Source organism: Urocampus carinirostris, chromosome 2 (genome assembly GCF_059441175.1).
Source record: "Urocampus carinirostris isolate Australia breed hairy pipefish chromosome 2, RoL_Ucar_1.0, whole genome shotgun sequence".
NCBI lineage: Eukaryota > Metazoa > Chordata > Actinopteri > Syngnathiformes > Syngnathidae > Urocampus > Urocampus carinirostris.
Window position 1 is genome coordinate 58922457 of NC_142350.1, and position 288358 is coordinate 59210814.

Below are 288358 nucleotides of genomic sequence, written 5' to 3' on the forward strand. Positions count from 1 at the left end.
AATGATTATCCTGTGTTTCTTTTGTGTGTGACTGATGAATTATCATTTAAGGCATCATCCAGAAGATGTGCATAGTCAAGTCAAGTCACCTTTATTTGTATAGCCCTTCATCACAAAAAGTCTCAAAGGGCTGCCGTCTCCTCCCCCTTCTGCATCCCTCCGCTACTCCACCGTACCAGGTGAATCAATTTTAAAATAAAATCTCTAAAATAGTCGGAATTTCGATCTTTTCGAATGAACACTGGTCAAAGACGTCACCAGGGTATTTCTTATTTGCGCAGGAAAATTCAAATTCTTTGACATTCAACTTGTTTTTAAAGTGAGGGAAATATTGACTTTCCCCGGTAACTATTTACTTTTACTTTGGAGTAATTGAATGAATGAATGAATGAAAACTTTATTTCGAACATTAAAATAAAAACGGAAGCAAATGCTTATTTTCCCTACCCCTTCATCTTCCCTATTAATTCCATTTTACAGATAGCTTCTCTTTTGTGTCTGAATATAACAAAATACATATTACATAGGTCAGATATCAATAACTATATTAATAACAATGGTCACATATTTTATACACTAATCATCGTAGTACCCATCTATTAACATAAGGCTACTAGTCACTAACTATAATTGCGACACCAATGATAATAATAACAATAAAAATAATATTTACAATAACAGTTATGATATAATAATAGCAACAATAACAACAAAGTCAACCATAGTTTTAAACGCAGTATTTTCAATCTCCCTCATATCCCATTTTCTTCATCCCTGTATTTCGCCAGTAATGCTTTTTTGTATTTAAATTTGAACACGTGGATAGTTGGACATTGTTTGATCTCATCTTGTAAATTATTCCAAAGTTTGACTCCACACACAGACACACACATGCTTTTCCTGGTTGTTCTCACCTTTGGGATTTTGAATTCACTACAGCCCCTCTAGTTATAATTTCCCTCTTTCCAAATTAATAATTGTTGGATGTTTTCTGGCACTATGCTTTTGTTGACCTTAAATAACAGTTGTGAAGTGAAAATTTTTATTAAATCATCCAATTTTAATAATTTGGACTGCATGAATAAAATTTTAATATGATCCCGATATTCTACCCTTCGTATGGTTCTTATTGCACGTTTTGAAGGATAAAAAGGGGCTGTAGTGAACTTTTGTAATTATTGCCCCAGACTTCTGCACAACTCAGTTACTTTTTGCAAAAAGTAGTGAGTAACTATAACCAATTACTTTTTTAAATAGTGTGGAAGAGAGTACACACGTACCTGGGTTAAATATCGTTGTCCCTTTAAGGTATGCGTACTCCTTAGGACTCAAATCTAAGCTCCAGAACTTTCTGAGGCAGGACTTGAGTTTGCTGACCCTGGCCATGGTAGGCCGCTCATTCTCAGTCTTAGGAACCTCCTCCCGTCGCAGGAGGATCTTCTTCAGCATGCTATCAGCCGGAACATCGGCCACCTCGAAGTCCACGCGTTCCTGCGCAAGGCCCAGGATGAAAAGCGGCGCCCAACAGTTTTTCAGAAGCACGAACTGGTCGCCCGGCGGGAGCTGCTTAAAGGCCGGTAAGCTCTTCATGAAACGGACAGTCTTGACCAGAACCGACGAGGCCTGCTTGCAGATTTCCGAGGGTTTTTTCAGGCACACGGTCCGCCGGAGTTCGCAGGCGCAACGACGAGGTAGCGAACTGAAGTTTGGTGGTCTGTGATCGAGTCGACTGAGGAGACCGAAGAGGATGGGGTTTAAAAGTCTGTCGCTGCTGCACTGGCACGGGGTATCCATCCTGGAGCGGCTCCTCTGGAGTAAGGCGCCCCGGCCTCCGCCTTCGCCGTTTTTATAAGGCCGCCCGAGTGGACCTTGACTTGTCAATACGCGCTCCGTGAAAAACAACCATGTGCTCTGCCAGGTGACTGGCGGTATAACCCTGGGAAACTGATAAGCTTTTCTCAATGAAAGGGAGCTCGTGGAGTAAGGTCTGGATATCAAGAGGGCTGGGCCTTATCTTGGGGTCTGTGTCATTAACCCAGGCTGTACCAAGCCACCAAGGACTCCCAAGGTCCTTAGTCCTGATGGGATCCGACACCCTGCTAGCTCATACTTGGCCTGAGTTGAAGAGGCCGACGCAGGGCAGTGGGGCACTGACCCGGAGTTGAAATACCCTGGCTGATGTCGTTGGTACATTTTTGTAATACAGTAGTTGAAGCAATCATAACTGTCAATAATGTGTCAGAAAACAGGCAAAATTAAAAAAAAGAAATATATTTAAAATAGAAAAGGAAATCAATAGTCAGAATTTTAGTATCTCTTTAGGAAAGCCCCCAAAATACTCAATAATTTTTAAAACCGGCACCAGCATCTGTGGGCTGCTCAATGTTAAAAACTTGTTTTATCAGCTCAAACATCAGTGACATATTTGAACTTTAACACGATAAAATAATAGTTATTTTGGCTTCTGTAATAAAAAAAATTTATTGCATATTTAATGGTGAAAAATTTAAAATGTGAGGACTATGTCAGGACCAGAACGGAGACAGGGCCCACTTGCGTTGCGTTTCTCGAGTTTTATTGGAAGAAAGAGAAAGGGTTGCGCCCACGATCCAGTGATAGCTGGATGCAGGAAGCAGGTCGCTCTGAACGCGGAAATGGATTTTCCGTGGCGAGCAATGGCGGTGTTGGGAACGGAAAAATGCGTCAGTAGCCAGGACAGGAAAGCAAAAACGTGGTCGGGGTCGTAAGCAAGTCGTGAGCCAAAAAAGGCACTTGGTCGGGGACAAAAAGAGGTCGAAAGCCGTGACGGGAGAGTAGACGTGGTCAGGATCAAAAACGGGTCGAAGCCAGAGACAGACGGGAGCATAAAAAAGTTGGGAGTCAGGCTCGAAAAAGTCTTGCCTAGTGATAACTGAGGTTTGCAGCCGGACTGAGGAAAGGGGACATATAGGAGTGGGTTTAAATAGGGACAGGGAGCCAATAAGAGCAGACACCAGAAAAGACGGAACAGACGGGATCGATACCTGATACTGGATACACGAGCAAGATACCGGAGAGGACGGGACAGACGGGATCGATGCCGGATACTAGATACACGAGCAAGATACCGGAGAGGACGGGACAGACGGGATTGATACTGGATACTGGAGCAAGATATCGGACAGGACGGGACTGACGGGATCGATACGGAATACACAAGCAAGATACCGGACAGGGCAGGACAGACGGAATCGATACCGGATACTGGATACACAAGCAAGATAACGGACAGGGCAGGACAGACGGAATTAATACCGAATACTGGAGATTGGAGCAAGATACCGGACAAGACGAGACAGACGGGATCGATACTGGATACTGGAGACTGGAGCAAGATACTGGACAGGACGGGAGAGACGGGATCGATACTGGATACTGGATACACAAGCAGGATACCATAGACAAGCAGGATACCGGAGTCAAAATACACGTCTTGCAAGTGCATAGGTTCGTTGACGGACTGACCAGGAATGAATGACAGCACTGAGCTTAAATAGAAGTGAAGCCAATCAGACAGCGAGCAGCAGCTGGCTCCAAACGGGCAGGCTCAAGCGAGGGCAACGGGCAACCGTGACAGACTATGTGGCGCACTCTTAGATTTTTGTCAAATTTTGGGGCATAACATGCGCGGAAAACAGAGTAAGGATCTGACATGAGAGGATAATTGTGATGTTTTGTAATATTTATTGAACTATTTCGAAAGTGAAATATAGATATACAATCTCTTCAATTCATATTTATGATCATAAATTCATCTTGATGTAGCACTTATTATACCGAAGCCACACTCAAAATTAGTAGAACCGGTTCTGTTGTGTAGAGTGGAATGAATCAACCAAGTCTTTGGAATTTCAATGTATGCTCCTGAATGCGTTCCAGGTTGTCATTCGCCTATAATGTTATCTCCGCTGTGCCTGGCACGGAGGCTCGAAGCTGATAAGACGATGACTTTATTATTGCAAGAAATAAACAACTCGTTTTCGATGGCTCGTTTTATGATTCCTCTCCCTGGCGTTGTCATATTATCATAGAGAAGGAATCTTTTGCATCCTTAAGCTCCTCCTGAAAAAGTTTGGGCTTTCAAACTAGGGATTTCTTCCTCAGCTCAATCTTCTTGTCCGCTTTTTGGTTTCGACAGAGCTATGGTCACTTCAGAATTGATTGGTCTCCTGTTATGCCGGGAGGTTCTTGCCTGCTTCCTGGCTATAATGGAACTGAATTGTTGGGTGTCTGGTGTTCCCACACGGCTCCTGCCAGCCTCCTGGGGGCGGGGGGTTGTCAAGGCAACCTGAAATGTCCTTTGGTCCCACAGACAGTAGACAGGATCAAACCAACCCTCACTATGGTGTAATCAGGTATAATCCATCCATTATCTTCACCGTTTGTCCTCAGTAGGGTTGCGGGGGTGCTGGAGCCCATCCCAGCCATCTTCGGGCAGTGGGCAGTGGGCAGGGGACACCCTGAACTGGTTGCCAGCCAATCGCAGGGCACACCGAGACAGACAACTCACTCATTCACATCTAGGGACAATTTGGACTGCCAATTCACCTGACATGCATGATTTTGGAATGTGGGAGGAAAACAGAGTGCCCAGAGGAAACCCACGCAAGCACGGTGGGAGAACATGCAAACTTCACACAGGAAGGTTCGATCTCATGACCTCAGAACTGTGCCGCACACGCGCTAACCAATGCGCCGCTGTACTGCCCCAGGTATAATCCTATCACTTTAAATATTCAAGCATAGTATTCAATCCACCTGTTCTGACATTGTTTCAATCTGGAATGGCCGAAGGAAGGAAGGAAGGAAGGAAGGAAGGAAGGAAAGAAGGAAATAAAGAAAGAAGGATGTAAGACAGGAAGAGGCGGAGAAAATGTGAGGAAGGATGGAAGGACGGAAGAGAAAATGTGAGGAAGGATGGAAGGACAGAAGAGAAAATGTGAGGAAGGATGGAAGGAAGAAAGGAAGAAAAGAAGGAATGAAGGAAGGAAGGAAGAGGCGGAAAAAATGTGAGGAAGGTTGGAAGGGAGAGAAAATGTGAGGAAGGAAGGAAGGAAGGACAGAAGAAAGGAAGGAAGGAAGGAAGGAAGGAAATAAAAAAAGAAGGAAAGAAAGAAGGAAGGAAGGAAGGAAGAGGGATGGGGGAATAGGGAAACAGAAGGAAGGAAGGAAGAAGGGAAGAAAGGAAGGAAGGAAGGAAGGAAGGAAGGAAGGAAGGAAGGAAGGAAGGAAGGAAGGAATGAGAAAATGTGAGGAAAGATGGAAGGGAGAGAAAATGTGAGGAAGGAAGGAAGGAAGGACAGAAGAAAGGAAGAAGGAAGGAAGGAAGGAAGAGGGATGGGGGAATAGGGAAACAGAAGGAAGGAAGGAAGAAAGGAAGGAAGGAAGGAAGGAAGGAAGGAGAAAATGTGAGGAAAGATGGAAGGGAGAGAAAATGTGAGGAAGGAAGGAAGGAAGGAAGGAAGGACAGAAGAAAGGAAGGAAGAAAGGAAGGAAGGAAGGAGGAAAGGAAGGAAGGAAGGAAATAAAGAAAGAAGGAAAGAAGGAAGAAAGGAAGTAAGACAGGAAGAGGCGGAGAAAATGTGAGGAAGGTTGGAAGGGAGAGAAAATGTGAGGAAGGAAGGAAGGAAGGAAATCAAAAAAGAAGGAAAGAAAGAAGGAAGGAAGGAAGGAAGAGGGATGGGGGAATAGGGAAACAGAAGGAAGGAAGGAAGAAAGGAAGAAAGGAAGGAAGGAAGGAAGGAAGGAAGGAAGGAAGGAAGGAAGGAAGGAAGGAAGGAAGGAAGGAAGGAAGGAAGGAATGAGAAAATGTGAGGAAAGATGGAAGGGAGAGAAAATGTGAGGAAGGAAGGAAGGAAGGACAGAAGAAAGGAAGAAGGAAGGAAGGAAGGAAGAGGGATGGGGGAATAGGGAAACAGAAGGAAGGAAGGAAGAAAGGAAGAAAGGAAGGAAGGAAGGAGAAAATGTGAGGAAAGATGGAAGGGAGAGAAAATGTGAGGAAGAAAGGAAGGAAGGAAGGACAGAAGAAAGGAAGGAAGAAAGGAAGGAAGGAAGGAGGAAAGGAAGGAAGGAAGGAAATAAAGAAAGAAGGAAAGAAGGAAGAAAGGAAGTAAGACAGGAAGAGGCGGAGAAAATGTGAGGAAGGATGGAAGAACGGAAGAGAAAATGTGAGGAAGGAAGAATAGAAGGAAGGAAGGAAGGAAGGAAGGAAGGAAGGAAGGAAAAAAGGAAGGAGTAGGCAGAGAAAAGGTGAGTCAAAGAACAAACCACTGAGCATACACATCCCACTAATAACCTATCTTTCATTGAACCACATTTCAAAAATCCCACTAATTACTACTAAAAACCGTTTGTTTTTACAGATACTAAATTGGATTAATGACGTTTTTGGGTTCAAGGTTAGTTCAAGCAGTAATGAGCGTGATTAAGACTAAACACAATCCACCTTATATTCCATTTATACTATTAGCCCCATAAATCATTCCTGCATGACAAAAGCCGGCCCCTGAATATGATCAGATGAATAGAAAAAAAAATAAAGTTTTGCGTCTGCAAATCCTGCTGTAAGTGCTACCGTGCCGTACTTAAAAAAAACAAAACATCCAATATTGTCCGCAATGTGTTTTTTTGAAATGTCCTACAATAAACTCGGCAGCCATCGGGGTTTTATGAAGCACGCTGACAATTGTAAATGCCTTTGATAAGACTGGTTTTTATAGAGGCTAGGAGCAGGCAGAGACGGACACGGAGGACAGACGCTTATCTGCTTCTTGGCTGTAAAGCTTAAATAAAAATGTCCTTCATTTTATAAGTGGAGCAACTGCTGAAATCAGTCTGATTAAGGAAGTCAAATATTCATATGAGAAGAGGCATGACCCAATAGCCAGCACCGAAATTCAAAGTCATATTTGGAGTTATTTCCGGACTAGTCTCAAAGAATCCAGTGAGCTACATGCAGTTAAACATGTAGAGCACAGGAATACTGTTTTCTATGGGAGTATTAGCGGTTATCAATTTTCTGAGGTTGATGAACTTTTGCTAGTGCACGATGAGGTGAATGGCATGTCTAGTAGTTGACATTTGACCTTGAGCGACTGTTGTAACCGAGGGTCGTTCGCTTGGTTCTGCCCCCATTAGGTCAGTGAGGCAAAGGACAGGTTTTTTTTTTCGCTTACCATATAGGTATGTCCATAGTCCGGCCCGAGAGCCGGTTACTGGCCTGGGGCCTCTGTCATAAAATTTATATTTTGTCGCCTGAAGTAATATTGACCGCAAAATCAAATAAATTTGCACCAAAAAAAACTCACTATACCCTTGGCTCAATTTTAGCCCCCCCATTTCGGACATGGCGACTAAACAAAAAAGGAAAGTTGACTGTGAGGGCCACCGGAAATTGGAGTGTGTTTTCACCAAAATCTGAAACAACTGCGTCTGCCTAATTTTCCAAGAGACTGTGGCTGTTTTCAAAGAATATAATATCAAGAGACACTGTATATATATACATATATATATATATATATAACAGGTGTAATAATAACTTTTGTCTTATTGAAATTCCTGCTGAAATGTGTTGTATAGTTTTTGTGTACATGTCCTGTAATGATGAGGGGTAGGGTTTGGTTTGGCTTTTGACATTTGACCGGAAGGCGGGGTTTTTGGCAGTCTACAACGAGCTGCCAACGGTAAGACACGATTTCTTGGTGCTCCAAAAAAAGGTTAATTTTAAACATTAAAACCACAGCTGACACATCTCTCAACATGCACAGTAATATGATTGATGTTGTCAAGCTGTTTGGATTTATTTTTGTTTCGTTTCTGTCGCCTTTTATGTTAGCTTTGCATTTTGTGCTAAAATGCTAATTCCCCTTATAGATCAAAGAGATCAAAGCCAGCAGAGAAGGTTAACCACGTGTTGTGACTCATTAATTTGCAGGTAAATTGTACTCGTTTTTATACTCATTATTGTTATTACCGTATTTTCCGCACTATATGGCGCACCATGTTATAAGGCGCACCTTCAATGAATGATATATTTTAAAACTTATGCCATACATAAGACGCACCCCATTATAAGGCGCTATAAGTGCATGCTGGTTTAAGATCAGGTAATTGTGCAATTTTGCAATTGTAATCCTGTGCAGTCCTTCGAGACATTTTTGGGATTAAGGGCTATTTACGGTAAATAAATGTGACGACTTGACTACAGTAGAGAATGTAGTTACTTTATGCAACCTCTAGATGTTGCCACGCTCAAGGGAATGTCAACAAACCATTCAAAAAGGTCAAACTTTATTAAAAAACAAGCTTTCCACAACTCCATTCACTCCCAAAATAAATAAACAGCCGTTTTATTATTTTCTCTGAGGTAAAGCATTTTCGTGACACATCTTTAACATCTTTGAACAACATCGACATATCATTTTATTTTTTGTCCATTTAGTCAACACGCAAAGAAAAAAACGTCTGATACTGTTATTTTAAATGAAACGTTAGTGCAATCGCAATAAAGTGACACTCGTAATGTGCAAAAACAACGAGTGCAAAGCAATAACATAATAACTGTAAAATGTAAAACGTAAACACACAAAAGAAAAACAAAGATCACTCTATAAGCTCCTCATCGACGAATCCCTCGAATTCTTCTTCTGCTGTGTTCGAATTGACCATATCTCAGTGAATGGGCCATCCAACACGTCCGGTGTTTTTGTGCCAGCGCTGTTGCCTTCATACGTATAGTTATCGTACTGACACTTCTGCTTGCCGCTCTTTGTTGAACAACCCACTGTTCAAGTGTCTCCTCTAACTCTGGCCATCTTGCTTTATTGCCACGGAAACTTTGTTGAGTTTTCCTTACTTGGCGGAGCTTATCTTCATCCTTTCTCCACTTCCGTACCATCGATTCATTTAAGTTTAACTCTCTCGCTGCCGCTCTATTGCCGTGTTGTGCTGCGTGACTGATCGCTTTGAGTTTAAACTCGGCGTTGTACGCGTGTCTCTTAACAGGAGCCATTTTTTATACAAATGCACGTATGAAAGAGAATCTCGCTCGCTCTCTCTCTCTCTCTCGCTCTCTCTCTCTCTCTCTCTCTCTCTCAAACGTGACATTCTGAATAATTCTGCGTTTGTTTAAGGTAAATTGTGCTTTACATCTTCACCAGTCATAACCCTGGATTCAGACAAATACTGTATTTGTTGAATATGAATTAGGCAGTTTAATGGGGTAGCCATTTTGCCACTTAGTAAACAAATACAACACGAGCCCCGGCAACTACCAATCGTTTAATATTTCCCAGTATGCACAGCGCGAAAAATGGAGTCGGCGGCTGTTTCTCGTAGTTGCGAGACCTTGCGAATTTAATATTGAGCCATATATAAGGCGCACTGTGTTATAAGGCGCATGGTCAAGTCAAGTCAAGTCATTTTTATTTGTATAGCCCTAAATCACGAAGAGTCTCAAAGGGCTTCACAGATTGTTACACTATATTACACAAACTATTTTCAACCGACAAGAGGAGTAGGTTATTCATATGCAATGGAGTAGAAGTGAGTTTTAAGTTTAGATTTAAACATTTCCACTGAGGTTGCAGATCGAATCTCAGGGGGAAGAGCATTCCACAGCACCGGTGCCCGGATGGAGAACGCTCTCGAACCAGCAGAAGACTTTTTTGCTCTCGGGATCATCAGAAGACCAGCACTCTCAGATCGTAGGCTTCGGACCGGGACATAGTGGCAGATCAGATCTGAAAGATAAGAGGGAGCAAGTCCATGTATGATTTTGTACAATACTAAGAGAACTTTGAAGTCACATCTTTGGCTAACTGGGAGCCAATGCAGGTTAGCCAAAATCGGTGTTATGTGATCGTACTTTTTTGTCCTGGTTAAGAGCCTCGCTGCGGCATTTTGTACTAGCTGAAGAGACTTGATTCTGGACTTCGGGAGACCGGAGAGTAGTGCATTGCAGTAATCGAGACGGGAGGTAACAAATGCATGAATTATTGTTTCCGCATCAGACTGAGACAGTATTGAACGGATTTTAGCAATGTTGCGAAGATGGAAGAAGGCAGTTCTAGTAATTTGCTTTACATGCATCTCAAAGGATAGATCAGGGTCAAATATGACACCTAAATTTTTAACTGAGTCACTCTGTGTGATGTGACATTTGTCAATGTTCACAGCAGTTTTTGAGAATAAGTCCCGGCATTTAGAAGGACCAATGACTAACATTTCAGTCTTTTCAGAGTTAAGACGCAAGAAATTGAGTGACATCCACTCTTTTATCTCAGTGAGACAGGCCTCCAAATTTCCACAGTTTAGTGTGGAAGATTCCTCCAACGGAAGATATAGTTGAGTGTCGTCTGCATAGCAATGGAAGCTGATATTGTACTTGCGAATAATATCACCTAATGGAAGCATGTAAATGTTGAAAAGTAGGGGGCCGAGCACTGAACCCTGCGGAACACCGCAGGTAACATTAAAGGGCTCAGATGTCGTTTCACCATATTTAACACAGTGCGTCCTATCTGAGAGGTAGGATTTGAACCACGAGAGGACAGCTCCTGAGAGACCAATCCATTTTTCCAACCGTTCTAGTAGGATATTGTGGCGCACTGTGTCAAAAGCAGCACTAAGATCCAGCAGCAGCAAAAGTGATGAAGCGCCAGAATCCATTGACATTAGGAGATCATTTGTTACCTTGATCAGAGCTGTCTCAGTAGAGTGGTTAGCCCTGAATCCTGATTGCATGGATTCAAAAAGGTTATTCTCGGATATGAAAGCATTCAGCTGCTGTGCCACTACTCTTTCGAGTACTTTAGAGAGGAAAGGTAGGTTTGACACAGGTCTGTAATTACTTAATATTTCTGGATCAAGGTTGGGTCGTTTCAGTGTGGGTTTAATAACGGCGGACTTAAAAGCTGCTGGAACTACACCTGAGGAGAGTGATGTATTTATAATATTTAGAACTGAAGGCCCAAGGACGCTAAAAAGACTTTTAATAAGTGAACCTGGGAGCGGGTCGAACTGGCAAGTTGTCGGTTTGGCCGCATTCACCACTTGTTTGAGATCATCAAGTGACAGTTCACTAAAACCGGCCATTTTCCCAGGGCAGCCACCCTGTCGTGCATCTGTAAATTTCAGTCCTTTAATACGTGTGGTACTAACAATATCTTTTGCAATTTCTTCCTGTATGCATTGAATCTTCTTAGTGAAGAAGACCATTAACTCCTGAGCAGAGTGTGTCGAACTGTCTGCGATAGGCTGTTGCCTTGTAAGCGATGCTACAGTGTCAAAAAGGGCTTTGGGGTTGTTCTTTTGAGACGCAATCACCTTCGAAAGGTAGGCCGATTTTGCAGAGGCAAGGGCCGCTTTATACTTTAACAAGCTGTCACACCAGGTTTGATGGAAAACCTCAAGCTTGGTAGCGCGCCATTTTCTCTCCCATTTCCTGCATTCTTTTTTAAGGGTTCTAGTTTCATCAGTAAACCAAGGTGTGCGTCTTTTAGGACGTGATTTTAGTTTTATGGGCGCTATTGAATCCAGCACACTAGTCAGGGTGGTATTGAACTCATTCATGAGTGAGTCAATCGAGCCATTGTATTTAGGAAAGGACGCAACTGCTCCAGGAAGGAGTTCAAAGAGCTCAGAAACTGTGCCAGTGCTTATATTGCGTCCGCTAAATCCCTCATCTTTATTAACTCTACATTTAGTTAGCACCTCAAATGTCACTAAATAATGATCAGAGATAACAGTAGTACACGGTAGCACCATAATGTTTGAGGTTAAAACTCCTCGAGTCAGAATCAAGTCTAGCGTGTTCCCATTTTTATGGGTTGGCAAGTCAACCAGTTGAGTAAAACCAAATGCATCAATTAGAGAACTAAACGCAATAGTAAGTGAACTGTGTGGGGAGTTCATATGAATGTTAAAGTCTCCCATAATTATAATTTTGTCTGCATAGGTTACTAGTTCAGACAAAAGTTCAGCAAATTCGTCTAAGAAAGTTGTGTATGGCCCAGGTGCACGATAGATAGTTATTACATCAATTGACAATTGAGGGGACCGCATCACAAGAGCCTCAAACGTTTTGTAATTATTAGAGGTACGTGTATTAAATTTGAGCGATTTTTCAGAGATTAGCGCAACACCACCACCTCTTTTCAGCGTGCGTGCTATATGACTACTCTCGTAGTCTGGGGGAGAGGCATAATTTAGCGCTAAGTGCTCATCCGGGCGTAACCACGTTTCACAAAGACCCATACAGTTAAGTTTATAATCACGAATAATGTTATCAACAAGTAAAGCTTTTGGAGCAAGCGATCTAATATTTAACAGACCAAATTTCAGTTTTGCTGAATCATTTGACTTAGCTGAACTCTTTGTAGTCTTTGTCGAGATCTTCAAAAGCTCCCGGCGTTGTGGCCGTTCGTGAGCGCTGAGTTTAAAGCGTCGGTTGTCCGGCGAGGAATGAATGGTGGAATTAGTTACATCCTCGCGTCCATCTTGCTGCTTGGACTTCACACGCTTCACACATCTACCTGCACGGCAACCACGTTTCTGTTTTCTTTCTTTACGGGGCCGCCGCCGTCGTTTATTAAGAGGAATAGCTGTCCACAAGGATGCCGGGTCTCTTTGAAGTTCGCTCGGTATATCATAGGCGTTATAAAAAGTGCCCGAAAAGTCGAAATTTAGACGCCCACCCAACCGAATAAGTTCGTCCCTACTGTAAGTGTTTTTGGCCACACATGTGTCCAAAAGTGAAAGCAAAAAAGACAAGAGAACGGCAATAAATAGAAGATTAGCTGGACGAGCCGCAAGCATGTATCCATGCGCCGCCATGTTGGATTCTGGTCAGCTTTTGAAAAAAAATAAGACTTTTAGGTGCGCCTTATAGTGCGGAAAATACGGTATTTCTATTTTCTCATATATATAAAAAGGATGATGTTGGTTGAAATTCAGACTAAAGAAAAAAATGTTAAATTCATTGTAAACGATTAAAAAAGCACTATACGATCTCTTGTCAAAAGTATCTTGTTAAAATGTATGTAAAAATGTATTGTGATGGTTGATATTCTAAAATGTATTTTATGTAAACTGAAAAGAAAGCTCATTGATATGTTTTAGGCAGTCTAACAGCGAGCTGTCAACGATCAAAGAGATCAAAGCTAGCACAGAAGGCTAACCACGTGTTGTGACTCATTAATTTGCAGCAACTGTAATAAAAACCTCATCATCCAGTCCAGCATGAATGGGGATCTTTGGTGGGACGGGTACACCGTGGTTACATATATATAGTACAATTGTCATTCCCATAACAAACAAAAGGATTAACTAAAAATGATAACAAAGGAAATACAATTAAAAGGTGAAGTGTTTGGACATCAAGTAAAAGTTGTGTAATTGTCTTCCATCGTTTCTCAATTTGATCTACTTTAAATTAAAGTCTTGCAGTGATTTTTTTCAGAAGGCACATTTGCTTTAATTTTTAGCCAGGAAACTGTGATCATTTTCTTTGCTACCAGAAGCATAACACTTAGTACATAGTTGCATTGACCAGTCAATAAAATACCTAATACATATTATTTCTGTCTGAAAGTCTCCAGAAATTTCATATCTCTGGGCAATCCCAGAAAGTGTGCGTGAAATCCTCCTCCGTCCCACAGTTCTGCAAACATAAATTGGATATATTCTTATATTTTGAAGTGGTAGAAGGTGTATAGAAGTACACTTTTTTACTTTCCATTCAAACTCCCTCCATGTCGGACTGCTGGTTATTTTGTGTCCCTCTTTCAAAGTTTTCTCCCAATCTTCATCCTTTATCACTACATTAGCTTCCAGTTCCATTTTTTCCTTAACCTCCATCACATCATTACTGAGATGCATTTGCAGAGCTTCATACATTTTTGAGATAACTCCCTTTATTGATCGTCCCTGTGAGTATGATATGAACAATTCCTATATGTAAGCTGGCTCCTTACATATTTTCCCCCATTCATCACGTCTCTGGATGTATTGTCTTAGTTGAAAATATTTATAAAAAAATACATTATTCAGCTGTTGATTATTTGGCTTATTTACAGGAGAAACAGTTAATAATGTATATTGATTAGTCTACATCTGTCATGATTACCGATATACTGCACCTGTGCCCGCTCCTTTGGCGCCAACTGCCTCAGACTCTGATTGGCTCCCTGTCACTATTTAAACCCTCGTCTATCTGTCACCTGTTGTCAGTCCGTCTGCGAACCTCAGTTCCAGGCAAGCTTTTCGACTCCTGTTTTTGCTCCCGTCTTGTTTCCCGGCTTTGACCTGTTTTTGGATCTTGACCATGTCTACTCTCCTCTCCTGGCTTTCGACTCGCTGCTGATCCCGACCACGTTTTTTGCTCTCCTGTCCCGGCTACCGACCTGTTTTTTCCGTTCCCGATACCGCCATCGCTCGCCACGGAATTGCCACTTTCACGTTCAGAGCGACCTGCTTTCTGCGACCAGCGATCACCGGATCGTGTGTGCAATCCTTTCCTTTCTTCCCAATAAAACTGAGAGAAACGTAACGCAAGTGGGTCCTGTCTCCGTTCTGGTCCTGACAACAACTAAAAGTGAACCAAACACCAAATACAGCATCAAATGTAATCATTACCTATGTGCCCATCGATCATTCTGTAGAAACTGTTGTTGTCTTTCCATTTCCAGCTTCATCGCACATAACCAATTCAATTTCAGGCAATTGAAGATTGCGTTATTATTTCTAGATTTTTTGTAACCAATTCATTGTGCTTTTTGTCACCAAGAAGCTCTCTTTCATGTGCATCTTCGTTTACTGACTCATCCGGTCACAGCGTTCAAATCGATTTGGGCATCAGTTGTAAATTTTAAATATCTTGGATGTGACTTATCAGTATATCTGGACATGTAAATGATGTGGCGCTTGTGACTCATGCACAAGAGGAGCGTAATGCAGTGTAAATGTGTTGTAGTGATGTCAGAGTCCAGACACATGAGTACGGTTTTACGGCCTATTACTATCAAAACATACCGATAAACGCTAGGGTGAAGGCCGGGCACGGAGTCAGCCTCTGGGTTAATGAACTCTGGTGGAATACATTTCTCTATTTTTTAAAGACAAAAATAAAAGTGAATACAACCCACCAAAAATTACAATTCATTTCCCACAAAATGTATAGTTTTTTTTTGTGTTAGTGCATTGTAGTTAAATTATAGATTTGGTATCTCAACTTAAGTATAAATTTCCCCTTATTCTTCTAGTAAGATAATTTGCAGAATTTTATTTTTGCAGTGTAGGTAAAATGGTAGCAAATGCTCATTTATGCAACTTTTTAAAGATATATAAATATTCTAAAATACTAGTAAAAACTGTGATATTTTCTACGCTACCATACAAATTTGAATGGAAATTGAATGACATGGACAGAGAGTCAACTGCAAAGCCCAGAAAATCATTGGCTGCTCTCTGCCCAGTGTAGGGGTCATTACCTTCTTGCGATACAGTAGCAGAGCCAACAAAATTAAAAAGGATTACTCTCATCCCAGCCATCATCTCTTTAACCCTGCAGATGCAACAGATCCTTGAAAACAATGACTAAGAGGCCAAAATCCCGTTTCTAACCCCAGGGGCACACCAAAAAAGCACAAAAGATCGTAAATATATATATATATATATATATATATATATATATATATATATATATATATATATACTATATAGCTTGTCTATGAATGGAAAAATGAGTATTGATATTTTATTTCTCAATTTATCGGTTAAATTTATTGCTGCTACATGTCGTTGCACTACTTTTTCATTGCACTATTGTTCGGATTCTCTTACAAATTAGGCAAGTCTCCCTTGTAAATAGTTTACGAATTTTATTGATATTTATCCTAACATTCTTTTTAGTCCTATAGTTTTCCATTTTATGTCTTTATTATTTGTTTATCTTGGAGTGCCACGTCTAATCTCGCGTTAAACAGTGTTCACTGAGTTGTCTTCAATGACAATGAAGAGAATTATAATAAATCCAGATATATGACTTTTTTTTTTTAAATGTATGTCGGAAAATAAAGAACTTTATCACACTACTCTATTTTTAAAACAGTCTTTTAATAGATAGACCATTTGAAAATAGGCCTACTCAGTAATGTGCCTTTGTTATTGTCATTTCATTTTAACCCTTTTTTTTGTTAATAAAAACCATTTTAAAATTAAAATATGAACGAAAATAACCGTGTATTTCTTGTAAGGAATTATATTGTTTTTGTTTAAAAAACGTTATTTTTTTTATTCTTTTCCACCACACCGTGCTTTTACTACAACCCTTACACATTATTAAAAACGAAGAAGGACACAAGCAGCGTTGACGTCTTTTTACACAAAGATTTCGGAAACGCGTCCCTTTTAAACTATATGAAATTTGTATTTAATACACATTTTTTGTATAAGATACACTTGAAAAATACAACATTGTTAAAAAAAAATCTTACCTAATAGTCCCCAAAAATATGGTATTACGTCATATCCGGTTATCGTCGGAAGTGTAATTTTATCATTGTTGATGTGAGAAAACATGGCGGCCTTCGAAGGCGTCTTTTTGGTTGTTAGCAACATTCCCGCTGCTTTCCATTCGGCGGACCTCCGCAATTATTTCAGTCAGTTCATAGAGAGCGGCGGTTTCATTTGTTTTCATTATCGTCACCGACCTGAAGTACATCAAAAACCTCAAAAGTGCGAGGACAACGAGGAGGACGGTGAGAAATCGTCTGGAAGCGAGCTAGCACCGCCAGCTGGGGATGACAACAGCCCCAAAAAGACAAAAATGGTGGCCAAAACTTGCTGTTGTGTAGTCTCTGTCCATAAAGAACACGCTGATAGATTCGTTAAGATGTACGCAGGGAACCACTGGATCGACTCCAAGGGTAACTGGCTGTCCAGAAGATGCGTCATTAAAAGAGTGAGGGTTTCAGAACACAATGGTAAGTGATCCTATCAACCCCATAACCACAAAGTAGTCATCGATACTGATGAAATATGCTGATATTATTAGTCAATCAAATAATCGATCTTCTGTGGGAAAATGATTGATAATTGTCTAGAAACACATTTAGATCACAACATTGGAACATTGTGTATTATTTAGTGCCTCTTAAACTATTAATTGTAAAAATATTGCCTTGAATATTAAACAAAAATACATGAACTACCATATAAATGTAAGTCGAGAAATTTGTTTTCCTTTATACATGACTTGAACCTCATCTAGAGAGCACTTACATGATTTTCCGCCCTCTTCCTGCTACGGAAACCTGAAGACTGAAAAACTAGTGTTGTTTGATAAGCAATTTTGGTGCAACTTCCAATTCATCTGCAAATTCTAGTGTGCTGGGTATTCATGCAAGCAATAGATTACACAAAACAGTGGCCACTCTACATACAAAATTAATTCGTTCCAGGATTAAGCTTGTATGTAGAATTTCTCACATCTTGATCAAATGTTCCCCATTAGAAATAACTTAAAATCAATAAATCTGTACCCAGCCTCCTAAAATTATCCAAAGTAACACTAAATAGCTCTAAAACACATCTTCCTGATCTTTAAAAACATATTCAAATAGTAGTTTACTGTAAAAATACAGTAATAACATAAATAACATCTCATCTCATTCGCCGTACCGCTTATCCTCATTAGGGTCGCGGGGGGGCTGGAGCCCATCCCAGCCATCTCCAGGCAGTGGGCAGGGGACACCCTGAACTGGTTGCCAACCAATCGCAGGGCACACAGGGACAGACAACTCATTCGCTCATTCACACCTAGGGACAATTTGGACCGGGCAATTCACCTGAAATGCATGTTTTTGGAACGTGGGAGGAAACCGGAGTGCCCGGAGGAAACCCACGCAAGCACGGGGAGAACATACAAACTCCGCACAGGAAGTCTGGAGCTGGATTTGAACCCACGACAGGTTCCCGTGACATGAACTGTGCCGTACAAGCGCTAACCACTGCGCCGCCGTGCTGCCACATAAATAACATGATATTACCAAAATAAAATCAGAATTTATCAAGAGCACTTACCATGGAGGAAGTTAGGAGTTGCTAACTGAAGTGTATGCGTGGTGGTGTTGGAGTGAGGGAGCAGATGAGACTGTCGATGATTTAAAAGCAATTACCACTTAGTTGCTAGAGTCACATAAATGAGATGCAATGCAATTTAAAAAGCACATCACAATATCGCGGGATAAGGTCTGTATGGAAGGAGACGCACATTCTAAGTGGAACAAGCTGATGTTGGCGCTGAGCGGTTTTGAGCACTCGGCCCTCTTGTGCTAGTGTTGATATTGGACAGCTCGTATTTTGAATTCCTCGTAATTGGAGTATGTCGTATGTAGAGGGTAAACTGTACTTCCTGTGGAAGACTTACAATAGCCAAAAACAAAGACTACAGAACTATTTATGTTCCACGCCATATCCTTGAAAAATGGCACGTGATAACTGAAAATGACAGCGAAAGACTTTGGAGCTTTATTATATGTCTGAAAGCAAGAATCTCCAACTAATGGCTGGCTATTTATTTCAGGGGTCGGGAACCTTTTTGACTCAAATAGCCATGAAAGCAAAGTACTGTATCAAGATTTTTTTTCACGTGAAAGCCACACCATATATATTAAGACAGATTAAAGGGAGCCGTCATTCCTGATCCAGACAAAAGCTAATTTGTCAGTGCATTTTTTTACTGTATGATGTTTGATGATTTCATAAAATATCCATCCATCCATTATCTGCACCGCTTATCCTCAGTAGGGTCGCGGGGGTGCTGGAGCCCATCTCAGCTGTCTTCGGGCAGTGGGCAGGGGACATTCCCGGTTCTTGGTTGTTAAATAGCCACTAGAAGGCAGCCAACACTGGTATCGACTACATTTGCAAACACCGAAATGGTTTCAATTTGGTCTTTTAAGTTGGTATTTTTGTTTGAAAAACATTTGGCAACTTTAGAAAACTGAAAAAGGTTGGCAAAATCATGCTGGCGCCCACACTCGTTGCAAGACACAGTATGACCAGAGTTTTTCCGCAGAAAATCACGCCAACCAGAGAGTTGCCATTCTATTCGTTTTTATGAATTTATAAAATGTTGTACAGCTCTATAAACACCTCTAATGAAGAAAGGTTTTGGTACAGCAGATAATTTTTTTCCCCCTTTCCTTCTAGATGACAATCCTTTCCCATACAAGACAAGACTTGAACAGCGACACCGGATTTCCCAAACCGAACATTTCACTATGTCTGACCTTAAGACATTATCTGAACTTAATCCACCCGCGCTGATGGAGAACGGCAACGTGGGCACGTCAGTTAAAATCTTCCTACAGCTCATCCAATCTTGCCGGCTGCCTCCCCGCCTCATTCGCAAATTGGGCCTTACGTTCCCTAAGACTGGCTCCAACCGTCGCTATGGTAACGTGCCATACCAATACGATGACACTTATACGCTACCGGCCACAGAAGAGACCGTTTTAACTGCCACTGGCCATGAGATAACTGGACCGGGCACATTCACTGCGAGAACATCAGCGCAGAGGCGTTTGGATTACTCCTGTGAGTCGAATGATGAGGACGAGCCACAAATACATGAGGAGGATGATGTGGAGTCAAATGCTGATGATGTAAGTTCTAGACAACAACGTGGAACATGGAGAACTGCGAATTATTGTCTGGAATGTTTCGTTTGTCTGTCCTGCATTCCTTTAGAGAAAATGTGTTCTCCACGTGTAGATTTCTTAAGGGTTCTCTCATCAAATTCCTACATCCCTAATAGATGTGTTTTAAGTTACATGAAAGCTAACATCAACTGGACTTGGCTTTCACTTTCCTGTTAACCAAGAGGACAAGCATAAATTAATGTGACACCAGTACAGCTTCACTTTGGTTTTACCATACCTGTCAACCTGTACGTTTTTGCCGTACAAAGTATGTTTATTATGCATTTTAAGACGTGTACGACGTACAAGCAAATCTGTACGGAAAAACGCAAATTTGTCAATTATGGGTACCATCCGGTAAACACAGACTATCACGAAACGGCAAATCAAGCAAGTCTAACGAGTTCGCCGCGTTAGCCTCTATCTCGGTATCGTTTTTTTTCGTTGCAAACGAAGGGAGCGGTTTGATGCTACTGTGCGCATGTGTCTGCCGCCTGGGGATTTCCCATCATGCATCACTTTAAAAAAAAATATGGTGTAAGATTATTTCGTAAGGGAAAATGCGACAGTTTGTACGGGCATGGAGCCGTGGAGGTTGACAGGTATGGTTTTACGATCAATTCAAAACCTAAAAGTGTGATGAAAACAAATTGGATTATCATCTTTTTTTATTTTTTAAGAAAACTGCAACTCAATGAACTTTAATCTTGTACTGACTCTATAGCACCACTGATCTTTCTTTTGGTTGCAGGATGATGACCGCTGTGAGGAGTGGGAGCGACATGAAGCATTGCATGAAGATATTACAAGCCAAGAGCGAAGCAAAGAAAGACTGTTTGAAGAAGAAATTGAGCTAAAGTGGGAGAAAGGAGGCTCAGGTTTAGTGTTTTACACTGATGCCCAGTACTGGCAGGAAGAAGAAGGAGGTAGGCCCAACTGTTATAGGATATCTACTTAATGTGACCCAATTTATGATTTTTTTTATTTTTTCAAAATTTAAGCCCATAAGTGTTGCTTTGCTTGTTATCATAAATCCAAGATGTGAGCTCTGTTAGATCGTGGCAGCAGCTGCAACACTATAATGTGTGGACGTGAAAATACCAACACACATTGAGTGTAGGGATGCAACTAACAACTATTTTAATAACCAACTAGTCACTGATTGTTGAAAAGTTCAGTCAAATAATCGGATAATTGTTTTTAAATTTTGCGTGAAGTTGATTTAATTATGTGGCAAATGATGATAAACATAAGAAAAATGAGTACAATGAAAAGTGCATCTTTTATTGAACATAATATAAATTCTTACAAAAATTGAATAAAAAAATGCCCCATCTGAAACCAATTAGGCACAGAGCTCGTTCAGTAGAGACATAAATACATAAACAAACCTTTGTCCATTTTTATGGAAGGGCAAATAAATAATAATTTAAATTAAAGTAAACATTTTTTACCCTTGTAAGAACAGTAACTAAAACACATATTTTGTGTGTTTTGTAAAGTACATTCTGTGGTCAGTTTCAAAGTCTGTAACCAAAGAACTGAACGCTTCTCAACAGTTCTAAATCAAACTGTTTTAAAGGGGTGCCTTGTGTCTCTTCTTTGGACTTTATGCATTTAATTTCAAATACCTTGTCAGGCACAATTTGGCATAATGCTCAAGCTCTTTTTTACAGGGAAATCCGCATATAAAATGTACAACGCGTATCATCACAACCATATTGGCTTACTTTAAATCTTGCTGGGGCGAGTCAGACTATGTTTCGATCAACTGTTTTGGCTTTATTTCTTCTTAAATGTTCCTGTATCACCAAGCTACTGCCATGATACACAAGGTCTGCTTTGCAAACTTTTTATTCGCTGTATCGTGGCTAAAATGCTCCCAGGTTTAAGAAATTTTGGTACGCGTACTTGGTGTTGATTCTATTTTTGAATGTTCCCACATGGGACAGAAACACTATTGCGCAGGAGAAACTCTCATCAGAGATTATTTACATGTCAAAGGCCTTACTCTGTTGGAAAAACAACGGAATTCATTGTTGACTATTTCTACTATTGTATTTTGTCAACAACTTTGACTAATCTTTACAGCCCTGATTGGGTGATTATTAACACAAACGCTAAATGAACTCGGCTAACCATTTTGTTTACCTTTTTTTAGATTTCGATGAGCAAACAGCGGACGATTGGGACGTTGACATGAGTGTCTACTATGATAAAGGTAATTTGGACTACCTCATTTGTTTTAATATTATGGTGGTTTTGTACGTAATCACAAGATTTCTCAACCTCTTTGCATAATTTCTCAGACGGGGGCGACATGGATGCTCGGGACTATGTCCGAATGCGCATGGAAAATAGGCTGAGGGATGGTCTAGAAGAGGGAACAGCACACAATCAGGTCATTGGAAGTTTTGAGAGGTACACTAAGGTATGCAAATAAGTCACAATATATACTAACTTGTTAACGATTCAGCCTTACATTTTGTATGCATTCCTATTGGTCTGTTATTTAGGGCTTTGGTCGCCGTGTGATGGAAAAGCAAGGATGGAAAGACGGTGAAGGGTTAGGAAGCAGTCAACCTGGAATTCCTGAAGCTCTGGAGAATGACGGCAAACATCCACATTGCAAAAGGGGGTTCGGGTAAGTTTCCACATAAGAAGAAATTACCGTATTTCCACGACCATAAGGCGCACATGAAAGTCACCGATCTTCTTCGAATTGTGCGACGCGCCCTATCGCGCGGTGCGCTACGTCTTTCGGTGGTCTTATGGTTGGGCGCCCTGAGTCTTGGCCGAGACAAGATTTATGACATTTTTGGGTGAAATACAATATTTTTGTGAGATTGTACATATTTCCAACTAAATGTGACTTAGATTCGGCTCCTGTGACTTAGAAGCGGCTCTTGTTTGATCGCCATCATAATCAACAGTTATCTCAGCCTCCTCTCTCCCAATATTGATTAAATCCAATACCTCACGTTCCCTCAATTGAATCCTGTCAGAGTTTTCGTCCACTAAGGCGTGTTGATTTGAAATGGATAAAGAGCAGCCGCGAGAAGATTAAAGATTACTGAATCAAAGGGTAGAAATTGGAGGGAGGCCGAAAACAAACTCAGACAAGTTTTTATCCGTGGGTTTTATTTTATAATCATTACTTAAATAAACCACAACCAAACTCAGTTTTCCGACTGCTGTATTATTAAATGCGCTCCGTAGTGTTAAATTCAGAAATAGAACCATCTACGGTGACTGCGCTCTTTCACACAGTGCACAGTTTGGTCGTGAAAATACGATTTATTTTCACAAGTCATACTGCTCTTTATGGTGCGCTGTTTATTTCACAGATATCACGGTGAAAGGATTTTCTTACATCCGGGTAAAAAGGCCAGAAAAGAGTTTCATATAACTACCATCTATGACAAACCCAAAGACATTGATATGGGGGATTCACTGCTCAGACGACAAGCTAACAACACCATGAAGTACAGAGGTTGGCAACCAGGGGGCAGTGTTGGATTACGAAGATGACTAATACTGTTTTGTATTTGACGTTCGTCTTATTTTTCTAAATATAACAAAATACAATTGTTTTCTTGCTTTGTTGTGTGTACTTTTGTCCATTTTATATTCAACAGGAATGGCAAAATCAAAAGAATTTACAGTCAATGCATGTATTGGGCTTCTCTGAGCTGAGCCTCTCTTGAGAGCTTAACTCTAAAAACACAGCAATGGCTAATAGTGGGGTTTTTTTGTATGCATTTATTCATTTTAAATCACGGAACTACCCGCTGGTCCGGGCTTTTGGATTTACTCCTATGAACAATTGAGTCTACATTGCACTCGATGTTTATATAGTGTGAATGCTAAAAAACAAACAAACATGAAAACCCCAAATAGAGCAGGGGTCAGGAACCTATGGCTTGTGAGCCATATATGGCTTTTTTATGAGTACATTTAGCTCAGAGACAAAACTTTTCTCAATGTCTTTGCATATTCGATGTGAGTAGGGGCTATTGTAGTGCACGCGAAGACAAAACAATGCTTCCCTTTTGCTATGGTCCACTTACAGTCAATGTTTCACACCAACAGACCCGTTTTGGCTGTATGTCGCTAAGGAATCCTTTATATAGAAGCTCATTGAATAACTCAGGTTCGCTGTTGAAACAGCTTAGGGTGAAAACCCACAGAACAAATTTTAAACACTCAAAAACATCAGCGAAAGCCCACAGAAAAATGTCATTGGGTGAGATGTAGGAGTGGGCGGAGCTATGCATAGAGCGCAAGCAGTCCATTTTGTCTCTTGTCTTCGTTTGATGGATAGATAGGATTTTGTGACATTTTTACATAATTCATTTGCTCGCACCTTGAAACCATTATGACAAAAATGGAGGTCGAAATGATCCTCCGAACACTTAAGTAACTGAGGGAAGGAGACACATTTTAAGTGGTATACTTCATAGGCTCTGGCATGGATATTATTACATAGATTTTATCAAATCATCAAAGATCACACAGTGAAACAAAATGCGCTGAAGAATAAGCTTGTGTTTGGAGAGTAAAATTAGCGGTTTTGTTGAATTTTGCCTTAACCCTTCGATGCATATGTGGGGTCAAAATTGACACCAATGGGTTGTAATTCTTCAAAACCTTTGACGTTAAAAACAAGTTGTAATGTTGTTGTATTCCAGGTTATCTTCATAAAACATTTATCACATGATGCCATTAGTAATTCTATTATTTTTTGCCAATAATTTATGACCTCACTCATGGAAAAGTATGTACTGGTAGGTTATGAATCCTAAGGTTAAAATGTATGGCTTTCTAACTATCTATCTACTTTGGTCATATCCCTCAAGAAGGGTGACCAACAGCATGACAAACACATACCATAACAAAGCAAATAAAAAGGGGGGGAAAATAGCAAAAAACACTCATTTTTGGACCATGGCCAACCCAAATGCCCAAACACCTAAACAAGTTAGGCACCTCGGCACCTGAGTTGGTCATGCTTTCGTCCCTCCAGTTGAAACGGGACACAAGAAAGCGGCCATGTCACTCGGGGTGACACCACACACTCTTTTGTTCAACAGCAGGGCCCGACAGCTTTCACTGGTTTACCTCTGCCGCATCATACAGGTGCCCTGCCCATCCCTTAGAAGCCTCTCCTCTCATTTCACCAACAAGAGCTCTAGCTTCCACTAGATTTCGACCTCTTTCCTGCAGTGCACTCATAACACCATCGGTATGGCTTTCTACACCCCAAAAATAAAAAATCCAAACATTTTGCTTTTATGGCTCTTTGAGTCAAAAAGGCTCCTGACCCCTAAACTACAGTGAACGGCTTTTCTTTCTTTCTAAATGAAATGCAGTGGGACAGAGACAGAAACATTGGTTTAAATGTGTTATACATGTCATCCTCAGCAAATTGCTCCCACAGTTATTCTATCTATCTATCTATCTATCTATCTTGGTCATATCCCTCGAGAGGGGTGACCAACAACAAGACAAAGCAAAGACAAACACATACAGTTATTAATGATTGCATATTAAGCGATAATAACTCAAACATAACACGGCATATATTTACTCACAGCAAGATGGACAATGTAGAATAAAAACAAGGATCATTTGTCTTAATACGTTTCTTTTATTTACCATATAAACAGTACAATTCTTTCTTTGTTCTTTACACACTTACAGTGATTCAGTGAACTGGCAGTGTACGTTGCAGTGTTATTTTTCTTTTTAAATATCCTCTGCAAAAGTGTTATACGGCGTACAGAATCTGAAATAATATTTAAAAAGTGTACAATATGGGACGTCGACAGGTGTGGTATTACAGTGGGACCTCGATTATCGCGGTTAATGGGGACCAAAACCACCCGCGAAAAGTGAAAATCCACTAAGTAGTGGCGCACCTTCAAAAAAAAAAGAAAAAAAAAAGATTTTTTTTTAATTATTATTATTTTTTAGACACGGTTAATGGGGACCAAAACCACCTGCGAAAAGTGAAAATCTGCGAAGTAGCGACGCCCCTTCAAAAATGCTTAAATTTTAATTGTTTTTAAATTATTTTATTTTATTATTATTATTTTTCAGGCCCGCGAAGCCTTGAACCCGCAAACGTCGAACCGTGAAGTAGCGAGGTCCCACTGTATACTGTTCAAGCTATTACACTTTTAAGCACCTGAATGTAGTATTTACATTACGCAAATATGTCACGGAACTCTTTTATTTTGAAACTCCTACGTCAACATGACCCGGATGTAATCAAAGTTAGCACTGCAGCTACGTATTCCGAAAGCATTTATTGACGTGAGGATTTACAAACACCGGTTGGGGTTAATGTGAACTTTAGAACTTTTGAATGTGATAATTTTATACTTTCCAGTGTTAATAGTGGTCTGGGTTATTAACGCTTGTAAATTAGTCTTGATTTAAGTTTGGTTATATAGTGTGTTTACACACGTTAGGGGATACGGTCGGTCCTCTATGGCTGCAGCTCGGTATGCGGTTTCCCACACATCAACAAGATGGTAAATCAGTTTACTGTCGTGCGAGCTTATTATCTAAGTCAGTTTGAAAAGGGAAACCTTTAAAACATACGGGATTCAACCATCGAGTGGTTGAATTAAAATTGTCGGGCGTGTACTGGTTTGCATTTGCTATCTAAATTAATTACTCAAATTGGACAGTATGAATATATCACATTCAACCCAATTTCTGGTTTTTATTTGACAGTTTCAAACAAAAACGCAAAAATAAAAAAATACTTTGACGCTGTTTGCCACAGCATGTCTGCTCTTAAGGGAGAAATGCAGTCTTTACGTTTTGGTCAGGTGGTGATCGGACCGCCTGGTTCGGGTAAAACCACTTACTGCCAAGCCATGCAAGAGTTCCTGACCCACCTGGGTCGCAAGGTCGTTGTGGTAAACATGGACCCAGCCAATGACAGACTCCCATACTCCTGTGCTGTTGACATCTCCGAACTGGTCACTTTGGATGATGTCATGGAGGCCCTAAAATTGGGACCCAATGGGGGGCTACTATACTGCATGGAGTATGTGGAGACCAACCTGGACTGGCTGGAAAAGAAGCTGAAGGACCACCCAGATTGCTACTTCTTGTTTGACTGCCCAGGGCAAGTGGAGCTCTACACACACCAGAATTCCGTGAAGAACATATTCTCGCAACTGGGAAAATGGAATTTCAGGGTAAGTGCATTCAACCAGTTTTAGAAATCCATTGGAGGTCTGGAGAGTTGTGTTGTTGATTTTTTTTTCCCTTTGTCCCTTTTGTTTCAGCTAGCATGTGTGCACCTTGTGGACTCTCACTATTGTGCGGACCCAGCCAAGTTCATCTCTGTGTTGTGCACCTCGTTGTCCACCATGCTGCATGTGGAGCTCCCGCATGTCAACGTCCTCTCCAAAATGGATCTGATTGAGCAGTATGGCAAATTAGGTAAATTGCAAAGCCAAATAAATTATTGTCAATGGTAATTTATGGAAAGTGCTGAGCTATTTAAAGAGTTAAGCTCAGAAAATGGCTATTTCGCATAGTGCTCCGTACGGCTTGTCCTCTAATCTGACTAAAGGTGGGCAATTGGGTGCTGTTTTGCTTGAATGTTCAAATTTGTCCATACGGATAAACAAATCGCAATCGTTTGGGGGTAGTAAAACTGATAAAAAAATGAAATTTATAGATGCTAAGGAGAAACAATAAGCATAACTCATTTACCTAATAAAATTTTGCCTTTTACTTAAATGTTGAAAAAAGCCAAAGCAAACCAGTCAATCTCATCAAATAAAGATCTTGGACTTGAAATAAATCAGCCTTTTCAAATACAAAAACATATGTTAATGCTAATTCTTGAAAGTTGTTTGGCACTTATTTTCCTTCTTAAATGTTGTCAATTTATTTGGTCTGTTCTGGGTAATCAACAGTTTTCTCACCAAGTTGATCCTAATTCTATGTTCTCATTCACTGTCCAGCATTCAACCTGGACTTCTACACGGAGGTTCTGGACCTGACCTACCTTTTAGATCATCTGGCTGCTGATCCGTTCTTCCAAAAATTCCACCATTTAAACGTAAAACTGGCCGAGGTCATTCAAGATTACAGCCTCGTCTCGTTCGTGTCTCTCAATGTTCAGGTATTTTTGTCACCCTAGACATTTCCAATATTACAATGATGAAGCCGCCTTCCATTATATTAATTGGATTTTAAGAGGAGCCACAATGTTGATAAATGCATTATTGAAAGTTAGGGATTCTTTACCATGTTTTTCAGAGAAATAACTAAATCTTGGGTAGATATTGAAATGACACAACATTGCAATAACTTTAGTACATAAAATCCCCTTCCCTTCTCATAAAATGACTAAAATTGAAAGAAATACTTCTAAATCCCAACTAAGTATTTCTCAATAATAATTGCCATTCCCTTTATGTAACATTTCTGATTTTTAGATTGCTAGTACAAGACAGCAAATACTTGGGTTAGTTACCATCATGTGAACATTTTAAAAGGCTGGTATGTGCTCTGAAACTTGGTATCGATACACGCCAATTGTCAAGCCAAGCCAAGTCATGTCTATTTGTGACGCCCTTAATCACAAAGAGTCTCAAAGGGCTGCACAGACCGCAGATGATTGCAAACCACAGACTATTATGACACCATCCCCTGATCTAAAACCTACATGAGGGCAAATAATACACATATATTGTCGACATAAAATATAGGTTATTCATTTGCTTTAGAATAGCCAATCCCTGTTTAAAATGTTTAAAATTAAAAACGTAATACAGCTTCTTTTATTATTTTGCTATTTTATTCCTTGTGAAAGCAAAAAGCGGAATATGTGTAAATTCCCAAGTTATTTAAGCTTTACTAGAAAATGACAGGATTGAAAAGTGAATTGCATTTGCAACGTAGTTTTGATGTAATAAATCTCGAGTAAAGAAAATAAATCGAGAGGGCAGACTCAGTAAGTGAGCTCTCATATTTTACTCAACATAAAAAAGGGAATGTTTTGTTTGTATTGCTTAATCTGCATTTTAAATTTCATAGTGGTTTTCAACAAAGTATGCAATATTTGTGTGTGTATATTGCTCATTGATTATTTTATTTGTTTGGTTTAAAATATAATGAGAACTATTTGTTTTTATTATTACTCAGCACAAATGAAAAAAAAACCTGTCCAACCTTTCAATATGAAAATATAATACCTGCTGCTAGATATTTATTTCACTGCTCTCGAAATGGCTGTAAAAAATATATCTTTTTTGGCCGTGTTTGGAATAAGAATGGTAACTGCTGTTTTTCCGATTAACTTCTAAGAGGAAAAACAAAGACTTAATTAACTTTCAGTCTGACGTAGGTCTGGTTACTATGGTAAGGTCCCATTACTGAAATCAGTGAGTTGTTTTCCTCAGACTTCAGCTTCTAAAAGTTGAAACAATTGTGCATTATGAACGCAGGACAAAGAAAGCATGATGCAGGTGCTGCGGGTGGTGGACAAGGCCAACGGCTGCTGCTTTGGAGACCTAGAGGAAAGGAACCTTCAAGCCATGATGTCAACCGCAGTAGGGGCAGATTTTCAGTTTGCCTCGTATCCTTTTCTATATCGGCACCGATGACTCAATGCTGACTCACAGCATTTACGGTACTCGCTGAAAAGCTGACTATCCTTCTAACTTGAGTTTGCAGCGGCAGTAGGTGAAAATGTTAATTTAGCCTTAACTGATCATTCTCCAGCACTCTGGGTGTTCAAGAGCGGTACCTCGGAACCAGTGAGAAGACCGTTGAGGATGAATTGATGGACAGTAAATGAATCTTAGTGCCTGCGTGCAAGCTTATTCAGGATGTTCTTTGAAGGACACACGCTTCATTCTAATTGTATATGAAATGTTAATGTTTTATTGTAGATCTGGGACGCTTCATCAGAAGTTTCTTTTAGGATTGCGTGTGCGCTTTTCTCCAGCGGGTGGCAGTCGACGTGCTCCCACACGTTGGAGTCTGCTCTCGGAAGAGCTGCTCCAGCTTTTCTTTTCAGCCCGAACTGAAAAATTAAGTCAGGCGGGGAGAGGAAGCCACATTAAATCTGTGTTTCTGCACAACTGGCCCTGTGTCTGCTCTTTGGGATGGAAGATCATCAAATTCTCTTTGCTCTTACTGATACTGTTGTATTTGTGTCAGCACACATTAAATCCACTTTCACGTAATTACTCATCCCCCCCCTCAAAACAATTGTGAGCCATACACTTTTCTATCGTTGTGAAATTATTCCTCAAATGACACCTTGAGTACCAGAGTTGATCTCGCCCGCATGGCATAGCTCAATTATTTTGACTTAATATCTGGAAGGCCTAATCTTACACGCAGTAGTCCATGCATGCATTGAGGGGGTGTGTCAGCCACAATGTTAAATTGCTATCCAATGTTTGCACATGTGATCGACTCATTGGTACCTCCTGGTTTGTGCCCCTTCTCCCTGTAGCCCCCTACAGGAAGACGCGTGCCTGATGGCAAAGGCGAGTTGGGAACTCGGGAATAGCGATATAATTTTCCTGATTTAGTTCGTGGATAATTGGGAATTTGATATGTTCATGCTTTTTTTTTCAGTTTAATCAGCAGCTAGCAGTCTTGCACACGCACACACTTCTCATCACACCCCCGCCCCTGCTGCTCTCTGCGTTTCATGGATGCCTCAGTCTTTGCTTTCACTTAGAAGATAAGCTAGGAGAAGAAACACACTACTTGTTTTCTTTTTCTGTATTTTTTTTGAAAGTGTCCACGTTGCACTAACGCCTCCCTTCATTCCGTCTCACTCGGACTGCTAGATAAGGTCTGGCTGACTGTTGGTTCAACGTTATTGGGGTGAGAGAGAGGTAGAGAGCTGCAGCCTTGCCTGGCTCCCATCCCCCACACTGCACAGCACGGATACGCGGAAGGGAGGAGGGATGGAAACGGGGGGAATGTGCATTGCTCTTCTCCAACGCTGCTAGGCTTCCTCCTCCTGTCGTGTGGGTTGCATTTATACAAGAAAAAAACATACTGTGTGTAAAAACAAAAGCACCAATGTGTTATAAGGGGGGTTATAATGCATATAGACGTAATAAAGTAGTAACTACAGTTATACAAATGAGAGATCAACTTAAATGTTGGCATAAATTGTGTATTTGTGTGGAATGTAATCCACTGTTGATATAGTTATGCACTGATACGGGGGGAAAACCGAGGAGATCGCAATCCGGTCCTTCATGTTGCAGGGTTGCGATCCACTCCAGGTTTTGCGACTCCCCGCTGGATTCGGTAAAATGGCTAACGAAGCCTCGTGTTGGTTGGTCTCAGTAACACAACTCCCACAACAATTTCTCTCGCGTTTTACGCATTGTATGGAGCGCCCTTCATTTCTATAACCCGCCGACGGAACCGGAACCAAGGGATGGCAACCGGATTCGGTCCGGTTCGCGGGAGGGGATGAATCTGCTCCCGGGATCAATGGTTCTAAACAATTATTCATGTTCCATGCTAGCTTTTGATTGTGACTGACTCGCCGAGAGAGGGAGAGAGGTGGGGGTATATCATGGCCGCTCAGGTCGCCAGCGCCGCCACTTTAAACACAAGCCCGCCTTCCGAGCTCAAGAAACCGGATCGAGAGCCCAAGGAGGACACGGTACCGGGGGAGAAGCAGTCGGAGAAAAAGCCGCCCGGGTTTGAAGGCGAATCACCGGGCCGGGGAGATCTGCAAGACGACGCGAGAAATGCAGGAGGAGGAGGGGAGCCTGAGATGAAGAACGGGAATGGGAACCCGCCCAGAGCTAACAATAATAACCAGAATGACAGCCTTGGACCTGAGGGAAACAATCACCCCGGTATGGTGCACCACCACAACCCTGCTTTCCCTCCACCGTCCTACGGATACAGTCAGCACTACGGTCGGGCCCCTTTTCATCAACATGGCGGACAACAAAGCCCTGGCATGGCAGCTGCTGCGGGTCCGACCGTTCAACCCAGCACCACTATGGACTCCTACCAGCCAAATTCGCACGACTTCTCCAACCACCAGTTAAACAATTACAGCCCCTTCCCGAACAGGACTCCGTACCCGGGCCAGGCGTACGCCATGAACTCGCCTCGCAGTAGCCAAGCGGCGACAGCTGGGGGGCAGCCAGCTAAGCAGCAACCACCAGCGGGAGGACCCGCCACCATGGCTGGATCTTATAATAATCAGAGATATAACATCGGAAACCCGCAGCCGACCTCCACGCCGACGCTTAATAAGCTACTAACGTCCCCGAGCTCCACTCGGGCTTATTCCGGCTACCCGTCTAGCGACTACGCTAGCCAGGAGGGAGTTAGCAAGGGAGCAGCCGACATTAGCGCTAGCGGTCAGTACGGCGGTAGCAATCCTGCTTGGCAACAAAGAAGCCATCACCCTTCGCCTTTGAGCCCTGGTTCTCGAAGCCAGGTAAAAACACACTAGCATTCTAACTCCATAGCGTATTTTTACACCTCCTTCCTTTCCAACGAGTTCACAACGTAGCAGGCCAGCCATTGTCTGCTATACTAGCTTGCTAAGACTCTAAAATGGCTGCCTCTCGTTTGTGTTTTTCCCTTCTCGGCAGCCCGTTAAAGTGTCGCTTTTTTTTAGTCTCTTCGAGTGTTAGAAATGGACATAAGCGCGGGGAGACGACGGGGAAACTCGTTGAAAGTACACGACTTTCGCGAGAGAGCGACTTTGAGAAACCAAGGGGGGCAACTGATTGTTTCTACCCCCCGTAAGCTTTGCCACGCATACCGTGCGAAACGTTAAACACTTTCTACAATTCGTCTCAAATCTTCCTTCCATACATCCAGTAACTTCTTGTTTTGAATTCTCAACGCCTTTTGTAGTCTACACTCGTTCATTTTCCATATTAATTATCCGACGATGACGGAAGGAATGTCGAGCACTCGGAACGATTATCTCGGTTAGATAAGCGTCTCCTTGCTTATTTTCCAGATTCAAAGACGACCTCAAACGTCGTTCTTGCATGTCACTTAAAATGACGTGTGCGTTTTGCAACAATCGATTACAGTACTTTGGGGCTGCGCGTGTTTGGAGTTGCCCGTGAAACGGTCACGAGGCGCGGGCCACATGAAGGGGGTGAGTGGCGGCGAAGCTGCAAGATTGCAGCGTGCGACGGGGATTTGAATTGTGGAGGTAAAAAAGCGTGTTGTCAAAGCCAGGAGATAGTTGGTCTGGGGTTGACGTGCTAGCGCCGGTCTGATTGGCTCCTCGGCGGCAGCTCATGGCCATTTATAATTATATGTGATGATGCGGGGCACCAGTTGCTGATAAGAGCAGCTTCCACTCATCACTGGGTCACTTGTGCTCTGATTGCCTGTCCTTTTTGGGTATAATTTTCTCCCAAAACGCAGCAAAAAGTTGTCTGATATCACTTTGATGCTCAACTAAATGATCAAGGTGTGAGACCCTCAAATTTCTTTAATTGTATTCTGTCTTCACCACATATAAACAATTCAGTTTATCATGGATTTAAAAGAAATCCGTAACCATTTGTGGGTAATGCAGGGTAAAACAAACAAATTGGGGCAGCACGGCGGCGCAGCGGTGTGCGGCAGAGTTCTAAGGTCTTGGGAACCTCCTGTGTGGGTTCAAATCCTGCTACCGGACTTCCTGTGCGGAGTTTGTATGTTCTCCCCGTGCTTGCGTGGGTTGCCTCCAGGCACTCTGGTTTCCTCCCACATTCCAAAGACATGCATTTCAGGTGGATTGGCCGGTCCAAATTGTCCCTAGGTGTGAATGAGCGAGCGAATTGTCTGTCCCTGTGTGCCCTGCGACTGGCTGGCAACCAGTTCAGGATGTCCCCTGCCCACTGCCGGATGATTGCTGGGATGGGCTCCAGCACCCCCGCGACCCTACTGAGGATCAGCGGCGCAGCTAATGAGATGAGACAAACAAATTGATCTATATAAACTTGAAGCCAGATATTCTCAATTAATAATCCTCAACAAATGGTAAATGGTCTGCATTTAGATAGATAGATAGATAGATAGATACTTTATTCATCCCCGAAGGGAAATTCACATTTCAATTTATACAGCGCTTTTCAAGTCAATGGCCTCCCAAAGCGCTGTACGATGTGCTTCACACTTACCTGTTCACACACACTCCCACACCAATAGGGAGTCACCCATGCAAGTTGCCGACCTGCTTATTGGGGGCATAAGGGATTCAGTGTCTTGTCCAAGGACACTTCGACACATAACACAGAGGAGCCGGAGTTATGCCGAGAAATGCATCCCTGCCGAGATTTGCATCCCCTAGCTACTATAACCCCTTTTACCTCGTTTTAGCTCACTTTTATATCACTTTTCGGGAATGTAATGGCAAACATATGACCAAAACCACTTCGTCTTGCATTTGTTGGGAATGTAATAATACTTAAACCATTCCGTCTTTGTATTTGTTGTGAATGTAATCGAACGGTAATGCACACCGTATATAAATCACTTTTGAGAACAGTTATGCACTCTACCATAAAGCTTATTATGCTGAAATAAGCTTTATGGTAGAGTGCATAACAATTTTAATACGAGTGATTTGAGTAGAAAAGGTCAAAATAAACCTGTTACCTGCTCAAAGGAGCCCATCCCAGCTATCTTCAGGCAGTGAGCAGGGGACACTCTGAACTGGTTGCTAGCCAGTCGCAGGGCACACAGGGACCGACAAGTCGCTCGCTCATTCACACCTAGGGACAATTTGGACTGGCCAATTCACCTGACATGCATGTTTTTGGAATGTGTGAGGAAACCGGAGTGCCCGGAGAAAACCCACGCAAGCTCGGGGAGAACATGCAAACTCCACACAGGAGGTCCGATCTCATGACCTCAGAACTGTGCCGCACACGTGCTAACCACTGCACCGCCGTGCTTCCCCCAAATGTCTTAATAAACAACACTTTATGAACCAAAAAAAGCCAGGTCCGTCATTTTCTGACATTATTGCTTATCTACATTGTTTTGATGGCATCAAGCTTTCAGCCAACATGGCAGGTTATCTAAACAGGGATTATGTCTTCTTTATTAACTGGCATGGCAAGTCGTTTTACTCTTAAAGGTATTTTTTTAAAGTATCTTTGATAATACAAGTATCTGTACTCAACCAGAATACCTTAGCAACAGCTGCCCTAGAATACATTCAGTCCATGTATACATTCTACTCCAACATGGGGCCTACAGGCACCAGGTAGCCCCATAAGAACACCTGAGTAGCTTGAGAACTGGGTGTGAAAATATCTCACCAGTGATGGTTCATTGTGATTTTCAAGGACATCAAATTTCATACTGGCAAGATGGTTTAATGGTTGACCGAGGCATTGTTTTCCCTCATTTTAATGATAATTTTATCACCAGATAAATCGTTATTTGTCATATTTGAAATGCATATCAAAATGGTATTATTCATGCTTATCAGGTACAAAAAGTTCTTCACTTGAACGTTGATGACCCCTGTTTTACAAGAACTATAGTTTAGCCAGTATGGCAAGGCTTTTTGATTAAGTAGGCATATTTTTGTCCTACGGGTCTTTTAATCCTGAACGATAACACATATCTGTCTTATGCACCAACTGCCCTAGAATAATACATTTAATTTATTTAGATAAATCTACGACTTTGTGGGTCACAGACAATATCACGTTTCCCATGAAAAGGTGAAGGTCGTTAGATGACCTTTTAATTTTTTAAGGGATCACCACTATTATTGTAGTGGCCATTTTGCTTACAGTATAAATTGTATAAACTGAGTGATATGCAATGTTTTTTAAAAAAAGTTTGGGCTTCTTTCCATGCATAATTCAAAGGAATGTCTGATCCATAAACGCGTATGAAAAACACATTTTATGAAGTTACCTAAATGATTTTATGTAAAGACATCCAGGGTAATGATTTCAACAAAATGAGAATAAGAAGCATTTACATTCTTATGTGTATTAATATTTGCTAGTATTTACATTTTCACATCATCTTGTTTTCTTGTTCCTCGAAGATCAGAACGTTTACTCACTGGTAAGTTATTTTTAGAACGGGCTACAAATTAATTAACTGGCCTTGGTAGCTACCAGATGCCCACTACCAATAGATTAGTGATGAGACTTTATTTACGATCATCTTCATTGATTAAAAAAAAAAACAACAACAACTCTCTTCCAGAACAAGAAAATGTTTGTTACGTCATGTTACTCTTTATTTAACACCCGGAAAAACCTAGGCTTACGAGGTGTAACAGTTTAATGGAGCCCAATCATTTAAATACAATTTTCTGCATGCAGTATGCCAGTATTCACTCATTTTCTTCAAAATGCAGCCATTTCAATGTTACGATAGTGTTGTATTTTTTATTTGCGTTTTAAGTAGTTCTATATTATAGTTGCATAAGAGCTTTTAAATGTATGGTGTGTGTGTGTGTGTGATGTGTGTATATATATATATATATATATATATATCTGATGCATTTTAACCACGCCTGCAAATATGTAAGCATGTAGCTGCTGTGTCTGGTTGGCATGCCACTTCAGTTTGACGCCAAACAATCCCCCCACCTTTTCCCCCTGGTTTCCCCCATCCCCTTTAACCAATCGGAAAGTGGTTCACCGTCTCTCCCCACCAAGGGAGTTTTTCTTATGCAGATTAGCCATGTGCGGCTTTTATTTATTTCAATTCATCACACTGCTTCTGCAAAATGTCACAATGGAATACCAATTGCAAAAAAATGTAACGCTCATGCGGCATTTATTTCCAATACATTTAGGAATTCTCAATCACAAAAAATAGCTGTGTTGGAGAGTTGTCGCATTTTTAAAACAAAATGAGATGAATATTTACAGTATTCATATTTTTGCTAGTATCACTATCAAGCCTCTACGTGTTCTCTTTTTGTTTGTGCTTCCCCGGACAAAATACTTGGACATTGCTCAAAAAAGCAAAACAGCTGGGAAAAGTTTGTTTTTAGGCAGACTACCTCTGTTTGTAAAGGGACGTTCTGTATGTTTATAGCATTGTTTACTTGTGAAACTTTGAAAATAGTTGAGGAACAGGATTTATTTTCTGTGCTATCCGGAAACGTCAATCGACAACTTCCAATCCGTGAACTGTGGCACCTAATCTGTTTTGTTATTCCAGAATAAACATAATTTATTTTTAGATCATATGAAGTTCAATTTACCTGTTGCCATTTATGGAACATGTTTTCTCACTTAACCGTGTTGAATTTCATTATTTTTCAACCTGACTTTTTTTCCTTTTTTTCTTCCTTTTGTAGCCTCCTAGTTCCATGGATCAGATGGCTAAAATGAGAGGGCAACCATACAGCGCCAGTAGCCCCTACAGTCAGCAGGCGCAGCAAGGAGCTCCAGCAGGGCAGCAAGGTCCTGGGTATCCTGGCCAGGGTTATGGCCCCCAAACCCCTCAACGATACCCAGTTGTAATGCAAGGACGAACCCCCGGAAGCATGGGTGGCATGGCCTATGGTCCACAGGTAGAGTGTGTGTGTTGAATTCAGCCTTTACAGTTGTACCTTTACATTCAAGCTTAATTCATTCCAGGACCGTGCTGTTCGCTGTAATTGCTCGTGTGACAAGCAAATTTTCTCGAAATGAAATAATTAAAATTGAATTGGCCTGTTCTGGACATCTCGAAAGGCTCAAAAGAATCCTAAATAGCTATAAAACACATAATCGTGATCACTAAAAACACTTTCAAATAATAATTCCACATAAAATTACAGTAATAAGATGGTAGTACTAAATAAATGGGAGTTTGTTAGGACTCACTATAACAAAAGTGTGCGCGTGTTGCAAAGGTCCGGGAGTAGGAGGAGGAGGCGTATGGGAGGAGTGACGGTGCACGACTTTTTGATCATGCGTAAGCGTTTAGCTGGACTTGCAACACCATCACTTTCTAGTTTTTTTGAAGAAAAAAATAATATATCCGAGGAGAATCGTCTCTGCTACCTCTTCAAAATGTTACAGAAATGGGTAAGGCAAGTGTCATTGTTTTTTTGTTTTTGTTTTTTTAAACAAGCAGCCCATTCCTTCCATTTAGCCAGCACCTCTCTAACCTCCTTTTAGACACCAGCTTCTCCGTTTCGTCCTCCTCTTGGCCATTTTTTTTAAAATTTATTTATTTATTTATTTATTTTTGCACCAGGAGTATGACCTCCCTCGGAAGTTATTGCAGCGAAGTGCTGTGTAAACTTATTTCCAAAGCTTTGTGATCGGCACTCGCTGCTTCCCGATTGTACTCCTTGGCTTCGGCTCTCACTGGAACAGTTGTATTTTTTTTTTGCATTGCGGTATTTATCATCACTCTTGTTTTTTCTCAGACACTTGACTGTTTCCCTTTACGGAACTAATGGCTAAGGTCACATAAAGGAGATGCTATAAAATGTGATTAAAGAGATGCAATCAAAACAAACTTTCTGTGGAATACAGCAGGTATAACCAAGGGTGCATGTGCAAACTAGACCTAGCTAATGTTGGTGAGCGTTCTCTAGTGGTAGCCTCTGGGACTGCTCGTAAACGGGATTTTCCTTCATAAAGCGAGCACGATTTTTTATTTAAAAAACTTTGTGTGTTGAGGTGCTTGTATAAAGATGCACCACTGTATTCCATTTTATACTTGTGCTCACAATGCTAACAATGTTTACTAGATGGGCTCCTATGGACAGCAGGGACCAGGAGGATATGCGTCACAGAACCAGGGCCCGTATTATGGCCAGCCTGGTCAGGGTCCAACTCCCCACCCAAGCCAGCATCAGACACCTTACTCTCAGCCCCAACCTGGACAACCAGGAGGTCAAGCACCTTACCCAGGGCAACCCCACCAGCCTCAGCCATCAGCGCCGCATACTCAAGGAGGATCCCCGTATCAGCAACCTCATATCCCCCCACAGTCCCAAGTTCCACCTCAAGGCCCTGCACAGTCTCAGCCACCGTATTCCCAATCATCGGCCCCGCAGCCTGGCCAGTCCCCGTACCAGCAGCCGGGACAAGCAAGTCAGACCCCACAGCAACCAAGTCCCCAAGCTCACCCAGGATCACAGGGACAAAGCAACTATCCAGCATCTGTGCAGGCATCTCAGCCGCCCTCCTCGCAGCAACAGCAGTCACAGCCACCCCAGCACTCACAGGGTCAGTCTGGACCATACCCACAGAACCCTCAGCAGCAGCAAGCACAGCAGTCACCTTATCAACGCTTTCCTCCTACACAGCAACAGGTGCAAACTTCAGATGGGGATCATGGTGGTTATGTTTGCTTGGTTCACAAACCTATAGAGAATGTGATGTCTTTTTTAGGAGCTAGCGCAAGACTCATTTCAGTCCAATGCCCCACCATCTTCGCAGCAAAAAGGTGGTCCAGATGATGGTCAGGGTCGTCCCTCCAGCCTTCCGGTCAGTCATGTATGGATCATTGCAAGTTTTCATTTCGCTTTTGTTTTTGCTCCCGTGTTAAAGATTCAGCTTCTGTATGGTCGCTAACCTTCTATGCAACATATTGTAGTTTAAATTATTTAAGTGCCAGAGAGAACATGGGTTAAGTCAAACATTGGTTCATTCTTGACTAAATAAACTCTATTCAAGTTACCAAAAAAATCAACCACCTCTTTGTTAAGATAGTGTGATCTACTAGGGATTTCTAATCAGAATTTGTTACTGCAATTTTGCCTTACCCTACATTGAGAGACCGGTCAGTGTAAAACTTTTTTTTAAATCTTAAAAGAAGCCAAATTATTGGGGTTTCCGTACTCTAATTATTATGTTCTTCCTCATGTCTTTTCAGGACTTGTCAGGGTCCATTGACGACCTGCCTACCGGTACAGATGGTGCCCTCAGTCCTGGAGTGAGCACGCCGGGTGTTTCGAGCAGTCAAGGCGAGCAGAGTAACCCAGCTCAATCGCCCTTCTCGCCGCACACTTCTCCCCACCTTCCAGGCATCCGAGGACCCTCACCCTCTCCGGCTGGCTCTCCGGCCAGTGCTGGTACCCCCCGTGCTGGACCGTTGTCACCTGCTAACATGCCAGGTAGGATATTTCTTCACATAGTAAAATGTGTGGTGGGATCCTAAGCCTAAGCCTGAGTCCTACCCAAATTTCTGGCCAGGTTGGGCCTATAATATCAATCATTACGTTTGGGCCGGGCTGGGGTTCTCTCTCCATGCCTTTAAAAAAAAAAATCCAATTATTGTTCTCTTGTGTCTCTGCCTCTCTTTTTCTCTCAAAGTACTGCTCTAGATTCTTTAAAACGTGCTGTTGCTGTGGTTTATGGCCCAATTTCAATCTGCCAAAATGACGTACAACCCGAAAGTTTTCCCGTCATCTCTTAAATATCGGAAAATGGTCGGTTAATGTGACCTCTGCAGACACACAAATATAAACCTTAAATGTTTATACAGTCTTGTTTAACTTTACAAAAGACTAGCTCTAATTTGTTGCCATAAATCGGCTTTCCTCCTGAGTCCTCACAAATAAAATATTAAATTTTGTGTTTGCTTTGGGCTCTGTCTTGCAAATCTGATTTTGGTTGGGCTCTGGTTTGGTCGGGCCTTAATACCAGGCCTGGGTTGGGTCACCCTGAATTTTTGAACGCTTGATCTTATCTCTGGCTGGGATAAACTTGAATGTTTATTTGCCATTTTCGACATGTATTTGTGCCTGGAATGTTTTATTGTGAATTGAATCTTACAGAAAATATAGATTTATTTTATTTTGGTCAATGTTGTCAGGTTAAGCTGAATAAATGTACATTTTCAAACGCATAGTTAACAAAGTCTTCATGCTAATAATTTAAACTCGCAATGACTAAATTTAATACGATTTCCCCAGGCAACCAAATGCCCCCAAGACCGTCAAGTGTGCAGTCGGATGGTAGCCTTCACCCTGGCATGAGCCAGTCTCCTCTGGCTCCAGACAGAGGTACACAGTGTATCATAAAGTACAATTGGGTTTCCGTTATATTCTGAACAAGGCTGACTGTTCATTTTCTCCCTTTTTCCTTTTTTCCACATCACTTCAGGGTTTATGCAGAGAAACCCTACTATGCCCCCTTATGGTTCTCCACAGTCAGCCTCTGCATTGTCACCACGTCAGTCTTCAGGGGGACAAATGCATCCTGGAATGGGTCCATATCCATCAAATAATTCCATGGGTGGATACGGACAACAGGGGGGGCAATATGGGCCCCAGGGTGTGTATCTCTTTCTTTTGTCCCCTTAAAATATATATTCATTCTTATTTATTTTCCTTTAAACATGCAAGATGTTCCCTGAATATGTTCGCCATGACATAATTAGGTGCGGTTTTAAAGTTTTTGCCTACATTTCTTTTTACAAAAACTCTTTAGCTTCTTTGCTTCAGCACAGAAGCACAGCATAGCAAGCTATTGCTGCTCCCTTCATCTAACGCGGTTGCTGCTATTAATAGCTGTGAAGCAGAAAGTCAGCTGACGTAGCAGAGCCTCCTGTCAGTAGAGCTCAGACTGTGACGAAGGCTTGTTGCTCGGGGAACGTAGCTCTTTGTGCTAACCCACAGAAGAGAAACAACTCTGCCTCAAAAAGGGAAAAACAATTATTTATAGCTTTATTTTCTAGGACTGATTTTGTCAATGGTCTCATATCATTTTTTTAATCATTTGGGTCTAATTTGCCACAGGTTATCCTCGCCAGCCTAGCTATGGTAACATGCCCAATGCCAATTACCCTGGAACGGGCATAGGTCCAATGTCAGGTCAAGGTGGGGGACAACCATATGCTGGGATACCCCCAGGAAGGATGCCACCAAATCAAATGGGAGCACGTCCTTATGGCCCTGCAATGTCCCCAAACATGGGCAACATGCCATCCCATGTTAGCTCAGGGATGTGCCCTCCTCCAGGCATGAACAGAAAACCCCAGGATCCCGCCGCCATGCAGCACCCCGCCTCTAACTCATTGCACAACAGGTTGGTCGATGCCTTTTTCAGCCAAAATGCTTGACGTCCAACAATTATGCTTGATCGTTGTAATAATAAAATTAATTTATTCTTCCACATCCAGGATGTCTGGTTATCCTAACATGCCTCCAGGCATGATGGGCTCTGGCCCTCCTTATGGTCCTACTATGAACAACATGCCTGGCATGATGAACCAAGGCGGCTCCCCCTACCCAATGGGACCAAACATGGCCAACAACTCAAGTGGTAAATTTTAAGGCTTTAATTGGGAATTTTGTTGATTTAATACCAAATATGTATTTCCAACCCTAAATTTGTGTAGGTATGGCTCCCAGTCCAGAGATGAATAATAAAATAAATAATAAAGTTGATGGAAGTGGGACACCTAAGCCAGAGTCCAAATCGAAGGTAGTATCACAATTTTGGGCTTTTATTGTTGTTTTTAAACAAATGCACTAAACTGGGCTTATGATACTGTCCATCGAAACAGAAATCGAATTCTTCTACAACGACGAGTGAAGTTATAACGCGTCTTTATGAGCTAGGACCAGAACCTGAACGAAAGATGTGGGTAGATCGATATTTGGCTTTCATTGACGAGAAGGCAATGGGCATGACCAACCTGCCTGCTGTGGGACGCAAACCCCTCGACCTTTTCCGACTCTATGTATCGGTAAACGATATCGGGGGCATGGCGCAGGTAATGCTTAGTGATTTTGAATGTCATGGGTCTTGATTTTCTACCTGATTATAAGACAATGTTTTTTCTGACTTAGGTGAATAAAAACAAGAAATGGCGAGATTTGGCTACATCCTTAAACGTGGGTACATCTAGCAGTGCTGCCAGCTCTTTGAAAAAACAGTACATTCAGTGTTTGTACGCCTTTGAGTGTAAAATCGAGCGCGGCGAAGACCCTCCTCCTGAGATTTTTACAGATAACAAGAAGAACCAAACCCCAAAGGTCCAGCCCCCATCGCCAGGTAAGAGCTACAATTACACACTTTCTTTTTCTCAACCTCTTTGGAAATGTCATCTAATTGATGTGCCGCCTCTTGTCTGTTTCTCACTTTTTCAAACTGAAGCATCCCTCTGCTCTACAGCTGGGTCAGGCTCTCTGCAGGGCCCTCAGACTCCCCAGTCAACTAGCAGCTCCATGGCCGAGGGTGGAGACTTGAAACCTCCAACTCCAGCTTCCACGCCTCATAGCCAGATGCCACCTATGGCACCTGGATCTAGGTTACTTTCTCATAACAGTATTACAAAGCTTGAAACTTGTTTTTGTTTCTAAATGTATTTCCATTGTGTTTACCCACCATCCCGTAGAAATAGTGTTAACGTGCAGGACCCCTTTTCTGAAGGAAACGACCCTGCTTACCCGCGTAAAAACATGACACCCAACTCGGCCTATCAATCCAGCATGAGCACCCCAGACATGCAAGGCCGCATGGGCCCTTATGAACCCAACAAGGACCCTTTTAGCAACATGAGAAAAGGTATGGGTCATGAAATGCTCCTATGATTTCAACTGCTCTCTTAGTTTGCACTAAATAGGTTTTATTTGTGAAAAAAATTTCAGTTGGAGAGCAGTTTCTCCCTGCTAACCAGGGCCCCAACAGCGTGGTGGCCGAGCAGCAACCGGCACAACAGCAGGGGCCACCATTCAACCGAGGACCACCCGGGGCTGTGGGCACAATGCCAATGGTGCCCAGACAACAGTATCCTTATGGGCCTGGCTATGACAGGAGGTAAGAAATACTCGATGAAGCTCATTAAGCTTGAGGTAATGATAACTTGCGGGTAATTTCCTTTTCTAGTCTGGGAAAGATTTAATTAATTCTCCAACCTAAATTGACAGAGAATTTATTTTCTCTTTGTTAAGTACCTCTCTGTGATTTGAACTTATTATTATATATATTTTTAACAAATATATAAAACACAAAGAATACTGTTTTATCAGAACTCGGGTGAATTTTTTTTTTTTTTGGGTGGTAGGGTACATTAAAACGTGTAAAGCTACCTATTTATTTGGTTTAACCATTTTAAGCAATGTTATAAGGCAAATGTTAATATATTCTCTACTGTATTTTCACATATCAATTTTCTTTCAAAAAATGATCGCAACTCTTATTTTTCAGATCTGAGCCAGGAATGTGTCCAGAAGGCAACATGGGATCTGGTGCTCCTCAGCCAAACTCTATGATGCCTGCCAATGCCGACCATGGGATGTACTCACCAAACCGCTTCCCACCTCAGCAACCACGGTTGGTTAGCCTTTCTTTTTATCTTGGAAGCAATGAATTTGTTAAAACAAATGTGTTTGTGTGTATATATAATATGATATATGATATATAATATACACACACACTCATACATAGGCCTGGACGGTAAAACTATAATAATAATAAAAGTCCTATAATAAAAAAAAACATTCATTTAAAAGCCGCAATTACCTCTGGACAAAATGGGGGCACTAATGCAATGCCAACTCAAGTTCCAGATTAACATTCAGCCACAGAGTAAAAGCAAAGGGCTGCAATGCGCCACGTTGAACACTGTCAAAATGAGCGATAGAGACGATGGATAACAACCAGAATTGAATGCATTATTCTTAAGATGGGGCCTCAATTGCCTTTAAATCCCTTAAATCCAATTTTCAAATGCCTTAAAAATGTGAAAACAGTAATTTGACCTAAAAAGATTTAGCAAGATTGATCAATTGTCCTTTCTAGTAATTTACGGATTCACTTTCGTGGCAACATTGCGTTACCACAATAACGGAGCTATCAAAACGGTGTTGTGGTTTCAGTCGGGCCTCTCAAAGACGTTGACTTTGTAAGTGGTTGTCCGACAAACGTTTTTCACCATGGCTAAAAGCTGTTCCAGGTATTTTGTACGAGGCCACGACATAGTGTGTGCAAGAAATATTTTTCTGTTTTGTTTGTTTCAATTGTGATTTGTCGACTTGGGCTAAAATTCGATTTCAAAAGGAACCCTGCGTCCTTGTTCTGACATTAAATATTGGTTAAAGCAGCATTACATTTTGTCAACTTTCAGTCAAGGGCAAAAATTTGACTTGTGAGAGGAGAAAAAAGACGTGATCAATTTTATAATTATTGATATCGACTGATAAATGTTTTATCTTGATAACAATTTTTGTAATCGCCCTGGCCTATATACAAATATATATGTACTACAATTGTTTTTAAATAAAACACGTTATCGATGGATTCATTAGAGTTTGATGCATGCTATGTAATTATACAGGGTAACTTAAAAACAAACTATACTATCTGGTAGGGATGTAACTTAATGAAAATCTGGGGGTCATAACCAAAAAATGTGTAACCCTTGGCCTAAAGTATGAAATGACAAAAACCAAATAAATTCCCCCTAAATTATCATTATTTTTTATCAATAACTGGCTGACATTACTTGCTATACAAAAAAATAAAAACAAATCAAAACAGATATAGTGAAACAGCTAAAAGATCTAAAATGCAAACGAAAAGTATGAGAAAGTATGTTCTACTTTAGTACTTAGAATCAAGTGGCTGTTTATTAGGAAAACAAATGGCTTGTTACTGCTGCACTGAACAGTTAACCTCTTTACATATTACATATTTTGGGATATTTCATCTTTTTAATGGGCAGCGGTGTGAATAGTGACAATAGTGGAAGGAAGTAAAGGATGATGACTATGACTGTGCAGAAGTCGGTACAGTCTAATGCAGGGGTCGGGAACCTTTTTGACCCAAAGAGCCATAATCGCTTTATATATAGCGTGTATATATAGATGCAGAATTTTAGAAAAAAACCTGATTGCGATTTTTCAGATCTGTATTGCAATTTTGATGCGATTTTTAAGAAAAGTGTGTTTCTGTGCTTGTTTTTGCTTTGAGGGAAGAACTTAAACATGGTGACATCCAAACTTTTTTTCAGCGCTTTTTATTTCACCGTGTGACTATGGATGATTTTATAAAATTTATGAAATGAGAATAATGCCAGAGCCAATGTCTTGTATCAACAAATATACCACTTTAAACCTGTCTCTCCTCTGCAGTTACTTAAGATCATTAACAATAAGATGCAAGCTAAATTTTTTTTATTATTTTTTTTTAAACTGCGTACCTTGATTCTAGCTTATTTACCTTGAGTGCAGATGTCGCTGTGTGCATAACTCCACCCACCCCCTAATGCTTACCCAATCAAATTTCTGTGTGCTTGGTTGGCGCTTTTGTGTGTTTACAGTTTGTCCTGTGGGTTTTCTTCATGTAGTGTCTCAACAGTGAATATACATTGATTAATGAGATTCCCTATAACGGATTCCTTAGCGAGGTATAGCCAAAACATGGTCTGTTGATGTGACACCTTGACTATTTTTGGGACTGCGCCATTTAGATATTGGACCGAACCACTCATACCTCTTGTGTTAGGTCGGCTATGTACCCATCATGCTCAACTCTGCTTATCAGAATTGGAACCCTATAGAATAAATGTGCATGTCCAGAATTTTATCTCTGAGCCATACGTGCTCGCGAGTCATAGATTCCCGACCCCTGGTCTAATGCAACAAATATATCACACCAGCATCCTCCCTGTCGTAAAATAAACAAGAAATTGAACTCTCCTAGAACGTACCTTAGTGCCAGCCAACTTCGGGGATGAATGGATTGAATGTGACACACAGATTAAAATCGCTCAACTGAAGTAAGTTAGCTCTCTAGTGTTGGGATGTAAACATCAGCCAATGTCCGGCTAGCGGCTAGCAAAAACGGGGAAATAAAGGGACTCACAAACCTTTCTAGAAAATGTTATGTTTGGTCAAAGCTTGGCCTAGCTCCAGTTTTGACCTCATGTGCAAAATGAAAATTAAGAAATTGTGTCATGGATTTAAAAACATTATTACATGTTTAAATATTCTATGTAGCCTTTTGAATGAATGAAAATATGAATATTCTATAGTGACGTTGCTATTCCACACAATTCGATAATAAAGTTGTATGTTTTACGAGTTAAGTAAATACATTGAAGAGGTTGGAGAAGTCTTGTTCGTTGCATGAAGTTAAATGTGGTTGATGGTCTTGTCCAAATTTTCTTTTGTACAACTTATAAATTACTTCAGTTAACCAGGATGAGGACTTTGATTCTATTGTGCAAATCTTGCGTCTGGAGAAATTCGATTAAAATTGTAAGAAATAAAGACAGATGGGTACTTTTTATTTCATCGACCCACTCTTAGAGCATGTGAGCTTTTTCCATCGAAGACACAATGTCTCACTTTGATAGATGAAAGATTATTACTTGGGGAAAAGAACCAGCTGACTATCAAATGCTTTAATCCACATTCAAACCTGTAAAACTACAAACTTGTAACTATCAGAGTTCTGGCTATCTAAGAAGATCTGGCATAGTGTTTGCACATTGTTGTTCCAAAAATCAACAAACTGTTGCTATGTTTTACTGCTTACATGCCACAGTCAGAGACATGATAATGATTGTGCACGGTAAAAGGGAATGTGTATGCTGACTGTTTGCGGCTAGTTCTGTCATTCTGATTTGTAACACAGGTGCAAGGCATTGTAATGTTTCTAAAGTAATAGCCAGTTTCGCCTGAGTTTTAGCAGCAAAAATCTTCCATGCGGAACCAATATGGCATGTAATGTATTTGCAGATAATGCATGCTGTTCTACAATAAAGTTCAACTCTAGGGCGATTGAAAAGTATCTATTTTTAACTATTGTACCTACAGTTTTTTAAAATGTATTACATTTGAATGTCACAATCAGTCGATGCGACTCCTGATTGACTTGAGAAGCTGACTGCAAATGGTTGTACCTATATTGAATTTCTAGAATGTTTTTGCAACTGAAATGTCACGTTCATTAGTTGTAGAAACAATTTTTTTTTAAAATGTATTAACATTGGAAGTTGCTTTTCAATCATGCTTTAATAAATGAACACATTTTAAAGTTAGGCCTAAAAAAGCAAAGGTAAGAGCACACAGTCCTTTAAAATGTTTAATTAATCCCCCCACTGGTTTCATGTTGTTGTTGTTTTAATTCATAACATTTCTTAAATTGACACTAAAGTTTTGTTTTTATGGTTACTGTGACTCAGGAGTTAATACAGGCTATTATTCATTTTGGTGTATAGTTGTTTTTCTTTAAAAAAAAACTTGGCAAAAAGAATTCATAAAACGAACAAAAATCATACAGAAATAGGAATAAAATAAAGTAAATCAGCAAAATCACATGCAAGGATTTTACATTATTTGATGTATTATTGTTATTTTTCTGTGCGACCTTGAACATTTAATAAAATCAAAGGGTTCAGTGGAAGCCCTTTAGAGCAGGTTGGACTTCCTTATTTGAAGACTTCTCTCCCTATTCTCCTTGCAAGTTCAAAAACCATTTTTCTTCTTATTTTGAGTGTTTACTAAAGTTTAAGCTTATTCTTATTTCATATAAAATAGATTTCCTTGTACTACCTTATAGGCATATTATTAGTATATAAAAGGAATGGAAAAAATATCAATCCGCTGCCACCTACTGATGTAAATGGCTGATGACTGGAAGCAATCAAAGATACTGAACAATGGCATGCTTTTTTTGTTGTTGCAAATATTGGTAAATTTCTCTCTACTGTGCCCTGGCAAACTGGTTGAAAAACATTGGGTAAGAGATTCAGTCGCAGAATGAATAAAGTCAGTAAATGTTAATCAAATCATTAAGTGATGTAAAAATCCAAAATCTCTCAATGATTTATTGAATCATGGCCACATGTATTCAACAGTTTCACTTTCAGTGCTTAGTTTGAGCTGAAAAAAGTCAGTCATTTTCTAGGTTTGCACGGAAACCCTCACTCAATGTATCACAGTATTTAAGAATTTAATATCACATACGAACCACATTCTCAAGGTTATAGTGAAAAGTTCCAAAATCTAAATGCTTTGTGTAAATTATAAAGCAAGATATAAGGAATGGTTGATATTTTCATGGCTAAGCTGATGTTACAATTTTACATTTACAGACATGATTCCTATGGTAATCAGTATCCTGGGCAAGGCACGCCCCCTACTGGCTCCTACCCTAATCAGCAGGCCGGAATGTACCCACATCAACAGCAGGTAACAATCTACAGTGCCTTGGTCACAGATCTTTTGTTAACCTGAAATCAAACATTAAGCTTATGATGTGGAAGTCTTAGAACAATGATCAATTAGGTCGGAAAGATGACTCTATGCCCCCCGTTTTTAATACTTTTTTTTTTGTGTAAGTATAGTATCAGTTATCTTACTCATCCTTATTCCTTGTGTAGGGTTATAAGCGTCCCGTGGAAGGAGGCTATCCTCCTTCAAAACGTCACGAATCAGAATACAGTGGGCCTTTCCCAGGGGGGCAACCACCACCACAGCAAACACAGCCAGGCGGAATCCCGGTATCGGCTTCAGGACAGCAAGAGCCGTACAATCAATCATACAGCGGCAGCGGACCTTACCCTGGCTCCGACCGCCGCCCTCCTGGTCCAGGCAATCAGTTCCCGTTCCCTTTTGGCCGTGAACGGATGCAAGGAACGTCAGGTCCCAATTCTCAACCTGGCATGCACCCTCAGATGATGCCGTCAGGCCCAGAAGGTCCTCAAGCGGGTATGTGGCAGGGACCACCGCGGGACATAAACTTTCAGAATTACCACGGCAGGCAGGGTGGTCCTGGGGGCCCTGCCCAGGGACCGGGTTACCCCGGCATGAATCGCTCTGAAGACATGATGTCGTCGGAACAGCGCATCAATCATGACGGCCAATGGGGCGGTCAGATGGGCTCGCGGCAACCTCCCTACGGTTCCGCAGGGCAGCCCATGCCTCGTTCTGTGCAGGCCAACTACCAGCCCCCTCAAGGCGTGCAGAACCACATTCCACAAGTATCGAGCCCCGCCTCCATGCCCCGATCCATGGAAAGTCGGACATCACCCAGTAAATCCCCGTACATGCACGGAGTGATGAAAATGCAAAAGGCTGGCCCTCCTGTGCCTGCATCCCACATAGTGCCCTCTTCAGCTCAGTCACCCCTAATAAGACGAGACATGCCTTTCCCAATGGGCTCTGTTGAAGCCTCTCATCCTATTCTAAAACCCCGTCGCAGACTCACCATGAAAGATATCGGTAAGACTCCTTTGCTGGCTATTCCAGCTCTGTCTTTTTTGTGGTTGTGTGAATTTCACTCAATAAGTTAATGTTAAAGGTGATCTGAACGTCAACATTTTTGTAGAAAACGAGATATTACACAGAATAAAGTCAAGTGTTTAAGATCAGTGCTTGAATATTCTAAATAAACTCACCGACATTGTAGTTGCTCAGGGCTTATTGACAAAGCGCCACTCACTCGTTTTTTTTTTTTATCTCAATAATGATGTTTTCAAGGGCTGAGGCTTGGAGAACTGTAACATAGTCGCTGCAGGTGGCAAAGGTAGACGTCCCTAACATGGATAAAGACTGGTGGATTTTGCATATCAGCTCATGTTCCACAAATGCGTTGTTATTAAAATGCCACCATTGGACTAGTAGGGATCTCTACAACAGTGCTGAAACAGAAAAGCCTGTCCGTCAGGGCTAGGAGGGACGTGTAACATAATTTCACAATGGTTGACATTAACCAAATCCTTAAAGTTTTAAAAGCCATTGCAATTATTCTAAAAATAAGGCTTTAATTGGCATTAAAATATCTTGAATCAAATTTTCGAAAGTCTTAAAAATGGGAACACATTAACAATACTTAAAATAGATAGTAAAAATGAATTTATCTTCCATTATGATAAAAATACTTCATGAATGAAGCAGAAGAGTTCTTTTAGAATTGGTAGTTATCTGCCAGTTTTGACTGACGATCCGGACTTTAATGTAAATATCCTTTTTATTTATTCCTTGACTAAATATTTGCAGAGTGCTATGTTTTTCAGATGGATCAAAATGAGATTTTAAAACTAAAAAAAAGCCTCTTGTTCACAGTTGCCTATAATTCAGTTTTTTGTCTTGTTTCAATTGTGTTGTTTTTTTTTGTCAACTTGGTCTAAAATCTGTTTACAAAAGGCATTAAAGTTTTTCCATTTAACTTGCACTAAGCTGTTGGAACCCTGTAGTTGGATCTTCAATTTTTCAGTGTTCTAGTATCTTAAAACGCACACTATGTGATGAGGTTGTTGGAAAGTAATTCACAAGGTGGCTGGCAATTACTATTTGTTAAGAGACTGGTGCGGTGACGACAAAATCCTGGCGATCTGGCAGGGTTATAAACCCTGTGTAGATTTTTTGGGGTTTCTTTGGGAAACTTCCATTTTAGGTACTCGGTCAAATTTACATGTCACTCATGACTATTGTTAACCATCTTGTAATAGACTCTGGCCAAAGTTTGGCCCCCAGGGAAAGACACATTGGGAATTACTTGTTTATGTAATTATTCGTTTGTGTTTGTGCGTTTTTACATATATTAAGGAACCCCAGAAGCGTGGAGAGTAATGATGTCATTGAAGTCCGGTCTCTTGGCTGAAAGTACTTGGGCTTTAGATACGATTAACATTCTTCTCTATGACGACGGCAGCATTTCCACCTTTGATCTTAACACGGTGAGAATTTCTGCCTGTGTGATACTTATGCCTTACATAGTGAATTTTGTCTTACATTTATTCCTTTTCTTTTCCTATTAGTTGCCTGGCTTTCTAGAGTTGGTGGTGGAGTATTTTAGACGTTTCCTCATTGAGATCTTTGGCATTCTGCGAGAATACGAAGTGGGAGACCCCGGGCAGAGGACACTACTTGATCCCGATGCCTTGAACGAACCAGTAGACTGCCTCGAAGAGGAGGAACTGCGCGCGGAATACGCTGATCTGAAAGATGATGAGGATGAAGATGAGCAGGATGCAGAGCGACCACCTCATATAAAACAGGAGGAGCGGGATAAGGAGTGCTCCGAGTCTCAAGAAGTGGATGAAAAACACACTGATGAAGAAAGGAAATGCAAGGGGTCGTCATCCGAGCAAGCCAACTCTTTTCCATCCTCTGCCCAAGAAAGACCCAAACAGGGCAGCAAGTTTGATAAGTTTCCCCTAAAGGTGTTACGAAAGCGAGATCCATTTGTTCCCACGCAGACCAGCAATCACGGCAAAGTGCAGGAGTTTAAGAGCGGATTGCTTCACTGGAGTGCAGGCGGGGGAGATTCGACGGAGCACATTCAGACACACTTCGAACCTCGTAAAGACTTCTTGGAACGCCGGCAACGAATACCTGTGCCCCAACATGTGCTGAAGAGGCGGATCCGGGAAGATTTCCTCGAATATAGTTTGCCAAGGGAAGGGGAGAAAAAGAATGAGGATGGAGACCGGTCTAAAGAGACAGAGATGGGGAAAGGCGCTGTCTCACAGGAGAGCCCCGCCCTTGTGAAAGAGGAGGAATTAAAAACATGTGAGAACCCCCCCCAGGAAAATCACGGATCTGTTCCGTCTGTTCCTAGTGTAGTAATGAATCAGGTCCACGCCATCCTAGAGGATGAGCCTCACAGTAAAGATGAGGGGCCACTGGTCTCGCTAGCCAACTGGCAGGATTCCTTAGCTCGGCGCTGCGTTTGCATCTCCAATATCATCCGAAGCCTCTCCTTCGTCCCGGGAAATGACCACGAGATGTCTAAACATCCAGGACTGCTGCTGCTCCTGGGTCGCCTGATCCTGCTCCACCACCGACACCCTGAGCGCAAACAGGCCCCGCTCACCTACGAGAAAGATGAAGAGACAGAAGATGGCTCAGGCCAGAGGGATGAATGGTGGTGGGACTGCTTAGAGCTGCTGAGGGAAAACACACTGGTCACTTTGGCTAACATCTCAGGCCAACTCGACCTTTCCGTGTACCCTGAGAGCATCTGCTTGCCTTTGTTGGATGGCCTACTGCACTGGGCGGTCTGCCCTTCGGCAGAGGCCCAGGACCCTTTCCCCACCTTGGGTCCGCACAGCTCCCTGTCCCCTCAAAGACTTGTCCTGGAGACACTGAGCAAGCTAAGCATCCAGGACAACAACGTAGACCTCATTTTGGCCACCCCGCCATTCGGTCGATTGGAGAAGCTCTACGGGAATCTGGTGCGGCTGGTCGGAGAGAGAAAAGTCGCCGTCTGCAGGGAGATGGCCGTAGTTCTGCTGGCCAACCTGGCCCAGGGCGATACCATGGCAGCCCGGACCATCGCTGTTCAGAAAGGCAGCGTGGGGAACCTGCTGGGCTTCTTGGAGGACAGTCTCGCGGCCACCCAGTTCCAGCAGAGCCAGAGTTCTTTTGTACACCTCCAGGGGATGCACTTCGAGCCCACCAGCACAGACATGATGAGGCGGGCTGCCCGGGCACTGCACGCGTTAGCCAAAGTGGAAGAGAACCACTCTGAGTTCACACTACACGAGTCCCGGCTCCTGGACCTTTCAGTGTCTCCCCTCATGAACTCGCTGGTCTCCCATGTTATCTGTGATGTACTCTTTTTAATAGGCCAGTCCTGACAGCTGTAGGGAGCCGTGGCTCCTCTTTTCTTGCTTGTGCGAAACCGGGCAAGGGACGTTTCAAAGTGACTCTTATTTATGAAAACCTTCAAATTCCATTCTAAGCCCTCCCCGGGGCATCCTTGCTCGTAGACTGTCATCACAGAGCTGTGCTGGATTACACGTAAGGGAGAATCCACATCAAGTGGCTCAATAATAAATGCCAACCTTAAAGCGGAGCGCCACCGCCTTTAGGGAAACTGTTCTGCACTTGGGGGTGGTTAGGAGGGTTATACTTTTTGATAAAGGTAAATGAATAAATAGCTGAAAAAACAAAAACTGTAACCAAAGTTGCTGTGTCGTTTACAGTGAGTTTGGGAGACGCAGGGTGCCCTAAGCTCTCCTCCGGAAGGCACAATGAGTCTGTACTGGTAGACGTTCGGAGGCGAAGCAGACTGACAAAAGTGGCCTACTAGTTCTAGTCGCTGTAATCGGATCATCACCAGGCAGCCAAATTCTGTCGAAATAATACTTCACCGGGGAGGCCTGTGCATCGTGCAGTAGATTGTAGGACATTTTCTGTACTGCTCTTGAGCGACAGCGCTCTGTTTTACAGCAAAGCGGCTGCCGCACAACTAGATATCGGAGGCCATTCTAGTTAGGAGTCGGACAGTAAACGGCTTTCTTCCCCAAAGTATCAAGAACACCCTTACCTCCTCTTATCCCTTGATTGTATGAATACCCTTATGAAAAGAAATCACCTCTTAGGACTGGTTTTCAACTTCAAATACAGCTTTGCTGTGGTGTATATATCTATATAATGTTGTACATTACACTTCTCTGTGTCTGTCTGTGTCACTATTCTCTCGCATATTATCGGCGAGGGCCGATGGCGACCCGCACCCTCCTGCTGTTAGCTGCTCTCCTCACAGCTCTGTAGTGCAACAGACTCGACTCCGACCCGTTTCCCGGTACAACACAAAACTAGATGAAGTACACGTTTGACAAGTTTTCTTCAGTCATGGATTCTTCATATTTGTATTTCAGACTATGTAGCTAAGACATGTAAATTCCCTTATCCCTTTTTTTGGCTCAATGAATATCATTTATTCAGTATGAAATCTTTATACTATATGTTCCACGTGGTAAAAATAAATGTACATTAAATCTTCCTAAGCTGTTTCTCGTCTTCCCGTTCCGTTATTGCTCGTTTTTGAACAGCGACTCTTGACAGACGTGTTTTAACAGGATTTACTCAACTCAATCGAATAGTGTGCAAATCCCTGTTTGTGTATAGTGGCGGCACTAATTTGTAACAGTGGTTAAGGAGACATTGTGTATTGAGTGCCTCCTAGCGGTAATCCAACATGGTTGGGTAGGCATACTTTAACTGGATTACTTTCAATTACTTTTGGATTACTCCAATACCAAATATGCTAATAAAAAACAAAAGAAACTAAATATGAATAAAATGATGACTCACAACACGTGGTAAGCTTTCTCTCCTGGCTTTGATCTCCGGCAAAACTAATATAAAATGTGACGGAAACAAAATGAAAATGAATCCAAACAGTTGCCAACATCATTTTTGCCGCTCCATGTATTCCGTTACTCCCCAAGCCTGCATAAAATTTAGTCATTTAGTTGTCTGTCCCTGTTTGCCCTGCGTTTGGCTGGCAACCAGTTCAGGGTGTCTCCTGCCCACTGCCTGAAAATAGCCGGGATGGGGTCCAGCACCCCTGCGACCCTACTGAGACTAAGCGGTGCAGCTAATGAGATGAGGTGTACACTGACACAACCTCAAAGCAAGCATTTCAGTTGCCTTGGGGATTCACTTTTGAGCATAATTGTAATTTCAAAGACACTAGATATAATCTTAACGATACATCAATGGAGTACACTAAAATGAACGAGCATTTCTTCAATAAAATTCAACCCATGAAAATGTAAAAAACAATTTTACACTTTATTGCTTTGATAGTACCGTACATGAAGGACGGCAGTAGCTCAGGAGGTAGACCGCTCGTCTTGGGATGTCGAAGTCTCCTTGGGCAAGACACTGAATCCCTTATGCCCCCGATTAGCAGTTAGTTGCCCTGCATGGCTGGCGCTGCTATCGGTGTGTGTGAATGGGTAAGTGTGAAGCACATTGTAAAGCGCTTTGGGAGGTCATTGACTTCAAAAGCGCTATATAAATGCAGACCATTTACTATTCTGCTAGAATGAAGAATAGGAAAAACGTGGTCAGTGGTTTCAATATCAATGTTGCAAACTGAGCAGTTATTATCTTCAATTTTAAAACGTGATTAACCCTTTAAACTTTTTTTTAAGATAATGGTTAGCGCTTGTGCGGCACAGTTGGGAACCTGTCGTGGGTTCAAATCCAGCTTCAGACTTCCTGTGCGGAGTTTGTATGTTCTCCCCGTGCTTGCGTGGGTTTCCTCCGGGCACTCCGGTTTCCTCCCACGTTCCAAAAACATGCATTTCAGGTGAATTGGCCGGTCCAAATTGTCCCTAGGTGCGAATGAGCGAATGAGTTGTCTGTCCCTGTGTGCCCTGCGATTGGTTGGCAACCAGTTCAGGGTGTCCCCTGCCCACTGCCCGGAGATGGCTGGGATGGGCTCCAGCCCCCCCGCGACCCTAATGAGGATAAGCGGTGCAGCTAACGAGATGAGATTATTCATCGTTTTAAAGTCTGTTTCTTTAACTTCTCTAGCTACTTTGTCTTTTTTGTTCTTCTCTTAAACAGTGCGTGAATTACTAATTTCGCACATGAGATAAGCCCCAGGATGACCAGACCAACATGGATGTTGCATTAAAAACAATAAAAATGAAATATAAGATAATTAAAGTAAAACATAAATACAAATATATGACCAAGTGGCAATGGATGTAGCATTAACAAACAATACAGAGATATTGATAGCGTATTTAGGATATGTTGGAACAAAACATAAAAGAAAAGGATATAGGTACCATATTTGCCGGACTATGAGCTGCACCTAAAAACCCTCAATTGGACAAACATTTTAGAGTTTTCCTTATATTCCGGTGAACTTTATATCCTGGAAATTACGGTGAATGAAATTGGAAACAGTCACATTAAATGTCGAATGGTCTTCGAGTGACCTCTTGTGGTAAACATGTTAATTGCTTGTTGTTAAAAGGAAACAAAAGAGAAGCACCGAACTAAAAACATCCGTCGGACATATTTAAATCAGCTAAATAATTATTTTACGTTGAGCAGCTATTGTTTCTCTCGTACTTCTCTTGGCATGGTCTCGCGGGCCATATCAAATGATGTGAAGGTTCACATTTGTCCCGTGGACCATGAGTTGGAAACACCATTACTGTACATGTGTTTGCGAGATGGACCTGCCACATCCAATATGGCCAAATCGCTGACACACCTTCTAAAGGTATAAACAGGAACGCATCTATATATACATATGTTCTACTCTGATCGCTTTATTTTGAATGTCATATTTGTGATTGCACCGGAAGTAGATTTACTAAGGGTCAAAGGCGGTGCAAGAAACCGCGGCAGATCCTTTCATGTTTCTAATGGATTGCTTAAAATGACGAAATAGTCGCTCTTCGCCGACAATGATACGTTTTATTAAAATTATCTTTGTGTTTTATTCACTATGATGGACTACCGAGCTGTGCTGAGCTTTGCTGCATTTACCAAGGTTGCCTCGTTGGTTTTGCAGGTATTGTTGGTCCATTGAAATCAATTGTATTTTTCAAATATTAAAAATATAATTTTGCTGGTTTTGCTAACTGAAAAAGGAGCAATATTAACGCAGGAGGGAACAGATGTCGTAAAAAGTATTGATAATAAACTTTAAAGGTCTTTCACATGCGAGGTAGAAAACGAATTATTTTACTTTAATATCTAGAAAAATTCTTAATGATTGCTTACAAAAAGGTGGGCTTTTAATGTGGATTTTGCCTCTATAAGGTGCTTTACATTGTGTTTTACGGGACATCTTATAGAAACATTAATCAATTTGTCTTTTTTGGTCTTTGAAAACAACTTTGTTTATAACGACATTTGACATGGCACTCCAGTATAAACATGTGGTAGAGGACTTTAAAGAGACAGTGTTTTTTATTTAGCGCCTCCTGGTGGCAAACCAATTTAATTAACTAAATAAACAGCATTTATTTAAATAATAAGTTAAAACACACAAAATATCATATAAACATGCATATTTATTTACTCTTTGTTCTAAAAATTAAGTCTTTATTTTACGTCACATTATTAGTAGCTTTTATTCTTCTTCAGCGCTTATTGTGGGTTGCACTACACAATAGAGCGACCTCTAGTGGTAGAATAATGCACACTGTCCCTAAAAAAAGTGAAAAATAATGAGGAAAAAACGATTGTTTGGATAAATACACAAATACTGTATTTACGAGGCTGTGCTTGAAGACTGAGTTGTAAGTGCCTCAGAAAATAGTAAGATTTATGCCCTTTCAGTAATCTAAACGTGTCATTATTTCAACTATTTTGCCTCAATAAAGCAACGAAGTCCTGCTTTTTAAAATGTATCTCAGGGAGTGACAATTTTCAGGAAATATGAGAGATTTTTCAAACGATTGTCAATTTCAATTAACAAGTGGATTTTCTTCCAAACATATATAAGGATATAAAAGTCATTCAAAATAGCAACATAACTACAAGAGAAAGGGAGTTACTCCGATGTTTGCTGATTTTAGTACGTCTCACCAAGTTTTTGTCTAAATTACAAAATTTTGGATTACTAATCCTTGGAATAGTTCAAGGTCATTGGAATTTTAATGTTGTATTGTCAAGGATAGAAAGGTGCCTGAATTTTGGGGGATGTGCTTGTAAATGCTGGAAATTGTTGCCATGTTTCTTGACAAGTCTGCTTAGAAATAAAGCCAACACCGCTCTCTGGCGGCTTCGCTTTGCCATTACATTTCGTCTTCCGTTGTGATAAATGGCAGTTGGCATTAATTTTTACCGCATTGGCCCTGACGGTTTGTTCCAGAGAGGCCTGGTGCATCCGACACCTAAACATTGCACTATTAAATGTGTATTAGAGCAATAATTACCAATCCATTGAGGACTTTTATTATAGGCCCTGTAAAAAAATAAGGTATGATTGTACTGGGAAGAACTTCCTGCAACTGAAACAGTAAGCTCCATCTTCTTAGTCATTTTTACGTATTTTATTCTATAGCATATGAATAATCTATATTTTATGTTGACAATATCTGTGTATTATTTGTTATTGCTACATCCATTGCAGCCTGGTCACCCTGGAAGGGGGATTACCTTGTGCGGTCCCTTCTCAAGGTTTCTTCATTTTCCTCATGTTGAGGTTTTTGAGTTTTTCCTTTCCCTCATGTAGGTTTTAGATCAGGGGATAATGTAATAATAGTCTGTTGTTTGCAATAATCTGTGGTCTGCGCAGCCTTGTGATACTCTTTGTGATTAAGGGCTATACAAATAAACATGACTTGACTTACCCAACATCTATATAGGGAGAGATTTGTCTCAAAAACATTTACACTCGTGTTATTCAGATCCACTTTTATATCCTCGATTTAATCAAGATCTAAAAATCATATGTCTTCATGAATGCACACGCAAGATTAAAAATCACATATGTGAACCACATTTTATAAAATACATGATCCACACCCGATATCTTCTTTTACTGGTCCCGGGGAAATTGGGAAATTGGCTTGGAAAGTCCTTAAAAGGTGCTTGAGTTCGGCCATGAAAAAGGTGTACGAACCCTGATTTACACAGTACACTTCTTTCAACAGACTGTCCTGAATGCCGTCATCCCTGACCACGACACCGATGTGTTCAAGCCCCCACGGACAGAAGATCCTCTTTACCTGGACTCTGCAGTGGAGTGGTTACTCGGTGGTCTGAGCCACTGGGACTCGGAGCATTACCTTCTCATTGCGGAGAGAGGATACCTCTATGAGCACAACTTTGCCTTTTTCCCCCTTTTCCCCATCTTTTTACGGGGCCTGGCTGAAACATTAACGTGGCCGCTGGGCGACTGGTTGACCCTGCGAGGACGCTTATTGGTAGCGGTTGCTGTCGGGAACAGTATCCTTTTCCTGCTAAGCGTCGTGGCCTTGCACGCACTCAGCCGGGTGGTTTTGCAAGACCGGCGTCTTGCCCTGTTTTCCACCTTCCTCTACTGTGTCACCCCCGCCAATGTTTTTATGACCACCGGTTATTCCGAGAGTCTGTTTGCCGCACTCACGTTTGGGGGGTTGTTCCTACTGGAGAAAGGATTCACACTCAAGGCCTGCCTGGCGTTTAGTATAGCCTCCGCGGCGCGATCCAACGGTCTCATCAATATCGGTTTTCTTCTTTATCTGTCTTCCGTACGTGCCATGTCCAAGATCCGCTTCTACCGTTTGACAGAAAAAGGAACCTGGAAGATCCTCTGCTACATTTGGGTCATCATCCGCTTACTTCTCACCTCTTTGCTCGGAACAGCAGTCATCGCTTTTCCTTTCTGTGCTTTTCAGTATTACGGCTACAGGACTTTTTGTACACCTACAGCTTCCTTAGATCGCATCCCCACAGCTCTTATCTCCTTGGCAGAGCGGAAGGGATACCGAATGGCAGATGAAAACAGTCCTCCGCCTTTATGGTGCATGAGACCTCTCCCTATACTTTATTCCCATATCCAGGACGTTCACTGGAACGTGGGCTTCCTCCGTTACTTCCAACTGCGGCAAATACCAAACTTCCTTCTTGCTTTTCCTATGATGACTTTGGGTGTGATGGCAGCTTATGCGTATTTCCAAGCTAACCCAGAACTGTGTTTTAGACTTGGCCTTTGGGAGGCAAATTGGAAGAAAGGCCTTGACAAGCCAGTACCAGGATTTTTAAACCCTAGAGTATTTGTATATGTTGTGCATTCGACTGCCCTCCTGGTGTTTGGGACCTTTTTCATGCATGTGCAGGTAAGGAGATCCCTGTTTGTTGTGCGTGCATGTGTGTTTATATATGAGTGTCTTTTAAAACGCATCGTAAATCTCGTTGAACAATTTACTGAGTGTAAGCTGCCTATGTCAAGACCAGAACGGAAACAAGACCCAAATGCGTAACGTTTACCTCAAGTTTTATTGAAAGAAAGAGGAAGGGCATTTTACTCTCACTCGGAATGTGATCCAAACACGGAAGTGGATCTTCAGTAGCGAGTGATGGCGGTGTCAGGGACGGAAAAAACTGGTCGGTAGCCGGAACTGGGAGAACAAAGCGTGCTTAAGGGTCGGAAACGAGTCAAGCCAGGACTGGAGAGTAGAGGTAGTCCGGATCAAAAGTGGGTCGTAAGCCAGGACGGGGGAGCAGACGTGGTCGGGATCAAAACAGGTCGTAGCCTTAAGACAAACGGGAGCAAAAACGGGACAGGCGGGAGTCAGGGTCGAAAAAGGCTTACCTTGTATAAACAGAGGTTCGCAGACGGACTGACAACAGTGGACTGACAGGACAGGGTTCAAATAGTTACAGAGAGCCAATCAGAGCCCGCAGCGGTTGGCGCCAAAAGGTGATTCACATCGGTAATCATGACAGCCTAAGACAAGACTGTTTGATCATTAACTTTGAAATGTAGTAATAAACTCACAGGAAAAACAATCTGTGATAGTAGATAGATAGATAGATAGATAGATAGATAGATACTTTGTTCATCCCCGAAGGGAAATTCTCATTTCCAGCAGCATCCCTGAGCTGAGAACAATCGAGAACAATCGAAAATAACACAGGAGCTGCTGGAGTGGCTGCCATTCGTGACGGCGCCGGAAGAAAAGATTCAATTTGAATCATGTACAAACAAACAAACAATTGAATCATGTACAAACAAACAAACAAACAAAATATTCACCTTTCCCACTCTCTCTCCTCTCACCTTTCCCACTCTCTCTCCTGCAGTTGACTTGCTGCTGCTCGCTCCTGAAACTAATACTTACCTCTTTGTGTATTGTGCAGTCCCTTCTGCTACAGAGCAAAAGTTTCTGTAGGCCTTCAAAAATGAGTCAACATGGCAAAAATTCACCAGAACCGGCACTTCAGTATTTGTCTTAACCTTGATGGGTGTGGGTGGCCACCGAGTCCAACAACGACTCAAAATTGTGACTTTTCTTCAAGACAGTTGTACATCTACACAAGCTTTATACATGCAGAACCGCCCCTTGTCCAAGCAATTAGTATTCTAGTTTGCTAACTTAATGCTGACATTCAATACAACATGACACTTATTAGTGAAAATTAAAACTTATTTAAATGTGATACTTAAATACACTTAGTTAACGGCGCAATGGTTTTTTACAAATCCATGATTTGTTTGAATTTATGTCTTCCGATAAGTTTTTCATTTAGTGTGTTAAGAAAGAAGTTGTTGATTGGAACTGAGCCCATAGGCGTTTTTTCGACTTTGTAGTGCTCACTCCATAACTGGTAAAGCCCTTTAAATTCTACCTTGTTGAATTAGACTTTCAGTCTCAAACGTTCTGTGGACGACAATTTCATTAAAACCAGGCTTTAACCTTGTTCACGGGTGCCTTGGGTACCTATCACATCATAATTGTAAGACTGTTACGTTTAGTTTTCTAGTCTTTTTTTCCTGATGCAAAAAATGATCCGTTCTGTGACTCTGATTTGTTGCTCCACTACTTGGAGTAACAAAACATTCTCACTTGTTGTTTACGGTTTGTTCCGTGTTGAATTAGAAAAGCATTGTATCATTGTTAACAATTCTCTGTGCCTTGTCTTTTTTACTATGTGCAGGTTTCCTAATTGGAAAATCAGTAATATCAGTGTACTAAAGACCTACTTTAAATTGTTTCTTGAAAATCAAGGAGGTAATCAAATTAAATAAAAACTTTTTATAATGTATAATTATTGTCATATCCCTATTGTAAAAACAAACTCATCAGGTAGAAAAATGCAAGGTCATCTTCTATTTGTACCGTTCTTGAATTTTTTTTGCAGTTTTAACATTAAGTAGGAAAGGTTTGTCCACTGTAGCTGTTTTAAAATCAGTTCCTTTAGCATATAATTGTCCATACTTCCACCGCAACAGATTCCCTTTTGCCTGCTTAACAGCATTCCATTGTGAGAACCACACTTTCTGATAACCATCAATAGAGCACATGCCAATGACCTCACATGCCCTTAGCGAAACAATTTTTACTTCATCGCTGTGTAGAAAAGCAATACTTTTTTACTTTTTCTCCGTCCGTGTGTTCGTTTAACATCCTGGTTGCAAGACGTGACAGGTAGAAAGGTTCTTGAATGATGCAGTTCTGTGAAGTATTTATTGCAGCAAAAACAAAAACAAAAAAACAGAATATTGTGGGCTTGTTGGTACAAAACAAGGCTGTAATGGTTTGATTAGTGCAAAATGGCTGACATCATTTATCTGAGGGACAGATCATGGCGGACTGTGACAAAATCAAAACATAAGTCAGTGGAACATACCCATAATCCCAGCTTCACACAAGTCATTTGTCCAGGCTGAATCCTGCAATTTGGTTGGATAAGACTTGAGGCAAGACTACAGGCTTCACATGCAACAGTAAACTAGAACACCGCTTAGAACAACATAAAAACTGTATAAAGACTAGATGAATAAAAAAAAAAATGAAATTGTTTATTGAAGGTATTGTTGGATACATTAATCAAACATGACACAAAAAGAAAAACTAATGCTGAGAGTGAGCATGGCCAAATATGGTCACCTTACGCCCCCTCCCCTAAGGAAATTTGACAGATCTGTTTCTGCCAACCTTTGCTTAAAGGTTTGCACCGTATTTGCACTAATAACCCGGTCAGGCAAAAAATTCCAAATTTTTGGTATCCTGAAAGAAATAAAGTTTCCGTGCAAGTTGCTGGTAGGTCTAGGCACCCGTAACTTATATCTATGACCACGTAAACCATCAACACGACAGAACTCAAAAAATTGATCAAAAGGTACATCGATCATTCCATGCAGTACTTTGAACACAAAAATTAAATCAAATCGAATTCTACGGAGCTCCAAAAAGTCCAAGTTCAGTCTTTGTAGTCTTTCCGGATATGACAAGCTGTGCATCCCAGGTATCCGCTTCGTATACCGTCGTTGAACTCCTTCCAGTAGGTTAATGTCCTTGAGTAAGTAAGGGTTCCACACAACGCTGTTATATTCTAACCCGGGTCTAACATAAACGCAAAACATTCGAACTAAGAATGCTGGGTTCTTGTTGTAAAAGTTTCTGTAAATGTTTGATGCTATGTTATTGGCTTTGTTGGTAATTTTGGCGATATGCGTGATAAACTTTAAGTTTGAAGTAAGAGTGACACCCAGATCCTTATGTTCAGTAACAACATGCAAATCATGATCATTAATGTTATACAGCGGAACAGAACCATGTAAAAACGACTGTGCTAAGCATTTATGAGATGACAATTGCAGTTGCCACTTTTCGGACCAAAGAAAAACTGATTTAATGTCATTTTGGAGAGAATCAATTGTTCCTGTCACCTGGGTTTTTGGTAAGAAAGCCGACAGTTTAGCATCATCGGCAAAAATTGAGATGTCACTACTTTGAATGGCCTCAGGTAGGTCGTTCACAAAAAACAGAAATAATAATGGTCCTAGTACTGAGCCCTGCGGTACCCCACTACAAACTTCCGACCACGCTGAAAGAACATCATCAATTTTTACGCATTGTTTACGATTTGACAAATATGCTGTTATCCATTCAAGCAGTTTTCCCCGAATACCATAGCATTTCAGTTTTTGTAAAAGCTTGTTATGAGACACTTTATCAAAAGCCTTGCAAAAGTCTAAGTAAACAACATGACCAGCCATATTGTGAACAAAAAACATACTGGTAATATTATTCAAATGAGCTATTAAGTTAGTCATGGTAGAATGTCCGGACCTAAACCCATGTTGTTTAAACGTAAAAAGATTGTGCTCCTGTATAAATTTCCATATGGTATCTGAGATAATTTTCTCAAACACTTTACAGACGCAGCTAGTCAAGCTAACTGGTCTATAGTTGGCTGCACTTGTTGTGCTCCCCCCTTTAAAAATCGGTATGACAATAGCACTAAGCCAGTCCTCAGGCAGCTGTGAATCCTCAAAAGATCTAGAGAACAGGTAAAATAATGGTTCACATAAAAAGTCAGCTAGCTTTTTAAGCAAGAAATTTGGAATTTTGTCAGGGCCGGCTGAAAATTTGCTGGGAAGTTTTATCAAGTATCTGTGAATCAACTCCTTTGAAAGTTCCACAGAATTTAGAACAGCTGAGGTTCTGCTGGGAAAGTCGGGTGAAACCCCATTGTCACGACCAAAAACACTGGCATACTGATCATTTAATATACGGACATTGTCAGCATTATCTGTAGCAACGGTACCGTCAGATGCCTTCAGGTTGGGAATAGATGCCCTAGAAATTAGTTTTCGGTTGATGTATGAAAAGAATTTACGAGTATTATTAGCCTCTAAAACTTTATTTTCCTCAGCCACCCTTTGCCGCCTGATGGCCCTCCGCAGTTCCCTTGAAGCATCTTGATAACTTTCCAAGTATGCCAACTGATCACGTTTATAAAGCTTATGAATAAACTGCTTTCGCCTATGCAATTCAGCTATATCACGGTTGACGTGAGGTGTTACAGCAACTGAGGGTACGTATACATATATCAAAGTGTAAACAACGGATTTAAATATTGCCCACATTTCTTCAATATTCCCACAACTATCAAATAAGAGGTACCAGTTGACACTAGACAGAAAGTATCTCATGCCATGTAGATCACAGTCTTTAAAATTTATGTAGTTCTGAGCAGCTGTATCTTTTTTAAGAGCCAGGTTAAGTTGGAAAGTAACAGAATCGTGATCACTGGTAGAGAAACTCGGCCCAACGTCAATGTTTTTAACCAGATATCTGTCAGTGGAAAACACAAGGTCTAATACATTGGACCCCCTGGTTGGTTTATCGACATGCTGAAAGAAACCTGCATTTGAAACCAAGTTTTTGAACATTGAAGTTAAATTAGTATCAGAATTTTGAAGAAAACTGTGGTGAAGGTCAGGAAAGTTAAAATCACCCATAAGTAGAATTTGCAATTTAGTATCAAAAATAGAATTCAGATGTTCGAACATAGCGACGTTGGCCTGAAAAGAGCTCAGACCAGAGCGATATACAAGCACTATTCTCAGCTTCACCCCAGAAATAAGAATATCACATCTCAATAACTCAATTCTATCGAATTGATAATTAGCGACAGAAAACACAGTTATACCATGAGAAACCATGAGCAAAACTCCTCCATGTTGGGCATTTTTACGGTCAGTTCTAATGGACTGATATTTCTCTATAGTTGGCCCTGTGTCACCAGCGGAGTACCAAGTTTCTGTAATTGCCAAAATATCAGGGGTGTAGAATAGAATAGATAGATAAAGACATCAAGTGACTAAAACAAGGTAAATAACTACCGTATTTTCTGCACTATAAGGCGCACCTAAAAGCTTTTATTTTTTTCAAAAACTGACCATGCGCCTTATAATACAGTGCGCCTCATATATGGATCAATATTAAGTCGCAAAGTCTTGCAACTAAGGCAAGCAGCCGCCGACTAGATTTCCCCCCGAAGGCGAAGTCGTCCGCGGTGTATCTGGGATACATATATCATTTCCCAGCCAATGTGTCAATCATCATTTGAATCGATCACTATTGGCTAAGGTTATTCGGAGGTAAAGGAGGCGGATCCTTTTTATCATTTACAGGCTCGCATAGGCTAAAGGGGCAAAAGAAAGCCTGCAATTGGCCGAAAAAGATGAATGTGAATAGCAAGTTTGGTTGTCTACGGCATAGATAAAACATGTTTTACTATTCTGTATTTGTAAATATTTTACTCTCCTGGATTTACTACACTCACGGATATAAGAGGACCATGGTTGCACATTATTATTGAACGCACCGACTTCGGTGAGCTACTCCGGCTATATATTTTCCCAGGATCTTGTTTCAGAGTGATATCGATGTTTCTGTGATGGGTGTTTTTTAAATTAAACTCAATTCCATGTGTTTATTGTCATATGCACAGTAAAGTAAAAAAAGAAAATAGAAACTAAGGAATGGTTGGCATCTCTTGAATCCCAAGACTTTAACCTTCCGAATGATATTTGGAACGATGCATTTGAGTGACATCGTACGGACACCGCATCCGCACGTGTTCTCGACACGTATTTGCGTCTTTGCAAGCTTTGGGAATGTTAAGGGGGTAATACGTTTGACTGAACTATCTGACTATTTTGTCAACGTTCCCATTGTAGCGCCTTATAATCTGGTGCGCCTTATGTATGGAAGATATAGGACCAAAAACTATTTTTTGGGGGTGCGGCCTATAACCCGGTGCGCCCTATAGTGCGGAAAATACGGTACATTCAAATGTATAGATAGTCAAAAGGTGCAGGAGCTCTAAATGACTGAAATAACGAAAATGTTCCAGCTAAAAACTCATACAACAATGACTATATGTAATGGCAGATTTCAACATTACAACTCTTGATACAGCAACAGGATTTAATTTTTCACCCCCAAAAAGTTTCATAATTGTATTTTAAAGATAGTGTCCTTTAATTCAAAATGTTCTACTTGCTGATGCCATCTTCCTGCTGAAATCAACATCCTATGCTTGTATGGAGCCTGCACGTACGTGTCTCTCAGACGTGCTCAAATAAACTCTCTTTCATCTTTTTTGGGGGTTTGAGTTGGCATTTGGACTGTATTTGAAACCGCCCTTCTCTTACTTTCACTATTTTCATCCTAGAATAATAGTAAACTTTGAGCATGCGCATGAAATCACTCTCCTTCCCCCATCCCCGCGCCTTCTTTCCTCCAATCTGATGCACACTGTGGCCGGAAGAGTACGATAAAAGCAGATAGTTTCGGTGAAAAAGGAACTTATAAAGGCTCTTTTGAACTTAGCTGGGCATTGTTAACACGTACTTAATAAGATAAATATTTCATATCAAACACCTCAAACTACGCACCCCACACATTCTGATATTTTTGTATGCTAAAAATGGTCAAATCTGAAATTTGTCATTTTGTTGATGTGCAAAAACATGAAATATTCCCTCCCTCCCATCCTATTCCAGGTCCTCACTCGGTTCATGGCCTCTTCCTCCCCTGTTCCCTTCTGGATCAGCGCTCATCTGCTTCTTCTCAATGAGCCTCTTCTTCACCGGAGGAAAACTTCACCGCCCAGCGTTCAGCTGAATGCTACTTCCAAAAACCGATGCAAGCATCTGCCTCAAAATCCGATTGTGGAGTTGATGCCGTACATCGGAATGTGCTCCCAAACCACAAAATGCATCCTGGGCTACTTCCTTTCGTACTTTGTGCTTGGTCTGGCGATTCATTGTAACTGTCTACCGTGGACTTGACTTAGTTTGCTGAAGAAATCCATAGTACTCCACAAAACTACGATTTTTGATGATACACAATTATGTAGTATATCCCCCAAAATTTCCATCCATCCATCCATCATCTTCCGCCCTAACAGGGAAGCCCAGACCTCCCTCCCCAGTCACTTCTTCCAGCTCATCTGACGGGATCCTGAGACGTTACCAGGCCAGCATAGAGACAGTCTCTCCAACGTGTCCTGGGTCGTCCCCGGGACCTCCTGCCGGTGGAACATGCCCGGAACACCTCCCGAGGGAGGTGTCCAGGAGGCATCCTTATCAGATGCCAAAGCCACCTCAACTTGCTCCTTTCAATGCGGAGGAGCAGTAGCTCTACACAGAGTCTCTCCCGGATGACTGAGCTTCTCAACTCATCTCTAAGAGAGAGCCCAGCCGCCCTGCGGAGGAAACTCATTTCAGCCACTTGTATCCAGGATTGTGTTTTTTCGGTCATAACTCACAGTTCAGGACCATAGGTGAGGGTAGAAACGTAGATCGACCGGTAAATCGAGAGCTTTGCCTTTCGGCTAAGCTCCCTCTTCACGACGGACCGGTACAGGGTCCGCAATGACGGCAGACGCTGCACCAACTGTCCATCTTCCCCCAAAAAATTGTCATAAAAATTAGAAGAGCCACAACATCATACTTGTTGTACCTCATTTTGTTACTAGAAGTTTGAGTAGATGTGTTTATGTAACTGCTACTATGACGGGCATTTGATAAAATAACGGGAGAAAATTAACAGCAGACAGTTTGTTACTTAAAATGTATATTTATAGTAAAACGGGAGAACCTGTGAACGTCCTGAGTGCCAGTTTTTAAAAGTGTGTTTTGATAAGAATAATTCCGATACAGATTTGTATTTTTAGATCTGAAAATAATTTGTTGGCTGAAGAACATAGTTCCATTACTTTTTTTTAAAATTGGGGTAATCAAAACAATGGAAAATATTTAAAGGGTCTGTGTGTATTGTTTAGCGCGTTCTTATGGTAAAAGAAAATATAATAATTTTAAGAAAATATTGATATTGAAGATAAGAAAAAAATACATGAACCATAATATAACCTTGCATATTTTTCTAATACCTGCGAGTAGAGAACATGGGCCTCACCTAGCAGGGCCGACATGTTTGTCCACCATCTTGCTGCTACAGCAGGGGTCGAGAACCCTTTTTACTCAGAAGAGCCACAAAAGCAAAATATTTTGAATTTTCGGGGGGTAAAGAGCCACACAATATATTTTCAGACAAAATTAAAAAAAAACTGCTAAACCTGCTCCCGAGACAAAGGCTTCTTCTTCGGTGCATTTTATTTCAATGTTTGATGATTTGATAAAATAACCTTGGTCATCCTGGAAGGGGGATTACCACTTGTGAAGCTCCTTCTCAGGGTTTTTTATTTTCCTCATGTTGAGGTTTTTGAGTTTATCCTTGCCCGCATGTTGGTTTAAGATCATGGGATGGTGTAATTGTAACCTGTGCAGTCCTTTGAGACATTTTGTGATAAAGGGCTATACAAATAAATGTGACTTTACTTGATAATTCCAGAGCCTGTGTCCCTTATAAATACACCACTTAAAAATGGTTTCCCTCCCGCAGGTAATTGAGTGTGTAAGGGCTCATTTTTAAACAGGCAAAGTTCTTTCGTAAAAATATCACTAAAATCTTTAAGCAAGAATCTTTTCGCATTTACCTACAGCACAGACGGCACAGGGCGAGAGACCGTTTTGTGCATATCTCCGTCCATCCCTACCACTCACCCAATCAATTTGTTCTGAGTACTCTGCTGGCGTTATTTACAGTTTGTTCTATGGATTTTCATCATGAGGTGTCTCGACAGTGAACATGGATTATTCAATGAGCTTCCATTTATAGGATTTCCTTGGGGATGTGCAAAATGAGGTATTTTTGTGTGACACCTTGACTATAAACTGTTAAATTTGACCCTTATAAACTGGAAAGTACCATTGTCTTCCCCAGTGATGATTCAGTTTTGTGTGCTCTATAATTGGCTTCTCATCTGCTTCACAGCCAGAAAATTCTGGCCGTGGTTCGGCCTCAATAATGCCAGGACCTTAGCTTGGCCTTGGCCTTGATGCTAGGTCCTTAGCTTGGCCTTGATGCTAAGTCCTTAGCTTGGCCTTTTGTGTACTTTCTATGAAGTCACTATCTTTGATTTTTGCATTTCGGAGATGGAATATGAGCTAGCTCTGTCCACTCCACGCATCGGCCCGGTATTGCAGTACCTCCGGGAACGGTGCATTCGCAATGATCGCAGCAAGGCTTTAGGGCTAGGACGTTAGCTTGGCCTTTTGGCTGAGAGTAAGTGTCCCGGCTCCTAGGCTTTGTAGCGTATTATGAACTGACCGATAACGGATAATGGATAATGAATAACGAAGATAGATCAATAACCCTTAAAAACCCCAAAACCCCCCCCTCTCACATAAATGTGTTACCAAGAAAATTTGCATGGTATCAATTTTGTCTCCAAGCCAAACCTACTTAGAAAAGAGCCATTAATGGCTCGTGAACCAAAGTTTCCCAAAAACCTCGCGAAAAGCTGGGCAAAAACATTTAAAGAAAAATAGTGTTTTTTTGTTTGACGAAAAATGTGTTTTTTCCGTCACTTAGAGGTTCCGTGGTTTGTATTCTCCTTTGTGCTTTGTAGCACTTGTTTTCACGTGCACGACACGATACAATGGCATCTGGTGATTCACACGGTCCTGTTAATGATAAATTGCGTATAATGTCATTCTTGATCCCAAACAAGTCAACAAATCAACTTGTATGTTATCTGACTTGCAGGTCTTTGTTTACGGAAACCTGAGCAGTGTGCCCATGAAACTTGAATGTTTACTTTGTCTCTGTAGTATTACGGGCAGGTGGAGGAAATACATTTAGTCACTGATGCCGCTAATTATTATTTTTTTAAACATGACATACAGCGGCTTGCGAAACTATTTGGCCCCCTTGAACTTTGTGACCTTTTGCCACATTTCAGACTTCAACCATCAAGATATAAAACTGCAATTTCTTGTGAAGAATCAGCAAAGAGTGGGACACAATCATGAAGTGGAACACACTTTATTGGATATTTTAAACTTTTTTAACAAATAAAAAAATGAAAAAGTGGGTTTGCAAAATTATTTAGCCCCTTTATTTTCAGAGCAGCAAACTGTCCAGAAGTTCAGTGAGGATCTCTGAATGATTCAATGTTGATCTAAATGACTAACGATGATAAATGGAATCCACCTGTGTGTAATCAAGTCTCTGTGTAACCGCGTTGTACGTGTCCCACCAAAGATCCACATTCACGCTGGACTGGATGATGAGGTTTTTATTATTACAGTTCTGCAAATGGATGAGTCACAACATTAGCTTTTTCTGCTGGGTTTGATCTCTTTGATCTCTTTGTAGTACTCTGGTTAAACTGACAACAAAGCATATCAAAGAGCTGTCTTTTCACTTTACAGAAAATACATTTTAGAATATCACAATACATTTATAAATCTTTGCATTTTAACAAGATACTTTTAACAAGAGATCGTATAGTGGATTTTTAACGTTTACAATGAATTCAACATGTTTTTCTTTACTCTGAATTTTAACCAACATCATCCTTTTTTAATGTATATGAAAAAATAGGAATAAAAACAATAATGAGTATAAAAATGGGTACAATTTACCTGCAAATGGATGAGTCTCAACATTAGCTTTTTCTGCTGGGTTTGATCTCTTTGATCTCTACAAGGGGAATTAATATTTAGTAAAACAGAAACAAAACGAAAATAAATCAAAACAGCTTGACAATATCAATCACATTACTATGCATGGTGAGAGATTTGTCAGCTGGGGTTATAATGTTTAAAATTAACTTATTTTGTGGAGCACCAAAAGATATGTCTTACCTTTGTAGTACTCTGGTTAAACTGACAAAACCCCGCCTCCTGGTCACATGTTAGAAGCCAAAACCAAACCCCACCCCATACCAGCAGATGGCACTGTTGGACTCAGCATTGCAGGACATTTACCAAAAACTATACACATATTTTAGCAGGAATTTCAATAAAATAAAAGTTATTATTACACCCGTTACATACACCCCCCTGAAATTCTGCTAAATATGGGAGTGCTACACTAAAAAGAAAAAAAAATCACATGCCAAAAAGGCAAATACTGATGAAAAAGAGGACACGAAAACTGGTACAGTATTACAAGGAACAAACTGAAGTGCATGTCAGTTCTAAAACTCTCCCAAAAAGGAGTGTGAAAAGAAAGGAGGCGAGCAAACTCCTAACTAAGCACAGACTCAAAGATGCCTGTTACATCTCTGAAATATCAAACATTGTTCCTGTAGTTGTAAGTGCTCACATAGGCACAATTCTTGTTTCTTACTCAAGCTTTGTTACTCAAACTGAAAGTGCATCTCTACTGAACTTAAACTAGGAACTTGCAGATATTGCGGACAGATGATTGTCACCTACCACATGGTCATTCATCTGACAAATAAGACGACTAGGAGGCCTGATGGACTGGCGGACCCTAAGACCATAACGGTTAGGTTGAGCACAAATAACCTGAGCTTGAAGGTCTGGGGCAGTCAAGTCTAAACAGTCAGTATCAGGGGAGTCTGCGTCCAGATGGTCAGTGTTCAATGGGGTCTCGTCTGGGAGACCCATACCCAAAGGGATCATGTTTTCAGAGCACTGTGATGGGCTTTCCGTATTGTCACTTGAAGTATGGTCAACATCTTGTTCGGGGATGTGCTGACTTCCTCGGCTGGATGTATCAACACTGCGAGAGTCGGACTGGGCATCAGATCTGCTGTCTAGTGAGTTATCCTCTACCTCTGGATGAACTTGCTCTTCACCTGCCTGTATCACCCAGTTTACTGTACGGACATCACTGTCTTCAACCGCGTCAGGTAAATCAGGGCATACATCACTTCCATGCATAGCAGCGTCAGACTCTGAGTGTTCAGATTCGCTGGCCAGATCATCCTCACAGGGCAAGAAGCTAACAGAGAGCAGCAAATTCCTGTGAACTACCTTCTCTTTGCCCGTCAGACAATCCTTGACTCTGTAGACATTGAGATCAGGCTTGACTGATATGACTTCATACGGGGTTGACTCCCACTTGTCTGCAACTTTGCGTTTCCCCGGGACACCTCTGTTGGCGATCAACACCCGGTCTCCCACGACGAGAGGTGATCCTTTGGCCCTACGGTTGTACAGCTTGGCATGACGAGTCTGTTCTCTGAGAGTATTCCTCTGTACAATCTGAGCAGCTTCATGTAGATCTTTCTTCAGATGGCGTACAAAGTCAGAGTAGCTGACAACAGCATCATTGGTATTAGCATGTTGAAACATGACATCGACAGGGAGACGAGGGATCCTACCAAACACTAGGTAAAACGGTGCAAACCCTGTTGTCTCATGCTCTGTGCAGTTATAGCAGAATGTGAGCTGCTGCAGCATTTGTGGCCACTTTGCTTTGGGCTGAGGGGGACGGGTTCTGATCATATCTCCCAATGTTCGGTTGAATCGTTCTGCGATGCCATTTCCCATGGGGTGGTACGGAGTGGTATGGGATTTCTGCACCCCTGCCATCTCTAGAAGCTCTTTGATCAGTTTGCTCTCAAAATTAGCTCCCTGATCAGAGTGGATACGCCGTGGGAAACCATAGACAAGGAAGAAATCCTGCCACAGACGGCGAGCAACTTGTTTGGCGGTTTGATTTCTGCAAGGGAAGGCGTGCGCCATCTTGGAGAAATGATCAGTTACGACCAGGACATCTACAGACTTGTTCTCTTGCTCAGCAGTCCAAAAGTCTATACAGACCAACTCCATAGGCTCAGAGGTGACTATGTTCTTGAGTGGTGCACGGTTGTGTGGTTCCGGTGTTTTCCCTACTACACAGCGCTGACAGGATTTGACATAATTCACAACATCACGTTCCATGCCATTCCAGAAGAATCGTTGCCGCACCAGAGACAAAGTACGGTTCTGGCCTTGGTGACCTGCTGAGTCATGTAAACCTTGAAGGACTTTCTGTTTCAATGAATCAGGCACCACAAACTGGAAGATTTTCTTGGCCATGTGAGGATCTTTCCTTATTTTGTAGAGCATGCCATTCTGTATGGTGAGTCTGCTCCAATGCTTCAGTAGTTTCATCACACTAGGCGACTCGACAGCTCTCTCACGCCTGGTAGGTCTCTTGTGTCTATGCACAAAGTACATGGTCCTGCTTATTGTGTTGTCCTGTTCTTGTAAACCAACAAGCTGACTCTGTGGGAGTGCCGTTGACTGATCTCCCTTCTGCAGAAGATTGAAGTTGGCGTCTGTTCCCATCACTTGACCCACGCCACCAGTGGACTGAGCACTGAAGACAGCAGCAACCTCTTCTGATGTCACAGAACCATTGGAGCCTGATGGAATTGCCCTTTTTACTGACTCGTCTGATGTCCCAGCACTCTCGTCTACAACAGCGTGACAATTGTTGGATACTCTGAACACCTCTTGCACAGTACTGTTGTTCACCCTGTTGACTTGGTCCAAGAGCGAAGTATAGGGCTCGGTAACAAGGCGATGACCCACACATGACCGTACAAATGGCTCACGGCTCAGAGCGTCGGCTACGATGTTCTTTGGTCCGGGAATGTACTTCAGGTCAAAATTGTATGCAGCTAGCTTCGCTACCCACCGCTGTTCACACGCATCAAGTCTTGGTTTGGTCAAAATGTATGTAAGTGGGTTATTGTCGGTCCACGTGGTAAAGTGTCTTCCTTTCAACCAATGGCTGAATTTATCACATACCGCCCATTTCAAGGCAAGAAATTCGAGCCTGTGTGCAGGGTAGTTGAGCTGGGAGCGAGAGAGCGTCTTACTTGCAAAGGCGACTGGTCTGGCTACTTTTCCACCAGGTGGCAGCTGTGACAGGACTGCTCCAATCCCATCAAAGGATGCGTCGACAGCCAGAATAAACGGCGCATCAAAATCTGGGTGGGCCAGAGTGACACCTGTCACGAGGTCGTGCTTCAGTGTTTCAAAGGCGTTCTGGCATGCATCGGACCAATCTGCAGGCGTCAGCTTCACTTGACCTTTCTTGCGGGCTCTCTTGCGCTTATGCTTGTCACCAGATTCAGATGTGAGCCTGAACAGAGGTTTTGCCTTCGCAGAACATGCTTCAATGAAGCTTTGGAAATACATCACCATGCCTAGAAAAGATCTGATTTTACTAGGGCATGGCGTCTTGCCATCCGACTCCATTAGATCAGTGACTTGTACGTCATTTATCGCTCTCACTTTCTCGGGGTCAGTCCGAATTCCATCCTCACTGATGACATGCCCAAGAAATTTCACAGTCCGTCTGAGGAAAAAACACTTTTTGGGTGCGAGCTTGAGGTTGTGTTCCTTAAGGCGAGTAAACACCATCTGCAGGCGTTGGAGTGCAACTTCCTCTGTGGGGGCAAACACCATCAGATCGTCGAGGTAACATAATAGGCTCATGAAATTCTGATCACCAAATATTGACATCATCATCCTCATAAATGTTGCTGGGCTGTTGCAAAGTCCCTGAGGGAGCCGGTTGTACTCGTGAAGGCCGAATGGTGAGGAGAATGCCGTGTACTTTTTGTCGTCAGGGTGCAAGGGGACATTGTAGTAGCCTGACGTCAGATCCATTGTGGAGAAAAAGGCATTTCCCCCAAGTGCGGCCAAAGCATCAGCTTGATGCGGTAGTGGGTAGGCATCCTTTATGGTTCTTGCATTAAGCCTTCTGAAATCAGTACATACCCTTAGTTCTCCATTCCGCTTCCATATGAGAACAAGCGCAGATGCATAGTCGCTAGTCGACTTCTGAATAATTCCTTTCTCTTCCATCTCGTTCAGAGTCGTCCTCAGTTTTTCATACTGACTTGGTGGTATACGTCTGTAGGGTAGACGGAACGGCTTATCATCAACAAGGTGGATACGATGTACAAACTCTTTGGCCTCTCCACAGTCCATCTTATGGCGAGAAAAGATTGACTCGAATTGTTCGATGATATGAAGGAGCTTGTCTTTACACTGCAGCGAAACCTCACATGACTTCAGGTCAATGTCTTGCAGTCCCAGAGCTTCCAATGCACGCATCATGTCCTCTTCTGACCTGGGTCGGACCTCTTTGCTCTGTACACTCTGCACGTTGCACTTGACCTCCTCTGCATTGGGCAGGTCTTCCGCTGCGATACAAGGAGACACATCTGCAATTTTCCTGTTTCTTCTCAGCACCACAACTCTGTCCGTGGGATTAAAGACTTTAACAGGCACCCATCCATCTCCCCAGAGTGGAGTAACAACTCGTCCGACAAGGACTTGTCTGGGCGCAGCCTTAGATTGGGTTGGCTCAACGACCACTGTGCTGCCCGCTGATGCCCCGGCCAACTCAGGTAACTTGCCCCAAATAACGTACTCGGTCCGTGGATTCAGCGTCACGCAACTCTTGATCTTTACTGTCCCTACCTTGTCTGGAATGCAATCACCTCTCCATCTCTCTGTGTTGGAAAGCATTGACAGGAATTGACTGTGGTTATCGGACAGACCGTTGTCAGGAGTGGAAACTAATCTCCAATAGCCATCAGTACTTTTCAATTGAGTCAAAATATATTTGATGGCATTGCTGCCAAGGATCATCTGTTCTGTCTGGCCTGGCACCACCATTACTGGTATTATCATTTGGCACCCGTAAACTGTGACGTGAATGTCGTACATATCTCTGGGAGAAACTTGGTGTCCACCGCAGCCTACAATGACATAATCATCGGCCGTGTAACTCATCATATCAGGGAATTGCTGCAGGAGGTACTTAGCTGTGTCCTCACTTACTGTACAAGCCATCGACCCGCTGTCCAACAGCGCTCTGAAAGTGGGGCCTTCTTGCACAAGTACAGGTGTGTAAAACAGTTCGTCAGTCTCCGCTATTCTCTGAAACCCCTGAAAGATCAGCTTCTTCGATGGAGGTATCTTGTTGCTATACAACTCATAAATTGATTTATTGTCTTGCATGTCAGGCTTCACATTAGTGGTGGGAGGTATACTCAGTTGATCTGCACTGTTCTCCCCTAAGCGCAGATCAGTTAGTTTCCCTGAGGCAGCGGGACAACTTTCGTCACTGGACAATCACGTCGAGAATGCCCTGGGGCATGGCAGTGAAAGCAAAGGTTTTTGTCTCGGCAATGAGAGAGAGCACTGTGTTCGACTTCTTTGCAAATGATACATGGCTTGGCAGTGAAACCATTTATTCTGGCTCCAGGTCGCCTGGTTGGAGCTCCCCCTCTCTCTTGAAACTGGTTCGAGGTAACACGTATCAGAACTTTCTCCAACATACTAATAACGTCCGTTAGAGAGACATACTGTGGGCTCGAAGTCTGAGGTGGCTCGTGCACGAGGGTTGGACCATGGTTCACCTCAGCTTTGTGTACGGCAATTTCCGCTCTATTCGCAGGTTGTTGTAGGGAATCTGCTTTGTAGCTCTTCTCAGCGTGGTATTCATTCAGCACCTCTAGTACCTCACATGCTGACCACTTTTCGATGGTTTTTGATCTGTAAGTGAGTGCCAGTTCCTTGCATGGGCAGTTCCTAATAAATATGCGAGTAACCTCTATTTCAGGGTTGTCAAATGTTTTGCCCTGCTCTCTCAAGCACTCAGAGGCAAGGTCAGCTGCTCTGTTTAGTCTCAGCCAGTAGTCATAGGGGTCTTCCTGGTCTTTGGGCAAAGTTGAATAAAAGTCAGCTAAAGGGACAGCAGAGTACTTGGTACAGCTAAAGTATTTCCTGAGAAGACTATAAATCATGTCAGGGCGGGTATAGACGTCTATATTACTGTTTCTAATGCTAAACCTAACTACATCTTTAGCTTTTCCTCTCAAATGTATAAGGATTTCCTCTGCTTGCTCTTCAAGTTTCACATCACTCCTTTTTATAAATGTCCTCATTAGATCTTCCCACTCATGTATTGTTATTGAGTCTGAGCCATCCCCAATAAATGACGGCGGTTCCTTAACCTTTCTCTGCGTTACCACCTGACTCAATCTGTTTGCTTCATCTTGTGTGGCAGCAGCGTTAGGAGCTACTATATTATGTGACTGTATATTTGAGAATATGCTATCAGCCAATTTATGTCCTATCTCCTGAATAATATTTGTCATGTGATCAGCTAAACCCTCAGAAATTTCACTCGCGGAATTTGGCGTAGATGTGGGTCTGACCTGAGGTGAAGGTAGGCTAGCATGTTGGTCAGCTGCATTATGGGTGCTCACACTGGAACTTGCCTCTACTCTATGTGTCGCACCACCTGGGGTAGAACTATTATCAGAGGGGATGGGGGTAAACATGCCCCTGCCCCTGCCAAAGTGAATAGGTGTGTCAAATTGTGGAGCTAACACATTGCTCTGATTAAACATGTTTCAAAGATTAACAGAAAAAAATGTAAATAAGTCAAAATCACAAAATAAATCAGCAGCCTTCGTATCACTGTGACACTGCACTGTAATGAGCTAAACAATATCGCTCATGTAACTAAAATTTCAAATACTGTGAGCTCATGTGGCAGGTAGGACAGTCCTCGGTTCGGCGAGTTTGATAGAAGTCACGGGTCACGGCACCAATGTAACCGCGTTGTACGTGTCCCACCAAAGATCCACATTCACGCTGGACTGGATGATGAGGTTTTTATTATTACAGTTTCTGCAAATGGATGAGTCACAACATTAGCTTTTTCTGCTGGGTTTGATCTCTTTGATCTCTTTGTAGTACTCTGGTTAAACTGACAACAAAGCATATCAAAGAGCTGTCTTTTCACTTTACAGAAAATACATTTTAGAATATCACAATACATTTATAAATCTTTGCATTTTAACAAGATACTTTTAACAAGAGATCGTATAGTGGATTTTTAACGTTTACAATGAATTCAACATGTTTTTCTTTACTCTGAATTTTAACCAACATCATCCTTTTTTAATGTATATGAAAAAATAGGAATAAAAACAATAATGAGTATAAAAATGGGTACAATTTACCTGCAAATGGATGAGTCACAACATTAGCTTTTTCTGCTGGGTTTGATCTCTTTGATCTCTACAAGGGGAATTAATATTTAGTAAAACAGAAACAAAACGAAAATAAATCAAAACAGCTTGACAATATCAATCACATTACTATGCATGGTGAGAGATTTGTCAGCTGGGGTTATAATGTTTAAAATTAACTTATTTTGTGGAGCACCAAAAGATATGTCTTACCTTTGTAGTACTCTGGTTAAACTGACAAAACCCCGCCTCCTGGTCACATGTTAGAAGCCAAAACCAAACCCCACCCCATACCAGCAGATGGCACTGTTGGACTCAGCATTGCAGGACATTTACCAAAAACTATACACATATTTTAGCAGGAATTTCAATAAAATAAAAGTTATTATTACACCCGTTACATCTGTAGAAATGCACCTGCACTGTGATAGTCTCAGAAGTCTGTTTAAAGCTCAGAGAGCATCACGAAGAAGGAGGAACACCCCAAGCAGGTCCGAGATACTGTTGTGGAGATGTTTACAGCTGGATTTGGATACAAAAGGATTTCTCAAGCTTTAAACATTCCAAGGAGCACTGTGCAAGCAATAATATCGAAATGGAAGGAGTATCGGACCACTGCAAATCCACCAAGATCGGGCCTTCCTCCTAAACTTACAGCTCATACAAGGAGAAAACTGATCAGAGATGCAGCCAAGAGGCCCATGATCACTGGATGAACTGCAAAGGTCTACAGCTGAGGAGGGAGAATTTGTCCATAGGACAACAATCAGTTGTTTACTGCACAAATCTGGCCTTTATGGAAGAGTGGCAAGAAGGAAGCCATTTCTTAAAGATATCCATAAAAAGTGTCATTTAAAGTTTGCCTCAAGCCACCTGGGAGACACACCAAACATGTGGAAGAAGGTGTTTTGGTCAGACGAGACCAAAATCGAGCTCTTTGGCAACAATGCAAGACGTTATGTTTGGCGTAAAAGCAGCACAGCTCATCACCCTCAACGCACCATCCCTACAGTCGAACATGGTGGTGGCAGCATCCTGATTTGGGCCTGCTTTTCTTCAGCAGGAACAGGGAAGATGGTTAAAATTGATGGGAAGATGGATGGAACCAAATACAGGACCATTCTGGAAGAAAACCTGATGGAGTCCGCAGAAGACCTGAGACTGGAACGGAGATGTCTTACAACAAGACAATGATCCAAAACAAAGCAATAGCTAGAATGGAATGGTTCACCAAAAAACAGAGACATGATCAAAACGGAAACAGGTCGAAGCCGGGAAACGTACGGGAGTCAAAATACAGAGTCGGGTTCGGAAGGCTTGCCTTAGCGGGAGCTGAAGTTTCGCAACGATTGGACGCCGGTAACAGGGAATCGGGGGGTTTAAAAGGTGGCAAGGAGCCAATCAGCGCCCAGGGCTGTTGGCGCCACTGGGGCAGCTGCAGGTGCCCCTAATCAGTAATCATGACACCTATACCCAGTGTTGGGAATAACGGCATTATAAATAACTGTTACGTAACAGCGTTATTTTTTTCGGTGACGGGGTAATGTAACTAATTATTGACTTTGCCTTGTCAATACTGTAACCGTAACTGGCGGTCAAAAGCGATGCGTTACTTTGGCTGCAGAACATTAACGTCACATCTTTTCGGATCATGTTACAGTTTTTACTAATGCATACTTGTCAAACTCCAGGGCTCCATGCCCTTACAAACTGTCGTATTTTCCCTTACAAAATACAAAATAATCTTACACCACATTTTTTTTTCAAACGTATTTATTTATGTAGTTAAACATGTTATATTGTAAATGTTTTTCGTTATATCATATATATTGTTAATCAACATTTTGTTGTGAGATACTGAGTTGCTCAACATGAATGAGGTTTATTATAAGAAAAAATCAAAAATTAAGTAGCTCGGACTTTCACTGTAGAAGAAAAAAAAAACATAAATTCCAAGGCGGCAGACGCATGCACACAGTAGCATCGAACCGCTTGCTTCGTTTGCAAAAAAAAAACGATACTGAGATAGAGGCTATTGCGGTGAACTCGTTTGACTTGATTGATTTGCCGTTTCATGATAGTCGGTGTATACCGGATGGTACCCATAATTGACAAATTTGTTTTTTTCCGTTCAGATTTCCTTGTACGACGTACACGTCTTAAAATGCATAATAAACGTACTTTGTACGGCAAAAACGTACAGGTTGACAGTTATGTATTACCTGTGTTTTCCAGTGTTAATTTATTTATATAAAAATGTCTTTTTTCTTCCTTTCTGTTGAACTTTTTCTTTTGTTTTTTCTTGATTTATGATCATTTTCTTAATTTTAGCACGAGATGTATACGCATCCTGTGTCTACGTCACTGCGTAGTGACGTCATCGTCGACGGGAAGAGATGTGGGAATACCGCACTAGCGTACAAAGCTGGATGAGAATCTAGTCGGCGCTTCTTAACGGTTTATTATTGTTTATAAAATGGACAAAACGTTTATTTGTTCGAGTGCACATTGGTTGTTTAAGTTTGTAATATGTCAACCGGGAAATTATTTTGTGTCCTAAATGTAGTTTACGAAGAAGAATGCCCATAGCGGTTCGCTAGCTCCCGTTAGCATCGAGGATGGGAAACCTCACCGGAGGATGCTAACCTCCGAAACCTCAAAATGACGTAGCTCGTTTTCTTTTAAAAAAAACTTTTGGGAAGAGTTTTTTATACACCAGAATGAGAAACTGTGAGTACCAGCAAATTGACCCGGTGGCGTTGTCGATGGCCCCAGCTTCAGTTCAAAACCACGCCGTCAAGAAAGCGGAGCGCCTGCGGAGAAAATGGGAAGTCTTCCCGGGGAAGAACCGATTTTTCTGTGACGGACGGATCATCGTGGCCAGGCAGAATGGTGTTCTCCCCCTCACATTTGGTCTTATTGTTATCACTTGTGGCCTTTTCTTTGCGTTTGAGTGAGTTTTATTCATTTACTAACAACTGATAAATGTACATTTTTTTTGTCGGACTGTAAGAACGTAAAACCCTATGTGTTCTATTTCTAGTTGCCCTTTCCTCGTGGAACATCTGACAGTCTTCATCCCAGGGATCGGCGGGGTGCTTTTTTTGTTTGTGGTCCTGTCCCTACTGAGAACCAGCTTCACAGATCCAGGCATCCTCCCCAGGGCCACATTGGATGAAGCTGCAGACATTGAGAAGCAAATAGGTAAGGTGCACCCATTTCTCAGACAGACGGGGTGAGCTTTGCCATATGGGTTTGCTCTCCCAAAGCTAAGCAGCTTACGTTCACGTCACTGTCTGAAAAAGCGCAAGAACTGCACACGTGTCCCTGACTTTTTTTTCGCACACATTTGAGTCATGATCTCTTTTTAAGATACCTCAGGATCTTCATCGTATCGCCCCCCTCCACGTACCAAGGAGATTCTCATCAATCAGCAAGTGGTCAAGCTCAAGTACTGCTTTACGTGTAAGATGTTTCGCCCACCTCGGACTTCGCACTGCAGCCTCTGTGACAACTGTGTGGGTAAGGAGATGGTAAAATCGTACACTTCCAATAAGCACTATCTTTACAGTATTTCGTGCATCTTTTGAAATATTTCTATATTTAAAAAACTCTTAAAGACCACTGCGTTTCGAAAAATGTAGTGTTAGACTTGATAATTTACAGTAAATGGGGGGTAGTAAGCAGTCAGATAGATAGATAGATACTTTATTCATCCCTGTAGGGAAATTCACATTTCCAGCAGTATTCTTGTGTTAAAAAATAAAATAAGAGATATAGAATACAAAAATACCCCAAATAATGTGTGGAATAAAAAGCATTTAAATAATGTTCCAGAAAATAGACACTGTCATAAAAATAGGGCAAAATATGCAAATGTGGCTTTTACTCCCCCGGTGGAGTTAAAGAGCCTCATGGCATGAGGGAGTAAGTATCTTCTCAGTCTGTCCGTGGAACAAGACTGTTACAGCAGTCTATCACTAAAGCTGCTCTTCTGTCTGGAGATAATGCTGTGTAGTGGATATAGTGAATTGTCCATGATTGTTAAAGAGCTGTCTAAATTGGGTGACTACATTTAAAATCCAGAAAGTATTTCCCATGTCTTTCTCACAATTAAACCACAAACCTTTTAAACATTTACAAAGAGTGAATTTTTTAAGGGTGTTGCAGCACTACTGTGTTTAGAAAAACTAAGCAGGCCACACACAGTAAATACATTTTTTACAACATTGGGGTAACTCACCTAGGGAAATACAGTACTGTACTACATTAGTCGATGGTTTTGTGTGCCTTGATTATATGAATGATATCCGGTTGCTTAAATTTACGGTATTGAAAATGCATACTAATTATAAATACACAGTCTAAAACTGATAAAAGAGAATGTTATCAGTGTCTGAAAATAACGTCTGCCCGGACACCCGCTCTTTTACGTCAGGCGTACAACTTACTCCTTATTTATTTATTTTTACGAATAAAACGTTTTTATCCGATTTCGAAATCTTCGTTCTTTTTGGATATTTCGGAATTTCGTTTATTTTGGCAATTTGCATACTCGGCAGCCAATCAGAAGCCTGCATCGAATAACTTCGTGATTCTGTACTTTCTCTTATAAGGTCGTGCATTTGCATATCATTTTCCAATGTAGACGCACAGAGAACACAAGAAAAATGGATAAGTGGTTAGGAATTGTTAAGATTTGTCAATTTAATAGCGCTCTTACTCGTGGTATTGCGGTAAGACGTTTTCCATTGTGTGACGTCATTACACACACAATATTTCATTTTGCTAATTGTTGATTGCCATGTTGCATTGAATGGAGCCGTGTTCTTGTTTGCTTGCTGTTAAGGAATAAATATGCTTAAAGGCTGAACCACAATGTCCTGCTTATCTTCTCACGCATGAGGAAACTGCTCACTCTTACATATCCTTACCAGGAATCGAGCCAAAACCTCAGCCCCAGAAGAAATATTCAAAAGAAGCTAACAAAATTAATGACGCTACGAAACGTAAACGTACATTTAAAGCATCGTGGAAAGAGAAGTTTACGTGGCTTGTCGCAGATGACGCAACGCAAACATTGCATGAATGAAGATGAGTAAATACAGGTACATACCGATGGCAGATGGAAAACAGCGATGTCGTATACATGCAATGAATGTTATAAATAGATTTATAATAAACTTAACTTAAAAGTGTTGTTCTGTTGTATATTCAGATTACCAATCCTTAATACTTTTCATCAATGGGTTTTTTTGCGATTAGTCGTCTTATTGTGTTTCGAGTTGTGAAAAATGGGGCAGGTAACTTTTCAGAGTTGTCTGCCCGGGTGTCCGGTAACTTTTTGTCATGAATTTCAGACACTGATGTTATCCTTTTGAGGTAAATTTTTATCACAAAATCAGAAATAATCTAGAATAGCAAATATCAAAGGACTGCTGATCTCTAAATGAAACTTCTAACATTTGTTTGAATATTGTAACTTAACCTAAATGTAAAATCTTGTGTTTGCCACGTAGCATGAACTTTTCAGGGAAACCTACGGTGCAGTGTAGTCTCATGATTCATTTTCTCATCACTGCCTTTCTGCCTCCCTACTCATGCCTAAACAAGCCAAACTCTTCTTACAGTGAAAATGTTTTAAATGTCTTCCTTGTGTGCTTTGTTTTCAGAGCGTTTTGATCATCACTGCCCGTGGGTAGGGAACTGTGTGGGCAAGCGCAATTACCGCTTTTTCTACAGTTTCATCATCTCCTTGTCTTTTCTCACATCTTTCATATTCGGCTGCGTTATAGCACACATTACTTTGCGTAAGTTCATCGCAATAATGCATTATTATTTTCATCACCTTTATTAACTAGTGTCTATTTGTGTCTGTTCTCTGTTCAGGCTCTCAATCGGGTAAAAGCCTTATCCAAGCCATCCAGGAGAGCCCTGCCAGATATCCTTTTTTACGTTGGACTTTTCCAATTATTTTGGAAAAGGGTGTGGTGATGTGGCATGAGACAAATTAGGCCGTCAAGTTGTTGTCCAGTTTAAGCCAACGCTTAATAGGATCAGTGTTCGCACACGGTGAGGCAGATGGCTTTCATGTAAGGATCTCTCCCTCATGTTGCAGTCTTGATGTCGTCAAATATCTCGTGCAGTACTTGTCATATTTGGTGTGCTACTAAGATTTTGAAATGCAGAGTAAAAAGCACAGCTGAAATAGCCTACAGATTGACAGGGAGATGCGATTTATGTTCAAAGCTATTTTTGATAATTACTATTAGAGGACAATATTTTCTTGCATATAATATTATGGCCTTGGGCAAGAAACAAAATAGATTTGATTAATCCACATTTAAAAAAAACATTTTAAAATGTTTCTAAATGGGTTGAAGGAGTTCAATATAATCACTTGTCGTTGCTGCAGTTTATTAAAAGTTTTTGCAGAAAGTACAGAATCCTTGGTTGCGCAGTTTATGATACCAACCAATGTTTCTGGTGTTGGGAAAGAGCTACAAATATTTTTTTTCACAAACCTGATGTTAATTTTTACATGAAACTTTGTTTAAAATATTTTGTCTTCGTTTGAGATATTTGAACTGGATCTTTTAGTAATCAAACTTTTATGAGAACAAAAAAAATGTGGGTTTTCAATTTATAACTTGTCTAGATGAATCCAAATTAGAGGTAATTTCTGGCCTAAAAAATCCATCCCGACTCGGCCCGCGGATATAATAGCTAGACTCAGCCCAAGCCCAACCGATTAACTCGATTTTAGGAGGCCGAGCCCGACGTAAACCCGAAGCTGCACTCAGGCATCAAAGTGTACCAAACAGCGTGCATATCTTCCACGGAAAAAAAAAGAAAGAAAAAACGGTAATAGAGAGACCTGAGATTCGTCCGGCCTCGGGCCCAAAATCTTACCTCTAAACCAAACCATTTTTACTTTTGATTATTTATTATGGTTTCTAAAATGGATTGAAATCATAAATGGCCAGAATGATTGCAAAAATTGAGATTAAGTATACTTTTTCCAACATCATACAGCCCCAACTGTATCTTAACATTCCATTTAGAACTGTAGTACCGTATTTTACGGACAATAAGGCGCACCTAAAAACCCCAAATTGTCTAGAAATTTGAAAGTGCGCTTTATATAATGCACAATAAGGTGGACAAGATTGGAAATGCATTCAGGATTTCCACTCAGTATTTATACGTATGTTACTACACAAGGTTTTACGGTATGCTGCCGTATTTGTGCAATGATTGATCAATCGAATAGCATTGCTGACCAAAAGTAGCCAAAGTTTGTATGCAACGGAATTTAATCCTGGGTCGCGGTGGTGAGAGTGCCAAATGTTGACCACGAGACCAGTATTTTTAACTTTTATTGAGCCAAGGTCCATTTCTTTCATTAATAAAAATCACCACCAGTCTGTGTAATTGCATCTCCTGTAAAGATAAATCCCAGATGAAAGATAGCTTTCGGTAGACCACCCAGGCATGCAAATTTGATAATTTTCCATGTTTCAATGGCACAGTAGGACAATTTACTGTGCCACATGGTTGAAAACACTGCTGTTGACCACCAGTGGACACAGATGACATACAAAAAGACAATGTATTGCGATTTTGACCAGCAACATTTTTTTGGCTGATCAATCATTGCACTAATATATACCCAAGGGGTATAAATAAGCAACAGTTATACAGTAGCTCTTACTGTAAGCTTAAATACATGAGCCTTGTAGTCCAGTGGCCCTAATATGAAAAAAAGACTATCTTTGGGTGGTGCGCCTTATAATTCAGTGCACCTTATAATGCGAAAATATGTCACTTTCCAGACATGTGAGAATTTTGGGGCGGCAGTAGCTCAGGTGGTAGAGCGCTCGTCATGGGATCAAGGGATCCCAGTTCGAATCCCGGCTCATCCGTGTTACATGTCGAAGTGTCCTTGGGTAAGACACTGAACCCCTAATACCCCCAATAAGCAGGTTAGCGTCTTACATGGCTGCAATACAAGGCCGCTATTGGGAAATGTGGAGCACATTGTAAAGCGCTTTGGGAAGTCATTGACTTGCAAAGCGCTATATAAATGCAGATCATTTCATTAACAGCAAATGCAGTTATTCCTTGACTTTTCTATGATACTGTCGTGGAGCTGGTCATTTGCTTCTTTTCCATTTGGTCTATTCTGGGCCTCTCAGGCTTCCATACCTACCTAGTCGCCTCGAACCTTACCACAAATGAGGACGTAAGTAAACCTTACATGATGTACAAATGTATTTTTCTCCCTTTTTTCACTCAATACAATACATGCATATTTTATGTCAGATTAAGGGCTCCTGGTCAAGTAAAAGGGGTGCAGAGGATTCCGGAAACCCGTACACTTATAACAGCATCTTTGCCAACTGCTGTGTGACATTATGTGGGCCGATGCCTCCAAGGTCTGTAAAAAGAACATTTTTATAAAACAAATGACTACGTTTGATATGTGTAATTACGTCTTGAATAAAGTCTAATGCTACCTGGTTGAATTCCCAGACCATCCATGTTTTGTTGTACTACAGACTAATTTATCTCAAACACACAATGGTACCCGCCAATTAACAGTAATCACCAGCCACCCCCACAAAGTCTTATTAATGTTGTAAAATTACACAACGCAGACGTCATCTTTTGTGTTACGCAGCCTAATTGACAGGCGAGGCTTCCTGCCAGCTGAGGAGTCCGTCCCCGCCGTCTCTGCCTCCGAGATCGAGCTGCCCTCCTTCACGGCCAAGAATGACGCAAATATGGTAGGATCAGCCAGACCGGGGTCCTCACACCCACAATACTTAGTCTATTCTTTTTATGCTCTCCAAGTCGTCATGGTGTAGTTGCAGACATGGAATATAAAAAACAGATCCCTAGTTTTTTGCGTTAATGGGCACCAGAACTACCTACAAAAAGTGAAAATCCGCTAAATAGCATCGCACTTCCATAAAAGCCCCCAAAGGGTTAAACTTGCCTCGAGATTACGTCATGACCGACTTACAGTATACAATTGTAACAAAACAACTCTAGATACACAAATAATAACACACAACACATACTAGCAGTTGAATGGATGTTTTTATGTCATTACACAAAAGTATCACGAAATTGGAGGGCTTTTATATTCAGTGTAAGAAAGCAATTTAGAGAGCGGCCGGCTAGCTTCATGCTAGCGTCGTTAAAAAAAGACTGTCCCAACTGTAGCAGGTTCCAACGAGGTGTAGTTCCAAGTCATCCATTTCATCACTAATGGACCTGGTATTGGCAAGATACAGAATCCGCATCGGTGGCTCCAAATAGTTATTAGCCTAGTCCAGCACCACTTTGCCCTCTCCCAGACACTGCCTGAGTCGCTTCTGGAACTTGATAAAAATCCCACGACGCATTCGCTGGTGATCTCAATTTTGTCTCGCTCACCTGACTTTCCTTGGAGTCCAATTCAATTGATTAATTTCTTTACAATGTAATACTCTGCTAAATCTAGCAGTCGAGGTACTTCCTAGATCGTTTACGGAGGCACCGCCCGGCTGCTATTTGACTGACAGCTTACACCAGCTTATCAAGGCCGCGCACACAGTCACACCCACCCAAAACAGACCGCCTTCGTTAATCTGTCCCCGATATAATGATATTAATGACGACAAATAAAAAATCAATTCATCTAAAAATCTGCGAAGGCGGGGAACCAGCAATAAAAGAAGCACATAGGAGCGAGGGGTATATATATCATATTTTCCATGCTTTATGGCGCATATAATTAATACTACACTAAGGTTTAGGGTACCATACGTGTGCATTGATTGATCAGCCGTAATATATCGCTGATCACAATTGCAAAAAATGGACGCAAATGGGAGGGAAACTCGGATCACGCAGGAAAACACCAGATCCTATCCACTAGACTACTAGTTATACAGACGACAGATAAACGGCAGTAGGTGTGATGTCATCATCACATCATTTTTAGTTACGGTACCACGTTGCTTATGTTATTGTTGTGTTGAGCCGTAAATATTTCCCGACATTAAAGTTGTTCGTGGTACAGAAAAGAAGGGGGACTACCGAAATACGGTAGTACTGTATCGCTGACTCGTAAAGTCTTTATGAAGCGCAGATTTTGAACTCAATAAAGAGAAAGGCATTGTGGGAAGTAATTTGGTCACCCTGAAAGATATAAATTAAGACATGGCCACACATATTCAACAAGGTATGTCACTTGCAATGCTTGGTTTAAGCTAAGAAAAAGTGAAAAAAAAACATTTTAGGCTGTTAAACACTTTTTGTTTTCTCATTCCTCTAACATTTTATCTGGTACTGTGACCAAAAATAGCGTGATAATACGTGTCCCTATTGACCTGATGGTTGGGATTTGGCACTCTTACCACAACTGTCTGGGTTCGATCCCCGTTGCCACCATTTTCATGCAATAGTAGTCAGCAATAAATATTGTATGATCAATAATGATAATACACCTGTATGTGTTACCAATTTTTTTGTCAATAAGGTGCACTTAAATTATAAGGCGCATGTTTGAATTACAGACCAATTTGGTGTTTTTGAGTGCGCCTTATAGTCCGGAAAATAAGGTAAATAATACTGATGCATTCACTAGGTTTATAACAGACAACTTGAGACCTACTTCAAAAGATTCAGCCATCAAGGAGATGCTCGTAGTTCATATTTGAGCAGAATTTCCACACACCTTAAAATAATCCATTGTTAACTAATGTTGCTCATTTTTAATTTCAAGGGAAAAAAAGTGAAAGCGCATTCACTCCTCAATGACGTGTCTACTGGAAACGTGTTTGAATTGCCAGTTGAGCTTGTTCGACTGCCTCCCACTCAAAATGTCGGTTTCATGTTTCAAAACATGCGTTTGCTTTGAAAAGCCAACTGAAGTAGTGGTTGTTTGACCTTTAATGCTGTATACCCGAGACTACTTTTTCTCAAATGTTTGCAGGCAATGTGCAAAATATAGCAGCTTAATTATCATTCAACGCTGTGTGTCATTTATCTTAGTACAAGCAACATATCATAATAACTTAAAGGGACAGTGCTTATTATTTGACAGCTCGATGTTGCTGTACAGACGCTGCCCTACTTACAAACGGGGTTCTGGACGATCGTTCGTAAGTTGAATTTGTTTCAGTATATTTTGTATGTTTAAGGTTTATATAAGTATGTTTAAGGCTTGTATAAGTAACTTGTATTGTTTTGTACTAAAAAAAAAGCATTGCATAAAATTATATGCTCTATAAATATAAATAAAGTTGAGTTCAACTTACTTTTGGAAGATGCGCTTCAAGAGGTCCTCCTCCTTGTTTAAAAAAAAGTGGCAGGAAAAAAGCGTTCCAACCATTTTCTCAACCGCATCAAGCTTTCTTATTCCACTTTTGTTTCAAAAGAAACGGCTCGCCTCTTCTTTACACTTTATACCAACCATATTGAATGGATGCACGAGATATTAAACAATAAAAACGTCAAAGCACAGTACACGTTGTTATGTTTACACGTCCTGTACTCTGTAAAAGGTGCTCACAATACAAAATCCAATTTACAGCAATGTCCGGATATTTTTCGACAACCCGAAAATAATGATCGTATCTACTGTTTTACGTAAGTCAAATGGTCGTAAGTAGGGGAGCGTCTGTAATGTGTTAAGACAAAAGAGGTGGTTCATTCATTTATAGATTAGAAGTAGCCAAATTAAATCGAAATGTATTTGCATATCAATTTTCAGACTCCGAAATGCAATTCAATGTGCTCTAAAAACATTGAATGTACAGTAGGAACCTGTGACATCAAGTACACGGACACACTCACACAAAATGAAGAAACAAAAAGTAAGAGTACATAAAAAAAAGCAATTGAAAGTCTCAAACAGGCATGCAATCTTTTTTGAGGAGTCCAGAGAGCAGGGAATCACAATACTCTACACAGGAGTAGATAAAAGCATCCTTGGCATCCAGACAGCATAAAATTCTTATGTCTGGTTTGACTAAGAGTCTTTTGTTTGTAGCACCTATCACTTAAATAATTTTTTTTAAATAACGTTTTTTTTCCCCACTAGGAGGTGCTAATTAATTATTACAGGCCCTTTAAAGATGTTTTTAATGTCTTAAAAAACAGATTTTGGATTTGTAAATTCTGTTTCTGCTATGAAGGTATTTGTGTTGTACTTTATTAGCTTAATATAGATATTTCACTCATTTTTAGTATATTATGAGATAGATGAAGATGGGGTTTGCTGATTTCTCCACAAAACAATAAATTTCGTCTAATAGTGTCATAAAAACTTCCCTTTAGAACGAAACGAAATACCAAATCCTGATAACTAACCCAGCTTTGTATATAAAGAGTGCTATCCAATGAGATCGGAATTGAATCGATTTTATCGTCATTGTAAGAAGTGAAATGTAACACAAAATTAAAAGATGCCATCGTGATGATGCAAGAGCATTTACTAATAAAATACCACAGTTCAAGATAGTAAATTAAGTGTAATCGTATTAGAATGAGTAATATTCAATCAAAATAAAGAAATCCCTTGTTATCCAATTGCACAATATGGACATTGTGCGTAGTTTTTTGACTCTTGTCACCACACCTCTCCATTTTTCTGGAGGCAACCTTTTCCTAATGAACTATTTTAATCCCACTGTTGTGCTGTATCCATTGACCCACCAGGAGGCGACCTGTCAGGATTTTTCTTTGTCCTGCACAGCCTGAAAACATTGCAGCTTGTATTAGGTGGATGGTAAGCAACAGGGTCCATCGCATCTCAAGCGCTGTTCCTTTTTGTGTCAATCACGTTTGGTCCAATTTTGTAATCGCTTTGAGGATGGTTCACTAACTCCAGCTTGCATGCGTCACTGGCATTTGTTCTCCTTCAAATTTGTATCCACTCACCCTTGCAGGACGGCGCTCTTGTTTGTGCGCCGTACTCTGGATTTAAGTTTGATTGCATTTTGTTCATACAGTGCCGTGCGAAGGATTTTGCCCACTTTGCTGAATTCTCTGTCTTTTTCCTAACTGTATTTATCACTCACAAGGGTTTCAGATCATCAAACCAATTTTATTATCACACAGAGACAACCTTAGGAAATAAAAAAATGCAATTTTTGAAATGTTGATTCCATTTATTAAGGCACAATAAGATTTAGACTCCAAACCTTCCTGTGTGGAGTTTGCATGTTCTCCCTGTGCTTGTGTGAGTTTCCTCTGGACATTCCAGTTTCCTCCCACATTCCAAAAACATGCATGTCAGGGTAATTGGCCGGTCCAAATTGTCCCTAAGTGTGAATAAGTCTGTCCCTGTGTGCCCTGCGACTGGCCAGCAACCAGTTCAGACCGTCCCCCGCCCACTGCCCGAAGATAGCTGGGATGGGCTCCAGCACCCCCGCGACCCTACTGAGGATAAGCGGTGCAGATAATGGATGGATGGATGGAAAAAAGGATGGCATACACTTTCGGGAAAGTTGCGTCATCCAGCCTCTTCCGGGAAGAAATTGTCAAAGACGTCATGTGGACTAGATGGATGGATGCTTTAGACTCCAAACCTTCCTGTGTGGGGTTTGCATGTTCTCCCTGTGCTTATGTGGGTTTCCTCTGGGTACTCCAGTTTCCTCCCATTCCAAAAACATGCAGGTCAGGGTAATTGGCCGGTCCAAATGAGCGACGAGCTGGCAACCAGTTCAGGGTGTCCCCTGCCCACTGCCCGAAGATAGCTGGGATTGGTTTCAGCATCCCTGCGACCCTACTGAGGATAAGCGGTGCAGATAATGGATGGAAGATTTAGGCTCGTCTGGCCCTATGTCAAAAAGTAATTGTGTGTGTCACGGTTGCCATGGTGCCCAATTGGCCCCACCCGTGTGGCGCAGCTGCGGCTCGTTGAGAGATTGACTTTCTGTTTATATATAGGTCAGCGCTCTCTTGCCTCAGTGACAACCCGTCAACGAACCTATGCCCCACGAGACGTGGGTTCTGTCCTGTTTTCCTGACAACCAACTGTTGCCCCACAAGACGTGGGTTCTGTCCTGTTTTCCTGTGATATCTGCAGTCCGGTATTGTTCCCGTTTATTTTTGTACTGTTTAATTTCAGGTTCCAGTTTTTTTTTCCGTCTATTCTTGTCCTGTTGGTTAGTTTCTCCAGTTTTGGTTCCCCTCTAGTTTCTCCTGTTTATTTTCATTACCCTGATCTGTTATCGATCTCGTCCGTCTCTGGCGTCCTGTCCTTCCACGCAAGACCGGCTTCCTAACGTGCATGACTCCCCATTCCCCATAAAATAAAGAGCTTGTGTGAGAACGTCACGCGATCGGGTCCTGTATCTGTTCTGGTTCTGACAAGTAGTCCGCCCCCCACTATGTGTCCGACATTGCCGGCATGCCAGTCAGCACGTGTATTTTCTTGGGTTGTCTCTGTGTTATGTTAAAATTGGTTTGATGATCTAAAACTTTAGTGAGTGATAATTATGCGACAAAAACAGAAATCAGGAAGGGGCAAATACGTTTTCACGGCAGTGTACACATTGACGAGGTTGTGAGCTAACGTGCTCTGTTTTACCAGTTGAGGAGTCAGGAAGATTTCACATCCATCTTCACCTTTTTCTGTCTGGTTTCCTTTTGCGTGCACTGTCTGCATTTAACCATCCTCGGTGGGTCTCAACAGACTCCTATCATAATGCTGGATGCAAGCCAAGCTAACATGACGCTAAACGAAAACAGCAGTCCTGTCTGATCTTGACTTCTGCTTTCTCTTTTCATATAGTGCACAGAAAGCACCAAAGACGTGCTGGAGAGGATGCGCCACTCCTCTGCCTTTCACGGTCTCTGCCTTCCCGGCAACCCGAAGACCACCCCTCTAGGCCTGGAGGTTACCAGCACCGTGGAGATATCGGCCCCAGCTATCCCGTGCTCTCCGTTTTCCCGGAGCGGCACGAGCGACTCGATGCAGTCTATAAATCCGGCGTTCCGCTTGGCGTCACCTTCGCCCTCTCTCGATCGAGCCACGCTGGGTCTCGGCAAAGCATCCGACGTCGGGTTCATCTCCTTAACTTGAGTGGATCTAAATCGGGAGATTTCATCGGAAGGTTTTTTGGGGGTTTTGTTCTTACAAGCGTTCCTAGTTCTATCGGACACTTCAGTGTCGACAAAAGCACAAGTGCTTTTATCGAAGCGCTCCATTTTATGCCTTCATGTGTTTTACAGTTCAGAAGTCCAAGCCATAGAGCCAGGTCAGCCGCAGTTTTTGATTTCCTGCTCACTACTTTATGCAAAGCGCTCCCAAAATCCGAGTTCATCTGAGTTGTAAGGGCGAGACAAAATGACAAAAGGAAAATGGTGTCATTTTGAGTTTGTCAAGCTTTTTGGTTCAAGGGACTGGTTAAACTCAAAGACCACACCAGTGGTGGAACCCTAGTTAGAAAAATACAAAGCTAAAAATATATTGGGGTAGTTCTAGACATGGGGTGTCCAAACTTTGGCATCTGGTCATTTACGGCCTTGATGTCGATTTTCATCACCCCACAGCAAAATTCTCGCTCCTTCGAAATGTTTGCCAACAACTCGGTAAAACACTTTTATGGATCTCTAAAGCTGTCAGTGAGTTTCAATATCAAAGATGTCAATTCTCTTACAATTTTGAAAGCAACTTTTTGGGTGTGTTACTCAAAACAACATTGTTAAGGGTTTGCTCAGCAGAGTTAAGAAAAACCATTACAGTGGTCCTTAAATCCTTCATTTTTTTTGTTTGCGCCACTCAGAATTTTTGGGGGAGAATCAATTGTTGTATTTCCACCAATATTTAGCATGCCATCAAACTTTGTGACGAGTCGGGAGATAACGGTTTAGGATATACTGGTAACTTCAGGGAACATTGTTTTTATCCATTTTGAACTGACTTATGTTGTTGCAGTCTTTTTCTGAAATCAAGTAGAAGTGTACCATTCTAGAACTTTTAAAAACGTATCTATTATAGAAAACCTTTTTCCATTTTTTTTTAGGATTTGTACAACAACCAAACAAAACCTTAGATCATTTTCACATTGTTATAAGCACCCGATTTGGGCTTATTACTGAATAATCAGTAGTGCTAGATACTTCATTTAAAAGTAATTGTTACCCCAGATGACTGACACCAAAACATAGAGAGTTAGTTTGAAATTAACGTATCTAGTTACAAATTACCGTAAATACTCTCAAAGAATCTGACTTTAAAACTGCTTCAAAATAACCACATGATTTTCAGGACCAGAACGGAAACGGGACCCAATTGCGTACGTTCTCACAAGTTTTATTGAAGGAAGAGAATGTGTCGCCCCCATGATCCGGTGATCGCTGGGCGCGGGAAGCTGGTCGCTCTGAACGCGGGTGTGGGACTTCCATGGCGAGCGATGGCGGTGTCGGGAACGCAAAAAGGGTCAGTAGACAGAAGAGCAAAAACGTGGTCAGGGTCGTAAGCGAGTCGTAAGCCAGGAAAGCAGAGTAGACGTGGTCGAGGACAAAAAAGGTCAAAAGCCGGGACGGGAGAGTAAACGTGATCAGGATCAAAAACGGGTCGAAGCCGGGGGACATACAGGAGCAAAAAACAGGTTGGAGTCAGGGTAAAAAAAAAAAGGCTTGCCTAGTGGAAACTGAGGTTTGCAGACAGACTGACAACAGGTGACAGAAAGGAGTGGGTTTAAATAGGGACAGGGAGCCAATCAGAGTCCAAGGCAGTTGGCGCCAAAAGAGCAGGCACAGCTGAGTCACATCAGTAATCATGACAATGATAAAAGAAATACAGGCAAACCTGAACACCAACCTGTGGAAGCAGTGAACCCTCCATATCCATTTTGTCTCTGGACTTCAAATGATTCAATACCTCCTCCATTCCTGGGTACTGTCCAGGACATTTTATTTATTCTTCAGGCATGGTGTATTTCAAAAATACTTTTCCAAATAATATGACCAAAATTTAGGACACCCCCTCACCCTATGTGCTGCTTACCATTCGTTACTGGTGACATGCATAAAAACGTAACTAAATCCGGCTTAGTTGCAAGTATATACAGTAGGCAGGAGGTCTCCATGAGGAAAAATTCAGTTCCCTCGTACTCTGGGCTTGAGACAGCGCCTCCGTGACTATTTAGTTTACGTGTAAATATAAACATTCCCAACCTCACTTGATGTTGCTGGCTGAATAAGAGTTGCATGTGACAACATGAATAAATTGGGAGTATCCAGCAAACAGGACACTATGAATTATGATCTGCTCTTAATAAGTAGAGGAGTAACGCACCAACACTGATGAACACATGCAATAGGGTTCAATAGTTTTCCTTGTCATCAATATCGGCTTTAAACACAAGCTATCGAAACGGTGTGTCATGAAAAAAACAACCATCACATTTAGTTATATGGTGCATGCTTTTGTTCTCAGTTGGCATGCAAAAAATAATGATTACATTAAAAAAATCGTAAAGATTTTTCCACAGGTTAATTAAATCCTTGAAATCCTGCATCAACTGGAAATCAATTTAGCATGCACCCTGCATTTGGGTCCAGGAAGCGCTCTGGAAAAGGGATGAATTTGGGTTGTGATGGACTAACAAACAAACCTACACATAGGCTGGATTTCATTTTTCCTTGACTCACAATCCCAGAGCAGTGTGCATTTTTTTAAAAAAAGCCTCTAATGTGTCATCTGTAATCCTATGTTGAGCAAAAGTTGAAGCTTATTGTTTTCTCTTGATAATGTGTTATATTTTTCATCATGTCATACTCCAGGGCAGGGGTCAGCAACCTTTTTGGTGTGGAGTGCCACTTTCACATATCCTTGTAAATCAGTGTGCCACACCAAAATTAATGACTCGCACATTTTTTTAATATCCAACAGAGCTGTCATTTTACACCAGTCCCAATATACCACATGGATATACATTTTAATCGTATAACTGACCGATTTATCTTCCACTATTGTTGTTCATCAATCAACTAAAAAAATAAATGTGAATAACAAGTGGAAAGGCTCGTAGACATCCGTGACTTCAACTTTTTGCCACAAGAATTAACCACAATCAACCATTCTTCATTAAAAATGAACTACAAAAAACACGTGGTATGGACAGCTACCATACCATTCATCAATGAAACTTGAAATAACCACAGCAAAGCAGAAGGCGCGCGCGCACACACACGCTTCTTTAAAATATTCGCCATTAGTAAATGGTTTTCTGTGCTTTGCTATGCAGTGAGCAATGTGATAGCTTGCTTCAGTGGCGGTGTTTTTACCAGTGACATAGGTCAAGTCATGTTTATTTGTATAGCCCTTAATCATAGATTCTCAAAGGGGTGCACAGATCAAAGACTATTGCAAACTATTATTACAGTATTTTATGACACCATCCCCTGATATTCTTCAGGGTTTGTTTTTATTTGCCGTACCTGGACACTGCGCGTTTTAATGTCTCCGCCATGTCAGACTCATCCTTGAATTCATGTTCATGTTTCGTCTCGTAATGACGTTGAACACTTGCTGTGCGAGGTACAACGCTCTCGAGGCATAATGCACAAAACAGCACGGTCATTTTTTGCACAAAGCCCCATTCGTCTGTCCACGCCAGCTGGAAAGAACGAGATGTTTTTTTCGCTCGAGGAGCCGTCATGATTCGTTCATTTATCGCACGCGTGTGTTTTGTTGGCTGGGTTAAAACACGAATCTCTTCTGCGAGGAGTCGCGCAAACACACACTGACACATGAAGAAGAGGGGGAGGGGCGCTAATGTAAAGCCTCTGAATAACACGGCGCAGAACTGGTGCCACTGGTTTAACCCCTTGCGTGCCACTGCTGGCACGCGTGTCATAGGTTGCCGACCCCTGCTCTAGGGGGTCACCAATATTACGCTTGCAGACACCAGGTTGCTAGTCCAACTGGATAGACAAGTTCGAAAATAGCTCACCCAGTGGCAGGGACGGGTTATTGTGATTTTTTTTTTTAGGAAGTTTAAAAATGTACATAACGAAACGATTTTATAGAAAGTGTTTTATATTATTTTTACACTTTACATGATCATTGTCCTTACATACATGATCGATTCCTACATCATTTCCACAACTTTAAGGTGCACCGGATTATAAGTCACCCCCCCTGTAAGGCTTAGTTCATATACTTTTCATGTATAAGGCGCATGGAGTTAATATTACAGTTAAAGCTACTGTATATATATATATATATATATATATATATATATATATATATATATATATATATACTGTATAATTATATACATATTATTGCATTGATTGGGTCGCAGCAGTAACCACTAGACCAGATGGCATATGAAAAGGCATTCGATTTTATCTCATTATCACGTTATTTTTACTTATGTGTCAAGAACCAGAACTGGATCAGGACCCAAACGCGTGACGTTCTCACACAAGCCTTTTATTTTACGGGAAATGGGGAGTCATGCACGTTAGGCAGCAGTCTGGTGTGAAATGAGAGTAAGCCAGAGGCCAACGAGATAGATACCAATTGCCCGAGTTGAATTCGGACAGATTGATAATTAAACAGGATATCCAAAATTAACAGGGACAAACAAGACGGGAAGGAAATCTGGAGAGAATCATAAACAGGACAAAAATAGACGGGAACGAAACTGGAAATTGATATTAAACAGGAAAAAAATAAACGGGAACAATACCGGACAGGAAATACCAACAGGAAAACAGGACTGAGTCAGAACCCACGCCTTGCGGTGCAGAGGTTTGTTGACGGAGTGACAAAGGAAAAATGAGAGCACTGAGCTTAAAAAGACTGAAAGCCAATCTGTCAATGAGCCGCAGCTGGCGCCACATGGGCGGGGCCAATTGGGTGCCATGGCAACCGTGACATTACAGTGCAGAAACGAATGTTAGGGATTGGAGAAAGCAGAGTTGTCCCAAAGGATATAAATAAGTGCAGAAAAGCACGACAAGATAAATCTTTGGTGTATCTGACTTTCCGTTTATGTATATGTTTCAGGACAAAAGGTCTGTTTTCTCTATTCTCTAACATTCATTTCTGGCTCTGGAATGAAAATAGGATGACAGGATAAAATCGAATGCCTTTTCATAAGTCATCTGTATCACTAGTTGTCTAGTGGTTAGGTGTCGGCTCTCACACAGCCATGACCTGCATTCGGGTCCTGTAGCATACAATGCTATGCAATCATAGTTATTTGATTGATCCATCATGGCTAATCGCACAAATTCGGTAGTATACTGTAAAACCCTCATGTAACCAATTTTGCGGTATGTAAGGTGTACAGGGTTATACGGCGCACTTTTAAATTTCCGGCCAATTTTTGGTTTTCAGATTTGCCTTATAGTCTGGAAAATTCGGCATACTGGCGTATATGTAATCACTGTGCCCTTTTTCAAAGAAGATGCTTTTATGGTTGACTGAGAGTAATAAAGCCCCATTCCTGACAAAAAAGTAGTAATAAAGTTATATTGAAGCAACATAGTAATAAAATGATGACAGTTGTTTTTTCAGATGCATTATTTGGTAACAAAGAGGTGTCTTTCAGCTCTGAAAAGGTTGGTGACCCCTGCCATACTCTATAACCAGGGTTGGGTAGGGTTACTTTTAACTTGATTACTTTCAATTTTGGATTACTCCAATACCAAATATGCTAACAAAAGAAACTAAATATGAATAAAATGATGACTCACAACACGTGGTAAGCTTTCTCTCCTGGCTTTGATCTCCGGCAAAACTAATATAAAATGCGACAGAAACAAAATGAAAACAAATCCAAACAGCTTGTCAACATCATTTTTGCCATTTCATGTGTTCCGTTACTCCCCAAGCCTGCACAAAATTTAGTCATTTTATTCATATTCAGTTTCTTTTGTCTTTTATTAGCATATTTGGTATTGGAGTAATCCAAAAGTAATTGAAAGTAATCAAGTTAAAGTAACCCTACCCAACCCTGTCTATAACCGTAAGACTCAAGGAAATGTTAAAAGAAAACAAGTCAAGTCATTTTCATTTGTATAGCCTTTAATCACAAATAGTCTCAAAGGGCTGCACAGGTTATTACACAGACTATTTTTTCAGACTATTATTACACCATCCCCTGATCTGAAACCAACATGAGGGCAAGGAAAAAGACAAAAACCTCAACATGAGGAAAATGAAGAAACCTTGAGAAGGGACTGCACATGTGGTAATCCCCCTTTCAGGATGGCTAGGCTGCAATGGATGTTACAATAACAAATAATACACAGATATTGTCAACAAAAACATAGGTTATTCATATGCTATAGAGTAGAAGTGTGTTTTAAGTTTAGATTTAAACATTACCACTGAGGTCTCAGATCGAATCTCAGGTGGAAGAGCATTCCACATCACCAGTGCCCGGATGGAGAACGCCCTCGAACCTGCAGAAGTCTTCTTGGCTCTTGGAATCACTAGTACACCAGCGTTTTCAGAACGAAGGCTCCGGACTGGAACAGAGGGGGAAATTAAATCTGAAAGATATGGAGGAGAAAATCCAAGCATGATTTTGTAAACTACCAAGAGAAGCTTAAAATCACAACCTAAGCTAACAGGGAGCCAATGCAAATTGGCTAAAACCGGGGTCATGTGATCAAACTTTCTTGTCTTAGTTAAAAGCCTCGCTGCGGCATTTTGTACCAGCAGAAGGCTCTTGATTTTGGACTTCGGGAGACCGGAGAGTAGTGCATTACAGTAATCGAGACGGGAAGTAACAAACGCGTGAATTATAATCTCCGCATCTGACTGAGACAGCATAGGACGAATTTGAGCAATGTTGCGAAGATGGAAGAAAGCTGTTCTAGTAATTTTCTTCACGTGTGTTTGAAAGGACAGATTGGGGTCAAATATGACACCTACATTTTTAACTGAAGTTCCCTTGCCTTGGGGCTGAATGACGATACGAAAAGTGCCGTGGATGTTTGCAGTTTCAGGTTTTGATCAGTTGAAAGCCGAATCATGTTTGGAATGTGGATGGGGTCTCATCAGCCGTCATTTCAAAGTCTTTCTAGTCAGCACTCGTACGGTTACCACGTCTGCTTCACAGCCCTGAGGTTTTCCCTTAGCCCTTCTGTTACTGCTTTTCCGTGTGGGGGTTGCTTGCCTGACTTTTCTATGGTTCTCCCAGTTCCTCAGAATTAACAGTCGTCAAATGTCATGTAATGATGAACTTTAGTTCTCACCACTAGGGGCCAGAATGTAGACCAAATACCGTATTTTCCGCACTATAAGGCGCACCAGGTTATAGGGCGCACCCTCAAAAAATTGTTTTTGGTCCTATATTTTCCATACATAAGGCGCACCGGATTATAAGGCGCTACAATGGGAACGTCGACAAAACAGTCAGAAAGTTCAGTCAAACTTATTACCCCCTTAACATTCCCAAAGCTTGCAAAGAAGCAAATACGTGTCGTAGACACGTGCGGATGCGGTGTCCGTACGATGTCACCAAACAAACATTTCTTAGTTTCCATTTTATTTTTTGCTGGCAACTGTGTGGACAGCAAAGTAAGAATTTTATTGTGCAGGGAAACGGGGTTCTTTACTGTGCATGTGACAATAAACGCTTTGAATTGAATTTAGTTTAAAAATAGACTCACCTCAGAAACGTCAAGATCGTTCTAAAGCAAGATACCGGGAAACTATAAATCCGCTTATCCCACCTAAGTTCTCTTGCAGCCTTCACGGTCATTAATGATAGTTCTTACAACCATGAGTGTAGTAAATCCAGGAGAGTAAAATATTTACAAATACAGAATATTCAAAAATGTTTTCTCTATGCCGTAGTGCAACCCAACGTGTGATTCACATTCATCTTTTTCGGCCAATTGCAGGCTTTGTTTCGCCCCTTTAGCCTATGCGAGCCTGTAAATGATAAAAAGGATCCGCCCCCTTTACCTCCGAATAACTTTAGCCAATAGTGACTGATTCAAATGATGATTGACACATTGGTTAGGAAATGAAACGCCGGTATATAAATCCCAGCATACACCGCGGACGACTTCAACTTCGGGGGAAAATCTAATCGGCGGCTGCTTGCTTTAGTTGCAAGACTTTGCGACTTAATATTGATCCATATATAAGGCGCACTGTATTATAATGCGCATGGTCAGCTTTTGATAAAAATAAAGGCTTTTAGGTGCGCATTATAGTGCGAAAAATACGGTATCTTTTGATGGTCTTTTTTTTCATTGTGTAAATGGGCATTAAATCCTCGCATACATTTTAAATCAAAGCCTGACTGAAGATGTGACAGCGGAGCTGTAAAAGTTGTGAATAAACAATCACTTTGTTGACTTGCATCGCTCCTCTTTGTTCTTCTCCCTTCCCTCAGAATGATTTTCCAAATTGCGGTGGCAGTAAATCAGCGATACTTGGCCTCTTGGAAACCGTGAAGAAACGCATGTTGGCTGAATTTTGTCTTGGTGCGTGTGAAATATGAGCTGTAAATGTGGAAACTCCAAAGTTGACAGGTAAAACATTTTGCCGGGATTCGGCCTTCAAACCTTCTCAAAGTTATCTTTGGTGTACAGGGTTGAGTAGGGTTACTTTAACTTGATTACTCTCAATTACTTTTGGATTACTCCAATACCAAATATGCTAATAAAAGACAAAAGAAAGTAAATATGAATAAAATGATGACTCACAACACGTGGTAAGCTTTCTCTCCTGGCTTTGATCTCCGGCAAAACTAACATAAAATGCGACAGAAACAAAATGGAAATAAATCCAAACAGCTTGCCAACATCATTTTTGCCGTTCCATGTATTCCGTTAATCCCCAAGCCTGCACAAAATTTAGTCATTTTATTCATATTTATTTTCTTTTGTCTTTTATTAGCATATTTGGTATTGGAGTAATCCAAAAGTAATTGAAAGTAATCAAGTTAAAGTAACCCTACCCAGCCCTGTCGGTGTACCAAAAGATACATTTGTTTTTGTGTGAAGTTGCTATCCAAAGAGTCATGTTCGAATGGAACAACTGGTTTTGCTTGGAAGCGCTCGCGTCCCAATGTTTATTCTTTTCCCAGTTATGCATTTAAGAGATTGTTTAGCCTGTAATTACCGAGCCTGAGAAGCGGAGACATTTTCGTCTGGAGGATTGTGATGGCTGGACGGTGGCAGCTTCAGGTCGGGGTTTGACTGCACCCGATCGTAAGGTCATAGGCGTATCCAATAGTGGTGTTTTATATGGAAATATAAGTTTGGGGTTTGGTTTGATGGGGTTTTTTGCAAGATGGAACTTGAAATTAAATTCTTGTTTAGCTTGTACATCATGTTTCTCATTCTAAGTATGATTTTTAGGATATATATATATATACTGGACTGTCTCAGAAAATTAGAATATTGTGATAAAGTTCTTTATTTTCTGTAATGCAATTAAAAAAACAAAAATGTCATACATTCTGGATTCATTACACATCAACTGAACTATTTCAAGCCTTTTATTATTTGAATATTGCTGATTTTGGCTTACAGCTGAAAAAAACTCAAAAATCCTATCTCAAAATATTAGAATACTTCCTCAGACCAAGTAAAAAAATAATTTTATAACAGCAAAACTAAATCAAACATTTGAAAATGTCCATTGATGCACTCAGTACTTGGTTGGGAAACCTTTTGCACAGATTACCAGACATGGGGACTTGAGACTTAGTGACTTGGACTCGAGTCGACTCGAGTCGCTGTTTTTATGACTTGTGACTTGACTTGGACTTGGCAATCTAAGACTCGGGACTTGACTTGTGACTTGACTTGCCCAAGAAAAAAATACTTGGGACTTACTTGGGACTTGAAGGTGAAGACTTGAGACTTACTTGAGACTTGCACATGTGTGACTTGGTCCCATGTCTGCAGATTACTGCATCAATCCGGCGTGGCATGGAGGCAATCAGCCTGTGGCATTGCTGAGGTGTTATTGATGCCCAGGATGCTTCGATAGCGGCCTTCAGCTCATTTGCATTTGTAGGTCTGGTGTCTTTCATCTTCTTCTTAACTATACCCCACAAATTCTCAATGGGGTTCAGGTCAGGGGAATTAGCAGGCCAATCAAGGACAGTGATGCCATGGTCAGTGCACCAGTTACTGGTGGTTTTGGCACTGTGGGCAGGTGCCAGATCATGCTGGAAAATGAAATCCTCATCTCCATAGAGCTTTTCAGCAGATGGAAGCATGTAGTGCTCTAAAATCTCTTGGTACACAGTTGCATTTACTCTGGACTTGATGAAACACAGTGGACCAACACCAGCAGCTGACATGGCTCCCCAAACCATTGCTGACTGTGGGAACTTCACACTGGATTTCAAGCAACTTGGATTTTGCTCCTCTCCAGCCTTTCTCCAGACTCTGGCGCCTTGACTTCCAAATGAAATGCAAAACTTGCTTTCGTCTGAAAAGAGGACTTTGGATCACTCTGCAACTGTCCAGTGCTTCTTCTCCATAGCCCAAGTCAGACGCTTCTTCCGTTGTCTTGAGTTCAGAAGTGGCTTGACCATGGGAATACGGCTATTGTAGCCCATTTCCTGGACACGTCTGTGAACTGTGGCTTTTGATACCTGGACTCCAGCTTCAGCCCACTGTCTTTGAAGCTTCCCCAAATTCTGGAAGCGGCTCTTCTTCACAATTTTGTTAAGGCTGCGGTCATCTCTCTTGGTTGTGCAGCGTTTTCGGCCACATTTTTCCCTTCCAACAGACTTTTTGTGGATATGCTTTGAAACTGCACTCTGTGAACAGCCTGCTCTTTGAGAAATTTATTTTTGTGTCTTACCCTCCTGATGGAGGGTATCAATGATGGTCCTCTGGACAGCAGACAGATCAGCAGTCTTCCCCATACTTGTGATTTAGTTTACTGAACCAAGCTGAGTGTTTTTAAGGCTCAGGAAACCCTCGCAAGGTGTTTCGAGTTAATTAGATGATTCAGGTGATTAGTTGAATAGCCTACTTGTATACTTTTTCATGATATTCTAATATTTTGAGATAGGATTTTTGAGTTTTCTTAAGCTGTAAGCCAAATTCAGCAATATTCAAATAATAAAAGGCTTGAAATAGTTCAGTTGATGTGTAATGAATCCAGAATGTATGACATTTTTGTTTTTTTAATTGCATTACAGAAAATAAAGAACTTTATCACAATATTCTAATTTTCTGAGACAGTCCAGTATATATATATGTTGTCCTTATTTTTGTCATGGTTGCCATGGCGCACAATTTGCAGCACCCGTGTGTGTCATGGTTGCCATGGTGCCCAATTGGCCCCGCCCGTGTGGCACCAGCTGCGGCTCATTGACAGATTAGCTTTCCGTCTTTTTAAGCTTACTGCCCTCATTTTTCCTTTGTCAGTCTGTCAACGAACCTCTGCCCCACGAGATCTGGGTTCTGAATCGGTCCTGTTTTCCTGTTTTTCTCCAGTCCGGTATTATTCCCGTTTATTTTTGTCCTGTTTCATTTCGGGTTCCCGTTTAGTTTCCGTCTGTTTTAGTCCCGTTTGTTATATCCTCCAGTTTTTGTTCGTGCCTAGTTTCTCCTGTTTATTTTCGATATCCTGATTCGTTATCTATCTTGTCTGTCCCGTCCTGTTCGGTATGAACTCGGGCAATTGGAATCAATGTCGTCAGTGTCTGGCTTCCTGTCTTTCCACGCCAGACCGGCTGCCTAACGTGCATGACTCCCCATTTTCCGTAAAATAAAGGAAAACTGTATTTCCTGATTGTTTCCGGATAAATATGTTGAGTTTGGAATCTGTGATTATAATATGTAGGATTACCAGTGTAGGCTGAATGATAAAGTATGTTACTGATAAACAAAGCTAACATTTTTAAGTAGATATTATTTTACTGATCTGGCTCGCCTCAGGACCGAAATTCTGGACTCCAGGGACAGACTAACTTTGACATCCCTTGTATATGTCATGTGACCCAAAAACTGATTGATGATTGATTATTACCCGAGCTTATAGGATTTACAATGTCATCTTGAACTGACAAAGCTCAAAACAGGTGTATTTCGCTGCTTAGTCAATATTTCACTCCCCATAATGATTACATTTTTGGATTACAGAGAATATACTATTTTCGGGGGTCAACCTCCCCTTTGATTGTGTAACTCAATACGTTATGCATTACATTGCTACGGATCAACGTCAAAACTATTTACATGTTACAACATTCAAAGCACATTTTATATCAAACTCTTATTGGATCCTGACGACAGGGGGGGTGAAATTCGATAACTTTGATGGATTCTGTCAAACGTGGCCGATATACGAGCGCCCGACTTCAAAAGATTCCACTGTAAGACTTGGCCGTTGGGGAAGCGGGATATCGGCGTCAAACGTAAAACAGATGGATCGACTTTGGCTCGCTCCCTCGATGTGAAAAAAAGAAAGCGAAAACTTCACAGACTCAGAAGTTGTGTTGTATTTTGAAGACAAGGTCTTTAGTGGCTGTAGTTAGCGAGAGGATTGGCAATGAGAGTTGGATGCATCCAGTGTTAGTTACAATTGAACACAATTACTTTTCTCGGTAACGAGTACTGTGACGCGTTATTGATAACATCTTGTAACTATGTCACTTCCTTCATTTTACCTCTGAAAAGTGATGGGTCCCAACAGAGATCTATGGGTCCCCAAAATTGAGTGTTATCGAGGTTGAAATTGTAAATCGGCGTTTCCATGGCTAACCAATGTGTCAATCATCATTTGAATAGATCACTATTGGCTAAAGTTAATCGGAGGTAAAGGGGGCGGATCCTTTTTTTTTTTTTTAACTTTTTATTTCTCACACCAATTTTGACAGAGGTTTGATTCCTCCATCATACATCAACACAAAATATATACACTTGACACACTCATAAATAACAGAAGAAACAACAAAGAAGAAAAAAATACTATTAATAGAAAGGAAGAATAAATGTTCATACAATAGATCCATACAAAAAGAAATATATATATCTATATATATATATATATATATACATATATATAAAATAATAAATCAAAATATACACCCAAAAAAAAAACGAAAAAAAAACAACGCACATAATAAATAGGGGGAGGTGTTTAGACATCAAGTAAAATTTGTGTGATAGGCTTCCATCTTTTCTCAAATTGGTCAAGTTTCAGTTGAAGTTTTGCAGTGATTTTTTCCATAATGTACATTTGCTTTAATTTGTCTCTCCATTGTTTTATGTCAGGAGGTTGTGGTTTCAGCCAGGACACTGTGATCATTTTCTTTGCTACCAGAAGCATTACCCTTAGTATATATTTCTGTTGACCAGATAGTAATTCTTCTGGCAAAATTCCTATTACGTAAGCCTTTGGGTCCAACCGCAACTCCCAGCCAGTGATTAATGGGGCGGATCCTTTTGATCATTTACAGGCTCGCATAGGCTAAAGGGGCGAAACAAAGACTGCAATTGGCCGAAAAAGATGAGTAAATCATCAGTTGAATCTATCACTATTGGCTAAAGTTATTCGGAGGTAAAGGGGGCGGATCGTTTTTATCATTTACAGGCTTGCATAGGCTAAAGGGACAAAAACAAAGCCTGCAATTGGTCGAAAAAGATGAATGTGAATAGCATGTTGGGTAGAACTATGACATAGAGTAAACAGTATTTTACTATTCTGTACTGTATTTGTAAATATTTTACTCTCCTGGATTTACTACACTCACGGATATAAGAGGACCATGGTTGCACATTATTATTGAACGCAAGGACTTCGGTGAGCTACTCTGGCTATATATTTTTCCAGTATTTTGTTTCAGAGTGATCTCAATGTTTGTGTGATGAGTCTTTTTTTAAATTAAACTCAATTCCAAGTGTTTATTGTCATATGCACAGTAAAGTTTGTGAGCGAAAAAGAAAATAGAAACTAAGGAATGGTTGGCATTTCTTGAATCCCAAGACTTTAACCTTCCGAATGATATTTGGAACGATGCATTTGAGTGATTGGTGACATCGTACAGACACTGTTTCCGTACATGTCTGAGACACGTATTTGCTTCTCGCAAGCTTTCGGAAAGTTAAGGGGGTAATAAGTTTGACTGAACTATCTGACTGTTTTGTCGACGTTCCCATTGTAGCGCCTTATAATCCGGTGCGCCTCATGTATGGAAGATATAGGACCAAAAACTATTTTTAGGGTGGTGCGCCCTATGACCCGGTGCGCCCTATAGTGCGGAAAATACGGTAATAAAAATCGATATATTCATTCAGTTTTAATGATCAAATTATTAATTCATTTTCTGCATCAAATTATTGTTGCTAATATACCGATTAAAGGGATAACCACAAACTTGTCTTTTTTTCATTTTCTTAACTTCTTTATACAACATCATCATTTGTAATATAATGCATCAAAGCAAGTGAGCCGTTTGAGAGCCGACTCCCTTGAATGAGTTGAGCCGAAAAAGTCGGTTCTCTAAAAAGAGACGGACTTCCTTTCACTACACAACTCGAGATCGACGTGCAGACGAAAACTAGAACCGCGAGACCAAAACAACATCTGCTGGATCTGCCTGACGAAAAGTTTGGAGTGCGGTAAAAAAAATGTAATTGGGTAATAATGACAATTTGGTGTCAAAAAAGTTGCGTCCCGGGGACGCGCATTGATTTGAGACGATGCGTCCCCAGCAAAAAATCATGCGTCTGGGACGCAGGGACGCGGGCAAACGAGAACACTGAATGCCTTGCAGTTTTTCTACTTTCATCATGCATTGTGCTCTGCATTCTGATTGGCTAAACCCGGAGTCGGCATCCTGAGACCCAGGAGCTTCATGCATTACTTTAGCGCTCCCTGGCACTTATCCAAAAATTACATCAAAAATTGGATTTCTTTATTGAAATTCTTTAAATTTATCAAAGAATGACTACATTTTGTGCAGGCTTGGGGAGTAACAAAATACATGGAACGGCAAAAGTGATATTGGCAAGCTGTTTGGATTTATTTTCATTTTGTTTCTGTCGCGTTTTATGTTAGTTTTGCCGGAGATCAAAGCCAGGAGAGAAAGCTTACCACGTGTTGTGAGTCATCATTTTATTCATATTTACTTTCTTTTGTCTTTTATTAGCATATTTGCTATTGGAGTAATCCAAAAGTCATTGAAAGTAATCAAGTTAAAGTAACCCTACTCAACCCTGCCTCTGACTGCGGAACAGCGAACACTCCCGCATCACTCATGTTGTCACATACAACGCTTGATTAGAGTGAATAAGCGTGGTGTCAGTCATCTGGGGGCTAATTAAAGGATTTTATACATATGACTATAAAGGATTTCATACGATTGACTACAAGTTACATAAATTCAGTTTAATGCAATAGATATTCACTGACTGGGCTTTAGTGCAGTGAAAGTTCAGGGCAGGCATAAGTGGTGAAAGATGTTGTTTATAGGACGGAACGTACTACTGATGGCACATCAGCAAACCCAGCCGTTGTTGGCGCAGAGCGACCAGGCGCTGTTTTGGGAAAACGAGACATCAAGGCGCTGTGTTGAGAGATCGTTGGGCGCAAACAACTGCTTGGCACGCCCATGAGAGGAGCTGAGACGCCATCTTGCGGGGAGAAGTGGGCCAATAAGAAAAAGCTAAAGGACTTCAGAAGGAGGCTTCACACATACTCCAAAGTCACTTTTTCGGCCGTCTCCTGAGTAAACTTAGTTCTTCTGTTAGGAAAAATAAACATCCGCCCCCGTGTGAAAATGTCAGCTTTGCTGGTCATTTTTCTCTCAAGAAATGAACGCGCATAATTGTTGAATGAATGTAGGTCGTGTTTGGTTAATGGAGTGAGATAACTAATTCGAACAATTTGGTAAACGGTACGTTTTGATAGTTAAATTCCCAACATAACTAAGTTCCTTTTTAAATGAAGTAACTAGTAACATTACTAATTACCGTATTTTCCGCACTATAAGGCGCACCGGGTTATAGGGTGCACCCCCAAAAAATAGTTTTTGGTCCTATATTTTCCATACATAAGGCGCACCGGATTATAAGGCGCTACAATGGGAACGTCGACAAAACAGTCAGATAGTTCAGTCAAACTTATTACCCCCTTAACATTCCCAAAGCTTGCAAAGAAGCCATGTACGGAAACAGTGTCTGCACGATGTCACCAATCACTCAAATGCATCGTTCCACATATCATTCGGAAGGTTAAAGTCTTGGGATTCAAGAAATGCCAAACATTTCTTAGTTTCCATTTTATTTTTTGCTGGCAACTGTGTGGACAGCAAAGTAAGAATTTTATTGTGCAGGGAAACGGGGTTCTTTACTGTGCATATGAGAATAAACACTTTGAATTGAATTTAGTTTAAAAATAGACTCATCACAGAAACATCAAGATCGTTCTAAAACAAGATACCGGGAAAATATAAAGCCGCATAGCTCACCGAAGTTCTCTTGCAGCCTTCACGTTCATTAATGATACGTAACCATGGTCTTCTGACAACCGTGAGTGTTGTAAATCCAGGAGAGTAAAATATTTACAAATACAGAATAGTAAAAATTGTTTTCTCTATGCCGTAGTGCAACCCAACCTGTGATTCACATTCATCTTTTTCGGCCAATTGCAGGCTTTGTTTCGCCCCTTTAGCCTATGCGAGCCTGTAAATGATAAAAAGGATCCGCCCCCTTTACCTCCGAATAACTTCAGCCAATAGTGACTGATTCAAATGATGATTGACACATTGGTTAGGAAATGAAACGCCGGTATATAAATCCCAGCATACACCGCGGACCACATCGCCTACGAGGTAAAATCTAGTCGGCGGCTGCTTGCCTTAGTTGCAAGACTTTGCGACTTAATATTGATCCATACATAAGGCGCACTGTATTATAAGGCGCATGGTCAGCTTTTGAAAAAAATAAAGGCTTTTAGGTGCGCCATATAGTGCGGAAAATACGGTATTATTTTTCAATATTTTGCCCAACACCGGGTGCAGCCAGCATGCCCAAAGGGGATTTATTTCCTAGCCAGTGCCATGATGTCCTCCTTAACCTCAAGTGTTGAAGTAAAAGCAGGAAAGGCCACCCAGTCAGCCAGTGGTCAGCTCGCACAATAAGAGGCTGCATTCCAAGTTAAAATAAGGGTTCTTTTTCAATTTCATTTCAAAACGAAGAGCTTGAATCACGCAAATGTTTTGACTCTGTGGGTGGATAAGAGCTGAGCTCTGCTGCTCCAGTCCACCAAATTTGAAGGGGCATCAGTGTTCATTTTACCTCTGAAAAGTGATGGGTCCCGGGGAGTGTTGCGCACGCGCGCAGCTTAGAGCACAAGAAAATCTAGCCAGCGCACAAAAATGAGGGCTCAAAATTACTAATTAAGAAGCGACTTAAGTCAAAGTTACAGTGCGTGAAGGTAAAAATACACGGGTGTCTTAAATGCGGTATTTTGAAGTCAAGTCAGAGTAGAACGAAGTTGAGTAAAGTTAGTAGAGTTGGTCGAGAACCGGCTTCTTCCAATCACCGTGCTGCCGTGGTTCCTGTTTTCCATCAATATCCTTAGCTTTTAGAGTTTTTACTTCTACTAAGAACTCTTAAAAAACTGACCTTAGATAATGAGAAAGTACGCCTTTCTTGAAAATATGGTGGAAATAAAATTTTAAACGTTTTACCGTACAACTTGAAAATAATGGCTCATACCCTTTTTGAGTGGATTAATTTATTCAAATTGATCCTTTTGAACATATTTTAGAGGGTTAAGATGAGAATCTTCGTGAAGATAAACTGTGGGGTGTTTTCCAGTTAAATAGCATGGTTCACATATACTTGAACCAGAAGTCCGTTGTAGTACCAAGACTGACCTGTTAGAGGCAGCGTGGTGCCACAGCTCATGTAGTCATGCAGAAAATACTCAAAAGAAAGATTACAGTAGAAACAGTAAATTCATTAATGCAACTGTGCTTGATATGTTGGTCGTTTTGGTTGTAATATTTCTCAGAATTCACCGTGTGAATATAACTTGTTTTTATGTTCCTAAATATAAAACAATCTTTCACACACACACACACACACACACACACACACACACACACACACACACACACACACAAACACACACGAAGTGTGTGTAACGTTTCAATAATCAGTCTAATTGCATCTCTTGTACGTTTATCAGTACTTGTATAAAGTCAGCTTGTCACACGGGAGGAGCCAGTGCTGCCGAGGTCCTGGCCCAGATGGGCTACTCGACGGTGCTCTCCCGCTTGGGAATTTTATTTACCTTAATGCTTGTTTTTATTAGAGTAATTTTGCCAACATAGAGTTTATATAAGTTTTAACTTTAACAGTGCTTACCAAAAAAATTGGCTGAAAATTATAAATATTTGTCAAAATATCATGTTGATTGTACGTAATTCGCTGTCATTTCGGAATATATTGTTGTACACGAAAAATGCAAATTTATTCTTGTATTCATTCTTAGTCTACTCATTTAAGTTTCGGTTTCTGTACTTCTTCGGCAATTTTATAGAAAAAATTTTGGGAAAAGATATGGTATAGCAGGCGTGTGAAACTCACGGCCCGCTGGCCAATTGTGGGCAGGGGATGGTAGTTTGGGGCCCCCGCCTTCATATGAAAGTTAAATGCGCAATGAAAGATGGGTTTTAGTTTTTATCGATTGATTTATTTTCATATTCGTCATTATTGTTTTTAGTCTTCGATCTTTTCTTTGTGTAGAAAAAGATATCTGACCACAGGGCAATGTTTTTATCCAAGCTTTTCTAATGAAAATTTAGCCCAACCTCATCCAAACCCGAGCTCCGGTGATCCCCCAGTAAATTGTGGTAGAGCTAAGATTCATGGCCCGAGCCCGAACCCGAACCCGAGGCAATTTCGGGCCGGGTCGGGCCTGAAATGTCAGTCATACGGTCGGGTCGGGTCGGGTTCGGTCCTGCTTTTTTTTTTTTTTTTTTTTTAAATTAATTAATAATTATAAATATATGTTCATTAAAAATATATACTTAAACTATGTATGGATACTAGACCAAGGAATACTTGTTATAAAATAAATAATTTGGATAAAACGGAGAAGGAGCTGTAATTGCTTTTAACGGAGCCAGAGCATGCTCTGTGCATGTGACGTGACGTGAATGCTGTCCTCTTAATAATCTTCCCCTCCGCAAATTCGCGTGATTTTGGCCTGGTATCCCCGATATGGAGTCGGACCAACAAGAAGTTAAGGATAAACTCAAGAGAGGAGAACTGACGAGGAAAACGCACTCTGGTAAGAGTTTTAATAAGCGTTTTATATAGAATACGATCGCTTTTGTCGGAAGTGTACATTGACGTTGGTGACATTTTCATCCGCGTTAAAAAACGCAATTTGCAGAATAAAATCACGCTTTATTGTTTAAATAAACGCGTTATATAGACTAGGATCTCCCAATTATTATAATTAGCTCGCTTTATTGTTTTAATAAGCGTTTTATATAGAATACGATCAGGGGGGGGGGGATTTGCATAGGAGTCGGAAAAGGGCACAACACGTCAACACCCCCTCAATGATAGTGCCGCGCTAAAATCTTAAGGACGTACTACTACTGCTGCTGTGGATTATGGCCCAATGATCAAGTCGTCAAAATGACGGACGCCCTTAAATGTTTTCGCTACCTCAAAAAATGATGTAAATGTTTATACAGTTTTATTTAACTTAGGCCTAGATGTTGTAACAAAAGGCAGAGTTTAATTTGTTATCATAAATCACCCCTCCTTATAAATAAAATATGTAATTTCGGGCCCCCTCGGGCCGGGCCAGCAAATCCAGTTAATTAGTCGGGCTCGGTCCGGGTCGGGTTTAATACCCCTCGGGCCTGCGTCGGGCTCGGGTGCTTTTTTTGGGCCCGATCTTACCTCTAGTTTGAGACCCCTTGGCTGTATGCTAGCTTAGATGCTAACCTGACTTCAGTGATAACTATTCTCCATGAGACATGTAAAAATAAATAAAGTATCTATCTAATATTTTTCAATGACAAATTTTAACGCTGTGCAACCAAATATTTGGGTTGCCTCAAATTTGGTTTTGAATGTACTCAAAGTAGGTTCCCGAACGCTTCCTTGATTTGCCCGCGTTAAAATAAGGCATGCATGTGGGTGGGTAGGTAATTATTTGAGTTTGGTCAGGAATATTGAAATTCTGACGCAACAGGAACTACTCAATCTTTGAGGTTCAAAGGTCATGCCGGATCGGTTCGTTTGGGTTCACATCACCTTCTCACCTTTGAATGGTTACAGAGATCCTTTTAGTCAAATATTGGCTAGGTCGGGAGTCAGCAACCAGCACCCATGCGACTCTTAGCTAGTCCCTTGGCGCTCATCGAAAATGTTTGATAATGGAAAATGATAGTGATCTTTACTGTAGGAGGACAAAGATGATACATTCTTTCCATTTTCCAGTGAATATAGATTAGGGTGGTCCTTATTTTTCGACTTTTAAAATTTCATGCTCTGACCCCTTGAATATGTTCCAATATATACAAAACGTAATTAGGCAAAGTTTCATCAAAATCAAAGGATATTTAGAGGTCGCTCAAGGCCTCTGAAATTTTGGTATGAAAAATAAGGATTTTTCGCACATTATATCAGACCTAGTGTACAAAGTTACTTGTAACTTTTCTTGTGTTACAATTATAAGCAATGGACTGAAATTGGATGTTCTAAAACGCCGTACACATAGGGTTAAGATTTCCGTTTTTTCTCGAAAATTGCCAAAATTTTACCATTTTGGGAAATTTCAAAGTCGTTGAGCTACCTCTAAATATTATCCAAATTGTTCAAAATTGCACACAGTGTGTTTTTATCGATATAAGAACATATGCGGGGGGTCAGAGCCCAATATTTCAAAAAAAAAAAATTCGACCCCCATTAAGGACCACCCTAATATAGATACATACAGTATATGTTCTATTCCTTATATATATATATATATATATATATATATATATATACACATTATATATATACACAACGTAAATTCCAGACTATAGAGCGCACCTGATTATAAGCCGCACCCACCACATTTTAAGAGGAAAACCGATTTTTGTACTTACACAAGCCGCACCTGTATATAAGCCGCATGCGCCCACAATAAAAAATGTAACACAAACACAATATTAACCCAAACCCGACTTTAAGTCCCGCGATTGAAACTAAATGTCCTTCAAAGTACACAGTCCAAAAATCACAGCCGGCAAAATGAACAGAAAATGATACCGGTACTTAAGGTTTGATGCAGACCTGCAGAGTCCGGGTCCCATTGAAAGTAATCCAAGGAAAAAAGTGTATATTTCCAAAGGTAAGGGTGGGAAAAATATATATCCATTATTGTCCGCCGCGTCCACAAACAGGTCTCACACCTTTACCCCACTTCCCGTCACCCCGCTTCTGTTCTGCCCCTTCTTTTTTATTCGCCCGTGCAGAATAAGTGTCTAAAATAAATACATTACAAAAATATACAGTTGCAAATACATATTATACATGGTTACACATATTTAAAAAAAAAAAAGCCGGTATGCCGAGAGAGTTTTCAAAGCTTTAATAATAATAATATAACTTTCACCCCAAACGGTGCCTGTGACAGGGAAGTTAATGGTAGCAACACGCTCGCAATACAGTAAAGGGGTCTGTTAAAAAAACATACCGTACTTGTAAAAATCATGGTAAACCGTCCTCATCTTCCACATGTGCTGTGTCATGTGCCTTTCTTTTTGCATTTTGCATGATGATGGTATGTTTACGCAAATTTAATTTATGCGCAAGCCAAGAAGTTGCAGTCTTCCTCAGTGCATATATTCCACCGGTCTAAATCTTACCTTTTGTACTCGAGCGCCGCTGGCGGCCGTTAGAAAAATTACATAAATTGGCCGCATCACTGAATAAGCCGCAGGGTTGAAGGTTTGGGAAAAAAGTAGCGGCTTATAGTCCGGAATTTACGGTATATGCGTTCAATATGGCTATTTTAACATTTTGGATTAGGTAAACAAATGACATTTATGAATCATTAAGGATATGGACACTGGGTTTTAAGAATTCATTTGTATTTTTGTTTGTGTATTTAAGGTGAGTGCATTTGACCACTAGATGGCACTATATTGTCTAATGTGAACAAAAACCAGTGCTAAGAGCACAGCGTAGCAGCGAGATGCCAGACAAACATGATTGATGATGAGGTTGGGATTCCACTATGTAAAGGAAATACAAATGTCTCAACCTATGATTTATTCATTAAAAAACAACGTTAGTACTCTATTATAGTTTATGCATACCTGGTATTCAAATGAATGTTTTTTTAACAGAATGAAAATACTTTTGTGCCACGCTGTCCCTTTAAAGTTTGGAGTGGATGAACACCACCAAGTTGTCCGCTGGAGATGATTTGCTAGTTGTTTAGTCACTTCCTGTTTATTATATTTTCTTTTCTGCGAAACACATGCTCAGCTGTATTGAGTTTGGGACAATGAGTTGGCCACAGAAGCGAATTCCATTTCTCATCGTAAGAAGAATTTGAAAAGTCAGGTTTAATAAATGATTAATAATTAAACATTTTTATTGTTGCCAGTCATTGATTTATGATAAATAATTTCATGTTTGATATTTTTAAAAATTACAACCATTTCCTATCACAAAGAGTCTCAAAGGGCTGCACAGATCAAAGACTATTGCAAACTACAGACTATTATGACACCATCCCCTTATATTGTCAACATAAAATATAGCTTATTCATAGATGTTCTCATTCAACTTCACTATTTCTAAATTTTCACAAGATACGATGACTATTATTAATACAATTGGTATGTAACATATTATTGTGCTGAGCGAGGCACGCAATTCTCTTGCCTCCTGGCAGAGGGCGATAGTGAGGCCGAGGCGTGATTTGGCGAACATCTCGGCCCCAAATAATAAACTAAGTGATAGCATTAGCAAGCTAACAGCAAGTCAAGCCATTCAGTAATTTGTTTTGTCGTTGCACGGACCTTTGTCATGATGCAGAATGACCTACCCTTTCTAGTTTACTCAAAAGAAGCAGTACGTAATGTATTACTCTGCTGAGCAGGTGCAGAGTGAGGCACGCAATTTTCTTGCCTCATGGCAGAGGGCAAGAGTGAAACCAAGGATTCTGATTCTGTAAAGCAGCGGAGCACATACTTCATTTATACCGACTCGGTGCACTTAGGGTTGGGTGCAATGTTCCCTGTAATTTTCCAGGGGTCTGAGGGTTCACACAAAGTCGGTGAGCAACGCCTGAAACAACAGTGAGCAACCATAATCCCAAGTGTGGCAAGATAATTAATTATCAAACATGTCCAAAACTTGACATCAAGTTACATTTTGCTGAGTTTCCGGCAATGCAAAATTATTTTTTTCTTTTGAATGAATTGATTCAAGTACTATTGCAAAGGTTGTACGGCCTACAAACGTCGTTTGTTCTTACAATTCTTTCACAAGATATCCATTTCTTTTTATTTCCTGATATATTTTGTCGCATAATATTAACATTTTTGGGGGCTTATTTCGTCGGTTGTGAGATACAGAACTGTACCTAATCACATTCTTAAAATAAAATCTCATTGTGTTTATTTTTTTAGAGCTGTTACTTTTTTCTTTTTGTATAAATATTTCCTTCTTTTTTTCTCTTCCTTTTGTTTCTTTTTTCTCAGCTTTTTACTACTTTTTCATTTTGGTATTTTTTTCTTTTTTGTTCTATTCCCCCATTCCTTTAAGTCATTTTGTGCATAATTTTACTTAATATTTGGTCATGTTTGGGATTAAAGAAGCAAAAACAACCCGAAGAGCCGTTTAGAACCCAAAAGAGCCGGTTCCTTTTAGTGAGCCGAGCCGAAAGCCGCACCATATATTTTGAGACCAAATTCAACAAAACCGTCAACCCTATCTAGTTGAAAACCCTCCTCTTTGTTTCTGAACTCTGAACTGTGACGGTGAGATGAAGAGCATGCTGGGACCATGCATGCACACTGGGTTGCCAGTCAGATTTGAAGCAATAGCCAGTTTGTATACATTCCGGAAACTCTGGAAGTGGCAAATATCAGCCAAACTGAAGTTTTTTTTTTACTTCGCAACTAGAGGCAATATTTCCTGTTCAGGTACTTCATGACCTAAAACTTTCATATGTAGAGCCGTTCGTAAGTAGAGGTACCACTGTATATCTGAACATCTGAATTAAAACTATTTTCTTTTTAATATGTAAGGCTTAACAACTTTGAATGTTTTTCAAGTATATTTCATGCATTTGAGAGCTGTGCGATCAAGGATTTTGGTATGGATTAACATTAAGTAAAAAATATAAGCCACTATCTCCTATATCGATAACAAGTACTTATAGTTCCATCATATCCTAGTTTAAATCAATTGTCTAATCAAAATAATCCTTTTTCTTTGTTTCTTTGCAAATGAAACATTAATTTGGTGGAAGGAAACTGCTTTTACCTTCCTCTGCATGTTGTTTTACATCCGGGTTGTAAAGCGATAGTTCGGGCACAACAAGACAAGCTCAGTTTCTTTCAAGTTTTGATTACAGAATATTCCGGCCAAAAATAAGCTAAGATCATTCGCTAAAAAATTCAGAATGACACAGTGAAAATGGCTGATCATTACTTTTATACTAGGAGGGCAGTCCAAGAGTCGAAACTTAAGAACATTGAAAATGGCGGGCAAGCTCTTTATATTGAAAGGGCAGGAAAAACAAATCAAAACAAAGTAATGCGGGAGTGGAAATATCCTAATGATGACTACAAAATAAAACACAACTGAAACAATAGACAAGCTGAATAATAACGACTGAATAAACCACTAGGCTATTGTTCAAATATAGATAATAGTCTTTATTACTCTTTTTTCCCCTGTTGTTTTTCTTTAGTCGAAAAAACATTATCCAATAAACTTCTTCCTCTCTTGAAAAAAAGTCCTTGGAGAAATATGACACTGACCCTTGTTTCAGCGTCAATATTATTGATTGTTGGATCGGTATGTGCAGCCCTAATGCATTCCAGCCATATCTTTGCTCACTTCACCAAATTGAGTCAATTGTTAAGAGATACTTGCAAATTTTCTCTTGAAATCTGGTGTCTTGTTTTTTGTCTGGCACGCCTTTCAAACTTTTCACTGAGGATCAAGAAAATGGCAAGCTAGTCATGTTACGCATAATACGTATTACGTGATCGAGTAACTTTACACTTGAAAGGGGGACAGGCACTCCAGAGGTTCCTACTATTGGTGCACAAATACAGAGAATGTCAATGTTCTTTGTTTGTTTTATAGGGTCAGAGAGGGCTCGCTTGAAAAAGAAGAAAAAAAAACGCCCCAGGGAAGAAAAAAAGAAATATAAATATAAATAATTATCTAAAAAGAAAAAGAACATTAGAACATGAAACAAATACATGTTAAAATTAGATAACCGCACAATAAACATACAATGAGAAGCACATAATGTGAAAAAGAAAAAGGTAACAATGAAAATATTCATTAACCTTTTTGCCTCCGGTTCCTTGAAAAACTGATCCAATGACGTCTGACTTTGATAATCCGTCAGAAATATGATAGTGATAGCCCGACTTCAACACTTATTCCCGGTGATTCCTTTCAAAAAATTCTGAGACTTCATTGAATTTTGCCAAAATGTCTTTATTTTGAGCAGATTGAATCATGGCTGTGTTCTCCTCCCCGCTATCTTGCCGAAACCCCTCCTCCTTGTCGTCTCTGAAATCTGACGGTGACACGAAGAGCATGCCAGGAGCACGCATGTGCACTGGGTTGCCAGGCACATTTGAAGCGATAGCCAGTTTGTTTACATTCGTCAAACTCTGGGAGTAGCTAATAGCAGTGCGTACTGTACTGTACTTTTGACTTTGTATCCTGGAACGCCTTTGTAACCAGAGGCAATATACCTGAAACTTTCGCGTGTAAAGACATTCCTAAGTAGAAATACCACTGTATTTCTATAATGGTTGTTTTATTTAATTGAAACGAATGAGAGGACGTTTGATAAGTAAATCATACTTGCTCTCACATTATACTCTCACACAACTATACTCTCATACTACACAGTAATATCCATGCATAAACTCTGTTATACTCTCTCATACATATTACTATACTCTCATAAACACACTAATATACTCTCTCACACACACTATTATACTATCTCACTCATATCACTATACTCTTATACATACACAACTGCACAACTATACTCTCATACATACACATTAATACCCATGCACAAACTCTACTATACTCTCTCATACATATTACTATATTATCCTACACACATTAATATACTCTCATACACACATTACTATACTCTCATAAACACACTAAAATACTCTCTCACACACACTACTATACTCTCTCACATATATTACTATACTGTTATACACTCAACTGCACAACTATACTCTCATACATACACAGTAATACCCATGCACAAACTCTACTATACTCTCATACATATTACTATATTCTCATACACACATTACTATACTCTCATACACACATTAATATACTCTCATAAACACACTAGTATACTCTCTCACACACACTACTATACTCTCTCACACAGATTACTATAAATCCATACACACAGTACTGTGTTATCTCACTCATACTCCAGTTGGACGTTGACCTGTACAGTATATACACACGGGTTATTTTGCATCGCCATGGTAACCAAAAGTACCCAAAGTAAAAAAAACATGAGGTGAGGTAATCATTACACTTCATTTGAAAGACACTTACAGGAATAACAATTTTAATGGTATGTGAGAAAGACTAGTAGTGTGTGAGAGAGAGTATAATAGTTTGTGTGAGAGTTTATGGTAGTAGTGTTTGGGAGTATAGTAGTGTGTGTGTGTGTGAGTATAATTGATTGTGAGTGAGTCTATGATGGTGTGTGTGTGTGTGCCAGTATGACAGTATGTGTGTGAGAGTATAGTAGTATGTGTGTGAAAGGAATTTGGTTTGTTAATGAGAATGTATTTGTATGTGTGAGAGTGTAGTAGTGTTTGTGCATTGGTATGACTGTCTCTGTATAAGATTATAGTTGGTACATGTTTTAAAAGTATGATATCACGGTATATATGAGAGCAAATAGAATTTACTACTCAAAAGCCTCTCATAGAAATCCCTCGAGTGGACTTTGCAAGGCGTTTCTCGTCTTCTTCACACCTTTCCAAAGCATTTATGTAAGGTTGACTGAAGTCTCGAAATGGTCCAGACGTATGAAAAGTGAGTGCGGATGTTTGTGTGTATATGCCTTTTGATCGCCTGGCAACCGCTTTAGCGCTTTCCCCGCGTCTCGCTCACAGTTAGCTAAGCTGGGATGGCTTCCAACTCACCTGCAACTTGCGAGAAATTCATTCAACTGCTCCCTGCAGCACGCTAGCTTAAATCGAGTGCCTTCTTATCGTTTTTTAGTATTTTCCCACGATTTGCACTTCTACTACACTAGCAACTTTAGCTAATCATGCTCCAGAGGGTCATCAAATTAGCCATTGTCAGATATTTGGAAAAATGCGGTATATTAGGTTTCATTAATCTTCTGTAGTGGGTTTGCATTAAGGGCAGCCAACGGCGCAGTGGTTAGGCGCATGTGCGGCACAGTTCATGTCTTGGGAACCTCCTGCGTGGGTTCAAATCCAGCTCCAGACTGCAGAGTTTGTATGTTCTCCCCGTGCTTGCGTGGGTTTCCTCCCACATTCCAAAAACATGCATTTCAGGTGGATTGGCCGGTCCAAATTGTCCCTAGGTGTGAATGAGCGAGTGAGTTGTCTGTCCCCGTGTGCCCTGCGATTTGCTGGCAACCAGTTCAGGGTGTCCCCTGCCCACTGCCCGATGATTGCTGGGATGGGCTCCAGCCCCCCCGCGACCCTACTGAGGATAAGCGGTGTGGCTGATGAGATGAGATGGGTTTGCATAAATCACCCACGGAACACTGTTGTTGAGTAGAGCGTTTCAGTGGGACAGGTTACAGAGTTGCGCTGTGCCTTCTTCCGGTTAGAGAGATAGCAACTTGTTATTGTTGTGCCCTGTTTTGAAGAGCTATGTCAATAAAGTTCTGACAATTATCACTCCTCCTTTGACTCCCATTCTTACATGCTGTAATTCTCATTTTATCTGTGGGAATATAAACGCGTGAATTCATGTTTAATCAAAACCAAATGAGTTATTCATGTATTTTCTATTAAACATCATTTTGGGGTCAGGGGGGCTGAGAATACCGGAGATCGGTTAATCTGTATACTCGGATAATCCGGATAATTTTCTCCGCCAATTTGAATCCGGATTAGCAGAGTTTTACTGTAGAACCATATTTCAGGCTTCTAATTTACAGATGTATTTGTGAAAAGAGGCATATATTGCTCGTGAGGCATAGGTTCTGTATCATTGACAGGTGTCAAACAGGCGGCCCGCGGGCCAGATCAGGCCCGCTAAGGGATTGAATCCGGCCCGTGAGACAACACTCAGAGAAACGCAAGAGAAAAACAAGCTGCAGGTTGAAATATGTCTACTTGATGTTGCCAAAGACACTGTACTTGTATTTTTTTCTCTCTCTTTTTTTCCTCTCTCTTTCACTCTCTGTGTCTCTTTTTTTCTCTTTCTTTGTTCCTCTTTGTCTCTTTCTCTCTATGTGTCTTTTTACCTTCTTTTGCTCTCTTCCTTTTTCCCTTTCTTTTGTAAAAATGTAACAAAATACTGCAAAAGAAGAGTTCCTGGCTGCATTCCCCTTCAGCACAGTGAAGGAAGTGTACTGTGTGTGCAGATATCCGCCCACCCTTACCGCTCACCTTATTTAATTGCTCTGTGTGCTTAACAGGCCATGTGTGTTTACAGTTTGTTCTGTGGGTTTTCATTATAGTGTATCCCAACAGTGGACATACATTATATAATGAGCTTCCATATAAAATATTCCTCAGCGCGGACAGACAAAACGGGGTCTGATGGTGTGACATATTGACTGTAAACTGTAGTAAAAACTGTTTCCTTCATTAATGGAACCGAATCCTTTTCCTTACTAGTGCCATGTTAGCTTAGCACGTATCAAACACAGTTTCGAGCAGGGTTCTCCAAGGACACTCTAAGAACATTTAAGTTACCTGCAGACCTGTTTTGAAAATAGCATCTCCAGTGCTGGGTGATTGTGATTTTCTATGCTTGTAAAAAAATGTTTTTTTTAGCAGTTGACCCGGTCTATTTAACCCTACATCCAACAATTAACCCGGTAATAACATAGTAATAACATGATAAGATGCTATATTAGAAATGCATTATCAAACTCGGTGCTCTTTGCACTATCTAATAACAAAAAGTAGCTTAGCCTGATTTAGAGCATATCAGAATTGCATTGACACAGAGAAAATTCGCACGAGCATCATTTTATTTCCGAGCCGTATGTATTCGCGAAAATAGCCATTTCTGGCTCGTGAGCCATAGGTTCCCGATCTCAGTAGTACAGGGATCCAACAACGGTAAACAAGTGGCCCGCTTTGAATTCTGTTATGCAATGGCCAATAAAGGCCTTCGGACTTTAGACACTTGGACATGACTCAGGTTTATGAAGCAATGACAATAAAATGAGAGCAGAAGAGGCAAAAAAAAAAGGGACGAGGTGACCGACGTGACCCACAGATTGCGGATCGATGCTTTTGTCAATGTGAGGGCATGACCAGACACACATAAGACTAGAGTGATATATGTGCATTTTACAGTGACATTTTTGGAGTTTGTGAAAAGGTTTCAGTACATACGCAAGTACTGATTTGAGGTTTGTATGTGTAGTACTTCACTGTTGGCAAAATGCAGTGGATTACTAATATGTATGTCATCAGAGCAGAGGTAATATCGGGTCTAAAGAAATCCAGCCCTAACCTTACTAATTAGATTAATTCGCAGGACTGACCTTAGGTGGGAAAATATGTCCCTAAGACAACTAGTCAAAAAAGAAGCCCTTACTGTAAAGAGACCATAAAAAGGCCGGTTTGCCAAAAAGCCACATGGGATACACAAATATCAGCAGATGAGACCAAAATGTAACTCTTTGGCTGAATTCAAAGTGTTATGCTTGTTGTAAGAGTAACACTACGTCATCCTGAAATACCGTCCCCCCTGTCAAACATGGTGGTGGCAGCATCATGCTTTAGGGTTGCTTCTCTTCAGTGGGGACTGGTAAGATTTTTAAGAGTTGATTGGGAGATGGTTCAAGCTAAATACAGGGCAATTCCGGCAGAAAATCTGTTGGATTGAGCAACAGACCTAGGTCAAACTAGTTAGATCAAACTAGGTCAAACGAGTTTGCCGCGGAAACCTCTACCTCGTTATTGTTTTTTTCCGTTGCAAACAAAGCAAGCAGTTTGCTGTAGTGAAAGGAAGTCCGTCTCTTTTTAGAGAACCTGCTTTTTCGGCTCAACTCATTAAAGAGAGCCGGTTTTCAAACGGCTCACTTGCTTTGATGCATTATATTACGAATTATTATGTTGTATAAAGAAGTTAAGAAAAAAGGAAGTATAAAAGGAGAAAATGAAAAAAGACAGGTCTGTGGTTATCCCTTTAATCAGTATATTACCAACAACAATTCAATGCAGACAATGAATTCATAATTTGAATAAGAAAAGGTATTATTTTACTTAATTATATTTGCATGTATTTTTTCCTTCTACAGTGAACGTCCAAGCTACTTCATTTTGGAACTTTTTTTATTATAAACCTCATTCATGTCGAGCAACTCAGGATCTCACAACAAAATGTTAATCAACAATATATACGATATATATGATATAGCGAAGCACATGTACAATATAACATGTTAAAAACACGTTTGAAAATAAAATATGTTGTAATATTTTTTTGTATTTTGTAAGGGAAAATACGACAGTTTGTAAGGGCATGGAGCCCTGGAGCGTGACAAGTATGCAATTAGGATTTTGATCTGGAATAACCGAAGATCCGGATGATAAAATCCGGAATAAACGATTTTTCGTAAGAAATACATTAGAAATCATACAGAGCAAACTTTGTACCCGGATTTCGCGGATAAACCGGATCCGTATTACCCGAGTTTTACTGTATGTCAAAAAGATCCTGGGGCGGAGGCATGATTTGGCAAGGCATCTCCAAAAACAACCATATGAGTGAAAAAACTGTCGGCGTTTGTGTTTTTCTCTCTCACTCTTAAACATGACGTCCGAGCTCCAGCTGTTTTTGAGAGCTTTGGCGCTTGTAAGCCGCAGCAGCTTTTAGCCATGTGTGCGCTGCGTGCCCCCTTTTTTTCCCCGCTGCTCGTGAAAGTCAAACCTGAGCCACAACGCATGAATCTTCTTCACCAATGACAACGCGCCTCTCACTCACAACTTTTATTCTCATTAGATCGTAAAGATCATACACTCGGGCCTTCAAATAGAAGTGACCAGATGTATACGGGTTTTGGGGCATTTTTTTGTGGTTCCATTCGAATCGTCCCTTATTTTGCGGATGATATTTGATTTATGAACAGGGACGTCATGCATCGCTACGAATTAAAGTTTACTGTCACCCCAAAAAAACATCAAAGAGTGTAACACTTTGGTGGGCTCCCGGAAGCGTCAACACTGTTGGAATGCTCGTCAACCTGTCGCTAATGCGTAGCAGACTACATCTACTGTACTAGGACTGGGTCCAGTACGTGTTTTTCTCTTGCATTAAACTGGTAAGTGTACCACAAGTGTGGTGAGGTTTGTGTCTGTTAAAGTCAAATTTAGAAAACCCATCAATATGGCATAATTGAAACCGTTTGCAAAGAAGAGTGGGCCAAAATTCCTCAACTGCGTTGTGAAAGACTCATTACCAAATATGTTAACCTACCAACCAAAGCAGAAACCATTTTTTCCTCTAAATATAATTATCAAAGAAATTAGGAGAATAAGAAAGGACTAAATAGTTAACTTGTGCAATTTGATCCAGTAACTTTGTCAAAGTTCAAATATCTCATCTCATCAGCTGTGTCGCTTATCCTCAGTAGGGTCGCAGGGGTGCTGGAGCCCATCCCAGCAATCATCGGGCAGTGGGCAGGGGACACCCTGAACTGGTTGCCAGCCAATCGCAGGGCACACGGGGACAGACAACTCACTCGCTCAGTCACACCTAGGGACAATTTGGACCGGCCAATTTACCTGAAATGCATGTCTTAGGGATGTGGGAGGAAACCGGAGTGCCCGTAGGAAACCCATGCAAGCACGCGGAGAACATACAAACTCCGCACAGTAAGGCCGGGAGCTGGATATGAACCCACGCAGGAGGTTCCCACGACCTCAGAACTGTGCCGCACACGCGCTACTGCGCCGCCGTGCTGCCCAAGTTAAAATATCCCGCCCTTAAATATGAATATTCGGGAGATTTGCATCATGTAGGATCTGTTAACCAGTACTAAATCTATCTCACCACAACAGACACTCCGCTACTTAAGACCATTCGACTCGAAAAACTGTAGATACGAAAACATTTTTCGGGATGTCGAAAATATCCGGACATCGCTGTAAGTTAGATTTTGTATTGTTTTCACCTTTTTCCGAGTACAGGACAATACTGTAGTGCTTCTTTTTGCCACTACCGGCATGTGGCGCTGTGAGAGGTCACCTAGCATCCACCCCGAAGAAGAAAAATCCGCTTCCTCTTCCTAGTTCGTGTGTCAATATTCTATATTGTATCTCCAGTCCGCAAATTAGTTTATTGCACATTATTTTTCATGTTTCAGTGGAACTGTTTAAATCTAGGCTTAAAGCTCATTTCTATGCTATAGCTTGTGAATGACCTATATTTCACGTTAGCAATATCTGTGTATTAGTTTGTATCCTGGAAGGGGGGATGACCTCATGTGCGGTCCCTTACCAAGGTTTCTTCGTTTACCTCATATTGAGGTTTTGGGTTTTTCCTGGCCCTTATGTAGGTTTTAGCTCAGGGGATGGTGTCATAATAGTCTTGTTTGCAATTATCTGTGCAGCCCTTTGAGACTCTTTGTGATGAGAATAGAAAAAAATAGAATAGAATATACCTTTATTGTCATTATTACAAAATGGGTTAACATATTGTGACAACGAAATTGCGCATGACACTCCAGTTTCACACATTCACAGTGAGGTAAAAAAGCCAAGAAGATAAAGGAACAAAGAAGATAAGGTTATATAACAAGATTAAGGGCTATAAGCAATTTTCACCCCAAAATGTTTGTACCTGAAATAGAATCCTTTATTTATATTAAGCCTGTTTTGTACTGACATTACAAAGTGATTGGAAGTCAGTTACGTAACCTCAAGCCAAAATGGAAACGTGTTTATCACGTTACTTCAAGTTTCAATGCAAAACAATATGGAACGTGTTCTTCTCTATTTTCCTTTCAAAGAATTACCTCCCAGGCAGATTCTCTCATTTCCCTCATCAGTAGAAAGTGGTCATGGTGAGTGTGTTGTCGTTAAGTTTTACAATACAGCGATTTAGGTTATTACACTTGCAAGGCAGCTAACAATGCATTTGCGTTTTATATGCCTTTACATAATGGGTCAGTCTCTATCAATTTATTTTAGCAGTAGTTACCTAATTTGAACTGATGTTGTGAATATGATACTTAAAGCTGCTCTGCGGGGGGTTTCTGGTTTTACAATGTTTTTGGGGGTCGTTTTACCATTTAGTTTTTATCACATTTGCTGGAGTTTAAAATGTGCATTGCAAAAAGCTTAATGAAAAACGACAAGACTTTTCTGGGGGGGATACTTTCACTTACGGTACTTTGTTATTCAAATTTGTATAATGAGACTCAAAGGGCCATTTGAAAAACTTCATTCAATAAAAGAAAAACACAACTCGTTTAAATAATAAGCAAAAAATATCTGAACTATCTCAAAAACGTGCATTCTTTTTTAAGTACTGTACTTGTAGGTTGCAAAATTTGCATCTACTTACTACAGGGTTGGGTAGGGTTACTTTAACTGGATTACTTTTAATTACTTTTGGATTACTCAAATACCAAATATGCTAATAAATAAACTAAATATGAATAAAATTATAACACATGGTAAGCTTTCTCTCCTGGCTTTGATCTCCGGCAAAACTAACATAAAATGCGACAGAAACAAAATGAAAATAAATCCAAACAGCTTGCCAACATCATTTTTGCCATTCCATGTATTCTGTTACTCCCCAAGCCTGCACAAAATTTAGTCATTTTATCATATTTAGTTTCTTTTGTCTTTTATTAACATATTTGGTATTGGAGTAATCCAAAAATAATTCAAGTCAAGTCAAGTCATTTTTATTTGTATAGCCCTTAATCACAATTAGTCTCTAAGGGCTTCACAAGTTATTACAAATAAGAAGATTAGGTTACTCGTATGCTATAGAGTAGAAGTGAGTTTTAAGCCTAGATTTAAACATTTCCACCGAGGTTGCAGATCGGATCTCAGGGGGAAGAGCATTCCACAACACCGGTGCCCGGATGGAGAACGCTCTCGAACCAGCAGAACACTTCTTGGCTCTTGGGATCACCAGGAGACCGGCGCTCTCAGAACGAAGGCTTCGGGCCGGGACATAAGGGCATATCAGATCTGAAAGATACGAGGGGGAAAGTCCATGTATGATTTTGTATAGTAGTAGGAGAACCTTAAAATCGCATCTTAGGCTAACAGGGAGCCAATGCAGGTTAGCCAAAATTGGGGTGATGTGATCATACTTGAAAGTAATCCAGTTAAAGTAACCCTACCCAACCCAAACTTACATAAGTTGAGGCTCACAGAGTTTTCCACCATCTTGCTGCTATTAGTAACCTAAAAGAACAAAAACCACGTGATAGGTTGGTAAATATTCTTATTTTTCTTTACTATACTGGGTGTCCCAAAAATGTATGAACACTTTGACGTTAAACAGCCAATCGAGTTTTTTCCCCCTATTTTTTTAATTTATTTTTTTATTTTCTTTTGTAAGGATGAAAGTGGTCTTACAATCATGCTTTTTTCAAATCTGAAAACATTTTTAATATTTAAAAATAAAGCTGTAGTTTAATGAAGTGTTGGATTGATGTGTCAAACTCTTCGAGAGGTCACAGGGCACATAAAGCCTGTATTTTGAAACAAAATTCAAGTTAAGACTGTATAGACAGACACTAAAAAATGACAGGTGGATAATAGTGAGAGAAGCTCTGTCCATCCACCACGTACTCACCCAGCCCGAAATTTGCATCGGGTCGGGAAAGGCTTGGGCTTGACATCTATCCTCTAGGCTGAAAGTGGCGGAGAACACTTTTACCCGGTTGCGAAATGCTTGCTCACTTCGGAGTTGTTCGACCTTTCGCGATTAAATCCATAACATAGTATCCTTGTTGGCGCAATCGCTTTGGCCGATGACCGCCCCCTAGTCAGTCATCGTTTGTGAATTTGGTGACATTTTTCATAGCCAGCTAGCTAATAATTGATTGGCTAATTCGCAGAGACTTATTTTACGGGCCGGGGCCTTCAGAATTTCTTATGAAGACCTCTAGGTCGATTTAGGAGCCTAGCAACCACTAAATGATGAAATTTGATTGATAAATATAATAGAATAGATTACTGTAGAATAGAATAGAATTGTCTTTCTTGTCATTGATATTCACGTCTATCTTTAGATAGATAGATGTATGGATGTGTAGATAGATGGATGTATAGATAGATTGATACATCATTGAAAGCACACACCTGGGAGCAGCGCAACCAGGGAGGAGCAATGAAAGAAAGCTGATTGACAATTTGGAATTATTTCAAGTATTGATGGACAAAAAATAATTAATATTACATGATTCAAATATTTCTAGGACAGCGGAGAAGGCCTTGAAGCCCCCTTGCCCACCACTGGTGATGGATTGTTATGGATCCTCTTAATCCTTTCAGTCAGAATTTCCCAAATACATAGGAAGAAGGGTAAAGGGAGAACTATTACAATTAAAATGACTTCTTGACATGTTTGTGTTTCACCAAATTTGTGTAGTTTATGCTACCGCTCTGGCTATACAGTCTATTATATGTGTTGCACAGTATGGGACACCCTGCTTGCAGTACAAAATAGCATCCAGATGTCTCCCCGTGATGTTGCTGACACAATCTAAGGGGGCACTCCAGGGGGGCAAACGCAAACTGCGGATAATGAGCCACAAAACGTGCTGCGGCTTTTTTTATTTTCTATTTTAATTGCCCTTCTCACCTGGACGCGGTTCAAACTCGGATCTCGGAAAAATCCTTTGGTCGACCAACACCGGGATGATCCTAACAGATTCGGCTTCCAAGGGAATTTATCTGGAAACATCCCACCGAGAGTTATGTTCCCGGCGTCGGTGTGGCAACGGGGGGGTGCGGGATTTCTGGGAATGAAACCAGAACTCCCTTCCCGCTAAATAGGGGTTCCCCTCTCACTTGTAAACTCGGCAGAGGTTGAAAGGACCCCGGTGCTCAACTTCTGGATGTTTTGCAACCGGGGTCACAAGTTGGGGAAAAATGGCCGAAATTGTAGAATTTATTTTTTACATCTGAATGATGTTCTTGGCCCGACGTTGGCACTTTGTGGGTAGCTGTCTGGAGGGGTCACAGCCAGTGTACCCTCTAAGCTGCGTGCGTGCGCAATTGCGCACTGCTCGCACATTCTCAGCGCACAAGAAAATCTAGCCGGCGCACAAAAATCAGGGCTCAAATTTACTTATTAAGAAGCGACTTAAGTCAAAGTTACAGTGCATGAAGGTAAAAATACACGGGTTCCCCTGACGTTGTGTCCTAAATGCAGTATTTTGAAGTCAAACGAAGTTGAGTAAAGTTAGAACAGTTTGTCGAGAACAGGCTTTTTCCACTCGGCTCACTAAAAGGTACCGGCTCTTTCGGGTCCTAAACGGCTCTTCAGGTTGTTTTTGCTTCTTTGATCCCAACATGACCAAATATTATGTAAAATTATGCACAAAATGACTTAAAAGAAGGGGGGAATAGAACAAAAAGAAAAACATTTAGAAAAGAAAGAAATGTAGGAAAAAAGTAAACAGAGAACAAAAAGAAAAAAGGAACAGCTCGGAAAAAATAAACACAATAATATTTTTTTAAAGGAATTTTTTTAAAAAGTAGAAAAAAAACACGAAAAAAGAATAAAAAGTTTGTGTCGCATTCAAATAATTTCCAATTATATCAAGTGAATATTGTTGCCAACATTGTACTTCCACTAAAAAATGTGATTAAATACAGTTGTGTATCGTGCAACCGACTAAATAAGCCCCCAAAAATGTTAATATTATGCGACAAAATATATCTGGAAATAAAAAGAAATGGCTATCTTGTGAAAGAATTGTAAGAACAAACGACGTTTGTAGGCCGTACAAGCTTTGCAATTGTACGTGAGTCAATTCATTCAAAAAATAATTTTGCATTGCCGGAAACTCAGCAAAATGTAACTCGATGTCAAGTTTTGGACATGTTTGATCATTAATTATCTTGCCACACTTGGGATTATGGTTGCTCACTGTTGTTTCAAGCGTTGCTCACCGACTTTGTGTGAACGCTCAGACCCGTGGAAAATTACAGGGAACATTGATCGTGGGGTTTGTTTATTTCACGCAAGATAGGAGAGGCAAAACACGAGAACGGCAATATTAAGGCTGATTCCGAGGCAGCAGCGTTGTAATGATTTGAGCTCCCGTTAAGGAATCCGTCCAAGAAAGAGAGATTCCAGCCATGGAGTTATATGAGCGAGGTTATACATTCCTCCTGTCTACGAGGCCTCCTCTATAACTCACGCGTCCACATGTGCACTTGGCCAGCGTTCTGTTTTTCAAGAGGAAGTAAAGAGGATTTTGCATGAGTATAAAGAGCGTCTGAGCCAGACTCTCTTCCCTTCGCGGATGTGACAAGTGAAAGCTGCGGGATGATTTATTGAGAATTTGATGGCAGCTTCTGAGGGAATTTCTTATCTCACTAGACCACTGTTTGCTCGCCACATTTTTTTTTCCTGTATTGGCCTTCCTACTTCACAGAGCTTATTCCATAGGGTTTCTGCCCACCAACCTCCCTCCGCCGGTCCCCTTCTCCGAGCGAGTAAATTGAACCAGTGTTACATAATCTTCCGACACTATATTTGGTGGTTGATCTTCAGAGCATTGCGTCTACAGTATGTAATGGGGCCTCTTGCCACTAACTCTGTGAGCACTTAAAGATGAAACAATTGAGAAATGCTTTAGTAAAATAAGAAAAATGTAAAAATGATTTAGCTCTACATTGCAAAAATTACTAGAACAGCTTTCTTCCATCTTCGCAACATTGCTAAAATTCGTCCTATGCTGTCTCAGTCAGATGCAGAGATTATAATTCACGCGTTTGTTACCTCCCGTCTCGATTACTGTAATGCACTACTCTCCGGTCCAAAATCAAGGGCCTTCAGCTGGTACAAAATGCTGCAGCGAGGCTTTTAACTAAGACAGAAAGTTTGATCACGTTACCCCGACTTTGGCTAACCTGGCTCCCTGTTAGCTTAAGATATGATTTTAAGGTTCTGATGGTATTATAAAAAAACATGCGTGGACTTGCTCCCTCATATCTTTCAGATTTAATTTCCCCCTATCTTCCGGTCCGGAGCCTTCGCTCTGAAAATGCTGGTCTACTCGTGATCAAGGTTCGAGAGCTTTTTCCATTTGGGCCCTGTTGCCTCGGAATGCTCTTCCCCTTGAGATTCGATCTGCAACCTCAGTGGAAATGTTTAAATCTAAGCTTAAAACACACTTTTACTCTATAGCATATGAATAACCTATACTTTATGTTGATAATATGTGTATTATTTGCCCTCATGTAGGTTTTAGATCAGGGGATGGTGTCACAGTCTGTGGCTTGCAATAATCTGTGGTCTGTCTCTGTGATTAAGGGCTATACAAATAAGCATGAAATGAAATGATCTGCATTTATATAGTGCTTTTCAAGTCAATGACTTCCCAAAGCGCTTTACAATGTGCTCCACATTGCAGCCATGTAAGGCGCTAACCTGCTTATTGGGTATTAGGGGTTCAGTGTCTTACCCAAGGACACTTCCACATGTAACACGGACGAGCCGGGATTCAAACTGGGATCCTTTGATCCCAAGACGAGCGCTCTACCTCCTGAGCTACTGCCGCCCCTTGACTTGTCTTGAATTGACTTGGAAGAAAGTCCAACCCCTCTCGAGAGAACCAGAACCCAAGCTGTGTGTGGAGGTGAGTCCAACTATACCTAATTGAAACCTCTCAACCTCACACACCAGCTCAGGCTTCTTCCCCACCAGAGAAATGACATATCATGTCCCGCAAGCCAGTTTCTGGATAGGATCGGCGCTCTCACCACCACTACCGGGTTTGAATCCTTTCGCATACAATGTTGTGCAATTTTGGTCAGTGCTTCAAAACCTTGTGTAGTAAAGCACACTTATCATTTCTGAATGTATTTCCATTGTATCAGCGGGATGTAAGGCGCACTGGGCTGTAAAGCATACTTTGAAATTTACGGCCAATTTTGGGTTCTTAGGTCCAGAAAATACGACATACAAGCTATTTTAAAGCAAAAAAAAAAAAAAGAAACGCTTTCAAATTGAATAAAATGATCTGCCAACAGAATAATACATTTTTCTTATTACACGTTTTTTTCTCTTCTTCTGTTGTATGAATATTATTTATTTCCTTTTTCTGGTTGGAATTTGCTAGTTAAAACTATTACCAGTGTCGGAAATAACGTCTGCCCGGACGCCCGGGGTGTGCATCTTTTACGTCAGGCGTACAACTTACAAAACGCCTCCGCCCGGGTGGCCGAAAAAAAATAAAAATAAAAAAATAAAAAAATAAAAAGTTTTTATTTATTATTATTGTTGTTTTTTTTCAAATCAAACGTTTTCTTTATTTCGATTTCGAAATCTTCGTTCAGTTTGGAAATTTTGGTTCGTTTGGCAATTTGCATACTCGGCAGCCAATCAGAAGCTTGCATCGAACAATTTCATCCTTCCGGACTTTCCCGAGCGTTATAAGGTCATGCATTAGCACAGGGGTCGGGAACCTATGGCTCGCGAGCCATATATGGCTCTTTCTATGAATATCTATGGCTCAGAGACAAATTTGATTGCATGCAAAATATCTCCATCTTGTTCGAATCTTGTTCATCCTATTCAGATACACGCAAATCCAATCCAAAGCTTAGTGTACGATGTTACTTCGCAGTATATATAGGGCACGTTTTTCACTACAATTTACAGTCAAGGTGTCACACAAAAAAAGGGGGGAAAAAACTCGTTTTGGCTGTACAACGCTAAAGAATCCTTTATATAAAAGTTCACTATATTATCTGTGTTCAGTGTTCAGATACCTTATGATGAATCCACAGAACACACTGTAAATATGCCAAAACACCGGAAGAGAACTTAGTCTTTTGATTGGGTGAGTGGGAGGGATGGGTGGAGCCATGCAAAAAGCGCAAGCACTCCCTCCCATCTCTCGCCCTACGCCATCTGCGCCAAAAGTGAGCTCATCAGGCTCCCTATTTGCAGAATGTTGTGACGTTTTTACACAATAACTGCTTGCATCTGGTTTTGAAAACAATATGTATGAAAAAAAGGGTCAAAAGGAGTTTAACCGATCTTGAGTAATTGCAAGAAAGAGACAAGTTTAAAGTGGTATGTTTGTTGATTTTGGGACATGGGCTTTGGCATTATTCTCTTTTCATAATTTTTATCAAATCATCAAAAATAAATGTGCTGAAGACTAAGCTTTTGTCTGGGGCCCGGGTTTAGCAATTTTGTAAATTTGTCTCATAATATATGGTGTGGCTCTTTCCCAAAATAAAATCAATATTTTTTGCTTTTATGGCTCTTTGAGTCAAAAAGGTTCCCGACCCCTGCATTAGCATATCATTTTCCAAAGTAGACGCACAGAGAACACAAGAAAAATGGATAAGTGGTTTGGAATCAAGCCAAAACTTCAGCCCCAGAAGAGAGATTCAAAAGAAGCTAAGAAAATGTATGACGCTACAAAACGTAAACGTACATTAAAAGCATCGTGGAAAGAGGAGTTCATGTGGCTTGGAGCAGACGACACAACGCAAACCTTGCATTAATGAAGATGGGTCAATACAGGGTACATACTGATGGCAGATGGAAAACAGCGATGTCATATACATGCAATGAATGTTATAAGTAGATTTATAATAAACATAATTTTAAAGTGTTGTTCTGTTATATATCCTATATATAATCCTTAATACTTTGCAACAATGTTTTGGGGTTTTTTTTTGCGATTAGTCGTCTTATTGTGTTTCAAGTTGTGAAAAATGGGGCAGACAACTTTATGGCTGGGCAGGTAACTTTTCACAGTTGTCTGCCCTGGTGTCCTGTAACTTTTTGTCATGAGTTTCAGACACTGCTATTACAAAGCATAACCTCCTGAAAAGTGTGTGAGAAAACAAAACCCACAAAAATGCCAGTCATTTGTGTAAGCTTTTCTAATGACAGGTTTCAGTCTCACGGCGTTGGCTTGGACAAAGCCCAGTGCCGGTTCCACGCTTTGTTGCGAGCGCGCCACCGAACACTACTGTAATTAATCAAGCAGCTGCTCTTGACGTCAGCAGGAGGCTCGCTTGCGCAAGCCCTCCACGCTCTCCCATAGATCTAGGGCAACCCGTTAAAAGTAAACGCAGCTCTTATCACACCTTCTCTATGTGTGATAAGACCCCAGAGGAAGGTCCGGATGTCCTCAGGCTTGTGGTCAACCCAACCCACGGGTGCCCCTCCTGAAAGGAACAATTCACAATTCGTTGTTGGGGTCATTTGCTGCCTGGCCGTCTGGCTTAGAGGTAAGATCGGGTCTAAAAGATCCAGCCAGACCTAGGCCCGCGGGTATTAAATGCCCGATCCAGCCAGAGCCCGATTTGCAGGACCGAGCTTGAAGCAAACCCGGAATTTACTATTGTATTTAGGAGAAGTTAGGAGAAAGCATACCTGTCAACGTTTTTGCCGTACAAAGTATGTTTATTGTGCATTTTAAGACGTGTACGACGTACAGGAAAATCTGTACGGAAAAACGCAAATTTGTCAATTATGGGTACCATTCGGTAAACACCGACTATCACGAAACGGCAAATCAATCAAGTCTAACGAGTTCGCCGCGGTAGCCTCTATCTCGGCATCATTTTTTTCGTCGCAAACGAAGCGAGCGGTGTGATGTAGTGAAAGGAAGTCCGTCGCTTTTTAGAGAACCGGCTTTTTTGGGTCAACTAATTAAAGAGAGCCGGCTCTCCAACGGCTCACTTGCTTTGATGCATTATATTACGAATGATTATGTTCTATAAAGAAGTTAAGAAAAAAAGGAAGTATACAATGGTAAAATCAAAAAAGACAGGTTTGTGGTTATCCCTTTAATCAGTATATTACCAACAATAATTTAATGCAGAAAATTAATTCATAATTTGAATAAGAAAATGTATTATTCTACTTAATTATATTTGCATGTATTTTTTCCTTCTACAGTGAACGTCCCAGCTACTTCATTTTTGAACTTTTTTTTATAATAAACATCATTCATGTCGAGCAACTCAGTATCTCACAAAAAATGTTAATTAATAATATATATGATATACTGAAACAAATGTACAATGTAACATGTTAAACTACATATAAAAAAAAATATGGTGTAAGATTATTTTGTATTTTGTAAGGGAAATACAACATTTTGTAAGGGCATGGAGCCCTGGAGCTTGACGGGTATGGTAGTACATCTTCAGAAATATAGCACAGCACTTTAAGAGAAAGAGAGGCAGAGAGACAAATAGGAACAATGAGAGGTGGATAATACAGGCAGGTCGGAGTTCTTTAAAATGAGTCTAGTACAGCCAGGTTGTGATGAGGCGATCTCTGATTTTTGCAGACAACGGTCAAAAACTATTCGCGGCCTCGAAACGCTCAGCGCACTGTGACATCAGTGTCTTGTGACAAGATAGTGAATTAATCACAGTGTTTCTTGTACATCATGGCTCATCATGCATTTTTTTAGTTTAGTATCCATACATTGTTTTTCTGTGTATTTTTATTCACATATATTGATCTAAAAAAGCGTATTTACTTATACAGGAACTGTCGAGAACCAGAATCGGATCAGGACCCAAACGCGTGACGTTCTCACACAAGCCTTTTATTTGACGGGAAATGGGGAGACGTGCACATTAGGCAGCGGTCTGGCGTGGAAAGACAGGAAGCCAGAGACCGACGGGATCGATTCCAATTGCCGGAGTTGATATCGGACAGATGGGGTCGATACCGGATAGGACGGGATAGACAGGATTGATAATGAATCAGGATATCAAAAATAAACAGGAGAAACTAGACGGGAAGGAAAACTGGAGAAAATAATAAACAGGACAAAAATAGACGGAAACAAAACTGGAAACCGAAATTAAACGGAACAAAATTAAGGGGAACAATGCCGGACAGGAAATACCAACAGGAACAGGACCGAGTCGCAACCCACGTCTTGCGGGGCAGAAGTTCATTGACAGATTGACAAAGGAAGCGTGAGAGCGTTGAGCTAAAAATAGACAGAAAGCCAATCCGTTAACGAGCTAGAGTTGGCGCGACACGGGTGCGCCAATTGGGCGCCATGGCAACCGTGACAGGAACATCTAAATAAATGGGGAAAATATGAGGGATGAGTTAATGGTAAAAGTGTGCCGAACTTTGTTGTTTTTATCTGTAAATTGTTTTTGCAATACACCATGCCTTGAAAAAAAAAAATAAAGGTCAAAACCCGGAGACAAAATTGATGTGGAGTGTCTCGGCTAAGGGTTCTTTGTAAGTTCTTAAGATTGCGCAAGCCAAGAATTTAGAAGGGTTCAAACACTTCCACAGGTTGTACATACTTCCGCTTATTTTACAACGTGGCTATTTTAAAGCAGTTTCAAGGAGGCCGGCCTCTGTTCGAGTATTTCTGGTCATTTGTAACTACAGTACCATGAAACTTTAACCAGCACCCGACTAAAAGCCGCATGTGCCCACGTTGAAACACAGTATATTTACAAAGAAAGACAGTACAGAGAAAAAGGTTTTCAACCAATTACTATTTCCGGATGCCCAGAGAGATGTGAAAAACTCCCTGGTGGAAAGAGTTTGATGACAGGTTTTGGCGGAACTCACCTATTACACACTCGTTGTCATGGACAATATAATGAAAGGACAAAATTAACTGTGTGAGAATCTTCCGGCAGGCCTGAAATGAGATGCATGGATGCCAATTTGCCTAAGGTGTGTCTAAACAGGAGCATGCTCACCGCACCTTCTAGGACCACAGTACCGATTGTCACGGATCAGGAAGGATGTCAGTTCAAGGATCAACAGAGGATCCAAGGACTCTTGAGGCATTAGTTGAGAAAAATGGTCAACAAGCTTTTTTTCTGCACACCTCTGAAGTAAAGCGTTTCTTATTACCTCATGTTTAGTAAAGACACTGAGTCTCTTGGTTATTTACATCAATTATTTTTAATAACAAATCAACCTAGAAACTTAAAATATGATACATTCATTTCATCAAGCCCCAGTGTGTAATATTCAAATTACTAACGTGAGTAACGGAATCCATGGAATGGCAAAAATGATGTTGGCAAGCTGTTTGGATTTATTTTCATTTTGTTTCTGTCGCATTTCATGTTAGTTTTGCCAGAGATCAAAGAGATCAAAGCCTGGAGAGAAAGCTTACCACGTGTAGTGAGTCATAATTTTATTCCTATTTAGTTTCTTTTGTTCTAAGTGGCATATTTGATATTGGAGTAATCCAAAAGTAATTGAAAGTAATCTAGTTAAAGTAATCCTACCCAACCCTGGTAATATTTGACCACTAGATCGCGCTGAATTGTCTAATACGAACAAAAACCAGTGCCACAGGGCATATCCTAGCAACAAATTACCAGACAAACATAGCGGCGATCTCCGGTAAAGATTCCACTATGTAAAAGAAATACAAATTACTCAGCCTATTTTATGGAATTTGAAATTAGTGTGATATATCAGGTATTTTTGCTTTGCATTCATATTAATATTTGTAATAATAATATTAATATTAATTAATTATTAATATTTCATATTTATATTAACATTACCGGGGACCCCTCTCACCCCCATCATGGTCTATTCACTCTGCTAGCCTCTGGGAAGAGGTACTGCAGTGTGCGGTGCAGGACCACCAGGCTCCGCAATAGTCTAGTCCCCCTGGCCATTAGACTGTTAAATGGTCAATCTAACATATAGTTAACTTAAATCTAAACGGCTGCTAATCTGACTTTTGCACTAGTGGCAGTTTTTTTATAGCTTGCCACTCCTTGCACATCTGCTCTCTGCACTATTGTACTTACAGTGTTATTGTTACAGTGTAAATGTTACTGTGTACCTGACTTGTTAACCTGACTGCCCATTTTGCACATCTGGTTAGCTACTCTTCTTGCACTATCGGCACTATGGTAAACTACTATACGAAGCCATAACACAATACAGCTTTATTTATATCTGTACACTGAAGGAAACTGTGGGAGTCAGATCCATCGACATTTCGTTCTGTATACACGTGTACTAGAATGACAATAAAGTGAATCTGAATCTGAATCTGTTTTGTCACCGATTGAAAGTTTTTTGTACATTTAGGATGTCATGATTACCAATGGGAATAAACTGTGCCCGCTCTTTTGGCGCCAACTGCCGCGGGTTCTGATTGGCTCCCTGTCCCTGTTTGAACACAGTCCTGTGAATCCCCAGTTGTCAGTCCGTCTGCAAACCACTGTGAACACCTTTTGCGACCCTGACTCCCACCTGTCCCGTTTTTTGCTCCCGTCTTCAACTGTTTTTTATCCTGATCACGTCTGCCCTCCCGCCCCGGCTTTTGAACTCTTTCTGTCCCAGACGAAGTCTTCTCTCCTATTCTGACTTACGACTACCTTCCGACCGCAACCACATTTTTGCTCTCCTGTCCTGGCTACCAACCCGCTTTTTCCGTCCCCGACAGCGCCATCGCCCGCCACGGAAGATTTACTTCCGCGTTCAGAGCACAACCCTAGTACTAGAACGATTTGCTTCCCGCGTCCAGCGAACACCGGATTGTGGGCGCAGCCCTTTCTCTTTCTTCCTCTAAAACTTGTGAGAAATGCAACAAAAGTGGGTCCTGTCTCCGTTCTGGTCGTGACATAGGAGGCACTAAATATTACACACGGTTCCTTTAAATATTTGCACGTGAAAAACGCGTAAGGTATGTTCTTGTCTTTGTAATTGCAATCTTGGTTGTCTGTACGATGTCACCAGTCATTGGACAACTTGTCGACAAACCTTATTTTTCTTGTGGTAATGCCACATATAATTGGAAAGTTTAAACTCTCGGGATTCAAGATATCAAGATAAATATACTCATCAGAGAAACCTCACGGTGGGTCTGAAACGAGATACGTGAAAACTATCAAGCCAGCGTAACTTACCATTACGTACCCTGGCTCTCTTCTACTTCTTTGAATGTCCACGAAAATGGCTTTTTACACCTTTTCCATGATGAGGGTCTGTTCATGCTAGTTTTATTCATGCGCAAAGCGCAAAGTTACACGCCACGTATATTTCACTTGTCTCACTCTTACCTTCACTGCTCAGAATGCAATAATTAGCCGTATTATTGCATAGGCCGCAGGGTTTAAAGCTTGTGACAAAAGTCGCGGCTTATAGTCAAAATTCTACGGTAATATTAGCTTCAATCCAGAACTAGAAGATATTTCATGCCATTTTTTGGACTAACCTTTTGCAACATGATTGTTTTCATTGCCCGTAACAGCAAGATGACTGACAGTTATGTCAGTTCCCGCAAGGTGAGACATTACTTTAAATAATTGCAACTGTTTTCGACCTATGATATTTAAAAAAAATGCACGTTCACGATATTTTTCCAAATTATTTAAACAAATATTGTTATTTCCTAAAAGATTGACATTTTTACTACTAAAAGGCGCTAAATAATACACACTGTCCCTTTAAGCTATGTCTTTAGCATAACAAAATGTGTCAAAACAGATGCAACTTTTCTACTCATGTTATCAGAAATTAAATGGGTAATATTGTAATTTTTATTTCAGATCTTGGGTTGTTGTAGACCAGTGGTCTTCAACATAAGGCTCGCAGGCAACAGGTAGCCCCCTAATACCACTTGAGTAGAATGCGGACCGGGTGTGAAAATATATCATCGGTCATTACAATTTTCTTAAAAATTTGATTTCCAACTTGCATGTTGAGTGGTTGACTGAGCTTAAATTAACCTCTAATGATTAAAACCTGGTAATAAGAAAGTAGTAACATAGTAATAACATAATAACATATTAACATACCTGTCAACCTCCAAGACTTCATGCCAGTATAAACTGTCGTATTTTCCCGTACACATTCCAAAAAAATCGTACACCATATATATTTTTTTTGAATCATGCATGATGGGAAATCCCCAGGCGGCAGACGCATGCGCACAGTAGCATCAAACCACTCGCTTCATTTGCAATGAAAAAAAAAGATATTGAGATAGAGGCTTCCGCGGCAAATTCCTTTGACTTGATTAATTTGACGTTTCGTGATAGTCGGAGTATACCGGATAGTACCCATAATTGACAAATTTGTTTTTTTCCGTACAGATTTCCTTGTACGTCGTACTCGTCTTAAAATGCATAAAGAACGTACTTTGTACGGCAAAACCGTACAGGTTGACAGGTATGTATTAATAACATGTTATTTAAGAAACGTGTATCAAACTGGTAGCTTTTCGCGCTAATCAGTAACAATAAAGTAGCTTTCAGCTTCAAAAAGGTCGGCGACTATACAGTACAGCACACAACTAACTCAACTAGAATGTGCTCCCCTTTAGCTTATTAGCATCATTTGCAACCCTTTTCATTGATTATTTTGAGATAATAATGACTTTCCTTTTTCTTTTTCAAAATTATGTGTAACTGTAAAGTAAAGCTTTATTTTTTGAGCATGAAAAAACAACAAATTTGAAAATGATTCCAGGTAGTCCGGGTTCCCCCAAATGTTTATGCCCTATGTGTATGTTTATCCCATAATTCTGTAATGAACCAATAACCGACTGAGTGAAAGGACGTAGCGATTTTTAAGGTTGCCATAGAGAGCTCATTAGTTAAGGTTCGGTAAATGTAGGCGACTAATGCTTGGCGGCGTACGCCTTGTCCGTAAACAAACAAGAGCGAGCGATGCTTCTTATCTATTAGCTTTTGGCGAACGTCATGGGTAGCGCACGTCATAGCTCGCAATGTGCATTACCTTTAAATGTCATACTAGTTAGCGCGCATGAACCGGTATGACATGAATGTGAAGAGCAATGGGGCGGCGTTCAAACAGATTCCTTCCTTTTCTGCGCTTTTTCATGTCAGGTGAGGTCGGATTTTCAAATACATCAACCTACATCTTATCTATCATTTAATTGGCAGAGTAATAAAGCTGTATAAACCGTAGCATAGGAGAAAATAGATTTATTGTCTTAGATTCTCAATTATTTTCTGTTAGGCCCCCCCCGAAAGAAGAACTCCTCTCGCGCCCCCCTAATATCATCTGGGTTCATATTTTTTCACTCGAAGATTTGCTCAACTTTGTATTTAAACTCCATCCTCAATGCTTATACTCTGTGCTATATGCAAGGCATGGAGGTTAAATGTAAACACTGCCAACGAGAGCGCCACTGCTCCCTATTGTAGTGGAGGTGGAATTGCAAGGAGGTGATTTTTTTGGAAAGTAAATTAAAAAAAAAAGCCACGTGCCAACACCATCTGCCTTAAAGGTGGGATGCTGAGTTTGAAGTGTCCCTCAAAAGTAGAAAGACTATTTTCTCTATTAAGTATGTGTTAACAATGCCCAACTGAGTTCAAAGAGACTTTATATGTTTTTTGTCCACCGTGCATTTCTGCTTTTATCTTACTTTTAGCACTGCTGTTCCGGGACACGCAACACAGTAGGAAGCAGGGGATGGGGTCGGAGAGTCATTTCATGCCCAAACCCACGTTTTTTTTGTTCGTGTAGCAGGAAAACAGTAAAGGTAAGAAAATACCTGTTTTAAATACAGTCAAAACACTAATCCAAACCCCCAAAAAGATGTCACAGTGCTATGGCACCCAATTGGCCCCGCCCATGTGGCGCCAACTGCGGCTCGTTGACAGATTAGCTTTCCTGCTATTTAAACCCAGCACTGTCACTCTCCTTTTGTCAGCCTGTCAACGAACCTCTGCCCTGCAAGAGGTGGGTTCTGACTCGCTCCTGTTTCTTGTTGGTATTTTCAGTCCGGTATAGTACCCGGTTATTTTGTCCTGCTAATATCGGTTTTCAGTTTTGTTCCCGTCTATTTTTTGTTCCCGTGTAGTTTGTCCCGTTTAATTTCGATATCCTGTTTCAATATCAATCCTTCCTGTCCGGTATCGACCCCATTTGTCCGATATCTGATCCGGCAATTGGTATCGATATCGTCGGTCCTTGGCTTCCTGTCTTTTCATACCAGACTCCCAACTTGCCATAAAATAAAAGATTGTGTGAGAAACGTCACGCATTTGGGTCCTGATCAAGTTCCGGTTCTTGACAAAAAAATGAAAAAACAAGAGTTCATTCGAGCGCGTCTAAAAAAATGCACATACTTGACCAATGAGCTGACCGAGGCTGAGATCATGACTTTAAATCAGGAGATGGCGGAGAATAGCAAGTTTCAAATTACAGACAGAATCTTTAACTTATAAATTAAGTCCATTTGCTGATCAATTGGAATAAATGCATCAAGAGAAAGGGAGTCTGCCATCATAAAGAAAAGAAAAGAAAAAAAAAACTTTGATGCCTTGACCTGCTGTTAGCTTAGTGAATGAGGTGAGTGCCAAATCGGAATGCTTGGTCTCACTCTTGCCCTCTACCTTGAGCCAAAGGAATTGCGTGCCTCTATCGGCATCTGCAGGCTTTCAACACAGCACATTACATACTAATTTTATGACTCATATTCATAACAACATGTGAAAATTCAGCAATTTTGATAATTAGTATCTAAATAGTGTTAAGTTAAATGACAAAAAACTTCAACTCTGAATAAATATAATCGTTTAAAATACCTTTAATTTCATATTTCCATGATATGCCTCACCTGCCTTGCCTGACTAAACTTAAGTAATGGGGGTTTGTGCTGTCCCCTTAAAATATGTAGAAACTTTCAAAGTAAACCACTTAGTTAAGATCAATAATAAGGATGATGTTAACGAGTACCATTATTTTTTGGGTGTGAGGTGAGCACCAAATCAGAATCCTTGGTCTCACCCTTTGCCATCTGTGAGGCTCAGTAATACGTCACGTACTAATTGTAATACAGAGATCCCTCGCTGTTCGCGGGTAATGGGGGATCAGAACCACCCACATAAACAAATCCCCTAAGGGTCAAACTTACCTTGAGATAACGTTACTACCGACTGAGAGCATATGATTGTAACAAAATAACAAATCTAGATCTACAAATAATAAAACACAACACATAATTGCCGTTGAATGAATTGTCAAATGACAATAAAACCAAAGTAAAACGAGATTGGAGAGCTTATCTTTTCAGAACGCAATTTAGAGGGCGGCTGGTTAGCTGCGCACAAGCATTGTGTGTTCTCAAATGGAACCTGATTTCCGCAGTCATTGAAATAAAACCGTGATGAATGTAGCAGTTTCCCACGAGTTGTAGCTCCAGGTCATCCGTTTAATGGGTAATGAAACCAAGGTTGGCAAGACAAAGGGTCCGCAGCAGTGGCTTAATAGAGTTGTTAGCCTCGCTGTAGCAATATGTTGGACCAGAGGCACCGCTATTGCCTTCTCCCTCAAGGTTACCCCAATCGCTTCTGGAACCCAGTAATAATCCACAGAGCACCTTCCTGAGATCAGTATTTTGTTGTTATCTTCTTACTTTCCTTCAAAGGGCGATTTAATCGATAATTTTCTTTTCAATGTTACAAGGCCGCAAAAAGCTATCTGGAGCTAGACTGGATTTTGTTTTGGGAGGCGGCCACTCTTGCGCCCGCCTGCTGTTGGACTGACATGATCCACCAACCAATAACAATTGCGCGCACTGATAATCACAACCAACAAACACAAAGCACCTCCCTAATCTGCCCCTGCTCTTTCAGAACGCACAATAAATTATATCAATGACAGTAAAGACAAAATCAATTCAAAACCTGCAAAGGAGTGAACCAGGGATAACCTAAACGCAAGCTACTGAGGAGTCTCTATATATTCATAATGAGAAAAATCAGTTTTGGTAAATGAAAAATCACAACTTGTGAAATTATGAGGAAGAACATTAACACTGAATAAATATAATCTTTTAATATACATTTTTTGTTGTATATTTCCATGAACACAGGTGAGGCTGGGCGATAACCTCCAAATTGGATAGTTGGTTTCCTGAATATTAATCTTACACATTCCTTAAATTAAAATAAGAGTGGGGCAGCAGTTTTTTTTTTTTTGGGTGTCCGTGTTTTCAAACCATTCAATTACCGGTGACACCTGGTATTTTGGACACATCCTACATCAACGCCTAACAGCATTCAAACATTCATGTGGTTTTGTTACCTTCAACCGAGGAAGAACAAAATAATGAGGTAGAGCATCACCCGCATTGCGACGCTAAACTATTTTTAGATGGTCTTTCCCTTTTTTGGCAGGGTCGTCGGCACATGAGAATGGAAATCCCAAAGAGTCAAACCTTCTAACTAACATTGTCTTGAAATTGATTGTTGTTCTGGTCTGGAAGAGGGTAATGTCTTTCTGGAAAAACCAAAAGTGCCAAGTGAGGTTTTTGGGGGAGATTTTTACTTCTGAAGTGACCGACTTAATTGCTTGTGAAAATTTGTGATCCCGGCCATATTTGTTATATATGGAAGGTGTACGTAAGCATTTTGTTGGTGATTCTTTGGCTGATCGGGAACCAGTGGAGTTGTTGAAGGACAGGGGGGATGAAACGGCTAGACTCAGTATTGGAACTTAAGTAGAAACTCAAAAAAAGGAGGAAAGACGTCAATAGATTTTGAACCTGCAAGGAGGACATGGAAAGAAGCCTTCAGATAAGTAATTTAAACCCTGTTTTAAGGCCCTACCCTGAGTCCTCTGTTTTTATTAAAGTTTCAATATTACAAAAAGAACAGCAACAACAACGATTCCTCCTCCGCAAGTCGGCCACCGACATCTGTCGACTTTGTGGGGAGAGTGCGGAATCGGCCGAACACCTATGGGTCGATTGCCCCGCCTTCATCGCGGACCGTCAACGATGGGCAGTTGGATCCGAATTTGCGGAACTCGTAGCACGACCGAAGCGTTCCATGTTGTTCCTAAAGATCATCTTTAGACGACTTGAAGCGATCTAGCAGCAGCAGCAACAACGATTGACCGATAGAGACAATGACAATGACCGAGAGAGACAACAGTGAGCAATGATAGTTAAATTATTTTATTTTTAAAAACAGAATTAACTTAGCACCCCTTTCAAATTCTTTCCTCTTTGCTTTCTTCTGGTTTAACAGTTTTCCATAGTTTCGGCAGTGATTCTGATCTCCTCTTTGGTTTGAACGCTCATGAGGCAAAAGTTTGACTTGGCAGAGTCTCTCTGATGTAAGCCTCTGCTTTTATCCAAGATTGGGACTAGCCTACAGTCTGCCCCAGCTTGTGTTACGTTTTGTTGCCTATCACATTCAGTTTTAGTGATTTGTCATGCCGATTTAACTTTGTTGGAGACAAAGAATTTTAAATATGCAATGTGAAAGAAGACCCTACATATATCAATGGCGGATACCAAACAGTAATAGAACATAGCAGTCACTCTAAAAATAACAGCAGAAGAGTGTAGCGCTAGCATAAAACTATACTGGCGGTCAGTGGAAGCAGGTGAGGCTCAAATAGATAAATAGTTATATTTAATCAACTTTAAGTTTTTTTTTCCTCTTTTAACTTCAGAATTTGGGGACTTTCTCTTTCAAGTTTGTTGAAATTGCTAATTGAACGATCAAATACCAAGAGCGAGCAGCTGCCGAGAATAATTGGTCTTGCTATCACTCTGACCATTGATTCTGATTTGGCTCGCTCCAAAAAATTTTGAAAAATATGTTTTCTATGGGGCAGCATGGCAGCGCAATGGTTAGCGCGTGTGCTACATAGTTCTGAGGTCATGAGATCGAACGGTACTGTGTGGAGTTTGCGTGTTCTCCCTGTGCTTGCGTGGGAATCCTCCGGGCACTCAGGTTTCCCCCACATTCCAAAAACATGCATGTCAGGTTAATTGGCCGGTCCAAATTGTGCCTGGGCAGCGCGGCGGCGTAGTGGTTAGCGTGTGTGTGGCACAGTTCTGAGGTCATGAGATCGAACCTTGCAGTGCAAGGTTTGCATGTTCGCCCTGTGCTTGCTTGGGTTTCCCCCACATTCCAAAAACATGCATGTCAGGTCCAAATTGTCCCGAGGTGTGAATGAGCGAGTTACTTGTCTGTCTATGTGTGCCCTGCGACTAGCTGGCAACCAGTTGAGGATGCCCCCTTCCCACTGCCCGAAGATTGCTGGGATGGGCTCCAGCACCCCCGCGACCCTATTGAGGATAAGCGGTGCAGATAATGGATGGTTGGATGGATGTTTTTTATGCTACACTTTGTTTATTTGATAAGTTCATTCTGGTTTGAATATTGGACACCTGCAAAAGAGATTTTAAAGGATGTTAATTTGTTATTTTGACTATTATACACTGTTTAGATCATTGTCTCTATCTGCAAATCATGTTGCTCATCTTTGATATCCACACCCCTCAGGGCAGATCTGCTTTTCTATTCGAGGTGATTTAATAAAAAAAGAATGGACTGAGGGGAGGGCTTTTAGAACAGGTTGGAATTTCTAAACAGAGATTTCTGTCCTTATCTGTCCTTATGTTCTCAACAAGTTCCAAATTCATTGGTGTCTCTCCTTATTTTGACCGTCTACTAAACTATAAAATTATCAAATGCCTACATGTCAACCTATACATTTTATACAACTTTTTGCTAAAAATATTTCAATACGATCATGTTCAGAAACAAAGTTTTATTTAACATAAATTGTTTCCTATCATAAGTGAAAATCATCATACTTATTTGGACTATTATTGCGCACTGTTGTTCGTTGTTTTGACTATCACTGTCGCTATTGGCCAATCGTGTTGCTGTTCTTTGATTTTCACACCCTTTGGGGTGGATCTGTTTTGTAACTTACGATATGTAATAAAAAGAAAGGGTTTAGGCGAGGGCTCCAAGAACAGGTTGACCTTTCTTATCTGAAGGCTTCTCTTTCTGTTTTCCCCGCAAGTCCAAAATCCATTGATGTCTTCTCTCCTCATTTTGAGTGTCTACTAGAGTTTGAACTTATTATATTGTTATGGGAAAAAACATGTTTTTATAAAACACGTTAAATGTTGTCAAAGAAAAAAGGAAAAAAAACTGTACAGTAGGTACTTTTACTCAAACACACGTCACTGCCAGGTCTGTGTTATCTGTATGTAGGGTTTTAATTAATTTTCTATATGTTAAATCTTTCGGTTAAATATTGGTCATGTCATACAAATAAAGACCTGGAACTAACAAGGAAAAAAAACCTCATTGTTTTGTGAAACAAAAAAATAATATTTTCCCATATTGTAATACCCTTCTCAATTGTCTTTTTTCCATAGTTCAAACAGAAGAAGGTACCAATGGCAGGCATGTGAAGTACTGTTAGAGCTGAGCAGAAAAGCAATTTAAAAGTGATGGATTGAGGTGCAGAGAGTGAGGAAACTGAGCGTGAGACACAAACAAGTGTTAGAGACCTTACAAGTATGTGCACAGAGAGCTACTAGTACATTCTATTTGTGATGATTACAAAAACAAAAACAAAAAACCTGCTCGTTTATTGTGTGTGTACACTGGCATGCAACCTTTTATGACTGTGTGAATAGATGATTGTTCGTTTAACTTCTTTTGCTGCCATGGACGGCCATAGATGCCAATGTTTGTTCTTTTTAAGATGGCAGTAAATGATTTACAATGGAAACAATTATAAAACACAAAACAAGCTAATATATGAAATATCGTCCAGCGTTGGTTGATTTTCACTTTTTGTACTTCTCTTGCTATTCAGAGTTCAGAATTCAACAAAATTGTCTGGTAAATAAGAAATGATTACAAAAAAGCATGAATTGCTAAATTGTATTTAACCAAAAATGCAAAATATGCCTGATTTTATCCATCTTAGCGGAGGGCCGTTTTGCTACCGTATTTTCCGCACTATGAGGCACACAAATAGTTTTTTGGTCCTATATTTTCTATACATAAGGCGCACCGTATTATAAGGCGCTACAATGGGAACGTCGACAAAACAGTCAGATAGTTCAGTCAAACTTATTAACCCCTTAACATTCCGAAAGCTTGCAAAGAAGCAAATACGTGTCTCAGACATGTACGGAAACAGTGTCTGTATGATGTCACCAATCACTCAAATGCATCGTTCCAAATATCATTCGGAAGGTTAAAGTCTTGGATTCAAGAAATGCCAAACATTTCTTAGTTTCCATTTTATTTTTTTGCTGGCAACTGTGTGGACAGCAAAGTAAGAATTTTATTGTGCAGGGAAACGGGGTTCTTTACTGTGCACATGACAATAAGCACTTTGAATTGAATTTAGTTTAAAAATAGACTCATTACAGAAACATCAAGATCGTTCTAAAACAAGATACCGGGAAAATATAAAGCCGCATAGCTCACCTAAGTTCTCTTGCAGCCATCACGTTCAATAATTATACGTAACCATGGTCTTCTTACAACCGTGAGTGTAGTATATCTAGGAGAGTAAAATATTTACAAATACAGAATAGTAAAAAATGTTTTCTCTCACTCTTACTTTCCCCTTCTCTCTTTTTCTCCTCTCATTCTATTTCTCTTGGGACTTTGTTCTTTCTCGCTCTTTCCCCCTCCCTCACTTTTTCTTTTAATCTCCTTTCTTTCTCCCACACTCTTTACTTTTCTCTCCCTCTCTTGCTCTTATTTATTTCTCTTTTTTTTCCTCTCTGATAAACTAGTTCGCCCCCCGAGAGAATGTTTGTTCTTTCGTGTGGCCCCCGAGTTGAAATGAGTTTGACACCCCTGATGTATACTATACGAAATAATTATCATTATATTAATATTGGGTTCATCCTTTAACCACTAAGGTCTTAGGGGCACCATTTTCTGTTGTATGTCTTGGGCAAGTACACTCTGATGCTGCCCATCCCTTTCCAGGCCGAAAACTATTATTATTATTATCATTATCATAACCCCCTGACCTAATTTTTCCCCTACTCCAACCTGTTAGGTTCGTAGACCTAACTGATTGGAATTTTTAAAGCTAATCTAAATGTAGCCCTATAGCTCATCAGCTCAAAACTAGCTAACTTTCAACAGAACAACAAAACTTTAATAACTAAGCCTAATATGTTTTTTTTTAAAAAAGGTACTCAATAAACATTTTCCATAATTTGCCGTAACAGGGTAGAACTTTAAGAGTGACCCATAAGTATAACAAATTTAAAATAAAATTAAAAAGCAACGAAGAACATTGAAGCTTACCCTTTTCCACAGATTAACCAAAATGACGTCACTTCCTGTGAATGCTTTTATGGAATTGTAGTCTTTTTGGGGGGAATTGAGTGCATTCTAACGGTGAATAATTACTACCTGTACATGTAGAATTTAAACAAAATAGCGAGTCAAAATATAAATTCATAACATTTAGCTGCATAATGAAATTAAGTGTAGAGTAGTTTATCAAATGAATAAAAAAAGAAGTTTTAATTTTATAGACCTCTTGAGGAAGTGTAGTACATTACTATTATTACTATTACTTAGTATTATTATTACTGCTCACCTAATGAAATTGAGCATGTATGCCACCAAAAATACAAAATAATATTTGAAATGCATCACATTCAGGGTTAAATGATCACAAACACCTAAGGTGAATAATTAACGTACTTTTTATAACATTTGGTGGATTTTAGAGAGGGCAGCACGGCGCCGCAGTGGTTAGCGCTTGTGCGGCACAGTTCATGTCATGGGAACCTGTCGTGGGTTCAGATCCAGCTCCAGACTTTCTGTGCGGAGTTTGTATGTTCTCCCCGTGCTTGCGTGGGTTTCCTCCGGGTACTCCGGTTTCCTCCCACATTCCAAAGACATTCATTTTAGGTGAATTGGCTGGTCCAAATTGTCCCTAGGTGTGAATGAGCGAATGAGTTGTCTGTCCCTGTGTGCCCTGCGATTGGCTGGCAACCAGTTCAGGGTGTCCCCTGCCCACTGCCCGATGATTGCTGGGATGGGCTCCAGCCCCCCGCGACCCTACTGAGGATAAGCGGTACGGCTAATGAGATGAGATGAGATTTTAGAGAAAAATTAAGGTAAGAGAAAGATGAGGCTATGAAATGTTGCTCCAAATAGAGAATCACCCATTTATGTCATGATTGTTAACTTGCTAAGGTTTTATACGAATATCCTGCAAAAATCTATTTGGGCAATAGTAAATTAGTCTGTTTTTATTTTAACGATTGAAAAAAATACTCCGACAGCTAGTCAATGCAAAACATTTGTCATCATCATTAATCACTCAGGATTTTTGTTTTTCTAACATTAGCTAGTATATGATTAACCTTAGCGTGCGGTTTGGCAGGCTATAATTATCATTCATAAAGCTAGCCAACAACATTTTCTTGACCCAAGCTCTTAACCTGTTGAGTTGGCCATTGTTTTTAGTTCTGAGCGTCTGATGTTGAGTGATTGACGCTGACTCATCTAAGGCTCGTAGAGAATACAAAAAAACTTCTTTCAGACATGGGCAATATGTGTTTTTTTCCGATTGATTAGAATCTTTATTATAGAAGATTTAAAAAATACATGACATATATGTTCTCCTTTTCTGCCGCAGAAAGGTTTTCTACTTTCTATATTTTTCAGATTTAATATCCCCTATGTTCCTGTCCGTAACCCCTCGTTCTGAAATTGCTGGTCTACTAGTGATCCCAAGAGCCAAGAAGAAATCCGCAGGTTCAAGAGCGTTCTCCATTCTGGCCCACTGTGCTTTGGAATGCTCAGCCCTCTGAGATTCGAACTGCAACCTCAGTTGAAATGTTTAAATCTGGGCTTAAAATACACTTCTATTCTATAGCTTATGATGTCACGGTCGCCTTGGTGACCAGTCTGCCCCGCCCCCTGGGCAACAGCTGAAAGCAGTTCCATTAATTGTGGGTCTGTATTTAAGGCTGCATCGTGGGCTCTGCGGTGGCTGGTTCATTACTCATTATTCACAGTCCCGGTCTGTTATGCTTGTCATGTTTTAGTCTGTTATGCCATGTCCTGTTGAGTTCGTGCCGGAGGAACTCTGTATTGTTCTGTTTTGCCCCGGAGTATTGGGCGACTTTTATTTTATTAAATAAAACTCATGGATCGTTAAGCAATTGAGTTCGCCTTTCCTGCCTCCTGCCTCCTGCCTCTGTTCTGGTCCGGTCTTCCCTTCCACACCACCACGCCTCGTGACAGAATGAACCAGCCAACAATTGAACTCAGCGAACGATCCCAGAGCGACTTGGGGAGAGCTGGAGAGCGCAGTTTGGCAGGCGCCTACTGAGTTGGCCTTCCCTGCCCGTTCGAACCACGGCCCCGCCCGTCGTGGCCCTTGCTGTGCCTCGAATGGGGTCCCAGGAAGAATTGACGCCTGCCTGCCCGACTCCCGTGCCGATTGCCTGCTATTCCCTCTCCCCTGCGTGCAAGTCCGACTCCGACTCCGCTGCCCGTCGGGCCGACTCCGACTCTGATGCCTGCCTGCCCGACTCCCGTGCCGACTGCCTGCAATTCAGTCTCCCCTGCGTGCCAGTCCGACTCCGCTGCCTGCCAGTCCGACTCCGCTGCCTGCCAGTCCGACTCCGCTGCCTGCCAGTCCGACTCCGCTGCCTGCCAGTCCGACTCCGCTGCCTGCGTTGCAAGTCCGACTCCGCTGCCTGCGTTGCCAGTCCGACTCCGCTGCCTGCGTTGCCAGTCCGACTCCGCTGCCTGCGTTGCCAGTCCGACTCCGCTGCCTGCGTGCCAGTCCGACTCCGCTGCCTGCGTGCCAGTCCGACTCCGCTGCTCCTGTTTTGCCGGTTCTGATTTTCGACTCTCTCGTGTCTTGTCTGTTCTGATTTTCGACTCTCTCGTGTCTTGTCTGTTCTGAGTTTCGACTCTCTCGTGTCTTGTCTGTTCTGAGTTTCGACCCTCTCGTGTCTTGTCTGTTCTGAGTTTCGACTCTCTCGTGTCTTGTCTGTTCTGAGTTTCGACTCTCTCGTGTCTTGTCTGTTCTGAGTTTCGACTCTCTCGTGTCTTGTCTGTTCTGAGTTTCGACTCTCTCGTGTCTTGTCTGTTCTGAGTTTCGACTCTATGTTTTGCCTGTTCTGATTCCGCCTGACCTGTCTGAATCGCCACTTCTGAATCTGCCTGTCCTGTCTGAATCTCCACTTCTGCTGTCCTGAGTGCGACTCTTCTGAACTGGTCTGTCCTGAGTGCGACTCTTCTGAATCTGGTCTGTCCTGAGTGCGACTCTTCTGAATCTGGTCTGTCCTGAGTGCGACTCTTCTGAATCTGGTCTGTCCTGAGTGCGACTCTTCTGAATCTGGTCTGTCCTGAGTGCGACTCTTCTGAATCTGGTCTGTCCTGAGTGCGACTCTTCTGAATCCGGTCTGTCCTGAGTGCGACTCTTCTGAATCCGGTCTGTCCTGAGTGCGACTCTTCTGAATCCGGTCTGTCCTGAGTGCGACTCTTCTGAATCTGGTCTGTCCTGAGTGCGACTCTTCTGAATCTGGTCCGTCCTGTTTATCTGTCCTGTTCTCGTCGGTTCTGCCTGTCTGTTGTCCCTGTCCAGCTTGCCCGCCGGACCCCCCCCTGCCGAGCGCCGATTCCGATCCTCCCGACGCAGATGGCGCCTGCCTCTCCCCGTTCCTGCGTGTTCGGAGGAGGGAGCGGGGTTGCCCCAATCGTGAGCGTCGAACCATTCCGGGGCGTGAGGTTGTAATTTTTTCTTTTTTGGGACCTCGGGAGCTGTCCCTTAAGAGGGGGGCTCTGTCACGGTCGCCTTGGTGACCAGTCTGCCCCGCCCCCTGGGCAACAGCTGAAAGCAGTTCCATTAATTGTGGGTCTGTATTTAAGGCTGCATCGTGGGCTCTGCGGTGGCTGGTTCATTACTCATTATTCACAGTCCCGGTCTGTTATGCTTGTCATGTTTTAGTCTGTTATGCCATGTCCTGTTGAGTTCGTGCCGGAGGAACTCTGTATTGTTCTGTTTTGCCCCGGAGTATTGGACGACTTTTATTTTATTAAATAAAACTCATGGATCGTTAAGCAATTGAGTTCGCCTTTCCTGCCTCCTGCCTCCTGCCTCTGTTCTGGTCCGGTCTTCCCTTCCACACCACCACGCCTCGTGACATATGAATGACGGATATTACATTTTCACGATGTGTGTGTATTATAACAGTCATTGCAGACTGATCATCCTGGAAGGGGTATTTTCTCACATGCGGTCCCCTCTCAAGATTTCTTGATTTTCTTCATGGTGAGGTTTTTGAGTGTTTCCTTGCCCTCATGTCGGTTTCAGATCAGGGGATGGTGTAATTATAGTCAGTAGTTTGCAATAATCTGTGGTCTGTGCAGACCTTTGAGTCCCTGTGATTAAGGGCTATACAAATAAACATTACTTGACTTGACTCGACTTCTCTGAGGCTATGGGTGTAAGATGGAACCAGCGTCATGATTACTGATGCGGGGCCACTGAGTCTGCTCCGTTGGCGCCAACAGCCGCGAACGCTGATTGGCTGCTTCCTCTTTTTCAAGCCCCCACTTTCCTGACAACACTCATCGGATCGTTTGTGAATATATGTTTGTGACTCCTGACTCTATTCTGCCCTGTTCTCCGTCTGATTCCCATTGCCGACCTTTTTCTGAACCCGTTTATGTTTTTGCTCCTCCGCCCCGGCCATTGACCTGTTTTTGTCACTGTTAACGACTACCCTCGCTCAACATAGAAGTGCTGCATCCGCGTTCCTGCTATCTGCTACCCGTGACCGACGATCATTGGATCGTGGATGAAAGTCTTGTTCTCCTTCTTAATAAAAACTGAGTAAAACGAACGGAACAGGGTCCCGTCTCCGTTCCTGGTCTGTGACAGCGCTTGTGTGAGTCTGATCTTGGATTTCACTGCTATAATCTTGTTCCTCAGATGGGTTTAAGTCTGATAAGCGCGGCTGCAGTTAGAGCAATTCTGGCCATGATTTCTGGTTGTGACCCCTCTTCTGATAAGACTCCAGGAAATTTAAATTTTGTGACGGGTTCTAGCTCTCTGTGGTTGATGGCGACGTTTGTTATTATGTTATAACCCGGTTATTATCATTAGAGGTTCTGTTAAATAGGCTCAGTCAACTTACTAAATCATCATGCCAGTTAGAAATCACAATGACACATCACTGGTGAGCTATTTTCAGAACCTGTCCGTGAGCTAATCCGGTGTTCTTAGGGGTGGCAACACTTTGGAGACCCCTGCACTAAATAATACTCAATATCCCTTTAAAAACCAGAGATGTTATTTTAGGACAAGACTGCCCAGCGTCCTCAGTGACGAATATCCCCTCGTCCCCCTCTATTGCATCAACCCATTGACACCCATCACTACCAAACATGTTTTTATTGACCTTCAACTTGGTTTTGTACACAGTAAAACGTTGCACAGAGTGATTCAAGGAAGCAAGGTTTTGGGTGCTCTGAGGAGAGTGATGAGCAACAAGAGTATGAGTATGGATGTTAAGAGGGGACCGTAAGAGAGTGTGATTGTGCCGACTGTGTTGTATGGTGCAGAGACTTGGAGCCTGAACGCAGATTTGAGAAGGAAAGGAAATGTTTTTGAGATGAAGTGTTTGAGGAGTATGTTAGGAGTGACTAGATTTGATAGGTTGAGAAATGAAATTGTCAGAGACAGGACTGAAGTAGTAGTGGAACAGAGCAACCGTGTGGATAAGAGAGTACTCGGTTGGTTGACACATGGAGAGGATGGATGAGGAGGCGTGAATTTTGAAGAGGATCTACAGAGCGGGAGTAAGGTAAATGGAAGGAGACCAAGAAGAAAGCCGCGATTGGCGTGGAAGGAAGCTGTTCTTAGTGCACTGCAGGAAAGATGTCTAAATATAATGGAAGGTAGAGCTCTTGTTGGTGGTAGTAATGAGTGAAGAGGTGTTGTAAAAGGATAGTGGGATGTTTAGACGCGTTCTAAGGGACGGGCAGGGCACCCGTATGATGCGGCAGGGGTAAACCAGTGAAAGCTGTCGGGCCCTGCTGTTGAACAGAAAAGTGTGTTGTGTCACCCTGACACCGCTCTCTTGCGTCCCGTTTCATCTGGAGGGACGAAAGCATGACCAACTTGGGGCCCAAGGTGCCTAACTTGTTTGGGTGTTTGGGCAATTGGGTTGGCCATGGTCCAAAAAATGTTGTGTTTTTTTTGTTATTTATTTCCCTTTTATTTTCTTTGTTATTGTTTGTGTTTGTCTTGCTGTCGGTCACCCCTCTTGAGGGATATGACCAAGGTAGGTAGGTAGGTAGGTAGGTAGGTAGGTAGGTAGGTAGGTAGGTAGGTAGGTAGGTAGGTAGGTAGGTAGGTAGGTAGGTAGATAGATAGATAGATAGATAGATAGATAGATAGATAGATAGAAAACGTTGAAAAAGCATGACAAATATAACCGTGCTCATTATGGTGTGTACCTGACTCATTCTTCCGCGGCACGGAAAAGAAACCTGATAATGTCAAGTGGCTTAATATTTATCTACCGTCTTCATGCTGTGGGCAAGTGTTTCACATGCAGACTAAATGCACCTTTTCTTTCCCAGGACACGCACCTACCACATGGCGTGTTATTTATAGTGCATGACGCAGCAGACTTATCGCTAAACGGCAACACAGAAAACGTCACCGTGGCGACACCAAGACGCGATGGGCATTAGTAGCAAACTCTCCCACATGTTTGAGGATGGTATTATGACGTCTGTGTACTCGAGTGAGCTTGGGTTTCTGTGTGTCGGTTTTATGGCGGCCGTGCTAAAGGCTAACACCGGTCGATCCCCGAAAATGAACTTCACTCCCTCGTAAACATTTTACAGGTGCATGTAGGTGCCGTGTGGACTGATACAGACGCCCTTTTTAAAAAAAAATCCAATATGGAACATTCTAAAAGAGGAAATGACTCCTTTCCCCCTGTATGGGATTTTGGGAAACATAACAGTGAGTGGGTAATGTCTGCTTTTGTGAGTAACGTCTGTGTTTTCGTGTGGGAACTATCACTAGGGGCCTTCGACCTGCATTGGTTGAATTTCTTCTTGGCTCTAATCAACGCAATCGAAAATACCGTAAATTCCAGACTATAGAGCGCACCTGATTATAAGCCGCAACCACCACATTTTAAGAGGAAAACCGTTTTTTTTACTTACACAAGCCGCACCTGCATATAAGCCGCTCGCGCCCACATTATAAAAATGTAACACAAAGACAAAATTATCCCAAACCCGACTTTAAGTCCCGTGATTGAAACTGAATGTCCTTCATTAAAGTACACAGTCCAAAAATCACAGCCGGCAAAATTAACGGAAAATGATACCGGTACTTAAGGTTTGATGCAGACCTGCAGAGTCCGGGTCCCGTTGAAAGTAATCCAAGGAAAAAAGTGTATAAGGGTGGGAAAAAATATATATCCACTATTGTCCGCCGCGTCCACAAACACGTCTCACCTTTACTCCATTTCCCGTCAGCCCCCGTTTGTTTCGCCCCTTCTTTTTGATTCGCCCGTGCAAAACATATCAGAATAAGTCTTTAAAATAAATACATTACAAAAATATTCAGTTGCAAATACATATTTTACATGGTTATACATATTAACAAAGAAAGACGGTACACCGAGAGAGTTTTCAAAGCTTTAATAATAATTATATAACTTTCATCCCAAACGGTGCCAGTGACAGCGGAGTTAATGGTAGCAACACGCTAGCAACGCGCTTGCAACACAGTAAACGGGTCTGTTAAAAAAACATACCGTCTTTGTAAAAATCACGGTAAACTGTCCTCATCTTCCTCCTTAGAACTGAAGCCATCAAAGTCGTCTTCCTCAGTGTCGGAAAGAAACTTTGTCATATAGACGCCGTCCCTCGCTCCGGCAGCCGGACTCGCGCTGTCACTGTTGCTTGAACTCTCATCCACTCCTGATTCTGTGCCCTCCTCTCCGTCACGCAGCAGACCGGCTTTTCGGAACCCGACCGTGATGGTGGATTTTTTGATGTGCCTTTCTTTTTGCATTTTGCATGATGAGGGTATGTTAACGCTAATTTAATTTGTGCACAAGCCAAGTAGTTGCAGTCTTCTTCGGCGCATATATTCCACAGGTCTAAATCTTACCTTTTGTACTCGAGCGCCGCTGGCAGCCGTTAGAAAAATTACATAAATTGGCCGCATCACTGAATAAGCCGCGGGGTTGAACGTTTGGGAAAAAGTAGCGGCTTATAGTCCGGGATTTACGGTACTTTTAAGAGGACAATATGCGACAGGGAGGGATGTTGAAAAAGAGAAGCTTAAAGGTCAAGCAGGCTTTTCGTCATAAACCCTTACAGTTACGATTGTTGTCATCTTAGTACGACGGGCAGTCATAGCCAATAAAATGGGGATTATTGCCAAACACCGACAGCTTCTAGATTTCTATGAATTTTACAGTGTGGCCTTTCACATGTTTTATAGTCCTGCGAGCAGACTTTTAGATGATTAGGCAAACAACGGAGGCGTGTTCAAATGTTTGCTTCTCAAATCTTTTCAACTTGTAACTAGCCACAATGTTTATTTGGGAGAATACACCTCCCTTCAGGGAGATGTTGTCCTTGTGTCTTGGAACCAAACATCAATGGTGCTTAACGTGAACTCGAGTTAGTGGATTTAAAGAGAGTGTCAGGAACCAGAACAGGATCAGGACCCAAACGTGTGATGTTCTCACACAAGCCTTTTATTTTACGGGAAATGGGGGGTCATGCACATTAGACAACGGTCTGGCGTGGAAAGACAGGAAGCCAGAGACCGACAAGATTGATTCCGAATGTCCGAGATGATATCGGACAGATGGGGTCGAAACCGGACAGGATGGGACAGACATACAGGATAGATAATGAAACAGGAAATCGAAAATAAACAGGACAAACAAGACAGGAACTAAAACTGGAGAGAATAATAAACAGGACAACAATAGACGGGAACGAAACTGGAAACCGATATCAAACAGGACAAAAACAAACGGGAACAATACCAGACTGGAAATACCAACAGGACAACAGGACCGAGTTGGAACCCATGTCTGGCGGGGCAGGGTTTGTTGATGGACTGACAAAGTAAGAGAGAGCACACTGAGCTTAAAAAGATGGAAAGCCAATCTGTTAATGAGCCGCAGCTGGCGCCACACGGGCGGGCCCAATTGGGCACCATGGCAACCGTGACAGAGAGTCAACCAAATACTAGCCCTGAGCTGCCTTGAAAAAGAATAAAAGTCATTTCTATCTACCCTGGTCATATCCCTCGAGAGGGGTAACCGACAGCAAGAAAAACACATACAAAAACAAAGAAAATAAAAAAGGGAAAAAGTAGAAAAAACACACACAAAAATTTTTGGACCATGGCCAACCCAAATTCCACCCAAACAACTTAAGCACCTCAACACCCAACACCGTCATGATATCGTCCCTCCGGATGAAACGGGACACAAGAAAGAAAGAAAGAAGAAAAAATGCAATATTTCACTTACAATCAGCCTTTTGAAAATATTTTTTTGAGTCATCAATGACAATTAATATAATAAAGACTGTAAAACTACACTTTTTTTCAAAAATCATATACACACTAAATCATCACCAGAAACTAACCAAAGCTAGATGAATTTATGACCATAATATTAAGTTAGTGGAACTACATTTACCAGCATTCTTATACAGCAAAACAGGAAGTACTCAAAATCTCCAGTTTATCAAAATACGCCTCCAAAAAAAAATAGAAAATACGTAACCTTGCATTATTTCCTCTGAAACAGAAGCTGCTGGTGTCCTTCTACAGAGCCACAGTGGAGAGTATTCTAACATACTGCATTACGGTGTGGCATGGTGGGTGCATGGCAGCAGACAGGAAAACACTTCAGAGGGTCATCAACACAGCCCAGAAAATCGTTGGTTGCTCTCTGCCCAGTCTGGAGGACATTGCCTGCTCTCGCTACCTCAGCAGAGCGAAAGAACATCATCAAGGACTCTTCTCACCACCTCTTTGACCTGCTGCCTTCCGGCAGACGCTACAGGTCACACAAAACAAAAACAAACAGACTCAGAGACAGTTTCTTCCCCAAAGCCATCACCACCCTTAACACACACTGCACAAAAACAAACTCTTGCAAACACACTACCTCATAAAGATTTAAAATTGTATTTATGCCTATGCTTACTTTGCACAATGTTGCCGATTTTGCAACTGTAAGTAAACACCCAATGTAAATATCTTCTGCCTTTACATGCGCAAACTTTCTTGTGTAAATATTGTGTAAAGTATTTTTGATCTTTTTTTTTAATTCTCTCAGTAAAATGTGAAACTGGAGTGCCAAATCCAATTTCGTTGTCACGATATATTTAACCCATTTTGTAACAATGATAATAAAGGTATATTCTATTCCATTCTATTCTATTCTATTCTATTATTTTCTCCTCATATTCTTATTATTTTCCATTTTATAACTACAGAAACAAATACAAATAGAAAAACGTTTTTTAAAAAAATTGAAATTATATAAAAAATACAAAAGAAAATAGAAAAAACGGCCAATATAGAATATTACATAGATAAAAAAGTTAAAATATATCAAATATACTATATTTTAAATGTGTTTTTAACAAACAATAATAATCAAATTGTGCAAAAGCACTACTCAATAAATGTACTACAGTATATTTTAACTTGTTTTTCCCATAAACTAAGAAAAAATATAACTAAAATGAGCAAAATTTCAATGTATTATATGTCTCATCTCATCTCATCTCATTAGCTGTACCGCTTATCCTTATTAGGGTCGCGGGGGGGCTGGAGCCCATCCCAGCCATCTCCGGGCAATGGGCAGGGGACACCCTGAACTTTATTTTTTAATGCTGAAAGAAGAAAAATACAACTTAAATGGACAAATTCTAAAAAATAAAGCTAGCTTTGCAGGTTTTAAATCTTAGTTTTCTTATTTTAACTAACAAGAGTTCACAAAATAGGTGGCAAACATCAGATGTGTGCTTTAAACAAAATCAAAAGTATACACATTTTCAAGGACATTGTCTGACAAAAAAATGCTTTTTGCTTAGATTTAGACCAGATTAGACTAGACTATACCGGACTAGCATAGGCTAGACTAGACCAGACTGGTATAGACTCGACTGGACTAAACTAGACTAAACTACAGTACACTGGTCTGGAGTGGACTACAATAGACTAGATTAGACTAGACTAGACTAGACTAGAATGGACTGGACTGGACTAGACTAGACTAGACTAGACTAGACTAGACTAGACTAGACTAGACTAGACAGGGCGGCAGTAGCTCAGGAGGTAGAGCGCTCGTCTTGGGATCAAGGGATCCCAGTTCGAATCCCGGCTTATCCGTGTTACATGTCGAAGTGTTCTTGGGTAAGACACTGAACCCCTAATACCCCCAATAAGCAGGTTAGCGTCTTACATGGCTGCAATACAAGGCCGCTATTGGGAAATGTGAAGCACACTGTAAAGCGCTTTGGGAAGTCATTGACTTGAAAAGCGCTATATAAATGCAGAAACAAAGAAAGAAGAAAAGACTAGACTGGACTAGAATAAATATAATAGAACAAAATGAAATAAATTAAAATGGAGCAAGGTTTTGGACGTTTGCTTTTTTTTTAAAGGCACACAAACTGCGGACAGCTTGACCAGAAATCTCCACGAAAGGGTCGGGAAGCGCTTGAGTATGTAAATCCCACACGTGCGCTCGTCTAAACCAAAAGGCCAGTACTTTTGATTTTATTTCATTTTGTACCCGTCCAAGCCCTGCTGGTAATGCGTACTCTAAACCTAATTGTTACCGTTTACTCTTTCAAGTGAATCTTTGGTTCATTTAAACACTATCATTGAATTTGGCACACGTATCCAAGCGAGGCGCCCTTTCCAAGATATTGCAATAGCATAGCTAAACCCCACAAAGCACAAAAACGTCCCTAAAGGCTCTTTTTAGACTTTTAAATCCATTCTCTTTTTTAGCATGGATACTGATTCCACTATATAATACTTAATCCTTTACGCTCTATTATCAATTTACTGTAATGTCATCACATGGATTGTTACATGATGAAGAATAATTGAAAAGATTATGGCTGTCATGTTTTTATATTCATACTGGATGCAATGTCATGATTACCGTTGTGATTCACCTATGCCCGCTCATTTGGCGCCACCGCTACGGGTTCTAATTTGGCTCCCTGTCCCTACTTAAACCCAGTCCTGTTAATCCCCTGTTGTCAGTCCGTCGGCGAACCTCTGTGTATACAAGTCAAGCCTTTTTCGACCCTGACTCCCATCCTTCCTGTTTTTGCTCCCGTTTGTCTCCGGCTACGACCTGTTTTGATCCTGACAACGTCTGCTCTCCCGTCCCGGCTTACGACCCATTTTTGATCCCGACTACGTCTACTCTCCCGTCCGCTCCGTTTCGTGACAATTAGTGCAGTTACGGAGATTTATTATGAGCCATGCAAAAAATTAAGGTAGTGTTTCCTACTGATAAATTGTAATGGGAAGAACTTCCTGTAACTGAAAATGTAAGCTACAGTATCACTGTCAATTTACCCAACAACTTGTCTCAAAAACAAATATATTTGCGATGCACTCAAGATCTAAAAATCACATGTCTTGATAAATGCACACGTAAAATAAAAATTCGCAAATTTAAATCGCATACATATATTTGTGGCTCTGCAAAATGCATGATTCACACTGGATGCTTTTTTTTCATGGTATTGGAGACATTGAAAAATTGACTGTGAAAGTCTTTAAAAAGTGCTTGAATTTACTCTTGAAAAAGGTGTACGAACCCTGAGAATAATACGAGTAAAAAATTATAGACACGCAACTGCTTAATAAGACCGACAACGACTCGGCTCATTGAATACAAGAAATATACATTTTTAAACGTCACACTGGTCCTTTCTTTTCCTGAGTAGACGGGATTTTACATGAAAAGGGTGGAGGACTGAAGACGCTTGGCATGCAAAGCAACACTTTCAATGTTCTTACATGTGGTGCCGATGAAGCCATGCAGCAGGGCGTTGCAGCAGACATTGAAAAAAAAAAAAAAGAAAAAAAAACATCCGGCATGCTCTGCAAATATCCTTTGAGTCAATAAAGGTTGAGTGTAGGGTTTATTTAAGTTGCAAGTCATATTTTGGCTAATTCCGAGCCCGTTTGAGGCATGGTAGAAGGATGGATGGGTTTGAATGGATCCCGGGCGGGAGGGATAATCGTCGAGAAAGTACATAGCTGTGCTTTAGGCTAGGGGGTCCTTTTAAAGCCATAATATTAAAGGGACAGTGTGTATTATTTGACCACTAAGTGTTGCTGTATGGAAGCGGTGTCAAACTTGTTTTAGTCCTGGGGCCACATGGTAGAGAAAACATTCTCACGGGTACTGGACTAGTGGATGAGAGAGATAGAGGGGGGGGGGGGGGGGGGGGGGGGGGAAGACAGAGTCAAGTCAAGTCAAGTCAAATTTATTTATATAGCCCTTAATCACAAAAATGTCTCAAAGGACTGCACAGGATTACAGTTACAAAATTACACAATTACCTGATCTTAAACCAGAGAGAGAGACAGTGAGAGAGACAAAGAGAGACAGAGAGAGAGACAGAGACAGAGACAGAGACAGAGACAGAGACAGAAAAAAACAAGGGAAAGAACTTGTAATAAAAACACAGGGAGGGAGAGAGTGATGGAGGAAGAAAGGACAAACAAAAAGAGAGAATGAAAAAAAAGAGAATGAGAAAGAGGAAGAAATAATGACAGAGAGAAATACATAGAGAGAGCCAGAAAAGGAGTAAGAGCTTGAAAATGAGGTAAATAGAGAAATAAAGAGACAAAGAGGAGGGAAACAAAGAGAGAGAGAGAGAGAAAGAGAGAGAAAGAGAGAGAAACAGAGAGATAATGCAAAAAGGGAGGAAAAGAAAGAGAAAAAGAAAGGAGAGGAAGAGAGAAAACAACAAGAGAAAGAACTTGCAAGCTAAAGACAGAGAGGAAGAGAGAGAGAGAGAGTGATGGAGAAAGAAAGGAATAAAAAGATAAAAAAGAGCAAAGGAAAGAAAGAGAATGAGATAGAGGAAGAAATAGCAAGAGAGAGAAATAAATAGAGAGAGCCAGAAAGGGAGTAAGAGCTAGAAAATGAGGTAAATAGAGAAAGAAAGAGACAAAGAGGAGGGAGACAAAGAGAGAGAAAAAGGGAGAGAGAGAGAGAGAATGCAAGAAAGAGAGGAAAATAAAGAAAGGAGAGGAAGAGAGAAAACAACAAGAGAAAGAACTTGCAAGATAAAGACAGAGAGGGAGAGAGAGAGAGTGCGATGGAGAAAGAAAGGAATAAAAAGAGAAAAAAGAGCAAAGGAAAGAAAGAGAATGAGATAGAGGAAGAAGAAAGAGCCAGAAAGGGGGCAACAGCTAGAAAATGAGGTAAATAGAGAAAGAAAGAGACAAAAAAGAGAGACAAAGAGAGAGTGAAAGACAAATAAAGAGAAAGAGAAAAAAAAGAGTGAAAAGAGAGTGGTAGAAGGAGAAAGAGAAAACACCAAGGAAGGATTTCAGTATGATAAATGACCCTAAGTCATTAGATCATATTTTTGTCAATACATCGAGGGAGCACTCCTAGTGTTGCTTTCTGTATCCAGATATTGAGAGTGTGTAGGCAGCTCGCAGGCACGTGATTGCTATGGTGATCGAAATCGTGTTATCACGTCACCGTGCGCTAAAAAGGTCTTCCAAAAATCATGCATAAGTTTGGTGGTTTTGCAATAAAACGTTATTTTGCATGCAAAGTGACCTTGTGTTTATGGAAAGCTTTGTTTAGATGGGCAATCGTTTACTAAACCATAGTAAAGGCCAGTGTCATGCCGTGGATTTTACAACTACACCTTCAGCTCCGTACCAAATAAGTGATGTGTCATTCACGAACAAACCGACTCATATGAGCGGGTGTTGTGCTGAAAAATGAACCCCTGCGTGAAGTGTCCCCCCTAATGCAAGCCGAAAACATTGTTTTTGCCGAAATGACTCCTTATCCGGGCAGCACGGCGGCGCGGTAGTTAGCACATGTGCAGCACAGTTTTTAGGTCATGGGTTCAAATCCAGCTACCAACCTTCCTGTGCGGAGTTTGCATGATCTTCCCGTGCTTGCATGGGTTTCCTCCGGGCACTCTGGTTTCCTCCCACATTCCAAAAACATGCATGTCAGGTTAATTGGCTGGTCCAAATTATCCATAGGTGTGAATGAGCGAGTGAGTCTTGTGTCTCTGTGTGCCTTGCGACTGGCTGGCAACCAGTTCAGGGTGTCCCTTGCCCACTGCCCTGGGATGGCTGGGATGGGCTCCAGCCCCCCCGCGGCCCTACTGAGGATAAACGGTGCAGATAATGGATGATGGATGGACTCCTTATCCCGTGAACATTCGTCTCCCATATTTATATATAGAGTTTGATAGTTCTTTTTAGGGTAATAAGATTCATGGCAGAGAGCATAAAAGTTTGCAATACATGTGATATTCGGAAGATTATTCTTTGGAATCTCTGGTTAAACGCAATAAAAGCAACTAGTGTCCATTGATAGGTACGAAAAGGTGGGGTATATATCTATATACTAAAGCTATATGCCCCTAGTAAGGGGTAGTTTGAGTCAAGAACACACTCACATTCACAAAAACATTTATTCCCCTTGCCCATCCCAACCTGACACCGAACATTAAGACTTCAGTACAAGTGGTGACTTGGTGTGTCAGGCTACCAGTCATTAGCAGAGAGGCCCGACAGCATACACTGGTTTACCCCCTCTGCATCATATGTGTCAGTAAGGTATTCTTAACTATCCTTCGCCATTCAAATCTGTGTCAGCACACAGCATCCATTATTTTACCAACATCACATCCAGAGCACGTTTCACCCCATCCATCCAACCATATTTGGGCCTTCCTTTTATCCTTTTTCCACCACTTCTGCACTACATACTCTTATACTCAAACGACCTTCATCCATTCATTCCATATGTCCTGTTAGAAAATAAATATTAAAAATGTACCGTTTACCAAATTGTTCGAATTAGTTATCTGACTCCGTTAACCAAACACAACCTGCATTCTCCTAACAATGCGCGCTTGTTTCTTGATGGACAAGAATAGCCGACATTTTCACATGGGGGCAGATTTAATTTCTTAAACAAATTTAGCTAAGTGAACTCCATCGAAAATATGGCTGAATTAGCCGAATTAGTGTCGCTCGAGTCTCTGTCAAGCCTCCTTTCTCGATCTTTTCGCTTCCTTCTCTCGGCCCACGTTTTTTTCTGCAAGTTGGTGTGCCGGCTCCTCCCATGGGCCCCCTTGCCTCAATGTCTGAAATGGTCAAAACATTCCCGAGCGTTTCTACGTCACCAGAGCCATCTGCGTCGAGAAGTGCTGATTATCTTATCAGCCCTTTGTCCCAGTTCCCCGCTGTTCCTGTAAACATCATTCTCAACTAGGTTGCATTGACCTCGCCCCACAGCTCAGCCAGTGAATATCTTTTGCATTTAAATGTAATTTGTATTTGATCGTACAAAATCCTTTATAGTCAAATATATAAAATCCTTCAGTCCAAACCATCTCAGAACATTTTCATCAACCCTCTCAGTAAGCTCTCTCACCACACCAGTTCTTCTCCTTACTTCCTCATTCCTTAACCTATCCACTCGTGTCATTCCACACATACTACGTAAACATCTCATTTCAAAGACATGTGACCTATTACGCTCATTGACTCTCAAACTCCAGGTCTCTGAGCCATACATCACTGTTGGTACCACTACATCTTCAAACATTCCTCACTTTGCAGCTATTCACAGATCTCGACATCTGAACAATCCATTTCGCCAAAGCAATGACTTCAACTTGCTCAAAAGTGACCTCTAGACACGCTTCTAACCCCACCGCTCCACCACACCCCCAAAAAATGAGACATAAAATTGTTCCAGTGACGAGTAAACGGGTGAAATATATTTGTGAGTTTGGGAGAGGTGATTTTGTCATTGGCTCCGGCCGCATGCCTGGTTATCAGGTCCAACTGTGACTCAGTGCCCCCCCTGGGATCTCAGACTGAGCAAGAGCGGGAGAGGGTAGTAGAATTGTGGGGGTGTTTTCCACTGTAAGCATGATTAAGAACTTAGCCCCGACTGGCCACTATTCGAATCAGGATGAAAACTGTGTTCGGGCATAAGATCTTATCTCTAATCTGAAAGTGGCGATGACACCTTTTAGCTTTGAAGTTGTTCAACCTTTCCCGATTAAATCAACACAACAGTATTATTTCCTTGTTCAATGGCTGTTCCCCCCATGGCCACTAATCCGGACACACTTTGTGAAACCGGTGACGTGGCTCAAAGCCTGCTAGCCTCCGTTCAGACGCCAACTCGAAATCTGATTGGATACACCAACTGCTCTCTCCAAAACTGATTGTATGGGCCAGGGCCTGCAAATCTCATCCTGAGGGTCTCGGGGTAGATTTCGGAGCCTAGCAACAAGTATTGGTGGAAATATGATTAGTTAAACCAGTGAGAAGCAATGAAAAGAGGCTGACAGATAATTTGGAATTATTTAATAGGTATTAATGAACAAAATGTAATTAACATATTCAGATACGGGGCGGAGCGGCACCTGGGTGGTTAGCACACAGCCCCACAGTGCAGAGGTCCAGGGCTCAATTCCAGTTACCGCAGCCTCCCCGTGCGGTGTTTGAATGTTCTCCCTGAGCTTGTGTGGGTGTGCAACATTCCAAAAAAAATGCATGCCAGGCTAATTGGCCGGTCCAGATTGTTCTTAGGTGTGGACGAGCGAGTGAGTTGTCTGTCCCTGTCTGCCCTGGCTGGTAACCAGTTTAGGGTGTCTCCTGCCCACTGCCCAAAGATAGCTGGGATGGGCTCCAGAACCCCCGCGACCCTACTGAGGATAAGAGGTGCGGATAATGCATGATTCCATACCTGTCTACCTGTACGTTTTTGCCATACAAAGTACGTTTATTATGCATTTTAAGACGTGTACGACGTACAAGAAAATCTGTACGGAAAAACGCAAATTTGTCAATTATGGGTACCATCCGGTAAACACCGACAATCACGAAACGTCAAATCAATCAAGTCAAACGAGTTCGTCGCGGTAGCCTCTATCTCTGTATTGTTTTTTTCGTTTGTTGTAGTGAAAGGTAGTCCGTCTCTTTTTAGAGAACCGGCTTTTTCGGCTCAACTCATTGAAGACAGCCAGCTCTCAAACGGCTTACTTGCTTTGATGCATTATATTACGAATTATTATGTTGTATAAAGAAGTTAAGAAAAAATAGAGTATAAAATGAGAAAATGAAAAAAGACAGGTTTGTGGTTATCCCTTTAATCAGTATATTACCAACAACAATTGAATGCAGAAAATGAATTCATCATTTGAATAAGAAAATGTATTATTCTACTTAATTTTTTATGCATGTATTTTTTCCTTCTTCAGTGAACGTCCAAGCTCCTTAATTTTTGAACTTTTTTATAATAAACCTCATTCATTTCGAGCAACTCAGGATCTCACAACAAAACGTTAATTCACAATATATATGATATAACGAAACACATGCACAATATAACATGTTAAACTACATAAATAAACACGTTTGAAAAAAAAATATGGTGTAAGATTATTTTGTATTTTGTAAGGGAAAATACGACAGTTTGTAAGGGCATGGAGCCCTGGAGCTTGACAGGTATGCATTTAATAAGTCAAGAAATTGGGATTACCTTTAATCAGGGGAAGTAGAAGAATTAATAAAGGGAGGCTGGGTTTGAGAGGTATGAGCTTGCCACTTAAACTGCATTTGTATGTGTTGTGACTAGTTTCAAGTTATTTTCTTATCTATGTTTTTTACAACTCAGTGTTTTTACTAGGTGTTTTTATACCAAGCAAAGCCCGGAAAGTTAATAGATTGACGTCAGTGCCTCGAAGAGCAAGTAAAGGAGGAAAGATTTGAAGGAGTGACGTCAAAAGGAGGGAGTTTTCCACTAGGCCTTTGCTCAATGACCAAACATGGTGACCAATCACAGAGTCGTATGCAAAAGAGAAGGAGGAGCTTAGAAAACACGACAGCCCCCTTATGAATCGGCACTTCAGCTCTAAGCTTGACTCCTCTGCTACCAGCTGACCTGACACTTCCTCCCTGCAAAATCTATCCAGGGGAAAAAAGGACGCACTCAGTGGAATATCCCACCGGAGTTTGTTCTGCTCCACATTTTTCGTTTTTCTCTCAGGGCTGTTCATCAGCATGGAGTGCGGGGATGCCTCGAAGCAGAGCCGGCGTTTCTGCGTTCTGTCCTGGGATCAGGTGCAACGTTTGGATTCCATCCTGGGGGAGGCTGTGCCCATCCACGGCCGGGGAAATTTCCCCACGCTGTCCGTGAGACCCCGACAGATTGTTCAGGTAAATACATTGAAATCTTCCCTCAAAGTTTTTTTACTTTGCATGTGATTTGAATGCGTAGAACATTCAAATTAAGCCTGTTCCTCTTCTTGAAATATATTTCCATCAAATACTGTTAGGGTAAAAAAATGGAAATATTTTTTTTAAATATTTTCTCCAAGTCGTCGACTTTGCATGCCTTTAAACGCTCAGAACGTTCTAATCAAGCCTGTTCCTCTTCTTGACTCGTATTTCCTTCGAGTTGTGCATTCTGCACACACTCATTCCATTCCTCTTTTTTGGTGTGGTTTAATTTATCTTCTGAGTTGTCAGTCGTTATGAGGTCCTGTCATTCACACATGAAAAATATGTTTTAAATTGCGGTTTGAACTCCCAGTCTTCACATTTCCATCGACTAACCCCATTTCTTCAGCATACGGGCAGAGGTTTTGCAATTTTTTCCTTGCCTTCTTTAGATTTTCAATCAAAGATTTTGTGTTGGTGGTCTGTGCTGCCAGGCCTTTGAGACCTTATGTGATTAAGGCAGGGATGTCAAAGATAGCTTGCCTCTGGGCCAACTCGATCAGTAAACGAATGTCAACTTCAAATGTTTAGATTTATTTTCACCATTGTGCTTGATCATTCAGTATACATTAGTATCAATCTATCTACCTTGGTCATATCCCTCAAGAGGAGTGACCGACAGCAAGACAACACATACAATAACAAAGAAAATAAAAAAGGGAAAAAAATATCAAAAAAATCACACGCAAACATTTTTGGACCATGGCCAACCAAAATGCCCAAACACCCAAACAAGTTAGGTACCTCGGCAACTAAATTGGTCATGCTTTAGTCCCTCCAGATGAAACTGGACACAAGAAAGCGGCCATGTAACTCGGGTCAGGGTGACACAACACACTCTTTTGTTGTTTGGGGGTCGGCAGACCGAAAGGTCTCGCAAACCCTAGTTATACGGTCACTCGATGTGAGAGGATGTGGAAGTAAAGCGACTGAGTGGAAGAAAGAGGAGATCGGAAGGATGATGACTAAAAGGAAGGACGATGTGTTAGCCTTGAGTGAAACATACATTAGTAACCTACTCTAAATATTATAATCATGGATGACTGAGGATTTTTACTGAACACAACACATTTACATACCTGCAAACACTACGCGTGTCAATATAGAGTGCATGACTATTACACGTATGCTTTTATTCACAAACAATGGAGAAAAATAGATTTTCATGTTTGGCATTAAACGTTTTAAAAGGCTGTTTTTAACAGTGGATGCAGTTTTACACCTGAACTAACTTACCACGACATACAAACTCAACACTGCCATCCAGTTGTCAAAGAAAGCAATTTGTTTGTATTTATCTAAAAAAAGCATAACTTTGAATAGAACTGACCTAGAGACTTGCTACTTGGTAATTTATGGCAGGCTGGATTAAATCATCCAACGTGCTTGGTTCTGACCCGCGGGCCATATGTTTGACATGCCAGGAAGAGCTATAGAAATGGTCATTACTTGACTTGACAAAGTTCGTCCTCATGAGACAAAAGTCTGCTCCTTTTCCATGTCGGACCTCACAGTCCCGCTGCCCTTATTTCATCCCACGTTTTATGATGAGCTCAGCGAGCGTACGGAGGAAGCCCTGAGCTCATGCTTGCGGTTATGGAAAGATGAATGCTCCATTGAGTGTTGCAGGACGCTTAAATACAGGTTGGAGCCCTCTGAAGCAGAGACCGCAGACCTAAATTATTCTTGTTTGTGGAATAACATATAGACGACTTACCAGAAGTTCCAGTATAATAGTCAGGAGATTAGAAACTTCTAACTTGATATAAAAATGGTTTGGTTGCGCAAGCTATGTCATTTTTCCCATAGTCTCTTACTATATAAGGGAAGACATGCGCCCGGCCCCTGCTAGGGTTTCTCCTCGTCCCCCTGCCTGCGAGCCACGCTTAGAGCTTCTGCAGAAGTGCTGCCTAATGTAAATCTGAGCGTCCACATTCCTGCCTGTGACATCAGTGCAGGAAGAGTTCACGTTCTCCCGAGCTGAGTCATTATGATCTGTTTGAATTGTTACCTAACCTTCAGGGTAGGGGGGAAAAACACACAATTCTCCCCCTAACCTCATGGCCTGACCCCGGATATTTAAGGTATTATGTGATCACCATAAGAAGTAATCTGATAGGTCAGTCAGTCCCACGCAAGAGAATTAGGATCGTGTTCGTACACGTTTATCTGCAAAGAAGATTCTAGAAGATATCGGGCGATTTTACACATCGTGATGTGATCGTGAGGCATCGTATTGCACGGGGAAATGACACACGATGCGATTTGCTTTTCATCTTGAGCTGTCCCTTGCTGTACGGATACAGTTTATAAATAGGTCCACATCATGTGTTATGCTATCAATCATAGGCTTCTTCTTCAGATAGATCTGGGGTAAGAGAACTTTTTGGGTGACGGGCCGCATTGGGTTAAAATAATTGGCAAAAGGAACAGGAGGGGGGATATTTTCTATATTAACTCATACAGTCTGGCATCGAAAACCTCTGTAATACATGAGTGGAAAGGATAACGTAGGCCTATCTAGTTTTGGGCATTTTTTTAAATATCTTTAGCATTTTTTTGCACATTTTATTCAAAAATAAAAAGTGACAAACAATTAAGAAGTCTATTCAAACAGCAGCAGCAATATGCATTTATGAATAAACAAACATGTAGATAAGTGCATGTAACATTTACTTTTTGATCCAAAAACAAACTGTTGAATCTACTGGGTTTTAAAATGCTCAGAATTAAAGGACAGTAATACATTATTTCCCTTTTAAAGTACTAAATTTGATAATATGCATTGGAAAACTCCAAATGTGGTACAATTAGCTTAGAAGTCTTTTTTTCCAATTAAATTAAAGAAAAGTCAAAGAAAATGTAGCTAGCTTTGTTTGTTGGAAACTCTCGGGACATGAGCGGAACCGAATCAAGACATTTTCATTACTAGTTTATCTTTTATTATTTTGTACATATTTACATATTTTTAACATATGATGTGCCAGATGGAAAAGCCTGACAGGCCACATGTGGCCTGCAGACTACAGTTAGATAGATGCAGACAGACAGACTCAAACAAGTAACTGTAGTTATACAGTAAATGTCAAATATCATAATGTACTTCATAAAATAAAATTACGGCAGGCTTTTGTGTCTTTCATAGAAGAAATTTTACATAACACAAATCTGGTATCTATCGTTACCGCGGAATACAGTAAAGTTTACAGCAACTGTTCATGTATGAAGATTATGTGGAGTCTAAAAAGATTATCAACATAATGTTTTGTTTTTATGCAAAATAGTGAGCCCGTAAAATTCTGTTTTAAGAAATACAGTAACTAGCTGAATATGAAGTTACAGTATTGTAAGGTAGATACGGTTGCAAACTGTATAAGACCTTAGTGCTTTACTAGATAAGTAAAGTAAGTAAAGGGTAAGTAAACTGGATAGGTAATAGGAATCCAGTTTCAAATGTCTAATTGAGGGGATCCTCATGGTTTAACTTTAGGTAGCATACTTTTTTATCGGTTCCATGGCTTGATAATAAGCAGATCGTCCTATTCTTATGTACTCCTATTAAACCATTTATCCAGGTCACATCTGACTCAAAATGGGTCAGAAGCTAAGTGGTAAAGCCACAAAGCAATGGCTTTCTCATTAGCTACCCACAAGTACAGACAGCGCTTGCAGACAAATATGCATCTGTATGCATGTCACAGTCTGCGTGAGTGATAAGACCAGACAGTTTGAAGCTTCTGCTCCATGTGCTGTGAATTAGTTCAAAGTGAAGTGGACATTGACAAAATGGACTTTGACAGAAGTGTATTGATCTTGCCTTCATAAGCAGTTTGTTTCATCGAGGGGTAACTCTTGCTCTGTGTGTTTATCATCTAGGTGGTCCGGGCACGGCTGGAAGACAAGGGGGTGCACGTCAAGGACGTGAGACTGAACGGCTCGGCCGCCAGCCATGTACTCCACCAGGACACTGGGCTGGGCTACAAAGACCTGGACCTGATCTTTGGTGTGTCCTTGAAGGACGACCAGGCCTTCCGGCTTGTGAAAGACGTGGTGTTGGACTGCCTGTATGAATTCCTCCCTCCAGGAGTGTCCAGGGAGCGAATAACAGCGCTTACCCTCAAAGAGGCCTACGTGCAGAAACTGGTGAAAGTCTGTAACGACGCGGACCGCTGGAGTCTCATCTCGCTGTCCAACAACACGGGCAAGAACGTGGAGCTGAAATTCGTGGACACTCTTAGGCGGCAGTTCGAGTTCAGCGTGGACTCTTTCCAGATCTGCCTCGACTCCCTGCTCCTATTCGACCGTTGCTCAGAGACGGCTATGTCGGAGAGTTTCCATCCCACGGTAGTGGGCGAAAGCGTATACGGTGACTTCCAGGAAGCAATGGATCATTTGTGCCACAGGACCATTGCCACCAGGAGCCCCGAAGAAATCAGAGGGGGCGGCTTATTGAAGTACTGCCACTTACTGGCAAGAGGCTTCCGTGCCGCCTCAGAGTCGGACATGAAGCAGATGCAGCGCTACATGTGCTCCCGCTTCTTCATTGACTTCTCCGACATCGGCGAGCAACAGAGGAAACTGGAGGCCTACCTCCAGAACCACTTTGCCGGCATGGAGCACAAACGCTACGAGTGCCTGACCACGCTGTACAGGGTGGTGAACGAGAGCACTGTGTGTCTGATGGGTCACGAGCGGCGCCAGACCCTAAGCCTCATCTCTATGCTGGCCTTGAAGGCGCTGGCCGAGCAGAACGCCATTCCCACCATCACCAACGTCACGTGTTACTACCAACCGGCACCTTACGTCCAGGACATTAACTTCAGTAATTACTACGTAGCTCACGTCCATGCGCCGCACGCGTCAACATGCGCCCCTTCCTTTCAGACGTGGCTGCCCTGTAGCTGAGGTCCGTTCACCCAAATGGATTGCTTTTGTATCTTCTTGCAGAAAGAGGACCGAACACTAAGACCCACCAAAAATTGCCATATGAGACTCCATTGAAAGAAAAACGAAACAATCATGTTCTGCTGTTTGTACGATTGAGCCGAAACACAACGTCCGTGAGATTGCTGGTCATTTTTCTGAAGATTTAGTAATGATGTCTTATTTAAGGTGAAGAATTCATGTCTTTGTTAAGCTTTTTATAGAAATAGGAGAAAAAAGTTGAAGGAGCATTGCGGAATCATTTTTTGCCCTGGCTTGAAGCGTCATTGAGACCTCTTTGTCAAGGTCACGCATGGCACCACTCAATCCTCCGTCCGCAAAAACTGTTAAGGTTTGACATAAAATACTCAGAAGATACCAGACAATTTGTACAGTGGCAGTTATATCATTGCCATTGATGCATATAGACGTCAATGATCTATTTTAAGAGAATGAGTGAGTCAGTCTGTGCTCTAACCATAAAGGCATGCCATGCACCTTTAAACAAGTTAAGAGTTAAAGCTTTAACACGAGTAAATGCTTTAGGGTTCAAGTTGTAACTTCTGATGAGCGTCTGTAGTTACATTTTAAGGGACATTCTGTTTTATTTAGTGCCTTCTAATGGTTAAAATAATAATTATCCAAGAAAATCTTGATTTGAATAAGCAAAAATACATGGCGTGTTTTATAAACATGCATTTTAAAAACTGTAATAGACAAAGAATTGGCATTTATTTTACATAGCATGAGCTTTACCTAAAGGGAGTTGACATAATTGTTCACCATTTCGTGGCTATGGGTACCCAAAAACCTAAAAAATGCTGGGTAAATAAATGAGAAGTATAATGGTCCATTTGTTTTCTTTGAGTATCTGAATTTTGTATTCTTCCTTTTGCTTTTTAGCACTTGTTTTTGTTGTAGTACACAATGCAGAAACCTCTAGTGGTCACACACGTTGTCCCTATAAAATTTAGAGCTTTATCTCCAGAGCATGATCTAGAGTTCAAATGAAAAAGTAGCTTTAACCGTATAAAACCCATTGGAGTTAAATATACTTTAACTCAAATTCAAGCCTTAACTTGACAGCACTAGCTATTTTTCTACTCTAGTTTTAATCTATTTTTGTAAAATGCAGGACCAAAGATGTATTTTTTTGTTCAGAAAGGGAATGATTCTTACTTTGGTTAATGATTCCAAGTGCCTAAAAATGACCTGTGAAATTTTCTCGAGATGTCTGTAACGTGAGTACTGTGCATTCAGGGTCCCTTTCCTTGTGGAATACTCTGTCTTCAAGGAGCAGAAGCATTCATTTTTGTGAGATTAAAAAAAAAAGAAAATAATTTTTTGGTGTTGTGGGTTTATTTTTCACAACGATAACTTGAATGTTGAGTTTTTCAGGATGCGGGGAACGTAAGTCACGTTGTACGCTACCGCACAGAGTCTCGTAGATCGCAATGTAAATAGCAGGTGCTCATTTCAATGGCCGCATACCGCGAGTGCTTGTTTGTCATCTCGTAGAACTCATCAAGGAGACGGCTTTCCAGCGTAAGGCATTTATACTTAACTCGTGTCTGCGTTTCCTTAACGGGGGCTGCGGATCTGTTACGATCTGAGGACGTGAACCATAAGGAGGCTTTTCTCAAGCACAATGGATTCCCTCTACTCTGATACTAAAGCTTTTTTTCATTTTCCTTTTTTACAAAGACCGGCCTGTTCTCCCACCCTTAGCTACCCCTTTTTGCATGACTGACACCATATCCAGGTCTGGTCCTAAATCTTGAGGCGGGACATGGATGAAAAGCAAAGATTGAGGCGCTGTAACTAGTATCTCACCTTTGACTTCTCCTTAAAAGAAGACACATCATTCTTCTCAGCAGATGAGAATGTTTTTAAAAAGTTACCAACACCACCTCTATTTATTATTAAAATTTGGTCGATTTCCTCAAATAAGTCATTACCCGTGCTTACAAAATTGTGAAGTGAATCTATGATATGTGGTAGGAAAATATCTCTTTGTATAACAAATGGGTTTTACCAAGGCAATACAGTGGAACCTCGGTTTTCGAAGGCCTCTCAGTTCGAACAAATCGGTTCTCGACCAAAAATTTTGAGAAATTCTTGCTTCGCTTTTCGTTCAAAAAATCGAAGTTTGAACGCCGGTACGCTAGGGGCGATGCTGAGCGGCGTACGGGTGTAGATTGCCCCCACCCCTTGTGAAGAACTGTTATGACGTGCGCGCGCACTTCTTTTTGCTTTCGCTTTAGATATCGGTGAACGGAGTGTTTTAGCCCCTAATTATGCCTCCGAAAAAAGTCGGTGCAAGCAGCAAAGTTGCTACAGGTGAAAAAAGAAGGGTAGTGCGTACAACTATTGCATTTAAGAAAGAAAAAATAGCAAAATATGAAGAAGGTGTGCGAGTTTCCGATCTTGCTATAAATACAGCATGGCTTCTGCTGAGCACCACAAAGGTGCTAAATGACGTGTAAACGACCTGATTTTTTTAGTTGTACACGTTCATGTTAGCGTACTCTTTCGTACGGAAAATTACGCTAACGCGAACGTACGATTAGCCGGTGTTAGCTTCATGTTTACATTCATGGTAAGCGTTCAGGGTGTTGGAACGGATTAAAATAATTTTACATTACTTTTAATGGCAAAAACGATTTTCGGTGATCGACCAAATCGGTTTTTGAACAGGGTTCTGGAACGGATTATGGTCGAGAACCGAGGTTCCACTGTATCTTGATTGATTGCTTTCTAAAATATGATGATTAGATCACCAACAGTTTATACCACTTGCAAATTAGATGACAAAACTGATAAATTTGGGAATAGTTTCTCTTCAAGAAAACAATGTAAATTCTAAAACCCTTCCTCAAAACTGTCTACTGCCATACCATCCTGGGAACACCCGATCTAAGGAGGCTAAGCAGGGTCGGACTTGTTTAGTACCCAAGATCTGAGACCGCCTAGAAATTCCTAGTACTATAAAATAAGTTGTTTGGTGCACATTCAACTGTGATAGCGCTCCCCCTCCAGTACAGTCGGTGAAAATGAATTTCCCTAAGTGGACCAGATAAAATGAATTACTATTATTATGCCGACAATCATCAATCACTTCCCTTGTTCAATAACTCCGTGGGCGCTATTGTTTTTGCTAACAACATGCATAAAAATGGTGACATGAATATGACTCATGATGGAAAAACATCTCTCTGTATAACAAACATGTTTTTCCTTTAGGCAATACCTTGATGAACTGCTTTCTAAAAATATAACAATTACATCACCAGCAATTAACACCCTTTGGAAATTGTGTGACAATACTATGTTCAATTTTGGAATTAGTCTTTTTCAATTAAACAAAGTAAATTCCAAACCCGTTCCTCAAAATTGTGATGCAAAATATTCATCAATCACTTCCCTTGTAAATAACTTCATGGGTTCTATTGTTTTGGCTTGTAACATCCATTCAAACAATTAAACTGAATTGCTCCTGCTCCCCCGCGACCCTACTGAGTATAAGCGTTGTAGAAAATGGATGGATGGATTTCCAAGAGGGCGAATGAGGAACAGGCTGCACATCACTGGATAAAGGAGTCCCTGTCATTGAGAATTACCACAAACAGTATGAGGCAGGACATGAGCTCTGTAATCTTATATCCGATCCCCGGGTGTGGTGAGGATTAATTATATTCCCATTGTGATTTAAAAAATCCTTATACACCGGGATTAACCATCCATGTGTGCCCCTGAATGTGCAGAATTGTTATAAGCCTAAAACGCTAACCACCCCGCTCCCCTCCTCAACCTGATCACTCTCCATGCACCAAGTATAAAAATTTCCACCTCCACATTCCTTTCAAGTCTGCACACCCAGCGCCTCCGCACTGCAGATTCAGCTTTGCGCCCATTTACTTAATTGCCTCGGAATGTTCACACCTTATAAACTGAAAGATTGTACAGCACCGTTTGTAGGACTAAGTGTCAAAGTTGTGGGTGCTTCTGGGGCCCAACCGAGTTTCTTGGTTGCATTGATGACCTGTCTTTGCTCTGTCTTTGTGTGGAAATAGCCTTCCCTTTTTTTTAACCAACACAGATCGGCATGTGATGATGATTCACTGTGGTCTAGTTTTGAACTGTTCTCTAAGTGCATTTGGAATTACAGTTGCAATTACAACTGTCTTTATTGTTGTCACGATTACTGATTGGTCGCTGATTGGCTCCTTGCCACTTTTTAAACCCCCAGCTCCCTGTTACCGGCGTCAGACCATTCTGCGAACCTACGCTTTTGCTAGGCAAGTACCGTACCCTCCGACAATCTCCTGTTCTGTTTTCTCCTGCCTGATTACCTGTTGCCGACCTGTTTCTGGACCCGTTTCTGCCCTGCTCTTCTGTCCCGGCCTTCGACCTGTTTTGCCCTGTTTTCTGCCTGATACCTGTTGCACCACGACCTGTTTTGCCCTGTTTCCTGCCTGATACCTGTTGCCGACCACGACCTGTCTTGCCCTGTTTCCTGCCTGATACTTTTTTTCGACCTTTTTTCTGGACTCGATTACCGCCCTTGCTCCCCTGTACCGGTTACCGACCAGCTTTCCTGCCACCCACGACTATCCCCGCTCGACATGGAAGTGCCACTTCCGTGTTCCTGCCATCAGCTGCCCGTGTCGGACGATCGTCGGATCGTGGAAGCAAGTACTGCTCTCTTTTTTTTCAATAAAACTGAGTTAAACGAACGCTATTGGGTCATGTCTCTGTCTCTGGCTTGTGACAATTGTCTCTGATTACAATATGGAGAACAATGTTTAAAATGAGATTGGACGTGGCATTCCAGGATAAACATTTACTAAAAAGAAAGGTGAAGAAACAATAAAGAGAAAAAACGAATGTTAGGGAATATATACAATGTAGAATTTGAAGGCTAAACTGAATCACAAATGCCAACTCTTTGACATTGAAAGCTGTAGATTCAGACATAATCCTTTAACTTGGTTTTGTGCAATACCCCCAATATCACAAGCCAGAGACGGAGACAGGACCCAATAGCGTTCGTTTTACTCAGTTTTATTGAGAAAGAGAGCAGTGCTTGCTTCCACGATCGTCGGTCACGGGTAGCTGATGGCAGGAACGCGGAAGTGGCACTTCCGTGTCGAGCGAGGTTAGTCGTGGGCGGCGGGAAAGCTGGTCGATAGCCGGGACGGGGGAGCAAGGGCGGTAACGAGTCCAGAAAAAAGGTCGGCAACAAGTATCAGGCAGGAAACAGGGCAAAACAGGTCGATGGTCGGGACGGAAGAGCAGGGCAGAAACGGATCCAGAAACAGGTCGGCAACAGGTATCAGGCATGAGAAAAAGGGCAGGAGATTGTCAGAAGGTACAGAGCTTCCCTAGCTGAAAACGTAGGTTTGCAGGACGGTCTGACAGCTTCCTCTTGGAAGCCGGGGTTTAAAAGGAGTCAGGGAACCAGTCAGCGACCAGGGCTGTTGGCGCCAACGGGGACACCCAAGGTGTATGTGTGTGTGGTGCCTCCTGCAGATTACTGAAACACAGCATGGGTTGACAGAACTCCATATTTGATTGGGTTGTACAGTGTACCTGAACATATTTCCTCCACACCCTTCTCACCTTTTATCCCCTGACCCATTTTCATGGATGTAGTCTAATTATTTAAATACATACATAAATTGAATATGGATACAAAAAGTATACGAAACACAAAGTCCTTCACCCAACAAAGAGTCATTGAGCGTTTGTTGTCACGATTACTTATTGTCCTTACCTGTGCCCGCTTGTTTGGCGCCAGCTGCTGCTCATTGCCTGATTGGTTCCCCTCCTATTTAAACTCAGTACTCCATTCACTCCTTGTCAGTCCGTCAGCGAACCTCCGCATACGCAAGGCAAGCACTATTTGACTCAGGCTCCCGTCTGTCCCGTCCTCACCAGTATCCCGCTCGTCTGTCCCTGACTTCGCGATCGTCTCTGGCTACTTGACTCCTTCTGTCCATCGACCATGCTCCGATCTCCCGCTCCGGCTACTTGACCCGTTTTTAACCAACGACCATGCTCCAATCTCCTGCTCCAGCTACTTGACACGTTTTTGCACAGCGACCATGCTCCGTTCACCCGTCAGGCTACTCCACTCATTTCCGCATTCCGACCACGGTCCGATCCCGTGAGCTCCTTGCTCCTCCTGCCCAGCGAGCACCAGATGTTGTTTGTTTCCCAGCACCTGACTTCCTCGATTCTCAAAAAAGCTTTGTGTGAAACGTTACGCGTCTTGGTCTACCATCTGTTCTGGTTCTGAAATGTGTTATGTCACAAAAGCAAAAGACGTTACAAGTTTGTTTATCTAGAGAAATATGAAAACCACAAGTGATGCAATGCCTGTTGTACAATGCGAATATGAATAAATCAGACCTACTCAAAATTTCGGATAGAGTTTACTCCCAGTGATTTAGGATCTAGTATCAGTATTGTCACACACATGCCCCTGCCTTTCAGTGCCAAAATGACACTAAACACAAAAAAACCCCAATAGAGACCAGATGATAAACTTGTGTATCTTAGTCAGATCTGGAGGCCTCTCCTGTTACTGGTAACCATGGAAACCAGTACCATCTTTTTTATGTGGGGGAGCAAACCCCTACCCCAAATTAACAGTCTGGAGAGGGATATGTGCCACTGGGATGTACTTGCCCAAGACACACCACAGAAATTTTGTTTCTCACAAGTTTTATTGGAAGAAAGAGAAAGGGTTGTGCCCACGATCCGGTGATTGCTGGACGCGGGAAGCAGGTCGCTCTGATACTCGGATTGTGCTCCGAACGCGGAAGTGGATCTTACGTGGCGAGCGATGGCGGTGTCGGGGACGGAAAACAGGTCAGTAGCCGAGACAGAAGAGCCAAAACGTGGTCGGGGTTGGAAGCGAGAAGTAAGCCAGAATAGGAGAGAAGACGTGGTTTGGGACAAAGAGAGGTCGAAAGCCGGGAAGGAAGAGTAGATGTGGTCAGGATCAAAAACGGGTCGAAGCCAGGGGACGGACGGGAGCAAAGAACAGGACAGGTGGGAGGAAAAAGCAGCAACAGAAAATCATAAATAAGTCGCAAGACATCGAGCTTGTTTACGGCTCTTTGATAAATACTGTAGTGAGTAGGATATGAAAAAAAAACACCTATTCTCTATTTCTTGGTTGGCCATTTTGAGATTTGTTTGTGATTTCGTCAAATCCAACTTTGGATTTTCATTATAAAACAGGAACTTCTCACTCCATTCACATTGTGATGAAGTCATCATGAATGTTATTAATTGTTAAGCCATTTGATCTCATTTCTAAAGACTTATTTGCGAGAAAAATTAAAAGCAATCAGTTACAATTACTGTAAGTATTCTTGGCTCATTGTGTAAGAGAAATGAAGTCAAATTATTTTCCAGGGTGTGATTTTGTGTGTGTTGTGAATGTGTGTGCTTTGGGAAGGTAGTTTCCATACAAACCCGTTGTGTCACGGTTGCCATGGCGCCCAATTGGCCCCGCCCTAGTGGTGCCAGCTGCGGCTCGTTGACAGATTGGCTTTCCCTCTATATCCGCTCAGTGGTCTCACTCTTCCTTTGTCAGTCTGTCAACGAACCTCTGCCCCGCAAGACGTGGGTCGGTCCTGTTCCATGTTGGTAGTTCCGTGTGGCGCCAGCTTCTGTCACGGTTGCCAGGGCGCCCAATTGGCCCCGCCCATGGACACCAGCTGAAACTCATTGACAGTCCCTGTCACTACTTAAACGCTGTCCTGAGAGTCGTTTTTTGTCAGAGCGTCTGCAAAACTCCTGCAAAACTGTTATGACACGTCAAGCCCTGAGAATCTCCGTTTTTTTTGTGTTTTTACTCTTGTTTTGCTCTTGCCATGAACTATTTGATTTTGACCACTTCTGCGCGCCGAGCAATCTACTCCCCGTGACCAACGATCTCCGGATCGAGTGTGCGCTCCTGACTCTTTCGCCCAATAAACTGTGAGTACTGCTTCCTGTTCCCTCTCCTGGGTCCTGACATCTATAAAGTTAAGTTTAACCTACTTTAGGAAGATGAGTTTCAAGAGTTAGGCGAATTCCTCCTCCGTGGTAGAAAGTGGCCGAAAAAAAGTGATCTAACCAATTCTTTAACCGCATCAAGCTTCCATATTCCACTTTCATTTCAAAAGAAACGGCTCGCCTCTTCCTTACACTTTATGTTTTACCCTGCTGTATAGTATGTTTACACACGAACTAGAATAAGGGAGCCGGATTTCTTCTTCGGGGTGGATGCTGGGTGAGCTCTCACAGCGCCACACGCCGGTAGTGGCGGAAAGAAGCACTCTCAAATGATCGTACGTAGGGGAGCATCTGTACACATTTCTTCTATTTATTTTATTATATGACTATTTTTGAGCAATTTTCAAGGGTTAGCTGCAATGTAAGTTTATATGGTAATTTAACTAAATAGATACTGTCAGAGTGATTTGGTACTTTTGGGTGTCAGTAATTCGGGTGAAAGAGGGTATGGTAACACAATTACTTTTTAAATAACGTAACTAGTTACTAACTTGTGGTAATTACTTTTTTTCATTAACATACCTGGTCAGCATAGAAACACCTGATATACTCATTTACGATAGATAGATAGATAGATAGATGGATGGATAGATAGATAGATAGATAGATAGATGGATGGATAGATAGATAGATAGATAGATAGATAGATAGATAGATAGATAGATAGATAGATAGATAGATAGATAGATAGATAGATAGATAGATAGATAGATAGATAGATAGACAATTCTCTTGTCTAATGGCAGAGGGCAATAGTGGAGCCAATGATTGTGATTTGGATTTTCATCCCCGTAGTGAAATTCACACTTCAAGCAGTAGTTGAAAAATAAAATAACAAAAAAGAATATATAGAACATCCAATAAAACGTGTTGATATAGAGTATTTAAATACTGCTACAGAAAATACACACTGTAATAAAATTAGGGTAATATGCAAATGTGGGGTGGGGCTTAACGTGGGCTTTTACTCCCCCGGGTGGAGTTAAAGAGCCTCATGGCATGAGGAGGAAAAGATCTCTTCAGTCTGTCCTTGGAACAAGACTGTGACAGCAGTCTGTCGCTGAAGCTGCTCTTCTGTTTGGAGATGATACTGTGTAGTGGATGTGATGAATTGTCCATGATTGACCACAGCTTTTTCAGTGCCTGTCTCTCAGCTACAGTTGTATTATTATTGAAATCATTCATAATATGGTTCGATTCAGTGATTTTGAAAAAAATAAATAAATCGCGGAGTGAAATGAAAAATAACGTTAACAGTCATATATTTCTAATTTTACATTTCCATTTAACAGCTGAGGCACATCCTCACCTGCCTCCCTTGACTGCATGTCATGGAACATTAAAAATATCAAACTTTAATGATTCAGTGCCTGAATAAGCATCTAATCAGCTTTTAAGTCTCTTTTAAGATCTGGATCACATGGACCTGAGTCAGGATGTGAGCATGTTTGCAAGTGAAGCTATAATTGGGGAGCGCATGAGTGTGACATCATAGCAGGGTGCAAAGGGGAAACACATGTCAGATGATTGGACCAAGCTGACCGTGCAGCTTAACCCCTCTGAGCGTTTGTTCTGTGTTGCGTGAAAAAGTTCAATATTTCACAAAGTAACACACAAGAAACAAGGATTCGGAGCTTATCTCAGATGAAAGCCGGGCGACAAGGTGGACTTCTGATAAACGACGGCACCTTCCATATGCATGCGGCTGGAAAATGTCTAAAGAAATAAGGATACGTTCAAAGAAAAATGATTGCTTCCGCTTCAAGCAGTGAAAAATTTTTCTTTTAAGTTTAAAAGAATAGACCGGAACGTGAACTCCAGTGGTGTACACAGATGTTTTAGGGGTCAAGTGTTCAGTGGGAGGAGAAAATGTGCTTTGTGTGAGCCATTAAAAGGGGTTTATTTAATATGTAAGTGTCAAGAACCGGAACAGGATCAGGACCCAAATGCGTGACGTTTCTAATACAAGCTTTTATTTTTGCAGGAAATGGGGAGTCATGCACGTTAGGCAGCGGTCTAGCGTGGAAAGACAGGAAGCCAGAGACCGACGAGATCGATTCCAATTGCCCGAGCAGATATCGGACAGATGGGGTCGATACCGGACAGGACTGGACCGACAGGATTGATAATGAAACAGGATATCGTAATTAAACAAGGCAAACTAGACGGGAAATAAAACTGGAGAGAATAATAAACAGGACAAAAATAGACGGGAACGAAACTGGAAACCGATGTTAAACAGGACAAAATAAACGGGAACAATACCAGACAGGAAATACCAAAAAGAAAACAGGACCGAGTCAGAACCCACGTCTTTCGGGCCAGAGGTTCGTTGACGAGTTGACAAAGTAAGAGTGAGAGTGAAATTTATCTCAAATGGCTCACTTCACTTTGATGCATTATACTACGAATCATTATCATTGTATAAATAAGTTAGGAAAAAAGGGAGTATAAAATGAGAAAATGAAAAAAGACACGTTTGTGGTTATCCCTTTAATCAGTATATTACCAACAATATTTTTATTCAGAAAATGAATTCATAATTTGAATAAGAAAATGTATTATTCTATTTAATTATATATATATATGTGTATTTTTCCCCTTCTTCAGTGAACGTCTAAGCGACTTCATTTTTGAACTTTTTTATAATAAACTTCATTCATGTCGAGCAACTCAGGATCTCACAACAAAATGTTAATTAACAATATACAGTGGGACCTCGCTGCTTCGCGCTTCGACGTTCGTGGCTTCAGAGCTTCGGGGCCTAGTCTCATCTCATCTCATCAGCCGTACAACTTATCCTCATTAGGGTCGCGGAAGGGCTGGAGCCCATCCCAGCCATCTCCAGGCAGTGGGCAGGGGACACCCTGAACTGGTTGCCAGCCAATAGCAGGGCACACAGGGACAGACAACTCATTCGTTCATTCACACCTAGGGACAATTTGGACCGGCCAATTCACCTGAAATGCATGTTTTTGGAATGTGGGAGGAAACCGGAGTGCCCGGAGGAAACCCACGCAAGCACGGGGAGAACATACCAACTCCGCACAGGAAGTCTGGAGCTGTATTTGAACCCACGACAGGTTCCCATGACATGAACTGTGCCGCACAAGCGCTAACCACTGCTCCGCCGTGCTGCCCGGCCTGTAATAGTAAAAAAAAAAAAAAAAAAAAAAAAAAAAAAAAAAAAAATGTTGAAGGGGCGTCGCTACTTCGCAGATTTTCACTTTTGGCGGGTGGTCTTGATCCCCATTAACCGGGTCTAAAAAATAATAATAAAAAAAAAAAAATAGCACAGAAGTTAGTGGAAAATTCCCAAGGCACCAGCTTCACAACAGTCCTTTGTCCAGACTGAATCTTCGCAGGTTTCACTTGTCGCGGGTGGTTTTGGTCCCCATTAACCGCGATAACCGGGGTCCCACTGTATATGATATTGCGAAACACGTGTACAATATAACACGTTAAACTACATCAATAAACACGTGTACAATATAACACGTTAAACTACATCAATAAACACGTTTGAAAAAAAAAAATATGGTGTAAGATTTTATTATATTTTGTAAGGGAAAATACGACAGTTTGTAAGGGCATGGAGCCCTGGAAGTTGAGGTATGGTGTTTCAAAAATGAGCAGTTTTGCTTGTGAAGTCGGACGTCACACAGGCCAGGGCACCGAATGCAAAATATAGCGTGAGAGATGCTAACCCGAGCCGCTATTGAAAGAAGCGCTGAGCATTCCTGGCATTACAGCTGGATGACATACAATCCCGACTTCATCCTGAGCGTTGGGCCCATTCAATGGCAGCAGTGTCCGCTGCAGAAGGGGGGGGAACAGCTCAACCCCGCCGTCCAAACATTATAATGTCTGAGGCCTACCTGTCTACTTTAGTGTCATTATTGTATAACCCGCCGCTGGGTTTTATATTCATAGTTTGTGTAATTTAGGAGGTTTTTAGACCACAAAAGCAAAACAGCACAAAATAATATTTGTCCGCTGGGTTTAAGGAAAACTGAAGGTCCTGGGGGTCACTCGATTCGCGAAACGCTCTCGCCGAGAATGGTCATAGACACGCTTGTTGGTAAGAACTATTAATAGATCATTGCACGAGGATGGCTTATGCTTACAAATGGAAACTTCAGGTTGGTCTTAATGCTAAAAATAAGAATGTTGTGTAAATGAAATTGAAACAAAGGGACCAAACATTGAGACGTGACATTAGAACAGAAATACAAAGGAGTATACACGTATGAACAGTTCTGTAAAAGGTTTATTTAAAAAAATATATGTTAAAAATGTAACTCGATTATGCAAATATACTGTCAGAACCCGAACAGACGGTGGACCCAAACGCGTAACGTTTTCACACCAAGATTTTTTTTTAAGGAAACGGGGAAGTCATGCGCGGGAACACAAACGCCAGCGATTCGGCGATCGCTGGGCAGAAGAGGTGAGACAGAGAAGTCAGGCGTGGGAAAACAGGAAGGCTGGGGCAGACGAGATCGAAACCGGACAGGACAGACGAGATCGATAACAGATACAGGATACATGAGCAGATAATGGACAAGACGGGACAGACGGGATCGATACCTGGTACAGGATGCACGAGCACGATACCGAACACGACGGGACAGACGGGATCAATACCGGATACTGGATACACGAGCAGGATACCGGACAGACGGGATCGTTACTGGATACACGAGCAGGATATTGGACAGGGCCGGACTGACAGGATCGATACCGGATGCAAGATACTGGAGCAAGATACCGGACAGGATGGGACAGACGGAATCCATACCGGATACTTGATACACGAGCAAGCTACTGGACAGACGGGATCGATACCTAATACAGACGTGATCGATACCGTACACTAGAGACTGGAGCAAGATACCGGACAGGACGGGACAGACACCGGATACTGGATCAAGATACCGGACAGGACGAGACAGACGGGATCGATACCGGATACTGGAGACTGGAGCAAGATACCTGACAGGACGGGAAGGACAGGATTGATACCAGATACTGGAGCAAGATACCGGACTGGACGAGACAGGCGTGATCGATACCAGATACATGAGCAGGATACCGGACCGAGTCAAAATATAAGTCTTGCAAATGCAGAGGTTCGTTTACGGACTGACAAGGAGTGAATGAAAGCACTGAGTTTAAATAGCAGGGGAGCCAATCAGGCAACGAGCCGCAGCTGGCGCCAAACAAGCGGGCACAGGTAAGAGCAATGGGCAATCGTGACATATACAGTGGTCATGATTGTATGACTCCTTCATTTAAACCGTTTCTATTGTTTCAATCTTTAAAACTCTTGTAGAGAAAATTACATTAAATTGCAGTGGAACCTCGGTTCTCGACCATAATCCGTTCCAGAACCCTGTTTGAAAACCGATTTGTTCGATCACCAAAATCATTTTTCCCATTAAAAATAATGTAAATCTTTTTAATCCGTTCCAACACCCTGAATGTTTACCTTCAATGTTTAACGTAAACATGAAGCTAACCCAGGCTAATTGTACGTTCGCGTCATTGTAATCTTCCGTACAAAAGATTACGCTAACATGAACGTGTAAAAATAAAAAAAAAATCAGGTCGTCTACAAGTCATTTAGCATCCGGGTCTCCACAACAAGTGGTGAGCGGTTCATTGGAAAGGGGGCTCCGTTCCAACACCCTCAATGTTGGGCTCCGTTCCAACACCCTGAATGTTTAATGTAAACATGAAGCTAACCCAGGCTAATCGTACGTTCGCGTTATCGTAATTTTCCGTACGAAAGATTACGCTAACATGAACGTGTAAAAATTAAGAAAAAGGATAAAGAAAAGAATTATGAATATGATTTCTTACCTTTGTGGTGGCCAGCAGAAGGTGCAGGTGGTCGGTGGAGCTAATATTTCTTTCTCAAATGCAATAGTTGTACGCACTACTTTTCCTTTTTCACCTGTAGCAACTTTGCTGCTTGCATTGACTTTCTTCGGAGGCATAATTAGGGGCTAAAACACTTGGTAAACCTATATTATAAGCGAAAGCAAAACGAAGCACGTCCGCACGCAAAAACAGTTGTTCACGAAAAGAGCCATCTACACCCGTACGCCGCTCAGCATCGCATCCCAGCGTACGCACTCACGCATTACCGGCATTCGAACTCCGATTTTTTGACCGAACAGCGAAGCAAGAATTTCTCTAAATCTTTGTACGAACTCCGATTTGTTCGAACTGAGAGGCGTTCGAAAACCGAGGTTCCACTGTATATGTTTTTGGTTCAGTACCTTAGGTGGTTACCAATTCGGCCAGCAGGTAGGGCTCACGGTTTCCCACGTGAAATAAGTCAAAATAGCCTCATATTGTGTCTAGCTTTTATTATGAAGGATGCAATACTCATTGCTCAATCCTTAAAGCTCTACAATGCAAAATGACAAGTTCAAAACTGAAAAAAACGTAAAAATAAGAAGAATATGCATTTTTTTAAATGGGTAAATTATAGTAACCTAGAAGCAAAAACAAAATATTAAAATGCTAAAAATTACCTAGCAACATTGACAGGCTCAAATGAATCAACAGTCGGCATATGTTCTGCCAACTGAAAAACAAAACAGAACAAATGATCCCATGTAATTAAATCAAACAAAAGACACAAAAAGAATTTTCCAAAAGGGGAAATTGTTCTTCCTTGTTGCATTCTTGTATGTGTCAGCATTGTGCTCACTGAACAACTGTTTTTATTTATCACGTGACGAATGACGCAAAAGGTGTGCCACCGGCACCTGGGCAGATTGCTCGGTCGGATCATATTTTCATTAAGTTATATCGCTTTGTACCAGCGCTTTCCCATGACTAAGCCAATGTATCTCAGTTTCGCCAGTTTGCCAGTTACACAACTTTATATTAATGAATTTGCCAAACCTTACTGGATATGCATCCACAAAAACAACTCGTTTTAATTTTTACGATTCTGCGAAAATGACCATGACCTTGATGCCCATAGATTGGAATTCTTGACCCCCGGTGTTATATAAATGGGGGTCGAACCCGAGGTTCCTTGGTCTTCTTGACCGCAAGGCGAGAACCACGACTAAATCAAGATTGGCTGTGATGTTTGTTTTCTTCTGTCTCACAGTGCTCATTTTCTGGGTTTTGTGGGTGCACTTGTCCCTCAGATACATTGCTGAGTCTTGTTGTGACAGAACGCGGAGTTTGGTGAAGTTCTTTGCTCATGCTGCATCCATCCAATCCACCATCATGGAGTGGTACTCACCAACACTACTGTTTAATGCATCTGACTGGTATGACTGGTATGAGAACCCACCATTCCACCCTTTACACTTTACACTTCTCCAATGTATCCAATGAAAGTATTGTTCAGTTTAAAGCGGAGAAAGTATAATATATTCACCTTTTTTTTTTCCAAAATAAAACAAATGACCATCAAGACTAAAATGATCTATCTATCTATCTATCTATCTATCTATCTATCTATCTATCTATCTATCTATCTATCTATCTATCTATCTATCTATCTATCTATCTATCTATCTATCTATCTATCTATCTATCTATCTATCTATCTATCTATCTATCTATCTATCTATCTATCTATCTATCTATCTATCTATCTATCTATCTATCTATCTATCTATCTATCTACAGAATCTACAGTATCTATCTATCTATCTATCTATCTATCTATCTATCTATCTATCTATCTATCTATCTATCTATCTATCTATCTATCTATCTATCTATCTATCTATCTATCTATCTATCTATCTATCTATCTATCTATCTATCTACAGAATCTAGAGTATCTATCTATCTATCTATCTATCTATCTATCTATCTATCTATCTATCTATCTATCTATAGAATCTACAGAATTTATCTATCTATCTATCTATCTATCTATCTATCTATCTATCTATCTATCTATCTATCTATCTATCTACAGAATCTACAGAATCTATCTATCTATCTATCTATCTATAGAATCTATCTATCTATCTATCTATCTATCTATCTATCTATCTATCTATCTATCTATCTATCTATCTATCTATCTATCTATCTATCTATCTATCTATCTATCTATCTATCTATCTATCTATCTCTCTCTCTATCTATCTATCTATCTATCTATCTATCTATCTATCTATCTATCTATCTATCTATCTATCTATCTATCTACAGAATCTATCTATCTATCTATCTATCTATCTACAGAATCTACAGAATCTATCTATCTATCTATCTATCTATCTATAGAATCTATCTATCTATCTATCTATCTATCTATCTATCTATCTATCTATCTATCTATCTATCTCTCTCTCTATCTATCTATCTATCTATCTATCTATCTATCTATCTATCTATCTATCTATCTAGCTATCGATCTAACATCGACTTTACACATTTGAAACTCCAACAAGGGCATATAAGAATCGTAACAACACAGGTGAAATTTGCATGAAAGAACTTTTTATCTCTGAGCCATATGCACTCATGAAAAGAGCCATATATGGCTTGCAAACCCTAGTTTACTGACCATTGATGTAGAGACTGTACAGTATAACACCTCAGAAATTGGATATACAGTGGCTACAACAGAATAGAATATTGAATAAATAAGCACATTTGAATGTAATGATAATCATAAATTACCACTAAAAGATTAAAATACTAATGTGATGATTTAAAAGAGTGAATTAACTAGAAAACTCACACAATTATGACTATTTGCAGTGACATTTTTCAAAATTCTTACACTTGTTTATTGCTCTTTGCCAAGTGTTTTGCGTCTGAGTGGGCAAATTCCACCTCCCGCTGCGGGGAGCTGAATTTATTGGCGGGCCGCCGGCAACAGTCAGAACAAGCTCGCCACTTTTTGGCGTTAGCGATAGCATCACAGGCACTGCGTGTCAAACCTATCACTCATTTGAGAGCAATTGAACACGCACTTTCCCACTTATCGGCAGGATTGGGTAGGGTTACTTTAACTTGATTACTTTCAATTACTTTTGGATTACTTCAATACCAAATATGCTAATAAAAGACAAAGGAAACTAAATATGAATAAAATGACTAAATTTTGTGCAGGCTTGGAGAGTAACGGAATACATGGAACGGCAAAAGTGATGTTGGCAAGCTGTTTGGATTTATTTTCATTTTGTTTCTGTCGCATTTTATGTTAGTTTTGCCGGAGATCAAAGAGATCAAAGCCAGGAGAGAAAGCTTACCACGTGTTGTGAGTCATCATTTTATTCATATTTAGTTTCTTTTGTCTTTTATTAGCATATTTGGTATTGGAGTAAACTAAAAGTAATTGAAAAAGTAAATAAGTTAAAGAAACCCTACCCAACCCTGATAATGTAGCATTATTTTTTACTCTTATTTTAAACAAAGGAAATGAAGATGAACTCATATGCCTTATTCTAATATGGAACTGCGTTTTTTGATTTTATGCTCATCCCTGCGGGTTTTTGTCGGTGTATCATGAACATGGTGAAAGTAAGAAAAGGCCTCTTTCAAGTACAGTCCAAACGCCAACCTAAACGTGTCAAGACCAGAACAGAGACAGGACCCACTTGCGTTGCATTTCTCACAAGTTTTATTGGAAGAAAGAGAAAGGGTTGCGCCAACAATCCGGTGGTTGCTGGACGCAGGAAGCAGGTCGCTCTGACCGCGGCAGTGGATCTTCCGTGGCGAGCGATGGCGGTGTCGGGAACGGAAAAACGGGTCAGTAGCCGGGTCAGGAGAGCAAAAACGTGGTCGGAAGCGAGTCGAAAGCAAGGAAAGGAGAGTATACGTGGTCGGGGACAAAAGAGGTCGAAAGCTGGGATTGGAGAGTAGACGTGGTCAGGATCAAAAACGGGTTGAAGCTGGGGGACAGACAGGAGCAAAAAACAGGTGGGAGTCAGGGTCAAAAAGGCTTGCCCAGTGTCAACTGAGGTTCGCAGACGGGCTGACAAAAGGGGACAGATAGGAGTGGGTTCAAATAGGGACAAGGAGCCAATCACAGTCCGAGGAAGTTGGCGCCAAAGGAGTCAAATCAGTAATCATGACAAAACGCCTAAAAAGATGAAAAAAGAGTTTATTCAAGCAGGTATGAGAAATACACACGCAACACGAAGAGCTTGACAGAGGCTGAAATTGTGACTCAAACCAGGAGGATCGCGACAGTGAATAAGAAAGTTCCAAATTCCGTACAGCACCATTAAAGGGGCCTTATGTCTCATTTACTTGCCTCAACACTCTTAACTGAAGGTGGAAGACAAATTGTAAATGGCATATTTACATTGGTTTGGGACACAGGATTTGGCATTATTATCATTTCATACATTTGATTAAATCATCAAATGACACACAGTGAAATTAAATGTGCTGAAGAATTAGCTTTTGCTTAGAGAGCGTGTTTGGCAGTTTTTTCAATTTTGTCTGAAAATATATGATGTGGCTCTCTCAATTTCTTTTTTAAACATTTTTTGCTTCTGTGGCTCTTTGGGTCAAAAAGGTTCCTGAACCCTGATCTAGAACCTGCTGCATCAGTCAAGATTTTGGGACAGAAAGATGTCAAATGGATGTTGTTATCTATATTTCATGTTGAGCACATTGAGACAGTTTGAGATTAAGGGCTATACAAATAAACATGACTTGACAAACAATACTATTCAAAATTCCGTGTTTAGACCAGTGGTAGCCCAATCAAGAATAAAGCCTCAAACAGAAAAGAGTTGACGAAACAGAAATGGGAAAGATTTATAAAATAACCACAACATATTTCTTTTTTTCCCTTTTCAAGCTGGGTGCCAATGCTTTCATCATTGGCAACCTCATTATTTTGTTTGTCGCCAGTTCACATTTATGAAACGACATAAATGTATAATTGCTGTTGGGCGTAACTATAAGATGTGTCCAAAATGACAGGAGTCGCCGTTCCCTTCATCTTCATGATAAATTGTAAATGGTCTGCATTTATATAGCGCTTTTCATGTCAATGAAGACCTCCCAAAGCGCTTTACGATGTTCTTCACACTTACCCATTCACACACACACTCACACACCAATAGGGAGTCAGCCATGCAAGGCGCCGACCTGCTTATTGGGGGCATTAGGGATTTAGTGTCTTGCCCAAGGACACTTCAACATATAACACGGAGGAACAGGGAATCGAACCTTGATCCCAAGACGAGCGCTCTACCTCCTGAGCTAATGCCTCCCCAGTTCGTAAGAGTAAAATAAAAACCATACTGCTTGTCTTTGTCGAAAGGAAACCATAGTAAATTATTCGGAAAAAAGAAATCAAAAACACCATTAGCTGCCGCATCCTCATTTCATTTAAATGATTTGTGATATCAATATTTTGGATTCTATTTAGGAAACCAATGAACCAAATTGGGGTAATAGTCCAGTGATGTAAAGCAATGGGAAGCAGGTGAGGTTGAGCCTCACGTGTCATCATGGAAGTATTAAATGGTTATTTTTGTTTAGTCAAGTCAAGTCATGTCTATTTGTATAGCCCTTAACCACAAAGAGTCTCAAAGGGCTGCACAGACCATAGATTATTGCAAACCACAGACTATTATGACACCATTCCCTGATCTAAAACCTACATGAGGGAAAACAATACACAGATATTGTCAACATAACGTAGATTATTCATATTCTATTGAGTAGAAGTGTGTTATAAGCTTAGATTTAAACGTTTCCACTGACGTTGCTGATCGAATCTCAGGGGGAAGAGCATTCCACAGCACCGGGGCCCGAATGGAGAACGCTCATGAACCTGCGGATCTCTTCTTGGTTCTTGGGATCACTAGTAGACCAGCATTTTCAGAGCGGAACATAGGGGGAAATTAAATCTGAAAGATGTGAGGGAGCAAGTCCATGCATGATTTTGTATACTACCAACAGAACCTTAAAATCACATCTTAAGCTGACAGGGAGCCAATGCAGGTTAGCTAAATTGGGGTTATGTGATCAAACTGTCTTGTCTTAGTTCAAAGCCTCGCTGCAGCATTTTGTACCAGCTGAAGGCTCTTGATTTTGGACTTCGGGAGACCGGAGAGTAGTGCATTACAGTAATCGAGACGGGAGGTAACAAACGCGTGAATTATAATCTGCTCATCTGACTGAGACAGCATAGGGCGAATTTTTGCAATGTTGCTAAGATGGAAGAAAGCTGTTCTAGTAATATTCTTAACGTGTGTTTGAAAGGAAAGATCGGGGTCAAATATAACACCTAGTTGATTCTCATTTAACTTTTTTTTTCTTTAATTTTATTTTCAAAATCGCCAATTCTTGACATTGGATCATGAGTACTATTTATACAATCAGTATGTTTACAGTTGCAGAGTAAGGCCCACAATTCTCTTGTCTTATAGCAGAGAACAATAGTGGAGCCAATGATTGTGATTTGGCTCATATTTCAGCCCCAAACATTACGGTTAGTGATAGTATTAGCAAGCAACAGCAAGTTGCATATGTTTTTTTTTCTTCATAATGGAGGATTACCATTTAATGCTTTATTCATCCACAAAAACTTATTCTTGCTTTAAGATAAAGCAGCCATTAACTAAGGCACTTGTCTCAAGTCAATATTGTGTTGTTGTTTAAAAAAAACATTTCTAGGTGTTTTTGAGGGAAGAAACATGGTAGTTCTAATATATATTTTTTTAGAAAAGGAACAGTACATAGACTCCATTTGTAAGTCAAGGGGAGAAAATAAACCATTTTATTCTATGCTACGGTTTATATGTTGTGTTTTTACTCTGTTAATCAAATGATGAATAAGATGTAGGTTCATGTAGAGTACACAAAAGTGAGTATACCCGACACATTTCTGCAGAGATTTCATAATGAATGAATGAAAACTTTTATTTCGAACTTTAAAATAAAAACAGGACAAAAACAATGAGTCAACAACAATAATGTCACATAACATGTTCGAAAAGGGGTAGTCAGAAGCAGATGCTTATTTTCTCTACTCCTTTATCTTCCCTATTAAATACATTTTACAAATCCTCCTTTCCTCTTATGTCTAATATAACAAAATCTCATGAATATACGTATTACATAGGTCAGATATCAATAATTATAATAATTACAATAATCACATATTTTATACACTAATCTTGGTAATACCCATCCCTCAACGTCATAATGCTCCTAGTTACCAAATGTCACTGCGGCACCAATGATAATAACGACAATAAAAATAAACATAATATTTAGAATAACAGTTCTGATATAATAATAGCAACAATAACAACAAGTTAACCATAGTTTTAAACGCAGTATTTCCAATCTCCCTCATATCCCATTTTCCTAATGCCTGTATTTCGCCAGTAATGCTTTTTTGTATTTAAATTTGAACACGTGGATAGTTGGACATTGTTTGATCTCATCTTGTAAATTATTCCAAAGTTTGACTCCACACACAGACACACACATACTTTTCCTGGTGGTTCTCACCTTTGGAATTTTGAATTCACGACAGCCCCTCAAGTTATAATTTCCCTCTTTCCGAGTGAATAATTCTTGTATGTTTTGTGGCACTATGTTTTTGTTGACCTTAAATAACAGTTGTGAAGTGAAAAATTTTATCAAATCTTCCAATTTTAATAATTTGGACTGCATGAATAAAATATTGGTATGATCCCGATATCCTACCCTGTGTATGGTTCTTATTGCACGTTTTTGAAGGATAAAAAGGGGCCGTAGTGAACTTTTGTAATTATTGCCCCAGACTTCTGCACAATATGTTAAATATGGCAGAACTACAGAATAATAAATACAATGCATTATAATTTAAAAGAAATTTGGCTTTATTAATTATTGAAATGCTTTTAGATACCTTAGTTTGTATGTGTCTGATGTGTGTTTTCCAACTTAATTTATTGTCTATTATGACCCCTAAAAACTTAATTTCTGATACAATGTCTATGGCAACACCATCCATTTTCATTTTTAAATCTTGATTTGCCTTGCGATTACCAAAGAATATTACTTTGGTTTTATTCAAATTTAAAGATAATTTATTTATATCCATCCATACTTTTAGGTTAATTAGTTCACGATTAATACAGGTTACGAAATCAAAATAGTTAGCATTTGAATAGAAAATGTTAGTGTCATGTGTAATAGAACATCACTGAAGAAACATCACTTTGACACAATAAAAAGAAGTATGTAAACAAAGGCCAAGGCTTACTGGAAGGATACCCTTTGGTATGATGAGACAAAGATGATATTTTTTTGGCTCAGATTCCACAAAGCCTGTAGCCTGTGTGGCAGCAACCAGGTGAGGAGTACAAACCTGTTTGTGTCGTGCCTAAAGTCAAGCCTGGTGCTGGGAATATCATGGTTTGGGAATGCATGAGTGCAACTGGAATTGGTTGGTTGCATTTCATTAAGGGAAACACAAACTCAAGTATGTACTGTGAAAACTGGAGCAGAGAATGATCCCCTCCCTCCAGAAACTGGGTTGCAAGGCAATGTTCTAGCCTGACAATGGCCCCAAATACACCTGTAAGATGACCAAGGCTTTTCTAAAGGGGATAAGTATAGAGGGGATGGACTGGCCTAGTATATCTCCAGATCTCAATCCAATAGAACATCTTTGGGGCCTCATCAAGTGGAAGATCTTGAATATCCCCCAGCTCAGTCATGTTGTCGTGGAGGAAGCATTCCAGTGGCAATTTGTGAGGCTCTGGTGAAATCCAAGACCTGGAGGATTATAGTGTTTCTGCAAAATCTTATTGAACTTCCGGAACTTTTACTGAAGGGTGTACCGAAGCTGCCTGACCTACGAACTAGTTAGGTTCCAGATGATCGTTTGTGAGTTGAATTTGTTCGTAAGTTGCTTCAGTGCTATATTTTTTATGTTTAAGGTTTATAAAAGCATGTTTAAGGCTTGTATAAGTAACCTATATTGTTTTGTACTAAAAAAATAAACATTTCATAAAATAATATGCTCTATAAAGATAAATAAAATGAGGTTTAACTTACTTTTGGGAAATGCGCTTCAATAGGTCCTCCTTCGTGGTAAAAAGTGGCCGAAAAAAAAAAACATTTTCTCAACCGCATCAAGCTTTCTTATTCCACTTTCATTTCAAAAGAAACAGCTCGCCACATCTTTACACTTTACACCAACCATATTGAATGGATGCATGAGATATTAAACAACAAAAACGCCAAAGTTCTTTGTGTGCTATTGATACAGTACATGTTGTTATGATTACACACCAGGAAATAAAAGCCGGATGCTGGGTGACCTCTCACAGTGCCACCACACGCCGGTAGCAGCAAAAGAAAAGCACTACAGTACTGTCCTGTACTCGGAAAAAGGTGCACACAATACAAAATCTAACTTACAGCAATGTCCGGATATTTTCGACATCACGAAAAAAATGTTTGGATCTGCCGTTTTGCGTAAGTTGAATGGTCATGATTAGGGGAGCGTCTGTCGTCACTTTTGTCACCTTGGGTTTGGCTACAAACGGCTTTATTTTGAGTTTTTTTAGGTTAAAAAAGAATTTACACAGACCTTTCATCGTGTCAAATCTATGTTTCTTCAGAGTTGTTTGATTAAACATAATGATCAAATTTCTTCAGAAATGTGAGACTTTTGTGACATGCTGTATATGTAAATCTGACTACCTAACTGGACTTAACACATTATTGTTAGGGAATCCTTTGGGTTGACCTCCACATGAACTCACATGTATAGTCTGAAAAACACAAGTTTGTTTGGTCTAAATGCGCCTGGATTGAAAACATGAAGAGGACGTTTTTGAAAGGGACACTATTTCACATACGCCGTCACCGTCTAATAAAACACGATTTAGCCGAGCTGCTTGCCATATTAACTTGACTGTATGCTTTGGCTGCAGGATTTTCCAACCACTGTTATTATCCTGACCGTTTGGAAGCATGGGAACGACCGTAAGGCAAAAAAACTGGAACAACCTGCCTCATCCTTCTTGTGTCAACTCACATCAGATGCAAGCCTCTACTTTTCCATAGGACCCCAAAAATAAGGACATCTGGAAAACAAAGTTTTATTTTGCAGTGTTTCACACACAAGCATGGGAGGCCTCACGTCAATCACTGAGAACTTATGTTAATGCTGTTCATTTTCTCAAATTGCTGCGAGTCCAAATGAAAGACGGGAAATGTTTGCTTAAGCTCGGCATTAAGAAATATAAATAAAGCGCAGAAAGGAAATAGCAATTCCATTCCCTGGCTTTTTTCGTAATGCTGGAAGGGGTAACTTTCTAAAAAGGTCGCCAGGAAATCTTCACCGCCAAAATTTTGGTCACGATATGTTTATGCAGACTTGACCGAGGAACTGGTTCATAATCGCATTCAGTACTTTGAGTATCGGCCAGTAGGTCACTGCTGCGGAAGTACCCAATTTTATTATCTCAGGTGGTGGCCATTTTGTCATTTGCCTTCAGGCAAAAACGACATAAAATCACTCGAGCCTCAGGTAGCGACTAAAATAGCAAGTGTCATGTGACCAAACAGGGACAACAAGTCATGATTGGTTGTTACAGTACATTTATAATCCATGCACCTCATATCCACTTGATCGCCAGCTTTAGCCTGGTCAGTGACATACATTTTCTACAAAAATAAATGATATATGAAGATATATATATAATGTATATAGCATGTATTCTGGTGGGGCGGCACGGCGGATGGGTGGTTAGCATGCAGCCCCACAGTACAGAGGTTCAGGGTTCAAGCCTAGGTACCGCAGTTTGCATGTTCTTCTCGTGCCTGCGCGGGTTTCCTGCAGGTACTTCGGTCTCCTCCCACAATCCAAAAACATGTATAGTATTTCAGGTAAATTGGCCGATCCAAATTGTCCCTAGGTGTGAATAATTGAGCGAGTTGTCTGTCTCTGTGTGCCCTGTGTGTGGGTCAACACTTTCATTGTAACAGGAAGTGAATACTGTATATTAATTTGTGGAAATAATCAGTTTTTGTTCCGAGTAAGTAGACCAAATTATAATATCTGATGTTGGTCCGCTGGTATAAAAACTGTATTGAAGTAATTAGTTCGAGGGGAATATCAATAGCACCGTTTTTGTCGTTTGGAAAGGAAAATTATGTTGCAGTTCAGCTTGGGCTAAAGTATTGATATTTTTCATCATTTATTAGATGTTTACTGTGAAGTATCACGACACCTCTTGTTGTACGCTACTTTGTTTCATTTTCCTCATGTTGAGGTATTTGAGTTTTTCCTTGCCCTCGTGTAGGTTTTAGATCGGGGGAGGGTGTCATAATAGTAGTTTGCAATAATCTGTGGCCTGTGCAGCCCTTTGAGACTCTTTGTGATTAAGGCCTATACAAATAAACTTGACTTGACTTGACTTGACCCTACGACTGACTGGCAAAGGGTTCAGGGTGTCCCCTGCCCACTGCCCAAAGATCACCGGGATGGGCCCCACCACCCCCGTGACCCTACTGAGGATAAGCGGTGCAGATAATTGATGGATGGATATATCAGGGTGGTCTTTATTCCCGAACTTTTAAATGTTATCAAAGGGTAGAATATTATGTGAAACCATGAGAAAACACATCCTGTGAAGTTTCACATCGATCTGACATATTTAAAATGTGCCGAACGACCTTTTGATACGGCAGTCTAACAGGATGCTCCTTCTACAGTATATAGGGAGAGTTACCAAAATGAATATTTCGACAAGCGAAGGACTGAATATGAAAAACACAATGAAAAAAAAAAACACAACTTTTGAAGTATACGATGGATCGATCATATTTAAAAGGTGCCCAAATGCCAATTCGACCCAGTGATATAAATAATTGAGTATAAAAACAGGTTAAAATTCTTTTGTATTTTATCTTTTCCTTTGTAAATGTATAAATATTTTAATTTTCAATTCCTGTTTCTTTCAGTGTTAATGTTTAAGTGTTATTTTTTCCCTATTTTTACCCTTTTTAAGTCATTTATAGTAGCACCTTATATACGGTAATATATGGATTAAACAACAAATAACCTAAAGAGCTGTTTGATGGCCGAAAGTGAGCCGAGCCGAAAAAGACGGTTCCCTAAAAAGAGTCGGAATTCTCATCTCTACAACGGACCATTTGATTTTAATTTATAAAGCACACTTTATTTTGTTTACAGGTGACTGTTATTTTTTTATATTGTTTACTGTTTACTCGTTTTGTTGCACTTCAAGTGTAGGAAAAATCCGGTACTGGTGAGAGGCAATAAATATTTGAAGGTTCTAAAACACAACTAAATATCTGTTCTCTATTCAACTGACTCGAATACTGCTCGGAAAAATTCAAATTATTTGACTTACAACTTATATTTAAAGTAAACAGTTCCTTTCCCAGGTAACTCCTTACTTTTACTATATACACCGTAAATTCCAGACTATAAGCTGCTACTTTTTTCCCCAAACTTTCAACCCTGCGGCTTATTCAGTGATGCGGCCAATTTATGTAATTTTTCTAACGGCCGCCAGCGGCGCTCGAGTCAAAAGGTATGATTTAGACTGCAACTTCATAGATTGTGCACAAATTACAGTAGCGTAGACATATCCTCATCATGCAAATTGCAAATAAAAGGCACACGACGCAACTTTCAAGTTAATCGCAATCGAGAAGTCATATATAGGAGGAAACTTTACTTTGGGAGCGTGTTGCTAGGGTGTTTTTAATAAGGGAGCCTTGGACGACGTCCATATGACAAAGTCTCTTTTCCTTACTGAAGGAAAACGACTTTGATGACGACGGTTATAAGGTGGGAGATAAGGACGGTATGTTTTTTTTAACAGAGCTGTTTAGTGTGTCGAGAGCATGTTGCTAGTAGCGTTTTGCTACCCTTCACAGGCACGGTTTGGGATAAAAGTTATAATATTATTATTAAAGCTTTGAAAACTCAATCGGTGTACCGTCTTTCTTTGTAAATATGTGTAACCATGTATAATATGTATTTGTAACTGTATATTTTTGTAATGTAATTATTTTAGAAACTTATTCTGATATTTTTTGTATGAGCAAATGAGAAAGAAGGGGCGGGGCAAACGCGGGCTGACGGGAAGTGGAGTAAAGGTGAGACGTGTTTGTGGAGGAGGCCGACAATAGTGGATATAAATTTTTCCCACCCTTACCTTTGGAAATATACACTTTTTTCCTTGGATTACTTTCAACGGGCACCTGGACTCTGCAGGTCTGCATTAAATCTTAAGTACCGGTATCATTTTCCGTTAAATTTGCCGGCTGTGTTTTTTGGACTTAATCGGGTATTGGTTAATTTTGGACTGTGGACTTTAATGAAGGGCAGAATAAGAGCTTGTTCTGTCCACTCCACGCATCGGCCCGGTATTGCAGTACCTCCGGGAACGGTGCATTCGCAATGATCGCAGCAAGGCTTTAGGGCTAGGACCTTAGCTTGGCCTTTTGGCTGAGAGTAAGTGTCCCGGCTCCTAGGCTTTGTAGCGTATTATGAACTGACCGATAACGGATAATGGATAATGAATAACGAAGATAGATCAATAACCCTTAAAAACCCCAAATTCGTGTTTGAATTGCATATTTTCAATGTGGGCGCATGCGGCTAATATACAGGTGCATGTACAAAATCGGTTTTCCTCCCGAAATGTGGTGGGTGCGGCTTATCATCAGGTGCACTCTATAGTCCGGAATTTACGGTAGTAACTCAGTTACTAACTCAGTTACTTTTTGGAAGAAGTAGTGAGTAGCTATAACTAATTCCTATTTTAAAGTAACGTGCTCTACACTGGTCGTGAGTCGAAAATGAACGTAAAAGACTTTGCAGGCTTTAACTGTAATTGTATTGTTAGCACAACGTGCTAGCATTAGCACAAGTGCAGAAATTAAAACAAAGATGACCTTGACCATGTAATGAAAAGTTGTGAAAGGTGGTGTGTGGGAAGAAAAGGCAGAAAATGTCTTCTTAGGGACCTCAGCAACTTCCTGGACCCCACAAATCGTTGACAAAAGTCTGTTTGTCATCAACGAACTGAAACACACACAAAGGCTTCTATCGTTTGCTGTCCATCACACTCACGCACGCCTAACATCTTCGCCGGAGACCTCAAGGTCGAGACGGCGCCCACGCTATGACAGATCTGCTCGTTTCGACCTCATTTCGACCTCCGAGAAACGAGTGACTTTGGACTGTATTCTGGTTTCCTTTGGGCTGCCGTTGTGTCTCATGTGGTAGTCATAAATCCAGAGCAAAGTTAAAGCCGGCACAGCTGAATGGTGTTTGGACAGACCCACGTGCTGATTTTGACTCATCACACGTGACTTTGTGGTTGAAGCAGAGTGATGAAACGTCCAATTTCAAGGCCAGCGTTGACAAACGCAAGCTTTCCATTAGCAAAACCTGCACGTTTTCCTTTGAAAACGCTTGGAGTGCACATGTTAAAAATTTGTTCCTTCAATGGCTGTGTAAACAATGAAAATGAATTGTTTAATGATGTCATCAAGATTAGAAAGAAAAATGTATTTAGCAACAAATGTACTGTAGAGTAGAATTGGAACACTAGAACACATTGGCTCTAAGTATTGACCCTTTGCTAACACGTCACCTAACCACGTGGGCCAGGGTTGGGTAGGGTTGCTTTAACTTGATTATTTTCTATTACTTTTGGATTACTCCAATACCAAATATGCTAATAAAAGACAAAAGAAACTAAATATGAATAAAATGATGACTCACAACACATGGTAAGCTTTCTCTCCTGGCTTTGATCTCTTTGATCTCCGGCAAAACGAACATAAAATGCGACAGAAACAAAATGAAAATAAATCCAAACAGCTTGCCAACATCATTTTTGCCGTTCCATGTATACCGTTACTCCCCAAGCCTGCACAAAATTTTGTAATTTTATTCGTATTTAGTTTCTTTTGTCTTTTATTAGCATATTTGGTATTGGAGTAATCTAAAAGTAATTGAAAGTACCGTATTTTCCGCACTATAAGGCGCACCGTGTTATAAGGCGCACTTTCAATGAATGATATATTTTAAAACTTTTTCCATACATAAGGCGCACCGCATTATAAGGCGCTACAGTAGAGGCTGTAGTTAGGTTATGCAACCAGTAGATGGTGCCGCGCTAAAGGGAATGTCAACAAAACAGTCAGATAGGTCAGTCAAACTTTATTAATAGATAACAAACAAGCTTTACACAACTCCATTCACTCCCAAAATGAATAAACAGCTGTTTTATTATTTTCTCTGAGGTAAAGCATTTTCGTGACACATCTTTAACATCTTTGAACAACAGCAAGGCATAACATTTTACTTTTCCTCCATTTAGTCAACACGCAAAAAACCGTCTGATACTGTTATGGTAAATTAAACGTTAGTGCAATCGCAATATAGTGACACTATACAATAACAACAAACAATAACAAGTGCAAAACAATAACAATAAAGCAATAAAATAATAACTGTAAAATGTAAAATGTAAACAGCTCATCCTCATGCTTCCTCCACTTCCGCACCATCGATTCATTAATGTTAAACTCTCTTGCTGCTGCTCTATTTCCTAGTTCTACTGCGTGACTGATCACCCTGAGTTTAAACTCTGCGTTGTAAGCGTGTCTCTTAATAGGAGCCATATCAGGGTCTTTATACAAACGCACAAATAAAAGAGAATCGTTGTATAATATTTCCAGGTATGCACAGCGCACTTCTTCTTCTACGCGAAAAATGGAGTCGTGGCTGCTTACCGTAAGTTGCGAGACCTGTCGCGGCTCAATGTTGATCCATATATTAGGTGCACCGGATTATAAGGCGCATAGTCAGCTTTAAAAAAAAAAAAAAAAAGATTTTAGGTGCGCCTTATAGTGCGGAAAATACGGTAATCAAGTTAAAGTACCCTACCCAACCCTGCACGTGGCGACACCAAGCTGGACGGCAGTAGGCGGAAGTAAACAGTGGACGAGGGCAGTAAACGTTACACAACAACACCAAAAACAGCTATACTTATCAACACCATTGGCAATGACTAGTCAGACAAATATTGTGCAGCTGTCAGATGAGGTGGCTCACCTTGTCGGAAGCGCTATGTCGAGAAAGGGAGGATAACATTAGCAATGTTAACTAGCGAGCGATGCTGTCCTCTTCCTGAGACATTCACGCATCTAGACTAATCGTCAACTAAACATTTCATAAAATAATATGCTATATAAAGATAAATAAAGTTAAGTTTAACTCACTTTTGGAAGATGGGCTTCAAAAGTCAGGCTACTTCCCCCTCCATGGTAGAAAGTGGGCGAAAAAAAAACAATCCAGCCATTTTCTCAACCGCATCAAGCTTTTTTATTCCACTTTCATTTCAAAAGAAACTCCTCGCCTTCTTTACACTTTACACCCACCGTATTTAATGGATGCACGAGATATTAAACAATAAAAAGTCAAAGTTCTTAGTGAGCTGGAGATACAGCAAAATGAAATGAAATGAAATGATCTGCATTTATTTAGTGCTTTTCAAGTCAAAACTTCCCAAAGCGCTTTACATTGTGCTTCACATTTCCCAATAGCGGCTGTGCAGCCATGTGAGGCGCTAACCTGTTGATTGGGGGCATTAGGGGTTCAGTGTCTTACCCAAGACACTTCGACATGTAACACGGAAGAGCCGGGATTCGAACTGCGATCTCTTGTGAATAAGATCTGAATACGCACTTTTCCAAACATAGGCAAGATACCTATTTTTTACAGTCTTGTGCGCTTGTATAGGGCTGTGATGGCCCCGGGGAAGAAACTTGTTTCAGTATTGGATACATGTGGCCATCTGTCCTTTGATGCTTAAGAACTTGGATCCCTGGCTCATTGATGGTAGTGCCCCAAAATTTTGCTGAGACACTTCTCAAGAGTCAAATCTGACATAGTTTCTATGCCGTGCTTTCTTTATTATGTTTTGTTGGTGAACTGGACAATCACATCTAAAGAGATGAGTGATACCGTTTGAATTTGGACATTTTGGCACCACTGTTTGTCCCAAGTCAACAAATATAACAAAATAATGACCAAAGTAAGTCTAAACAATGCAACAATCCAAGCGTGAGCAGGCCCCCCTGGTGAGTTTAGTTATGCTATGCCACCGGAACCGTGGTGGGATGAATTCAGCCTATAGTTGAACTGTGACCGCTCCATAGACGCATAGAAAGGGCACAAAAAGCTGGAAAAAATACATGAAATATGCACTATAACGTATCTGCAACCATCAATTACACACAGACACAGAGGACAGACACTGAATCATGTGTGTAGTGTGTCTGCAAAAAGATCCTGCGGTTCTTCCCTAGGCTACGATTTCAACTTGAGACTCTCTTCAATGGTGCTGGAACAAAAATGAGCACCAAAGTCCATTTCCTTCCAAATAAACAGCGGGCTGTGAACATGTGAAATGATTGTCATTTGACGCTCTTACTTCATGCCTGGATTGGACTAATTGACAAAGCGGAGGTTGCTCCTCGGAACAGGTGAAATTGTGTTAGTGTGCAAATCCCCACTTACTCCCATTTCCTTTCCAACTAATCCAATTACAGGTTGCGGTTCTGAACGCAGGACGTATTGGCTCCCTCTCTGCAGACGCAGAAGCTCTGGCTTTCCTCTCCAGGTGAGACAAGAGGTTCTATGAGGAATGGAATCAGTTGCCAGGAAGTGAAAACATGGAAGAAATGTATGTATCACTGCTAGTGTTATGAGTTTTTTAGTGTTGGAAGGTACGGCAAGCCTCGCTTAAGACCTACTATGCAGTTTTTATATTATCTAAACATCTATGATACATGCCACTTTTTTGGCCTTTGAAACTAAAGACTTTAGCTTGACTGGACATTTGGATCTAAGACTTGGACTTTATTTGGACTTTTGAGTCAAAAAACTGAAACATTCCATGAAGGATTTCAGTTTAGCGGGCACCTGAGTGCACGCAAGACACACACACACACACAATCAGACACAAAAACAAGAAAAACGAAGTCTAGTAATGCTCTCAACAAGAATCTGAGTCAGGTCTGCAGTGGACCACATCAAGTTGTGACTGTGATTTAAGTCTTGAAGTCTGAGTAAGCGTTGAGAGTCCACTTTCAAATAATTAAGGGGAGTGTCCCCCCATATGAGGTCTTTATGTTGCTGGAAATCCAGCCAATGTCATTTTATGAGTCCCTGGGTGGTCTTAAGCTTTCTCTCTACCAGCGCCGATGGCGGACTGAGGTTATTATCAGCAGAGAAAGCAAGTTCACCCGCACAAGTGTCACCTTCCGCAGAACACAGATGTTACAGAGCCAAACAATTCTCCTTCCCAGTTTAGACGGACTCTATTACAGGTTGCGCGGCCCACACCAGAAACAGGAAAAAAAAAGGGCAGCTAAATGAAATCATTCATTTTCTGGTCTGATGTCATCCAAAAATTGCCATAATTGCGCAGGCTTGGCGTCTCATGTCTGTGACTCTCCCTGGGTGAGGCTAGCACACAACTAGCCGTTAGCGTCTCCCAGTTGGGCTGGGGGTCCGCGGTAAGGGGCGCCGGAACCTGAATCTCCGTCCTCCTGGATAGACCGCAAGGTTTTCAGCCGCAGTCCATGCAAAGACAAGATTGGACTTGATGTGGTAGCGCTCACCGTGGTAATGACAGACTCTCAAAGGCCACGGCGAGGCTCGGGGTGCTTGGCCGTGTTGTGTGGGGAAGCGCGCAGGCACTTTGTCAACCGCAGTGAGCCAGACAACCGACACAACTGCACATCTGAGTTTTTGTGCCTGAGCCTAGAACTTTCTCTTGTATCATGTGCCAGACCTAAGTAAACACCATAGTGATTTGTTAAAATTGTTTCCATTTCATGTTATGCTGTCACGTTATTGTAACTTAGTCCTCTCATTTGGACCGCATTTGACACACCATTGATGCCTTTGAGACATATATGAGTCTTAAAGTAATTTCCACGGAGGAAAAACCGCACTGGTACTGAATGTTCATTTCTTAATAAAAAATGAGGAGTTTATGGAGGGCTATAATACTCAATCCCTCATCCATCCTTCCACCGACCATCCTTTTGTCCATTCATTCATCCTTTCTGTCATCCGCCCCTCCATTTGGTCAAATAGCCTGGGATCTAAAAGCCAACCTTGAGGGATGCAAAAATACACCATTCATCCATCCATCCCAACTTTCCATCTGTCCGTCAGCCGATCTTTGTTCATTTTTGTGTCTGTGACCTTTTCCATAACAGACCAACCATTTGTTGCTCTCTGCCCAGTCTGGAGGACATTGCCTGCTCTCGCTACCTCAGCAGAGCAGAAAACATCATCAAGGACTTTTCTCACCCAGGCCACCACTTCTTCGACCTGCTGCCTTCCGGCAAGCGCTACAGGTCACACAAAGCAAAAACAAACAGACTCAGAGACAGTTTCTTCCCCACAGCCATTACCACCCTAAACAGACACCGCACAAAAAACTGAAAACTTGCAAAAAACTACCTCACACGAATGTAAAATGGTACTCACGTACATGCTGACTGCACTATGTTTGTTCACTGCTCAAAACAGACACCGCACAAAAAAACTGAAAACTCGTACCAACACTACCTCATACAATATAATGGTACTCATGTCTATGTTCTTGCACATGTCGACTGCACTGCGTTTACTGCTCACAATGTCTGACCATTTCTTTTTTCTGCACTATGATGTCTATGTTTGCACCAATGCATATGCTGACTATTTTTTTTGCACTATGATGACTTTGCACCAAATGCAATATTGCACAACCCCTACGATACCAACGGTATTACAATAACACTGTATGTAACATCCCACATGCCGACATTTCTTGTGTAAATACCATGTAAGATATAACTACAGCCTTATTCCCCTTGTTTTATAACCTTATCTTCTCTGTTCCTTTATCTTCTTGGCTCATACCTCACTGTGAATGTGTAAAACTGGAGTGTCATGCCCAATTTCGTTGCCACAATATGTTAACCCATTTTGTAACAATAACAATAAAGGTATATTCTATTCTATTCTATTCTATTTGTCCATCCATACAAATGGTTAAATAGACTCCGAACTCAAAGATACCTTTATGGGATGCCGATATATTCATTTGGTTCGTGCGACCCCTAATGCAACTGTTCTCTGATCCACTCATCCATCCACAGAGTTGGGTAGGGTTACTTTAACTTGATTACTTTCAATTACTTTTGGATTACTCCAATACCAAATATGCTAGTAAAAGACAAAATAAACTCAATATGAATAAATTTATGACTCACAACTCGTGGTAAGTTTTCTCTCCTGGCTTTGATCTCTTTGATCTCCGGCAAAACTAACATTAAATGCGACAGAAACAAAATGAAAATAAAACAACTTGCCAACATCATTTTTGCCCTTCCATGTATTCCGTTACTCCCCAAGCCTGCACAAAATTTAATCATTTTATTCATATTTAGTTTCTTTTGTCTTTTATTAGCATATTTAGTATTGGAGTAATTCAAAAGCAATTGAAAGTAATCAAGTTAAAGTAACCCTACCCAACCCTGGCCATCCAATAACCTGAGAAATTTGGATGAGGGTCCAATGCTGCATGTATCAGTCCATCAATCCATTCTTCTGTCCATGCCCCAATCCATCCATAACCCATCCGACTGTTTGTCAGTTCATCCATTTTTCCCTTCATCTGTTTGTCCATCCATCCAAAGACCTGGTAAATTTGTCCATCCATACATCCATTCTTGTGTCCATGCACAAATCCAGTGCCCATTAAGCTGTTTGTCAATTAATTTCTTTGTCCTTCCATCCATCCATTTAAAAGCCTTGGATCCAAAAGGTACCATGTGGGTGACTACATTATCCTACTCATTCATACATTCTGTCTCTGTCCATCTGTCCATCAATCCATCCATCTGTCCATCCATTAGCCTAGGATCCAAAACACAATTTGCGGGATGCCAAAATATCCCATCCATCAATCAGATCATCAATAGACCCATCTTCATGCCCATCCAGCCGCCCACCCATCCCTGTGTCTATTCATTCATCCATCCAGCTACTTAATGGACTACCACAAATTCCGGACTATAAGCCGCTACTTTTTTCCCAAACTTTCAACCCTGCGGCTTATTCAGTGATGCGGCCAATTTATGTAATTTTTCTAACAGCCGGCAGCGGCGCACGAGCACAAACGGTAAGATTTAGACCGGTATAATATATGCGCCGAGGAAGACTGCAACTTCTTAGCTTGTGCACAAACTAAATTAGCGTAGGCATATCCTCATCTTTCAAATTGCAATAAGACAGGCACATGACGCAACTTTCAAGTGAAACGCAATCGAGCAGTCCGATATAGAAGGAAACAGAGCTACCGCACGTAAAGTTTACTTTGAGGAACGTGATGGTAGGGTGTTTTTGAATAAGGGAGCATGGAACGACGTCTACATGACGAAGTCTCTTTCCCATAATGAAGCAAGATGACTTTGATGACGTCAGTTATAAGGAGGAAGATGAGGATGGTTTACCGTGCTTACTACAAGTGCGGTATGTTTCTTTAACAGAGTTGTTTACTGTGTTGCGAGCGTGTTGCTCGTAGCGTTTTGCTACCCTTCACAGGCACGGTTTGGGATGAAAGTTATAATATTATAATTAAAGATTTGAAAACTCTCTCGGTGTACCGTCTTTCTTTGTAAATATGTGTAAACATGTATAATATGTATTTGCAACTGTATATTTTTGTAATGTATTTATTTTAGAAACTTATTCTGATATGTTTTGTACGAGCAAATGAGAAAGAAGGGGCGGGGCAAACGCGGGAAGTGGAGTAAAGATGAGACGTGTTTGTGGACGCGGCCGACAATAGTGGATATATACTTTTCCCACCCTTACCTTTGGAAATATACACTTTTTTCCTTGGATTACTTTCAACGGGCACCCGGACTCTGCAGGTCTGCATTAAATCTTAAGTACCGGTATCATTTTACATTCATTTTACCGGCTGTGATTTTTTGGACTGTATCGGGTATGGGTTAATTTTCGTGTTTGTATTGCGGCTTTTCAATGTGGGCGCATGCGGCTAATATACAGGTGCGGCTTGTGTATGTATAAAATCGGTTTTCCTCCCGAATTGTGGTGGGTGAGGCTTATAATCAGGTGTGCTCTATAGTCCGGAATTCACAGTAATTTGCATGATTAATTGCAAATAAATCTAGGGGGAAGTCTTCCGAATCTTTGTCTATCTGTATTACACAATCAATGTGTGGATTTGTGAAGTAACAAAGTGGACATTCTGAGTCATGTTCTTATGTTTGAGGAGATCTGACAGAAATAGGTCAAAGTTGACAAAGAGGTCGGTCATTCCCCTGTTTTTTTACCGGGCCACAAGGTTTTAACAAAGGGGGCCAAAGGATGTTCGGGAATGATCTCGGTCACGGGCTCTTCCTCTCGGCCCGCTTCCTCTCTTATGTCACAGCCGAGTGTCCCACTTGTCCTATACTTCGCTACATGCCAGACAGACATCTAGGCTTCTCGTCCTTGAGGCAGAGGCTGGGGCGGCCCGTGTGCTCGGCCTGTTGCGTAAGAGGGCTGCAGAGATAATACTCTTTACTCAAGACAGGTTCTTAGTCTGCACTTTCACCCGCTGCGGCTATTAACTCAGTTAGCAGCTCGTCGTTCCATCACTGTGGTATTATACAACTGTGTGGAGAGTCTTGCATTCCCGAAAAACAGCAGTGATCAATGTTCCCTGTAATTTTCCACGGGTCTGAGCGTTCACACAAAGTCGGTGAGCAACGCTTGACACAACAGTAAGCAACAGCAACCCCAAGCGTGGCAACTAAGTCATTATCAAACATGTCCAAAACTTGACATCACGTTACATTTTGCTGAGTTTGCGGCAATGCAAAAATTGTTTTCACTTTTGAATGAATTGACTCATGTATTATTGCAAAAGTTGTACGGCCTACAAACGTCATTTGTTTTTACAACGATTCTTTCACAAGATTTCCATTTCTTTTTTTCCTGGAATCTTTTGTCGCATAATATTAACATTTTTGGGGGCTTATTTAGTCGGTTGCACGATACACAACTGTATTTAATCACATTTTTTAGTGGAAGTACAATGTTGGCAACAAGATTGACTTGGTATAATTGGAAATTATTTGAATGCAACACAAACTTTTTCTTCATTTTCCCTGTTTTTTCCTTTTTTTAAAAATTCCTAGCTGTTATTTTTTTATTTTTGTTCTCTATTTGTTCTATATTTTCCTTTATTTCTTTCTTTTCTATTTTTCTGGCTCTTTTCTCTTCATTTTGTTTGTTTTTTTCTCAGTTTTTACTACTTTTTCATTTTGGTATTTTTTTCTTTTTTGTTCTATACCCCCTTCCTTTAAGTCATTTAGTGCATAATCTTACATAATATTTGGTCATGTTGGGTTGAAAGAAGCAAAAACAACTTGAAGAGCCGTTTAAGGACCCGAAAGAGCCGGTTCCCTTTAGTGAGCCGAGCCGAAGAAGCCGGTTCACGACAAACTCCACTGACTTTACTCAACTTTGTTCTACTTTGACCTTGACTTCAAAATACCACATTTAGAACACAGCGTCAGGGGAACCCGTGTATTTTTACCTTCATGCACTGTAACTTTGACTTAATTCGCTTCTTAATTAGCAATTTCGAGCACAGATTTTTTTTGTGAGCTGGCTAGATTTTCTTGTGCGCGGAAAAGCTCTGGGTAGTGCGCAATTGCGCACACACGCAGTTTAGGGAACATTGGCATTGATGATTGTCCCTTGAAATGTAAGTTAGTTTAAATGACATTGACCCATACTACATTTTGAGGGTGCAGTAGTCAGAATTGAAGTTGAGAATCATATGAAATTAAATGATAGACTGTTTTAACCTGTTTTTGAGCTTTCAAATTAAAATGCACACCAATTTAGTAATAGAAAATACATTTTACGTTTTAAACATAGAGGAAATGCATCGAGAAACAATATGCATTGGTTTGAGAAGGTGTTAATCTACACAACATCGCTATCTAGTGGTAGTAACACGTCTGGAAAGGTAAAAAGAAAATGTTTTTAACCCGTGAATGAAAAACCTGTAGTAAAAGAGATTTCGGCACAGCAGTTTTAGTGCTGTTTTATCAGTGTGTAGCCTGTAACAGCTTCCAATGTGGGACGATTAATCATTAAGCATTGACCTTCTTTAAGACAGTATATTTATATGACTGCACCAACATCCGTTTGGCAAATAATATAAGAATTTATGAGTTCTGTGATTGCAATCTTTGCAGACGATGTTCAAAATCTTCCAGAGATGACGAAAGTATATCTGTCAACAAGGTTGGGTAGGGTTACTTTAATTTGATTACTTTCAATGACTTTTGGATTACTCCAATACCAAAGATGCTAATAAAAGCCAAAAGAAACTAAATATGAATAAAATGACTAAATTTTGTGCAGGCTTGGGGAGTAACGGAACACATAGAACGGCAAAAATGAGGTTGGCAAGCTGTTTGGATTGATTTTCATTTTGTTTCTGTCGCATTTTATGTTAGTTTTGCCGGAGATCAAAGAGATCAAAGCCAGGTGGGAGAGCTTACCACGTGTTGTGAGTCATAATTTTATTCATATTTAGTTTCTTTTGTCTTTTATTAGCATATTTGGTATTGGAGTCATCCAAAAGTAATTGAAAGTAATCAAGTTAAAGTAACCCTACCCAACCCTGTCTGTCAAGTGCTGTGATAAAATTCCTCCTAGTGTTGATAATGGTGATGTTAAATTGGCTGCATTCAACTGAACTAACATAAAGAGTACTTTACAAGTTATTCATAAACAAATAAATAAATGAATAAAGATATATACATTTAAAAATACATTTGAACTTTTCTTTAATATATATTAATCAACAGCCTTAGGGCTGCACGTCAGTGCAGTGGTTAGCGCGTGTGCGGCACAGTTCTGAGGTCATGGGATCAAACCTTCCTGTGTGGAGTTTGCATGTTCTCCCCGTGCTTGCTTGGGTTTCCTCCGGGCACTCCGGTTTCCTCCCACTTTCCAAAAACATGCATTAATTGGCCGGTCCAAATTGTCCCTAGCTGTGATAAGTTAAAAACCTGATTAGATTTGATGCGGAAATTGTAATTCATGCGTTTGTTACCTCCCGTCTCGATTACTGTAATGTACTACTCTCTGGTCTCCCGAAGTCTAGAATCAAGTCTCTTCAGCTGGTACAAAATGCCGCAGCGAGGCTCTTAACTAGGACAAAAAAGTACAATCACATAACACCGATTTTGGCTAACCTGCATTGGCTCCCAGTTAGCCTTAGATGTGATTTCAAGGTTCTCTTAGTATTATACAAAATCATACATGTACTTGCTCCCGCTTATCTTTCAGATCTGATTTGCCCCTATGTCCCGGTCCGAAGCCTACGATCTGAGAGTGCCAGTCTTCTGCTGATCCCAAGAGCAAATAAGTGTTCTGCTGGTTCGAGAGCGTTCTCCATCCGGGCTGTGGAATGCTCTCCCCCCTGAGATCCGATCTGCAACCTCAGTGGAAATGTTTAAATCTAAGCTTAAAACTCACTTCTACTCCATAGCATATGAATAACCTACTCTTCTCGTCGGCTGAAAAATAGTCTGTGTAATATAGTGTAATAATCTGTGAAGCCTTTTGAGACTCTTCGTGATTTAGGGCTATACAAATAAAAATGACTTGACTTGACTTGACCTGTGAATGAGCGAGTGAGTTGTCTGTCTCTGGGTGCCCTGCTACTGACTGGTGGGCAACCAGTTCAGGGTGTCCCCTGCCCACTGCCCAAAGATAGCTGGGATGGGCCCCAGCACCCCTGCGACCCTACTGAGGATAAGCGGTGCAGATAATGGCTGGATAACAGTGTTGGTTGGACATTGATTTTCATCTGTGCTGTACTGTCGCAGATGGCCAGTGGTGGAAATCCATATTGTGACTTATTTCAATACAATCGAACTATTTCAGTATTACAGTATTACATTCATTTTACATTTTTTAGTGGAGCTAGCAGATTTTAATTTACATTTTAATATAAGTTAAACACAATGCACTTTTAACTGAACTTAATATTCTTAAGTGCATCGTAGTGATCTTTATTTCATTATTCTTAAAACGTTGCAAATATAATATTTTTCCCATTTGTGTTAAAATGCCCAACTGGGTATAAAGTGCCTTGACAAAGACACCAGAGACAAAATTGTACACCTCCACAAGGCTGGGAAGGGCTACGGAACAATTGCCAAGCTGCTTGGTGAAAAAAGGTCCACTGTTGGAGTAATACTTAAGCTAAACATGAAGGTCCATCTCAATCGGAGTAGAACCCCAGGCAAGATATCGCCTCGTGGGGTCTCAATGATTCTATGAAACGTGAGGAATCGGCCCGGAACTACACAACAGGAGTTAGTCAATGACCTGAAAAAAGCTAGGACCACTGTTTCCAAGGTTACTGTAGGTAATACACTAAGACGTCATGATTTGAAAAACTGCATGGCACGACAGTTTCCCCTGCTTAAACCAGTAGATGTCAAGGCCCATCTTAAGTTTGCTTTTGACCATTTGGATAACACAGAGGAGTCATGGGAGAAAGTTTTGTGGTCAGATGAGACCAAAATACAACTTTTCGGTTATAATTCCACTAAGCCGGTTTGGAGAAAGAAGAATAAAGAGTACAATCTGAAGAACACTATCCTTATTGTGAAGCGTGGGGGTGGTAACATCATGCTTTGGGGGTGTTTTTCTGCACATGGGAAAAACGAGTGCACTCCATTTAAGAGAGGATGACTGGGGCCGTTTATTGTGAGATTTTGTGGGACAACATCCTACCATCAGTCAAAGCATTGAAGAGGGGTCGTGGCTGGGTCTTCCAACACGACAACGACCCGAAGCACACAGCCAGGAAAACCAAGGAGTGGCTCCATGAAAAATATATCAAGGTTCTAGCATGGCCTAGCCTGTCTCCAGACCTGAATCCAATCGAGAATCTTCGCTCAAACTCCGTGTTTCTCTGCGACAGCCCAGAAACCTGACTAATCTAGAGAAGATCTGTGTGGAGGAGTGGGCCAAGATCCTTCCTGCAGTGTGTGTAAACCTGATGAAAAACTACAGGAAACGTTTGACCTCTGTACAGTAATAGGAAATAAAGGCTACTGTATCAAATATTAACATTCATTTTCTTAGGTGTTCAAATACTTATTTGCAGCTATAACACACAAATACATTGTTAAAAAAATCATGCATTGTGATTTCTGGATTTTTCTTTTTAGTTTATCTCTCTCACAGTGGACATGCACCTACGATGAAAATTTCAGACCCCTCCATGATTTCTAAGTGGGAGAAATAGCAAAATAGCAGGGTGTTCAAATACTTATTTTCCTCACTCTATATACAGTAAGTACTCAAATACTGATCAAGCAATATCTTACGTACCGTAAATTCCGGACTATAAGCCGCTACTTTTTCCCCAAACCTTCAACCCTGCGGCTTATTCAGTGATGCGGCCAATTTATGAAATCTTTCTAACGGCCGCCAGCGGCGCTCGAGTACAAAAGGTAAGATTTAGACCGGTGGAATATATGCGCCAAGGACTGCAACTTCTTAGCATGTGCACACATTAAATTAGCGTAGACATATCCTCATAATGCAAATTGCAAAAAGAAAGGCACATGACGTAGCTTTCAAGCTAAAAGCAACGAGCAGTCCGATAAGGAAGGAAACAGAGCTACTGCACGTAAACTTCACTTTGCGAGCATGTTGCTGGCGTGTTTTTGAATACGGGGGCGCGGGACGACGTCTATATGACAGGAAGATGCGGACGGTTTACCGTGGTTTCTAGAAGTACGGTATATTTTTTTCAACAGACCCGTTTACTGTGTTGCGAGCGTGTTGCTAGTAGCGTTTTGCTACCCTTCACAGGGACGGTTTGGGATGAAAATTATAATATTATAATTAAAGCTTTGAAAACTCTCTTTGTAAATATGTGTAACCGATGTATAATATGTATTTGCACCTGTATATTTTTGTAATATATTTTTTTGAGACACTTATTCTGATATGTTTTGCCAATTAAAAAAGAGGGGCGGAGCAAACGCGGGCTGACGGGAAGTGGGGTGAAGGTGAGTGAGACCTGTTGTCGCGGCGGACAATAGTGGATATATATTTTTCCCACCCTTACCTTTGGAAATATAGACTTTTTTTCCTTGGATTAGTTTCAACGGGACCCGGACTCTGCAGGTCTGCATCAAGCTTTAATTACCGGTATCATTTTCTGTTCATTTTGCCGGCTGTAACTTTTGGACTGTGTACTTCATATTCAGTTACAATCGCGGGACTCAAATCTGCGCAAATTTTGTGATTGTGGTACATGTTTTAATGTGGGCGCATGCGGCTTATATACAGGTGCGGCTTGTGTAAGTACAAAATCGATTTTCCTATTAAAATGTGGTGGGTGCGGTTTATAATCAGTTGCGCTCTATAGTCCGGAATTTACTGTATTTATTTCATACTTCAAAACAACCATTCAACCAGACCATCAAATCATCAACAATGAATTATAATTGAGTCCGTCTACTCAGACAGTTAGTCTAGGTGTCCCCAGTTCGAGACCGAATGGAAACATAGATTTCCCTGAGGAGGTATGTTCGCCACCAGGCTGTATTTGCCCAAGACACACCACAAAAAATGGTGCCAATACTTACTTACTTATAATTTATTGTTGATGATTTAATGATCGGATTCAGTGGCTGTTTAGCACTAGGTTGTAGCAGTACTTTTACTTGATTAAAATTTTTGGCTACTCTACCTATCTCTTGTATTTAGTTGCTGCGTCTAACTTGGAATTCTGACGCAGAGAATTACGTAGCATTGTTTTGAGATAAAATCGGCATTGCATTGAGTAAGGAACAAAACTTTTCAAGTCTGAATCCTTGTTCTGCCCTGCAACTTGCAACTTGAGCGTCTATATTTAGCTGGCAAGTGTCAACTGTGGAGGTGGTCAACTGGTTGGGGGACGCAGCCGCGCCCTCCCTGTGAATGGAGCGCGCGCCGTGCGTAAAGTCCGACGCGTACCAGAACGCTACTTAAATCGCTCTTTCCTTTGGATATATTAGACAATCATTGAGTTGAATTTCGATATCGATTCAGTTGCGGCCATGACACGAGAAGAAGACCTAACTCGGATCGCTAAGAAGCTGGAAAAGATGGTGTCCAGAAACAAGACGGTGAGTGTTTAGGGTTACTGCAGCGGATCGCCTGCAGGTGGCGCGCTGTATCACAAAAGGTTGTTCTCTGTTTGAAGGCCTATTTTAATGAACTTGCACTAACATTGAAATACTAATTCCTAAGGGTGGATGATAAACACGTGTTTTTCGAGTGCGTGCATGGCGCACTTGTCAACGGGGCACTTTAACGTACGATCAACAGGTGTTTGCCAAACATTGATATCTTGGAACAGTTGTGTGTATAGATACAGTAGCCAAGTGCAGTCTGCCAAATTTTGCCCCTGTGTGTGTGTGAGTTGTATTTAGTGGAGTGAACATAAACAAGTAGGCAACAACCGTTTTCCTCAATGCACAGAGCAAGGGCACCCTTGCAAGTCGAGTCACTTTTATTTGAATGGACTTTAATCATAAAATATCTCAAAGGCAGGGTTGGGTAGGGTTACTTTAACTTGATTACTTTCAATTACTATTGGATTACTCCAATACCAAATATGCTAATTAAAGACAAAAAAAACTAAAAATGAATAAAATGACTACATTTTGTGCAGGCTTGGGGAGTAACGGAATACATGGAACGGCAAAAATAATGTTGGCAAGCTGTTTGGATTTATTTTCATTTCGTCTCTGTCACATTTTATGTTAGTTTTGCCGGGGATCAAAGATATCAAAGCCAGGAGAGAAAGCTTACCACGTGTTGTGAGTCATAATTTTGTTCATATTTAGTTTCTTTTGTCTTTTATTGGTATATTTGGTATTGGAGTAATCCAAAAGTAATTGAAAGTAATCAAGTTAAAGTAACCCAACCCAACCCTGCTCAAAGGACTGCACAATTGCACCATCCCTGATCTTATACCAACATGCAGGCGAGGAAAAACTCGAAACCCCCTCCTTCTAAAGCTCTCTCTCTGCCCCACCTTCTCTCTCTCTCTCTCTCTCTCTCTCTCCCCCTCTCTCCCCCACCTTCTCCCCCACTTCCCCCCTTCTCTCTCTCTCCCACCTTCTCTCTCTCCCCATCTTCTCTCTCTCTCTCCCACCTTCTCTTTCTCTCCCATCTTCTCTCTCTCTCTCTTCCCCACCTTCGCTCTCTCTCTTTCTCTCTGTGTCTTCCTCTCCCTCTCTCTCCCCCTGACCCTCTTTCTCTCTCTCTCCCCACCCTCTCTCTCTCGCCCCCACCCTCTCTCTCCCTCTTCCTTACTTTGTCTCTCTCTCCCCAACTCTCTAGCTCTCCCCTGCTCTCTCTCTCTCTCTCTCTCTCCCTCTCTCCGGCCCTCACGCTCTCTCTCTCCACTTTCTCTCTCTTTACCCCACTATCTCGTTCTATCCCTCTCTCTCCCCCTCTCTCTCTCTCCGACCCCCACCCTCTCTCTCCACCCTCTCTCTCTCTCACTCTCTCTCCCCCACTCTCTCTCCCTGACCCCCACTCTGCCTCATTCTCTCCTCCCCACTCTATCTCCCTGACTCTCTCTCTCATCCTGCACTCTCTCTCACTTTCCCGCTCTTTCTCTCTCTTTTTGTTCTCTCTCTCTCTCTCTCTCTCTCCTTCTCCCTCTCTCTCCCTCAAACTTATTAGTCCGCCCCGGTAATTTTTTTTTTGGGGCCCCCAGCTCAAATGAGTTTGAAAGCTCTGCATTAAAGAATCATCATTTGATGAAACTATATACCATGTCAATCTCACCAAAGAAAACGGTCATCCTTCTGTATCTTGTTTCGAGCAAATCAACACATTTTTCAATTGCGTATTTAAGGCTTATGTGTTTAAGTTGCTCAACTTTGCATGTTGCAGGAAGGGGCCATAGATCTGCTGAGGGAGCTGAAGAGTTTCACTATGACTCTTAAACTCCTCCAGGTAATACTCAAATTATTACTTTATAACTGTGTTTCCTCTGTTAAGTGAGTAAAACAAGAGCAAAATGTATGGTTGTATTGGTCTTAGGAGACAAGAATTGGCATGTCTGTGAATAGCATCAGGAAACACTGCGCGGACGAAGAAGTCATCGCTTTAGCAAAAGTCCTCATCAAAGAATGGAAAAGACTTTTGGGTACGTTGTGCATAGACCCCTCGTTGGGTCAATCAGTCGATGTCTGCGCTTGAACTTCCCTTGTGACAACCCGCAGACTCCGACCGGCTTCAAACGGAGAAAGTGGCCGAAGAAGAGGGCTGTTTCAACACTGGTGAAGCGACTGAGTCTCCAAATGGCTCCCCCAGGTTAGTCAATAGCTTAGCGCAGGTTTCCTGACCCAAAGAGCCATAAAAGCAAAAAATGTTTAAAACAGAAATTGAGAGAGCCACATCATATATTTTCAGACAAAAAATGAAAAAACTGCCAAACACGCTCTCAGGACAAAAGCTAATTCTTCAGCACATTTTAGTTCACTGTGTGGCATTTGATGATTTAATCAAATGTATGAAATGATAATAATGCCAAATCCTGTGTCCCAAACCAATGTAAATATTCCATTTACAATTTGTCTTCCACCTCCAGTTAAGAGTGTTGAGGCAATTTTTTTCCATGAAATGTGTCCTTAATAACGGTTTTAAAACAATGTGCATGCAAAGGTCTTTAGTAAAAATGTCACAAATTACTGTAAACGATAAGCATATCGTCATATTCACTCTCGGTGTAGACTGCGCTGAGCGAGAGAGAGAGAGAAGGAAGTGCCTTGCGCTGTGTGCAGGTATCCGCCCACCTGTACTGCTCACCCAATCAAAGTCGTTTGCCACCGTTTGTATTCATCAGTTTAAATGGTTTCTTATCGAAATTGTGCATTAAGTTGCTTCGGCTTTATATTGACCCAAATCGGGATGAAATCGTAATACAGTGGAACCTCGGTTCTCGACCATAATCCGTTCCAGAACCCTGTTTGAAAACCGATTTGTTCGATCACCGAAATCCTTTTTCCCATTAAAAATAATGTAAATCGTTTTAATCCGTTCCAACACCCGGAATGTTTACCTTGAATGTTTAACGTAAACTAAAGCTAACCCAGGCTAATCGTACGTTCGCGTTATCGTAATCTTCAGTGCGAAAGATTACGCTAACATGAACGTGTAAAAATAAAAAAATCAGGTCATTTACAAGTCATTTAGCGTCCCAACACCCTGAATGTTGGGCTCCATTCCAACACTTTGAATGTTTTGAATGTTTAACATAAACATGAAGCTAACCCAGGCTAATCATACGCTCGCGTTATCGTAATCTTCCGTACGAAAGATTACGCTAACATGAACGTGTAAAAATAAAAAAAAAGGATAAAGAAAATAATTGTGCATAGGATTTCTTACCTTTGTGGTGGTCAGCAGAAGGCGCAGGCAAGATCAGACACTCGCACACCTCCTTCATATTTTGCTATCATTTCTTTCTTAAATGCAATAGTTGTACGCACTACTTTTCTTTTTTCACCTTTGCTGCTTGCACTGACTTTCTTCGGAGGCATAATTAGGGGCTAAAACACTTGGTACACCTATATTAAAAGCGAAAGCAAAACGAAGCACATCCGCACGCGATAACAGTTGGTCACGAAAAGAGCGATCTAAACTCGTACGAAGCTCAGCATCGCACGCTAGCGTACGCACTCACGCTACCGGCGTTCGAACTCAGATTTTTTGACCGAACAGCAAAGCAAGAATTTCTCGAAATCTTTGTTCAGACTCCGTTTTGCTCGAACTGAGAGGCGTTCGAAAACCGAGGTTCCACTGTGGTTACATTTCATTTCGGAGCGATTTGTACTCATGAAAAGAGCCATATATGGCTCCCGAGCCATAGGTTCCCTACCCCTGGCTTAGCGCATAACATGAGTAAGTGTGCTGAGGCCTGACGCATTACAATACATCACTGTTTCTCTTAGGATGTAATAGATTACAAGGAAATACTTGTACTAGATTTCCTAAAAGCTGAGGGTTTTCTTATAAGAATGGAATATGAGGTCAACTGCTGTTTTAAAGGACCATTTAGGACAGGGGTGTCAAACTCATTTTAACTCGGGGGCCACACGATAGAACAAACATTCTCTCGGGGGCCGGACTGGTAGATTGAGAAAGAAAAATAGAAAGAAATAGGAGAAAGAGAGGGAGAGAACAAGAAAGTGTGTGGGACAAGAGAAAGAAAAATAGAGAGAGACAGAGAGAAACGGAGAGAGAGAATGTGAGAAACAAAGAGATAAAAAGAGAAATTGTGAGAGAGGGCGAAAGAAATCCAAAGAGAAATAGAAAGAGAGCAGGAGAAAAAAGAGGAAAGAAAGAGAGAATGGTAGAGGGGGAGAAGGGCAAAGCAAGAGAGATAGAAAAAGAGAGAAAAGAGAGAAAAGGAAAAAAGGAAGAGGGCAAAAGAAGGTAAAAAGACAGGGAGAAAGAGACAAAGAGATGAAGGAGAGAGAGAGAGAGAGAGAGAGAGAGAGAGAGAGAGAGTAAATTAATACAAGTACAGTGTCTTTGTTCGAGGCACCTGGCTTTGGCAACATCAAGTTTCAACCTGCAGCTTGTTTTTCTCTTGCGCTTCTCTGAGTGTTGTCTCGCGGGCCGGATTCAATCCCTTAGCGGGCCTGATCTGGCCCGCGGACCGCCTCTTTGACTAAATTTTAGGAGGATAGAGTGAAAATAATCAAAAGTGCTGAGTTAACCTAAGTTCATTAGTCGATGGTGTCCTCGATATAGTCTTTCCTCAACTCAACATTTTGTGACTGGTCTCGCGTTTAAGTTATGACATACTTAATTCAAATTTCAGGTAGCCTGGATTTCGTCTCTGCAGCATAAGTGTTGGTTTGTCATCAAATAAAATCATACCCAGGCTAAAATTCAGGATTTTATTAAAATAAATATCCATTTGATATGTTTCACCTGTGCGGTTATCAAAATTAGGGCTAAACTTGCTAAAGTTAGCATTTTTGGTCCAATATTTCCCTAATATTTCCGGTCTCATATTAGACCTTTAGTGATCAGTCGAGCTTAAGCTAGGAGGCCTGAGGCTAGCCGCTTCCTTGCTTGCTATAGATCTGCGAATGCAAAGTTTCTAATTTACGTTAATTTTAAAAACGCAGCCTAAGAAGGCACAGACAGAATACGAATATTGCATTCATTATCCATTTCATACTTGATGTTGAGTGAACGCAAATTTCTGAGTAGCACAAAAAAAACATTGACTGATTGAAAATACCTAATGGGTTTAAATTTATCTCCGTCTCCCTCTCCATCTGCCTTCCCCCCTCCCTCTTTTCCCACCCTCTCTCTCTTTCCCTCTCTCCCTCTCCATCTCTCTCTCTCCCTCCGTCTCTTTCTTTCTCCCTGTCTCTCCCCCTCCCTCCCTCTCCCTCCATCTCTCTTTCTCTCTCCCGCTCTCTCTCCTCCTTTCCCCCTCCTCTCTCCCTTTCTTCCCCCTCTTTTTTTCGTCTCTCTCTCTCACTCCATCTCTCTTTCTCTCTCCCGCTCCCTCTCCCTCTCCTCCTTTCCCCCTACCCTCTCCCTTTCTTTCCCCCCTCCCTCTCTCCCTCTCTCTCCCTTTTCCTCTCTTTCTCTTTCCCTCTCTCTCTCTCTCTCTTCCTCTATTTCTCTCTCTCTCCCTCTTTGCGTCTCTTCCTCTCTTCCTCTCTCAGCCTCTCTTTCTCCCTCTCTTCCTCACTCCCTCTCTCTCTCTCTCTTCATGTGTCTCCTTTCCCTCTTTCTCTATCCCTCCCTCTCTCTCCCCTTCTACATCTCTCTCTCACCTCTCACTCCATCTCTCTTTTCTCTCTCCCTCTGTCTTCCTCTTTCTCTCTCAGTCCCACCTCTCTTTCTCTTCCTCCTTCTCTCTCTCCATCTCCATCTCTCTCTCTCTCTCCATCTACATCTCTCTCTCTCGCCGACCCTCCCTCTCCCTCCCTATCCCTCTCTCTCTCTCTCTCTTTCTCTCTCATCATCCATTTTTCTTACCATTTCATGCTTGCTGTTGACTGAACGCAAATTTTTGAGTAGCTTGTGCATTATTTTCCAAGTGGGTATAAGATTGCGGAACCTTAATGAAAAAAGTGTCGCAAGTAGTCAATCGGCTGAAATTGAAGCACCCTAAAGCTAAAAAAAAAAGAAAAAGAAATAAGGCGTTTTTGCCCAATTTTTTCAGTCATTAGATGACCAAAGCCCCCAATTCCCACCCCTAATGCCGAGCGCCAAGCAGGGAGACAATGGGTACCATGTTCTAAGTCTTAGGTATGACTCGGATGAGGCTTGAGCCTGTGACCTCCCAGTCCTGGGGCAAGCGCCCATCCCTAAGGCCACCGAACCGCCAAGTAAGGCAGAGTTTTTGGGAACATCTGACCCCTGAGCAAAGTCTTGTGATAGTTCGACTTTACCATCATCAAATCACAGATTCCTTCATCTTTGACTTTTCAATAGTTGTCTCTCTTAATATTAAACAGGAAAAAAATGTACTCCCATAGACAGATATTGACACCAAAAGTCCATTGCTGCTATATTTCAAGAAAAATCAGGAAATGTTTTGTTGATTGTTAATATTGTCGGTCACAGGAGAATGGTCATCAAACCAAAACAAGACTCAGTACCCGATGTAAATCAGTCTATTAAAGACAGAAGAGAAAAATATGCTGATTCGCCCAAGAATAAAAGGGACCACCGGGACGATTGCAGCAGTGAAAAGCATCTGTATGCCAAACATCCAAAAGACTTCGTTAGAGAAGACTGTAAAAAGCTGAAAGAAATGGAAAACGACCGACTTGGGACGAAGCAGAAAGACCACTTAAACCAAACAAGAGAGTACGAGGATCCCAAAAAGTTCAGCAACTTGAAACCTAAAGACGAGAGCAGACACGAGCGGCCCTTGAGCAAACCCGTGAGTGGCATCTACAAGGAGAAGTCTGCGGGTGTTCAAACAGCCATATTTGAAAGGTGAGGAGCAAGAGCCCATTTTTAATCCTGTAAATAAGGTGGCTGGATGCTTCCAGGTGGATAAACACAATGAACCGGAAATGAAACAAAGGTTTGATTCATTTCTTCCCCCTGGCATAATAAAAAACGAACTATCCATGTTCCCAGTCAATGAAATGAAATGATCTGCATTGATATAGCGCTTTTCAAGTCAAGACTTCCCAAAGCGCTTTACAATGTGCTTCACATTTCCCAATAGCAGCCGTGCAGCTAACCTGCTTATTGGGGACATCAGGGGTTCAGTGTCTTACCCAGGGACACTTCGACATGTAACACGGACGAGCCGGGATTCGAACTGGGATCCTTGATCCCAAGACAAGCGCTCTACCTCCTGACCTACTGCCACCCCGGTAGTAAAGTATATTCACCTTTTTTTTTAAATTTTATTTTATTTTTATTTTATTTTTTTCAAAAAAAACAAATGACCATCGAGACCAAAATGATCTATCTATCTATCTACAGTATCTACTGTATTTATCTATCTATCTATCTATCTATCTATCTATCTATCTATCTATCTATCTATCTATCTATCTATCTACAGAATCTACAGTATATATCTATCTATCTATCTATCTACAGAATCTACAGTATCTATCTATCAATCTATCAATCTATCTATCTACAGAATCTACAGTATCTATCTATCTATCAATCTATCTATCTATCTATCTATCTATCTATCTATCTATCTATCTATCTATCTATCTATCTATCTATCTATCTATCTATCTATCTATCTATCTACAGAATCTACAGTATATATCTATCTATCTATCTATCTACAGAATCTACAGTATCTATCTATCAATCTATCAATCTATCTATCTACAGAATCTACAGTATCTATCTATCTATCAATCTATCTATCTATCTATCTATCTATCTATCTATCTATCTATCTATCTATCTATCTATCTACAGAATCTATCTATCTATCTATCTATCTATCTATCTATCTATCTATCTATCTATCTATCTATCTATCTATCTATCTATCTATCTATCTATCTATCTATCTATCTATCTATCTATCTATCTATCTATCTATCTATCTATAGAATCTACAGTATCTATCTACAGAATCTACAGTATCTATCTATCTATCTATCTATCTATCTATCTATCTATCTATCTATCTATCTATCTATCTATCTATCTATCTATCTATCTATCTATCTATCTATAGAATCTACAGTATCTATCTACAAAATCTACAGTATCTATCTATCTATCTATCTATCTATCTATCTATCTATCTATCTATCTATCTATCTATCTATCTATCTATCTATCTATCTATCTATCTATCTATCTATCTATCTATCTATCTATCTATCTATCTATCTATCAATCTATCTATCTATCTATCTATCTACAGAATCTACAGTATATATCTATCTATCTATCTATCTATCTACAGAATCTACAGTATCTATCTATCAATCTATCTATCTACAGAATCTACAGTATCTATCTATCAATCTATCTATCTATCTATCTATCTATCTATCTACAGAATCTACAGTATCTATCTATCTATCTATCTATCTATCTATCTATCTATCTATCTATCTATCTATCTATCTATCTATCTATCTATCTATCTATCTATCTATCTATCTATCTATCTATCTATCTATCTATAGAATCTACAGTATCTATCTACAGAATCTACAGTATCTATCTATCTATCTATCTATCTATCTATCTATCTATCTATCTATCTATCTATCTATCTATCTATCTATCTATCTATCTATCTATCTATCTATCTATCTATAGAATCTACAGTATCTATCTACAAAATCTACAGTATCTATCTATCTATCTATCTATCTATCTATCTATCTATCTATCTATCTATCTATCTATCTATCTATCAATCTATCAATCTATCCATCTATCTATCTATAGAATCTACAGTATCTATCTACAAAATCTACAGTATCTATCTATCTATCTATCTATCTATCTATCTATCTATCTATCTATCTATCTATCTATCTATCTATCTATCTATCTATCTATCTATCTATCTATCTATTTATCTATCTATCTATCTATCTATCTATCTATCTATCTATCTATCTATCTATCTATCTATCTATCTATCTATCTATCTATCTATCTATCTATCTATCTATCTATCTATCAATCTATCCATCTATCTATCTATAGAATCTACAGTATCTATCTACAAAATCTACAGTATCTATCTATCTATCTATCTATCTATCTATCTATCTATCTATCTATCTATCTATCTATCTATCTATCTATCTATCTATCTATCTATCTATCTATCTATCTATCTATCTATCTATCTATCTACAAAATCTACAGTATCTATCTATCTATCTATCTATCTATCTATCTATCTATCTATCTATCTATCTATCTATCTATCTATCTATCTATCTATCTATCTATCTATCTATCTATCTACAGAATCTACAGTATCTATCTACAAAATCTACAGTATCTATCTATCTATCTATCTATCTATCTATCTATCTATCTATCTATCTATCTATCTATCTATCTATCTATCTATCTATCAATCTATCCATCTATCTATCAATCTATCCATCTATCTATCTATAGAATCTACAGTATCTATCTACAAAATCTACAGTATCTATCTATCTATCTATCTATCTATCTATCTATCTATCTATCTATCTATCTATCTATCTATCTATCTATCTATCTATCTATCTATCTATCTATCTATCTATCTATAGAATCTATCTACAAAATCTACAGTATCTATCTATCTATCTATCTATCTATCTATCTATCTATCTATCTATCTATCTATCTATCTATCTATCTATCTACAGAATCTACAGTATCTATCTACAAAATCTACAGTATCTATCTATCTATCTATCTATCTATCTATCTATCTATCTATCTATCTATCTATCTATCTATCTATCTATCTATCTATCTAGATACAGTATCTACTGTATCTATCTATTTATCAATCTATCTATCTACACACTGCGGTCTCCTGAACCCAAGACGAGCGCGCTACCTCCTGAGCCACTGCTGCGTTTTTCAACCAACTTGCGGTGGTACATTATTCTGCCATGAGAACTTGTCTGGTGTGCCGCATTGAATTGTCCTATCTCAAATAATTAGCAATAAGTTCATAATTGCTGACAAACAGTAGCAGGGCGGGTGTTTCAGTTATCGGCAGACTAAAGCTTTATGTATCCAGTAGGTGGCAGCAGATTGTTATTTCTATAATCAAAATTTTGGGTTGCCAACCCCTGGACTAAAGAGTTAAAAGGAATCTGGAGCTGTAACTCAGGAGTTAAAACTACTATGTTAAAGAATTGAATTTGCTCTGTCCCAAGGGTTGACTCAAGAGCAATGTTCCCTCTAATTTTCCACGAGCCTGAGCGTTCACACAAAGTCGATGAGCAACGCTTGAAACAACAGTGGGCAACGGCAATCCCAAGTGTGGCAACTAAGTCATTATCAAACATGTCCAAAACTTGACATCAAGTTACATTTTGCTGAGTTTCCGGCACTTTTGAATGAATTGATTAATGTATTATTGCAAAAGGTTTTTACAACAATTCTTTCACAAGATTTTTTTTTTTCCTGGTATCTTTTGACGCATAATACTAACATTTTTTGGGGCTTATTAGTCGGTTGCAAGATACAGAACTGTATTTAATCACATTTTTTAGTGGAAGTACAATGTTGGCAACAAGATTGACTTGGTATAATTGGAAATTATTTGAATGCAACACAAACTTTTTCTTCTTTTTCCTTGTTTTCTATCTTTTTAAAATTCCTTTAAAAAAAATCTCATTGTGGTTATTTTTTCCTAGCTGTTACTTTTATCTTTTTGCTCTCTATTTACTTTTTTTCCTTTGTTTTTTTCTGGCTTTTTTTCTGAAATTTTCCTTCTTATTTCTCTTTCTTTTGTTTCTTTTTTCTCAGCTTTTCACTCCTTTTTTATTTTGGATAATTTTTTTTCTTTTTTGTTCTATTTCCCCCCTTCCTTTAAGTCATTTTGTGCACAATTTTACATAATGTTTGGTTGTGTAGGGATTAAAGAAGGAAAAACAACCTCAAGAGCCGTTTGGAGCCGAAAAACCGGTTCTCTCTAGTCAGCCGAGCCGAAGAAGCCGGTTCTCGAAAAACTCTACTGACTTTACAGTACTTTTCAACTTCGTTCGACATTGACTTCAAAATACCGCATTTAGGACACAACGTGAGGGGAACCCGTGTATTTTTACCTTCATGCACTGTAACTTTGACTTAATTCGCTTCTTAATTAACAATTTCGAGTCCTGATTTTTGTGCGCTGGCTAGATTTATGTGCACTGAGAATGTGCAGGCAGTGCGCGATTACGCACACGCGCAGCTCAGAGGGAACATTGCTCAAGAGGTAAAGCTTTAACTTTTAATATTGGTAGTATGGTTACATTTGTGTTTTTTGTGTGTGTTTTACATTCATCTCATCTCATCTCATCAGCTACACCGCTTATCCTCAGTAGGGTCGCGGGGGTGCTGGAGCCCATCCCAGCAATCATCGGGCAGTGGGCAGGGGACACCCTGAACTGGTTGCCAGCCAATCGCAGGGCACACGGGGACAGACAACTCACTCGCCCATTCACACCTAGGGACAATTTGGACCGGCCAATTCACCTGAAATGCATGTTTTTGGAATGTGGGAGGAAACCGGAGTGCCCGGAGGAAACCCACGCAAGCACGGGGAGAACATACAAACACCGCACAGGAAGTCTGGAACTGGATTTGAACCCACGCAGGAGGTTCCCAAGACATGTGCCGCACATGCGCTAACCACTGCGCCGCCGTGCTGCCCTGTGTCACATTTGAATAATTTAATTTAGGAATTCTGGTCTGCCACATTTTCCCAATTCGGAAAGAATGTGTGACATCACGGTGACCAGAGCCCGCCAAGGCATAAGCGAGCTAAGCGGCAGCTAAGGGCCCCGCAACCACTAGGGGGCCCCCAAGAGGTGTTAACTCTTCGTGATACAGGGCTATACAAATAAAAATGACTTGACTTGACTTGACTTGACTTGACTTGACTTGACTTGACTTAACTTTTTTGGTCCGACCCCATTGTGACTTTCTGTGTCCACTTAAAAATACTTCTACAAAAATATAACAAAAATCCTACACAATAACTACAAAACTAAATATAGTGCTTAAAAGCAAGGACCTCATATATTATTTTAGAATAGAATATAATAGAATAGAATATACCTTTATTGTCATTGTTACAAAATGGGTTAACATATTGTGACAACGAAATTGGGCATGACACTCCAGTTTTACACATTCACAGTGAGGTATGAGCCAAGAAGATAAAGGAACAGAGAAGATAAGGTTATAAAACAAGGGGGATAAGGCTATAGTTATAATTTACATGGTATTTACACAAGAAATGTCGGCATGTGGGATGTTACATACAGTGTTGTCATGATACCGTTGGTATCGTAAGGGTTGTGCAATATTGCATTTGGTGCAAAGTCATCATAGTGCAAAAAATAGTCAGCATATGCATTGGTGCAAACATAGACAACATAGTGCAGAAAAAAGGAAATGGTCAGACATTGCGCAAGGTGCTTTCATTCTGAATCCATATTCCTAACCAAATTGTCAATCATCATTTGAATCAGTCACTATTGGCTAAAGTTATTCGGAGGTAAAGGGGGCGGATCCTTTTTATCATTTACAAGCTCGCATAGGCTAAAGGGGCGAAACAAAGCCTGCAATTGGCCGAAAAAGATGAATGTGAATCACAAGTTGGGTTGTACTACGGCATAGAGAATTTTTTTTTACTATTCTGTATTTGTAAATATTTTACTCTCCTGGATTTACAACACTCACGGTTGTCAGAAGACCATGGTTACGTATCATTATTGAACGTGATGGCTGCAAGAGAACTTAGGTGAGCTATGCGGCTTTATATTTTCCAGGTATCTTGTTTTAGAACGATCTTGATGTTTCTGTGATGAGTCTATTTTCAAACTACATTCAATTCAAAGTGTTTATTCTCATATGCACAGTAAAGAACCCTCGTTTCTCTGCACAATCAAATTATTACTTTGCTGTCCACACAGTTTCCAGCAAAAAATAAAATGGAAACTAAGAAATGTTTGGCATTTCTTGAATCCCAAGACTTTAACCTTCCGAATGATATGTGGAACGATACAAGTGGTAATCCTCTTTCCAGGATGACCAGTATGCAATGGATTCAGAATTGGGTAACAGTACACAAAACATAGTAAACATCAATAAAAGAAAACAAAAGGTAATATGTTGAAATTTGTCCACAAAGTGCATGACCGCAGCGAAACCTCCACTTGTAAAATTGCCCGTAGATCATTCCAAAAAAATCCTCTCATTTCAGGAAAGGAGTTCTAGACAGCACCGTCCTCTACCCCACCCGCATCCCCTCACCTCCACGGCCAGCTCGACCCGTACTCCCAATTAAGCGGCCCCCTGTAGACGCAAACAGAGAGAGGTCAGCCTCCTGTTCTAAAGTGCATGATGGACTTGTTATTCTGTGCTCCAGAGCATGCTGCATGCCCCCAGAGCCTCGGCAAGTCTTTACCGGGAGCATGTCTTGTCTCCCGGAGGCACGCTGGAGGCAAAATAGCCGCCTTGACTTGTGAAATTTGTTCAGGAAGGATGGCAAAAACCCCTCGCTGGGTCCAACTCGCAGGCTTACCTCCCCCAAGGCCAATCGCTCTTCACTGGACTCAAAGAAAGAGAGGTCAGGCACGCGTGCATGGTTGTGCAGCAATGTTCCCTGTAATTTTCCTTACGGGTCTGAGCGTTCACACAAAGTCGGTGAGCAACGCTTGAAACAACAGTGAGCAACCATAATCCCAAGTGAGGCAAGATAATTATCAAACATGTCCAAAACTTGACATCACGTTACATTTTGCTGAGTTTCCGGCAATGCAAAATTATTTTTCTCTTTTGAATGAATGGACTCATGTACTATTGCAAAGGTTGTACGGCCTACAAACGTCATTTGTTCTTACAATTCTTTCACAAGATATCCATTTCTTTTTATTTCCTGATATATTTTGTCGCATAATATTAACATTTTTGGGGGCTTATTTAGTCGGTTGTAAGATACAGAACTGTACTTAATCACATTTTTTAGTGGAAGTACAATGTTGGCAACAAGATTCACTTGATATAATTGGAAATTATTTAAATGCAACATAAACGTTTTCTTCTTTATTCTGTGTTTTTTTCTACTTTTTTTTAAATTCCTTTAAAAAATCTCATTGTGTTTACTTTTTCCGAGCTGTTACTTTTTTAGTTTTGTTCTCTATTTATTTTTTCCTACATTTCTTTCTTTTCTTTTTTTTCTGGCTTTTTTCTAAATTTGTCCTTCTTTTTTTCTTTTCCTTTTTTTCTCAGCTTTTCACTACTTTTTCATTTTGGTATTTTTTTCTTTTTTGTTCTATTCCCCCTTCCTTTAAGTCATTTTGTGCATAATTCTACATAATATTTGGTCATTTTGGGATTAAAGAAGCAAAATCAACACTAAGAGCTGTTTAGGACCCGAAAGAGCCAGTTCCTTTTAGTGAGCCGAGCCGAAGAAGCCGGTTCTCTACTAACTTTACTCAACTTCGTTCTACTTCGACTCAACTTCAAAATACCGCATTTAGGACACAACGTCAGGGGAATCCGTGTATTTTTACCTTCATGCACTGTAACTTTGACTTAAGTCGCTTCTTAATTAGTAATTTTGAGCACTCGTTTTTGTGCGCTGGATAGATTTTCTTGTGCGCTGAGAATGTGCGAGTAGTGCGCAATTGCGCACGCGCGCAGCTTAGAGGGAACACTGTTGTGCAGTGAACACATTTTAAAAAGCTGACGTCTTCTTCACATTAGGAAAGTTCCAAAAGAACCAAACACTCCATGGACTCCGTTTACCTTTAACCACCATCCCCCACCTGCGAGGTCAGAGCGGTCTAAAGGTGGCATATACCTGTACTCCCGACACTCTTGGCTTAAGCTTTCTTGTCTTTTTAGAAAAGAACCCCCAGATCCAAACGCTCCTCTACCTCCATTGCCACTTCATCTCCACCCCCCTCCTGCGCCCAAACGCCCCTCGCTGGATGGGAAAAAGGAAAGGTGGGCTTCGGATCATAACGGGTCAAAGCTGCAGGGGATGCAACACTTTAAAGCATTTTTATGTTTTATGCCTCAGGAAGGATACCGCAGACTTGGAAATGGACTCCCAGAAGAGTTCAAATTGCGTGAAGAGAGTCAGGTTGGAGAAGTGAAACAATCATTTCCAGAGTTCTGAATCCATATTCAATTCAAACTCAAAGTGTTTATTGTCATATGCACAGTAAAGAACCACGATTCCCTGCCCAATTAAATTCTTACTTTGCTGTCCACACAGTTGCCAGAGCAAAAAAACAAAGAAACTATATACCGTAAATTCCGGACTATAGAGCGCACCTGATTATAAGCCGCACCCACCACATTTTAAGAGGAAAAACGATTTTGTACATACACAAGCCGCACCTGTATATAAGCCGCATGCGCCCACATTTAAACATGTAACACAAACACAAAATTAGCCCAAACCTGACTTCGAGTCCCGCGATTGAGACTAAATGTCCTTCATTAAAGTCCAAAGTCCAAAAATCACAGCCGGCAAAATGAACGGAAACTGATACTGGTACTTAAGGTTCGATGCAGACCTGCAGAGTCCGGGTCCCGTTGAAAGTAATCCAAGAAAAAAAGTGTATATTTCCAAAGGTAAGGGTGGGAAAAATATATCAGATGAACACATTTACTCACGCACTCCTTTTTCTTTAACCAACTTTTTACCCCCTCTTCTTTCCTTGTCTGTCCCTCAACTTTAGCGGTCCCCACTCGGCACCCCGCGTTTGTTCCGCCCCTCCTTTTTCGTTCACCCGTGCAAAACATATCAGAATAACTGTCTAAAATAAATACAAATAAATACATTACAAAAATATACAGTTGCTAATACATATTATACATGGGTTACACATATTTATAAAGAAAGACGGTACACCGAGAGAGTTTTCAAAGCTTTAATAATAATAATAATGCTTTGACAATGGTAGCAACACTCGAGCGCCGCTAGCGGCCATTAGAAAAATTACATAAATTGGCCGCATCACTGAATAAGCCGCAGGGTTGAAAGTTAGGGAAAAAAGTAGCGGCTTATAGTCCGGAATTTACGGTACGTCTATACCTAAAAGAATATTCCGGATATTAAAAAGATAAAATACAAGATAAACTCAAGGTGAGTTAAGAAAATAATATAGAAATAAGTATGGTCCAGTTTTAAGCGTCTGTGTTGAAATAATGTTGACATATATAAAGGCAGAGATACATTTGTATGGAGCTCAGTTAGGAACATGAGAGAACTTCAAACTGTTTTTTTGGGGGACGAGAAACTTTCTCTTTCGAAAGTTATCTCTTCTAGAGAATTTCTTGATACAATGACAAACATCGGATTGTTTTTCTCATCATAAGTCAAGCCATGTTTATTTGTATAGCCCTTAATCACGCTACGATTAGGACCAGAATGGAGACAGGACCCACTTGCGTTACGTTTCACTCAGTTTTATTGGGAAGAAAGGAAAGGATTGCACCCACGATCCGGTGATCGCTGGTCGCAGGAAGCAGGTCGCTCTGAACGCGGAAGTGGGAGTTCCGTGGCGAGCGATGGCGGTGTCAGGAACGGAAAAAAAACGGGTCAGTAGCCGGGACAGGAGAGCAAAAAACATGGTCTGGATCAGCAACGAGTCGAAAGCCAGGAGAGTAGACATGGTCAGGATCAAAAAACGGGTCGAAGCCGGGGAACAGACGGGCGCAGAAACAGGTGTGAGTCAGGGTCGAAAAAAGCTTGCCTAGAGTAAACTGAGGTTCACAGACAGACTGACAACAGGTGACAGATAGACGTCGATTCAAATAGGGACAGGGAGCCAATTCAGGGAGTCCAAGGCAGTTGGCGCCAAACGGGTGGGCACAGGTGCTTCACATCAATAATCATGACACCTACTACAGTGTAGGTATTTTTTCTAGCTTTAATTTTGAAAATCGTTACGATTGAAACGAATTTTTTACTGCAATCAGTAAACACATTTACCTCCAGGCGTTGCTGGTGCTCCACCATAAATCTTTTTTCTTTGAAGGGTACTAAAACTTGATACATTGATAACAATTCAATTACCTTATTACTTTAAGTTATTCGAGTTCTGATATGAATTACTAATCCCAAGAAAATGGATTCGATGAACCAGATCGATTGAAATGGCACAAACAATTTAATAACTGAACCCCTAATACATATATATATATATATATATATATATATATATATATGTACAAACCTATTTTTTGCGGCTCCAAACACGTGTTTTTGGTCCAATATACAGGGAGTGCAGAATTATTAGGCAAGTTGTATTTTTGAGGATTAATTTTATTATTGAACAACAACCATGTTCTTAATGAACCCAAAAGTCTCATTAATATCAAAGCTGAATATTTTGGAAGTTGGAGTGGGGCTTTTTTAGTTTTAGCTATTTTAGGAGGATATCTGTGTGTGCAGGTGACTATTACTGTGCATAATTATTAGGCAACTTAACAAAAAACAAATGTATACCCATTTCAATTATTTATTTTCATCAGGGAAACCAATATAACAGCTCAACATTCTGACATTCAAAAACAAAACAAAAACAAATCAGTGACCAATATAGCCACCTTTCTTTGCAAGGACACTCAAAAGCCTGCCATCCATGGATTCTGTCAGTGCTTTGATCTGTTCACGATCAACATTGCGTGCAGCAGCAACCACAGCCTCCCAGACACTGTTCAGAGAGGTGTACTGTTTTCCCTCCTTGTAAATCTCACATTTGATGAGGGACCACAGGTTCTCTATGGGGTTCAGATCAGGTGAACAAGGAGGCCATGTCATTAGTTTTTCTTCTTTTAGACCCTTTCTTGCCAGCCACGCTGTGGAGTACTTGGATGCGTGTGATGGAGCGTTGTCCTGCATGAAAATCATGTTTTTCTTGAAGGATGCGGACTTCTTCCTGTACCACTGCTTGAAGAAGGTGTCTTCCAGAAACTGGCAGTAGGACTGGGAGTTGAGCTTGAGTCCATCCTCAACCCGAAAAGGCCCCACAAGCTCATCTTTGATGATACCAGCCCATACCAGTACCCCACCTCCACCTTGCTGGCGTCTGAGGCGGACTGGAGCTCTCTGCCCTTTACCGATCCAGCCACGGGCCCATCCATCTGGCCCATCAAGACTCACTCTCATTTCATCAGTCCATAAAACCTTAGAAAAATCCGTCTTGAGATTTTTCTTGGCCCAGTCTTGACGTTTCAGCTTGTGTGTCTTGTTCAGTGGTGGTCGTTTTTCAGCCTTTCTTACCTTGGCCATGTCTCTGAGCATTGCACACCTTGTGCTTTTGGGCACTCCAGTGATGTTGCAGCTCTGAAATATGGCAAAACTGGTGGCAAGTGGCATCTTGGCAGCTGTACGCTTGACTTTTCTCAGTTCACGGGCAGTTATTTTGCGTCTTGGTTTTTCTACACGCTTCTTGCGACCCTGTTGACTATTTTGAATGTAACGCTTGATTGTTCGATGATCACGCTTCAGAAGCTTGGCAATTTTAAGAGTGCTGCATCCCTCTGCAAGACATCTCACTATTTTTTGACTTTTCAGAGCCTGTCAAGTCCCTCTTCTGACCCATTTTGCCAAAGGAAAGGAAGTTGCCTAATAATTATGCACACCTGATATAGGGTGTTGATGTCATTAGACCACACCCCTTCTCATTACAGAGATGCACATCACCTGATATGCTTAATTGGTAGTAGGCTTTCGAGCCTATACAGCTTGGAGTAAGACAACATGCATAAAGAGGATGATGTGGTCAAAATACTCATTTGCCTAATAATTCTGCACTCCCTGTAGCTCTTTCAACATTTTTGGTTACCAATCCATGCTTAAGGGCTTTTAAGATAAAAGGCCTTTATCCCTTTAATTCAGAAGTGAAATTATTACATTGGGGATAAAACAAGGGAAAAATGACTCTTCTTTTTTGCAGGAAAGACAGTTTGGATAGCAAGGTGGCTAGAAGACAATCCAAGGATATGAAAAAGGAAAGGTGGGGGATGCATGAGTCTTACATTTTACGCATACAGTTGAGATTAATCACTTGTAATCCAGGGATGCAGTATAGGAATACTTGTTCATTACACCTACACATGTTTAAAAAAAAATAAAAGAAACCATTTTTGAATATTTACTCATACAAAAAGGTTTATGAGGCAAAACACCTTAAGTAAAGCACATTGCTTTAAGACCCAAATCTAAGCATGTTTCTTGTCTCCATTTTCCAGGAAGCACTCACTCGACTCCAAATTAAGCGAGCCACTGAAAATCCATACAACCACGACTAAACCTGACAGGTTTGCACAGAATATTTTGCATTTGTTTTTCGTTCGGAAAAAACATTTTCACTTGCACCTATCGTTACTCAGGCCGGACTCAAGGCAGGACAGCCTTTCAACCCCTGCTAAGAAATTAACATCCGAAAGGTACATGCAAAATTTGTTGCACTTCTCAAGGTTTCTTCTTTTTCCTCATGTTGAGGTTTGTGAGTTTTTCCTTGCCCTCATGTGGTTTTTAGATCAGGGGATGGTGTAATAATAGCAGGGTTGGGTAGGGTTACTTTAACTTGATTACTTTCAATTACTTTTGGATGACTCCAATATCAAATATGCTAATAAAAGACAAAAGAAACTAAATATGAATAAAATGATGACTCACAACACGTGGTAAGCTTTCTCTCCTGGCTTTGATCTCTTTGATCTCCGGCAAAACTAACATAAAATGCGACAGAACCAAAATGAAAATAAATTCAAACAGCTTGCCAACATCATTTTTGCCATTCCATGTGTTCCGTTACTCCCCAAGCCTGCACAAAATTTAGTCATTTTATTCATTTTTAGTTTCTTTTGTCTTTTATTAGCATACTTGGTATTGGAGTAATCCAAAAGTAATCGAAAGTCATCCAGTTAAAGTAACCCTACCCAACCCTGAATAATAGTCTGTGGTTTTCAATAATCTGTGCAGCCCTTTGAGACTCCTTGTGATTAAGGGCCATATGAATAAACATGACTTGCCTTGAGAGATGATGATGTTGACTTATTGTGACAGGCGAGAGTCTCGTGGCTCAAAGGTTTCGCTGCCTGGACCTCCACAGAGAAAGCCAAGCACTGACCACAATGAAAGGTAAACCCCCAAATTCGAGGTAAGATCGGGCCTAAGAAATCCAGCCCGACCCGGCTCGCGGGTATAAAAGCCCGAACCACTCCGAGCCCGTCTGATTGACTTGATGTAAGGCACCGGGTCCGAAGTAAACCTGAAGCTTCAGTGTATTTTGGCACTGAAGTTGGTGCCTAAGTGCATGCTTCGGCTGAAGTACACGCTTCGGTCCATCAAATCATTTCTAGCAGTATCGTGTAGACCCTTCTATCTACCGAGAGAGCTAACTGTGGTCATTGTGCTTGCTGTTTACGTTCCACCGGATGCTAACGTTCCACCGGATGCTAATAGTAGCATAGCGCTAAATCTCCTGCCCGCTGCTATCAATAAACAGCAGCTTGCACACTCCAACGGAGCTTTTATCGTCGCCGGCGACTTTAATCGGGCATGTTTATGGACTGTACTTCCCAAATCCATTCAATACGTGGACTGAGCAATTAGGGAAAAAAAACACTGGACCGTGTATACAGTAAGATCAAACATCTAGTTGGATACGCCCATCTCTGTCTGTCCCTCACCCCCTCATACACCCCCCCTCCGGAGGAAAACAAAGCCTATACAAATAGGACAGTACAAATATCTTCTTTGTTCCTTTATCTCTTTGTTTTCCTTATATCCTCACTGTAAAATGTGGACCTGGAGTGCCACGTCTAATTTCCTTGTCAAAATACATCCCATGTTGTAACAATGACAATAAAGGTATATTCTATTCTATTCTATTCTATCATGCCAAAGTGCAGCGCCAAAGTACACGTGGCGCCAAGGTTTTAATATTACTTCAGAATAATATCACACAAGTAGAAGTAAAAAGTAGTCCTCCAAATAATTACTGAATAATACTTTACTTTCATTTCATACTTTTCTGTTTTGTTCTGCAGTTGTTTTTAGTTTTTATTTCTATTTTTATATTTCAGTGTTTCCTCAATTGAGGGTACCACACTGGTAGGGTGTGGTTCAATGGCTGAAAATTCAGAGGTTTTGGCTGCCATCATTTTTAGTGTGGATGTCACGAACCAGGACAGGAAACCGTAATAAGAACCCAATCGCGTAACGTTACTCACAGTTTATTGGGGAGAGGAAGAATGAACGCACACTCGATCCGGGGATCAATGGTCGCGGAAGTAGATTAGAATCAGAACTAAGGAGTGGTCAAAATCAAACAGATCGGGCCGAAAATAAAACAGGATCAAAACACAGGCAAAAACAGAGATTCACAGGACTTGGCATAACACAGAGAATCTAGCAGGAGTTTTAGCAGACGCTCTGACAACGAACGGCTCAAAAGACAGCGTTTAAGTACTACCAGGGGCCAATCTGTCAATGTGTTTCGGCTGGTGTCCATGGGCGGGGCCAATTGGGCACCGTGGCAACCGTGACAGAACCTAGCGCCACACGGCTGGGACCAATTTGACGCCATGGCAACCGTGACAGTGGATGAGCATTCTTGGAATAAATAATCCCTCTTTCTTATACTATTTCATAGATTTCTGATTGGAGGATAGAGTAAAACACTGGCACGTAAGCGCATTTTAATTGGTTTCGGCAGGAATCACATATTCAAATGCTGTGTATAATGTTGGTCGCTAGATGGCGTGAGAGCATAATAAATTATACATCACAGCAGTTTATTGTTTGTACATAGATAGGAGTCTTAGGAAAATTACCAGTGCCCTCCAAGTTGTGGAAACAGAGTTCATTTTGCTTTGGGAAAATTATGCTCCCGTCCTTTGGTTGATCCCCCAAAAATATATGTATTTTGGTAGTTTTCATAGAAATGTTGTATTTAATATTTTTCTATAAACTGGTGTACTAAACTACGGAAGATTCACAGTATTTGGTAGCTCTACATCATATGTCATGTGTATGTTGTATCCAGGGTTGGGTAGGGTTACTTTAACTTGAATACTTTCAATTACTTTTGGATTACTCCAATACCAAATATGCTAATAAAAGACAAAAGAAACTAAATATGAATCAAATGATGACTCACAACACGTGGTAAGCTTTCTCTCCTGGCTTTGATCTCTTTGATCTCCGGCAAAACGAACATGAAATGCGACAGAAACAAAATGAAAATCAATCCAAACAGCTTGCCGACATCATTTTTGCCGTTCCATGTATTCCGTTACTCCCCAAGCCTGCACAAAATTTTGTCATTGTATTCATATTTAGTTTCTTTTGTCTTTTATTTGCATATTTGATATTGGAGTAATCCAAAAGTCATTGAAAGTAATCAAGTTAAAGTAACCCTACCCAACCCTGGTTGTATCCTTTAAATCTGTCAAAATTGATTTAAGATGTGTTCTAGCAAAGACCTAAAAATACATTTGACGTTTGTGTTCAGAAAGGGTAAAACCGACCCACCTCAAACTCCAACCGCGCCCTCCAGCCCCGTGTCGCCGAGCTTCGCCACCGGCGGGGGTCCATTACCGCCTCATCTGATGACGGGAGACTCAATCCGTGACAAATGCATCGAGATGATGGCCGCTGCCCTTCGCACGGACAGTAAGGACATCTTCCTTACTACTTTATGACACAATTCGTTGCTCCGTGATCGAGTACATTTTAAACAGTACGTTCATTTTTCTCTCAGATGACTACAAAGACTTTGGAACAAACTGTGACAGCATGGCAGCGGAGATCGAAGATCATATCCTTCAATGTGGTACAATCGGTGCAGTGTTCTCGTTTGCCTGCGTCCTAGAAGCATCATTTTTGCTGGGGACGCATAGTCTCAAATCAGCATGCGTCCCTGGGACGCAATTTTTTTGACACAAAATTGTCATTATTACCCGATTACATTTTTCTTGAACAAAGATTTACCGCACTCCAAACTTTTCGTCAGACAGATCCGGCAGATGTTGTTTTGGTCTCGCGGTTCGAGTTTTCGTCCGCACGCCGATCTAGAGTAGTGTGGTGAAAAGTCCGTCTCTTTTTAGAGAACCGGCTTTTTCGGCTCAACTCATTCAAGAGAGCCGGCTCTCAAACAGCTCACTTACTTTGATGCATTATATTACGAATTATTAAGATGTATAAAGAAGTTAAGAAAAAAAGGAAGTATAAAAGGAGAAAATAAAAAAAAGACAGGTTTCCCTATAATCGGTATATTATCAACAATAATTTGATGCAGAAAATGAATTCATAATTTGATGATTAAAACTGAATGAATATATAGATTTTTATTAAATATTTGTCACCGATTTACAATTTCAATCTCGATAACACTAAATTTTGGGGACCCATAGATCTCTGTTGGGACCCATACATTTTTGAGCATGCGAGTCCCCGGGACTCATCACTTTTCAGAGGTAAAATGAACACTGTTAGTATTGTATAAGTATTGTATAGCAATAGTAATATTTTATAGTAATAGTAACTGCACTGTCAAGAAACGTGTTAGAATTTGAAAATAAAACAAAATGGGAACCATTTGGCTGTGCAAAGGTAAATGTATACAATACTGTTTCTGGTAGATGACTCATGGAAAGTGTCATGGTTGCCATGGCGCCCAATTGGTCCCAGCCGTGTGGCGCCAGGTTCTGTCGCGGTTGCCACGGCACCCAATAGACTGCGCCCATTGACACCGGCTGAAACGCGTTGACAGATTGCTCACTGGGACCTTAACCGTGTTCCTTTGAGCCGTTAGTTGTCAGAGCGACTGCAAGACTGCTGTTAAACTCTGTGTGAAATGCCTAGTTCTGTGTATTTGCCTGTGTTTGATCCTGTTTTATTTTCGGCCTGATCTGTTTGATTTTGACAACTCTTTTGTTCGGATTTCAATCCACTTCTGCGACCATCGATCCCCGTATCGAGTGTGCGTGCATTCCTCCTCTCCCTAATAAACTGTGAGTACGTTACGCGATTGGGTTCTCCATTCCTGTTTCCCGTTCTGGTTCGTGACAGAAAGAATTGGTATTTAATAATTCTACTCAGGACCAGAGGTGGGTAGAGTAGCCACATATTTTACTCAAGTAAAAGTACTGTTTCTTCAGAATAATATTACTCAAGTAAAAAGTAAAAGAGTTCCTAGTGAAATTTTTTTAAAGCAACCAATCAGATCATCAAATTATCACAGTCCATCCAATGAATAAAAAATACATTTAATTTAAAAGTAGATTAAAATAATCAAGGTAAATTCAAGTTCTTTAACAAACAAAAAAATAAAAATAGTATAATAGTATATACAACAAGCTAGCTCATGAACTCGAACGAAGTAGATATTGCATATTGTAGCTGGCGTTTCGCATCCTTTTTAAGGGGAACCTGCTTTTGATGTTAGGCTTGGGGTGCTTCTCCTCTTCATAGTCGGTATTGCTAAGTGACATTTTGGATTTGTTTCATCCATAAACAACTTTTCCCCCGTTGACGTCAAATATGGTCACGTGACAAGGCTGCTACGTTTGATTGGTTAAACATGGAAAAGCCTGGAAGAGTTCTGCATCAAAATAAATGGGCTTTAGCAGAGACAGACAGACACGCAGGGTTGGGTAGGGTTACTTTAACTGGATAACTTTCAAGTACTTTTGGATTACTCCAATACCAAATATGCTAATAAAAGACAAAAGTAACTAAATATGAATACAATTATGACTCAACACGTGGTAAGCTTTCTCTACTGGCTTTGACCTCTTTGATCTCCGGCAAAACTAACATAATATGCGACAGAAACAAAATGAAAATAAATCCAAACAGCTTGCCAACATCATTTTTGCCATTCTATGGATTCCGTTACTCCCCAAGCCTGCACAAAATTTTGTAATTTTATTCATATTTAGTTTCTTTTGTCTTTTATCAGCATATTTGGTATTGGAGTACTCCAAAAGTAATTGAAAGTAATCCAGTTAAAGTAACCCTACCCAACCCTGCAGACACGTACTTACGTGGAGGGGATTTATTAAGTAACAAAGTAACGACTTCCATGTTGCCTAATGTAGCAGAGTAGAAGTACTTTTTTCTTCACAAATTCACTCAAGTAAAAGTCAAAGTATAGGGATCTAAAAATACCCCTGGAAGAACAAAATTTCCCAAAACGCTCTCAAGTAAATGTAACTGTCACAAGCCAGAAACGGAGACCGTACCCAATAGCGTTCGTTTCACTCAGTTTCATTGAGAAAGACAGCAGTGGTGGCTTCCACGATCCGACGGATAGTCGTAGGCGGCGGGTCGATGGCCGGGACGGAAGAGCAAAGCAGAAACGGGTCAAGAAACAGGTCGGCAACAGGTATCAGGCAGGAGAAAACAGAGCAGGAGAATGTCGGATAGTACAGAGCTTGCCTAGCTGAAAGCATAGGTTCGCAGAACGGTCTGACGCTGGTAACAGGGAGGCGGGGGGTTGAAAAAGTGGCAGGGAGCCAGTCAGCTACCAGGGCTGTTGGCCCTGAATCAGTAATCATGACAGTAACGGAGTAAATGTACTCCGTTACTACCCACCTCTGCTCAGGACTAACCTTCCAGATTCAGTCAATTATCCTTGACTTGCCGGCTGACGCACATATCTACCAGGAGATCAAAGCCACAGACATGAAATACAAGAACCGAGTGAGGAGCCGCATCAGCAACTTGAAGGACCCCAAAAACCCAGGTCTGCGCCGGAACGTTCTTGCCGGAAGCATCGATCTAAACCGCATCGCCACCATGAGCGCTGAGGTATAATATACAGACCAAAGCCATGCGAACGTGTTAATAGTAATGAAACAAACCTGAGGACTCTGATGATTTCTCCATTCTTCACCACGACAAAAGGAAATGGCAAGCGACGAGTTAAAACAACTGAGGAACGTCCTCACCCAGGAGGCCATCAGGGAGCACCAGATGGCCAAAACTGGGGGTACCACCACCGACCTGCTGCAGTGTGGCAAGTGCAAGAAGAAAAATTGCACGTACAATCAAGTAAGTGTGTGAAATATTGCATAACTCAGACTGAGCAAGGATTTTTTGGGGGGACCTGAGAACAATTACTGGACACTATGACAGTTTGCTAGGTATGCTTTAGCATGCTTTTAAATTGTATTCCCCTAATATTTCATAACTGTTTATTTTAAAACATGCAGTATGTTTTAGCTATTGGTTCTAATTTTGTTACTGGAGGAAGTAAAGGTCGCAATAAACTGATTAATAAACTGTTTTAACTAGTTTAAAGCAGCGGGATGGGGAGCGGGTGTTTTCAAATTAGAGTGCCAGGTGCCAAGTGCTTTTCCACTAATTTGAGAGTTTTTTAAAGGTATCTGTAGAATAACGGACACGGGAAGAGAGTTTTATGGACCAACCAAAATTGGATGTAAACCACTTCTGCCCTGTAGCAGTCATCCATCTATTATCTGCACTGCGTATCCTCAGTAGGGTCACGGGGGTGCTGGAGCCCATCTTAGCTATCTTCATGCAATGGGTAGGGGACACCCTGAACAGGTTGCCAGCCACTTGCAGAGCACACAGAGACAGACAACTCACTCGCTCATTCACACCTAGGGACAATTTCAACCGGCCAATTCACCTGACATGCATATTTTTGGAATGTGGGAAGAAACCGGAGTGCCCTGTGCAAACCCATGCAAGCACGGGGAGAAATTCTGCACAGGAAGGCTGGTTGCTGGATTTGAACCCATGATCTCTGTGGACATGCTATCCACTCGGCTGCTGTTGTTGTTGTTGTTGTTGTTGTTGAGTCACTCAAGGCGCCTAAGGTAATCCTTAGTAGCGCTAGACTCGCTCGTGGGAGGCTCCGTAGTTCTCCGACTGTCCTGTGCCGCCAGGCCTGACGGGATGTGACCCAAGCAAACCAAGCATGCGAAGCCTTTGAAGTCCTTAGTACGTTCGGACAGGCCGGTGCATGATTTATGGAAGCCCAGTGGGCAGGTAGTACAGGTGATTGGGGTGTGGTCGCAGCGAATGGTTCGAAAGCACCACTGGCATTTGGACTGGGGGCCAGGGTTGCTCTCGAAGTCGCCCGCCCTAAGAAGAACAGAGAGAGGAGAGTAGAAGAGAGGGATCGAGAGGGACAGATAGAAAGAGAGAAAGACAGATTGAGTAAAACACAAAAGGGGGAAAAGAGAGTGAGAGAGGCGGGGAGAGAGTAGGAAAGAGAGGGATAGAGAAAATGAGAGACAAGAGTGTAAAGGGGGAAAGAGAGAAAAGGAGAGACAAAGAAGGCGAGAGGACCAAGAAAGAAAGAGAGAGCGAGTCTGAGTGGATTGAGTTGGATTCGTAAGGCTCCCCCAGGAGAGAGCCCTTCGCAGGACACCACGGGAAGGTTCCTAGTCTTTGTCCTGCCTCGGCTGCTGTGCTGCCCCTGTAGCAGTCATTTATACAAGTATCATAGTAGTGTTTCCTCAGTTTTTGAATGTCCTCTCATCGACATTGTGGGGCTAACTGCTTTCCGCGCTGATAGAAGCGGCGAGCTCACCGGCAAAAGCAAGGGCGGCGGTCTATGCATTTACACAAACAATAAATGGTGCAGAAATGCGAAGATAATCTCGAATCACTGCTCACGAGACATTGAACTTTTGACGGTGATCTGCAGACCGTTTTACTTACCGAGGGAGTTCAGCGCGACCATCATTACGGCCGTGTACGTGCCCCCCAGCGCTAATACGAAGGAGGCAATGGACATTCTCTACCGAACTGTGAGTGAACTGCAGCATGCTTATACTGAGTGCATTTTTATTGCGGCGGGGGACTTTAACCAGGCCAATATGAAAACAGTTCTCCCGCATTTCCATCAGCATGTAAACTTTGCTACAAGAGGTAGGAACACATTAGACCTGGCCTACACAAACATCAAAGGTGCATATAAAGCAGCCCCCCGCCCCCACCTAGGCTCATCAGATCACCTTTCTGTTATGCTAATTCCTGCATACAAGCCCCTGCTAACAAGAGAAAGACCAACAGTGAAGCAGGTGAGGGTGTGGTCTGAGGGGGCTATGGAGGCACTACAGGACTGCTTTGAGTGCACTGATTGGGACATGTTTAAATCGGCTGCCACTTACAACAACAAAATAAATATAGATGAGTACGCCATTTCTGTGTCAGCCTACATCAGTAAATGCGCAGAAGACGTCAGCAATAACAAAACTATATGCACCCGTGCCAATCAGAAGCCCTGGATGACTGCTGAAATACGCAATCAACTAAAAGTACGTAACCTTGCCTTTAGATCTGGTGACAAGGAGGCGCTGTTATCAGCGAGGGCTAACCTGAACCGTGCCATCAGACTAGCAAAGCGAACGTACAGTCAAAAGATTCAGGAACGTTTCCTCAGCACAACCAACACCAGGGATATGTGGAAAGGCATCCAGGCCATCACCAGTTACAAGCCAAACACCACCCCAGTGCAGAACACTAGCATGGACTTTCTGAATGACCTCAACAATTTCTTTGGTAGGTTCGAGGCACAAAACAGCACCCCTGCAGTGAAAGCGGCTCCAAATCAGGACGAAAGAGCACTCCACCTGGACTCATCTGACGTGAGGAAGACCCTGAGAAGGGTCAACACAAGGAAGGCTCCAGGCCCGGACAACATTCCGGGGCGGGTACTTAGGGAGTGCGCCGATCAGCTGGCTTGTGTACTAACAGACATTTTCAACACCTCGCTAGACCAAGCCAAAGTACCATCATGCTTCAAATTTGCCAACATCATCCCAGTGCCAAAGAAAACCCAGATCTTATCACTCAACGATTACCGGCCCGTTGCACTGACTCCTATCATAATGAAGTGCTTCGAGAGACTGGTTAAAGAGCACATCACCTCCAGTCTCCCCTCTTCATTCGACCCCTTTCAGTTTGCCTACAGGACAAACCGCTCCACCAGGGATGCCATCTCCTCTGCGCTTCACCTGAGCCTGACACACCTAGAGGAGAAGAACACCCATGTGCGGATGCTGTTCCTGGACTTCAGTTCAGCATTCAACACCATCATCCCACAACATCTGGTAGACAAAATGGGGCTTCTGGGTTTCAACACCCCCCTGCGGAACTGGCTGCTGGACTTCCTCTGTGACAGACCCCAATCTGTGCGGATAGGTCAGAACAGTTCAGATGTCATCTACCTCAGCACGGGCTCCCCCCAAGGCTGCGTCCTAAGCCCCTTGCTGTTCACCTTGATGACACACGACTGCGCCCCTAGGTCCGCCACAAACCACATCGTGAAGTATGCTGACGACACAACGGTGGTGGGCCTCATCAGGGACGACAACGACCTGGCCTACAGAGAGGAAGTGGAGCAGATGGTGGGCTGGTGCAAGGACAACAGCCTGGTCCTGAATGTTGACAAGACTAAAGAGATCATTGTCGACTTTAGGAAAAACCAGCCCAACCATGCCCCACTTTGCATCAACAACAAGGCTGTGGAGGTTGTCAGCAGTATCAAGTTCCTAGGGGTGCACATCACAAACAAACTCACCTGGTCCGTGAACACTGCATCTCTGGTTAAGAGGGCACAGCAGCGCCTGTACTTCCTGCGGAGGATGAGGAGAGCCCACCTGCCCCCACCATCCCTCATCACATTCTACAGGGGCACCATAGAGAGTATCCTGACCAGCTGTATCTCTGTGTGGTGTGGAGGCTGCAGCGCTACCGACTGGGGTAGTGTGAGGAGGGTAACGAGGACAGCGGAGAAAATAATCGGGACTACACTTCCCTCCATTCAGGACATTGGCCAGAAGCGCTGCTTATCCCATGCTAAGAACATTACCGGGGACCCCTCTCACCCCCATCATGGACTATTCACTCTGCTAGCCTCTGGGAAGAGGTACTGCAGTGTGCGGTGCAGGACCACCAGGCTCCGCAATAGTCTAGTCCCCCTGGCCATTAGACTGTTAAATGGTCAATCTAACATATAGTTAACTTAAATCTAAACGGCTGCTAATTTGACTTTTGCACTAGTGGCAGTTTTTTTATAGCTTGCCACTCCTTGCACATTTGATCTCTGCACTATTGTTACTTACAGTGTTATTACTTACAGTGTTATTGTTTACAATATAATGGTACTGTGTACCTGACTTGTTAACCTGACTGCCCATCTTGCACATCTGGTTAGCGTCTCTTCTTGCACTATCGGCACTATGGTAAATAACACAATACAGCTTTATTTATATCTGTACACTGAAGGACACTGAGGGAAACTGTGGGAGTCAGATCCATCGACATTTCGTTCTGTATACACGTGTACTAGAATGACAATAAAGTAGATCTGAATCTGAATCTGAATCTGACTAACATGACCCTCAATCATAGTTTTTGAGAAAAATTTGCCCTCGCCTGAATTTGGGCAGCCGAGTCAAACCAATCCAGATGCTTAATGCGTCTCCACTCTTTGAAACTTCTGGCTATTTATGATGATCTGAAAAGGAAAAGTCCGGCTACAAGTAGCATGGGGGATGTTGAAAGTGATGAAAAGGGCTTTACTTTTAAAGCCAGTCGTTGATGGTTTGGAAGGTTTAAACCGAGAACCGGTGTCCATCGTGTTACTAGACGGAGAGGCGGTGAGTTTGCACCTCAAGGCTAAATGCCTATCTTGTTACTGTCTGGAAGAGTTAAGAAGACGTAGACACAGGGCTAGAGTGAGAAAAATTCAGAAAACTGAAATAGCTATCTATGAATCGCTGAAAAGTACACAAGAAGTTTATTTGAATCATTCTGTAAGTATGACAGAGCTGAAGGAACCAAATACTTGATTGAGTTCGCCTAAGCAAGAATTTCATTGATTTTTGTTGGTGATGGGAATGAGTGGAGAGGTGTTGTAAAAGAATAGTGGGATGTTTAGGCGTGTTCTAAGGGATGGGGAGGGCACCCTTATGATGCGGCAGGGGTAAACCAGTGAAAGCTGTCGGGCCCTGCTGTTGAGTGTGTTGTGTCACCCTGACCCGAGTTTCTTGTGTCCCGTTTCATCTGGAGGGACACAGCACTGACTTTATGAGGATTGTTTGATATTTTTTCGAATTTTCAAATCATAGAATCACAAATTCCTTTTTGCCCATATTTGCATACCTGTCGCGCTCCAGGGCTCCATGCCCTTACAAAATGTTGTATTTTCCCTTACAAAATACAAAATAATCTTACACCATTTTTTTTCAAACGTGTTTATTTATGTAGTTTAACAAGTTACATTGTACATGTGTTCCGTTATATCATATATATTGTTAATTAACATTTTGTTGTGAGATACTGAGTTGCTCGACATGAATGAGGTTTATTATAAAAAAAGTTAAAAAATGAAGTCGCTTGGACGTTCACTGTAGAAGGAAAAAATACATGCAAATATAATTAAGTAGAATAATACATTTTCTTATTCAAATTATAAATTCATTTTCTGCATCAAATTATTGTTGGTAAAATACTGAGTAAAGGGATAACCACAAACCAGTCTTTTTTTTCATTTTCTCCTTTTAAATTTCCTTCTTTTCTTAACTTTATACAACATAATAATTCCTAATATAATGCATCAAAGCAAGTGAGCCATTTGAGAGCCGGTTCTCTTTAATGAGTTGATCCGAAAAAGCCGGTTCGCTAAAAAGAGACGGACTACCTTTCACTAAACAACTACCACATGAAATCCAATGTTTTTTAAGACTTTGTTCACGTGTGATAGGAATGATGCATGATGGGAAATCATCAGGCGGCAGACGCATGCGCACAGTAGCATCAAACGGCTCGCTTCGTTTGCAACGAAAAAAAACGATACAGAGATAGAGGCTACCGCGGCGAACTCGTTTGATTCGATTGATTTGCCGTTTCGTGATAGTCGGTGTTTACCGGATGGTACCCATAATTAACAAATTTGCGTTTTTCCGTACAGATTTTCTCGTACGTCGTACACGTCTTAAAATGCATAATAAACGTACTTTGTACGGCAAAAACGTACAGGTTGACAGGTATGATATTGTTTTTCCCTTCAGGTGCAAACTCGCAGCGCAGATGAGCCCATGACAACTTTTGTTCTGTGCAACGAGTGCGGTAACCGCTGGAAGGTAAACCCGATGTTTTCTCTCCCAAGATGTGCACAAACACTGACAAAACGCTTTGAAATAACTTTTGTGTTTTTATAACTTTCAGTTCTGCTGATGGGAGCCTGGTGAAACCACTTTTTTTTTTCAACAATGTAAAACTCATTATCGTAGTAAGTGATTTGAAACATTTTTGTATTTCTACAATTTTCTTTTGAGTTTTTTATAGCATGATAATAAAGGTACAGTGTGTAATATTCGACCAATAGATGTTGTCATGATTACTCATTGCACTCACCCGTGCCCGCTCGTTTGGCGCCAGCTGCTGCTGGTTACCTGATTAGTTCCCTGTCCTACTTAAGCTCAGTCCTTTCACTCACCTGTTGTCAGTCCGTCACCGAACCTCTGTTTTCACAAGGCAAGCATTTTTGACTCTGACTCCCGTCTGACTCCCGTTTTGTCACCCGTTTTCCACTCGTCCGTTCCTGATTTCCCCGTTTGTCTCCTGCGACGACCCGTTTTTGACCCCGACCACATTCTGATCTCCCGTCCCGGCTAACGACCTGTTTTTCCGTCTAACTACGCTACAATCTCTTGCTCCGGAAGATCCACTTGCGCATTCGGAACACGTTCCGATCCTGTGAGCGGCTTGCTTCCCATGTCCAGCGAGCACCGTATCGCTGGTGCTGCTCTTCTTCTACATTTCAACAAACTTGTGAGTAACGTTACGCGTCTGGGTCCTACTTCTGTTCTGGTCGTGACAGATGTCTCTGTATGGTGGAGTGCTAAAACGAAATACAACAGGAAAAATGGAAAGCAAAGGGAAGAAAAAAGGGGCGGTGGGAGAGAAAATGATGAAAAATCTAAAGGAAATAAAAGAAAATATAAAAAAAAGAAAAGGTGAAACTGCCAGAAAAGGGGAAAAATAAAAGAAAAACAAATAAAACATAAATAAAAGACAGAAAGAAACATAAAAAAGGAAATTTAACAAAAATAATACTTTAAATGAGCAAAAATTATCTTACGAAACTACTTTCTAAAAGTTTTATTAAAAAAAAAAGGAAATAAGTAAAATGTTGTGCAAAAGTAATAAAAAGGTCAGGTTTTGAGGGTAGCCTTGGCAGCAAGATGTCGGCCAATAATGTCAGCTCCATCTTTCGTCAAATAAATGCTCATTTCTCAACCGCCAAATATTAAAAAAATGAATGTTTTTGCAACAGTTGATATAGTTTTGCTTATTATTCAAGATCAATATCATTTTTGTTTTTTCAAATGAGGTTTTTTTTCTTTACCACCAGGGGGCGCTAAATAATACACACTGTGCCTTTAAGGTTTGTTTCGATGTAAATTGAAGAATGAGTGTGAAAAATGTCTAGATAGTCAATTATTATGTTGTATATAATTCCCAAAGGGTAATAAATTTGAGTCTTGACGATGATTTCACATTGAACTTAAAGGTGGTGTCTGTAACTTCAAAATATTCTACAGTATACTCACTGCCGCCATCTTCTGGCTGCAATCATCATTGCAGTTTCTGTCATGCTGCTTGTATTTTCTTCAATGCGCTTAAATCATTTTATTTTTTCATTATTTTGGGGGATTTGGGTTGGCTTGTGGACTGTATTTCAAACAGTCAGTTTCTAACTTTCACCATTTTCGTACTGGAATGCAAGAAAATGTGCTCCGTGGCCTGAACACAGATGATAAAAGTAAGAGAAAAGCAGATAGGCGCAGTGAAAAATAATACATAAGGGCTCTTTGAACTCAGTTGGGTATTGATGATACATGCTTAAGAGAAAATATTTTATTTTAATCGTGGCAGTTCGAGACACTGACGAGGCCGCCATTTTTCCAGTGACACGTGGGGGGTGGCATGAGAACTTAAAAAAAGACTAATGATAATAATAATAACAATTAAATACAAATTAGTAATATTAACAATGTATAATAATAACTATGATAAATATTTGCTATTTTTATGTATATAGTGTATTTGTATTCATTATTTAAGCTTGTTTGATAAATATTTGTTATTTTTATGTATATTGGGTATTTATATTTTTAATTTGAGTATTTGTGCGATTAACAAATATATCTCTTTTATTCGTGTTAACTATGTGTCTTGCCAATTTTTTATTGGAGAAGGCGTACTTTGGAGATGGTCTTGCCCAGGGAAAATTTGTGTAGAACCGCCACTGGTCATTCTATATCACAGGTGTCAAACAGGCGGGCCGCGGGCCAGATCAGGCCCGCTATGTCATGTCCAGCATGGTCGCCGTGGCGACCGGCTGGCCCCGCCCCCTGGTCACCGGCTGGAGCAGATCGTCTAATTTGCATGTGGGCTTCTTAAGGGTGGGTTGTGGGTAATGCAGGTTGCTGGTTCATAGCATTTTCTGTTCTGCATTTTCTGTTCTGTTTTGCTCTGTCCTGTTTTGTTTGATTCGGAGGAAACCTGTGTATCCCTAGTCATAGTTCCTGTTTGCCTGTAAGCCTGTTTTTGTTTGTTTTGTCCCTGAGTGTTGGACGACTTTTATTTCCTTAATAAAAGTATCTGATTGTTAACGCGAATGAGTTCTCCCTTCCTGCCTCCTGCCTCCTGCCTCCGATCTGGTCCGGTCCCCTGACACGCTAAGGGATTGAATCCGGCCCGCGAGACAACACTCAGAGAAGCACAAGAGAAAAACAAGCTGCAGGTTGAAATATGTCAACTTGATGTTGCCAAAGACAGGTGCCTCTCACAAAGACACTGTACTTGTATTTATTTCTCTCTCTCTCTCTCTCTCTCTCTCTCTCTCTCTCTCTCTCTCTCTCTCTCTCTCTCTCTCTCTCTCTCTCTCTCTTTTCCACCCCTTTTCTCCCACTCTCTGTCTCTTTCACTCTCTGTGTCTCTCTTTTTCTCTTCCTTTTTTCCTTTTTTCTCTTTTCTCTTTCTCTCTTCCTACCCTTCACGCTTTCTTTTCACGTTTCTCTCCTTCTGTCTTTCTATTTCCCTTTGGATTTCTTTCTTCCTCTCCCTTTCTTTTCTCCCTCTCTCATGACTTTTTACCTGTTTTGTTTGTCACGCTCTCTCCCTCCCTCTCTCTCTTTTTCTTTCTTTGTCCTGCCCTCTCTCCTTTTCCCTCCCTTTTTCTTTTATTTCTTTCTCTCTTCCTCTCTAATCTACTAGTCCGGCCCCCGACAGAATGTTTGTTCTATCGTGTGGCCCCCGAGTTAAAATGAGTTTGACACCCCAATCTATATCATTCTAAACCTATTTCAATGCGTCCAATGGATCCTACCCGAAGCTTCCAGCAGATGGCAACAAAGTGTCACGATTGTTGGGGTGGCCCCCAGGCTCTACTTTAGATGTTTTTTCTCCGAGTAACAACCAACCGCAAATGAGCTGCTGGCTTGTTAATGCTAAGCCCAAAAGCCGACAGGGAAAATCTGCTGCAGAATAAATGCTAAATGGAAAGCCCTTTGACTTTTACGCATGCACTACTACTTGACAGGCATTGCAGTATGGGAACATCAACAACTGCCTGCAAGGTATTTAATACTCTCACAGTATTTTTAAATATGCCACATGGATATGTATTAAATAGTGGGCAGTAAGGGTCTGCAAGAGCTTCTCTGCTGGCTCCCAAAAGATCTGAATCTTCTAATGTTGATTATGTTTTGTCCATCGATACTTTTTAATACCGTAAAATTCACATTCAAGGCGCAACAGATAATAAGCTTTACCCAGTGCATTTGTAACAGAGTTGAAATTTGATTGTTTTGAATGTTTTTTTTTGAATTCTCACAAAATCTGTGTTTTAGTTGTATTACTGTTAATTTTCCGGTACCTCATTCAATTATTAAGTCATGGGCGTCTGCGACTGTCTTTTTTGTTTGGCACTTTATGGGCTTCAGCGCTTGCCGTAGCTTCAGCTAATTTGCATCGCGCTGAAGACTATTGCAGTCGTGAACAGATACCCTGACTTTTGGATTGTTTTGTTTACTGAATGCAGGCAATAAACCGAGTGACTGTGAAACCTTGTGTCGCGCATGATTGAGGGTCGTTACACGTTCTTAAAGAACAAATCACTAACTTGGTATGGAACTGGAATCAAGTCATGTTTATTTGTATAGCCCTTAATCACAAAGAGTCTCAAAGGGCTCCACAGATCAAAGACTATTGCAAACTATTATTACAGACTATTATGACACCATCCCCTCATCTAAAACCTACATGAGGGCAAATAATAAACATATTATTAACATAAAATATAGATTATTCATATGCTATAGAGTAGAATTGTGTTTTAAGCTTAGATTTAAACATTTCCACTGAGGTTGCAGATCGAATCTCAGGGGGCAGAGCATTCCACAGCACCGGGACCCGAACGCTCTCGAACCTGGCTCATGGGATTCAGATTCAGATTCAGATTCAGATCTACTTTATTGTCATTCGTGTACACGTGTATACAGAACGAAATGTCGATACATCTGACCCGCACAGTTTCCTTCGTCAGCCGGGATAGATAAGTTTAACCATGTCTTCGTCAGAATTTTAGCGCAGCAGTTCGTCATCTCGCGGTTTGATGTTAGTTCCAGTTGTAAATGGTCCAGTTTATTGTCCAGAGAGCAAACGTTGGAGAGGAAAATGGATGGGAGAGGCGTTTTGAAGCCTAGCGGTTAGCCCGGCCCGAAAACCTCGCTTCCTCCTCCGGTCACACCGCTCTCGTGCCACTCTGCTTCGCTGCTTTGTAGGCCGCTGGGTCTTGTTGACGTAGCAGTCCGTGGCTAAATAAACACTCCCGAGTGGTCGTAGCACCGAGCGCTTGATTTCTGGATGAACGCATATCCAGCAAAAAACTGCGATCGTATATTAATCTGCAGTTTGAGTTGACTTTGTGCGCCGTCAAAACTGAGTCGAAGACTGGGTTTTATGACCTAAGTGTATAAAACTGTAGCGAGCCGATGTAGCCGCAGCCGAACAGGGGCGCCGCCATCATAAAAATTACTAGTAGACCAGCGTTTTCAGAGCGAAGGCTCCGGACCGGAACATAGGGGGAAATTAAGTCCATGCATGATTTTGCATAATACCAGCAGAACCTTAAAATCACATTTTAAGCTAACAGGGAGCCAATGCAGGTTCTTGTCTTAGTTAAAAACCTCGCTGAAGCATTTTGTATCAGCTGAAGGCTCTTGATTTTGGACTTCGGGAGACCGGAGAGTAGTGCATTACAGAAATCAAGACATGAAGAAACAAACGCGTGAATTATAATCTCCGCATCCGACTGAGACAGCATAGGACGAATTTGAGCAATGTTGCGAAGATGGAAGAAAGCTGTTCTAGTAATATTCTTAACGTGTTTGAAAGGACAGATCGGGGTCAAATATGACACCTACATTTTTAACTGAGTCACTCTGGGTGATATTACATTTGTCAATGTTCAGAACAGAACTGAAGGGGGAATTGGAAATCCAAGACACACCACTGGTATCTGTTTGTAAGTGGATGCAACCTACATTTTATGATTTGCTGCACCTAATTACCAATGAATATCTCATCTCATCTCATTAGCTGCACCGCTTATCCTCAGTGGGGTCGCAGGGGTGCTGGAGCCCATCCCAGCAATCATCGGGCAGTGGGCAGGGGACACGCTGAACTGGTTGCCAGCCGATCGCAGGGCACACAGGGACAGACAACTCGCTCGCGCATTCACACCTAGGGACAATTTGGACCGGCCAATTCACCTGAAATGCATGTCTTTGGAATGTGGGAGGAAACCGGAGAGCCCGAAGAAAACCTGCGCAAGCACGGGGAGAACATACAAACTCCGCACGGTAAGGAAGGTAGCTGGATTTGAACCCACGCAGGAGGTTCCCACGATCACCAATGAATATAACCCACATAATTTTTTCATGTCGGACTTTGACCCTGAAATAACAAGAAAACATCCGCGGAAGAAAAAGAACAACATTGTATTCTTTTGAATGATTTTCTTGTGATTTCATAATCTTGCTTTTGCATAAAATTGAATCGAAATAAAGCATTCAAAAAAAAAAAACAGAAAAGAGCAGCACAGTACGTTTCATGATTAAAAGACCAGGCATATAGATTTGCAAATTCAGTCATGAGTCAATTACATTTCCTCCTTCCTCCCGGCTTTTTTAGTTTCTTCATATTTCATGGTGGCAGAGACGTTTAATTCATAGGATGTTTAAAGGCCAAACGTGTCATTTACACTTTGCCCTCGGTCCTGTAATATTCGGTGTGATCTGCTCTAATATTATAAGATATCCGATTAACTACCACGCTTGTGACCATGAATGAATGAAAACTTTTATTTCAAACCTTCAAATAAAAACAGGACAAAAACAATGACTCAACAACAAAATAAATTTACATAACATGTTCGAAAAGGGGCAGCACGGCGGCGCAGTGGTTAGCGCGTGTGCGGCACAGTTCTGAGGTCGTGGGAACCTCCTGCGTGGGTTCAAATCCAGCTCCCGGCCTTACTGTGAGGAGTTTGTATGTTCTCCCCGTGCTTGCGTGGGTTTCCTCCGAGCACTCCGGTTTCCTCCCACATTCCAAAGACATGCATTTCAGGTGAATTGGCCGGTCCAAATTGTCCCTAGGTGTGACTGAGCGAGTGAGTTGTCTGTCCCTGTGTGCCCTGCAATTGGCTGGCAACCAGTTCAGGGTGTCCCCTGCCCACTGCCCGATGATTGCTGGGATGGGCTCCAGCACCCCCGCGACCCTACTGAGGATAAGCGGTGCAGCTGATGAGATGAGATGAGATGTTCAAAAAGGGGTAGTAAGAAGCAGATGCTTATTTTCCCTTATTTTCCCTACTCCTTCATTAAGTGATTAACTCAAGTCCTTATCCCGGTATAAAAAAAATGCAGTGGCGGGCGGTTCATTTCACACCTGAGCCTTCGGTGGTACTACATTTGGATTAATGCAACCCTCAATAACTACTTTAAAACCCCTGGCAAAAGTATGAAATCACCAGTCTCAGACATTTTATTCTGTAGAAAAAAACTCAGATCACAAACAAGAAACAATCATGAAGTCATTACAGAGAGCAACATATTGGCATTCAGAAATATTAAAATACATTAGGAAAAAAAACATTGCAATCGTCAATAAATTAGACTTTTTTAGAGCAAGTGCAGGGAAAAAAATATGAAATTACTCAATTCTGAGGGAAAAAAAAATTGTAATCAGTGAATTTTGAGTAGAAAATAAGGACACACCTAGTCAATTTCCTTTCCTTATTTGGGCACCTGGCTTAGATTAAGTCTTCTTGTTAGTCAGCTGTTAAAACAGTGCAGTTATTACACCTTGGGAGACTCCTAGACTAGGTGGATTGGCAAGAATCATGGCTCCAACAAGAGAGATGTGTCTTGAGACCAAAGACAGGATCGTCAAATTTCTCGAAGAAAGTAACTCTACTCGTATGGTTGCTAAAGATGTAGGCTGTTTACTGGCAGATGTATTGAAGATTTGGACCAAGTACATAGCATTGGAAGGTTGTTAAAGTTAAGCAGACTGGTAGGCCAAGGAAAACATGTCGGCATCAAGAAAAACAACTAAAGGTCTTATGTCTTGACGATAGAAAATGTACAAGACAAATGAGGAGGAAATGGGAGGAAGTTGGAGTCAACATATGTGAAAGAACTGTGCAAAATTGCCTAAAGGAAGTGGGAATTTCATATAGTAAAGCTTAAAGGAAACAGTTGTTGACGCTTAAACACAAAAGAGCAAGACTGCAATGAGCTAACGGAAGGCAATCATGGACTGGGGATGACTGGATAAAGGTTATCTTCAGTGATGAGTCGCAAACCTGCATTGGACAAGGTGATGATGCTTGACCTTTTGTCTTGTGCCGTTCCGGTGAGATTTACAAAGAGGACTGCCTCAAGAAAACATAAAATTCCCACAGTCTTTAATGATATGGGGCTGCATGTCAGGCAAAGGTACTGGGGAGATGGCTGCGCTCAAATCTTCAATAAATGCACAAGTTTACTTTGTTATTTTGGACAGCTTTCTTATTCATGCAATTGAAAAATATTTGGGGATGATGAACTCATTTTCCAAGATGAAAATCTATCATGCCATAAGGCAAAAACTATGAAAGCATTCCTTAGAGAAAGAGACATCCAGTCAAGGTCATGTCCTGCATATAGCCCAGATCTCAACCCAATTGAAAACAATTGTCAACAGCAAGGCTCTGACCTGATCAGATGATGGCAACAGCAATTAAAGAGAATTGGCAACAAATTTATGAAGAATACTGTTTGTCACTCATCAAGTCCATGCCTCAGAGACTGCAAGCTGTCATAAAAGCCAAAGGTGGTGCGACTAAATACTAGTGATATGTTATGATAGTTATTTCTGTGTCTATTTTTCATGATTCATATTTTTTTCCTTAGAATAAAGTGATTCCATATATTTTACCCTGTGATGGTCTTTAAAAGTATCAAATGTCATGATTACTGATTCGGGGCAGCCCTGGTCGCTGATTGGCTCCTTGCCACTTTTTAAACCCCCCGGCTCCCTGTTACCGGCATCAGACCGTCCTGTGAACCTACGCTTTTACCTTCCGACAATCTCCTGCTCTGTTTTCTCCTGCCTGATTACCTGTTGCCGACCTGTTTCTGGACCTGTTTCTGCCCTGCTCTTCTGTCCCGTCCATCAACCTGTTTTGCCCTGTTTCCTGCCTGATACCTGATGCCGACCACGACCTGTTTTGCCCTGTTTCCTGCCTGATACCTGTTGCCGACCACGACCTGTCTTGCCCTGTTTCCTGCCTAATACTTGTTTTAGACTTTTTTTCTGGACTCGATTACCACCCTTGCTCCCCTGTTCCGGTTACTGACCAGCTTTCCTGCCAACCACGACTATCCCTGCTCGACACGGGAGTGCCACTTCCGACTTCCTGCCATCAGCTGCCCGTGTCCGACGATCGTCGGATCGTGGAAGCAAGCACTGCTCTATTTTTTTCAATAAAACTGAGTTAAAAGAACGCTATTGGGTCCTGTCCCCCGTCTCTGGCTTGTGACAACAAAGTGTTTTTATTAATTTCTTTTAGTGTTTCTGAATGCCAAAGAGTTGCACTTTTAAAAAACGATATTCGTTTTTCCTGCTTTCTATCTGAGTTTGTTTTACAAAATAAAATGTCGGAGTAAATACTTGTCCAAGACTGATTATTCCATACTTTTTGCTCGGGGTTGTAAAAAAGACTCAATAATATCCATCCATCCATTATCTTCATTGCTTATCCTCAGTAGCGTTGAGGGGGTGCTGCAGCCCATCCCAGCTGTCTTCAGGCAGTGGGCAGGGGACACCCTGAGCTGGTTGGCAGTCGCAGGGCACATAAAGACAGACCACCATTTATACGCTCACTCATACCTAGGGATAATTAGGAGTCCCTAATTAACATGCATGCTACCAGCTTTCCTGTGTGGAGTTTGCATGGGTGGCTGGGTTTCTAGGTCCATCCATCCATTATCTGTATTGCTTATCCTCAGTAGCCCATCCCAGTTATCTTCGGGCAGTGGGCAGGGGACACCCTGAACTGGTTGCCAGCCAGTCGCAGGGCTCACAACACACTCGTTCATTCACACCTAGGGACAATTTGGACTGGCCAATTAACCTGACATGCATGTTTCTGGACTGGGGGAGGAAACCAAGCTCCGCACGAGAAGGTTTGATCCCATGAACTCAGAAATGTGCCGCGGACGCGCTAACCACTGCACCTCTGTGCCGCTGCCTCACTAATAACCTCATAAATTTGCAATATTATTTAGGAATAAAAATATTTTAAGTTAAACACAAAATCCATTCGTCTTTCTTCACTTATTAGTGGAAAGGTGGTGGCGTAAATATGAGTTTCTCTCAACAATAAGGAAAGAAGCTCCCTATAGTTTCCTTTGTTTTTGTACCCAGCGCTTTCATCGTGTCCCAGAATTAAACCTCTTGCTCGCCTTTTTTCTGACAGGCTCGCTGGATTTGGAGTTGTTTGACATTCCTTAACGATGTGCAGTTTTTCTTGAAAAGTTCGTCTGGGAAATGGCTTTGACAGTAAATCTGCAACCAATTTCAAGTTCTTCTCCTCCTTCGGTCATTGTGGTTTGATAAAACTGCTATGAAATCAACACTACAATACATTTGCTTGTACAGCCTTCTACAGATACAGTTTGCTAGCTCCGGCATGTACAATCTATCATTTGCTAATCATTCTTATCCCTTTTAGGTTTAATCGCTGCTGCCCCATGACTTTGGTGCATTACTGCCCCCTAGCCAATCATAGTTTTTGAAAATGCTGACGTTTCCCTACAACACATAGAAGATCTTTGTGTCACCAACTCAAAATCTGTTTGATTAAGACACCAGCTTTATCAAATCTCATTTTATGCTACAAGGCCTGCAGAACTGATTGTGAAGGCCTCCAGGTTGATTTCTGACGGTGGCAACGAGTAATGTCTGGAATGTGATTGGTTAGAGTATGAAAACACACATCCGGAGACAGAACAACCAAGGGAAGAGCAATAAAAGTAAGCTGACAATTTCGAATTACAGAGACCCATCACTGCTTTGCGCTTCAGTTATCGCTAGTTCACTCCTTCGCAAGAAAAAAATATTAATGCTTCCTTCACCATGGAGGAACGTTTCGGACAGCCAAGATTCACGCCAATTGGCAAAGCAACTCTTGACTTGAGATCTCCAATATCAAATGGCCAATTCCCATCATAGCATCTTTCATACTGTAATGTGACAGAACACCTGCTCTGCATTCCCCTGCATCTCACTGAGAAGAGTTTGTGTCCCGCGCCTTCGTCATGCCTCTGAAATGATGCATCTGCTGAACCTCTCTCTCTCTCTCTCTCTCTCTCTCTCTCTCTCTCTCTCTCTCTCTCTCTCTCTCTCTCTCTCTCTCTCTCTCTCTCTCTCTCTCTCTCTCTCTCTCTCTCTCTCTCTCTCTCTCTCTCTCTCTCTCTCTCTCTCTCTCTCTCTCTCTCTCTCTCTCTCTCTCTCTCTCTCTCTCTCTCTCTCTCTCTCTCTCACACTCTCTCTCTCTCTCTCTCTCTCTCTCTCCAGAGCTTCAATCAAGGTACGCCCCCCCTCAAACAGAGCATCGACTAATAATACCCACTAGGTTATATTTTTTCTCTATCTCTTTTCCTTCCTCCCTCTCTCTCTGTAGGCCAGTCGGCAGGGCTTTTATCAAGATACACCGGAAAAAAAATCTAGTGATTTAAAATACATACTGGGTTTCTCTCGCTTTCTCTCTCAGTTGGTAAGTCAGCAAAGTCCGCTAGAATGAAGGCCGCCATTCCAAAAAAAAAAAAAAAGTGACCACTTCGCGTAATTTAGTTTTTCGCGGCGGGCTCTGGTTCATATTAACTGCGAAAACTGAGGGATCTCTGTATCTAATAAGTGTTCATGGACAAAATATAATTAAAATCGTATGATTCCGATATTTTTTAAGGCTAGCAGAGTCGTCCCACCACTGCAAGAATAACCCTTTTATACTAGGAATACCACTTCTGCTAAAGTTACTGGATTTTGTAGTCATTTCTTGGCCTTCCTTCCTCTTCATTCATGTCAATTGCGCTCCATGAGTAAATTCAGTTGAATTCTAGCACTTGTTAATTGGTCCACCCTCCTCCTCGTTCGTCCTAATGAAGACGGCCGGTCCGTCCGTTGAGTGAAGATGGTTCACCTGCAAAGTCATCGATTGTCGGCTGCATCAAGAAAGGGTCTGAATGAGAGAATGAACAAAAAACGCCCGGCCAATCCCCCAGGGGAGTTGGATCAATGGAGGCTTGATTAGATGCTCAATCATCAGTGTGTAACAGTGCATACTGGGATCATGTTATATGACCAATCAGGTGGAGTTGCTAGCACAAGTCTGGTTTCTGACCCATTAAGCCTTTTTGTTGTGATACTTGGCTAATTATCACCAGCCTGTGTTCAACTACCCTACCTGAAAATACTCTAATAATCTGCATTTGCAAAATGGAGAATTAGGAACCAAAGAGAATATCATCAGAATAGCCTTAATGAAAATTAAAAATTTACTCCTTACCAGTGTTCCCTCCATGCTGCGCGCGTGCGCAATTGCGCACTGCTCGCACATTCTCAGCGCACAAGAAAATCTAGCCAGCGCACAAAAATGAGGGCTCAAAATTACTAATTAAGAAGGGACTTAAGTCAAAGTTACAGTGCATGAAGGTAAAAATACACGGGTTCCCCTGACGTTGTGTCCTAAATGCGGTAATTTGAAGTTGAGTCGAAGTAGAACGAAGTTGAGTAAAGTTAGTAGAGAACCGGCTTCTTCGGCTCGGCTCACTAAAAGGAACCGGCTCTTTCGGGTCCTAAACGGCTCTTCGGGTTGTTTTTGCTTCTTTAATCCCAACACGACCAAATATTTTCTAAAATTATGCACAACATGACTTAAAGGAATGGGGGAATAGAACAGAAAAGAAAAAAATACTAAAATGAAAAAGTAGTGAAAAGCTGAGAAAAAAAAGAAACAAAAGGATGCGAAAAAAGAAGGAAAAATTTAGAAAAAAATCTAGGAAAAATGTAGGAAAAAAGTAAATAGAGAACAAAAAGAAAAAAGTAACAAAAAAGTAGAAAAAAACACGGAAAAAAGAAGAAAACGTTTGTGTTGCATTCAAATAATTTCCAATTATATCAAGTGAATCTTGTTGCCAACATTGTACTTCCACTAAAAAATGTGATTATGTACAGTTCTGTATCTTACAACCGACTAAATAAGCCCCCAAAAATGTTAATATTATGCGACAAAATATATCAGGAAATAAAAAGAAATAGATATCTTGTGAAAGAATTGTAAGAACAAACGACATTTGTAGGCCGTACAACCTTTGCAATAATACATGAGTCAAGTCATTCAAAAGAGAAAAATAATTTTGCATTGCCGGAAACTCAGCAAAATGTAACTTGATGTCAAGTTTTGGACATGTTTGATAATTAATGATCTTGCCACACTTGGGATTATGGTTGCTCACTGTTGTTTCAAGCGTTGCTCACCGACTTTGTGTGAACGCTCAGATCCGTGGAAAATTACAGGGAACATTGCTCCTTACACGATGCTATTTGGGTATTTATAACGCATCAGAGAGAAGCCGGCAAGGACATTGACAGTATTTTAGGATTAAAATGATCAACTTCAACCTCTTTGTCCCCAGTTCGTGTTAGATGTTTTTGTCATTGGTCCCATTTTCAAACCATCGGCTTTGCTAAGTAGCCTCATCCTAGCGTCACCAATTCTTTTGAAAACAAACTTTTGTCACAAGCGCTGTGTTGGCCAACAAACACCTAAAGTGTTACTGTTGTAACCCAGAGGTATGACATTAATCCCTTTTAAGTTGGTGACCGCAATGTAAACTAATCATATGGATGGGAATGGAAACCCATGTGTCATGTCCCGCATGGTCGCTGTGGCGACCGGCTGGCCCCGCCCCCTGGGCACCGGCTGGAGCAGATCGTCTAATTTGCGTGTGGGCTTCTTAAGGGTGGGTTGTGGGTATTGCGGGTTGCTGGTTCATTGCATTTTCTGTTCTGTTTTGCTCTGTCCTGTTTTGTTTGATTCGGAGGAGACCTGTGTTTGCACGTTTTGAGTAAAAGCCTGTTTTGTGAGTATCCCTAGTCTTAGTTCCTGTTTGCCTGTAAGCCTGTTTTTGTTTTGTTTTGTCCCTGAGTGTTGGACGACTTTTATTTCCTTAATAAAAGTTACTGATCTTTACGCGATTGAGTTCATCCTTCCTGCCCCCTGCCTCCGTTCTGGTCCGGTTTTCGTGACACCATGGTTATTAGCTAAGGCATTTCAAACCCCTGGCCCCCGAAGTAAAAACTGCATATGCATATCAAAGATTGATAACAAATAAGTATATAGTGAGTACAATTTACGGTTAAATTAAAGGTTAAATTTAAAGGTTAAATTCAATTCTTCTAGATAGATAGATAAATAGATAGATGGATAGATAGATAGATAGATAGATAGATAGATAGATAGCTAGATAGATAGATAGCTAGATAGATAGATGGATAGATAAATGCTTTATTCATCCCCCGTAGAGAAATTCAGACTTACAGCAGTATCCTTGTGTTGAAAAATAAAACGATAAAATAAAAGATATAGAATACAAAAAAATCCAAAATACAAGGTGTTGATATACAGTATTTAAATAGTGCTATGGAAAATACACACTGTAATAAAAATACGGTAATATGCAAATGTAGGGGGGGGTTTCATGTAGGCTTTACTCCCCCGGGTGGAGTTAAAGAGCCTCATGGCATGAGAAAGAAATGATCTCCTCAGTCAGTCCGTGGAACAAGACTGTGACAGCAGTCTGTCGCTGAAGCTGCTCTTCTGTCTGGAGATGATGCTGTGTAGTGGATGTAATGAATTGTCAGTGCCCGTCTCTCAGCTACAGTTGTCAGGCTGTCCAGCTCTTTGCCAACAACAGAAGCCACCTTCCACACCAGTTTATTAAGACGAGAGGCATCCTTCTTCTTAGCGCTGCCTCCCCAACACACTGACGTATAGAAGACTTCTAGAAGACCTCATTGCTTTAATTGCCGAGTTTTTTAATAATTTTCCCTATCCTCGACGGCCTATTAACTATTGATTAGTGTGCCTTCTTCATATTTCTTGACAGTCCCAAGCTTTGTTTCAATGGTTTTGATGTTGTTGCTTCTCCCCTTAGAAATCACTGCAAGTCTTGGGACCCATAGCTAAATAACACAGGACAAAGAAGAGATATTGCATCACACTAAAGTATTTACAAAGCAAGTTTCTCAACTCAACAAAGAGAGAGAGCTATTGTGGAGGGGAATTGAGCCAATAGTTGCTTCAGGATGCCGTGAGGCAAACCAAAAGCAGACCAGCATTGTCGTATGAGGAACAAAACTCATAGAATCATACAAGGACCACTGCTAAGTTTTAATTTCGCTTTTTTTTTTTTTTTAGCAAAATCAGATGATGATGTGAGGAAAAGGCTGTAATGAGGGGACAAAAATAATTTTTTTCCACATGGTAACGTGAAAACATCATATTGTGGGACACCTTAACCCGAGGGTATTGTCTTTGCTAGGATGGTATCAGCTGACCAGATACAGTGGAACCTCGGTTTTCGAACGCCTCTCGGTTCTAACAAATCGGAGTCCGACCCAAAATTTCGAGCAATTCTTGCTTTGATGTTCGGTCAAAAAATCGGAGTTCGAACACCGGTAATGCGTGAGGGGGTACGCTAGGGTGCGATGCTGAGCGGCGTACGGGTGTTTTAGCCCCTTATTATGGCTCCGAAGAAAGTCAGTGCAAGCAGCAAAGTTGCTACAGGTGAAAAAAGAAAAGTAGTGCGTACAACTATTGCATTTAAGAAAGAAATAATAGCAAAATATGAAGGAGGTGTGCGAGTGTCTGATCTTGCCTGCGCCTTCTGCTGACCACCGCAAAGGTAAGAAATCCTACGCATAATTATTTTCTTCATCCTTTTTTAAAATTTGTACACGTTCGTGTTAGCGTAATCTTTCGTACGATAACGCGAACGTACGATTAGCCTGGGTTAGCTTCATGTTTACGTTAAACATTTAAGGTAAACATTCAAGGTGTTGGAACGGAGCCCAACATTCAGGGTGTTGGAACGCAGCCTAATATTGAGGGTGTTGGAACGGAGCCCCCTTTCCAATGAACCGCTCACCATTTGTTGTGGAGACCCAGGTGCTAAATGACTTGTAAACAACCTGATTGTTTTTATTTTTACACGTTACACGTTTTTGACATCCCGGAAAAAATGTTCGTATCTACCGTTTTACGAAAGTCAAATGGTCTTAAAGAGGGAGCGTCTGTACTTTGTTCCACTTTACACCATATAGGTCAAAAGAAGTATTGAAATAGTTTTAATGTTTTCTGCCTCAAACAAGTCTTTCGGGAGTCATTTCCAACAATCAGTTCAACCTAGCAAATTCCAAACACTGTCCTCAGTTTACATGTACAGTGGATCCTCGGTTCTCGACCATAATCCGTTCCATTTCTTTGTACGAAAACCGATTCGTACGATCACCAAAGTCGTTTTTTCCCATTAAAAGTAATGTAAAATTGTTTTAATCCGTTCCAACACCCTAAATGTTTACCACGAAAATAAACATGAAGCTAACCCAGGCTAATCGTACGTTCGCGTTAGCGTAATCTTCCGTACAAAAGATTACGCAAACATGAACGTGTAAAAATAAAAAATCAGGTCGTTTACACGTCATTTAGCACCCGGGTCTCCACAACCAGTGGTGAGCGGTTAAAGGATAAAGAAAAGAATTATGAGTAGGATTTCTTACCCTGGCGGTTGTCTGCAGAAGCCATGCTGTATTCCTGAAAGAAGGGAAACTCGCACACCCTCTTCATATTTTGCTATTATTTCTTTCTTAAATGCAATAGTTGTACGCACTACTCCTCTTTTTTCACCTGTAGCAACTTTGCTGCTTGCACCAACCTTCTTCCGAGGCATAATTAGGAGTTAAAACACTCCCTTCGCCGCTTTTGAAAAACGAAAGCAGAGAAGGAGTGCGCGTTGCCGTGACAACAGTTCTTCACGAGGGGTGGGGGCAATCTACACTCGTACGCGGCTCAGCATCGCCCCTAGCGTACCGGCGTTCGAATTCCGATTTTTTGAACGAAAAGCGAAGCAAGAATTTCGAAAACCGAGATTCCACTGTATTTGCTTTCCTTGGAAGTCCTTGTTGAGCTCGTTTCTAAATGGCTCATTCGCTTTCAGCTACTGCTGATGTCATGTTGCTGCCTTCTGCAGCGATCGTAAGTCACTGATGATGACGCGTCAGTGCCTCTGTTCGTAGAACTCTTCAGTGTTTATACGAGGTGAGGTAAACTTGTCTCCTGTGCTTGTTTATATGAGAGTCGCGAGTTGGAAGATGAAGGTTTTCATTGGAATCTTTTAAGCGCTGGAAAAGGAAAAGTCCAGAAGACGAGACAGGGAAAAAAAACGCAGTTCCGAGAAACATTTGTGTAATTTCCATTTGCTACACTTGTAAGTGTTTAACAATTGACTTGTTTTAATGAAGTTGGGTTTTCTGCAACCTACTCTCCACAATATTACATTGCGGTCTCACAATACACTTTCATTGCTATAGCTTCCCATTCCCTAGATGGGATTGGCTTTTTCAACAGCAAGGGCTTGTGCGAAATTACAGCAAATAATGGCAACTTTTCTTCTTTTGTTGTATGGTCTGTCAACAATATTGCTTTCCATAAAACAGTTTGCAGGACCAAAATAGATGTTCAATAAACCAGGTATAAGAATCCCGGCTCTTTTTCAAGAAAAGTCCCTTTGGATTTTTTTGTTTTTAATGGGACAGTTCTGAGGTCATGAGATCGAACCTCCTGTGTGGAGTTTGCATGTTCCCCCCGTGCTTGCGTGGGTTTTTTCAGGGCACTCCGGTTTCCTCCCACATTCCAAAAACTTGCATGTTAGATTAATTGGCCGGTCCAAATTGTCCCTAGGTGTGAATTAGCGAGCTAATTGTCTGTCTCTGTGTGCCCTGCGACTGGCTGGTAACCAGTTCAGGGTGTCCCGTGCCCCCTGCCCAGAGACAGCTGGAATGGGCTCCAGCACCCCCGTGACCCTACTGAGGATAAGCGGAGCAGATAACGGATGGATAGATGGATATATCACCAATAACTATGAAATATTATTCAAGACATTAATTAATTTTGAAAATATATTATGCTACTATATTATAATAGCATTTATTGTTTGAATACACAGTGAGCTTTTATTTTGAATTAAACTTTCAAATTGTTTATGCTTAGCTGTTAAGATTTGTCAATTTAATAGCGCTCTTACTCGTGGTATTGCGGTTAGACGTTTTCCATTGTGTGACGTCATTACGCACGCACCATTTTTCGTTTTGCTAATTGTTGATTGCCATGTTGTATTGAATGGAGCCGTGTTCTTATTTTGCTTGCTGTTGAGGAATAAATATGCTTAAAGGCTGCTTATCTTCTCCCGCATGAGGAAACTGCACACTCTGACATATCCTTAACATTAGCAAACAACAGAGATGACGCCACGCATATTGACCAATCACGAGTGCCATTCGAGACAAAGAGAGAGAAAGAGAAAGCAAGAGTGATAGAAGGAGACACAAGAAAGAAAGAAAGAAAGAGAGAGAGAGAGAGAGAGAGAGAGAGAGAACGAGAGAGTAAGAGAAAACATGAGAAAAATAGACATAGAAAGAGATAGAGATAGTCAAGTCAAGTAATGTTTATTTGTATCGCCCTTAATCACAAGGAGTCTCAAAGGGCTGCACAGACCACAGATTATTGCAAACTACAGACTATTATTACACCATCCCCTGATCTCAAACCTACATGAGGGCAAGGAAAAACTAAAAAAACCTCAACATGAGGAAAATGAAGAAACCTTGAGAAGGGACCGCACATGAGGTAATCCCCCTTCCAGGATGATAAGGCTGCAATGGATGTTGAGAGAAAAGAGAAAGAGAAAAAAATTAATAACTAATGAAGAGAGAGAAAGAAAGAAAGACAGAGAAAAGCGATAGATACAGCGAGAGAGAGAAAGATAGAAAGAGAAAAAAAGAACAACATAGAAAACGAAAGATACAATGAAAAAAACAAACGACAAAGAGGGAGAAAGCGCAAATGAGACGAGAGAGAGAGAAAGTTGGAGGGAAAAAGAGAGAGGAAAGAGATTGAAAGAAAGAAAGAGAGAGAGTTAGAGACGGAAGGACAAAGAGAGTGAAAAAGAATCAAAGAAGAAAGTGGGAGAAAGAAAAAGAATGAAAGAAAAAACAGAACAAGAAAGAGAGACAAATAAGAGAAAGAAAGACAAGGGAGATAGAAAAATAAAATAGAGAGACAGAAAGAGAGAGACATAGAGAGCACAAAAGTGAGATGAGAGAAAGAGAGAATGAAAGTGAAAGATAAAAAGAAAAGGATAGAGGGACAGAGACATTCAGAATGAAAGCTAAGGTAAGAGCATTTCGAAGGGAGCTCCCGTTGACCACTTCAAAGATCCGGCACATAGAGCCGTTTCGTTCCCGAACGACCCATCACTACAATAAACTATACGATGTAATTTACCAGAAAATAAACAGCACAAGTGATAAAAACATTCCACGTATGTGGCAAATGTCCACTTACAAGCCAAACAGCCTTTTGTAGCGCTTTCAGCTTTGCTCACACACAGTTGCCGACAGTCAGCTGCTCGATTGCAGCGTAATGACGGAGAAAGACCGCCATAATTTTCCCCGCGGAGCGAAATCGTGATGAGATTGTACAAGTAGCCATCCCATCTTCCCGCTACCCAGGGTCGAATTTTGAACTCGATCGTCCGAGATGACAAAGGCGACGCCGACGGAGTCATGTTCATTAGAGATGAGCTTCGCACTTGGGGGAGAGAAATAATGGAGGAGCCTGTCAACAGGGTTGACCTCAACCCAAATGGACACTAGTGGGACCGGCTTGTGCGTGCTGTTCATGCTAGAGTGGCCAAAACAACCACTTTGCTTCAAGTGTTAGCATTCGTGGGCGCAACACCTCCAATGAGTTACCGTGGCCCCCTGCCACTGTACTCTGCTGCTTGCTAGCTTCTCTCTTGACAACCTTATTTATTTTTAGAACATTATGCAAAATTTTTCAGTCTGTAACAGTGAACAGAGGAGAAAAAAGGTTTCCCATTCTGCTACTGTGGAATTATGTTAAAGTAACAATAACACAAGTTGCTTTCTCTCACCAACTTTATTCAACATCTTCCTGAAGAGGATCATGACCGAAGCTCCGGACCAACATGACCAGCATTTGGGGACACAATGTCACTAACTTCTGTTTTGCTAATCATATTGCTGAACTGGCGGGAGAGGAACAGGAACTCCAAGATCTGGTCAATCTCCTTGACGAAGCATCAACTTGGAACGGAATACAAATCACCACCAAAAATAAAAACAATTACCAACAACCCCCAAGGTATCACCACATATGTCACCTTAAACCACCAAGAGCTTCAACCTGTCATCAAATTTAAATATCTTGGAACTGTCATTTAAGATGAGGGGTCGAAACCAATGTTCCCTGTAATTTTCCACGGGTCTGAGCGTTCACACAAAGTCGGTGAGCAGCGCTTGAAACAACAGTGAGCAACCATAATCCCAAGTGTGGCAAGATAATTAATCATCAAACATGTCCAAAACTTGACATCAAATTGCATTTTGCTGAGTTTCCGGCAATGCAAAATATTTCTTCTCTTTTGAATGAATTGACTCATGTACTATTGCAAAGGTTGTACGGCCTACAAACGTCGTTTGTTATTACAATTCTTTCACAAGATGTCCATTTCTTTTTATTTCCTGATATATTTTGTCGCATAATATTAACATTTTGGGGGGCTTATTTAGTCGGTTGTAAGATACAGAACTGTACTTAATCACATTTTTTAGTGGAAGTACGATGTTGGCAACAAGATTCACTTGATACAATTGGAAATTATTTGAATGCAACACAAACTTTTTCTTCTTTTTCCGTGTTTTTTTTTCTACTTTTTTAAAAATTCCTTTTAAAAAAAAAATCTCATTGTGTTTATTTTTTCTGAGCTGTTACTTTTTTCTTTTTGTTCTCTATTTACTTTTTTTCCTACATTTCTTTCTTTTCTTTTTTTTCTGGCTTTTTTCAAATTTTTTCCTTCTTTTTTTCTTTTCATTTTGTTTCTTTTTTTTCTCAGCTTTTCACTACTTTTTCATTTTGGTATTTTTTTCTCTTTTGTTCTATTCCCCCCTTCCTTTAAGTCATTTTGTGCATAATTTTACATAATATTTGGTCATGTTGGGATGAAAGAAGCAAAAACAACCTGAAGAGTCGTTTAGGACCCGAAAGAGCCGGTTCCTTTTAGTGAGCCGAGCGGAAGAAGCCGTTTCTCTACAAACTCTACTAACTTTACTCAACTTCGTTCTACTTCGACTCGACTTCAAAATACCGCATTTAGGACACAACGTCAGGGGAACCCATGTATTTTTACCTTCATGCACTGTAACTTTGACTTAAGTTGCTTCTTAAACAGTAATTTTGAGCCCTCATTTTTGTGCGCTGGCTGATTTTCTTGTGCGCTGAGAATGTGCTAGCAGTGCGCAATTGCGCACGCGCGCAGCTTAGAGGGTACACTGGTCGGAACCAGAAATCATAGCCAAGATAGCTCATACAACAGCCTCTCTACCAGACTTAAACCCCTCTGGAGGGACAGGAACATAGCAGTGAATTCAAAGATCAGACTCATGCAAGAGTTGGTTGCTTCCTTCTTCCTCTATGCTTACGAGACATGGACTCTCAAAGCAAAGCTGTAAAAGAAAACCCAGGCCATGAAGATGCGATGCTACAGGAAACTTCTAGGCATTTGCTAAATAGCCCATGTGACAAACAAAACGGAGCGCAACACACTCAGAGAGCACATTGGAACTAACAAAGAACTGTTGTCAACTGTGCACAGATGGAAACTCCAGTTGTATGGTCACACCACAAGATCATCAGGACTATATATATATATATATATATATATATATATATATATATATATATATATATATATATATATATATATATATATATACCACAGCCATATCCCCCTCGTGGGAGGTGGCTAGAGTCATTTCTGACTCTTTTTGGGTGATTGATTCAGAGGAGGGGATTCCCAGCCCCCTCGCTCAACCCAACTGAGGTGTTGGGTGACCAAATCCCCCAATTCCAACTCCTAATGCTTTTTCTTCGGTATGACTCGGCCGAGGCTTGAACCACAACCTCCCAGTCTCGGGGCGGGCGCCATACCCCCAAGGCCACGGAGCTGGTCAAGTAGACTAGTCAAGATAATTCACCAGGGCAAAGTCCAAGGGGGCAGGAGGAGAAGAAGACAGAAAAAAACTAGGCCAACAACATCAAGAAATTGAATGGTGTCAACTTGGCCACAACCCGAAAACAGGCCAAGAACTGTCAAAGATGGAGAAAGCTGTCCTCTGTGGTGCCCCAGCGACCCAGGCAGCTAACGCATCCGTGAATTCTGTACACAGTGCTATGTGAGCTAGCTATTTCAAAGCTTGCTAAGACTCTGCGCTTCCATGTAAATAACATAAACTACTGCTTGTGTTAGGAGAGAGAGACTGTCTTTTCAAGGTACTTGGGAAGATCCACACACTATTCAACATAGCATAGCATACGAGTAGTCAAACAGTATTCATTCTTCAAACTAAACATGTCAGTAAAATTACAAACCAAAGGAAAGTGAAATATTTATCATATTAAACTTAAGTAACCAATTGCAAACGAAACCTTAACACACATCTTCCACATCAGAGATTAAAAGCTAAATAAAAGCTCTTTATTTCTTCATTCATCAACAAGGCTAGTACAGTGGAACCTCGGTTTTCGAACGCCTCTCAGTTCGAACAAATCGGTGTCCGACCAAAAATTTCAAGAAATTCTTGCTTCGCTGTTCGGTCAAAAAATCGGAGTTCGAACGCCGGTAATGCGTGAGTGCGTACGCTAGGGTGCCATGCTGAGCGGCGTACGGGTGTCTTAGCCCCTTATTATGCCTCTGAAGAAAGTCAGTGCAAGCAGCAAAGTTGCTACAGGTGAAAAAAGAAAAGTAGTGCGTACAACTATTGCATTTAAGAAAGAAATAATAGCCAAATATGAAGGAGGTGTGCGTGCGCCTTCTGCTGACCACCACAAAGGTAAGAAATCCTATTCATAAGATTATGATAACGCGAACGTACGATTAGCCTGGGTTAGCTTTAAGTCTACGGTAAACATTGAGGGTGTTGGAACGGAGCCCAACATTGAGGGTGTTGGAACGGAGCCCCCTTTCCAATGAACCGCTCACCACTTGTTGTGGAGACCCGGGTGCTAAATGACTTGTAAACGACCAGATTTTTTTTTATTTTTACACGTTCATGTTAGCGTAATCTTTCGTACGGAAGATTACGATAACGCAAACGTACGATTAGCCTGGATTAGCTTTAGTTTACGTTAAACATTCAAGGTAAACATTTAGGGTGTTGGAACGGATTAAAACGATTTACATTATTTTTAACAGGAAAAATGATTTCGGTGATCGAACAAATCGGTTTTCGAACAGGGTTCTGGAACGGATTACGGTCGAGAACCGAGGTTCCACTGTATCTCAAAGTCAATCTCCTACCAGTTGCATTTGACCGTCAATCTGAGGATTTTGCTGTGAAATTCTTCAAGCTTTGCTCGACAAACTTTTACATTGTCTCTCAAGCACATGTTGGGTTTTAAGTCTTCATATGGCTGTTTATTAGGAAGTTCCTGTCACATGACAGGAAGTAGGGAACTTTTGTTCACTGTTTTACTGACCCCTGCAGGTCCGATTGAAGACATAAGGGTTGTGAATGAAGATAAGGGTGATCTTCCTTGTTCAGTTGGTTGATGTAACTGATACCATCCAGGAAACGCCTTATCTTTTGCCAACAGTCAACCAAGCACCAGAAAAACCTTTAAAAATCAACTCACAATAGTTTTGTTCAGACTTCAAAGGATACTTCTAAATGTCGTAGGTGTTTCTGTACAGTTTTGTGTACTGTACAGAGATGTCAAACCCATGTTCTGGTTTGTCCCAAGTTAATAAACTCCCGGTCGATATTTGATGCTGTAAACGTTTTTACGACGTGGTGTGATCTGTTATTTGTCATAGACCGCACTCGATCTAACCAGACGTGCACTGCTGGCCTTCATGATTCAATTCTATTAAAATGTTAGTGGAACACACACCACACACAGTGCCAAACTCTTATTAAAAGACTCAAGAAAAGTACATATTTTCCCCAGTATTTATAGCACCTATGCACATATCTTACAGAGGGAATCTGTTATGGAAAACCATAAAAAATTGCTGATGCCCTGGGTCGGTATAAGGGTCTAATCCATTTTCTGGAAATAAGGCAAAAACTTAAATTTTTAAGAATGCAGGGTTAGGTAGAGTTACTTTAACTTGATTACCTTCAATTACTTTTGGATTACTCCAATACCAAATATGCTAATAAAAGACAAAAGAAACTAAATATGAATAAAATGACAACATTTTGTGCAGGCTTGGGGAGTAACGGAATACATGGAACGGCAAAAATGATGTCGGCAAGCTCTTTGGATTTATTTTCATTTTGTTTCTGTGGCATTTTATGTTAGTTTTGCCGGAGATCAAAGAGATCAAAGCCAGGAGAGAAAGCTTACCACGTGTTGTGAGTCATCATTTTATTCATATTTAGTTTCTTTTGTCTTTTATTAGCATATTTGGTATTGGAGTTATCCAAAAGTAATTGAAAGTAATCCAGTTAAAGTAACCCTACCCAACCCTGTAAGAATGTTAGAATTAATTAAATGAAATTGTATCATTTTTTGCAGCGTAATAAAACGTCCCTGCACTATACATAGTTTGTGAGTTACCTATTCTTATGATTCGTCGTGGTAATTTCGAGTCATCTGATACGGGAGTAACAGGAAACAACAATTAAAGTCGGAAAAATGCAGGCAACAATTGTCAGCTACGTGTAATTCAATTGAATAATGGAGTTTGATAGATGGTTGCGATTTTTTTACTTCAAAAACACGTTTTGATACGCAGATTACTCTCTTTGCTTGCTACTGAAGAGTTTCTCTAATGAATAGATTATTCACAATTACATAGGAGTCAATTCTACATAGTGTGCCTTAACTCATTCATTGCCAGACATTTCTCTTAAATAGGACGTGCCAGGCATATTTTTCCCATTTTTAATCATTTTTGAAGAACTATAAGTATAAGCATAAGAAAGGAGAAAGGAAAACTATGTTACTAGGTTTTTCCATTGACTGGTAAACAACAATTCAACAAATAAACTGAAGATAGTTCACCAGTGCTGGGTCATTGTGGTTTTCCAGTAAAATTATTTTTTGGGTGGTTGGCTGTGTCTTTTTAACCCTACTTTCAATAATTGACATGGTAACCACATATTTGTTGTATATTGTGTGTTTGCTGTTTGTGTGTCTGTCCACTGAAGAAAATTAGAAAGGAGTTTAAACATGACCACCATCTAGGAAATGTGAAAAATTCCGCAAAAATGGCCAACTCCGCTTTTTTTTACCCGTAAGACATTCCACTCTCCTAGGCCAGAATGACATTGAATATCAACACTATATTTTACAAGGTTATCTCAGATGTGAAAACTGCAAAAAAAAAAGCTGACTTGGAACTTTTGGTTTTGCTGACTCAGAAACTTTCCCTGAAAGAAACTCTACTGTCCCAGAGCAGAGCAACTTTGGTCATGATCTCAATCTTTCACAGGCAATCATGTAGGTCACTCTAAAGGTAAAAATGCCCCCCACAAAAAATTGACTGAGCAGTTTTTCCATTAAGACATTCCGTCCTTCCTGGCCAGCACAACGTTCAATCATAAAAAAAAGTCTTGGAGGGAGTTAAAAGGATTGTTCTGCATGTGAAAACATGCACCCAAAAAGTCAACCCAGCACTTTTGTTTTTTCCCCAGAAAGACATTCCACTCTCCCAGCCCAGAATAACATTTAATATCAACACTATTCTTTTACAAGCAGTCAGGTAGGTCACCTCAAACGTGAAAATCTGCATTTTTCTGTATGCTGACTCGGCAGTTTTCCCAGAAAGACAATGTGCTCTCTCAGGCAAGTTTTACAAGCAGGCATGGCACTCTGAAGGTGAATGACCTTGCCAAAAAGGGAAATGCCACCCTAAATTGGTTTCATAATAGCACGCAGCCATTCTAGTATTTACTTTTCATGCAACCTTAGCTCTAGTTTTAATCCCATGCGCCCTTATTTAAAAATACATCACAAAAGACTTATAATCCAGTGCGCCCTATAGTGCAGAAAATACAGTAATTAACCACAACACAGTTACCATCTAGTTTCCATTTTCCAATCGTCTTTGGAAATCGAAATGATCAACATTACAAATTGCCCTGGCGGCGGTGAACTCTATTACCCAGCCTGATCGGATATCGTCGGCATGGAAACAACCTACAAAACCTTATTCAATTCAAGAAGCGGGACTTCAAAGTTGTTTACCCCTCATTTAACAAACTCTCAGTATGATGCAGTGCAGCTCAAGGAGAGAAGCCAAACATACACTACAAAGAATCTTTTTCCAATTTTTTACTTCAAAAGTAGCCTGGAAAGACGTTCCAAAAAGCCTTTTAGTTTTCAAAAGGAAAAGCGGGCTCCGGTTTGTCTACTGGTTCATTTCTAAATGAGACAGACATTAACCTTTCATCACTTTGCACAAAAGTTCTGGGAAATCTCATCTTGTGTCTACTAATGGCCTCTCATTCGGTCAGGACATTATGAATAGTCCGTCAGAGATTGTTTTCCCTTGTTATCAGATGTCGCCTAAGTTTCTAGATGTAACTCCAGACAATGCTCCTCATTAATATTGCGAAGATTCGTCCGATGCTGTCTCAATCAGATGCTGAGATTATGATTCATGTGTTTATTACTTCTCGGCTTGATTACTGTAATGTATTGCTTTCTGGTCTCCCGATGTCTAGCATCAAAAGTTTGCAGCTGGTTCAGAATGTGGCAGTGAGACTTTTCACTAGGACAAGAAAGTTTGACCGTATTACTCCTATAAAAGCTAACTTGCACTGGTTCCCAGTCTGCTTGAGATGTGACTTTGAGGTTCTCTTACTAACATACAAATGTCGCGCCCTCTTATCTCTCAGATATGGTTTCCCCCTATGCAGGGATGGGTAGGGTTACTTTAACTTGATTACTTTCAATTACTTTTGGATTACCCCAATACCAAATATGCTAATAAAAGACAAAAGAAACTAAATATGAATAAAATGATGACTCACAACACGTGGTAAGCTTTCTCTCCTGGCTTTGATCTCTTTGATCTCCGGCAAAACTAACATAAAATGTGACAGAAACAAAATGAAAATAAATCCAAACAGCTTGACAAAATCATTTTTGCCGTTCCATGTATCCCGTTACTCCCCAAGCCTGCACAAAATTTAGTAATTTTATTCATATTTAGATTATTTTGTCATTTATTAGCATATTTGGTATTGGAGTAATCCAAAAGTAATTGAAAGTAATCAGATTAAAGTAACCCTACCCAACCCTGCCCCTAAGTCCCTGCACTGAGCCTCCTCTCGGAAAATATGGTGAACTTGTGACTCCAAGAGCCAAGAAGAAATCTGCAGGCTTGAGAGCGTTCTCCAGGCTCTGGTGCCTCCAGAGATAAGATCTGCAACCTCAGCATCCCTAGGTGTGAATGAGCAGGTGAGTTGTCTGTCTCTGTGTGCCCTGCGCAACTGGCTAGCAACCAGTTTAGGGTGTCCCCTGCCCACTGCCCGGAGATAGCTGGGATGGGCTCCAGCACCCAAATATATATATATATATAGAGGGACGGGCAACACCAGGCTGTACTTGCCCAAGACACACCACAAGTAATGGTGCCCTTACAACCTTAGAGGTTAAGGGAACAAACCAACCAACCATTAGTAAGCTAGCAGCAAATCAAGCCATCTAGTTTTATTTTCTCAAATTGATATTTTTCATAATGGAGCTTTACCTCTCTAATGAGTCCCTTATTCAAAAAGAACATACACTTTATTTCTACGTTAGGTCAAGAAAGAAACATTTTTTTCTATGGTACAGTTTATATATTGCCTTCCTGCTATGCCAATTAAATAATCAGTAGGATATAGTCTCATTTTTTTGTAAATCTCACCGCACGTCACTGGTATGCTAATGATAAAAAAACAAAATGTCTTGATTCATACAACACCACAATTATGTTTAGTAACGACTGTGCAAACAAACTGAATGACTTTTGTCTGGAAATATTGTCATCAAACAGTTTATGGTCTCAAAAGCTGGTTGCCATAGTGCTGCCCTCATCCCCTCTGTCTACTTGCTTGCGGTTGCAGCAAGCTCCTGTTTTTGCTTCACTCGGCTCCTTCCTTTGCACATTGAGATCAGACACCCAAACTGATTTATTACTATCCGTCCAACACCAATCAGGCCATTGTAATCGTGAACAAAAGGAAAGGTTTATCGCAGAAGGTGTTAATCTGAATTTCTGGCCTATTATGTCTCACATAACGCATGATTTAGCATCGTGACATGGGTTAAGTGCGGTAACTGGCACTGAAAAGCTCTAAGCAACATCAGAATAGGACAGCTGTGCATGTGCTACACTGACTAGGAGATTGTGGGAATCAATTGGGCTAGGATTGGTTAGGCTGCAAATGACAAAAGCATTTAAAGTCAATTTTATAGTGTCAGTGATGCCCTTAATGAGAATAATCACTGTTAGGACCGGATTAGGAATTTTTTTCATGAAACTTTCCCCCCCAAAAAAGAAAAAACATCATTGACCTACAACCAGGGTTGGGTAGGGTTACTTTAACTTGATTACTTTCAATTACTTTTGGATTACTCCAATACCAAATATGCTAAAAAAAGACAAAAGAAACTAAATATGTCCAAAACTTGACATCAAGTTACATTTTGCTGAGTTTCCGGGAATGCAAAATTATTTTTCTCTTTTGAAGGAATTGACTCATGTACTATTGCAAAGGTTGTACGGCCTACAACCGTCGTTTGTTCTTACAATTCTTTCACAAGATATCCATTTCTTTTTATTCCCTGATATATTTTGTCGCATAATATTAACATTTTGGGGGGCTTATTTAGTCAGTTGTAAGATACAGAACTGTACTTAATCACATTTTTTAGTGGAAATACAATGTTGGCAACAAGATTCACTTGATATAATTGGAAATTATTTGAATGCAACACAAACTTTTTCTTCTTTTTTCCGTGTTTTTTTCTACTTTTTTAAAAATTCATTTAAAAAATCTCATTGTGTTTATTTGTTCCGAGCTGTTACTTTTTTAACTGCTTCCCTTTTATTTGACGAATCAGTTTCACAAATTAGGAGCAGAGTATATGTGATAACTGAGAATATGTGTGAAAAGAAATCCTTAGGTGTGTTGGTATAGTGTGTTGGCAAGTGATGCTTACCTAAACCTTACTGCAGAAGACTATTGTCAGAGGTGTTTTGGTATTCCTGATAACCCTTGTTTATTAAAAAAAAAACACAGATTTTTTGGGGGAAAAAAATAGGTAGAAATTACTGTTCTAAACAAAGTCAAATATAGTTAATAATTAATAACCTGCCACTGCAGTTTTAATCTTTTTACTCAATTCTATTTACCTTTTTTTCCTACATTTCTTTTTTCCTCAGCTTTTCACTACTTTTTCATTTAGGTATTATTTTCTTTTTTGTTTTATTCCCCCCTTCCCTTAAGTCATTTTGTGCATCTCATCTCATCTCACCTCATCAGCTACACCGCTTATCCTCATTAGGGTCGCGGGGGGGCTGGAGCCCATCCCAGCCATCTCCGGGCAGTGGGCAGGGGACACCCTCAACTGGTTGCCAGCCAATCGCAGGGCACACGGGGACAGACAACTCATTCGCTCATTCACACCTAGGGACAATTTGGACCGGCCAATTCACCTGAAATGCATGTTTTTGGAACATGGGAGGAAACCGGAGTGCCCGGAGGAAACCCATGCAAGCACGGGGAGAACATACAAACTCCGCACAGGAAGTCTGGAGCTGGATTTGAACCCACGACAGGTTCCCATGACATGAACTGTGCCGCCGTGCTGCCCATTTTGTGCATAATTTTACATAATATTTAGTCATGTTGGGATTAAAGAAGCAAAAACAATCCGAAGAGCTGTTTAGGACCCGAAAGAGCGGTTCCTTTTAGTGAGCCGAAGAAGCCGGTTCCCCTACAAACTCTACTAACTTTACTCAACTTCGTTCTCCTTCGACTCGACTTCAAAATACCGCATTTAGGACTCAACTTCAGGGGAACCCGTGTATTTTTACCTTCATGCACTGTAACTTTGACTTAATTAGTAATTTTGAGCCCTCATTTTTGTGCGCTGGCTAGATTTTCTTGTGCGCTGAGAAGCTTAGAGGGAACACTGGGTGCAAACCCCTACCCAAAAAACACACACATCATAGGGAATGGCACCCCTGCCACCCTAGCAGTTGAGGGACCCATGAGTGAGTACGTCAGTATGTCGTGAGTACAAAAAGGTCCAAATCAATCTATCCATTTATCTCCTATATCTAAATTTCTTCTTTGTCTTTATGTTTTAACTGAAATTCGTGACCGCGGTCGGTTGAATCCTTTGACGTTTCCAGACGGCAGCAGACTTTCCAAGATTTTCTCTGTTGCATTCACTTGGCACCCATTCTGTATACAGTTGTCGCACTTTGTGTTCCAAAGTGGAAGCTAGGAACCCATTTTTTCTCTTTCATTTTTAAATGTTGTTTAAACAAACAAAGGTGATCTTCTTATGAATATGCAAGTAGCTCTGAATGGAACTCAAAATGTCACGCTCGTTTCAAATAGTCCTCATCAGCCTCTTTATTTTGCATAATAGGGCTTCGGCGATTGTTATGGAAATGGTACATATTCCTTTTCTTTTCCTGGGAAGAAATGACTCAGTGAGTTTTTTTTTTTGCAGCCTTGAGAAGGAGGATGGGTCGGCCCTTGACAAACGCGTGGGCACATCATTAATTACCATCAAAGGCGCTTGCTAATAGAAACCTATCCTGTCGACCACTAAAGCTAATGTTTCGCAACCTAATCCTTGTCTGTCAAAAATATTTAAAAATGAATTAAATAGATGGGTAGATAGATACTTTATCATCTGCGTAGGGAAATTCACACTTCCAGCAGCATCCTTTGCTGTTTATTAACAGAATACCCTCGGGGTGCTGTATTGTAGTTTAGCAACAGCGGAGTGGATGACGTCACACGCCAGTCCAAAAGTTCGACGTCCCTGCAGCAGATGGAAATATTTGTGCCCAGGGTTACACCACCTCGTGTTCAGGTAGATAACAAGTCCACCTTCTCTCCGCTTACCGCAGGCTTTCGTTTCTTTGTCTAACAGCGCTGAAGCTGGGTAGCTCCGGATAGCTCCGGGTAGCTCCAGGTAGCTCCGGGTAGCTCCGGGTAGCTCCACGTTAGCGTCCGTGATGCTAGACGTGAGCCACGTTTCCGTAAAACACAGCAAACTGCACTCCCTTTGTTATCTTAAAGAGTGAATTGTCATGTTGGCTAAATTGACAGTATAATATTTACGGTCACCATTTTGGGTGAGAGACAGAACTGGAGTAGTAGTGGAACTGAGCAAGCGTGTGGATAAACGAGTACTTGGTTGGTTTTTACACAAGGGGGAAAAGCAAGAAAAAGAATTATAAGAAGCTCGCAAAAACAAAGGAAGGAACTAATCAAAGAAATAATAAAATAGAGAACAAAAGAAGAAAAAAAGTAAGGATTTAAGTGAAAAGCTAGGAAAAATAAACAAAATGAAAAAAGGGATATAGATTTTTTTTAAAAAAGGGAAAAGAAGAAAAAGTCCAGTCAAAAACCGACAAAAAGGTTCCATTTGATTGATCTTGTACTGCGTTCAAATAATTTCCATATATATTAACTCAATCTTGTTGCCAACATGGAGAGGATGAATGAAGAGCAAATGTTGAAGAGGATCTACAGAGCAGAAGTCAATGGAAGGAGACCAAGAGGAAGGCCACGATTGACATGGATGGATGGAGTTATGAGATGAAATAATCTGCATTTATATAGCGCTTTTCAAGTCAATGACTTCCCAAAGTGCTTTACAATGTGCTTCACATTTCCCAATAGCGGCCGTGCAGCCATGTATGGTGCTAACCTGCTTATTGGGGGGATTAGGGGTTCAGTGTCTTACCAAAGGACACTTCGACATGTACCACCGAGGAGCCGGGATTCGAACTGCGATCTCTTGATCCCAGGACGAGCGCTCTACCTCCTTAGCCACAGTGAGTGCACTGGAGGAAAGAGGTCTAAATGTAGCAGAAGCCAGAGCTCTTGTTGGTGATAGGAATGAGTGGAGAAGTGTTGTGAAAGGATAGTGGGATGTATGGACGCGTTGTGAGGGATAGGCAGGGCACCCGTATGACGCGGCAGGGGTAAACCAGTGAAAGCTGTCGGGCCCTGCTGTTGAACAGAAGAGTGTGTTGTGTCACCCTGACCCGAGTGACATGGCCGCTTTCTTGTGTCCCATTTCATCTGGAGGGACAAAAGCATGACCAACTTAGGTGCCGAGGTGCTTAACTTGTTTGGGTGTTTGGGCATTTGGGTTGGCCATGGTCATTTTGTGTGTGTTTTTTGCTACTTTTTCCTTTTTTCTTGTCTTTGTTTTTGTGTATTTGTTTGTCTTGCTGTCGGTCACCCCTCTCGAAGAATATGACGTGGGTAAATAGATTTATTTGGGGTGATATTTTTGCTATAATTCTATTTTACTATATTTTTTACCTGTTTTTCAAGTGTTACTATGTTTTAATCTAGTTTGAAAAATACTTGAAATTAGCATAAATTATCAGCCAGTTTTACCAGGTTTGAACTTTTTATGTTTCTTTTGTAAAATAATTTAAATAAATAAAATCAGCAAAATTATGTGTAGGATTTTTACTTTATTTTGATACTTTTTTTATATTGCTATCTTAAAAAGTTTTATCAAACAAAATAGGTTGTGTGTTTCCTTGTACTACATCATGAGAAGAAAATTAATATATAAAACAAAAAAAATAGTAATATGCTGCAACCTACAGAAATGGATGACTGTTACAGTTACTTGGCTGATCATCGGAAAGGTGAGATAGAATTAGGCAATTTAATGCGGCACACGAAACAAGGTCTCACGGCACAATTGTGTGTGCACTGGTACCAAAAAACACCATAACTATTTTTTCTGACCAATACCGATAATGTCAGGACCAATACCGATAATGTCAGGACCAGAACGGAAACAGGACCCAATTGCAAAAGTTTTATTGAAGGAAAGAGGAAGGGCTGCGACCACGATCCGTTGTTCGCTGGACGCTGGAAGCAAGTCGCTCTCGTACTCGGATTGTGATGCTAACATGGAAGTAGATCTTCTGTAGGCCAGCGATGGCGGTGTCAGGGACGGAAAAACTGGTCGGTAGCCGGGACTGCGAGAGCAAGGCGTGGTCGGGGTCGGAAACGAGTCGTAAGCCAGAACGGGAGAATAGACGTAGTCGGGGACAAAAAGGGGTCGCAGGCCGGGACGGGAGAGCAGACGTGGTCAGGATCAAAACAGGTAGTAGCCGGAGACAGATGGGAGAAAAAAACGGGACAGGTGGGAGTCAGGGTCGAAAAAGGCTTGCCTAGTGTACACTCAGGTTCGCAGACGGACTGACAACAAAGGACTGACAGGACTGGGTTTAAATAGTGACAGGGAGCCATTCAGAACCAGCGGCGGTTGGCGCCAAATGAGTGGGCACGGGGGAGTCACATCAGTAATCATGAAAGATAACAAATAAAATCCTGCTTCCAGAGACTGATACCGACAATAGGTGAGTTTTTTTGTAACTGCATGCTGTTTTCGTAAAACAAAAAGAAAAACTTGATTTTATATTGGATGTGTTTTTTTATATTTCTTTGCGGCGGGTGTGCGGCACAGTTCTGAGGTCATGGGTTCAATTCCAGCTACCAACCTTCCTGTGCGGAGTTTGCATGTTCTCCCCATGCTTGAGTGGGTTTCCTCCAGGCACTCCGGTTTCCTCCCACATTTGAAAAATATGCATGTCAGGTTGATTGGCCGGTCCAAATTGTCCCTACGTGTGTTAGATTGCGAAAATGGGTCACTGAGAAAGTTGTCACTATCACACGAGTTTTCCAGCTACATGAAGTTTATCATTTAATCATCACGTCATTATTTTGGTAATCACATTATTCATTTTATGTCATGATTACTGATGCGAGGCACCTGAGCCTGCTCCTTTGGCGCCAACTGCCCGGACGATGATTGGCTACCTGTTATTTTTTATACTCCCGTCTTCCTGTCACCAGTTGTCAGTCCATCTGCGAACCTCAGCTTATGCTAAGCAAGCTTTTCGACCCTGACTCTCTCCTGTTCTGATTCCCGTCTGTTTCCCAGCTCTGACACCTTTTCTGATCTCTACCACAATTTTTGCTCCCCCGTCCCGGCTACTGATCTGTTTTTTCCGCTCTCAACACCGCCATCGCTCACCACGGAAATACCACTTCCGCTTCTGAGCAACCTGCTCCCCGCGCCCAGCGATCTACGGATCGTGTGTACTATCCTTTCCCTTCTTCCCAATAAAACTAAGAGAAACGCACGCAAGGGGGTCCTGTCTCCGTTCTGCTCCTGACATTTTAGTTGTTGTAGACGCACATCATATTTATCCATATATATATATTGTCTATCTGTCTATCTGTCCGTCCGTCCGTCCGTCCGTCCGTCCGTCCATCCGTCCATCTATCTATCTATCTATCTATCTATCTATCTATCTATCTATCTATCTATCTATCTATCTATCTATCTATCTATCTATCTATCTATCTATCTATCTATCTATCTATCTATCTATCTATCTATCTATCTATCTATCTATCTATCTATCCTGTACAGGGATTTCCTGTTTTTTGCTTCGTAATGTGAGGTCTGAAATGAGTGTCTGTAATGCTTCATGTAAAACTTGTTCACTATAAGAAAGGGGCCGCAACATTCTCGCATGCCTTTGGTTGGATAACACGTCTCCGTGAATTTGTCCGGAGTGCACTCTGATTTCATCTTTTTTTGAAACTTTGCAATAAATGTCCTCAACTGCATTGCTTCTCTCCAGCTTTATTTCTTCACGGTCAGAATACTCAGTCTGGTCTCGGAAAAGAACATCGGAATATTGTTTACCTTCAGTACTTTCCTTGTCAGTTATAAGTATAATGACAATATATTTTTTCGAGCACCATTACTCTGACATATAAACATTGCAGAAAGTGTGTATGATTATGGGCAATGTTCCCTGTAATTTTCCACGGGTCTGAGCGTTCACACAAAGTCGGTGAGCAACGCTTGAAACAACAGTGAGCAACCATAATACCAAGTGTGGCAAGATAATTATCCAACATGTCCAAAACTTGACATCAAATTACATTTTGCTGAGTTTCCGGCAATGCAAAATTATTTTTCTCTTTTGAATGAATTGACTCATGTACTATTGCAAAGGTTGAACGGCTTATTTCCTGACATATTTTGTCGCATAATATTAACATTTTTGGGGGCTTATTTAGTCGATTGTAAGATACAGAACTGTACTTATTTACATTTTTTAGTGGAAGTACAATGTTGGCAACAAGATTCACTTGATATAATTGGAAAAGATTTGAATGCAACACAAACTTTTTCTTCTTTTTTCCGTGTTTTTTTTTCTACTGTTTTAAAATTCCTTTAAAAAAAAAAAATCTCGTTGTGTTTATATTTTCCGAGCTGTTACTTTTTTCTTTTAATTCTATATTTACTTTTTTCCTACATTTATTTTTTTCTGGCTTTTTTCTAAATTTTTCCTTCTTTTTTTCTCTTCCTTTTGTTTTTTTTCTTAGCTTGTCACTACTTTTTCATTTTGGTATTTTTTTCTTTTTTGTTCAATTCCCCCATTCATTTAAGTCATTTTGTGCATAATTTTACATCATATTTGGTCATGTTAGGATTAAAGAAGCAAAAACAACCTGAAGAGCCGTTTAGGACCCGAAAGAGCCGGTTCCTAAAGAGCCGAGCCGAAGAAGCCGGTTCTCGACAAACTCTACTAACTTTACTCAACTTCGTTCTACTTCGACTCGACTTCAAAATACCGCATTTAGGACACAGCGTCGGGGGAACCAGTGTATTTTTACCTTCATGCACTGTAACTTTGACTTAAGTCGCTTCTTAATTAGCAATTTCGAGCCCTCATTTTTGTGCGCTGGCTAGATTTTCTTGTGCGCTGAGAATGTGCGAACAGTGCGCAATTGCGCATGCGCGCAGCTTAGAGGGAACACTGATTATGGGTGTGTTCATTTTAAGGAAATGTGCAATTTCTAAACATTTGCTGTCTTGATTCCACTTTTGAAACATTGTGGAATTATGATGTTGTTAACTAAATGTGGTACAATGTCCATTTTTGGAGTTCTTATGGTTATTAAGAGTGTTTGCCAGCACCAATTTGTTGTAGCTAGAGGAAGGCCCAAACTATGGTTGGATGGAAGGGGTGAAACATGCTCTGTGATGTTGGTTAATTTATCGGGTGCAAAAGTGTGTGCTGGAGATGGGTGTGAATGGCGAAGGATAGTTATGAATGATCGATGCATGTGATGCGGAGGGGGTAAACCAGTGTATGCTGTCAGGCCTCTCGGCTAATGAAGGGTTGCATGGCACAGTAACTCACCCCTTGTTGTGCTGTGGGCTTGATGTTTTATGTCAGGTTGTAATAGCGAAGGGGAATGAATGTAGGTAAGTTTGTGTTCTCCAACCACTAGGGGATATGGCTTTGATACATAGGTATAGGAAGGTTTTGGGTGCTCTGAGGAGAGTGATGAACAACAAGAGTATGAGTATGGATGTTACGCAGATTTAAGAAGGAAATTGAATGTTTTTGAGATGAAGTGTTTGAGGACTATGTTAGGAGTGACAAGATTGGATAGATTGAGAAATGAAATTGTGAGAGACAGAACTGGAGTAGGCGTGGAACTGAGCAAGCGTGTTGATAAGAGAGTACTCGGTTGGTTTAGACACATGGAGAAGATGGATGAGGAGCGAATGTTAAAGAGGATCTACAGAGCAGAAGTCAATGGAAGGAGACCAATAGGAAGGCCGCGATTGATGTGGATGGATGGTGTTATGAGTGCACTGCAGGAAAGAGGTCTAAATATAATGGAAGCTAGAGCTCTTGTTGGTGATAGAAAGGAGTGGAGAGGTGTTGTGAAAGGATAGTGGGATTGTGGACGCGTTCTTAAAGATGGGCTGGGAACCCGTATGATGCAGCAGGGGTAAACCAGGGAAAGCTGTAGGGCCCTGCTGTTGAACAAAAGAGTGTGTTGTGTCACCCTGACCCGAGTGACATGGCCGCTTTCTGGTGTCCCATTTCGTCTGGAGGGACGAAAGCATGACTAACTTAGGTGCCGAGGTGCCTAACTTGTTTGGGTGTTTGGGCAATTGGGTTGGCCATGGTCCAAAAAATTTTGTGTGTGTTTTTTTGCTATTTTTTCCCCTTTTATTTTCTTTCTTATTGTATGTGTTTGTCTTGCTGTCGGTCACCCCTCTTGAGGGATATGACCAAGGTAGATAGATAGATAGATAGATAGATAGATAGATAGATAGATAGATAGATAGATAGATAGATAGATAGATAGATAGATAGATAGATAGATAGATAGATAGATAGATAGATAGATAGATAGATAGATAGATAGATAGATAGATAGATAGATAGATAGATAGATATAGGTATATAGATAGATAGATATAGCTTACGAAATGAGGCAGAATCTGGCGACCCTGCTGATATGATTGATTTCATACCTATATTTATATTTCATATCGAATTTTTTTTTATTATTATTATTAAAACCCGCGTTTTTTGTTGGCTGATATCATGTTGCCTAATCCTAATTGTTTTGGTCACTGGTAGCAGAAGACAACGTCATCGTAGATTGCCAATATCGTCTTGGTCTTCCACATAGTCGGTCTTTCTGTGATTATATAGGTTCCGCGGTGTGTTTATTCTCGCTTAATGAGGAGAATGACAATCATTAATATAAGGAGATTTGGACTGAGGTTGACACGTATGTGATCTCGGTGGCGACACATGGATAACGAAGCCAGTGCCTCCAATTTTCTGGACCACTTTAAAGTTGTTGCTGCCCTTCCTGCTGCATAACAACCTAATTAACACTCCTATGAAGTTCTCACACTTTTCTCGGCACGCACACAAAGCTCGACTTTGGCCACCGAAAGTTTCTTCTAACGCAAACGTTTGATGGATTTCTGTGTTATTTACATTTTTTTTTTTGCCAAGGTGTGATTTATGGAGCAGCGCCTTCTTCCCAAGCATGCATCGACTATGCTTGCGCCAGAGAGTAGAATATTTCCATGAAAAATGGCTGCAGAGTGAAATCAATACATTGAAAAACATGCCATATTTCAACTTCCTGAGAAATTCATTTTTGCT

The 288358-nt window shown here is 41.0% G+C and overlaps 8 protein-coding genes, 1 long non-coding RNA gene and 1 pseudogene across 12 annotated transcripts in view; 8 read left to right on the plus strand and 2 right to left on the minus strand.

Annotated features, from left to right (window-relative positions):
- The window catches only part of nr0b2a (nuclear receptor subfamily 0, group B, member 2a), a 5065-nt gene extending 2868 nt beyond the window's left edge, over window positions 1-2197 (minus strand). Inside the window, exon 1 of the mRNA XM_088327318.1 lies at window positions 1281-2197. Coding sequence (XP_088183444.1) covers window positions 1281-1794 — 514 coding nt within the window. The 5' untranslated portion in view covers window positions 1795-2197. The remainder of the gene's footprint in view (window positions 1-1280) is intronic.
- Window positions 2198-16590: 14393 nt separating this feature from the next.
- On the plus strand, window positions 16591-23344 carry gpatch3 (G patch domain containing 3). The gene is made up of 7 exons (XM_088328107.1): window positions 16591-17021; window positions 19252-19706; window positions 20494-20668; window positions 21904-21963; window positions 22052-22173; window positions 22259-22386; window positions 23090-23344. Exons 1-7 carry the CDS (start codon window positions 16616-16618, stop codon window positions 23271-23273), a joined length of 1530 nt encoding a protein of 509 aa, XP_088184233.1. The 5' UTR covers window positions 16591-16615; the 3' UTR covers window positions 23274-23344.
- A 2658-nt stretch (window positions 23345-26002) lies between these two features.
- On the plus strand, window positions 26003-29863 carry gpn2 (GPN-loop GTPase 2). Its single transcript, XM_088328108.1, has 5 exons — window positions 26003-26959; window positions 27050-27206; window positions 27737-27897; window positions 29225-29355; window positions 29502-29863. The coding sequence occupies exons 1-5, from the start codon at window positions 26540-26542 to the stop codon at window positions 29575-29577; spliced, it is 945 nt and encodes a 314-aa protein (XP_088184234.1). The 5' UTR covers window positions 26003-26539; the 3' UTR covers window positions 29578-29863.
- A 1193-nt stretch (window positions 29864-31056) lies between these two features.
- On the plus strand, window positions 31057-54422 carry arid1aa (AT-rich interaction domain 1Aa). 3 transcript variants are annotated; one of them, XM_088327320.1, is made up of 20 exons: window positions 31057-32217; window positions 37075-37290; window positions 38464-39030; window positions 39110-39205; window positions 39594-39834; window positions 40636-40725; window positions 40826-40996; window positions 41461-41749; window positions 41844-41986; window positions 42063-42148; window positions 42231-42440; window positions 42517-42721; window positions 42824-42977; window positions 43065-43234; window positions 43318-43486; window positions 43877-44002; window positions 48771-48867; window positions 49059-49899; window positions 51226-51356; window positions 51438-54422. In XM_088327320.1, exons 1-20 carry the CDS (start codon window positions 31333-31335, stop codon window positions 53259-53261), a joined length of 6711 nt encoding a protein of 2236 aa, XP_088183446.1. In that variant the 5' UTR covers window positions 31057-31332; the 3' UTR covers window positions 53262-54422. The 3 variants fall into 3 exon arrangements, with proteins under 3 accessions (XP_088183446.1, XP_088183447.1, XP_088183448.1); XM_088327321.1 differs by having other exon boundaries at window positions 42842-42977; XM_088327322.1 differs by lacking the exon at window positions 31057-32217 and adding an exon at window positions 32851-32952.
- A 2333-nt stretch (window positions 54423-56755) lies between these two features.
- pigv (phosphatidylinositol glycan anchor biosynthesis, class V) lies at window positions 56756-69036 on the plus strand. The gene is made up of 3 exons (XM_088327323.1): window positions 56756-56953; window positions 59046-60212; window positions 67400-69036. The coding sequence occupies exons 1-3, from the start codon at window positions 56888-56890 to the stop codon at window positions 67685-67687; spliced, it is 1521 nt and encodes a 506-aa protein (XP_088183449.1). The 5' UTR covers window positions 56756-56887; the 3' UTR covers window positions 67688-69036.
- Window positions 69037-69805: 769 nt separating this feature from the next.
- LOC148372752 (U2 spliceosomal RNA) lies at window positions 69806-69971 on the plus strand (annotated as a pseudogene).
- Window positions 69972-80587: 10616 nt separating this feature from the next.
- LOC148372753 (uncharacterized) lies at window positions 80588-149699 on the minus strand. The gene is made up of 3 exons (XR_015849560.1): window positions 149622-149699; window positions 82148-82285; window positions 80588-81951 (listed from the first exon to the last, which is right to left on the minus strand). It is a non-coding gene; the product is annotated as an uncharacterized LOC148372753 (long non-coding RNA).
- zdhhc18a (zDHHC palmitoyltransferase 18a) lies at window positions 81137-99303 on the plus strand. Of its 2 annotated transcripts, XM_088327326.1 has the most exons (10): window positions 81138-81724; window positions 81815-81975; window positions 82144-82293; window positions 84444-84581; window positions 84661-84712; window positions 86914-87016; window positions 87097-87209; window positions 87455-87560; window positions 91486-91555; window positions 93566-93712. In XM_088327326.1, exons 1-9 carry the CDS (start codon window positions 81492-81494, stop codon window positions 91525-91527), a joined length of 1098 nt encoding a protein of 365 aa, XP_088183452.1. In that variant the 5' UTR covers window positions 81138-81491; the 3' UTR covers window positions 91528-91555; window positions 93566-93712. The 2 variants fall into 2 exon arrangements, with proteins under 2 accessions (XP_088183450.1, XP_088183452.1); XM_088327324.1 differs by lacking the exon at window positions 91486-91555 and having other exon boundaries at window positions 81137-81724; window positions 93566-99303.
- A 19672-nt stretch (window positions 149700-169371) lies between the features above and the next one.
- On the plus strand, window positions 169372-176009 carry tent5ba (terminal nucleotidyltransferase 5ba). Its single transcript, XM_088327327.1, has 2 exons — window positions 169372-169683; window positions 173623-176009. Exons 1-2 carry the CDS (start codon window positions 169528-169530, stop codon window positions 174649-174651), a joined length of 1185 nt encoding a protein of 394 aa, XP_088183453.1. The 5' UTR covers window positions 169372-169527; the 3' UTR covers window positions 174652-176009.
- A 41932-nt stretch (window positions 176010-217941) lies between these two features.
- tcea3 (transcription elongation factor A (SII), 3) lies at window positions 217942-250520 on the plus strand. Its single transcript, XM_088328109.1, has 19 exons — window positions 217942-218010; window positions 219794-219856; window positions 219944-220049; window positions 220126-220216; window positions 224504-224881; window positions 231330-231443; window positions 231606-231695; window positions 232835-233077; window positions 233154-233216; window positions 237046-237105; window positions 237341-237409; window positions 237482-237538; window positions 238161-238235; window positions 240613-240773; window positions 240862-240918; window positions 243760-243914; window positions 244011-244157; window positions 250157-250228; window positions 250314-250520. The coding sequence occupies exons 1-19, from the start codon at window positions 217942-217944 to the stop codon at window positions 250320-250322; spliced, it is 2079 nt and encodes a 692-aa protein (XP_088184235.1). The 3' UTR covers window positions 250323-250520.
- The last annotated feature ends 37838 nt before the right edge of the window (window positions 250521-288358 follow it).

What these genes read in the sequence shown, in the direction of transcription:
- gpatch3 (XM_088328107.1), top strand. Translation starts at nt 16,616, where the DNA reads ATGGCGGCCTTCGAAGGCGTCTTTTTGGTTGTTAGCAACATTCCCGCT. An exon ending in GTTTTGAGAGGTACACTAAG is followed by an intron (nt 22,174 to 22,258) that starts GTATGCAAATAA and finishes TCTGTTATTTAG; the next exon opens with GGCTTTGGTCGCCGTGTGAT. An exon ending in CATTGCAAAAGGGGGTTCGG is followed by an intron (nt 22,387 to 23,089) that starts GTAAGTTTCCAC and finishes TTTATTTCACAG; the next exon opens with ATATCACGGTGAAAGGATTT.
- gpn2 (XM_088328108.1), top strand. Translation starts at nt 26,540, where the DNA reads ATGTCTGCTCTTAAGGGAGAAATGCAGTCTTTACGTTTTGGTCAGGTG. An exon ending in TGAGCAGTATGGCAAATTAG is followed by an intron (nt 27,207 to 27,736) that starts GTAAATTGCAAA and finishes TTCACTGTCCAG; the next exon opens with CATTCAACCTGGACTTCTAC. An exon ending in TCGTGTCTCTCAATGTTCAG is followed by an intron (nt 27,898 to 29,224) that starts GTATTTTTGTCA and finishes TTATGAACGCAG; the next exon opens with GACAAAGAAAGCATGATGCA.
- arid1aa (XM_088327320.1), top strand. Translation starts at nt 31,333, where the DNA reads ATGGCCGCTCAGGTCGCCAGCGCCGCCACTTTAAACACAAGCCCGCCT. An exon ending in CATGGCCAACAACTCAAGTG is followed by an intron (nt 41,987 to 42,062) that starts GTAAATTTTAAG and finishes AAATTTGTGTAG; the next exon opens with GTATGGCTCCCAGTCCAGAG. An exon ending in TGTACCCACATCAACAGCAG is followed by an intron (nt 48,868 to 49,058) that starts GTAACAATCTAC and finishes TTCCTTGTGTAG; the next exon opens with GGTTATAAGCGTCCCGTGGA.
- pigv (XM_088327323.1), top strand. Translation starts at nt 56,888, where the DNA reads ATGATGGACTACCGAGCTGTGCTGAGCTTTGCTGCATTTACCAAGGTT. An exon ending in TTGCCTCGTTGGTTTTGCAG is followed by an intron (nt 56,954 to 59,045) that starts GTATTGTTGGTC and finishes TTCTTTCAACAG; the next exon opens with ACTGTCCTGAATGCCGTCAT. An exon ending in CCTTTTTCATGCATGTGCAG is followed by an intron (nt 60,213 to 67,399) that starts GTAAGGAGATCC and finishes ATCCTATTCCAG; the next exon opens with GTCCTCACTCGGTTCATGGC.
- zdhhc18a (XM_088327324.1), top strand. Translation starts at nt 81,492, where the DNA reads ATGAGAAACTGTGAGTACCAGCAAATTGACCCGGTGGCGTTGTCGATG. An exon ending in TATAGCACACATTACTTTGC is followed by an intron (nt 84,582 to 84,660) that starts GTAAGTTCATCG and finishes TTCTCTGTTCAG; the next exon opens with GCTCTCAATCGGGTAAAAGC. An exon ending in ATCCAGGAGAGCCCTGCCAG is followed by an intron (nt 84,713 to 86,913) that starts ATATCCTTTTTT and finishes TTTCTATGATAC; the next exon opens with TGTCGTGGAGCTGGTCATTT.
- tent5ba (XM_088327327.1), top strand. Translation starts at nt 169,528, where the DNA reads ATGGAGTGCGGGGATGCCTCGAAGCAGAGCCGGCGTTTCTGCGTTCTG. An exon ending in GACCCCGACAGATTGTTCAG is followed by an intron (nt 169,684 to 173,622) that starts GTAAATACATTG and finishes TTTATCATCTAG; the next exon opens with GTGGTCCGGGCACGGCTGGA.
- tcea3 (XM_088328109.1), top strand. Translation starts at nt 217,942, where the DNA reads ATGACACGAGAAGAAGACCTAACTCGGATCGCTAAGAAGCTGGAAAAG. An exon ending in CAAACAGCCATATTTGAAAG is followed by an intron (nt 224,882 to 231,329) that starts GTGAGGAGCAAG and finishes CTCTCATTTCAG; the next exon opens with GAAAGGAGTTCTAGACAGCA. An exon ending in AAGAAATTAACATCCGAAAG is followed by an intron (nt 237,539 to 238,160) that starts GTACATGCAAAA and finishes TTATTGTGACAG; the next exon opens with GCGAGAGTCTCGTGGCTCAA.